The sequence below is a fragment of the Ascidiella aspersa genome, chromosome 6, assembly GCF_963924565.1.
Source record: "Ascidiella aspersa chromosome 6, kaAscAspe10.2, whole genome shotgun sequence".
Taxonomy (NCBI): domain Eukaryota; kingdom Metazoa; phylum Chordata; class Ascidiacea; order Phlebobranchia; family Ascidiidae; genus Ascidiella; species Ascidiella aspersa.
The window spans coordinates 7,661,289-7,943,600 of NC_139452.1; the positions used below are offsets into that span (position 1 = coordinate 7,661,289).

At 37.1% G+C, this 282,312-nt stretch overlaps 18 protein-coding genes and 2 pseudogenes across 19 annotated transcripts; 16 read left to right on the forward strand and 4 right to left on the reverse strand.

The window, feature by feature from the left end:
- The first annotated feature begins 13,585 nt into the window (after window positions 1–13,585).
- On the forward strand, window positions 13,586–14,617 carry LOC146139448 (relaxin receptor 2-like). The gene has a single exon (XM_083392449.1). The coding sequence runs from the start codon at window positions 13,586–13,588 to the stop codon at window positions 14,615–14,617; it is 1,032 nt and encodes a 343-aa protein (XP_083248575.1).
- Window positions 14,618–96,718: 82,101 nt separating this feature from the next.
- Window positions 96,719–118,216, forward strand: LOC146139449 (uncharacterized). Its single transcript, XM_083391743.1, has 17 exons — window positions 96,719–96,968; window positions 97,343–97,491; window positions 98,250–98,390; window positions 101,383–101,527; window positions 103,755–103,907; window positions 104,098–104,642; window positions 104,947–105,136; window positions 106,474–106,549; window positions 106,955–107,145; window positions 107,518–107,640; window positions 107,736–108,016; window positions 110,252–110,431; window positions 113,019–113,198; window positions 114,498–114,631; window positions 115,529–115,678; window positions 117,007–117,136; window positions 117,989–118,216. Exons 1-17 carry the CDS (start codon window positions 96,941–96,943, stop codon window positions 118,214–118,216), a joined length of 3,024 nt encoding a protein of 1,007 aa, XP_083247869.1. The 5' UTR covers window positions 96,719–96,940.
- A 749-nt stretch (window positions 118,217–118,965) lies between these two features.
- LOC146139450 (uncharacterized) lies at window positions 118,966–122,108 on the forward strand. Its single transcript, XM_083391744.1, has 2 exons — window positions 118,966–119,159; window positions 120,153–122,108. Exons 1-2 carry the CDS (start codon window positions 118,966–118,968, stop codon window positions 120,286–120,288), a joined length of 330 nt encoding a protein of 109 aa, XP_083247870.1. The 3' UTR covers window positions 120,289–122,108.
- A 4,882-nt stretch (window positions 122,109–126,990) lies between these two features.
- Window positions 126,991–138,074, reverse strand: LOC146139451 (palmitoyltransferase ZDHHC3-like). Its single transcript, XM_083391641.1, has 7 exons — window positions 137,939–138,074; window positions 137,379–137,544; window positions 136,903–137,021; window positions 136,239–136,300; window positions 130,829–130,934; window positions 129,892–129,964; window positions 126,991–127,350 (listed from the first exon to the last, which is right to left on the reverse strand). The coding sequence occupies exons 1-7, from the start codon at window positions 138,052–138,054 to the stop codon at window positions 127,144–127,146; spliced, it is 849 nt and encodes a 282-aa protein (XP_083247767.1). The 5' UTR covers window positions 138,055–138,074; the 3' UTR covers window positions 126,991–127,143.
- Window positions 138,075–139,287: 1,213 nt separating this feature from the next.
- LOC146139452 (serine/threonine-protein phosphatase 2A regulatory subunit B'' subunit gamma-like) lies at window positions 139,288–143,234 on the forward strand. Its single transcript, XM_083391762.1, has 7 exons — window positions 139,288–139,415; window positions 139,931–140,122; window positions 140,644–141,357; window positions 141,436–141,484; window positions 141,996–142,169; window positions 142,539–142,643; window positions 143,016–143,234. Exons 2-7 carry the CDS (start codon window positions 139,941–139,943, stop codon window positions 143,136–143,138), a joined length of 1,347 nt encoding a protein of 448 aa, XP_083247888.1. The 5' UTR covers window positions 139,288–139,415; window positions 139,931–139,940; the 3' UTR covers window positions 143,139–143,234.
- Window positions 143,235–145,838: 2,604 nt separating this feature from the next.
- On the forward strand, window positions 145,839–164,140 carry LOC146139453 (uncharacterized). The gene is made up of 15 exons (XM_083391648.1): window positions 145,839–145,975; window positions 149,205–149,272; window positions 149,950–149,995; window positions 150,319–150,634; window positions 151,341–151,448; window positions 152,226–152,306; window positions 153,339–153,434; window positions 154,336–154,498; window positions 155,197–155,306; window positions 156,267–156,407; window positions 156,826–156,907; window positions 159,142–159,335; window positions 159,777–159,917; window positions 161,053–161,173; window positions 162,160–164,140. The coding sequence occupies exons 1-15, from the start codon at window positions 145,863–145,865 to the stop codon at window positions 162,261–162,263; spliced, it is 1,884 nt and encodes a 627-aa protein (XP_083247774.1). The 5' UTR covers window positions 145,839–145,862; the 3' UTR covers window positions 162,264–164,140.
- Window positions 164,141–173,063: 8,923 nt separating this feature from the next.
- LOC146139454 (uncharacterized) lies at window positions 173,064–175,550 on the forward strand. The gene is made up of 4 exons (XM_083392450.1): window positions 173,064–173,315; window positions 173,896–174,040; window positions 174,735–174,841; window positions 175,281–175,550. The coding sequence occupies exons 1-4, from the start codon at window positions 173,064–173,066 to the stop codon at window positions 175,548–175,550; spliced, it is 774 nt and encodes a 257-aa protein (XP_083248576.1).
- Window positions 175,551–177,199: 1,649 nt separating this feature from the next.
- Window positions 177,200–179,198, forward strand: LOC146139455 (uncharacterized). The gene is made up of 4 exons (XM_083392451.1): window positions 177,200–177,451; window positions 178,039–178,183; window positions 178,411–178,514; window positions 178,932–179,198. The coding sequence occupies exons 1-4, from the start codon at window positions 177,200–177,202 to the stop codon at window positions 179,196–179,198; spliced, it is 768 nt and encodes a 255-aa protein (XP_083248577.1).
- A 1,333-nt stretch (window positions 179,199–180,531) lies between these two features.
- LOC146139456 (uncharacterized) lies at window positions 180,532–182,376 on the forward strand. The gene is made up of 4 exons (XM_083392452.1): window positions 180,532–180,783; window positions 181,233–181,344; window positions 181,604–181,716; window positions 182,131–182,376. Exons 1-4 carry the CDS (start codon window positions 180,532–180,534, stop codon window positions 182,374–182,376), a joined length of 723 nt encoding a protein of 240 aa, XP_083248578.1.
- A 3,486-nt stretch (window positions 182,377–185,862) lies between these two features.
- Window positions 185,863–189,483, forward strand: LOC146139457 (uncharacterized). Of its 2 annotated transcripts, none has more exons than XM_083391156.1 (5): window positions 185,863–185,940; window positions 186,030–186,291; window positions 186,571–186,715; window positions 187,024–187,130; window positions 188,717–189,483. In XM_083391156.1, the coding sequence occupies exons 2-5, from the start codon at window positions 186,040–186,042 to the stop codon at window positions 188,978–188,980; spliced, it is 768 nt and encodes a 255-aa protein (XP_083247282.1). In that variant the 5' UTR covers window positions 185,863–185,940; window positions 186,030–186,039; the 3' UTR covers window positions 188,981–189,483. The 2 variants fall into 2 exon arrangements, with proteins under 2 accessions (XP_083247282.1, XP_083247281.1); XM_083391155.1 differs by having other exon boundaries at window positions 185,875–185,940; window positions 186,027–186,291.
- Window positions 189,484–192,190: 2,707 nt separating this feature from the next.
- LOC146139458 (uncharacterized) lies at window positions 192,191–194,525 on the forward strand. The gene is made up of 4 exons (XM_083392453.1): window positions 192,191–192,442; window positions 192,961–193,105; window positions 193,420–193,526; window positions 193,879–194,525. The coding sequence occupies exons 1-4, from the start codon at window positions 192,191–192,193 to the stop codon at window positions 194,122–194,124; spliced, it is 750 nt and encodes a 249-aa protein (XP_083248579.1). The 3' UTR covers window positions 194,125–194,525.
- Window positions 194,526–196,504: 1,979 nt separating this feature from the next.
- LOC146139459 (uncharacterized) lies at window positions 196,505–198,241 on the forward strand. Its single transcript, XM_083392454.1, has 4 exons — window positions 196,505–196,756; window positions 196,920–197,064; window positions 197,251–197,357; window positions 197,972–198,241. The coding sequence occupies exons 1-4, from the start codon at window positions 196,505–196,507 to the stop codon at window positions 198,239–198,241; spliced, it is 774 nt and encodes a 257-aa protein (XP_083248580.1).
- Window positions 198,242–202,654: 4,413 nt separating this feature from the next.
- LOC146139460 (uncharacterized) lies at window positions 202,655–204,043 on the forward strand (annotated as a pseudogene).
- Window positions 204,044–207,231: 3,188 nt separating this feature from the next.
- On the reverse strand, window positions 207,232–208,987 carry LOC146139461 (uncharacterized). Its single transcript, XM_083392455.1, has 3 exons — window positions 208,736–208,987; window positions 208,466–208,606; window positions 207,232–207,501 (listed from the first exon to the last, which is right to left on the reverse strand). The coding sequence occupies exons 1-3, from the start codon at window positions 208,985–208,987 to the stop codon at window positions 207,232–207,234; spliced, it is 663 nt and encodes a 220-aa protein (XP_083248581.1).
- A 3,635-nt stretch (window positions 208,988–212,622) lies between these two features.
- LOC146139462 (uncharacterized) lies at window positions 212,623–214,410 on the forward strand. Its single transcript, XM_083392456.1, has 4 exons — window positions 212,623–212,874; window positions 213,044–213,188; window positions 213,416–213,522; window positions 214,144–214,410. Exons 1-4 carry the CDS (start codon window positions 212,623–212,625, stop codon window positions 214,408–214,410), a joined length of 771 nt encoding a protein of 256 aa, XP_083248582.1.
- A 1,101-nt stretch (window positions 214,411–215,511) lies between these two features.
- On the forward strand, window positions 215,512–217,896 carry LOC146139463 (uncharacterized; annotated as a pseudogene).
- A 1,127-nt stretch (window positions 217,897–219,023) lies between these two features.
- LOC146139464 (uncharacterized) lies at window positions 219,024–222,402 on the forward strand. Its single transcript, XM_083391377.1, has 4 exons — window positions 219,024–219,370; window positions 219,557–219,701; window positions 220,075–220,181; window positions 220,453–222,402. Exons 1-4 carry the CDS (start codon window positions 219,119–219,121, stop codon window positions 220,717–220,719), a joined length of 771 nt encoding a protein of 256 aa, XP_083247503.1. The 5' UTR covers window positions 219,024–219,118; the 3' UTR covers window positions 220,720–222,402.
- A 3,518-nt stretch (window positions 222,403–225,920) lies between these two features.
- Window positions 225,921–230,058, forward strand: LOC146139465 (uncharacterized). The gene is made up of 4 exons (XM_083393102.1): window positions 225,921–226,231; window positions 226,596–226,740; window positions 226,827–226,933; window positions 227,270–230,058. The coding sequence occupies exons 1-4, from the start codon at window positions 225,980–225,982 to the stop codon at window positions 227,513–227,515; spliced, it is 750 nt and encodes a 249-aa protein (XP_083249228.1). The 5' UTR covers window positions 225,921–225,979; the 3' UTR covers window positions 227,516–230,058.
- Window positions 230,059–230,533: 475 nt separating this feature from the next.
- Window positions 230,534–243,525, reverse strand: LOC146139466 (uncharacterized). The gene is made up of 15 exons (XM_083391943.1): window positions 243,413–243,525; window positions 243,052–243,084; window positions 242,825–242,857; window positions 241,236–241,371; window positions 240,541–240,794; window positions 239,205–239,327; window positions 238,196–238,318; window positions 237,606–237,731; window positions 236,364–236,560; window positions 235,652–235,795; window positions 235,062–235,175; window positions 234,260–234,393; window positions 233,291–233,456; window positions 232,411–232,567; window positions 230,534–231,790 (listed from the first exon to the last, which is right to left on the reverse strand). Exons 1-15 carry the CDS (start codon window positions 243,453–243,455, stop codon window positions 231,597–231,599), a joined length of 1,977 nt encoding a protein of 658 aa, XP_083248069.1. The 5' UTR covers window positions 243,456–243,525; the 3' UTR covers window positions 230,534–231,596.
- A 4,808-nt stretch (window positions 243,526–248,333) lies between these two features.
- On the reverse strand, window positions 248,334–269,685 carry LOC146139467 (NFX1-type zinc finger-containing protein 1-like). The gene is made up of 34 exons (XM_083393121.1): window positions 269,510–269,685; window positions 268,926–269,096; window positions 266,908–267,039; window positions 266,596–266,687; window positions 266,382–266,450; window positions 264,653–264,759; window positions 264,495–264,576; window positions 264,246–264,347; window positions 263,831–263,944; window positions 263,042–263,252; window positions 262,587–262,777; window positions 262,217–262,351; window positions 261,918–261,983; window positions 260,125–260,287; window positions 259,708–259,900; window positions 258,886–259,065; window positions 256,911–257,117; window positions 256,312–256,411; window positions 256,005–256,171; window positions 255,851–255,940; window positions 255,608–255,758; window positions 254,943–255,139; window positions 254,605–254,761; window positions 254,238–254,377; window positions 253,876–254,045; window positions 253,488–253,596; window positions 253,287–253,402; window positions 252,712–252,891; window positions 251,966–252,044; window positions 251,603–251,708; window positions 250,892–251,060; window positions 250,010–250,139; window positions 249,496–249,673; window positions 248,334–248,951 (listed from the first exon to the last, which is right to left on the reverse strand). The coding sequence occupies exons 1-34, from the start codon at window positions 269,602–269,604 to the stop codon at window positions 248,836–248,838; spliced, it is 4,665 nt and encodes a 1,554-aa protein (XP_083249247.1). The 5' UTR covers window positions 269,605–269,685; the 3' UTR covers window positions 248,334–248,835.
- Window positions 269,686–282,312: the final 12,627 nt, after the last annotated feature.

Sequence of the window (282,312 nt, forward strand, 5' to 3'; positions counted from 1 at the left end):
AAAAATTTTCGTGCTTTGCGCGAATGATCTTTTTACATCCGGTTTGTACGTTTTTATGCTGTCTTTTTAACTAAATCAGCGATACTTTATAGTTGCGCCGTGCAAGACTGCCTATAGTGCGTCGCGGAAAAGTGGAAAACGATATTGATCATATAATAGATAAAAGATTCATTCTTTTATTTGCAAACGTTTCGGCAATTTCTTTTGCTTACTGCACTGATGATGGCAAAAGAAATTGCCGAAACGTTTGCAGATATTGATCATATTTTTTAACCATTTTTTTTATTTTTTACTTTCAGCAATGTGATAAAACTTGCAAGAAAATGAACAGAAATGCCGGTTTACCAAAAAAAATCGCGCTTGGTTCGCTCGCCAGGTGCGCCCGAACTTAAAAAACGTTAACCAACTCTTACTTGGATTAACTTTAAATGTTATCGCGTTCACCTTAAAGTAGTCTTATTACACTTTTCATTAATAATATGGATAACGTGTGAACTCGAATTTTATACCAAACAAACGCTTTTTTTCACGCTTTGCGGCAACACTTTACTGCCTCTTTAAACGTAATTATACACGTCTGAAAGTGCAAAAAGGATCCGAGGCCCGCCTGATTCACTGCTGCTCTAACATTTTAATAACACAATTCTTAGTTAACATTTTGTGCGGTCCACAGAAACCTTTCTGAGTTTGGTTTTGACCCGCGACTAGAAAAAGGTTGCCGACCCCTGTATTAAACCTTACTGGGACAAACAAATGACAGACATATAGGTTTGCAGTTTTTAATTGCACCGTTTTGCCTGTACGGTTGAATGGTCAAACGGTAAAGCTTCCGGTTTACATCAACCAATTAACGGAAGTAAGAAAAACCTTTAATGGCTAATAGCAACTTGACAGAAGAATTTAAATTAAACTAGCATCATGTTTTAGTGAAACTCGGACAGAATTTCTATGTTTTTTTAGCAAACAGAAGATAACTGGAAATAAGCCACGTCGACATGGCACCCAATCTGCATTTTTGCTTATATTCCAATGCAAACATCTTTCTCCCTCCGTCATCTAAAATAGTTTTTGCCAACTTTAAACAATATAAAGGCGTTTCTTTGACTTTGTGTAAATCGATAACATCTTTGTAATATATCTTTTGTATTGAAAGTAACACATTTCCAATCTTACCCCTCAAGGAACAAACAAAAGTCGAACAAAAGATTTTTTTACTTTATTTCAGCTGCATATTAGGAGTTCCACCGAAAACATTATATACATGCATGTTATCCCAGTTATTACTCCAGTATCCATCCGCGGTGTTTTTTTACTTGTTACGATTGTTAGCACGAGTTGTATAGGCCTGGATTAGGCCAACCTTTAGTCTATATGTGTATTTAGTTTGCCTTGGTTAAAATACTGTAAGTAAACTTATGTTTTTTAATATTTTAGTAAAAAAATCTTACCATGATTTACACCCAATTCAAAAATAGTGTTAAATACAAAGAATATTGCCATCCTTACCTCTTAATGACGTTTCGTAATATATTCGCTCATAACGTCAAAAATTATATCAACAAGCCACAGGGAACACACATAGCCTATATTAGGTATGTGCACAGTCGTCACAGGCAACTTTATGAGTATACACCAGACCTGCACAGCATACGGCCCACGACGTAATAACACTTTTCGGTTTACTACTTCTATTCTAAGTAAGTTCGGATTCTAAGTAAGTTCGGGCGCTCACACATAATGGCTGAAAAAAGGCGAATAGTTTAATTACGCGTTTAAAAGTTGCAGTGACTGTAAGTGTATAATAATTTAGTGATAGGCCAAATTCGAGGTGCGCAAACTCTTCAGCTCACAGACGCATTACAGATTCTGTACTTTGACAAAAAGTAGCATAAGATGCATTAAATTGTCGAGAATTTTTGCCACGCCAAAGAGTTTGCACAAAACACAATAGGCGGATCCTGGAGGCAATCAGACAATGTGGCTATTGCTATTTAAGCATTACTTTTTAAACCTCTGTTCGTTAGTAATATGTTTTTGTCTGTTTCAAGAAAATCTATTTAGCTGAAAAGCGCTATGCACAATATGTCATGTCGCATCGCGTGACTCATCAACTCTAAAAAACGCAATTCCTGTTGAATTAGACCGCGAATGCCAGCAATATGCAAATATATTTTATGTGCCAAATACGCCACGTATCCCTTTAAATTAAAAGACAAAACGCCAAATTTTCACGGTTCGCCCGATTAGACTAGATTTTAGCCTCATATAATGGCGTGCGAGTTGCTGGACACGCTACGCACGTTATTTCAAAATTAACTAAGAATAAAACAATGCCTAATACCTAAATGGTAAATAGTTGCATTCATTTAAATAATAAATAATGGCGTCTAACTTGACATAAAACAAAACACGCCATTGCATATATTGGAGGAAATCAAAATTCTATCAAATGTAACGAAAAAGTAATTTAGCACAGCTTGCAACAATAATCTAAACCAGTGCTCTTCAACCGGTGTGCACGGTGCACCCTATAAGGGTCCAAAATATGCATGTGGTGCACCACAACGAAAAGGTATACAAGGGGGCATCACAAACTTTTAATGAAGCATTAATATTTAAGATTTTTAATGACAAAACAGTCGTTAAACAGTCTCTTTGCTATTTTATTAAGTTTGTTTGAATGGTGTTTTAAGACATGCAATATAATATTCGCAAGCAGCCTGCAGCCATAAACTCTCACCGACAGTGTGTAAAACTTCGGCAGTTCCGCTCGGTTTAATTGACATGATGATATTTTTTTGACGTCAGTTTACCTTTTAAGTAAACAGGGTGCATGACTTCTCTAGATCAACCTTAAGGGTTCACCAAACCAAAAAAGGTTAAAGAGCACTAATCTAAACTGCCGAGGTCGTGTTAGGGGAAGGAAAGTTGCCTCCTTTTGTCGATTGAGATCGCTCATCAGAAACAACGGGTTTAGTGTTCATTCGAAACTTGGATAATTGTTCTCGGCAAAAAACCCAAAGCCGTCGGTAAGGTATCGGAGTAAATTATTGGATTCAAAGCGCTGTTAATTGGCAACAGGATAACGGCGGAAAAGGCGTAAGCGAAGGAGGGCATGACCACTCCGCCCATACTTAGAAAAGTCATAATACAGATGGGCATCCAACAGCACATATCGGTTGCAATAAGGAAAGTGATCTTGCCTTGTATTGTAGCATTTCTAGCAACAGAATCAGCCACAGAGCGAATGTCTGGTGTCTGTGCAGATCTTCGGTATATAATTACATATGCTACTAAAATATATAGCAAAGAAACGAAGCTAAACGTGATTGTCACAGCGGAGTAAATGTTGAAACCTGACTCGTCACCTGACAAGCGATAAATCTTAGGTATACAGACGCTATTAGCGCTATAATACCGGTGAAAGCCTATATAACATCAGTGGTTTGATTAAGAAAGTTTTTCGACAGGAACTGAACCAATCCGCCCCAGTCCAGCGGTAAATTAGAAGTCGCATTTCCTGGCTGAAGCGCGTTTAAGCGCAAAATAAATTGCTCCATTTCGTAAAGTTTCACCGTTCCTTGTTTGAAGTAAGGGCTTTTGACAATCAGCATATCGCTGACCATATACGTTGATAAAATATCGCTTAAAGGCATGAGAGCAATGAACAAAGCAGCTGCCCAAATAGCTGCAAGACACCCAACAGCCACCCTAACTCTCAACTGACGACTTTTAAAGGGCCACATGACTCCATAGAGGCGATAAGACGTTAGAAGGATAAGTGTGAAGACGGATGCCTCGCTCGACAAAACTATGCTTACGCCCAGCGCACTGCAAGAAGAAATCGCTCGCCAAACCAATAGTTTCCCGAAAACTCAGCCGGACTTGGCGCCCAAGCCGAAAAGGCAACAGCCCATCAGCAAATCGGCAAAGGCGAGGTTGAGTACAAGAATGTTGTTGATAACCGAAATAGACGATGCCTCCCGTTTTCGAGAATGGCAAAACGATTTGGACATGTCAAATAACTTTTGCAACCAAACAAAAAAACATTGCTTCATCGCTTACAGAACTTGAGTTCAGCGACCAATTTCTTAAATGGCGGACAATTGCGACAAAATGTCTTGGACAGGGTAAGGTTTTTATAACATTTACCTGAAGGCCACGGAACCTTTCCGGCGTCGCAGTAAAAGCGATCGCATTCGATCTCGTCCTCGCTTTTGCAGCATTCCTGAACACCGTTGCAAATCGACGGACCCACCAGGTACTCCAGGAAACCCCGGCACTTTCGGTTTATTTCCAAGCCCGTAGCTTTGTATGACTTGGCCCACACAGGAGGCATTACTATCTGACGAAAAGAACTGTATTCTAAGGACAATGTCAATTGGCTGCCTGTGCATGAAATTGCAGTGTGTTCGCTTGATATTCCAAGACTTCACTTCGATTTCCTCCATACTTGTTGGGTCTGAGTAACCTAGTCACAAATTGACCAGCTTTATCCCGACTTTGCGCTACAACTTCTAACCGACTGAGCGGTAGAAAACGCTCACAAGACATGTTGTGTTGTGCTGTGAGCATTCGCTGAAAAGCGCAGTTATTCTGGATTTGGGAATGCAAAATAAATCACGAAGTCTAACGACATACGCAGGTTGAAATATCGAGGCTATTTTGCCCAGTTTTGATGAAGTCCTGTCGGGCAGTCAATCTCCCTTGTAGAAACATACAGTATTAAGTATAATGGTAGAATCCGCTACGCTACGTAAATCTTTGGGTGACATTTAATGTCAGCTAGTATAAACACTAAGTTCGCTCTAAAACTGGGCAATTTGTTTATTAGAGTAAGTTAATTTTGTTATTGTTTGAATCCCATTAAAGGCTTATTAGATGTTAACATACATAAATTTTTGGGTATTTATAATTCAAAACAATTTGTTTACTTAAATGTTTTAGCCTTAATAGTGGTTTTAGATGCATTTAAAAAATTATAATAATGATAACCCGTTAGAAAACAAACCTTACTTTTTTCAGTGGAATGCTGTCGCAAATGCTGAGCCTTGTGCTACAGTTTGCCCGCTGAGAGTATCCGTCATCAAAATAAAGACATTCCACTTTTCCGTCGCATCTATAGATAAAAAAATATTTTTATAGTAAAAAGGACAGTTAAAAAAACTGTGTCTCAGTATTTGTGCGACTTAAACTGGTATACCGCTATTAGGAATTTGTTTGTTAGGATTAAAATTACCCGACACCGTTGTCGACAAACGCTCCTTCAGCGAACGAAGCCAATTTGAGGATGTCGGCCAAAGTACGATGTAAGGGAGTAATCGGGTCATAAACGAAGTTCTTAGGACTTTTTGCAGTGACAAGTTTTTAATCTTTAGCGCAATGCAACCCGTCTGATTTGGATGTAGGACAATCTACCGCGCCATCGCAACACTTATTTCTTGCCAAACAGTTTGAATCGCACTTGAAATGCCCAACGCTGCAGTTACAACACACAGCACCCTGCAGGTCCGTATTGTAACACAGGTTCGAGCAGACCTCAGTGAGGACAGTTGTATTAAAACCATTCGAGCAAAGGCACTCGTCGGAGAGGTCTTGACAATCGATTATCACATCACACAACTGTCTCTTGGATACGATGGTCTTATCGTCCAAGCACATCGAGCACAGAAACTCGCCTCTGTCATCGAAGCAAATATCAGATCCGTCGTCGCACCAAGGCAACTGATCGTGTAAGGTCCACTGAGGCACTGAGCAGTATTTATTGCCGGTGGGCGAGTTTAAAACTAGTTTTTGGCACTTAAAGCCTGGCATCCAAGTAATGACGTCGGCGCCATTCGGGCAGTGAGTTAACATGTCGCAGTAATACAAGACAGGCAAGTGCTTGGTTGGTTCGGGCAGCGAAACATCTTCGAACCTTGCTCTTTGCAACTCTCAATCTCGTCGCTACAATCTCCACAGTTGTCGATTCCGTCGCATAAATACTCAAGAGGAATACATCGACGCGATGAGGCGCATAAAAATCACCTTTTCATCACTCCCGTCTGGACAGTCGCTTACTTTGTTCCCAATCCAGGTATAAGGAATGCATCTTCCGCTATCGAGGCAATGAAACTCGTCTCTGTTGCATGCAAGTTGCTCAAGCTCGTCGGAAGAGTCGCCACAATCCGAGTATCCGTCTCTTACCCTATACCGCAGCACGCATCTGCCGCTATCTTTGCAGCGAAACTCAGTTGCGGTATTACAGGAGCTCAACGGCGCCACTTCGTCACTTGCTGTTCCCAGACAATCAGTAATGTTATCGCGGACCCACGCCCGCGGGATGCAGCGCGCCTTCTTTAAGCTACTTCCGGCGGGAAGATGGTAGCGCACCTCCGAGCTTGTGCAGGATTCGAACCCGCGCTCCTCGTCACTCGGATCGCTGTGGGACAAAGTGTCGCAATCCCTCTCTCCGTCCATCACCATCCACCTCGGAATGCTGCGGCGAGTCACTATACGATATGTAAAACTATACGATATGTAACACTATACGATATGTAAACTTATCAGACAGTTTTAAACTCAAGTGTAAAATGAGAACGTTATAAACAGCCGAACTAAGGAAGCTTTCAATAAGTACATATCAATCTAGGAGTGTGGAAGATATGAAAGAATTTATCTATTAAAAGAACAAAAGCAATCAGTACTTACACTGCACACAAAAAATATTTAGTAAATTCACTCATAAACGAGCGCATTCGACTCCGAAATATACAGAACGACGCTTGCTATTTTTAACGATTTTTACTTGGCCTTATATAGCTTACATCGGCCAGATGTTGGTGGTTAATTTTTTGTGACATATGATAAGTAAATCGACTTGAAATCAGGCTTACAACACACGAAATAAGAACACAGAAAATTCTGGACATTTATCAAAACGCGGCCAAGAGTATGTTGGCAGCTTAAATGATGCACCCAGCCAGCCGCTGCATGTTTGGCGTGACCGCTGCCTAATCCTAACAAAACTTTCCGCAACCACTACAACAGTGACAAATCCTGCGATGTCTCATTGCAAAGTATAACACATAAAGGATAATAATAAAACGCAAAGTGGCATCTGTTTCGACTTTTACAACATCATAATATCTTACCTCCCAAGACGGAGGAATCTGAATGACGATGATTTTGTTTTTTATTTCAACGCCTTAAATAGGTCATTTAACTTAATCAAGACCATTTATCATGATAATTTTTTAACTCAAATCGATAGTTGGGGCTGGTCCACACAAACTCAAATATAAGTGAACGGCACAGTGCTTTATATTGGTTAATTGTTGTTTTAATATAAAGTCTGTTTAAAATTGTGTAATGTAGAACGACCGCGGTCTAATAGGACGTTTATGTCAAAATGCCATAAGCTACAGTGGTGTTGATTTTTTACTTATATTTATTTCCTTCTGCTTTGCACGGGCGACTTCACAAGACTTTGCTTTCTTTCACGTTCAGTTTATTAGAAGGACTTTGAATCAATTTTCGGACTATATTATATTTCATGATACAGACTTAAGATGACGCCAGTACAAGGAAGTCTTGCGTCGGGCCAATCAAAGTACGAGATGAAAAAAAAGGCCGTTAAATGACCCTTCCTTAACATTTCGGTAAACACCCATAGATACGTGCAATTGCGCTTGGTGCAGCTAACCACTAACGTCACATTTTCTATGCTTCAACGTGCAAATCGAAACCACAAGTTTATGTTTCCAAAGTTGCCAGCTTATATTCAAACTTAGCCATATAGTGAGTAGCTTTAAACGATTTAGTTTTTTATACCTTATGCCGCAGCAAATTACGAAGAATAGGTTTTCGTTCATGAGTTTAGTTCAATTAAATATGGTTTCCTGTTTCTGGGTGAATACCAAGGTTAAAATAAATAATAATAACACCAATCAAAGTACAAGAAAAAACGATCAATATTTTAGCTTTCAGCAACAGGCCTATTATACAACATGCTCGATTTTCTTTATCCAATTATCTGCTTCTTGGTAATCTCAACTAAATTCAAAACTGTTTTCGGTAAGTAGATTTTTGTTGGCCCCTGATTTGCTTTTGAGCTACTTAGTCTATTTAAGCCCAGCCAATATAGCAACACCATAATTGCTGTCGTGTATAATAATTGGTTAATGTTAAAAATAAGTTTTAAAGTTTATACTTGTATGTTACAAAGTTCCAGTTGAGAGCCACGACTTGGCGATACGAATACGTGATTCCTCGTGTCGGACGGAGGATGGATTTTTCCTGTGCGACAATTTGCAGTGCGTGCAAAGACAGGATGTCCTCGACACCACAATCGACTGCGCAGATGGGAGTGACCAGCGCTCAAGTATGCCACATATTATTATCTTCGCAAGACTTGATATACAATAAGCAGTTTAGACTTTTGATTTTACCATTCCAACACAAGCCGAAAAGCTTTAAAAATAAATTATATATGTCCACCAGAAAAGAGTCCAGGATTTCGTTTAGGGGAGCCGGGAAATTTTTCAGGAATGACGTCACAAAGTTACATTTTGTGAGGCCCGCGAAATGCTTTAAATTTCGGCAAGAACTCGAATTATCTTCCACATTCCATCCTTTTTAACACCATTGTCCTGCGCTATTGCTAATTAACTGTCATTAAACCAAAATATCTTATTTAAACTTGGCCAGCTTTCCTGTTTAAAACTGAAAGATTTTGTCTAAGTAAGTTGTGTCATACATGCAACCTACTCACGTTTTGCAGCTGAGGCACAAACAACGTTTGAATATTTAAAATTTTGTCTTAACTGGGTCGATACACTGATCCTTTGAACACTTTTTTATGGTTTTAAAATCAAGAAAAAAACAACGATTATTGATGCCTTTGTTGCAAATTACTTTCGTTACATTTGCAACGTTTTCCAGATTCGTGGCACTTACCGCGCTAAAAAACATTTATGTTTATGTGGTCGCCCATACCACTCTATCACTATATATTTATGAATGCTGCTAAAAGTTAGTGTGTATATTTACAAGTAAATCAGCGAAGGTGTGCCACCAGCAAACGAAAATAAGAAATACTGTTAACAGCTTAGTGCAGATACATTAAATAGGCCTATATTGATCATGTTAAAACGATTTTGTTTCTTAAGTTTGTTGTTGCGGCTCACAGACGTAATCCAAATATGTCACAGGGTTCTCAGTAAGACTTGAGTTTGTCACCCTGTAATAGTGCTAATCCCTGGGTGTACTAAGAAATGAGAAAACATAGCATTAGTTTTTAATAATGTTTAATTTTCAAACTTCCTTTGGAAAACCGTAGAGTAAAATGTGCCCTTAATGGGTTTGGATGCCTCATTTCAAATCATGAAGTTGTGCGCATAGAAACGCATGGTCCGCTTTAACTAAAGGCAACGAATTTACCTTCCAGCAATAAATTGCACGGACGACGAATTCCCTTGCCGATCGACCTTCCGTTGCGTTCCGAGGCAGTTTGCGGTGGACGGATGTATCCATAAAAGAAACGTGATACTCGGGTGCAGAGAAGATAAAGGTTAGAACGTCGCATACGACATAAGCTTTTAAACATATTTTTTTATTTGGAGGTTTGCAATATTAGTTGCTTTCTCATGTTTTCTTTAAGTCGTGAGGGCAAGGCGTATAGTGAAGAAAATGTTGAACTACGTTTTTACATATCCGAAAGTCATAACTTTTGTGATATTGCCTTCATAAATTGGTGCCGCAGAATTCACTTGCCGCAAGACTCGCCGCTGCATCCCGAGGTGGATGGTGATGGACGGAGAGAGGGATTGCGACACTTTGTCCCACAACGATTCAAGTGACGAGGAGCGCGGGTTCGAATCCTGCACGAGCTCGGAGGTGCGCTGCCATCTTCCCGTCAGAAGTAGCTTAAAGAAGGCGCGCTGCATTCCGCGGGCGTGGGTCCGCGATAACATACCCGATTGTACAGGAACGGGGAGTGACGAAGTGGCGCCGTTGAGCTCCTGTAATAATGTAACCGAGTTTCGCTGCAAATATAGCGGAAGATGCGTGCTGCGTTATAGGGTAAGAGACGGATACTCGGATTGTGGCGACTTTTCCGACGAGCTTGAGCAACTTGCATGCAACAGAGACGAGTTTCATTTTGTCGATAGCGGAAGATGCATTCCAGATACCTGGATTGGGAACAAAGTAAGCGACTGTCCAGACGGAAGCGATGAAAAGGTGATTAGGCAACCAACAAACTGTTCGGCAAACCAGTACTTATGCGCCTCGTCGCGTCGATGTATTCCTCTTGAATATTTATGCGACGGAATCGAGAGTTGCAAAGAGAAAAGGTTCGAAAATGTTTCGCTGCCCGAACCAGCCAAGCACTTGCCTGTCTTGGCAGTATTCCTGCGACGCGTTAACCGACTGCCCGAATGGCGCCGACGACATCACGTGGATGCCAGGCTTTAAGTGCCAAAAAATAGTTTTAAACTCGCCCACCGGCAAGAAGTACTGCTCAGTGCCTCAATGGGCCTTACACGATCAGTTGCCTTGGTGCGACGACGGATCTGATATTTGCTTCGATGACAGAGGCGAGTTTCTGTGCTCAATGTGCTTGGACGGCAAGACCATCATAGCCAAGAGGCAGTTGTGTGATGGGATAATTGACTGTCCAGACCTTTCCGACGAGTGCCTATGCTCGAATGGTTTTAATACTATTGTCCTTACTGAAGTCTGCTCAAACGTGTGTTACAATACTGACCGGCATTGTGCTGCGTGTCGCAACTGCAGCGTTGGGCATTTCAAGTGCGATTCAAACTGCTTGGAAATAAATAAATTTTGCGATGGCGTGGTAGATTGCACGACATCCAAACCAGACGAGTTGTATTGCGCTGAAAATCAAAAACTTGTCAATGCAAAAAGTTCGAAGAACTTCGTTTGTGACCCGATTACTCCCTTACATCGTACGTTGGCTGACATTTTTCGATTCGCCTCTTTCGCTGAAGAAGCGTTTGTGGAGAACGCTGTCGGGTAAATTAATTTTTCACATTAAGATACCTAAACTGAGAATATAGTTTAAATTGTACACATAGTATAGGATAAACATCAAACTAAAAACAAAACTTTGTAGCCTGAACCTAAAGTCAGTTTATTTCGATTTTATTATGATATATATGTTTCATTTCTTGACTCCAGTCAAGCCATTTTGCCCTAATGAAACAGTAAATCAATTTACTTAAGTTAAGTCATTGACTTAAGTCATAACAACACTGATGGAAACACACAAAAAAATGTAAAACAAGGGAAGATTGCGTTAGTTGAAAGAAAACAAACGTAGCAGAAATGCGTCCACATTTTCGGCTTTTTAAGTATTTGATTTTAGAAAGAATTTGTTTTTACCATCACTGTAGATGCGACGGAAAAGTGGAGTGTCTTTATTTTGAAGACGAATGCTCCCCTCGGGCAAATTGTAGCACAAGGCTCAAGGTTTGCGACAGCATTCCAATGAAAAAGTTAGTATGTGAATACCCAAGTGTTCAATTTTGTTTTGTTAATTTACTGAGAATTATTTTTCCTGACAAGATACTGCATAGTAAACATACATTAAATTCAAAGTGAAAGACCGGTATATAATGAATATGCTGTTGCTGCAAAAAATATTTCGGCAAAAATATTTCTTAAAAAAACATGTGTATATATATATATATATAAATAAATTGTATTGGAATACGTTTAATAAATTAAAATGAAAAATTATTCTCGACGATAACTATCAGTTTTACCTGCTGCCAACTATCACATCAACTTTAAGTGAAATGTTAAATCAGGCGTTACAAATCTAACCCTGCTGCTACGCTTTCTTTACCGCCAGATAGTAATTCCCACTTTATGGACGAAGTTGTACAACGCGACAGGCAAGGAAATGAACCGCATGTGTGGCGGTTTTCTGGAATACGTGCTGGGATCTTCAATTTGCAATGGTGTTCAGGAATGTAGCGAAAAGGAAGACGAGACCGAATGCGATCGTTTCTACTGCGACGCGGGAAAAGTACCGTGGATCACAGGTGAAAGCACATAAAAGCACACGACTTGTAATTCCTTAATACGACACGAAAGGCAATTACGTCACATGTTGGTGGGTTTACAAAAATTCCATCTCCACTGTTGGCTGTTGATTAGCAAAACCTGCATTTCTAAAGAGTGCCAAATGACGTGGGGTGCCTTTTTTTATCAAAATCAGTTGACTTAAAATATTGTTTAAAGATTTGCCTATTTGGGGGCACACTGAACAAACTTTTGGGTTTGCACAAAACGGATTGTAACAGACCGACATAAAATAAGAAGCACAACACACACTAGATACAGATACATAAATATTTATTTAGGAGTAAGACCAAAGATTAGTATTCCTTAGTTGGAACATTGCAACGGAGAGTTCGATTGCAAGGACAAAACGGACGAAATGAACTGCAACAAATCCACACATTTCTATTGCAAAAACGAAGAGCCTCTGTTTGTTGACCGCGAAAAGGTAGTATTATAACGAACGGCCATAGTTGATGGCATTGTGTTTATATTTCTCAAAGATATAGTTAATAACTTCAACAAATAAATTTTTACTAGAACCGTCATCGCCTTTTTATCAATAAAATAATTGAATTTACAAATGGCTGTTCATCAATATTTATAACAATACTAAATGCTGCGAGCCCTTTCGATAGGAAAAACCACGACGAAGATATAGCGTCACGAAATTACGTCATAACCATAACACCACAAAGTTACATCAAAACGTAAAACGCCATAAAGATACAATAGGGTGAAAAAAAACTGGTCCGCCTTAACCCTAACCCTAACCCTAACCCTAGCCAGACCTGTTTTAGCGGCTGTTCCAACGCCAAAATCGATCCTACCGGGCCAGTTTTGGCGCTTGATTACGACCAAAATCGATCCGGCCGGACCGATTTTGGCCAGACCAATTTTGGCGTGACATATCTAGCCATATATCCCATTAAGAGATGCGATGCCACCCATGCTCTTGCGTGGGTCCACGCATCAGCAAACCTGCGCTTATAAGTGAATTGTTTGACCGAATATGTTTTATCGCATTTTACTCTGTGCGTTTGCACATTTTCACCGTTTTCTTATTCAAAAAAATAATTTAACCTATATTTGTTAACAATTCCTGCAAAGCAATAAAGGCTATTAAATCTTTCATCTTTCAGGTTGCCAACAACTTCATTTACATCGGTGAAACAAACACCTTTAAGCTAAAACAATGACAAACCCAAACTCTGCTAGTTGATGTTTTTTTTAATTTTCTTAGGTTCTTGACGGGAAGATCGATTGCACGGACTCATCCGACGAATGTCCGGAGGACTTTGCCGATACGAGCGCCGTTTCCTCCAAGACCGAGATGATAAAGTCGCCCGTCCTCCGCGGCTTCGTTTGGCTCATGGCTATTTTAGCATTCTTCGGAAATGTCGCCGTGATCTTCAAGACGGTCAGGTTCATTTTCCATTCTCGAAAACGGGAGGCATCGTCTATTTCGATTATTAACAACATCTTTGTTCTTAACCTCGCCTTTGCCGATTTACTGATGGGCTGTTGCCTTTTCGGCTTGGGCGCCAAGTCGGCTGAATTTTCGGGAAACTATTGCTTGGAAGACTTGGTCTGGCGAGCGAGTTCTTCTTGCAGTGCACTGGGAGTGAGCATAGTTTTGTCAAGCGAGGCATCCGTCTTCACACTTATCCTTCTAACATCTTATCGCCTCTACGGAGTCCTGTTGCCCTTCAAAAGTCGTCAGTTGAGAGTTAGGGTGGCTGTTGGGTATCTTGCAACTATTTGGGCAGTTGCTTTGTTCATTGCTCTCATGCCCTTGAGCGATATTTTATCAACGTATATGGTGACAGACATGCTGATATCCAAAAGTCCTTACTTTAAAGAAGGAACGGTGAAACTTTACGAACTGGAGCAATTTGCATTGCGCTTAAACGCACTTCAACCTGGAAATGCGACTTCTAATTTACCGCTGGACTGGGGCGGATTGGTTCAGTTCCTGTCGAAAAACTTTCCTAATCAAACCACTGAAGTTTTAGGCTATCACGGGTATTACAGCGCTAACGGCGTCTGTATACCTAAGATTTATCGCTTGTCAGGTGACGAGTCAGGTTTCAACATTTACTCCGCTGTGACAATCACGTTTAGCTTCGTTTCTTTGCTATATATTTTAGTAGCTTATGTCATTATATACCGAAGATCTTCACAGAAACCAAACATTCGTTCAGCTTCGGCTTCTGCAGCTAGAAATGCTGGAATGCAACGCAAGATCACTTTCCTTATTGCAACCGATATGTGCTGTTGGATGCCCATCTGTATTATGACTTTTCTAAGTATGGGCGGAGTGGTTTTGCCCTCCTTTGCTTACGCCTTTTCCGCCGTTATCCTGTTGCCAATTAACAGCGCTTTAAATCCAATAATTTACTCCGATACCTTTCCGACCGCTTTAGGTTTTTGTCGAACGCATCTTTTAAAGTTCCGCACCAAGACTAAACCCGTTTTTTCTGAGCAGCGATCTCAATCGACAAAAGAAGGCAACTTGCCTTCCCCTAAAACGACTTCAGGACTATAGATTTTTATACACGCTGTGCAGTGTAGAAGTTTGCTCAAGTTTTGAACTTTTGACTACAACTTTAAATGTTGTAGGCCTATTTGTTATTCTGATAGAAAAAAAAATAGTTTTGTTATGTTTTGTCTTATGTTAAAATATGTTTGTAGACTGCACACTCATAGGGTTGTCTTGTGACTATTTACTTCATTTTTGTTTCTGTTGTTCTAAATTTAAGTTATGAGATTATGAGGGTATAGGCTATAAACATTCCGAAACAGACAACAGACTGAGCTATCGTTTTATTGTTTGTAAATAGCACGGTTATATATTCGGTGTTAAGGCGTTTTTGTATTAAAATAATAAATTGTACAAATGACGTATTTAATGTGCAGCTAATGCAATACCATATAGCGAACACACCATAACGTCATATGTTAAACCAGGGTTCGGCAACCTTCGGCCCGCGGATATAATTCATCCGGCCCGCCGCCTGTTTGACAAATTAGACACGAGTCCATTTAACATACTTTTTGACTATTTTAGCTACTTAAGTTCGAAAAATTTTCGTACTTTGTGCGAATGATCTTTTTACATCCGGTTTGTACGTTTGTATGCTGTCTTTTTAACTAAATCAGCGATTATTTATAGTTGCGCCGTGCAAGACTGCCTAGTGCGTCGCGGAAAAGTTGAAAACGTATTTAAAAATATTGCGCATATTTTTTAACCATTTTTTTATTTTTATTTTCGGCAATGTAATAAAACTTGCAAGAAAATGAAAAGAATAGCCGGTTTACCAAAAAATCGCGTGTACCTATATAGTTTCTTTGTGGTAATATTTATTTCCTATTTCTTTTCGAAAATAACTTTTATGATTCACGATTGTTTATAATGAGGGGTGAAAGTAAAATAATTTTTTTGTCGTAACAATAATAAATTTTCTTACCGCAATAGGTACATGGAAATTTTCAGAGATGAAGTCAGAAAGTTACGTCGTAAAAGGACGTTCTAAAAAACGTAAACTTCTAACACCTGAGGGTTTTGTTCGATGTAGTGCACGAATATGCAAGGAAGGAACGGCGTCCGGATAGTTACGGCTTACTTTTACCAGTTGATGTAATACGCATTAAAATGTTTACTGCATATTGAGTTACTATTAAGTCACTATACGATGTGTAAACTTATCAGACAGTTTTAAACACAAGTGTAAAATGAGACGTTATAAACAGCCAAACTGAGGAAGCTTTCGACTAGTACATATCAACATAGGAGTGTGGAAGATATGAAAGAATTTAACAATTACAAAGAACAAAAAGCAAATCAGTACTTATACACTGTACATAGAAAATGTTTAGTAATATTCACTCATAAACGAGCGCATTCGACTCCGAAATATACAGAACGACGCTTGCTATTTAAAACGATTTTTACTTGCCCTTATATAGGTTACATCGGCCAGATGTTGGTAGTTAAGCTTTTGTGACATACGATCAGTAAAGTGACTTGAAATCAGGCTTACAACACACGAAATAACAACACAGAAAATTCTGGACATTTATCAAAACGCGGCCAGGAGTGTTTGGCGTGACCGCTGCCTAATCCTAACAAAATTTTCCGCAACCAATACAACAGTGACAAATCCTGCGATGTCTCATTGCAAAGTATAACACATAAAGGATAATAATAAAACGCAAAGTGGCATCTGTTTCGGCTTTTACAACATCATAATGTCTTACCTCCCAAGACGGGTGAATCTGAATGGCGATAATTATGTTTTTCATGTCAACGCCTAAAATATGTCATCTAACTTAATCAAGTGCACAGTGTTTATACTATAACGGCACAGTGCTTTATATTGGTTAATGGTTGTTTTGTTATAAAGTCTGTTTGAAATTATGTAATGTAGAACGACCATGGTCTAATACTCTAATAGGACGTTTATATCAATACGCCATAAGCTACAGTGGTGTTGATTTTTTACTTATATTTTTTTCCATCTGCTTCGCACGGGCGACCTTACAAGACTTTACTTCTTTTTACGTTTAGTTTATTATAAGAAATTTGAATCAATTTTCGGACTATATTATATTACATGATACAGACTTAAGATGGCGCCAGTACAAGAAAGTCTTGCGTCATGCCGTCCAAATTACGAAATGAAAAATAAGGCCGTTGAATGATCCACGCTTAACTTTCCGGTAAACACCCATAGATACGTGCCATTGTGCTTGGTGCAGCTAACCACTAAAGTCACGTTTCTATGCGTCAACGAGCAACTCCAAACCACAAGTTTATGTTTCCAAAGTTGCCAGCCTATATTCAAACTTAGCCATATAGTGAGTAGCTTTAAACAATTTAGTTTTTTATACCTTATGCCGCAGTAAATTACGAAGAATATGTTTTCGTTCATGAGTTTAGTTCAATTAAATATGGTTTCCTGTTTCAGGGTGACTAGTCTACCAAGGTTAAAATAAATAATAATAACACGAATCAAAGTACAAGAAAAAACGATCAATATTTTAGCTTTCAGCAACAGGCCTATTATACAACATGCTCGATTTTCTTTATCCAATTATCTGCTTCCTGGTAATCTCAACTAAATTCAAAACTGTTTTCGGTGAGTAGATTTTTGTTGGTCCATGATTGGCTTTTGAGCTACTAGTCTATTTAAGCCCAGCCAATATAGCAACATCATAATTGCTGTCGTGTATAATAATTGGTTAATGTTAAAAATAAGTTTTAAAGTTTATACTTGTATATTACAAATTCCAGTTGAGGGCCACTAATTGGCGATCCGAAGGCGTGATTCCTCGTGTCGGGCGGAGGATGGATTTTTCCTCTGCGACAATTTGCAGTGCGTGCAAAGACAGCATGTCCTCGACTCCAGAATCGACTGCGCTGATGGGAGTGACCAGCGCTCACGTATGCCACATATTATTATCATAGCAAGACTTGATATACACTGAGCAGTGTAGACTATTGATTTTACCATGAATCCAACACAAGTCGAAAAGCTTTAAAAATTAATTATATATGTCCACCAGGAAAGAGCCCAGGATTTTCGTTTAGGGGAGCCGGGAAATTTTTCAGGAATGACATCACAAAGTTAAATTTTGTGAGGCCCGCGAATCGTTTTAAATTTTCGGCAAGAACTCAAATTATCTTCCACATTTCATCCTTTTTAACACCATTGTCTTGTGCTATTGCTAATTAACTGTCATTAAACCTAAATATCTTATTTAAAATTGGCCAGCTTGCCTGTTTAAAAATGAAAGATTTTGTCTAAGTAAGTTGTGTCATACATGCAACCTATACACACGTTTTGCAGCTGAGGCGCATACAACGTTTGAATATTTAAAATTCTTGCTTAACTGGGTGGATATACTGATCTTTTGAACACTTTTTTATGGTTTTAAAATCAAGAAAAAAACAATGATTATTGGTGCCTTTGTCGCAAATTACAGTCGTAACATTTGCAACGTTTTCCGGATTCGTGGCACTTTCTGAGCTAGAAAACATTTCTGTGGGCGCCCATACCACTCTATCACTATATATTTATAAATGCTGCTAAAAGTTAGCGTGTGTATCTACAAGTAAATCAGCGCAGGTGTGCCACCAGCAAACGAAAAGAAATACTGTTAACAGCTTATTGCAGATACATTAAATAGGCCTATATTGATCATTTTAAAACGTTTTTGTTTCTTAGGTTTGTTGTTGCGGCTCACAGACGTAATCCAAATATGTCACAGGGTTCTCAGTAAGACTTGAGTTTGTCCCCCTGTAATAGTGCTAACCCCTGGGTGTACTAAGAAATGAGAAAACATAGCATTTATTTTTAATAATGTTTAATTTTCAAACTTCCTTTGGGAAACCGTAGATAAAAATGTGCCCTTAATGTGTTTGGATGCCTCAACTCAATTAATGAAGTTGTGCGCATAGAAACGCATGGTCCGCTTTAACTCAAGGCGACGAATTTACCTTCCAGCAATAAATTGCACGGACGACGAATTTCCTTGCCGATCGAGTTTCCGTTGCGTTCCGAGGCAGTTTGCGGTGGACGGATGTGTTCGTAAAAGAAACGTGATACTCGGGTGCAGAGAAGATAAAGGTTAGATACGTCGCATACGACATAAGCTTTTAAACATATTTTTTTAACTGGAGGTTTGCAATATTAGTTGCTTTCTCATGTTTTCTTTAAGTCGTGAGGGCAAGGCGTAGTGAAATAAATGCTGAACTTCATTTTTACATATCCAAAAATCATAACTTTTGTGATATTGCCTTCATAAATTGGTGCCGCAGAATTCACTTGCCGCAAGACTCGCCGCTGCATCCCGAGGTGGATGGTGATGGACGGAGAGAGGGATTGCGACACTTTGTCCCACAACGATTCAAGTGACGAGGAGCGCGGGTTCGAATCCTGCACGAGCTCGGAGGTGCGCTGCCATCTTCCAGTCGGAAGTAGCTTAAAGAAGGCGCGCTGCATTCCGCGGGCGTGGGTCCGCGATAACATTACCGATTGTCCGGGAACGGGAAGTGACGAAGTGGCGCCGTTGAGTTCCTGTAATAATGTAACCGAGTTTCGCTGCAAAGATAGCGGCGGATGCGTGCTGCGGTATAGGGTAAGAGACGGATACTCGGATTGTGGCGACTCTTCCGACGAGCTTGAGCAACTTGCATGCAACAGAGACGAGTTTCATTGCCTCGATAGCGGAAGATGCATTCCCGATACCTGGATTGGGAACAAAGTAAGCGACTGTCCAGACGGAAGCGATGAAAAGGTGATTAGGCAACCAACAAACTGTTCGGCAAACCAGTTCTTATGCGCCTCATCGCGTCGATGTATTCCTCTTGAGTATTTATGCGACGGAATCGACAACTGCGGGGATTGTAGCGACGAGATCGAGAGTTGCAAAGAACAAGGTCCGAAGATGTTTCGCTGCCCGAACCAGCCAAGCACTTGCCTGTCTTGGCAGTATTCCTGTGACGCGTTAACTGACTGCCCGAATGGCGCCGACGATATTACTTGGATGCCAGGCTTCAAGTGCCAAAAACTAGTTTTAAACTCGCCTACCGGCAAGAAATACTGCTCAGTGCCTCAATGGGCCTTACACGACCAGTTGCCTTGGTGCGACGACGGATCCGATATATGCTTCGATGACAGAGGCGAGTTTCTGTGCTCAATGTGCTTGGACGGCAAGACCATCATAGCCAAGAGGCAGTTGTGTGATGGGATAATCGACTGTCCAGACCTTTCCGACGAGTGCCTCTGCTCGAATGGTTTTAATACGACTGTCCTTACTGAAGTCTGCTCAAACGTGTGTTACAATACGGACCTACAGGGTGCTGCGTGTCGCAACTGCAGCGTTGGGCATTTCAGGTGCGATTCAAACTGCTTGGAAATAAATAAATTTTGCGATGGCGTGGTAGATTGCCCAACATCCAAATCAGACGAGTTGTATTGCGCTGAAAATCAAAAACTTGTCAATGCAAAAAGTTCGAAGAACTTCGTTTGTGACCTGATTACTCCCTTACATCGTACGTTGGCTGATATTCTTGGATTCACCTCATTCGCTGAAGGAGCGTTTGTGGAGAACGCCTTCGGGTAAATTAAATTTTCACATTGAGACACCTAAACTGAGAATATAGTTTAAATTGTACACAAACATCAAACTAAAGACAAAATTTTGTAGGCCTAAACCTACAGTCAGTTTGTTTCGATTTTATTATGATATATATGTTTCACTCCTATATTCCAGTCAAGCCATTTTGCCCTAATGAAACAGTAAATTAAGTTTTCTAAGTTAAGTCATTGGGTTAAGTCATAACAACACTGATGGAAACACAATAAAATAAAAAACAAGGGAAGATTGCGTTAGTTGAAAGAAAACTCTGAGTGCAAACGTAGCAGAAATGCGTCCACATTTTCGGCTTTTTAAGTATTTGATCTTTAGAAAGAATTTGTTTTTACCATCACTGTAGATGCGACGGAAAAGTGGAATGTCTTTATTTTGAAGACGAATGCTCCCCTCGGGCAAATTGTAGCACAAGGCTCAAGGTTTGCGACAGCATTCCGATGAAAAAAGTTAGTATGTTACCAACCAAACTGTTCAACTTTGTTTTGTTAATTTACTGAGCATTATTTTTCCTAACAAGATACTGCATAGTAAACACACATTAAATACAAAGTGAAAGAACAGTATGTAATGAATATGCTGTTGCTGCCAGGCATACAATTGAACAATTGTTCTTCTGCCAAAATATTTCCTAAAAAACGTACATATTTATATATATATTTAATGTATAGAAATGCGTTTAATAAATTAAAATTAAAAATTATTCTTAACGATAACTATCAGTTTTACATACTGCCAACTATCACATCAACTTTAAGTGAAATATTAAATCAGGCGTTACAAATCCAACCCTGCTGCTACGCTTTCTTTACCGCCAGATAGTAATGCCCACTCTATGGACGAAGTTGTACAACGCGACAGGCAAGGAAATGAATCGTTTGTGCGGCGGTTTCCAGGAATACGTGATTGGATCTTCGATTTGCAACGGTGTTCAGGAATGTAGCGAAAAGGAAGACGAGATGGATTGCGATCGTTTCTACTGCGACGCGGGAAAAGTGCCGTGGATCTCAGGTGAAAGCACATAAAAGCACACGACTCGAAAGGGAATTACGTTCCATTTTAGTTGGATTACAAAAGTTCCAGCTTCACTGTTGGCTGTTGATTAGCAATACCTGCCCCATGCAAGGTCATTAGGTTACCCCGGGTCATTGTCCTCACCTGGTCTTCAGGTTACCCCAGGTCATTGACCTCATCTGTTCTTCAGGAAGTGCAAATCCACCGCGAAAAATCGCAAATGCCAATATATCCACATATTTCGAGTATTTCAAACCCAAAGGCGAAAACTCAGATTGTATTCAACTTAGGGTATTTGGGGTCACACTGAACAAACTCTTGGCACAAAATGGATTGTAACAGACCGACATAAAATGAGAAACACAACACACACTAGATACAGATAAATAAATATTTATTTAGGACCAAGGCCAAAGATTAGTATTCCTTGGTTGGAACGTTGCAATGGAGAGTTCGACTGCAAGGACAAAACGGACGAAATGAAATGCAACAAATCCACACATTTCTATTGCAAAAATAGAGAGCCTCTGTTTGTTGATCGCAAAAAGGTACGAGTATCACAACAAACGGCCATAGGTTGGTGGCATTGTGTTTATATTTCGCAAATTTATAGTTAATACTTTCAACAAACAATTTTTAACTAAAACCGTCATCGCCTTTTTATCAATAAAATAATTGAATTTACGAATTGCTGTTCATCAATATTTATAACTATACTAAATGCTGCGAGCCCTTTCGATAGGAAAGAACCACGTCGCAGAGATAGCGTCACGAAATTACGTCATAACCATAACACTACAAAGTTACATAAAAACGTAAAACGCCATAAAGATGTAACCTTAAGTGCTCCAGACAGTTCGTTTAAGTCTTAGGTTGGTGAGGTGTTACTTTCAAAGCCAAAGCTACATTATATATAAGCGCACAACCTAAAAGACCTCAGAGTCGACTTAATTAAAAACAATTACACTATAACGCACCTTTGAAAGGATCGCCCTTTAATAAAACGTTACAAAAGATAAATGTGTTAACGCCGGACTTAATCGTGATTTTGGTTTCATGGCGCATCAAGCCTTTTAACATGTAGCTGAAACGCGAAATTTGGTCCGGGGCCAGAACTTATCCGGTCGGATCAATTTTGGCGTTGGAACAGCCGCTAAAACAGGTCCGGCTAGGCCTAAACTGGATCCCCTAACGCTAACCCTAACCTTAGCCAGACCTGTTTTAGCGGCTGTTCCAACGCCAAAATCGATCCGACCGGAACAATTTCGGCGTGACAAAGCCATATATCCCGTTAAGAGATGCGATGCTACCCATGCTTTTGCGTGGGTCCACGCATCAGCAAACCTGCGCCTATATGTGAATTGTTTGACCGAATATGTTCTATCGCATTTTACTCTGTGCGTTTGCACATTTTTACCGTATATTATTACTCTGACCTGATGATGCACTATTGTACAAAAGCTCATTAACACTAAATACAAATTTTCAAAAGTGCCATTTGTTTTCAGTTTTAACATATATTTGTTATCAATTCCTGCAAAGCAATAAAGGCTATTATATCTTTCATCTTTCAGGTTGCCTACAACTTCATTTACATCGGTGAAACAAACACCTTTAAGCTAAAACAATGACAAACCCAAACTCTGTTAGTTGATGTTTTTTTTAATTTTCTTAGGTTCTTGACGGGAAGATCGATTGCACGGACTCATCCGACGAATGTCCGGAGGACTTTGCCGATAAGAGCGCCGTTTCCTCCAAGACCGAGATGATCAAGTCGCCCGTCCTCCGTGGCTTCGTTTGGCTCATGGCTATTTTAGCATTCTTCGGAAATGTCGCCGTGATCTTCAAGACGGTCAGGTTCATTTTCCATTCTCGAAAACGGAAGGCATCGTCTATTTCGATTATTAACAACATCTTTGTTCTTAACCTCGCCTTTGCCGATTTACTGATGGGCTGTTGCCTTTTCGGCTTGGGCGCCAAGTCGGCTGAATTTTCGGGAAACTATTGCTTGGAAGACTTGGTCTGGCGAGCGAGTTCTTCTTGCAGTGCGCTGGGAGTGAGCATAGTTTTGTCAAGCGAGGCATCCGTCTTCACACTTATCCTTCTCACGTCTTATCGCCTCTACGGAGTCCTGTTGCCCTTCAAAAGTCGTCAGCTGAGAGTTAGGGTGGCTGTTGGGTATCTTGCAGCTATTTGGGCAGTTGCTTTGTTTATTGCTCTCATGCCCTTGAGCGATATTTTATCAACGTATATGGTGACAGACATGCTGATTGCCAAAAGCCCATACTTTAAACGAGGAACGGTGAAACTTTACGAACTGGAGCAATTTGCATTGCGCTTAAACGCACTTCAGCCTGGAAATGAGACTTCTAATTTACCGCTGGACTGGGGCGGATTGGTTCAGTTCCTGTCGAAACACTTTCCTAATCAAACCACTGATGTTTTAGGCTTTCACGGTTATTACAGCGCTAACGGCGTCTGTATACCTAAGATTTATCGCTTGTCAGGTGACGAGTCAGGTTTCAACATTTACTCCGCTGTGACAATCACGTTTAGCTTCGTTTCTTTGCTATATATTCTAGTAGCTTATGTCATGATATACCGAAGATCTGCACACAAACCAGACATTGGTTCAGCTTCGGCTTCTGCACCTAGAAATGCTAAAATACAACGCAAGATCACTTTCCTTATTGCAACCGATATGTGCTGTTGGATGCCCATCTGTATTATGACTTTTCTAAGTATGGGCGGAATGGTCATGCCCTCCTTCGCTTACGCCTTTTCCGCCGTTATCCTGTTGCCAATTAACAGCGCTTTAAATCCAATAATTTACTCCGATACATTACCAATCGCTTTAGGTTTTTGTCGAGCGCATCTTTTAAAGTTCCGCACCAAGAATAAACCCGTTTTTTCTGAGCAGCGATCTCAATCGACAAAAGAAGGCAACTTGCCTTCCCCTTACACGACTTCAGGACTATAGATTTTTATACTCGCTGTGCAGTATAGAAGTTTGTTCAAGTTTTGAACTTTTGACTACATGTTAAGGTTGTGATGCTGTAGCGTCTTTTGTTTAATGCAAGTTCAAATGTTGTATTTATTATTCCAGTAGAAAAAAACATTTTTGTTATTTTTTGTCTTATGTGAAATTCTGTTTGTAGACTGCACACTCATAGGGTTGTCTTGTGACTATTTATTTCATTTTTTTTTCTGTTGTTCTAAATTTAATTTATGAGATTATGAGGGTATAGGCTATAAACATTCCGAAACAGACAAAGGACTGAGCGATCGTTTTATTGTTTGTAAATAGCACGGTTATGTATTCGATTTTAAGGCGTTTTTGTATTAAAATAATAAATTGTATATATGAAGTATTTAATGTGCAGCTAATGCAATAACATATAGCGAGCATGCCATAACGTCATATGTTAAACCAGGGTTCGGCAACCTACGGCCCGCGGATATAATTCATCCGGCCCGCCGCCTGTTTGACAAATTAGCCACGAGTCCATTTGACATACGTTTTGACTATTTTAGCTACCTAAGTTCGAAAAATTTTCGTGCTTTGCGCGAATGATCTTTTTACATCCGGTTTGTACGTTTTTATGCTGTCTTTTTAACTAAATCAGCGATACTTTATAGTTGCGCCGTGCAAGACTGCCTATAGTGCGTCGCGGAAAAGTGGAAAACGATATTGATCATATAATAGATAAAAGATTCATTCTTTTATTTGCAAACGTTTCGGCAATTTCTTTTGCTTACTGCACTGATGATGGCAAAAGAAATTGCCGAAACGTTTGCAGATATTGATCATATTTTTTAACCATTTTTTTTATTTTTTACTTTCAGCAATGTGATAAATCTTGCAAGAAAATGAACAGAAATGCCGGTTTACCAAAAAAAATCGCGCTTGGTTCGCTCGCCAGGTGCGCCCGAACTTAAAAAACGTTAACCAACTCTTACTTGGATTAACTTTAAATGTTATCGCGTTCACCTTAAAGTAGTCTTATTACACTTTTCATTAATAATATGGATAACGTGTGAACTCGAATTTTATACCAAACAAACGCTTTTTTTCACGCTTTGCGGCAACACTTTACTGCCTCTTTAAACGTAATTATACACGTCTGAAAGTGCAAAAAGGATCCGAGGCCCGCCTGATTCACTGCTGCTCTAACATTTTAATAAAACAATTCTTAGTTAACATTTTGTGCGGTCCGCAGAAACCTTTCTGAGTTTGGTTTTGACCCGCGACTAGAAAAAGGTTGCCGACCCCTGTATTAAACCTTACTGGGACAAACAAATGACAGACATATAGGTTTGCAGTTTTTAATTGCACCGTTTTGCCTGTACGGTTGAATGGTCAAACGGTAAAGCTTCCGGTTTACATCAACCAATTAACGGAAGTAAGAAAAACCTTTAATGGCTAATAGCAACTTGACAGAAGAATTTAAATTAAACTAGCATCATGTTTTAGTGAAACTCGGACAGAATTTCTATGTTTTTTTAGCAAACAGAAGATAACTGGAAATAAGCCACGTCGACATGGCACCCAATCTGCATTTTTGCTTATATTCCAATGCAAACATCTTTCTCCCTCCGTCATCTAAAATATTTTTTGCCAGCTTTAAACAATAGAAAGGCGTTTCTTTGACTTTGTGTAAATCGATAAAATCTTTGTGATGTATCTTTTGTCTTGAAAGTAACACATTTCCAACCTTACCCCTCAAGGAACAAACAAAAGTCGAACAAAATATTTTTTTACTTTATTTCAGCTGCATATTAGGAGTTCCACCGAAAACATTATATACATGCATGTTATCCCAGTTATTACTCCAGTATCCATCCGCGGTGTTTTTTTACTTGTTACGATTGTTAGCACGAGTTGTGTAGGCCTCGATTAGGCCAACCTTTAGTCTATATGTGTATTTAGTTTGCCTTGGTTAAAATACTGTAAGTAAACTTATGTTTTTTAATATTTTAGTAAAAAAATCTTACCATGATTTACACCCAATTCAAAAATAGTGTTAAATACAAAGAATATTGCCATCCTTACCTCTTAATGACGTTTCGTAATATATTCGCTCATAACGTCAAAAATTATATCAACAAGCCACAGGGAACACACATAGCCTATATTAGGTATGTGCACAGTCGTCACAGGCAACTTTATGAGTATACACCACACCTGCACAGCATACGGCCCACGACGTAATAACACTTTTCGGTTTACTACTTCTATTCTAAGTAAGTTCGGATTCTAAGTAAGTTCGGGCGCTCACACATAATGGCTGAAAAAAGGCGAATAGTTTAATTACGCGTTTAAAAGTTGCAGTGACTGTAAGTGTATAATAATTTAGTGATAGGCCAAATTCGAGGTGCGCAAACTCTCAGCTCGCAGACGCATTACAGATTCAGTACTTTGACAAAAAGTAGCATAAAATGCATTAAATTGTCGAGAATTGTTGCCACGCCAAAGAGTTTGCACAAAACACAATAGGCGGATCCTGGAGGCAACCAGACAATGTCCACTGCAAACTGTTTTTGTACCTATCGCTATTTAAGTATTACTTTTTAAACCTATGTTCGTTAGTAATATGTTTTGTCCGTTTTAAAAAAAATCTATTTAGCTAAAAAGCGCTATGCATAATATGTCATGTCGCATCGCGTGACTCATCAATTCTACAAAACTCAATTCCTGTTGAATTAGACCGCGAATGCCAGCAATATGCAAATATCTTTTATGTGCCAAATACGCCACGTATCCCTTTAAATTAAAAGACAAAACGCCAAATTTTCACTGTTCGCCCGATTAGACAAGATTTTAGCTTCATATAATGGCGTACGAGTTTGCTGGACACGCTACGCACGTTACTTCAAAGTTTTTCAAAACTAAGAATAGAACAATGCCTAATACCTAAATGGTAAATAGTTGCATTCATTTAAATAATAAATAATGGCGTCTAACTTGACATAAGATAGATAGATAGATATCTTTATTGTTAGGGAAGTAGATTCCCAGGGAGCAGCGAAAGACCGTTAGGTCATCAAAGTCAGCCGCTCCCTGACCGCAATATAATCAGAGAATGCCAGCAATATGCAAATATCTTTTATGTGCCAAATACGCCACGTATCCCTTTAAATTAAAAGACAAAACGCCAAATTTTCGCCCGATTAGACTAGATTTTAGCCTCATATAATGGCGTACGAGTTGCTGGACACGCTACGCACGTTATTTCGAAGTTAACTAAGAATAGATCAATGCCTAATACCTAAATGGTAAATAGTTGCATTCATTTAAATAATAAATAATGTCGTCTAACTTGACATAAAACAAAACACGCCATTGCATATGTTGAAGGAAATCAAAATTATACCAAATGTAACGAAAAAGTAATTTAGCACAGCTTGCAACAATAATCTAAACCAGTGCTCTTCAACCGGTGTGCACGGTGCACCCTAGGGTGCACCAAAATATGCATGTGGTGCAACACTACGAAAAGATATACAAGGGGGCATCACAAACGTTTAATGAAGCATTAATATTCAAGATTTTTAATGACAAAACAGTCGTTAAATAGTCTCTTTGCTATTTTATTAAGTTTGTTTGAATGGTGTTTTAAGACATGCAATATAATATTCGCAAGCAGCCTGCAGCCATAAACTTTCACCGACAGTGTGTAAAACTTCGGCAGTTCCGCTCGGTTTAATTGATATGATGATATTTTTTGACCTCAGTTTACCTTTTAAGTAAACAGGGTGCATGACTTCTCTAGATCAACCTTAAGGGTTCACCAAACCAAAAAAGGGTAAAGAGCACTGATATAAACTGCCGAGGTCGTGTTAGGGGAAGGAAAGTTGCCTTCTTTTGTCGATTGAGATCGCTCATCAGAAACAACGGGTTTAATGTTCATTCGAAACTTGGATAATTGTTCTCGGCAAAAACCCAAAGCCGTCGGTAAGGTATCGGAGTAAATTATTGGATTCAAAGCGCTGTTAATTGGCAACAGGATAACGGCGGAAAAGGCGTAAGCGAAGGAGGGCATGACCACTCCGCCCATACTTAGAAAAGTCATAATGCAGATGGGCATCCAGCAGCACATATCGGTTGCAACAAGGAAAGTAATCTTGCCTTGCATTGTAGCATTTCTAGCAACAGAATCAGCCACAGAGCGAATGTCTGGTGTCTGTGCAGATCTTCGGTATATAATTACATATGCTACTAAAATATATAGCAAAGAAACGAAGCTAAACGTGATTGTCACAGCGGAGTAAATGTTGAAACCTGACTCGTCGCCTGACAAGCGATAAATCTCAGGTATACAGACGCCATTAGCGCTGTAATAACCGTGATAGCCTATAACATCAGTGGTTTGATTAGGAAAGTTTTTCGACAGGAACTGAACCAATCCGCTCCAGTCCAGCGGTAAATTAGAAGTCGCATTTCCTGGCTGAAGCGCGTTTAAGCGCAAAATAAATTGCTCCAGTTCGTAAAGTTTCACCGTTCCTTGTTGGAAGTAAGGGCTTTTGGCAATCAGCATGTCTGTCACCATATACGTTGATAAAATATCGCTTAAAGGCATGAGAGCAATGAACAAAGCAGCTGCCCAAATAGCTGCAAGACACCCAACAGCCACCCTAACTCTCAACTGACGACTTTTAAAGGGCCAAATGACTCCATAGAGGCGATAAGACGTTAGAGGGATAAGTGTGAAGACGGATGCCTCGCTCGACAAAACTATGCTCACTCCCAGCGCACTGCAAGAAGAAATGGCTCGCCAAACCAATAGTTTCCCGAAAACTCAGCCGGACTTGGCGCCCAAGCCGAAAAGGCAACAGCCCATCAGCAAATCGGCAAAGGCGAGGTTGAGAACAAGAATGTTGTTGATAACCGAAATAGACGATGCCTCCCGTTTTCGAGAATGGCAAAACGATTTGGACATGTCAAATAACTTTTGCAACCAAACAAAAAAACATTGCTTCATCGCTTACAGAACTTGAGTTCAGCGCCCAATTTCTTAAATGGCGGACAATTGCGACAAAATGTCTTGGACAAGGCAAGGTATTTAAACATTTACCTGAAGTCCACGGAACCCTTCCGGCGTCGCAGTAAAAGTGATCGCATTCGATTTCGTCCTCGCTCTTGCTGCATTCCTGAACACCGTTGCAAATCGACGAACCCACCAATCGTCGAACGATACTCCAGGAAACCTCGGCACTTTCGGTTTATTTCCAAGCCCGTAGCTTTGTATGACTTGGCCCACACAGGAGGCATTACTATCTGACGAAAAGAACTGTATTCTAAGGACAATGTCGATTGGCTGCCTGTGCATGAAATTGCAGTGTGTTCGCTTGATATTCCAAGACTTCACTTCGATTTCCTCTATACTTGTTGGGTCTGAGTAACCTAGTCACAAACTGACCAGCTTTATCCCGACTTTGCGCTACAACTTCTAACCGCCTGAGCGGTAGAAAACGCTCACAAGACATGTTGTGTTGTGCTGTGAGCATTCGCTGAAAAGCGCAGTTATTCTGGATTTGGGAATGCAAAATAAATCACGAAGTCTAACGACATACGCAGGTTGAAATATCGAGGCTATTTTGCCCAGTTTTGATGAAGTCCTGTCGGGCAGTCAATCTCCCTTGTAGAAACATACAGTATTAAGTATAATGGTAGAATCCGCTACGTTACGTAAATCTTTGGGTGACATTTAATGTCAGCTAGTATAAACACTAAGTTCGCTCTAAAACTGGGCAATTTGTTTATTAGAGTAAGTTAATTTTGTTATTGTTTGAATCCCATTAAAGGCTTATTAGATGTTAACATACATAAATTTTTGGGTATTCATAATTCAAAACAATTTGTTTACTTAAATGTTTTAGCCTTAATAGTGGTTTTAGATGCATTTAAAAAATTATAATAATGATAACCCGTTAGAAAACAAACCTTACTTTTTTCAGTGGAATGCTGTCGCAAATGCTGAGCCTTGTGCTACAGTTTGCCCGCGGAGAGTATCCGTCATCAAAATAAAGACATTCCACTTTTCCGTCGCATCTATAGTTAAAAAACATTTTTATAGTAAAAAGGACAGTTAAAAAAACTGTGTCTCAGTATTTGTGCGACTTAAACTGGTATACCGCTATTAGGAATTTGTTTGTTAGGATTAAAATTACCCGACACCGTTGTCGACAAACGCTCCTTCAGTGAACGAAGCCAATTTGAGGATGTCGGCCAAAGTACGATGTAAGGGAGTAATCGGGTCATAAAAGAAGTTCTTAGGACTTTTTGCAGCGACAAGTGTTTGATCTTTAGCGCAATACAACTCGTCTGATTTGGATGTAGGACAATCTACCGCGCCATCGCAACACTTATTTCTTGCCAAACAGTTTGAATCGCACTTGAAATGCCAAACGCTGCAGTTACAACACACAGCACCCTGCAGGTCCGTATTGTAACACAGGTTCGAGCAGACCTCAGTGAGGACAGTTGTATTAAAACCATTCGAGCAAAGGCACTCGTCGGAGAGGTCTTGACAATCGATTATCCCATCACACAACTGTCTCTTGGATATGATGGTCTTATCGTCCAAGCACATCGAGCACAGAAACTCGCCTCTGTCATCGAAGCAAATATCAGATCCGTCGTCGCACCAAGGCAACTGATCGTGTAAGGTCCACTGAGGCACCGAGCAGTATTTCTTGCCGGTGGGCGAGTTTAAAACTAGTTTTTGGCACTTGAAGCCTGGCATCCAAGTAATGACGTCGGCGCCATTCGGGCAGTGAGTTAACATGTCGCAGTAATACAAGACAGGCAAGTGCTTGGTTGGTTCGGGCAGCGAAACATCTTCGAACCTTGCTCTTTGCAACTCTCAATCTCGTCGCTACAATCTCCACAGTTGTCGATTCCGTCGCATAAATACTCAAGAGGAATACATCGACGCGACGAGGCGCATAAAAATCACCTTTTCATCACTCCCGTCTGGACAGTCGCTTACTTTGTTCCCAATCCAGGTATAAGGAATGCATCTTCCGCTATCGAGGCAATGAAACTCGTCTCTGTTGCATGCAAGTTGCTCAAGCTCGTCGGAAGAGTCGCCACAATCCGAGTATCCGTCTCTTACCCTATACCGCAGCACGCATCTGCCGCTATCTTTGCAGCGAAACTCAGTTGCGGTATTACAGGAGCTCAACGGCGCCACTTCGTCACTTGCTGTTCCCAGACAATCAGTAATGTTATCGCGGACCCACGCCCGCGGGATGCAGCGCGCCTTCTTTAAGCTACTTCCGGCGGGAAGATGGTAGCGCACCTCCGAGCTTGTGCAGGATTCGAACCCGCGCTCCTCGTCACTCGGATCGCTGTGGGACAAAGTATCGCAATCCCTCTCTCCGTCCATCACCATCCACCTCGGAATGCTGCGGCGAGTCACTATACGATATGTAAAACTATACGATATGTAACACTATACGATATGTAAACTTATCAGACAGTTTTAAACACAAGTGTAAAATGAGAACGTTATAAACAGCCGAACTAAGGAAGCTTTCAATAAGTACATATCAATCTAGAAGTGTGGAAGATATGAAAGAATTTATCTATTAAAAGAACAAAAGCAATCAGTACTTAAACTGCACACAAAAAATATTTAGTAAATTCACTCATAAACGAGCGCATTCGACTCCAAAATATACAGAACGACGCTTGCTATTTTTAACGATTTTTACTTGGCCTTATATAGCTTACATCGGCCAGATGTTGGTGGTTAATTTTTTGTGACATATGATAAGTAAATCGACTTGAAATCAGGCTTACAACACACGAAATAAGAACACAGAAAATTCTGGACATTTATCAAAACGCGGCCAAGAGTATGTTGGCAGCTTAAATGATGCACCCAGCCAGCCGCTGCATGTTTGGCGTGACCGCTGCCTAATCCTAACAAAACTTTCCGCAACCACTACAACAGTGACAAATCCTGCGATGTCTCATTGCAAAGTATAACACATAAAGGATAATAATAAAACGCAAAGTGGCATCTGTTTCGGCTTTTACAACATCATAATGTCTTACCTCCCAAGACGGGTGAATCTGAATGGCGATAATTATGTTTTTCATGTCAACGCCTAAAATATGTCATCTAACTTAATCAAATGCACAGTGTTTATACTATAACGGCACAGTGCTTTATATTGGTTAATGGTTGTTTTGTTATAAAGTCTGTTTGAAATTATGTAATGTAGAACGACCATGGTCTTATACTCTAATAGGACGTTTATATCAATACGCCATAAGCTACAGTGGTGTTGATTTTTTACTTATATTTTTTTCCATCTGCTTCGCACGGGCGACCTTACAAGACTTTACTTCTTTTTACGTTTAGTTTATTATAAGAAATTTGAATCAATTTTCGGACTATATTATATTACATGATACAGACTTAAGATGGCGCCAGTACAAGAAAGTCTTGCGTCATGCCGTCCAAATTACGAAATGAAAAATAAGGCCGTTGAATGATCCACGCTTAACTTTCTGGTAAACACCCATAGATACGTGCCATTGTGCTTGGTGCAGCTAACCACTAAAGTCACGTTTCTATGCGTCAACGAGCAACTCCAAACCACAAGTTTATGTTTCCAAAGTTGCCAGCCTATATTCAAACTTAGCCATATAGTGAGTAGCTTTAAACAATTTAGTTTTTTATACCTTATGCCGCAGTAAATTACGAAGAATATGTTTTCGTTCATGAGTTTAGTTCAATTAAATATGGTTTCCTGTTTCAGGGTGACTAGTCTACCAAGGTTAAAATAAATAATAATAACACGAATCAAAGTACAAGAAAAAACGATCAATATTTTAGCTTTCAGCAACAGGCCTATTATATAACATGCTCGATTTTCTTTATCCAATTATCTGCTTCCTGGTAATCTCAACTAAATTCAAAACTGTTTTCGGTGAGTAGATTTTTGTTGGTCCATGATTGGCTTTTGAGCTACTAGTCTATTTAAGCCCAGCCAATATAGCAACATCATAATTGCTGTCGTGTATAATAATTGGTTAATGTTAAAAATAAGTTTTAAAGTTTATACTTGTATATTACAAATTCCAGTTGAGGGCCACTACTTGGCGATCCGAAGGCGTGATTCCTCGTGTCGGGCGGAGGATGGATTTTTCCTCTGCGACAATTTGCAGTGCGTGCAAAGACAGCATGTCCTCGACTCCAGAATCGACTGCGCTGATGGGAGTGACCAGCGCTCACGTATGCCACATATTATTATCATAGCAAGACTTGATATACACTGAGCAGTGTAGACTATTGATTTTACCATGAATCCAACACAAGTCGAAAAGCTTTAAAAATTAATTATACATGTCCACCAGGAAAGAGCCCAGGATTTTCGTTTAGGGGAGCCGGGAAATTTTTCAGGAATGACATCACAAAGTTAAATTTTGTGAGGCCCGCGAATCGTTTTAAATTTTCGGCAAGAACTCAAATTATCTTCCACATTTCATCCTTTTTAACACCATTGTCTTGTGCTATTGCTAATTAACTGTCATTAAACCTAAATATCTTATTTAAAATTGGCCAGCTTGCCTGTTTAAAAATGAAAGATTTTGTCTAAGTAAGTTGTGTCATACATGCAACCTATACACACGTTTTGCAGCTGAGGCGCATACAACGTTTGAATATTTAAAATTCTTGCTTAACTGGGTGGATATACTGATCTTTTGAACACTTTTTTATGGTTTTAAAATCAAGAAAAAAACAATGATTATTGGTGCCTTTGTCGCAAATTACAGTCGTAACATTTGCAACGTTTTCCGGATTCGTGGCACTTTCTGAGCTAGAAAACATTTCTGTGGGCGCCCATACCACTCTATCACTATATATTTATAAATGCTGCTAAAAGTTAGTGTGTGTATCTACAAGTAAATCAGCGCAGGTGTGCCACCAGCAAACGAAAAGAAATACTGTTAACAGCTTATTGCAGATACATTAAATAGGCCTATATTGATCATTTTAAAACGTTTTTGTTTCTTAGGTTTGTTGTTGCGGCTCACAGACGTAATCCAAATATGTCACAGGGTTCTCAGTAAGACTTGAGTTTGTCCCCCTGTAATAGTGCTAACCCCTGGGTGTACTAAGAAATGAGAAAACATAGCATTTATTTTTAATAATGTTTAATTTTCAAACTTCCTTTGGGAAACCGTAGATAAAAATGTGCCCTTAATGTGTTTGGATGCCTCAACTCAATTAATGAAGTTGTGCGCATAGAAACGCATGGTCCGCTTTAACTCAAGGCGACGAATTTACCTTCCAGCAATAAATTGCACGGACGACGAATTTCCTTGCCGATCGAGTTTCCGTTGCGTTCCGAGGCAGTTTGCGGTGGACGGATGTGTTCGTAAAAGAAACGTGATACTCGGGTGCAGAGAAGATAAAGGTTAGATACGTCGCATACGACATAAGCTTTTAAACATATTTTTTTAACTGGAGGTTTGCAATATTAGTTGCTTTCTCATGTTTTCTTTAAGTCGTGAGGGCAAGGCGTAGTGAAATAAATGCTGAACTTCATTTTTACATATCCAAAAATCATAACTTTTGTGATATTGCCTTCATAAATTGGTGCCGCAGAATTCACTTGCCGCAAGACTCGCCGCTGCATCCCGAGGTGGATGGTGATGGACGGAGAGAGGGATTGCGACACTTTGTCCCACAACGATTCAAGTGACGAGGAGCGCGGGTTCGAATCCTGCACGAGCTCGGAGGTGCGCTGCCATCTTCCAGTCGGAAGTAGCTTAAAGAAGGCGCGCTGCATTCCGCGGGCGTGGGTCCGCGATAACATTACCGATTGTCCGGGAACGGGAAGTGACGAAGTGGCGCCGTTGAGCTCCTGTAATAATGTAACCGAGTTTCGCTGCAAAGATAGCGGCGGATGCGTGCTGCGGTATAGGGTAAGAGACGGATACTCGGATTGTGGCGACTCTTCCGACGAGCTTGAGCAACCCGTATGCAACAGAGACGAGTTTCATTGCCTCGATAGCGGAAGATGCATTCCCGATACCTGGATTGGGAACAAAGTAAGCGACTGTCCAGACGGAAGCGATGAAAAGGTGATTAGGCAACCAACAAACTGTTCGGCAAACCAGTTCTTATGCGCCTCATCGCGTCGATGTATTCCTCTTGAGTATTTATGCGACGGAATCGACAACTGCGGGGATTGTAGCGACGAGATCGAGAGTTGCAAAGAACAAGGTCCGAAGATGTTTCGCTGCCCGAACCAGCCAAGCACTTGCCTGTCTTGGCAGTATTCCTGTGACGCGTTAACTGACTGCCCGAATGGCGCCGACGATATTACTTGGATGCCAGGCTTCAAGTGCCAAAAACTAGTTTTAAACTCGCCTACCGGCAAGAAATACTGCTCAGTGCCTCAATGGGCCTTACACGACCAGTTGCCTTGGTGCGACGACGGATCCGATATATGCTTCGATGACAGAGGCGAGTTTCTGTGCTCAATGTGCTTGGACGGCAAGACCATCATAGCCAAGAGGCAGTTGTGTGATGGGATAATCGACTGTCCAGACCTTTCCGACGAGTGCCTCTGCTCGAATGGTTTTAATACGACTGTCCTTACTGAAGTCTGCTCAAACGTGTGTTACAATACGGACCTACAGGGTGCTGCGTGTCGCAACTGCAGCGTTGGGCATTTCAGGTGCGATTCAAACTGCTTGGAAATAAATAAATTTTGCGATGGCGTGGTAGATTGCCCAACATCCAAATCAGACGAGTTGTATTGCGCTGAAAATCAAAAACTTGTCACTGCAAAAAGTTCGAAGAACTTCGTTTGTGACCTGATTACTCCCTTACATCGTACGTTGGCTGATATTCTTGGATTCACCTCATTCGCTGAAGGAGCGTTTGTGGAGAACGCCTTCGGGTAAATTAAATTTTCACATTGAGACACCTAAACTGAGAATATAGTTTAAATTGTACACAAACATCAAACTAAAGACAAAATTTTGTAGGCCTAAACCTACAGTCAGTTTGTTTCGATTTTATTATGATATATATGTTTCACTCCTATATTCCAGTCAAGCCATTTTGCCCTAATGAAACAGTAAATTAAGTTTTCTAAGTTAAGTCATTGGGTTAAGTCATAACAACACTGATGGAAACACAATAAAATAAAAAACAAGGGAAGATTGCGTTAGTTGAAAGAAAACTCTGAGTGCAAACGTAGCAGAAATGCGTCCACATTTTCGGCTTTTTAAGTATTTGATCTTTAGAAAGAATTTGTTTTTACCATCACTGTAGATGCGACGGAAAAGTGGAATGTCTTTATTTTGAAGACGAATGCTCCCCTCGGGCAAATTGTAGCACAAGGCTCAAGGTTTGCGACAGCATTCCGATGAAAAAAGTTAGTATGTTACCAACCAAACTGTTCAACTTTGTTTTGTTAATTTACTGAGCATTATTTTTCCTAACAAGATACTGCATAGTAAACACACATTAAATACAAAGTGAAAGAACAGTATGTAATGAATATGCTGTTGCTGCCAGGCATACAATTGAACAATTGTTCTTCTGCCAAAATATTTCCTAAAAAACGTACATATTTATATATATATTTAATGTATAGAAATGCGTTTAATAAATTAAAATTAAAAATTATTCTTAACGATAACTATCAGTTTTACATACTGCCAACTATCACATCAACTTTAAGTGAAATATTAAATCAGGCGTTACAAATCCAACCCTGCTGCTACGCTTTCTTTACCGCCAGATAGTAATGCCCACTCTATGGACGAAGTTGTACAACGCGACAGGCAAGGAAATGAATCGTTTGTGCGGCGGTTTCCAGGAATACGTGATTGGATCTTCGATTTGCAACGGTGTTCAGGAATGTAGCGAAAAGGAAGACGAGATGGATTGCGATCGTTTCTACTGCGACGCGGGAAAAGTGCCGTGGATCTCAGGTGAAAGCACATAAAAGCACACGACTCGAAAGGGAATTACGTTCCATTTTAGTTGGATTACAAAAGTTCCAGCTTCACTGTTGGCTGTTGATTAGCAATACCTGCCCCATGCAAGGTCATTAGGTTACCCCGGGTCATTGTCCTCACCTGGTCTTCAGGTTACCCCAGGTCATTGACCTCATCTGTTCTTCAGGAAGTGCAAATCCACCGCGAAAAATCGCAAATGCCAATATATCCACATATTTCGAGTATTTCAAACCCAAAGGCGAAAACTCAGATTGTATTCAACTTAGGGTATTTGGGGTCACACTGAACAAACTCTTGGCACAAAATGGATTGTAACAGACCGACATAAAATGAGAAACACAACACACACTAGATACAGATAAATAAATATTTATTTAGGACCAAGGCCAAAGATTAGTATTCCTTGGTTGGAACGTTGCAATGGAGAGTTCGACTGCAAGGACAAAACGGACGAAATGAAATGCAACAAATCCACACATTTCTATTGCAAAAATAGAGAGCCTCTGTTTGTTGATCGCAAAAAGGTACGAGTATCACAACAAACGGCCATAGGTTGGTGGCATTGTGTTTATATTTCGCAAATTTATAGTTAATACTTTCAACAAACAATTTTTAACTAAAACCGTCATCGCCTTTTTATCAATAAAATAATTGAATTTACGAATTGCTGTTCATCAATATTTATAACTATACTAAATGCTGCGAGCCCTTTCGATAGGAAAGAACCACGTCGCAGAGATAGCGTCACGAAATTACGTCATAACCATAACACTACAAAGTTACATAAAAACGTAAAACGCCATAAAGATGTAACCTTAAGTGCTCCAGACAGTTCGTTTAAGTCTTAGGTTGGTGAGGTGTTACTTTCAAAGCCAAAGCTACATTATATATAAGCGCACAACCTAAAAGACCTCAGAGTCGACTTAATTAAAAACAATTACACTATAACGCACCTTTGAAAGGATCGCCCTTTAATAAAACGTTACAAAAGATAAATGTGTTAACGCCGGACTTAATCGTGATTTTGGTTTCATGGCGCATCAAGCCTTTTAACATGTAGCTGAAACGCGAAATTTGGTCCGGGGCCAGAACTTATCCGGTCGGATCAATTTTGGCGTTGGAACAGCCGCTAAAACAGGTCCGGCTAGGCCTAAACTGGATCCCCTAACGCTAACCCTAACCTTAGCCAGACCTGTTTTAGCGGCTGTTCCAACGCCAAAATCGATCCGACCCGACCAGTTTGGCGCTTGATTACGACCAAAATCGATCCGACCGGAACAATTTCGGCGTGACAAAGCCATATATCCCGTTAAGAGATGCGATGCTACCCATGCTTTTGCGTGGGTCCACGCATCAGCAAACCTGCGCCTATATGTGAATTGTTTGACCGAATATGTTCTATCGCATTTTACTCTGTGCGTTTGCACATTTTTACCGTATATTCTTACTCTGACCTGATGATGCACTATTGTACAAAAGCACATTAACACTAAATACCAATTTTCAAAAGTGCCATTTGTTTTCAGTTTTAACATATATTTGTTATCAATTCCTGCAAAGCAATAAAGGCTATTATATTTTTCATCTTTCAGGTTGCCAACAACTTCATTTACATCGGTGAAACGTTTTTTTTTAATTTTCTTAGGTTCTTGACGGGAAGATCGATTGCACGGACTCATCCGACGAATGTCCGGAGGACTTTGACGATACGAGCGCCGTTTCCTCCAAGACCGAGATGATCAAGTCGCCCGTCCTCCGTGGCTTCGTTTGGCTCATGGCTATTTTAGCATTCTTCGGAAATGTCGCCGTGATCTTCAAGACGGTCAGGTTCATTTTCCATTCTCGAAAACGGAAGGCATCGTCTATTTCGATTATTAACAACATCTTTGTTCTTAACCTCGCCTTTGCCGATTTACTGATGGGCTGTTGCCTTTTCGGCTTGGGCGCCAAGTCGGCTGAATTTTCGGGAAACTATTGCTTGGAAGACTTGGTCTGGCGAGCGAGTTCTTCTTGCAGTGCGCTGGGAGTGAGCATAGTTTTGTCAAGCGAGGCATCCGTCTTCACACTTATCCTTCTCACGTCTTATCGCCTCTACGGAGTCCTGTTGCCCTTCAAAAGTCGTCAGCTGAGAGTTAGGGTGGCTGTTGGGTATCTTGCAGCTATTTGGGCAGTTGCTTTGTGTATTGCTCTCATGCCCTTGAGCGATATTTTATCAACGTATATGGTGACAGACATGCTGATTGCCAAAAGCCCATACTTTAAACGAGGAACGGTGAAACTTTACGAACTGGAGCAATTTGCATTGCGCTTAAACGCACTTCAGCCTGGAAATGAGACTTCTAATTTACCGCTGGACTGGGGCGGATTGGTTCAGTTCCTGTCGAAACACTTTCCTAATCAAACCACTGATGTTTTAGGCTTTCACGGTTATTACAGCGCTAACGGCGTCTGTATACCTAAGATTTATCGCTTGTCAGGTGACGAGTCAGGTTTCAACATTTACTCCGCTGTGACAATCACGTTTAGCTTCGTTTCTTTGCTATATATTCTAGTAGCTTATGTCATGATATACCGAAGATCTGCACACAAACCAGACATTGGTTCAGCTTCGGCTTCTGCACCTAGAAATGCTAAAATACAACGCAAGATCACTTTTCTTATTGCAACCGATATGTGCTGTTGGATGCCCATCTGCATTATGACTTTTCTAAGTATGGGCGGAATGGTCATGCCCTCCTTCGCTTACGCCTTTTCCGCCGTTATCCTGTTGCCAATTAACAGCGCTTTGAATCCAATAATTTACTCCGATACATTACCAATCGCTTTAGGTTTTTGTCGAGCACAATTATCCAAGTTACGTATGAACACTAAACCCGTTGTTTCTGAGCAGCGATCTCAATCGACAAAAGAAGGCAACTTGCCTTCCCCTTACACGACTTCAGGACTATAGATTTTTATACTCGCTGTGCACTGTAGAAGTTTGTTCAAGATTTGAACTTTTGACTACACGTTAAGGTTGTGATGCTGCAGCGTCTTTTGTTTAATGCAAGTTCAAATGTTGTATTTATTATTCCAGTAGAAAAAAACATTTTTGTTATTTTTTTGTCTTATGTGAAAATCTGTTTGTAAACTGCATGCACACTCATAGGGTTGTCTTGTGACTATTTATTTCATTTTTTTTTCTGTTGTTCTAAATATAAGTTATGAGATTATGAGGGTATAGGCTATAAACATTCCGAAACAGACAACGGACTGAGCGATCGTTTTATTGTTTGTAAATAGCACGGTTATGTATTCGATTTTAAGGCGTTTTTGTATTAAAATAATAAATTGTATATATGAAATATTTAATGTGCAGCTAATGCAATAACATATAGCGAGCACACCATAACGTCATATGTTAAACCAGGGTTCGGCAACCTTCGGCCCGCGGATATAATTCATCCGGCCAGCCGCCTGTTTGACAAATTAGCCACGAGTCCATTTGACATACTTTTTGACTATTTTAGCTACCTAAGTTCGAAATATTTTCGTGCTTTGCGCGAATGATCTTTTTACATCCGGTTTGTACGTTTTTATGCTGTCTTTTTAACTAAATCAGCGATACTTTATAGATGCGCCGTGCAAGACTGCCTATAGTGCGTCGCGGAAAAGTGGAAAACGATATTGATCATATAATAGATAAAAGATTCATTCTTTTATTTGCAAACGTTTCGGCAATTTCTTTTGCTTACTGCACTGATGATGGCAAAAGAAATTGCCGAAACGTTTGCAGATATTGATCATATTTTTTAACCATTTTTTTATTTATCACATTGCTTTTTACTTTCATTTATCACATTGCTTTTTACTTTCAGCAATGTGATAAAACTTGCAAGAAAATGAACAGAAATGCCGGTTTACCAAAAAAAATCGCGCTCAGTTCGCTCGCCAGGTGCGCCCGAACTTAAAAAACGTTAACCAACTCTTACTTGGATTAACTTTAAATGTTATCGCGTTCTCCTTAAAGTAGTCTTATTACACTTTTCATTAATAATATGGATAACGTGTGAACTCGAATTTTATACCAAACAAACGCTTTTTTTCACGCTTTGCGGCCACACTTTACTGCCTCTTTAAACGTAATTATACACGTCTGAAAGTGCAAAAAGGATCCGAGGCCCGCCTGATTCACTGCTGCTCTAACATTTTAATAACACAATTCTTAGTTAACATTTTGTGCGGTCCACAGAGCCCTTTCTGAGTTTGGTTTTGACCCGCGACTAGAAAAAGGTTGCCGACCCCTGTATTAAACCTTACTGGGACAAACAAATGACAGACATATAGGTTTGCAGTTTTTAATTGCACCGTTTTGCCTGTACGGTTGACTGGTCAAACGGTATTGCTTCCGGCTTACATCAACCACTTAACGGAAGTAAGAAAAACCTTTAATGGCTAATAGCAACTTGACAGAAGAATTTAAATTAAACTAGCATCATGTTTTAGTGAAACTCGGACAGAATTTCTATGTTTTTTTAGCAAACAGAAGATAACTGGAAATAAGCCACGTCAAAATGGCACCCAATCTGCATTTTTGCTTATATTCCAATGCAAACATCTTTCTCCCTCCGTCATCTAAAATAGTTTTTGCCAGCTTTAAACAATATAAAGGCGTTTCTTTGACTTTGTGTAAATCGATAAAATCTTTGTGATATATCTTTTGTATTGAAAGTAACACATTTCCAACCTTACCCCTCAAGGAACAAACAAAAGTCGAACAAAAGATTTTTTTACTTTATTTCAGCTGCATATTAGGAGTTCCACCGAAAACATTATATACATGCATGTTATCCCAGTTATTACTCCAGTATCCATCCGCGGTGTTTTTTTACTTGTTACGATTGTTAGCACGAGTTGTATAGGCCTGGATTAGGCCAACCTTTAGTCTATATGTGTATTTCGTTTGCCTTGGTTAAAATACTGTAAGTAAACTTATGTTTTTTAATATTTTAGTAAAAAAATCTTACCATGATTTACACCCAATTCAAAAATAGTGTTAAATACAAAGAATATTGCCATCCTTACCTCTTAATGACGTTTCGTAATATATTCGCAAATAACGTCAAAACTTATATCAACAAGCCACAGGGAACACACATAGCCTATATTAGGTATGTGCACAGTCGTCACAGGCAACTTTATGAGTATACACCAGACCTGCACAGCATACGGCCCACGACGTAATAACACTTTTCGGTTTACTACTTCTATTCTAAGTAAGTTCGGATTCTAAGTAAGTTCGGGCGCTCACACATAATGGCTGAAAAAAGGCGAATAGTTTAATTACGCGTTTAAAAGTTGCAGTGACTGTAAGTGTATAATAATTTAGTGATAGGCCAAATTCGAGGTGCGCAAACTCTCAGCTCGCAGACGCATTACAGATTCAGTACTTTGACAAAAAGTAGCATAAAATGCATTAAATTGTCGAGAATTGTTGCCACGCCAAAGAGTTTGCACAAAACACAATAGACGGATCCTGGAGGCAACCAGACAATGTCCACTGCAAACTGTTTTTGTACCTATCGCTATTTAAGTATTACTTTTTAAACCTCTGTTCGTTAGTAATATGTTTTGTCCGTTTTAAAAAAAATCTATTTAGCTAAAAAGCGCTATGCATAATATGTCATGTCGCATCGCGTGACTCATCAATTCTACAAAACTCAATTCCTGTTGAATTAGACCGCGAATGCCAGCAATATGCAAATATCTTTTATGTGCCAAATACGCCACGTATCCCTTTAAATTAAAAGACAAAACGCCAAATTTTCGCCCGATTAGACTAGATTTTAGCCTCATATAATGGCGTACGAGTTGCTGGACACGCTACGCACGTTATTTCGAAGTTAACTAAGAATAGATCAATGCCTAATACCTAAATGGTAAATAGTTGCATTCATTTAAATAATAAATAATCTCGTCTAACTTGACATAAAACAAAACACGCCATTGCATATGTTGAAGGAAATCAAAATTATACCAAATGTAACGAAAAAGTAATTTAGCACAGCTTGCAACAATAATCTAAACCAGTGCTCTTCAACCGGTGTGCACGGTGCACCCTAGGGTGCAGCAAAATATGCATGTGGTGCAACACTACGAAAAGATATACAAGGGGGCATCACAAACGTTTAATGAAGCATTAATATTCAAGATTTTTAATGACAAAACAGTCGTTAAATAGTCTCTTTGCTATTTTATTAAGTTTGTTTGAATGGTGTTTTAAGACATGCAATATAATATTCGCAAGCAGCCTGCAGCCATAAACTTTCACCGACAGTGTGTAAAACTTCGGCAGTTCCGCTCGGTTTAATTGATATGATGATATTTTTTTGACCTCAGTTTACCTTTTAAGTAAACAGGGTGCATGACTTCTCTAGATCAACCTTAAGGGTTCACCAAACCAAAAAAGGGTAAAGAGCACTGATATAAACTGCCGAGGTCGTGTTAGGGGAAGGAAAGTTGCCTTCTTTTGTCGATTGAGATCGCTCATTTTTTTTTGTCGATTGAGATCGCTCACAGAAACAACGGGTTTAATGTTCATTCGAAACTTGGATAATTGTTCTCGGCAAAAACCCAAAGCCGTCGGTAAGGTATCGGAGTAAATTATTGGATTTAAAGGGCTGTTAATTGGCAACAGGATAACGGCGGAAAAGGCGTGAGCGAAGGAGGGCATGACCACTCCGCCCATACATAGAAAAGTCATAATGCAGATGGGCATCCAGCAGCACATATCGGTTGCAATAAGGAAAGTAATCTTGCCTTGCATTGTAGCATTTCTAGCAACAGAATCAGCCACAGAGCGAATGTCTGGTGTCTGTGCAGATCTTCGGTATATAATTACATATGCTACTAAAATATATAGCAAAGAAACGAAGCTAAACGTGATTGTCACAGCGGAGTAAATGTTGAAACCTGACTCGTCGCCTGACAAGCGATAAATCTTAGGTATACAGACGCCATTAGCGCTGTAATAACCGTGAAAGCCTATAACATCAGTGGTTTGATTAGGAAAGTTTTTCGACAGGAACTGAACCAATCCGCTCCAGTCCAGCGGTAAATTAGAAGTCGCATTTCCAGGCTGAAGCGCGTTTAAGCGCAAAATAAATTGCTCCAGTTCGTAAAGTTTCACCGTTCCTTGTTGGAAGTAAGGGCTTTTGGCAATCAGCATATCGCTGACCATATACGTTGATAAAATATCGCTTAAAGGCATGAGAGCAATGAACAAAGCAGCTGCCCAAATAGCTGCAAGACACCCAACAGCCACCCTAACTCTCAACTGACGACTTTTAAAGGGCCAAATGACTCCATAGAGGCGATAAGACGTTAGAGGGATAAGTGTGAAGACGGATGCCTCGCTCGACAAAACTATGCTCACTCCCAGCGCACTGCAAGAAGAAATCGCTCGCCAAACCAATAGTTTCCCGAAAACTCAGCCGGACTTGGCGCCCAAGCCGAAAAGGCAACAGCCCATCAGCAAATCGGCAAAGGCGAGGTTGAGAACAAGAATGTTGTTGATAACCGAAATAGACGATGCCTCCCGTTTTCCAGAATGGCAAAACGATTTGGACATGTCAAATAACTTTTGCAACCAAACAAAAAAACATTGCTTCATCGCTTACAGAACTTGAGTTCAGCGCCCAATTTCTTAAATGGCGGACAATTGCGACAAAATGTCTTGGACAAGGCAAGGTATTTAAACATTTACCTGAAGTCCACGGAACCCTTCCGGCGTCGCAGTAAAAGTGATCGCATTCAATTTCGTCCTCGCTCTTGCTGCATTCCTGAACACCGTTGCAAATCGACGAACCCACCAATCGTCGAACGGTACTCCAGGAAACCTCGGCACTTTCGGTTTATTTCCAAGCCCGTAGCTTTGTATGACTTGGCCCACACAGGAGGCATTACTATCTGACGAAAAGAACTGTATTCTAAGGACAATGTCGATTGGCTGCCTGTGCATGAAATTGCAGTGTGTTCGCTTGATATTCCAAGACTTCACTTCGATTTCCTCTATACTTGTTGGGTCTGAGTAACCTAGTCACAAACTGACCAGCTTTATCCCGACTTTGCGCTACAACTTCTAACCGCCTGAGCGGTAGAAAACGCTCACAAGACATGTTGTGTTGTGCTGTGAGCATTCGCTGAAAAGCGCAGTTATTCTGGATTTGGGAATGCAAAATAAATCTAACGACATACGCAGGTTGAAATATCGAGGCTATTTTGCCCAGTTTTGATGAAGTCCTGTCGGGCAGTCAATCTCCCTTGTAGAAACATACAGTATTAAGTATAATGGTAGAATCCGCTACGCTACGTAAATCTTTGGGTGACATTTAATGTCAGCTAGTATAAACACTAAGTTCGCTCTAAAACTGGGCAATTTGTTTATTAGAGTAAGTTAATTTTGTTATTGTTTGAATCCCATTAAAGGCTTATTAGATGTTAACATACATAAATTTTTGGGTATTCATAATTCAAAACAATTTGTTTACTTAAATGTTTTAGCCTTAATAGTGGTTTTAGATGCATTTAAAAAATTATAATAATGATAACCCGTTAGAAAACAAACCTTACTTTTTTCAGTGGAATGCTGTCGCAAATGCTGAGCCTTGTGCTACAGTTTTCCCGCGGAGAGTATCCGTCATCAAAATAAAGACATTCCACTTTTCCGTCGCATCTATAGTTAAAAAACATTTTTATAGTAAAAAGGACAGTTAAAAAAACTGTGTCTCAGTATTTGTGCGACTTAAACTGGTATACCGCTATTAGGAATTTGTTTGTTAGGATTAAAATTACCCGACACCGTTGTCGACAAACGCTCCTTCAGCGAACGAAGCCAATTTGAGGATGTCGGCCAAAGTACGATGTAAGGGAGTAATCGGGTCATAAACGAAGTTCTTAGGACTTTTTGCAGTGACAAGTTTTTGATCTTTAGCGCAATACAACTCGTCTGATTTGGATGTAGGACAATCTACCGCGCCATCGCAACACTTATTTCTTGCCAAACAGTTTGAATCGCACTTGAAATGCCAAACGCTGCAGTTACAACACACAGCACCCTGCAGGTCCGTATTGTAACACAGGTTCGAGCAGACCTCAGTGAGGACAGTTGTATTAAAACCATTCGAGCAAAGGCACTCGTCGGAGAGGTCTTGACAATCGATTATCCCATCACACAACTGTCTCTTTGATACGATGGTCTTATCGTCCAAGCAAATCGAGCACAGAAACTCGCCTCTGTCATCGAAGCATATATCGGATCCGTCGTCGCACCAAGGCAACTGGTCGTGTAAAGCCCATTGAGGCACTGAGCAGTATTTATTGCCGGTGGGCGAGTTTAAAACTAGTTTTTGGCACTTGAAGCCTGGCATCCAAGTAATGACGTCGGCGCCATTCGGGCAGTGAGTTAACATGTCGCAGGAATACAAGACAGGCAAGTGCTTGGTTGGTTCGGGCAGCGAAACATCTTCGAACCTTGCTCTTTGCAACTCTCAATCTCGTCGCTACAATCTCCACAGTTGTCGATTCCGTCGCATAAATACTCAAGAGGAATACATCGACGCGATGAGGCGCATAAAAATCACCTTTTCATCACTCCCGTCTGGACAGTCGCTTACTTTGTTCCCAATCCAGGTATAAGGAATGCATCTTCCGCTATCGAGGCAATGAAACTCGTCTCTGTTGCATGCAAGTTGCTCAAGCTCGTCGGAAGAGTCGCCACAATCCGAGTATCCGTCTCTTACCCTATACCGCAGCACACATCTGCCGCTATCTTTGCAGCGAAACTCAGTTGCGGTATTACAGGAGCTCAACGGCGCCACTTCGTCACTTGCTGTTCCCAGACAATCAGTAATGTTATCGCGGACCCACGCCCGCGGGATGCAGCGCGCCTTCTTTAAGCTACTTCCGGCGGGAAGATGGTAGCGCACCTCCGAGCTTGTGCAGGATTCGAACCCGCGCTCCTCGTCACTCGCATCGCTGTGGGACAAAGTGTCGCAATCCCTCTCTCCGTCCATCACCATCCACCTCGGAATGCTGCGGCGAGTCACTATACGATATGTAAAACTATACGATATGTAACACTATACGATATGTAAACTTATCAGACAGTTTTAAACACAAGTGTAAAATGAGAACGTTATAAACAGCCGAACTAAGGAAGCTTTCAATAAGTACATATCAATCTAGGAGTGTGGAAGATATGAAAGAATTTATCTATTAAAAGAACAAAAGCAATCAGTACTTACACTGCACACAAAAAATATTTAGTAAATTCACTCATAAACGAGCGCATTCGACTCCGAAATATACAGAACGACGCTTGCTATTTTTAACGATTTTTACTTGGCCTTATATAGCTTACATCGGCCAGATGTTGGTGGTTAATTTTTTGTGACATATGATAAGTAAATCGCGGCCAAGAGTATGTTGGCAGCTTAAATGATGCACCCAGCCAGCCGCTGCATGTTTGGCGTGACCGCTGCCTAATCCTAACAAAATTTTCCGCAACCAATACAACAGTGACAAATCCTGCGATGTCTCATTGCAAAGTATAACACATAAAGGATAATAATAAAACGCAAAGTGGCATCTGTTTCGGCTGTTACAACATCATAATATCTTACCTCCCAAGACGGAGGAATCTGAATGACGATAATTATGTTTTTTATTTCAACGCCTAAAATAGGTCATTTAACTTAATCAAGACCATTTATCATGATAATTTTTTAACTCAAATCGATAGTTGGGGCTGGTACACACAAACTCAATTATAAGTGAACGGCACAGTGTTTTATATTGGTTAATTGTTGTTTTAATATAAAGTCTGTTTAAAATTGTGTAATGTAGAACGACCGTGGTCTAATATGACGTTTATATCAATACGCCATAAGCTAAAGTGGTGTTGATTTTTTACTTATATTTATTTCCTTCTGCTTTGCACGGGCGACCTCACAATACTTTACTTCCTTTCACGTTTAGTTTATTATAAGGAATTTGAATCAATTTTTGGACTATATTATATTACATGATACAGACTTAAGATGGCGCCAGTACAAGAAAGTCTTGCGTCGTGCCGTCCAAATTACGAAATGAAAAATAAGGCCGTTGAATGATCCACGCTTAACTTTCCGGTAAACACCCATAGATACGTGCCATTGTGCTTGGTGCAGCTAACCACTAACGTCACGTTTCTATGCGTCACCGTGCAACTCCAAACCACAAGTTTATATTTCCAAAGTTGTCAGCCTATATTCAAACTGAGCCATATAGTGAGTAGCTTTAAACGATTTAGTTTTTTATACCTTATGCCGCAGCAAATTACGAAGAATATGTTTTCGTTCATGAGTTTAGTTCAATTAAATATGGTTTCCTGTTTCAGGGTGACTAGTCTACCAAGTTTAAAATAAATAATAATAACACCAATCAAAGTACAAGAAAAAACGATCAATATTTTAATCTTCAGCAACAGGCCTTTTATATAACATGCTCGATTTTCTTTATCCAATTATCTGCTTCCTGGTAATCTCAACTAAAGTCAAAACTTTTTTCGGTAAGTAGATTTTTGTTGGTCCATGATTTGCTTTTGAGCTACTAGTCTATTTAAGCCCAGCCAATAAAGCAACACCATAATTGCTGTCGTGTATAATAATTGGGTAATGTTAAAAATAATTTTAAAGTTTATACTTGTATATTACAAAATTCCAGATGTGAACCACTACTTGGCGATCCGAAGACGTGATTCCTCGTGTCGGGCGGAGGATGGACTTTTCCTGTGCGACAATTTGCAGTGCGTGCAAAGACAAGATGTCCTCGACTCCAGAATTGACTGCGCAGATGGGAGTGACCAGCGTTCAAGTATGCCACATATCATTATCATAGCAAGACTTAAAATACCCTGAGCAGTTTAGACTATTGATTTTACCATGAATCCCATTTTTTTCAAATACAAGCCGAAAAGCTTTAAAAATAAATTATTTATGTCCACCAGGAGAGAGTCCAGGATTTTCGTTTAGGGGAGCCGGGAAATTTTTCAGGAATGACGTGACAAAGTTACATTTTGTGAGGCCAGCAAAACGTTTTAAATTTTGGGCAAGAACTCAAATTGTCTTCCACATTCCATCCTTTTTAACACCGTTGTCTTGTGCTATTGCTAATTAACTGTCATTAAACCTAAATATCTTATTAAAACTTGGCCAGCTTGCCTGTTTAAAAATGAAAGATTTTGTCTAAATGAGTTGTGTCATACATGCAACCTACACACGTTTTTCAGCTGAGTCGCATACAACGTTTGAATATTTAAAATTCTGTCTTAACTGGGTGGATATACTGATCTTTTGAACCCTTTTTTATGGTTTTAAAATTAAGAAGAAAAAAAAAAAACGATTATTGTTGCCTTTGTCGCAAATTACAGTCGTTACGTTTGCAACGTTTTCGGGATTCGTGGCACTTTTCGCGCTAGAAAACATGTATGTTTATGTAGGCGCCCATTCCACTCTATCACCATACATTTATGAATGCTGCTAAAAGTTAGTGTGTGTATCTACAAGTAAACCAGCCACCAGACGAAAAGAAATACTGTTAACAGCTTAGTGCAGATACAATAAATAGGCCTATATTGATCATGTTAAAACGATTTTCGTTTCTTAGGTTTGTTGTTGCGGCCCAATGACGTAATCGAAATATGTCACAGTAAGACTTGAGTTTGACCCCCTGTAGTAGTGCTAACCCCTGGGTTTACTAAGAATTGAGAAATATAGCATTTATTTTTAATAATGTTTAATTTTCAAACTTCCTTTGGGAAACCGTAGAGTAAAATGTGCCCTTAATGTGTTTGGATACCTCAACTCAAATCATGAAGTTGTGCGCATAGAAACGCATGGTCCGCTTTAACTAAAGGCGACGAATTTACCTTCCAGCAATAAATTGCACGGACGACGAATTTCCTTGCCGATCGTCCTTCCGTTGCGTTCCGAGGCAGTTTGCGGTGGACGGATGTGTTCGTAAAAGAAACGTGATACTCGGGTGCAGAGAAGACAAAGGTTAGATACGTCGCATACGACATAAGCTTTTAAACATATTTTCTTAATTGGAGGTTTGCAATATTAGTTGCTTTCTCATGTTTTCTTTGTGACGTGAGGACAATGCGTAGTGAAGAAAATGTTGAACCCTACGTTTTTTACATATCCAAAAATCATAACTTTTGTGATATTGCCTTCATAAATTGGTGCCGCAGAATTCACTTGCCGCAAGACTCGCCGCTGCATCCCGAGGTGGATGGTGATAGACGGAGAGAGGGATTGCGACACTTTGTCCCACAACGATTCGAGTGACGAGGAGCGCGGGTTCGAATCCTGCACGAGCTCGGAGGTGCGCTGCCATCTTCCAGTCGGAAGTAGCTTAAAGAAGGCGCGCTGCATTCCGCGGGCGTGGGTTCGAGATAACATCACCGATTGTCCAGGAACGGGAAGTGACGAAGTGGAACCTTTGAGCTCCTGTAACAATGCAACCGAGTTTCGCTGTAAAGATAGCGGCAGATGCGTGCTGCGGTATAGAGTAAGAGACGGATACTCGGATTGTGGCGACTCTTCCGACGAGCTTGAGCAACCCGTATGCAACAGAGACGAGTTTCATTGCCTCGATAGCGGAAGATGCATTCCAGATACCTGGATTGGGAACAAAGTAAGTGATTGTCCAGACGGAAGCGATGAAAAGGTGAATATGCAACCAACAAACTGTTCGGCAAACCAGTTCTTATGCGCCTCATCGCGTCGATGTATTCCTCTTGAGTATTTATGCGACGGAATCGACAACTGTGGAGATTGTAGCGACGAGATCGAGAGTTGCAAAGAGCAAGGTCCGAAGATGTTTCGCTGCCCGAACCAGCCAAGCACTTGCCTGTCTTGGCAGTATTCCTGCGACGCGTTAACCGACTGCCCGAATGGCGCCGATGACATCACGTGGATGCCAGGCTTTAAGTGCCAAAAACTAGTTTTAAACTCGCCCACCGGCAAGAAATACTGCTCAGTGCCTCAATGGGCCTTACACGATCAGTTGCCTTGGTGCGACGACGGATCTGATATTTGCTTCGATGACAGAGGCGAGTTTCTGTGCTCTCTGTGCTTGGACGGTAAGACCATCGTAGCCAAGAGACAGCTGTGTGATGGGATAATTGACTGTCCAGACCTTTCAGACGAGTGCCTATGCTCGAATAGTTTTAATACGACTGTCCTTACTAAGGTCTGCTCGAACGTGTGTTACAATACGGACCTACAGGGTGCTGCGTGTCGTAACTGTAGCGTCGGGCATTTCAAGTGCGATTCAAACTGCTTGGAAATCATTAAATTTTGCGATGGCGTGGTAGATTGCCCGACATCCAAATCAGACGAGTTGTATTGCGCTGAAAATCAAAAACTTGTCAATGCAAAAAGTCCGAAGAACTTCGTTTGTGACCCGATTACTCCCTTACATCGTACGTTGGCTGACATTTTTCGATTCGCCTCTTTCGCTGAAGGAGCGTTTGTGGAGAACGCTGTCGGGTAAATTAATTTTTCACATTAAGATACCTAAACTGAGAATACAGTTTAAATTGTACACAAACATCAAACTAAAGACAAAGTTTGTAGGCCTAAACCTAAAGTCAGTTTGTTTCGATTTTATTATGATATATATGTTTCACTCCATATTCCAGTCAAGCCATTTTGCCCTAATGAAAGAGCAAATTAAGATTTCTAAGTTAAGTCATTGGGTTAATTCATAACAACACTGATGGAACACAATAAAATATAAAACAAGGAAAGATTGCGTTAGTTGAAAGAAAACTCTGAGTGCAAACGTAGCAGAAATGCGTCCACATTTTCGGCTTTTTAAGTATTTGATTTTAGAAAGAATTTGTTTTTACCATCACTGTAGATGCGACGGAAAAGTGGAATGTCTTTATTTTGAAGACGAATGCTCCCCTCGGGCAAATTGTAGCACAAGGCTCAAGGTTTGCGACAGCATTCCAATGAAAAAAGTTAGTATGTTAATACCCAAGTGTTCAACTTTGTTTTGCTAATTTACTGAGAATTATTTTTTCTAACAAGATACTGCATAGTAAACACACATTAAATACAAAGTGAAAGACCGGTATATAATGAATATGCTGTTGCTGCCAGGCATTGTTTCAATTAAACAATTGTTCTTCCGCCAAAATATTTCCTAAAAAACGTATATATATATATATATATAATGTATAGCGGTCATGTTCAAATGGCGAATCGCGATCCGGTTCCGGATCTTTTTAGCGTTTTGTGCTGATCTTCTAATGTAGTCTTAAAAAAACAAACTTTCTACAATGTTTTCATGTGAATACCAATTTTCAGTGTTAATGAATTTTGTAAAAAATTAAGCATAGAAAGAAACTCCCAAATGCTAAGCTTTGTGAGCGTTTGAGGAATTCAGCGACAGAAAACCCAAATTCGATGCTATTGTAAGACCTAAGGTCTAAAACAGGGGTTGGCAACCTACGACCCGCGGGCCGGATGCGCCCCGCCAATTGAATTCATTCGGCCCGCCGCCTCTTTGACAAACTAGATACGCGTCCATTTCAAATACTTTTTGACTATTTTAAGTACGTAAGTGCGAAAAAATTTTAAGCTTCGCGCGAATCATCTCTCTACGCCCCGCTTGTTTACGTTTTGATGCGGTCTTTTGAACTAGATCAGCGCTTCGTTACCGTTAATGGTAAACTTATTCAAAAATGTTAAACATATATGTTTTTTAACATTTTGTATTTCCGGCAATGTAATAAAAACTTGAAAGAAATTTAAAAGTAATGCAGGCATACCTAAAAAAAATCGCGCTCGCTTTGCTCGCCACGTGCGCCCTGACTTATAAAGGTTTACAAACACTAAACAAGATTAAATATTAAAGTTATCGCGTTTACATAAATAAAGCACCATAAAAATCAAAGCGTGTCCAAAATGTTTACTATTCGTATTTGATGGATCATCGTGTTGTCAGGTTTGGCTATGTTGGATCATGGCAGAAATCATTTGAACACCCCTGATGTATAGGGGTACGTTTAACATATTAAAATGAAAAATTATTCTTAACGATAACTATCAGTTTTACATACTGCCAACTATCACATCAACTTTAAGTGAAATATTAAATCAGGCATTACAAATCTAACCCTGCCGCTACGCTTTCTTTACCGCCAGATAGTAATTCCCACTTTATGGTCGAAGTTGTACAACGCGACAGGCAAGGAAATGAATCGTTTGTGCGGCGGTTTCCAGGAATACGTGCTGGGATATTCAATTTGCAACGGTGTTCAGGAATGTAGCGAAAAGGAAGACGAGACCGAATGCGATCGTTTCTACTGCGACGCGGGAAAAGTGCCGTGGATCTCAGGTGAAAGCACATAAAAGCACACGACACGAAAGGGAATTACGTTCCATTTTAGTTGGATTACAAAAGTTCCAGCTTCACTGTTGGCTGTTGATTAGCAAAACCTGCCCCATGCAAGGTCATTAGGTTACCCCGGGTCATTGTCCTCACCTGGTCTCCAGGTTACCCCAGGTCATTGACTTCATCAGTTCTTCAGGAAGTACAAATACACCTCGAGAAGTCGCAAAGGCCAATATATCCACATATGTCGAATATTTCAAATCCAAAGGCGAAAACTCAGATTGTATTCAACTTAGGGTATTTGGGGGCACACTGAACAAACTCTTGGGTTTGCACAAAACGGATTGTAACAGACCGACATAAAATAAGAAACACAACACACACTAGATACAGATATATAAACATTTATTTAGGACCAAGGCCAAAGATTAGTATTCCTTGGTTGGAACATTGCAATGGAGAGTTCGACTGCAAGGACAAAACGGACGAAATGAACTGCAACAAATCCACCCATTTCTATTGCAAAAACAGAGAGCCTCTGTTTGTTGATCGCGAAAAGGTATGAGTATCATAACGAACGGCCATAGGTTGGTGGCATTGTGTTTATATTTCTCAAAGTTATAGTTAATACCTTCAACAAACAATTTTTAACTAAAACCGTCATCGCCTTTTTATCAATATAAAAATTGAATTTACAAATGGCTGTTCATCAATATTTATAACTATACTAAATGCTGTGAGCCCTTTCGATAGGAAAGAACCACGTCGCAGAGATAGCGTCACGAAATTACGTCATAACCATAACACCACAAAGTTACATCAAAACGTAAAACGCCATAAAGATGTAACCTTAAGTGCTCCAGACAGTTCGTTTAAGTCTTAGGTTGGAGAGGTGTTACTTTCACAGCCAAAGCTACATTACATATAAGCGCACAACCTAAAAGACCTTAGAGTCGACTTAATTAAAAACAATTACACTATTACGCACCTTTGAGAGGATCGCCCTTTAACAAAACGTTACAAAAGATAAATGTGTTAACGCCGGACTTAATAGTGATTTTGATTTCATGGCGCATCAAACCTTATTTTAACATGTAGCTGTAACGCGAACTTTGGTCCGGGGCCAAAACTGATCCGGTCGGATCAATTTTGGCGTTGGAACAGCCGCTAAAACAGGTCCGGCTAGGCCTAAACTGGTCCGGCATAACCCTAACCCTAGCCAGACCTGTTTTTGCGGCTGTTTCAACGCCAAAATCGATACAACCGGACCAGTTTTGGCCGGACCGATTTGGGCGTGACATAGCCATATATCCCATTAAGAGATGCGATGCTACCTATGCTCTTGCGGGGGTCCACGCATCAGCAAACCTGCGCCTATATGTGAATTGTTTGACCGAATATGTTTTACCGCATTTTACTCTGTGCGTTTGCACATTTTCACCGTTTATTCTTACTCTGACCTGATGATGCACTATTGTACAAAAGCTCATTAAAACTAAATACAAATTTTCAAAAGTGCCATTTGTTTTCAGTTTTAGCTTTTATTTGGTATCAATTCCTGCAAAGCAATAAAGGCTATTATATCTTTCATCTTTCAGATTGCCAACAACTTCATTTACATCGGTGAAACAAACACCTTAAGCTAAAACAATGACAAACCTAAACTCTGCTATAGGTGATGTTTTTTTTTAATTTTGTTAGGTCCTTGACGGGAAGATCGATTGCACGGACTCATCCGACGAATGTCCGGAGGACTTTGACGATACGAGCGCCGTTTCCTCCAAGACCGAGATGATAAAGTCGCCCGTCCTCCGCGGCTTCGTTTGGCTCATGGCTATTTTAGCATTCTTCGGAAATGTCGCCGTGATCTTCAAGACGGTCAGGTTCATTTTCCATTCTCGAAAACGGAAGGCATCGTCTATTTCGATTATTAACAACATCTTTGTTCTTAACCTCGCCTTTGCCGATTTACTGATGGCCTGTTGCCTTTTCGGCTTGGGCGCCAAGTCGGCTGAATTTTCGGGAAACTATTGCTTGGAAGACTTGGTCTGGCGAGCGAGTTCTTCTTGCAGTGCGCTGGGAGTGAGCATAGTTTTGTCAAGCGAGGCATCCGTCTTCACACTTATCCTTCTCACGTCTTATCGCCTCTACGGAGTCCTGTTGCCCTTCAAAAGTCGTCAGCTGAGAGTTAGGGTGGCTGTTGGGTATCTTGCAGCTATTTGGGCAGTTGCTTTGTTTATTGCTCTCATGCCCTTGAGCGATATTTTATCAACGTATATGGTGACAGACATGCTGATTGCCAAAAGCCCATACTTTAAACGAGGAACGGTGAAACTTTACGAACTGGAGCAATTTGCATTGCGCTTAAACGCACTTCAGCCTGGAAATGAGACTTCTAATTTACCGCTGGACTGGGGCGGATTGGTTCAGTTCCTGTCGAAACACTTTCCTAATCAAACCACTGATGTTTTAGGCTTTCACGGTTATTACAGCGCTAACGGCGTCTGTATACCTAAGATTTATCGCTTGTCAGGTGACGAGTCAGGTTTCAACATTTACTCCGCTGTGACAATCACGTTTAGCTTCGTTTCTTTGCTATATATTCTAGTAGCTTATGTCATGATATACCGAAGATCTGCACACAAACCAGACATTGGTTCAGCTTCGGCTTCTGCACCTAGAAATGCTAAAATACAACGCAAGATCACTTTCCTTATTGCAACCGATATGTGCTGTTGGATGCCCATCTGTATTATGACTTTTCTAAGTATGGGCGGAATGGTCATGCCCTCCTTCGCTTACGCCTTTTCCGCCGTTATCCTGTTGCCAATTAACAGCGCTTTAAATCCAATAATTTACTCCGATACATTACCAATCGCTTTAGGTTTTTGTCGAACGCATCTTTCAAAGTTCCGCACCAAGACTAAAGCCGTTGTTTCTGAGCAGCGATCTCAATCGACAAAAGAAGGCAACTTGCCTTCCCCTTACACAACTTCAGGACTATAGATTTTTATACTCGCTGTGCAGTGTAGAAGTTTGTTCAAGATTTGAACTTTTGACTACACGTTAAGGTTGTGATGCTGCAGCGTCTTTTGTTTTATGCAAGTTCAAATGTTGTATTTATTATTCCAGTAGAAAAAAACATTTTTGTTATTTTTTGTCTTATGTGAAAATCTGTTTGTAGACTGCATGCACACTCATAGGGTTGTCTTGTGACTATTTACTTCATTTTTTTTTCTGTTGTTCTAAATATAAGTTATGAGATTATGAGGGTATAGGCTATAAACATTCCGAAACAGACAACGGACTGAGCGATCGTTTTATTGTTTGTAAATAGCACGGTTATGTATTCGATTTTAAGGCGTTTTTGTATTAAAATAATAAATTGTATATATGAAGTATTTAATGTGCAGCTAATGCAATAACATATAGCGAGCACACCATAACGTCATATGTTAAACCAGGGTTCGGCAACCTACGGCCCGCGGATATAATTCATCCGGCCCGCCGCCTGTTTGACAAATTAGCCACGAGTCCATTTGACATACTTTTTGACTATTTTAGCTACCTAAGTTCGAAAAATTTTCGTGCTTTGCGCGAATGATCTTTTTACATCCGGTTTGTACGTTTTTATGCTGTCTTTTTAACTAAATCAGCGATACTTTATAGTTGCGCCGTGCAAGACTGCCTATAGTGCGTCGCGGAAAAGTGGAAAACGATATTGATCATATAATAGATAAAAGATTCATTCTTTTATTTGCAAACGTTTCGGCAATTTCTTTTGCTTACTGCACTGATGATGGCAAAAGAAATTGCCGAAACGTTTGCAGATATTGATCATATTTTTTAACCATTTTTTTTATTTTTTACTTTCAGCAATGTGATAAAACTTGCAAGAAAATGAACAGAAATGCCGGTTTACCAAAAAAAATCGCGCTTGGTTCGCTCGCCAGGTGCGCCCGAACTTAAAAAACGTTAACCAACTCTTACTTGGATTAACTTTAAATGTTATCGCGTTCACCTTAAAGTAGTCTTATTACACTTTTCATTAATAATATGGATAACGTGTGAACTCGAATTTTATACCAAACAAACGCTTTTTTTCACGCTTTGCGGCAACACTTTACTGCCTCTTTAAACGGGATTATACACGTCTGAAAGTGCAAAAAAGATCCGAGGCCCGCCTGATTCACTGCTGCTCTAACATTTTAATAACACAATTCTTAGTTAACATTTTGTGCGGTTCACAGAACCTTTCTGAGTTTGGTTTTGACCCGCGACTAGAAAAAGGTTGCCCACCCCTGTATTAAACCTTACTGGGACAAACAAATGACAGACATATAGGTTTGCAGTTTTTAATTGCACCGTTTTGCCTGTACGGTTGAATGGTCAAACGGTAAAGCTTCCGGCTTACATCAACCAATTAACGGAAGTAAGAAAAACCTTTAATGGCTAATAGCAACTTGACAGAAGAATTTAAATTAAACTAGCATCATGTTTTAGTGAAACTCGGACAGAATTTCTATGTTTTTTTAGCAAACAGAAGATAACTGGAAATAAGCCACGTCGACATGGCACCCAATCTGCATTTTTGCTTATATTCCAATGCAAACATCTTTCTCCCTCCGTCATCTAAAATAGTTTTTGCCAGCTTTAAACAATATAAAGGCGTTTCTTTGACTTTGTGTAAATCGATAACATCTTTGTAATATATCTTTTGTATTGAAAGTAACACATTTCCAACCTTACCCCTCAAGGAACAAACAAAAGTCGAACAAAAGATTTTTTTACTTTATTTCAGCTGCATATTAGGAGTTCCACCGAAAACATTATATACATGCATGTTATCCCAGTTATTACTCCAGTATCCATCCGCGGTGTTTTTTTACTTGTTACGATTGTTAGCACGAGTTGTATAGGCCTGGATTAGGCCAACCTTTAGTCTATATGTGTATTTAGTTTGCCTTGGTTAAAATACTGTAAGTAAACTTATGTTTTTTAATATTTTAGTAAAAAAATCTTACCATGATTTACACCCAAATCAAAAATAGTGTTAAATACAAAGAATATTGCCATCCTTACCTCTTAATGACGTTTCGTAATATATTCGCTCATAACGTCAAAAATTATATCAACAAGCCACAGGGAACACACATAGCCTATATTAGGTATGTGCACAGTCGTCACAGGCAACTTTATGAGTATACACCAGACCTGCACAGCATACGGCCCACGACGTAATAACACTTTTCGGTTTACTACTTCTATTCTAAGTAAGTTCGGATTCTAAGTAAGTTCGGGCGCTCACACATAATGGCTGAAAAAAGGCGAATAGTTTAATTACGCGTTTAAAAGTTGCAGTGACTGTAAGTGTATAATAATTTAGTGATAGGTCAAATTCGAGGTGCGCAAACTCTTCAGCTCGCAGACGCATTACAGATTCAGTACTTTGACAAAAAGTAGCATAAAATGCATTAATATGTCGAGAATTGTTGCCACGCCAAAGAGTTTGCACAAAACACAATAGGCGGATCCTGGAGGCAACCAGACAATGTCCACTGCAAACTGTTTTTGGACCTATCGCTATTTAAGTAGTACTTTTTAAACCTCTGTTCGTTAGTAATATGTTTTTGTCAGTTTAAAAAAAAATCTATTTAGCTAAAAAGCGCTATGCATAATATGTCATGTCGCATCGCGTGACTCATCAACTCTACAAAACGCAATTCCTGTTGAATTAGACCGCGAATGCCAGCAATATGCAAATATCTTTTATGTGCCAAATACGCCACGTATCCCTTTAAATTAAAAGACAAAACGCCAAATTTTCGCCCGATTAGACTAGATTTTAGCCTCATATAATGGCGTACGAGTTGCTGGACACGCTACGCACGTTATTTCGAAGTTAACTAAGAATAGATCAATGCCTAATACCTAAATGGTAAATAGTTGCATTCATTTAAATAATAAATAATCTCGTCTAACTTGACATAAAACAAAACACGCCATTGCATATGTTGAAGGAAATCAAAATTATACCAAATGTAACGAAAAAGTAATTTAGCACAGCTTGCAACAATAATCTAAACCAGTGCTCTTCAACCGGTGTGCACGGTGCACCCTAGGGTGCACCAAAATATGCATGTGGTGCAACACTACGAAAAGATATACAAGGGGGCATCACAAACGTTTAATGAAGCATTAATATTCAAGATTTTTAATGACAAAACAGTCGTTAAATAGTCTCTTTGCTATTTTATTAAGTTTGTTTGAATGGTGTTTTAAGACATGCAATATAATATTCGCAAGCAGCCTGCAGCCATAAACTTTCACCGACAGTGTGTAAAACTTCGGCAGTTCCGCTCGGTTTAATTGACATGATGATATTTTTTTGACCTCAGTTTACCTTTTAAGTAAACAGGGTGCATGACTTCTCTAGATCAACCTTAAGGGTTCACCAAACCAAAAAAGGGTAAAGAGCACTGATATAAACTGCCGAGGTCGTGTTAGGGGAAGGAAAGTTGCCTTCTTTTGTCGATTGAGATCGCTCATCAGAAACAACGGGTTTAATGTTCATTCGAAACTTGGATAATTGTTCTCGGCAAAAACCCAAAGCAATCGGTAAGGTATCGGAGTAAATTATTGGATTTAAAGGGCTGTTAATTGGCAACAGGATAACGGCGGAAAAGGCGTAAGCGAAGGAGGGCATGACCACTCCGCCCATACTTAGAAAAGTCATAATGCAGATGGGCATCCAGCAGCACATATCGGTTGCAATAAGGAAAGTAATCTTGCCTTGCATTGTAGCATTTCTAGCAACAGAATCAGCCACAGAGCGAATGTCTGGTGTCTGTGCAGATCTTCGGTATATAATTACATATGCTACTAAAATATATAGCAAAGAAACGAAGCTAAACGTGATTGTCACAGCGGAGTAAATGTTGAAACCTGACTCGTCGCCTGACAAGCGATAAATCTTAGGTATACAGACGCCATTAGCGCTGTAATAACCGTGAAAGCCTATAACATCAGTGGTTTGATTAGGAAAGTTTTTCGACAGGAACTGAACCAATCCGCTCCAGTCCAGCGGTAAATTAGAAGTCGCATTTCCAGGCTGAAGCGCGTTTAAGCGCAAAATAAATTGCTCCAGTTCGTAAAGTTTCACCGTTCCTTGTTGGAAGTAAGGGCTTTTGGCAATCAGCATATCGCTGACCATATACGTTGATAAAATATCGCTTAAAGGCATGAGAGCAATGAACAAAGCAGCTGCCCAAATAGCTGCAAGACACCCAACAGCCACCCTAACTCTCAACTGACGACTTTTAAAGGGCCAAATGACTCCATAGAGGCGATAAGACGTTAGAGGGATAAGTGTGAAGACGGATGCCTCGCTCGACAAAACTATGCTCACTCCCAGCGCACTGCAAGAAGAAATCGCTCGCCAAACCAATAGTTTCCCGAAAACTCAGCCGGACTTGGCGCCCAAGCCGAAAAGGCAACAGCCCATCAGCAAATCGGCAAAGGCGAGGTTGAGAACAAGAATGTTGTTGATAACCGAAATAGACGATGCCTCCCGTTTTCGAGAATGGCAAAACGATTTGGACATGTCAAATAACTTTTGCAACCAAACAAAAAAACATTGCTTCATCGCTTACAGAACTTGAGTTCAGCGCCCAATTTCTTAAATGGCGGACAATTGCGACAAAATGTCTTGGACAAGGCAAGGTATTTAAACATTTACCTGAAGTCCACGGAACCCTTCCGGCGTCGCAGTAAAAGTGATCGCATTCAATTTCGTCCTCGCTCTTGCTGCATTCCTGAACACCGTTGCAAATCGACGAACCCACCAATCGTCGAACGGTACTCCAGGAAACCTCGGCACTTTCGGTTTATTTCCAAGCCCGTAGCTTTGTATGACTTGGCCCACACAGGAGGCATTACTATCTGACGAAAAGAACTGTATTCTAAGGACAATGTCGATTGGCTGCCTGTGCATGAAATTGCAGTGTGTTCGCTTGATATTCCAAGACTTCACTTCGATTTCCTCTATACTTGTTGGGTCTGAGTAACCTAGTCACAAACTGACCAGCTTTATCCCGACTTTGCGCTACAACTTCTAACCGCCTGAGCGGTAGAAAACGCTCACAAGACATGTTGTGTTGTGCTGTGAGCATTCGCTGAAAAGCGCAGTTATTCTGGATTTGGGAATGCAAAATAAATCTAACGACATACGCAGGGTTAAAATATCGAGGCAATTTTGCCCAGTTTTGATGAAGTCCTGTCGGGCAGTCAATCTCCCTTGTAGAAACATACAGCATTAAGTATAATGGTAGAATCCGCTACGCTACGTAAATCTTTGGGTGACATTTAATGTCAGCTAGTATAAACACTAAGTTCGCTCTAAAACTGGGCAATTTATTTATTAGAGTAAGTTAATTTTGTTATTGTTTGAATCCCATTAAAGGCTTATTAGATGTTAACATACATAAATTTTTGGGTATTCATAATTCAAAACAATTTGTTTACTTAAATGTTTTAGCTTTAATAGTGGTTTTAGATGCATTTAAAAAATTTTAATAATAATAACCCGTTAGAAAACAAACCTTACTTTTTTCAGTGGAATGCTGTCGCAAATGCTGAGCCTTGTGCTACAGTTTGCCCGCGGAGAGTATCCGTCATCAAAATAAAAATATTCCACTTTTCTGTCGCATCTATAGATAAAAAAATATTTTTATAGTTAAAAGGACAGTTAAAAAACTGTGTCTCAGTATTTGTGCGACTTAAACTGGTATACCGCTATTAGGAATTTGTTTGTTAGGATTAAATTACCCGACACCGTTGTCGACAAACGCTCCTTCAGCGAACGAAGCCAATTTGAGGATGTCGGCCAAAGTACGATGTAAGGGAGTAATCGGGTCATAAACGAAGTTCTTAGGACTTTTTGCAGCGACAAGTTTTTGATCTTTAGCGCGATACAACTCGTCTGATTTGGATGTAGGACAATCTCGCGCCATCGCAAAACTTATTTCTTGCCAAACAGTTTGAATCGCACTTGAAATGCCCAACGCTGCAGTTACAACACACAGCACCCTGCAGGTCCGTATTGTAACACAGGTTCGAGCAGACTTTAGTGACAGTTGTATTAAAACCATTCGAGCAAAGGCACTCGTCAGAGAGGTCTTGACAATCGATTATCCCATCACACAACTGTATCTTGGCCATGATGGTCTTACCGTCCAAGCACAGAGAGCACAGAAACTCGCCTCTGTCATCGAAGCAAATATCACATCCGTCGTCACACCATGGCAACTGATCGTGTAAGGCCCACTGAGGCACTGAGCAGTATTTTTGCCGGTGGGCGAGTTTAAAACTAGTTTTTGGCACTTGAAGCCTGGCATCCAAGTAATGTCGTCGGCGCCATCCGGGCAGTGAGTTATCATGTCGCAGGAACACTGCCAAGACAGGCAAGTGCTTGGTTGGTTCGGGCAGCGAAACATCTTCGAACCTTGCTCTTTGCAACTCTCAATCTTGTCGCTACAATCTCCAAGGTTGTCGATTCCGTTGCATAAATACTCAAGAGGAATACGTCGACGCGATGAGGCGCATAAAAATCACCTTTTCATCGCTCCCGTCTGGACCGTCGCTTACTTTGTTCCCAATCCAGGTATAAGGAAGGCATCTTCCGCTATTGAGGCAATGAAACTCGTTCTTTCGCTATTGAGGCAATGAAACTCGTATCTGTTGCATGCAAGTTGCTCAAGCTCGTCGGAAGAGTTGCCACACTCCGAGTATACGTCTCTTACCCTATACCGCAGCACGCATCTGCCGCTATCTTTGCAGTGAAACTCAGTTGCGGTATTACAGGAGCTCAACGGCGGCACTTCGTCACTTGCTGTTCCCAGACAATCAGTAATGTTATCGCGGACCCACGCCCGCGGAATGCAACGCGCCTTCTTTAAGCTACTTCCAGCGGGAAGATGGTAGCGCACCTCCGAGCTTGTGCAGGAATCGAACCCGCGCTCCTCGTCACTCGGATCGCTGTGGGACAAAGTGTCGCAATCCCTCTCTCCGTCCATCACCATCCACCTCGGAATGCTGCGGCGAATCACTATACGATATGCAACGCTATACGATATGTAAACTTATCAGACAGTTTTAAACACAAGTGTAAAATGAGAACGTTATAAACAGCCAAACTGAGGAAGCTTTCAATAAGTACATATCAATCTAGGAGTGTGGAAGATATGAAATAATTTATCTATTAAAAGAACAAAAGCAATCAGTACTTACACTGCTCACAGAAAATATTTAGTAAATTCACTCATAAACGAGCGCATTCGACTCCGAAATATACAGAACGACGCTTGCTATTTATAACGATTTTACTTGCCCTTATATAGCTTACATCGGCCAGATGTTGGTGGCTAATCTTTTGTGACATACGATAAGTAAAGCGACTTGAAATCAGGCATACAACACACGAAATAAGAACACAGAAAATTCTGGACATTTATCAAAACGCGGCCAAGAGTATGTTGGCAGCTTAAATGATGCACCCAGCCAGCCGCTGCATGTTTGGCGTGACCGCTGCCTAATCCTAACAAAATTTTCCGCAACCACTACAACAGTGACAAATCCTGCGATGTCTCATTGCAAAGTATAACACATAAAGGATAATAATAAAACGCAAAGTGGCATCTGTTTCGGCTTTTACAACATCATAATATCTTACCTCCCAAGACGGAGGAATCTGAATGACGATGATTTTGTTTTTTATTTCAACGCCTTAAATAGGTCATTTAACTTAATCAAGACCATTTATCATGATAATTTTTTAACTCAAATCGATAGTTGGGGCTGGTCCACACAAACTCAAATATAAGTGAACGGCACAGTGTTTTATATTGGTTAATTGTTGTTTTAATATAAAGTCTGTTTAAAATTGTGTAATGTAGAACGACCGCGGTCTAATAGAACGTTTATGTCAAAATGCCATAAGCTACAGTGGTGTTGATTTTTTACTTATATTTATTTCCTTCTGCTTTGCACGGGCGACCTCACAAGACTTTACTTCCTTTCACGTTCAGTTTATTAGAAGGAATTTGAATCAATTTTCGGACTATATTATATTTCATGATACAGACTTAAGATGACGCCAGTACAAGGAAGTCTTGCGTCGGGCCAATCAAAGTACGAGATGAAAAAAAGGCCGTTAAATGACCCTTCCTTAACATTTCGGTAAACACCCATAGCTACGTGCAATTGCGCTTGGTGCAGCTAACCACTAACGTCACATTTTCTATGCTTCAACGTGCAAATCGAAACCACAAGTTTATGTTTCCAAAGTTGCCAGCTTATATTCAAACTTAGCCATATAGTGAGTAGCTTTAAACGATTTAGTTTTTTATACCTTATGCCGCAGCAAATTACGAAGAATAGGTTTTCGTTCATGAGTTTAGTTCAATTAAATATGGTTTCCTGTTTCAGGGTAAATACCAAGGTTAAAATAAATAATAATAACACCAATCAAAGTACAAGAAAAAACGATCAATATTTTAGCTTTCAGCAACAGGCCTATTATACAACATGCTCGATTTTCTTTATCCAATTATCTGCTTCTTGGTAATCTCAACTAAATTCAAAACTGTTTTCGGTAAGTAGATTTTTGTTGGCCCCTGATTTGCTTTTGAGCTACTTAGTCTATTTAAGCCCAGCCAATATAGCAACACCATAATTGCTGTCGTGTATAATAATTGGTTAATGTTAAAAATAAGTTTTAAAGTTTATACTTGTATGTTACAAAGTTCCAGTTGAGAGCCACGACTTGGCGATACGAATACGTGATTCCTCGTGTCGGACGGAGGATGGATTTTTCCTGTGCGACAATTTGCAGTGCGTGCAAAGACAGGATGTCCTCGACACCACAATCGACTGCGCAGATGGGAGTGACCAGCGCTCAAGTATGCCACATATTATTATCTTCGCAAGACTTGATATACAATAAGCAGTTTAGACTTTTGATTTTACCATTCCAACACAAGCCGAAAAGCTTTAAAAATAAATTATATATGTCCACCAGAAAAGAGTCCAGGATTTCGTTTAGGGGAGCCGGGAAATTTTTCAGGAATGACGTCACAAAGTTACATTTTGTGAGGCCCGCGAAATGCTTTAAATTTCGGCAAGAACTCGAATTATCTTCCACATTCCATCCTTTTTAACACCATTGTCCTGCGCTATTGCTAATTAACTGTCATTAAACCAAAATATCTTATTTAAACTTGGCCAGCTTGCCTGTTTAAAACTGAAAGATTTTGTCTAAGTAAGTTGTGTCATACATGCAACCTACTCACGTTTTGCAGCTGAGGCACAAACAACGTTTGAATATTTAAAATTTTGTCTTAACTGGGTCGATACACTGATCCTTTGAACACTTTTTTATGGTTTGAAAATCAAGAAAAAAACAACGATTATTGATGCCTTTGTTGCAAATTACTTTCGTTACATTTGCAACGTTTTCCAGATTCGTGGCACTTACCGCGCTAAAAAACATTTATGTTTATGTGGTCGCCCATACCACTCTATCACTATATATTTATGAATGCTGCTAAAAGTTAGTGTGTATATTTACAAGTAAATCAGCGAAGGTGTGCCACCAGCAAACGAAAATAAGAAATACTGTTAACAGCTTAGTGCAGATACATTAAATAGGCCTATATTGATCATGTTAAAACGATTTTGTTTCTTAAGTTTGTTGTTGCGGCTCACAGACGTAATCCAAATATGTCACAGGGTTCTCAGTAAGACTTGAGTTTGTCACCCTGTAATAGTGCTAATCCCTGGGTGTACTAAGAAATGAGAAAACATAGCATTAGTTTTTAATAATGTTTAATTTTCAAACTTCCTTTGGGAAACCGTAGAGTAAAATGTGCCCTTAATGGGTTTGGATGCCTCATTTCAAATCATGAAGTTGTGCGCATAGAAACGCATGGTCCGCTTTAACTTAAGGCAACGAATTTACCTTCCAGCAATAAATTGCACGGACGACGAATTCCCTTGCCGATCGACCTTCCGTTGCGTTCCGAGGCAGTTTGCGGTGGACGGATGTATCCATAAAAGAAACGTGATACTCGGGTGCAGAGAAGATAAAGGTCAGATACGTCGCATACGACATAAGCTTTTAAACATATTTTTTTTAATTTGAGGTTTGCAATATTAGTTGCTTTCTCATGTTTTCTTTAAGTCGTGAGGGCAAGGCGTATAGTGAAGAAAATGTTGAACTACGTTTTTACATATCCGAAAGTCATAACTTTTGTGATATTGCCTTCATAAATTGGTGCCGCAGAATTCACTTGCCGTAAGACTCGCCGCTGCATCCCGAGGTGGATGGTGATGGACGGAGAGAGGGATTGCGACACTTTGTCCCACAACGATTCAAGTGACGAGGAGCGCGGGTTCGAATCCTGTACGAGCTCGGAGGTGCGCTGCCATCTTCCAGTCGAAAGTAGCTTAAAGAAGGCGCGCTGCATCCCGCGGGCGTGGGTCCGCGATAACATACCCGATTGTACAGGAACGGGAAGTGACGAAGTGGCGCCGTTGAGCTCCTGTAATAATGTAACTGAGTTTCGCTGCAAATATAGCGGCAGATGCGTGCTGCGGTATAGGGTAAGAGACGGATACTCGGATTGTGGCGACTCTTCCGACGAGCTTGAGCAAATTGCATGCAACAGAGACGAGTTTCATTGTGTCGATAGCGGAAGATGCATTCCCGACACCTGGATTGGGAACAAAGTAAGCGACTGTCCAGACGGAAGCGATGAAAAGGTGAATATGCAACCAACAAACTGTTCGGCAAACCAGTTTTTATGCGCCTCATCGCGTCGATGTATTCCTCTTGAATATTTATGCGACGGAATCGACAACTGTGGAGATTGTAGCGACGAGATCGAGAGTTGCAAAGAGAAAGGTTCGAAAATGTTTCGCTGCCCGAACCAACCAAGCACTTGCCTGTCTTGGCAGTATTCCTGCGACGCGTTAACCGACTGCCCGAATGGCGCCGACGACATCACGTGGATGCCAGGCTTTAAGTGCCAAAAACTAGTTTTAAACTCGCCCACCGGCAAGAAGTACTGCTCAGTGCCTCAATGGGCTTTGCACGATCAGTTGCCATGGTGTGACGACGGATCTGATATTTGCTTCGATGACAGAGGCGAGTTTCTGTGCTCAATGTGCTTGGACGGCAAGACCATCATAGCCAAGAGGCAGTTGTGTGATGGGATAATTGACTGTCCAGACCTTTCCGACGAGTGCCTATGCTCGAATAGTTTTAATACGACTGTCCTTACTGATGTCTGCTCAAACGTGTGTTACAATACGGACCTACAGGGTGCTGTGTGTCGCAACTGCAGCGTTGGGCATTTCATGTGTGAGTCAAACTGCTTGGCAAGAAATAAATTTTGCGATGGCGTGGTAGATTGCACGACATCCAAACCAGACGAGTTGTATTGCGCTGAAAATCAAAAACTTGTCAATGCAAAAAGTTCGAAGAACTTCGTTTGTGACCCGATTACTCCCTTACATCGTACGTTGGCTGACATTTTTCGATTCGCCTCTTTCGCTGAAGAAGCGTTTGTAGAGAACGCTGTCGGGTAAATTAATTTTTCACATTAAGATACCTAAACTGAGAATATAGTTTAAATTGTACACATAGTATAGGATAAACATCAAACTAAAAACAAAAGTTTATAGGCCTGAACCTAAAGTCAGTTTATTTCGATTTTATTATGATATATATGTTTCATTTCTTGACTCCAGTCAAGCCATTTTGCCCTAATGAAACAGCAAATCAATTTACTTAAGTTAAGTCATTGACTTAAGTCATAACAACACTGATGGAAACACACAAAAAAATGTTAAAAAAGGGAAGATTGCGTTAGTTGAAAGAAAGCAAACGTAGCAGAAATGCGTCCACATTTTCGGCTTTTTAAGTATTTGATTTTAGAAAGAATTTGTTTTTACCATTACTGTAGATGCGACGGAAAAGTGGAGTGTCTTTATTTTGAAGACGAATGCTCCCCTCGGGCAAATTGTAGCACAAGGCTCAAGGTTTGCGACAGCATTCCAATGAAAAATGTTAGTATGTGAATACCCAAGTGTTCAATTTTGTTTTGTTAATTTACTGAGAATTATTTTTCCTGACAAGATACTGCATAGTAAACATACATTAAATTCAAAGTGAAAGACCGGTATATAATGAATATGCTGTTGCTGCAAAAAATATTTCGGCAAAAATATTTCTTAAAAAAACATGTGTATATATATATATAAATAAATTGTATTGGAATACGTTTAATAAATTAAAATGAAAAATTATTCTCGACGATAACTATCAGTTTTACCTGCTGCCAACTATCACATCAACTTTAAGTGAAATGTTAAATCAGGCGTTACAAATCTAACCCTGCTGCTACGCTTTCTTTACCGCCAGATAGTAATTCCCACTTTATGGACGAAGTTGTACAACGCGACAGGCAAGGAAATGAACCGCATGTGTGGCGGTTTTCTGGAATACGTGCTGGGATCTTCAATTTGCAACGGTGTTCAGGAATGTAGCGAAAAGGAAGACGAGACCGAATGCGATCGTTTCTACTGCGACGCGGGAAAAGTACCGTGGATCACAGGTGAAAGCACATAAAAGCACACGACTTGTAATTCCTTAATACGACACGAAAGGCAATTACGTCACATGTTGGTGGGTTTACAAAAATTCCATCTCCACTGTTGGCTGTTGATTAGCAAAACCTGCATTTCTAAAGAGTGCCAAATGACGTGGGGTGCCTTTTTTTATCAAAATCAGTTGACTTAAAATATTGTTTAAAGATTTGCCTATTTGGGGGCACACTGAACAAACTTTTGGGTTTGCACAAAACGGATTGTAACAGACCGACATAAAATAAGAAGCACAACACACACTAGATACAGATACATAAATATTTATTTAGGAGTAAGACCAAAGATTAGTATTCCTTGGTTGGAACATTGCAACGGAGAGTTCGATTGCAAGGACAAAACGGACGAAATGAACTGCAACAAATCCACACATTTCTATTGCAAAAACGAAGAGCCTCTGTTTGTTGACCGCGAAAAGGTAGTATTATAACGAACGGCCATAGTTGATGGCATTGTGTTTATATTTCTCAAAGATATAGTTAATAACTTCAACAAATAAATTTTTACTAGAACCGTCATCGCCTTTTTATCAATAAAATAATTGAATTTACAAATGGCTGTTCATCAATATTTATAACAATACTAAATGCTGCGAGCCCTTTCGATAGGAAAAACCACGACGAAGATATAGCGTCACGAAATTACGTCATAACCATAACACCACAAAGTTACATCAAAACGTAAAACGCCATAAAGATACAATAGGGTGAAAAAAAACTGGTCCGCCTTAACCCTAACCCTAACCCTAACCCTAGCCAGACCTGTTTTAGCGGCTGTTCCAACGCCAAAATCGATCCTACCGGGCCAGTTTTGGCGCTTGATTACGACCAAAATCGATCCGGCCGGACCGATTTTGGCCAGACCAATTTTGGCGTGACATATCTAGCCATATATCCCATTAAGAGATGCGATGCCACCCATGCTCTTGCGTGAGTCCACGCATCAGCAAACCTGCGCTTATAAGTGAATTGTTTGACCGAATATGTTTTATCGCATTTTACTCTGTGCGTTTGCACATTTTCACCGTTTTCTTATTCAAAAAAATAATTTAACCTATATTTGTTAACAATTCCTGCAAAGCAATAAAGGCTATTAAATCTTTCATCTTTCAGGTTGCCAACAACTTCATTTACATCGGTGAAACAAACACCTTTAAGCTAAAACAATGACAAACCCAAACTCTGCTAGTTGATGTTTTTTTTAATTTTCTTAGGTTCTTGACGGGAAGATCGATTGCACGGACTCATCCGACGAATGTCCGGAGGACTTTGCCGACAAGAGCGCCGTTTCCTCCAAAACCGAGATGATCAAGTCGCCCGTCCTCCGCGGCTTCGTTTGGCTCATGGCTATTTTAGCATTCTTCGGAAATGTCGCCGTGATCTTCAAGACGGTCAGGTTCATTTTCCATTCTCGAATACGGGAGGCATCGTCTATTTCGATTATTAACAACATATTTGTTCTCAACCTCGCCTTTGCCGATTTGCTGATGGGCTGTTGCCTTTTCGGCTTGGGCGCCAAGTCGGCTGAATTTTCGGGAAACTATTGCTTGGAAGACTTGGTCTGGCGAGCGAGTTCTTCTTGCAGTGCGCTGGGAGTGAGCATAGTTTTGTCAAGCGAGGCATCCGTCTTCACACTTATCCTTCTAACGTCTTATCGCCTCTACGGAGTCCTGTTGCCCTTCAAAAGTCGTCAGTTGAGAGTTAGGGTGGCTGTTGAGTATCTTGCAGCCATTTGGGCAGTTGCTTTGTTCATTGCTCTCATGCCCTTGAGCGATATTTTATCAACGTATATGGTGACAGACATGCTGATTGCCAAAAGTCCTTACTTTAAAGAAGGAACGGTGGAACTTCACGAACTGGAGCAATTTGCCTTGCGCTTAAACGCACTACAACCTGGAAATGCAACTTCTAATTTACCGCTGGACTGGGGCGGATTGGTTCAGTTCCTGTCGAAACACTTTCCTAATCAAACCACTGATGTTTTAGGCTTTCACGGTTATTACAGCGGTAACGGCGTCTGTATACCTAAGATTTATCGCTTGTCAGGTGACGTGTCAGGTTTCAACATTTACTCCGTTGTGACAATCACGTTTAGCTTCGTTTCTTTGCTATATATTTTAGTAGCTTATGTCATTATATACCGAAGATCTGCACAGAAACCAAACATTCGTTCAGCTTCGGCTTCTACAGCTAGAAATGCTGGAATACAACGCAAGATCACTCTCCTTATTGCAACCGATATGTGCTGTTGGATGCCCATCTGCATTATGACTTTTCTAAGTATGGGCGGAGTGGTCATGCCCTCCTTCGCTTACGCCTTTTCCGCCGTTATCCTGTTGCCAATTAACAGCGCTTTAAATCCAATAATTTACTCCGATACCTTACCGACCGCTTTAGGTTTTTGTCGAACGCATCTTTTAAAGTTCCGCACCAAGACTAAACCCGTTGTTTCTGAGGAGCGATCTCAATCGACAAAAGAAGGCAACTTGCCTTCCCCTAACACGACTTCAGGACTATAGATTTTTACACACGCTGGGCAGTATAGAAGTTTGTTCAAGTTTTGAACTTTTGACTACACGTTAAGGTTGTGATGCTGTAGCATATTTTGTTTAATGCAAGTTCAAATATTGTATTTATTATTCCAGTAGAAAAAAACATTTTTGTTATTTTTTGTCTTATGTGAAATTCTGTTTGTAGACTGCACACTCATAGGGTTGTCTTGTGACTATTTACTTCATTTTTTTTCTGTTGCTCTAAATATAAGTTATGAGATTATGAGGGTATAGGCTATAAACATTCCGAAACAGACAACGGACTGATTGATCGTATTATTGTTTGTAAATAGCACGGTTATGTATTCGATTTTAAGGCGTTTTTGTATTAAAATAATAATTTGTATATATGAAGTATTTAATGTGCAGCTAATGCAATACCATATAGCGAGCATGCCATAACGTCATATGTTAAACCAGGGTTCGGCAACCTTCGGCCCGCGGATATAATTCATCCGGCCCGCCGCCTGATTGACAAATTAGACACGAGTCCATTTAACATACTTTTTGACTATTTTAGCTACTTAAGTTCGAAAAATTTTCGTACTTTGTGCGAATGATCTTTTTACATCCGGTTTGTACGTTTGTATGCTGTCTTTTTAACTAAATCAGCGATTCTTTATAGTTGCGCCTTGCAAGACTGCCTAGTGCGTCGCGGAAAAGTTGAAAACCTATTTAAAAATATTGCGCATATTTTTTAACCATTTTTTTATTTTTATTTTCGGCAATGTAATAAAACTTGCAAGAAAATGAAAAGAAATGCCGGTTTACCAAAAAATCGCGCTCGCTAAATGTCTGTCTTTTGGTATAGAAGCCTTTCTAAGACTACATGTACCTATATAGTTTCTTTGTGGTAATATTTATTTCCTATTTCTTTTCGAAAATAACTTTTATGATTCACGATTGTTTATAATCAGGGGTGAAAGAAAAATAATTTTTTTGTCGTAACGATAATAAATTTTCTTACCGCAATAGGTACATGGAAATTTTCAGAGATGAAGTCAGAAAGTTACGTCGTAAAAGGACGTTCTAAAAAACGTAAACTTCTAACACCTGAGGTTTTTGTTCGATGCAGTGCACGAATATGCAAGGAAGGAACGGCGTCCGGATAGTTACGGCTTACTTTTACCACTTGCTATAATACGCATTAAAATGTTTGCTGCATATTGAGTTACTATTAAGTCACCATACGATATGTAACACTATACGATGTGTAAACTTATCAGACAGTTTTAAACACAAGTGTAAAATGAGAACTTTATAAACAGCCAAACTGAGGAAGCTTTCGACTAGTACATATCAATAAAGGAGTGTGGAAGATATGAAAGAATTTATCTATAAAATTGTGTAATGTAGAACGACCGTGGTCTAATATGACGTTTATATCAATGCGCCATAAGCTACAGTGGTGTTGATTTTTTACTTATATTTATTCCCTTTTGCTTTGCACGGGCGACTTTACAAGACTTTACTTCCTTTCACGTTCAGTTTATTAGAAGGAATTTGAATCAATTTTTGGACTATATTATATTTCATGATACAGACTTAAGATGGCGCCAGTACAAGGAAATCTTGTGTCGTGCCAATCAATTTACGAGATTAAAAATATGGCCGTTTAATGACCCACGCTTAACTTTACGGTAAACACCCATAGACACGTGCAATTGTGCTTGGTGCAGCTAACCACTAACTTCACGTTTCTATGCGTGATCGTGCAACTCGAAACCACAACTTTATGTTTGCAAAATTGCCAGCCTGTATTCAAACTTAGCCATATAGTGAGTAGCTTTAAACTATTTAGTTTTTTATACCTTATGCCGCAGCAAATTACGAAGAATAGGTTTGCGTTCATGAGTTTAGTTCAATTAAATATGGTTTCCTGTTTCAGGGTGACTACCAAGGTTAAAATAAATAATAATAACAACAATCAAAGTGCAAGAAAAAACGATCAATATTTTAGTTTTCAGCAACAGGCCTATTATACAACATGCTCGATTTTCTTTATCCAATTATCTGCTTCCTGGTAATCTCAACTAAATTCAAAACTGTTTTCGGTGAGTAGATTTTTGTTGGTCGCTGATTTGCTTTTGAGCTATTTAGTCTATTTAAGACCAGCCAATATAGCAACACCATAATTGCTGTTGTGTATAATAATTGGTTAATGTTAAAAATAAGTTTTAAAGTTTATACTTGTATATTGCAAAATTCCAGTTAAGAGCCATTACTTGGCAATCCCAAGACGTGATTCCTCCTGTCGGACGGAGGATGGATTTTTCCTCTGCGACAATTTGCAGTGCGTGCAAAGGCAGGAAGTCCGCGACTTCAGTAACGACTGCGCAGATGGGAGTGACCAGCGCTCAAGTAAGCCACATTCTATTATCATAGCAAGACTTGATATACACTGAGCAGTTTAGACTATTGATTTTACCATGAATCCAACACAAGCCGAAAAGCTTTAAAAATAAATTATATATGTCCACCAGGAAAGAGTCCAGGATTTTCGTTTAGGGGAGCCGGGAAATTTTTCAGGAATGACGTCACAAAGTTACATTTTGTGAGGCCCGCAAAACGTTTTAAATTTTTGGCAAGAACTCAAATTATCTTCCACATTCCATCCTTTTTAACACCATTGTCTTGTGCTATTGCTAATTATCTGTCATTAAACCTAAATATCTTATTTAAACTTGGCCAGCTTGGCTGTTTAAAAATGAAAAATTTTGTCTATGCAAGTTGTGTCACACATAGAACCTACACAAATATCGCCCTTTATATTCTCACAAATATTGTCCGCGGTAAACGTTTCGCAGCTGAGGTGCATACAACGTTGGAATATTTAAAATTCTGTCTTAACTGGGTGGATACGCTGATCTTTTGAACACTTTTTTATTGTTTTAAAATCAAGAAAAAACAATGAATATTGATGCCTTTGTCGCAAATTACAGTCGTTACGTTTGCATCGTTTTCCAGATTCGTGGCACTTTCCGCGCTAGAAAATATTTATGTTTATGTGGGCGCCCATATCACTCTATCACTATATTTTTATGAATGCTGCTAAAAGTTGGTGTGTGTTTCTACAAGTAAATCAGCGCAGGTGCAGCTTAGCGCAGATACATTAAATAGGCCTATATTAATCATTTTAAAACGATTTTCGTTTCCTAGGTTTGTGGTTGCAGCCCACAGACGTAATCCAAATATGTCACAGGGTTCTCAGTAAAACTTGAGTTTGACCCCTGTTAGTGCTAACCCCTGGGTATACTAAGAATTGAGAAAACATAGCATTTATTTTTAATAATGTTGAATTTTCAAACTTCCTTTGGAAAACCGTAGATAAAAAAGTTTGGATCTGTCATTTCAAATCATGAAATTGTGCGCATAGAAACGCATGGCCCCCTTTAACTAAAGGCGACGAATTTACCTTATAGCAATAAACTGCACGGACGACGAATTTCCTTGCCGATCGACCTTCCGTTGCGTTCCGAGGCAGTTTGCGGTGGGCGGATGTGTCCATAAAAGAAACGTGATACTCGGGTGCAGAGAAGATAAAGGTTAGAACGTCGCATACGACATAAGCTTTTAAACATATTTTTTTAATTGGAGTTAGAATATAGTTGCTTTCTCATGTTTTCAAGTCGTGAGGGCAAGGCGTATAGTGAAGAAAATGTTGAACTACGTTTTTACATATCCGAAAGTCATAACTTTTGTGATATTGCCTTCATAACTTGGTGCCGCAGAATTCACTTGCCGCAAGACTCGCCGCTGCATCCCGAGGTGGATGGTGATGGACGGAGAGAGGGATTGCGACACTTTGTCCCACAACGATGCAAGTGACGAGGAGCACGGGTTCGAATCCTGCACGAGCTCGGAGGTGCGCTGTCATCTTCCCATAGGAATAAGCTTAAAGAAGGCGCGTTGCATTCCGCGGGCGTGGGTTCGCGATACACTTACTGATTGTCCAGGAACGGGAAGCGACGAAGTGGCGCCGTTGAGCTCCTGTAATAATGTAACCGAGTTTCGCTGCAAAGATAGCGGCAGATGCGTGCTGCGGTATAGGGTAAGAGACGGATACTCGGATTGTGGCGACTCTTCCGACGAGCTTGAGCAACCCGTATGCAACAGAGACGAGTTTCATTGCCTCGATAGCGGAAGATGCATTCCAGATACCTGGATTGGGAACAAAGTAAGCGATTGTCCAGACGGAAGCGATGAAAAGGTGAATATGCAACCAACAAACTGTTCGGCAAACCAGTTTTTATGCGCCTCATCGCGTCGATGTATTCCTCTTGAATATTTATGCGACGGAATCGATAACTGTGGAGATTGTAGCGACGAGATCGAGAGTTGCAAAGAACAAGGTTCGAAGATGTTTCGCTGCCCGAACCAACCAAACACTTGTCTCTCTTGGCAGTATTCCTGTGACGCGTTAACCGACTGCCCGAATGGCGCCGATGACATCACGTGGATGCCAGGCTTTAAGTGCCAAAAACTAGTTTTAAACTCGCCCACCGGCAAGAAATACTGCTCAGTGCCTCAATGGGCCTTACACGATCAGTTGCCTTGGTGCGACGACGGATCTGATATTTGCTTCGATGACAGGGGCGAGTTTTTGTGCTCGATGTGCTTGGACGGCAAGACCATCATAGCCAAGAGGCAGTTGTGTGATGGGATAATCGACTGTCCAGACCTTTCCGACGAGTGCCTATGCTCGAATGGTTTTAATACAACTGTCCTTACTGATGTCTGCTCAAACGTGTGTTACAATACGGACCTACAGGGTGCTGTGTGTCGCAACTGCAGCGTTGGGCAGTTCATGTGTGAGTCAAACTGCTTGGCAAGAAATAAATTTTGCGATGGCGTTTCGGATTGCCCTAAATCCAAGGAGGACGAGCTGTACTGCATTGAAAATCAAAAACTTGTCGCTGCAAAAAGTCCGAAGAACTTCGTTTGTGACCCGATTACTCCCTTACATCGTACCTTGGCAGACATCCTTCAATTCGACTCTTTCGCTGAAGGAGCAGATATCAAGAACGCTGTCGGGTAATTCAAATTTTTACATTAAGCCACCTAAACTGAGAAAATAGTTTAAATTGTACACATAGTATAGGATAAACATCAAACTAAAAACAAAACTTTGTAGCCTGAACCTAAAGTCAGTTTATTTCGATTTTATTATGATATCTATGTTTCATTTCTTGACTCCAGTCAAGCCATTTTGCCCTAATGTAACAGTAAATCAAGTTTACTTAATTTAAGTCATTGACTTAAGTCATAACAACACTGATGGCAACACAATAAAATATAAAACAAGGGAAGATTGCGTTATAGTTTAAATAAAACTCTGAGTGCAAACGTAGCAGAAATGCGTCCACATTTTCGGCTTTTTAAGTATTTGATTTTAGAAAGAATTTGTTTTTACCATCACTGTAGATGCGACGGAAAAGTGGAGTGTCTTTATTTTGAAGACGAATGCTCCCCTCGGGCAAATTGTAGCACAAGGCTCAAGGTTTGCGACAGCATTCCAATGAAAAAAGTCAGTATGTGAATACCAAAGTGTTCAACTTTGTTTTGCTAATTTACTGAGAATTATTTTTCCTGTCAAGATACTGCATAGTAAACACACATTAAATACAAAGTGAAAGACCGGTATATAATGAATATGCTGTTGCTGCAAAAAATATTTCGGCAAAAATTTTCTTAAAAAAACGTGTGTATATATATATATATAAATTGTATAGGAATACGCTTAATAAATTAAAATAAAAAATATTCTCGACGATAACTATCAGTTTTACCTGCTGCCAACTATCACATCAACTTTAAGTGAAATATTAAATCAGGCGTTACAAATCTAACCCTGCTGCTACGCTTTCTTTACCGCCAGATAGTAATGCCCACTCTATGGACGAAGTTGTACAACGCGACAGGCAAGGAAATGAACCGTTTGTGCGGTGGTTTCCTGGAATACGTGATTGGATCTTCAATTTGCAACGGTGTTCAGGAATGTAGCGAAAAGGAAGACGAGACCGAATGCGATCGTTTCTATTGCGACGCTGGAAAAGTGCCGTGGATCTCAGGTGAAAGAACGTAAAACAACACGACTTATAATTCCTTCATACGCCACGAAAGGCAATTACGTCACATGTTGGTGGGTTACAAAAGTTCCAGCTCCACTGTTGGCTGTTGATTAGCAAAACCTGCATTTCTAAACAGATATTTTTCAGAGTGCCAAATGACGTGAGGTGCTTTTCGTTTTTATCAATATCAGTTGACTTAAAACAGTGTTTAAAGATTTGGCTATTTGGGGGCACACTGAACAAACTTTGGGGTTTGCACAAAACGGATTGTAACAGACCGACATAAAATAAGAAACACAACATACACTAGATACAGATATATAAATATTTATTTAGGAGTAAAACCAAAGATTAGTATTCCTTGGTTGGAACATTGCAATGGAGAGTTCGACTGCAAGGACAAAACGGACGAAATGAACTGCAACAAATCCACCCATTTCTATTGCAAAAACGGAGAGCCTTTGTTTGTTGATCGCAAAAAGGTACGAGTATTACAACGAACGGCCATAGGTTGGTGGCATTGTGTTTATATTTCTCAAAGTTATAGTTATTATTTTCAACAAACAAATTTTAACTAAAACCGTCATCGCCTTTCTATAAATAAAATAATTGAATTTACAAATGGCTGTTCATCGATGTTTATAACTATACTAAATGCTGTGAGCCCTTTTGATAGGAAAGAACCACGTCGTAGAGATAGCGTCACGAAATTACGTCATAACCATAACACCATAAAGTTACATCAAAACGTAAAACGCCATAAAGATGTAACCTTAAGTGCTCCAAACAGTTCGTTTAAGTCTTAGGTTGGTGAGGGGTTACTTTCAAAGCCAAAGCTACATTACATATAAGCGCACAACCTAAAAGACCTCAGAGTCGACTTAATTAAAAACAATTACACTATTACGCACCTTTGAGAGGCTCGCCCTTTTACAAAACGTTACAAAAGATAAATGTGTTAACGCCGGACTTAATCGTGATTTTGGTTTCATGGCGCATCAAGCCTTTTAACATGTAGCTGTAACGCGAAATTTGGTCGGGGGCCAAAACTGATCCGGCATAACCCTAACCCTAACCCTAACCCAATCCAGACCTGTTTAAGCGGCTGTTCGAACGCCAAAATCGATCCGACCGGACCAGTTTTGGCGCTTGATTACGACCAAAATCGATCCGGCCGGACCGATTTGGGCCGGACCAATTTTAGTGTGACATAGCCATATATCTAATTAAGAAATGCGATGGTACCCATGCTCTTGCGTGGTTCCACGCATCAGTAAACCTGCGCTTATATGTGAATTGTTTGACCGAATATGTTCTATCGCATTTTACTCTTTGCCTTTGCACATTTTCACCGTTTATTCTTACTCTGACCTGATGATGCACTAATGTACAAAAGCTCATTAACACTAAATACAAATTTTCAAAAGTGCCATTTGTTTTCAGTTTCAACGTACATTGGTTATCAATTCAGGCAAAGCAATAAAGGCTATTACATCTTTTATCTTTCTGGTTGCCAACAACTTTATTTACAACAGTGAAACAAACACCTTTAAGCTAAAACAATGACAAACCCAAACTCTGCTAGTTGACGTTTTTTTTAATTTTATCAGGTACTTGACGGGAAGATCGATTGCACGGACTCATCCGACGAATGTCCGGAGGACTTTGCCGACAAGAGCGCCGTTTCCTCCAAGACCGAGATGATCAAGTCGCCCGTCCTCCGCGGCTTCGTTTGGCTTATGGCCATTTTGGCTTTCTTCGGAAATGGCGCCGTGATCTTCAAGACGGTCAGGTTCATTTGCAATTCTCGAAAACGGGAGGCATCGTCTATGTCGATTATTAACAACATATTTGTTCTTAATCTCGCCTTTGCCGATTTGCTGATGGGCTGTTGCCTTTTTGGCTTGGGTGCGAAGTCGGCAGAATTTTCGGGAAACTATTGCCTGGAAGACTTGGTCTGGCGAGCGAGTTCTTCTTGCAGTGCACTGGGAGTGAGCATAGTTTTGTCAAGTGAGGCATCCGTCTTTACACTTATCCTTCTAACGTCTTATCGCCTCTACGGAGTCATGTTGCCCTTCAAAAGTCGTCAGTTGAGAGTTAGGGTGGCTGTTGGGTATCTTGCAGCTATTTGGGCAGTTGCTTTGTTCATTGCTCTCATGCCCTTGAGCGATATTTTATCAACGTATATGGTGACAGACATGCTGATTGCCAAAAGCCCTTACTTTAAAGAAGGAACGGTGGAACTTTACGAACTGGAGCAATTTGCATTGCGCTTAAACGCACTTCAGCCAGGAAATGCGACTGCTAATTTACCGCTGGACTGGGGCGGATTGGTTCAGTTCCTGTCGAAAAACTTTCCTAATCAAACCACTGAGGCTTTAGGCTTTCACGGTTATTACAGCGCTAATGGGGTCTGTATACCGAAGATTTATCGCTTGTCAGGTGACGTGTCAGGTTTCAACATTTACTCCGCTGTGACAATCACATTTAGCTTCGTTTCTTTGCTATATATTTTAGTAGCTTATGTCATTATATACCGAAGATCTGCACAGAAACCAAACATTCGTTCAGCTTCGGCTTCTGCAGCTAGAAATGCTGGAATGCAACGCAAGATCACTTTCCTTATTGCAACCGATATGTGCTGTTGGATGCCCATCTGCATTATGACTTTCCTAAGTATGGGCGGAGTGGTCATGCCCTCCTTCGCTTACGCTTTTTCCGCCGTTATCCTGTTGCCAATTAACAGCGCTTTAAATCCAATAATTTACTCCGATACCTTACCGACCGCTTTAGGTTTTTGTCGAACGCATCTTTTAAAGTTCCGCACCAAGACTAAACCCGTTGTTTCTGAGCAGCGATCTCAATCGACAAAAGAAGGCAACTTGCCTTCCCCTAACGCGACTTCAGGACTTTAGTTTTTTATAAACGCTGTGCAGTGTAGAAGTTTGTTGAACTTTTAAACTTTTGCTACACGAGAAGGTTGTGACGCAGTAGCATCTTTTGTTTAATGCAAGTTTCAAATGTGGTATTTATTATTTAAGTAAAAAAAAAATTTTTTTTTATCTTATTCGTAGACTGCAGACTCATAGAGTTGTCTTGTGACTATTTACTTTCGTTTTTCTGTTGTTCTAAATATAAGTTATGACTCTGATGAGATTATGAGGGTAGGCTATATATCTAAACATTACGAAACAGACAACTGACTGAACGATCGTATTATTGTTTGTAAACAGCACGGTTATGTATTTGGTTGTAAGGCGTTTTTCGTAGTAAAATAATAAATTGTATACATGACGCTTTTTAATGTTTAACTTATACAATGCCATAGAGCGAGAATAACAGAACGACATATATTAAACCTTTCGGTGAAAAACGAATGACAGACAAACAGATTTGCCTGAAAAGTTTTCAAATGCAACATTTTGCCTGTAGAGTTTCCGATTTACATCAACCAATTAACCAAAGTGATAAAAAGGGGAAGGTGGGGCAAAACTGATTTTACGAAATAATATGCTAATAAAAACAACTCAACAAGGCATACCTTCTGAATGAGTTAGCTTTTTTGCCGATTTTTTGCATGGGGGAAAACTGAGAGATTTTTGCACTGGGAAAAACGTGAGGGGTGCCTTTTGCCCTGTTCCGGGTTCCATTTTGCCCCACCCCTGTGCATCGAATGAAACCCTAATTTTTTTTAAATCTTCACACTTTTAAGGTCAAACTGTGTTGGACTAATATACAGGCTCTTACCCACAAACTATTCAGCAAAAAAGTCAGTTCGCTTTAGCTGAACTTTAGTAACAAACATATAGTTTTACTGTATCATCATTATATGAACACCACCGTTTGGCACCGCTTTCGCCATATGGCTCATAGCAACTTGGCAAAAGAAGTTAAATTAAGCGAGCATCAGGTTTTAGTGCAACTCGGTCAGAATTTGTTATTGTTTTTTTGTAGGTTTCGAAAAATAAGTCCCCCCCCTTTTTTTTTAATTTGGGTAACTCGATAGTAACATTATTAACGCGTGCCATTTTTCAAACTGGGCACGAGGTTATTTCTCATATTTTTTTGAAGGCGGCATACATACACTAGATCAGTGGTTCCCAAACTGTGGGCTATGGCCCAGTACTAGGCCACAAATAAGGCATTTTCGATGGGCCACGGAGCCATATTCTATGCATGGTTATACTGTAGATATTATGCGCTTTGTTTTGAAAAACAATAATTATTTATTAAGAAAGGTCATTGTCTCCTAATAATGGGTTTTAGCTGCTGTGTGGAAGATAGCAATAGTTCAAAGTGGGTGAGTAGCAATGTTGCCAACCTGCGTTTTTTAAGCGATTTTGGGCTTGTTTTTTTTTCTGAGTTTGCGGTTCCGAGTTGGATAGACATTTGGGTCACAGACAAAAAAAGTTTGGGAACCCCTGCACTAGATATATAACAATGGATGTTTCTATAATTTGGTATGTACCTGAATGCATTTTATTGGGCTTCATGTGATATTTTGCGTCTTTTAAATATGAACAAAACATGGAAAGTTTAACGGCACTTATTAAAATGACACAAAAAATATGACTGAAGATTAAGTTTATCGCGTTTTCCTAAAATATTTTTATTACACCTATTGTGATAAACGAAAGTCCAATTTAAGTTTAAAATAGGACGAATATCTAATGGTATTACTACCGTCTAAATCGGAATAAGTCCTAAATCCGTCGGAATTAGACCTAAAAGGTCAGAATCAGGCGTAAACAACACTATAAGTAACCCCAAACCCCACCCCTAATTACCCTACATCACTAACTCCCCTAATAATTTCAACACTAACCTATTTTCTAAGCCCACCCATTACCAACCAATAATCCCAAACAGGACCAAAAATCCAGTGCCAATACAGCGGTCAGACTAGTCCAAACGTAGTCACCAAAACGGCAGATGCCAGCCGGTTGGCCTCCGGTCGTCCAATACCCTCTACCCACATGTTTCGGGCGTTATTTTGGCCATTCAGGCCTTCTTCCGATGAACTTAGGTCTTATTCAGACGATTTTGATCTCATGCTGTACTGAATATTACTGTGTATTTTGCTGTATTAGGTCGTTGGTCTTAATACTATGGTTTTATAGATTTTTCTGCTTTAGGTATTGTTGCTTTTTTGGTCTTACTGTGTGTTGCCGGTAAATGATCAATTGTTTACCAACCAATTTTAGTTAAAAATTATGATTGTTTTAAGTCATTTGCCTACATGCTTGAAGTCCAAGCCACTTAAGTTTTTTACCCAAAATACTTACGCCAAGTCACTTGGAAACAGTGATTTGACTTCACTTAAGTCATTTCAACACTGAAAATCGGTCGTAATCAAGTTGAATGACGCTATTTGGTCGTTGTTAAGCAAAACACACAAGTACAGAATGTACGTCGTTTTATGTTTTCAAACATATGACATTTCCTAAACTATTATCGTTTGGTTTAATATCACTTTTGATATCTCAAGTTATTGTCTTCCTTCTGAAACAGAAAACAACGCTTGCAAACATTTAACAAGTTTCGCTAGAAACGTGTTCTTCGTCGTTTATTTAAAATATTCTGTCGAGTCGTTTGCTGTGAGGCATTTCAGGCTTTTCTTGCTTTCTTTAATTAATTTAAATAAGACGCTATCTTTGTTGTTTTAATCTCAACCTTAACAAAAGCATGAATTTTACTTAATTTCAGCTTCACTTTTGAGCACCATCGAGAACACTATACATGCTCCTTACAACGGTTATTATATCAACTTTCAGTATCTAGCACGCGGTGTTTTTTGTTTGTTACGACGCTTAGCATATTGAGTTGTGTAGGCCTGGTTTAGGCCAACTTATAGGCTATATAATGTATTTAATTTGCCATAGTACAGTTAATAGATGTCTTTCGTTTATTCTTGCTATGGTTATGTATTTGCTTGGTTTGAAATAAGTAATATTATATTTTATATTATTCTAATAAATGCATCCGTCTATATGCTTATAACACAAATAAAAATACGGTAGTGTTAAATACAAAGAATATTACGACCCTTTCTTCTAAAAGACGTTTGGTAGTATGTTCGATCATAATGTCAAACCTTATATTAACAAATCACAGGGAACAGACAAAAAATCAACCACAGGGAACAGACAACGCATTTACGGCCCACGACGTAATAACAATTTTTGGTTTCCAACTTCCATTTGAAATAAATTTGGACTTGCTTGTGTAATGTTCGCTTACACATAATGATTTAATGAAAGGCGAATAGTTTAGTTATGCATATAAAACTTGCAGTGACTGTAAGTTTATAATAATTTAGTGATTGGCCACTATTTAACTATTTAAAGTGCTATTTAAGTATTATTTTTTCAAACCTCTGTTCGTTAGTAATATGTTTTTGTGCGTTTTAAAAAAAATCTATTTACCCAAAAAGCGCTGTGCATAATATGTCATGTCGCATCGCGTGACTCATCAATTCTACAAAACGCAATTCCTGTTGAATTAGACCGCGAATGCCAGCAATATGCAAATATCTTTTATGTGCCAAATACGCCACGTATCCCTTTAAATTAAAAGTTTTCCCAATTTAAAACAAAACGCCAAAATTTTCGCGGTTCGCCCGATTAAACTAGATTTTAGCTTCATATAGTGGCGTACGAGTTTGCTGGACAACACTCTACGCACGTTACATAGGTTATCACAACTTCAGAACAAAGTTTTTTTTAACTACAACAATATAATAATGCCTAATACCTAAATAGGAAATAGTTGCATTCAGTTAAATAATAAACATTGGCGTCTAACGTGACATAAAACAAAACCCGCAATTGCATCACATGTCAGAGGAAATCAAAGTTATAACAAATGTAACGAAAAAGTAATTCAGCACAGCTTGCAACAATAATCTAAACTCCCGAGGTCGCGTTAGGGGAAGGCAAGTTGCCTTCTTTTGTCGATTGAGATCGCTCATCAGAAACAACGGGTTGAGTGTTCATACGTAACTTGGATAATTGTGCTCGAAAAAAACCTAAAGCGATTGGTAAGGTATCGGAGTAAATTATTGGATTCAAAGCGCTGTTAATTGGCAACAGGATAACGGCGGAAAAGGCGTAAGCGAAGGAGGGCATGACCACTCCGCCCATACTTAGAAAAGTCATAATGCAGATGGGCATCCAACAGCACATATCGGTTGCAATAAGGAAAGTGATCTTGCGTTGCATTCCAGCATTTCTAGCTGCAGAAGCCGAAGCTGAACCAATGTCTGGTTTCTGTGCAGATCTTCGGTAAATAATGACATAAGCTACTAAAATATACAGCAAAGAAACGAAGCTAAACGTGATTGTCACAGCTGAGAAAATGTTGAAACCTGACTCGTCGCCCGACAAGCGATAAATCTTAGGTATACAGACGCCATTAGCGCTGTAATAACCGTGAAAGCCTAGAACCTCAGTGGTTTGATTAGGAAAGTTTTCCGATAGGAACCGAACTAATCCGCCCCAGTCCAGCGGTAAATTAGAAGTCGCATTTCCAGGCTGAAGTGCGTTTAAGCGCAAAGCAAATTGCTTCAGTTCGTCAAGTTTCACCGTTCCTTGTTTAAAGTAAGGACTTTTGGCAATCAGCATGTCTGTCACCATATACGTTGATAAAATATCGCTCAAAGGCATGAGAGCAATGAACAAAGCAACTGCCCAAATAGCTGCAAGACACCCAACAGCCACCCTAACTCTCAACTGACGACTTTTGAAGGGCCACAGGACTCCGTAGAGGCGATAAGACGTGAGAAGGATAAGTGTGAAGACGGAGGCCTCGCTTGACAAAACTATGCTCACTCCCAGCGCACTGCAAGAAGAACTCGCTCGCCAGACCAAGTCTTCCAAGCAATAGTTTCCCGAAAACTCAGCCGACTTGGCGCCCAAGCCGAAAAGACAACAGCCCATTATAAAATCGGCAAAGGCGAGGTTAAGCACTAAGATGTTGTTGATAACCGAAATAGACGATGCCTCCCGTTTTCGAGATTGGCGAATGAACCTGACCGTCTTGAAGATCACTGCGCCATTTCCGAAGAAGGACAAAATGGCCATAAGCCAAACGAAGCCGCGGAGGACGGGCGACTTGATCATCTCGGTCTTGGAGGAAACGGCGCTCGTATCGGCAAAGTCCTCCGGACATTCGTCGGATGAGTCCGTGCAATCAATCTTCCCATCAAGGACCTAAGTAATACAATTAAGACAGCATTACCACATACAATAAGAGAGTTTTTCCTTGATGAGTGTGTAATAACGATCTTTTTCAGCCTAAATTTTCGCCTGCTTAACTAACTACTTTCGGCTGGTAAACGGTTACACATATGTGTTGGCTATTGTGATTTATCGCTTTTGAAGTTGCGCGAACCCATATGAACGTTACATATGAACGTTTTCTGTGTTTTGTGAATAGATTGCTTTGAGCAAGGAATCTATTCAAAGTACGGGCCTACAATTTTAAATTACCTTTTAAACATTCACAATAATCAGCCGTTTATTTTCCAAGAGTTTTACGGTTTAATATGCCATATATTCCGGTTTACTTATAAATCGACAGGTTAAAAATTTTTCACTTGTTCTCAAAACACTCAACCGTCAACCTTTTGTCTTTTAGTTCTAGGACATAACCTATACCTTGTCACGATCAACAAACAAAGGATCGCCGCTTTTGCAATAGAAATGGGTGGATTTGTTGCAGTTCATTTCGTCCGTTTTGTCCTTGCAATCAAACTTTCCGTCGCAACGTTCCAACCAAGGAATACTAATCTTTGGTCTTTTTCCTAAAAATGAGCAAATACTTTTTTTTTAAACTCTAGATAAATGGGATGTCATGGCTTGTTTCAGTTTTCCTTTGTGTCCATGGCAAAACTTATCAGAACAAAATCAAATGTTGTGTGGCTTTCTATTATTAAGATGGTCTAATTTTTCTAAGTTTGCCTATTACTATCAATAAACAAGGATCGGTGCGTTACAACAAAAGTCACTCTTTGTACGACATAACGATTTAGACATATCAAATACGTTTTGAAACCAAACAAAAAAACACAGTCCTTGTAACGCTTACAGAACATAAGTTCGGTGCCCAATTTCTTAAATGGCAGACAATTGCGACAAAATGTCTTGGACAGGGTAAGGTTTTCATAACATTTACCTGAAGTCCACGGAACCTTTCCGGCGTCGCAGTAAAAGCGATCGCATTCGATCTCATCCTCGCTTTTGCTGCATTCCTGCACCCCGTTGCAAATCGACGGACCCACCAGGTACTCCAGTAAACCCCGGCACTTTCGGTTTATTTCCAAGCCCGTAGCGTTGTATAACTTGGCCCACACAGGAGGCATTACTATCTAAGGGAAATAACTGTATTCTTATAAGGGCGATGTCGGTTGGCTGCCTGTGAATGGAATTGCAGTGTGTTCGTTTGATATGACAAGACTTTACTTCGATTTCCTGCATCCTTGCTGGGACTGAGTAACCCAGTCACAAACTGACCACCTACTCCTAATCGGTTTTGCGCTACATCTTCTAACCGCCTGAGCGGTAGAAAGCGCTCACAAGAAGTGTTGTGCTGTGCTATTATTCTGGATTTGCGAATGCAAAAAATCTCTAAGTCTAACGACATCCGCAGGTTGAAATATCTAGGCAAATTGCCCAGTTTTCATGAAGTCCGACAGTTGGGTATAGTCAATGCCCCCTTGTAGAAACATACAGTATTAAGAAATGGAAGAATCCGCTACGCTACGTAAATCTTTGGGTGACATTTAATGTCAGCTAGTGTAAACATTAAGTTTTCTCTAATTCTGGGCAATTTATGTATTATAGTAAGTTAATTTTGTTATTGTTTCAATCCCATTAAAGGCTTATTAGATATCAACCTATATATTTTTTTATATTGGTTTTAGAGGCATTTAAAAAATTCTAATAATAATAACCCGTTAGAAAACAAACCTTACTTTTTTCAGTGGAATGCTGTCGCAAATGCTGAGCCTTGTGTTACAGTTTGCCCGCGGAGAGCATTCATCTTCAAAATACAGACATTCCACTTTTCCGTCGCATCTATAGATAAAAAATATTTTAATAGTAAAAATGACAGTTAAAGAAACCTAAAATATATGTCAGGATTGGTGCGACTTAAACTGGTATCCCGGTATTAAGAATTTGTTTGTTAGAATTAGAATTACCCGACAGCGTTGTCGACAAACGCTCCTTTAGTGAATGCTGCCAATTTGAGGATGTCAGCCAAGGTATGGTGAAGAGGAGTAATCGGGTCACAAACGAAGTTCTTCGGACTTTTTGCAGTGACAAGTTTTTGATTTTCAGCGCAATACAACTCGTCTGATTTGGATGTCGGGCAATCTACCACGCCATCGCAAAATTTATTTATTTCCCAGCAGTTTGAATCGCACTTGAGATGCCCAACGCTGCAGTTGCGACACGCAGCACCCTGTAGGTCCGTATTGTAACACACGTTCGAGCAGACCTCAGTAAGGACAGTAGTATTAAAACCATTCGAGCAGAGGCACTCGTCAGAGAGGTCTGGACAATCAATTATCCCATCACATAACTGCCTCTTGGCTATGATGGTCTTACCGTCCAAGCACAGAGAGCACAGAAACTCGCCTCTGTCATCGAAGCAAATATCGGATCCGTCGTCGCACCAAGGCAACTGGTCGTGTAAGGCCCATTGAGGCACCGAGCAGTATTTCTTGCCGGTAGGCGAGTTTAAAACTACTTTTTGGCACTTGAAGCCTGGCATCCAAGTGATGTCATCGGCGCCATTCGGGCAGTCGGTTAACGCGTCACAGGAATACTGCCAAGACAGGCAAGTGCTTGGTTGGTTCGGGCAGCGAAACATCTTCGAACCTTGCTCTTTGCAACTCTCAATCTCGTCGCTACAATCTCCACATTGGTCGATTCCGTCGCATAAATATTCAAGAGGAATACATCGACGCGACGAGGCGCATAAGTACTGGTTTGCCGAACAGTTTGTTGGTTGCATATTCACCTTTTCATCGCTTCCGTCTGGACAGTCGCTTACTTTGTTCCCAATCCAGGTATCTGGAATGCATCTTCCGCTATCGAGGCAATGAAACTCGTCTCTGTTGCATGCAATTTGCTCAAGCTCGTCGGAAGAGTCGCCACAATCCGGGTATCCGTCTCTTACCCTATACCGCAGCACGCATCTGCCGCTATCTTTGCAGCGAAACTCGGTTACATTATTACAGGAGCTCAACGGCTCCACTTCGTCACTTCCCGTTCCTGGACAATCGGTGATGTTATCGCGAACCCACGCCCGCGGGATGCAACGCGCCTTGTTTAAGCTACTTCCGGCTGGAAGATGACAGCGCACCTCTGAGCTTGTGCAAGATTCGAACCCGCGCTCCTCGTCACTCGGATCGTTGTGGGACAAAGTGTCGCAATCCCTCTCTCCGTCCATCACCATCCACCTCGGGATGCAGCGGCGAGTCTTGCGGCAAGTGAATTCTGTGGCGAAAAGTTCCAAATCCAAGAACTGATGAAGACTATTTCAAATAATTTATACAACCTATAAATTAAATTATTGACTTTCATTAATTGCTACACTGGCAGTAAGGTAAAAAGTCAGCCGGACAAATCCATTCGTTCTTTACAGTTCAGTAGTTTAACAATAACTGTATTGACCCTTTCATTTATTGGAGACTTTCCCTCATTTTATACCTACTATCGATGCGGCTTAACGAATCCTAACTGCAACTATTGAAAAGAGTAAAATTCCAAAGTTGCTTTAGTGAAAACAAACCTTTGTTCGTCGTTCTTATGAACAACTCAACTGTATTTTATAGTTTTTTACACGATTGCCGTAGTAGTTAAATGAGAAAAGAAATACGAGACGTAACAAATGCGACGTAGCCTACCTACCTTGATTTTCTCTGCACCCAAGTATGACGTAACGTTTATGAACACATCCGTCAACCGCAAACTGCCTAGGAAGGCAACGGAGGGTCGATCGGCATGGAAATTCGTCGTCTGCGCAATTTAGTTCTGGAAGAACAAATCGCCATAGATTGTTATTGCTGACGATGCTCCTCTCAATGGTGACAATCAGGGCTGCCGGAGTCGGACTCTGGACTCGTGGAGTCGGTTTGTTTTGCTGGAAACGGACTCGGGATTAGGGACTCGAGTAAGACTATGTTAATCTACCCTAGACCCGAGTCCAACGTGGGCATGCGCATTACCCAAGTTTCTAAACTGATAAGGCCGCGAAATTGTTAAAGTGTAATAGCAAATGGTGGCATATTTTCCAAAACCATGTATTGTGGGGGGATGAATTGGACGGCCCTGTGAGTGGGTGCCGAATATCAACCTTATTTTAGTTACGTAAATGTGTGAAACACAGGCTCTAGAGACGGAGCGATACTCGTTTTAGTTTTAACCGACTCTGCAGTCCTGGTGACATTTAACGACATATATATTTTTTTTTTTCTTTTCAAAGTCGCCCCATTTGCCTGTACAGTGGTCGAATAAATCGAATTGAAAAAACATCAAGTCCTGTAATTCGGTCAATTAAACGTTTTTTCTATAACTACGTGGATTACTTAAGCGTTGGTCGGACCCATCTGCGCAGTCTTCTTTTGTGTCCCGTACTGTCTGCCTTTCCACGCATTGTGAGTTGTCGCAGAGGAAGAATCCGTCCTCTGCTCGACATGAGTCATCGCGTTTTTGGATTCCCAACGGGTGACTCGCAACTGCATGGTCACAACGAAGTTCACAGAGTTTTATATACAGGTGGCAATATAAGGTTATGTGAAAAGTTTCAATTTTGGTTTGGCTTATACATTAGCAGGTGGTAAACGGGGACAAAGATAAATAAAGATGTTTTCCCTTGCCAACTTAGAGTATTTTTCTTATATGCGCAATAACACTTTATTTATAGACTTTCTATGTTTGAATAATTATATTTTAAAATGTTTATTTGTTCATTTTGTCGGTTTTCAAATTCTACACGCCTAGGGATTTTCAAATCCTGAAATGTATCCTTACCGAAATTAAGTTGGAATGCAGTTGACAAGAACAGAAAAACAGCTATTCGAATATGTAAATTAGGCATTTCATGAACTATAACGTAGCGCAACAGTTATATTGTGAGTTTAGCTAACATAGGCCAAATTTACTTCCTCTTCTGAACAAAACAGAAAATATTAATTAATTTACTTTAATAAGTCTATCATATACAAAATACAACTTCCGTATTTACTCCGACATACGGTAAAATAAACTAAATCGTCTCGTACCACTATATTTGAACATTCAAAATAGGCTTATAATTTTCGGATTTACTCAATTAACCCTCGGTTGTCTGTAGGCTATACATCATCTGCGTACATGATTAATTTTGTTGCATGGTATTGAAAGACGTAGAAAGCGTGTTATGAGTGGTATGCCGATGTGAAGCGCAACTGCACGTGTTTTTGCAAGAGTGTATTATGTTTACGACCGTTGGATTTCCTAATACCAATAATACTGAAAATGGTCAAGGCTTTCTGTTATATAGCCTACCAACCTCCTTTGCTCAATATGGCTCATGTTGAGTTGCTGATGGGATGCTTCCCAGTGTTGAATGACTTGATTCATTGACTAGACTTAAGTCAGATGATTCGAAATAATATGTATTGCATTATTTTTTTTCTAAAAAATTGGCTACCTAAATTTGTGGTTGTAAAACAATAACTGCTGTTTGTTTCGTTTTTGTTCATTGCGAAAATTCACTTGGAATGAATTTACTATATAGCGTAACAGTGCAACAATGTGTTATCCCAATTAGTCGCACTTCAACTCAACTTGGGTAACTAATGACACACTGATGGTTATTTTAGAAAAAAATTGTGTAAACAGGTGAAGTATGACGTAAAATTAATTGCAGAGAATAACAATTAGACGTATAGCATATTATATCGAAATAGGAAATGAGATAATTGCAAATCACAAGTAAAAAAAAACAGCAAATGCTGTTCAATACATTAGTCTAAATCAGAGAAGCACAACTATATAAATCAAAAACGAAGTTCGAGCTGAACCTAATGTGATAAACAAGAGCTGGATGGTTGATTTTGTCGGCTCGCGTATACCGTATATGCTCTTATGTCGTTAAATATAATTCAAAACAATTTTTTTTTATTTTAACTGAACAACAAATTCAAAAAACTGACTATAGTTTGATTCATTTTGTAAAGGATTTACTTTTTACTATATTTCGATTTGAAATAATTTTGACAAAATTTTGAATTTTTAAAAGGTCACAAAATAATCGCCCTACTTATTAGTAATGACTTGACTCGGACCGTTACCCCATACTTCGGGCTAAACTCCTATACAAAATGACATCACTCTTAATACTGTAAGAAAGTCACCAAATTAAAGAATTCATGAAACCACGAGAAAAATGCAAATGAATCGCTATAGAATGGGATGAGATGGCCTCTGATCCAAAATTATCAGACATCCGTAGGTACGACCCCCTTAAGCCTAATTGGTATTAATTATGAAAAAGTAAAAGTAATTCTCAGACAACTTTAAAATTGTGTGCATGTTTCATTGTATATGATATGGTACTGCAGACCCAATATGAAGTTGCTTGTACTAACAGAATGTAGCCTAGCCTATATAGCAAACATTGGCGTTTGGTTGTTTCTCGACTTGCTCTCCTCTGAGCCTTTGTATCTCAGTTATTGGTAAAAGCGACGGTTCCGGTAAGGCTAGGGTCGTGAGTTTGGACCTCATTACATGCTAGTTGTTTTTCTAGCCTGCTTGCATCATTGATCGACAGATTCGGGCAGTCTGCGATGGCTTTTGGTGTACATAACATTTGATGGGTATAAGCTACCTGATAAATAAGTAGTATATCTTCATTAAGTCATAAAAACAATCGCACTAACCAGAATAAAACATAAACCGGAAAAGTTGTAGGCCTACGGCTTGACGCTTTGCTGCTTTCTTACATTAGGTTGTAAGATTTCGCAACCACACGATTGGTTGGCTGCGACATTTACAACAACAGAAAAAGTAAAGACTGCAAAAATTAACAAAGTCTAACGCAATAGTATAAATTTAAAAACGCACCCCACACCAAAGGCACTATAGCCTACAATATAATAAAACATTATGCATCGGTTCGCCCAGATAACTTGGGCCTTTCTCAAAATACAACTCCTTGGGGAAAACTGTTTCGTAACGTCTGTAGTAGCCTACCATGATAGAAATCAAAATATATGTTGTTTTAAACAAAACTGAACCTACGTGCAAACGAAGCATGGGTACACTCTGAAAAAAGTGAGTCCGACCAATGTATTTTTTGTCGAAATGCCCCTAAAACTATATAAAATAACTTGTATTACATTGTTGTTAACATATTAAAAGCTATTGTGGAAAAATTACATCTGGGATCTCCTTAAAATTTTTAGCCTAGTCCCCCCCCCCCTCCCAAAAAAAACATGTTTACAACCTCTTCTGTTTGGAACTGGTGTTCATTATGATTTGTTGAAATGCTAAACTGTTATGTGGGCGATTTGTTATATAGCCTACTGTTGTAAGTATGCAAATGCATTACCGTCCCGACACTTTCTATGATTGCTTTTATGAACAAGTCGATATAACAAACTCTGAGTAGCCTCTACTGTGCTTTAAATTCTAAAAAAATAGCAACTTAGAAAGTTTAGTGGATTGACCTTTATTTATCCCAGCGTGTTGTTTCTTGATAGGTGCTATTTTTATTCTCGTCCGTCACTCTATTTTGTTGTTTAATACAAATAAAAACTAAAAAATAATATTAAAAAAATTAGAAATGCGCGACAGCACTTTTTAACATTATTGCTGTCCTTTAATAGAAGCATAAACCAGCGAATTTATGCAAATTTATTATAAAAAGGTTATTAAACGTGCCCAAATGCCGCCTATATACAAAGACTTATTAAAATGCTACTTTTTGCACGAGCAACAAAAAGGTGGTAGTTGCTGTAGAAGGCCAAAGAATAAATTGGAACTGGAATCGCGTGCTTAACTCGTAGTTAATTGTTAAAAACATACTAAATTTAGATTATAATTTTGAGCTTATTAACATTAGGATTGTTTCCAAGTTCTTATTTTTCCGCATTCTTTTAAGCAACTACATTTTTTACAATTAAAGATAAATATGTATGAAAAAATTATGTTTGTACACAATTAATATCGCCATTAATGCGGTCTTATATAAAAATTAAAAAAAAAAACACAGTTGTGATGAAATTATAAATACGTACCACAGAATTACTGTTCACTGAATGAAAAAAGAAACGTAATCAACAGCGCTGCTGCTTTGGATATATTGCAATCGTCAAAAATAAAGAAATTTTCCACCTACGCTCTGTAAAAGTAAACAGCCTTAGAAGTTCTAATATTAGCTACAATTTGTCAGCAGGTTAATTTGGGGTTGGAAAGGCAAAGCTGTTTATTTTTTTGCTATTATAAACGAAAACAACAATAAAGGCTGCTGTAATTTATTTGACATAAGTTAATTAAATACGTCTTTAACCGTTTTTTTGTTTAAACATGAAAATGGTTTCTTTGTTTTACTTTTAGGCCGGTTGTTATTGTCACTTTCCAGATTTATAAAGGTTGTTTTAGCTTTATTCACAAAGGTGGCAATAATTTCACTTAAGTGTATGGATATTAGGCATATTAAAAAAATGCAATGCAAAATCATGTAAAATGTTTTAAAAAATCCTTGAAACTTATGCTATTGATCAACAAGTCACAAGTAAAGTGTTTAATCTTTAATTATTTTAGGCTTTATCAAAATATGGGAACTGGTCTAGAATCCTACCACAGCTATTAAACAGTTGTTGTTCAACGCATTATTTAATAATATTGATTAACCGGCGCTCTTTTCACTTATGTACGTGAAAATTACTAAAAAAAAACTTTCTTCAAATGCCGCATACCACAACGTATATTGTTTGGGTTAGGGTGCGGGTTGGCGTTTGGTTGAGGGTGGGTCAAGTTATTATTAATAATAAAGATAATATTACTTGACCCACCCTCACCCAAACGCTAACCCGCACCCTAACCCAAACAACATGCGTTGTGGTATGCGGTATTATTTTGTTTTGTTTTTTGCATAACTTTTCACGTACATAAGTGAAAGAGCGCCGATTAACCTACCCAAACGCTAACCCTAACCCAGACAATATGCGTTGTGATAAATTCTAGACCAGCGCCAAAATATGTTAACAAAGTTAAAGAAGTTTACCCATTCTATATTCAGTGTGCCTTATAGGCTGTACCAGAATAAAATAATCTCAAAACCACATTTCGGGGGTTTATATTGCTAATATTATTTTAAGTTAGTGTGCAAGTTAGCGTTTGAGTTCGTTCGAGTGTGCTAAGTTTTAATATTTCATTCGTTCTCCTATTTTTATTTTTCTTACAATGTAAATTTTGACAAATCTTTTTGTAACTGTAAAAAATGATGGTAGAATTGTAGACCAGCGCCCTTGTTTGACATGTTTGCATTCCATTTCCCTTCAAACATAAGTTATTGTTGACCATGAGTTCTGCAATTAAAGTAGCTAGACAGTTTTTTGTCAGGTACACAACCAATACTATTTTAAACAATTGTTCATATACTCAAATTGGTAAATTAATACCTAAATGTTAAAAATGATTAGGTCATTGTAGACAAAGGTGCAAAACCTTAATTGCATACATAATAGATTGGTTCTACTCACCAGAATATCTGCAACTGTTACAAACTCAAACTCAGTGTCCAAAAAAGACAGAGCGCAAATCAAGCTTAAATTATATATACATTTTGTTATAGATTGATAAAACTTAATGATTTAATGTTATATGCATCAAACAAGTTTTTCTGTGTTTTTTTTAATTGTCTTTGCTAAACAAATTTTGTTCCATTTCACATTTTGCAAGAACATAATTAAAAATGATGCCGATTAGATATATCAACTGGATTGAAAGTTAACACGAGGACAGAAAATCCTTGTTTATAAGAAACTTTCATTTATTGTGTTTTCAACCTTTCCTTAAGTGGTAATGTTTACTATAAAAGTGTTTTTAAGTTGCCAATTTTTAGCAGCACAATTGGCCTATTTCATACCATATGTTAGTTTATTATATATATGCAACTAAATAAACCAATTGTAAATTGGCTACAAAAGTACATTTTAATTCGGTACTGATTAGTGATGACCTACTTAATTTTTCTGATAAAAATTCTGCATTCTATGTACAACAAAAAAAAAAGGAATTGCCATGGCTTAATAACATTGAAGAAAATTATCATTTCAAGTAGTTCAAACTGTTTTACAAAGGGGAGAGAATATTGATTTTGTTATTTATTTAAACTTTATAAACATTATTATTATTATTAAGCCATAACATTGAAGAAAATTATCATTTCAAGTAGTTCAAACTGTTTTACAAAGGGGAGAGAATATTGATTTTGTTATTTATTTAAACTTTATAAACATTATTATTATTATTAAGCCTTGAAAATAACAGATAAAAAAATGCATAAATTGATCATGATTTATTTTTAACACAAATAAATAATTTACCCTGGTGTAAGATATTAGTAAAATTTCTATCGCTTTTAATTGCCAAGTTATAACTGTGGCGTATTTAATTAACTGAAACTATTGTAAACAGAACTTTTTCAACTGTCAATTTTGGTTGATTATTTAGTATGCCGTTCGGCAATCCTGGTAGGTACTTATACCTTTGACTGTATAACTTGCTTGCCTGACTTTTTCACCTGGATTATGCTTTCCACTGAAATCTGTACTCAGCCAAGGCATGCTGCTGATATCAAGTGACAAATTTTACCAATCAGGATTTGCTGAAGGTTTTAGACTCTACAAACAGTTCAACTTTACTTAACATGGAAATGGGTGTCTCTGGAAATTCAGGTATATATGTTTAAAAAATAATGGGATAATGTGGTGTTTCAATCTTAAAGATGTGTAAAACTTATCAAAAAAAGAAAGTTAAAAACTCCAGCAAATGCTTTAAAAACAATTGGAAAATTGTTTGCATTAAGTGGTTTACATTAACTTAGTTATAGATAACGAATATATCTTTGTAAGATATTATATAACAATGATAGTATTGTGAAAAGCATGACACCCTTCCCTTACGAAGTAAATCTGAAGTATGTCTGAATCCTTTTGTAGATTTGTCCTTTTTTCCCTAAGCCTTAAAATTAATATCCACAAACTATCATGCCGATATACATATTTGTTCATTTTTATTTAAAATTCTATTTTTGCTAATTAATGTCCAGGTGAAGATGATAGCTTGTTGACTAATGAGGCTGCCCTCCAAAGAATCTTGGCTTTTGAAAGTATGATTGATATCACAGCAACACAGTTAATTGATATCAGAGGATTAGGATTAAATGAGTTCACCTTACAAGAGATTCGAACACTGGAGGTAAAATATTGTGTTTATTGTATATTTATGAGTTGTTTATCCTATACATATATATTTAATGTAAATAATAAAACATAAAGCAGTTCTGACAAAGTTACACTGGTCATCAAAGCGCTACCCAAAGTTTAAAGATTGGCAGAGTATTCTACCTAAAAAATGTCAAATTATCGTGACTGCAACTGTATCTCAGTACAGTCTAGTTTTAATCAAAGCCAATGCTGTGCTTAGATTTAGAAGTAGATTTAGAAGGCTGATTGATTTTTGTTAGACTTCATCATTCCATATTTCAAAAGTTCCTATTTAAATAATCTGGTTGGAATGTCAAGTTTTCTTTAAAAAATAGCTTTGTTACTGTTTGTATTTAAAACCTCAAAAGATTAAAACTGCTGTAAATTAAATTAACATCTTTTTAAAAGCAACTTATTTTATTTGGATATTTTTAAATAACCCCAAAGTCATCTCATTATAACATTTGGGCAGACTTACATAAATCAGCCAAGTGTTTTAAAAAGTTTTGGTCAATGTTAACAAAGTTCAGTTTTTGAAAAGATTCAAATAATAAACGTCATACCTTGATTCACTGTTGTACCTAAAACTGCAATATGCAGGATCCACTAACGCTGTACGGATATTTTTTAAGGATGACTCACTTTGTAAGCTCTTACACAGCCTCTTTGCTATATGTAATCATTTTTATATTCGAAAACCTAGGTTTTGTTTATAAATGATTAACAACTTTTGTTCTATGTGTTTGACAGGGAAAGCTTATCCGTCAATTTTGTCAACAACTTCAAACGAAGTTCCTTGTAGCCAGAAACACATCAGACAACAGCTTTCCTGACCATCCCTCACTTTTAAAGTGGCTTAATGTGGTTGGTGTTAGCTCAGTGCTTGCAAAGGTGAGTGTTTGGATTGCAATTGAACTCGGTTTTGCTTTATATGTCTGGTGTATGCACGATTGCACGTTTTTGTTGATGACTTTAAACCCAATCTTTGAGGCTTTATTGTAGACTAATGCATTTGCTCTACTTTGCCGCCCAATGTTGTTTAATTATCCAAGCTGGTTTAAAACTAGACATACCCGTAGAAACAGGTAGACCTGAACAGCAAATTTTTTTAAGCTCTTCCTGATTATGTAAGATTTAAATTTTTTTACAGGTTATAAAATAAATTAGATTTAGAAATGATGAATTTGCGAACAAAAGCTGAAATGTAAACTAGAACATCAACTGTGTTTATAGCCTTTTTTGCCTGTTTGGCAAAAAAATTATTCTGGCTAAAAATTGAAAACCACTATTGACAAATTAGCATATTTAATATAAGCATGATTGAAATAAAACAACTATATATTCTGTATCGTGCTTTTGTTTTGACAAACTAGAAACTTTGATTTATCCAATTGTCCAAGTCTGGTAACAGGGTTTACATAAAGAATATTAAACTACAATTGCAATATAGCTATGTGAGGCTCTGTAAAATGAATTTAGCTAGGAACAGAAAAAAATACCTCACAGCCATTTGCAGATTAAAGCCGTCTGGGTAATTATATTATGACCTTTGACTTACACAGTATGCAGCTCATAATTTATAGCTAAAGTAGGTGATTGGTTTTGTTGCCAAACAAGTATTATGCTGCGGTACAAACTGTATGTGGTTTTGTTAGTACATTCACCTGTATATGCAGGTTTAATGGCAAATCTTGCTCAAGTCCTTTCGAGCATAAATTAGTTACCTATGTTTAATTAATAAGATGAAAAGAAATTAAATAATGTCATTAAGTTAGACAATAATTGTTTGTTTTTGTTAAAAATGTTCTAGATACAAACTTTACTTTTATATTATTTGACTAAGTTACAATTTTTGTTAAACAAAGAAACTGCACTGCTGGTTTTGTTGTGACTTATAATGCTTCTGAATAGGGCATTTTAAAGTATGTTTTTTTTAGTTAAGATATCATTTATAAACAAATAAACTTGCAGGGCCTTTACGGAAAATAGAAACCAAAAGTATTTTTAGATTGTCTCCAAACTTAATTGAACGGTCAATAATCTGTAATAATGTCAATCGTATTAAATGGATTAGAGATGTTGGATGTTTTTTGTTTTTAATTTTAAAGTAGGCAAGTTGTAAATATATTTTGGTCTATGCAATTTTAATCAGCAAAATTGAGATTTTTAATTTTTTTCAGTTTATCCTTTTTATTTTCAGTTAACCGTTATTTAAAAACAAAAGTCATTTTCATACAAATATTTTTCACTCACTCATGGTAATTTGTATTAAAAGTATTTGTATATTCAGATGCTTAGATTTATGCCCGGAAACATATACCTTAACCTTATAGCAGGGGTTCTTAAACTTTTTTACCGCAGATCACAAAAAATAAATTTTACATCGTGTGGATCAGTGTAGGCAAGGAATTTTAGAGATGATGTCATAAATTGATGTCACAATACAATTAGACTTAAATATTCTGCTGTTTCCGGTCCACAAATTAATGTGAAAGCGCAATAGAGTCTAAATATACATTCAGGGCAAAACCGTTTTATTTTTAATTCAACACTTTAAAAAAAATGATTGTCTTTTATTATACACTAATATTTGAATTGGGCCCTAATGGACCCCCTAAAACTAGTTTATGTACCCCCAAGGGGTCCATGGACCCCAGTTTAAGAACCCCTGCCTTATTGGATATTTGAATCTAAACTAGTGAAATTAATTTTGAGAGTGTATCCTTTTTATATCTCATTAAGAAAATCAGAAATTCCTCTCGAAAATTAGTAGATTTTGATTATTGCAACAGGGTTAATAAAACCAAACCAAGTTATTAGAGATCACATTTTCTTTATCTTATTTGTGGCCTTTTGTCACAATAAATGTTGTGTAAATATTCCACCTCTCCCTCTGGGGTTGAACATTGATTTTTTTATGTTGTATTATGTTCAATAACCCTATTTTTAGCGCCCTGTCCTCCAGGCTGCTAGCAATATGCCAATCAAATAGCAAATCAGCTGATGAATAAATCATGTCCCTAATGCCAGCCTTTACTTATCCATGCATTGCAAATAGGCCAGCAATCTGCATTGATTCATTGTGGGTCAACCAGTCAAGATAAATAATTGTAGGTCTTTTACAAATCTTTTACAAATTGAGCTGTTCACATTTAACTTTCAACTGATCTTTCATATATAAAAGTTGTTTTTGTGATGCCTTGCTAAAATTGCTATCTCTTTACCGAGTTACAAAAATGTATTTACAGTAGTAGTTTTAATTGTAGTCCATCATAATTTTCATTTTATAGGTAAAGTGCTATGAACTACTTAAAAGCGCTAGGCAGACTCTTTTGAGCTGGCTTAACAGACAATTTAACTTCTTCACTCTTTTTTTTTAAATTGGCTTTTAAGCAGTAAAGTTTTCAAAACAACATAGTTTGTCAACTTTATAAACAAACAAACTTTTTGATGGACCAGTAAAATAAATGGTGGACTGGAATGGCCTTGTCTGTGTACAGGCGGTTAAGAACCACTAATCAGGAAAAGTGTTTATTCCTATTTTTGTTTGTATTTCTACACTGAGATTAGGAAATTTATTCTAGAAAACATGGCACCTTAGAGGGCCTTTTAAATATTGCTGAATTATTGATACTGTGCCAAAAGAAGGGGGTTACCTGGACTAATGGTACTCCTACTCCTGACGAAAACATGGCAGAAAAAGTAAACCTTTAATTAAGAGCAAAAATTAGCACCCAAAATGTGCAACCCCTCGAATGAGATCTGACAAAGTCCAATCTGTCCACACAGACAAATTGATTATATATATATATATATACACTTTACAATTATTCACAATTTAAGTAATCTTCCACTTTGATAAAAAAAAGTCTTTGTTTGTCAGGCTCTTAAGATGAGGTGTTACTCTGTGGAAGACCTGCTGGCCCTGAGCGACCACCAGCTTCAGAACATCATCGGAGAGATGGACGGCGATGCAGAGGATGAGAGGAAGATGATATCCTCGCTCAAGCAGCTCAGAAACTACCAGAGTAAGCACTTTATCTTTCGCTGCAGTTTCGATAAAAATCAAAACATTGACAAGTTTCGATTAGAAAAGTGCTTTATTGTTCGCCGCAGGCGGATTAAACAATCAAAATATTTACAAGTTTTGATTAGAATTTTCTTTAAGCATTTTATCTTTCGCTGCAGTCAGATTGAACAATCAACATATTTAGAACTAGAAAAGAATAATAATTAAGGGCAGTTTCCGTTAGAAATTGTTTTTAAGCAATTTATATTTTGCTGCAGTCCGATTGAACAACCAAAATATTTACAAACAAATTATGACTTAAGGACCATTTCCCTTAGAAATTTCTTTTGTTATCAATTACCCACTGTTTAGAAGTGGTATAGGCACATATTCAATACTGTGGTAGTATTTTTATTGGTCAATAATAGGGTGGTAAAGGCACTGATTCCCATCCAAATTAAATGTGAATTTCCACCATAGTTGCTCTTGGATGCAACGTTTAAGAAAACTTTTTATTTCAAATTCTAAAAATTAGGTTTCCTAACTCTTATTTTGGCCTAATATTCTAGCATTTTTATCATGATTGATTTCATTACTTTTTATGTTCTTTTAATAATTATGTGGTTTGGTATCAGATCGGCCACCTCTACGTTTAGCTTAAGATTATGAGAATCAGTAACACTGGACTTTCCAAAGATGGATGTCACATTTAGCCCACAAAGTCGCCTAACTGTTTTTTGAAACTTTGTTATTTTTGGCTTTATTGCATGAAACTAGCCCTGCTTCAGTAATGTACAAATTAAAGCAAAAGTGTAATGTAAAAGACTATTAAGTTAATTAATATTAAAGTTAGGTTTGGTTTAATGCAAGACAACTATGTTTAGATTAGAAAAAAAAATGTTATTCAGTTTTGTACCTTTTATGTTGTAGTGATAAAAGTCCAATGATAAATATTTATATATTTATTTAATAAACCATTTTGTGTGTGTGACAGATAAGGCTGTAAAAAAAACATTGTTTGTGTTACACAGGCTGACAAGTGACATTGTCTCACTTTTATCACATAATTGCGAGCCTAATGTTTGCTTTTACCATGTCTCATATATATATATATGTATAATATGTAATTATACTATTTCCACCCCATTTCTGATTTCATAAAGAAATAAATTTAAGTAAATAATTTTAAAATTTAATGAAGTACTTTTGTAAAGTGGGCAACATAGCCAAATAAGGCATTAACCCCTGGCTGATAAAGTTCTATGGCAAATCAGAAACCCCTTTGTCTTATCTTTTTCCATTGTAATAAAGTTTTTTTTTATTGTAAGTGCAAAAGTTTTATTATTAACAATAAAAAGTATTTTGTTTATCTCATCTATAAACATTATGCAAGCATGACATAACATTTTTCATTGTCAGTGCAAAAGTTTTTAAAATTAACAGTAAAAAGTGTTTTGTTTTTATATTGTATATCAGAAATTTATTCAATGGTAAGGCCATTTAAAGAAAATTTAAGTACCAGAGAGCCTTAAAATTAGCAAATGAAATTGCGTTGACTTGCTGTTAACTATAACTCTTGAAATCTATGTCTAGTGTTACGTCATAAACAAATTGCTGGCCTAAATAAGGAAAAGAAAAAGAGAAAAACGTTCATAAACGGTACTCTTGGTAGCCTTTGCAGTGTTTTGGAATTTTAAAGCCGCAGTTTGCCCACCCCTGTTCTATAGAATGAACTGGAATTTTGTTTGGTCATGTTCTGATGGTGTACGTTCTATAAAGTTGTACAAACCAATAGTCGCATAATGAGTAAATTTGACATCATTGATTCATTGAAATAAATCTGGAATGTTAAGTAGATTTTTGAAATTTGGCAATAGTCTTAATAGTTACATTCTTAGAAAAGCATTATCGCACAAACATATTTGCTTCTGATTGCTGCAAAGTATTTCCTTGCTTCAATATTTAAACAATTTCCTGATTTGAACAAGCCTAATTTTTTGATAGAATTTGCAAAATGTTTTTCATTGTACACTTGTTTAGTTTGCTTCCTAGCTCTTAGTCGTATTTCACTTGTATTACTTTTGTTTTTATCCTCTTTGTATTATTTTCTTCAAACCAATAGGATATAAACAAAACATTGTCTTTTGTTGCAAGGCATATTTAGTATGTAGGTTCACGTGAGGCCACAATATCTTTTGTTTAGTCTGCTTTGTTTAGATGTTATACGTTTCCTAACGCTGTTTCAGATATGCTGCGGCAGCGTAAAGTGCAACACATTGACACCAGTGACATGTACTGGGACTCTTGGTCGAAAGCGGATGACATATTTAACAGCGCCAACTCGCAAAGCCATGATTTTAATGAAAATGTAAAAGGCGACAAAGAATATCTTGAAAATGGTTTGTCGCAAATTTGAGTTTTGCATGATTACAATTTAATAACATGTGTACTTTTTGCCTAATATACCCTTAGTTATTTAACTTGTTTTTTCGAGATTTTAATTAATAATGTAAACAGTGCTTTTACCTAAAGCATGTAAACTGCACTGTTAATCATTGTACTCATCTAATAACAAAATTAATTTTTTAGGAATGCACGACCAAAGCGCAGGTACTTCGCGACACGGATCAGAGAGTTCCGATTCCAACGCTTTTGAAAGTCAGCAAAAGGTGCACCGCACCAGATCAAACACAGACCCTTCAAACGCCGAACTTCCTCCAGCTTTTCACGAGCTGCCCTCGAGGCAAAGGAGTCACCAACTTCCATCAACAAGCAGCTCCTGCCTAACACCGCCCAGTCCCTCGTGTCACGGCTCAAAAAGCTCACTCGAATCGGACTCGGGAATGGGCAGCGTGGCCAGAAATACGGCACCAAACGCCTCACCACCCCCTCTCAAGTCCAAGATCTTTGTGATACCCCCCTCCCCCATGCCGATGTACACTCCCCCTGTGACCCCTGGCACCCCCCACAAGAATTCCCACTTTCAAGTGCAGACCGGTAGTCGGAGTTTAACTCGCGAGCGTGTTTCCTCGACAGGAACAGGATCTTCGTCGGCCAGATCCACAAAGCTCACCACTGGCAACTTGCTCCCTCCTTTTCACAGTTTAAAGCCATCAAAGTCGTCAGAATGGCATGTTAGTGCAATTTTTCTTACAGTAACATACATATTCGTTGTTTTTTTTAGATTGATCTAATGGGGTACAGGGTTATTATCATAGCAATATACTGTTTTACTGTTGCTTCCAGTCATATTGTATCAATTATAAAATTGTTCTTTCGGCAAATATTGGGGGGTTATTAGAATAGGCAAGATGTTTTTATGCTTTATAGGTTAATTCAAGCGAAGAAGCCCTGATTCAGATGCTTTTAACATTTTATCAATATCCAAACTTGTCCAAATATTTTTTGTTTTACAAAATCTTATATGACGTCTTCCAGATTGGAACACGCATCAACAAGAGCGTTGCCCACGGAGACAGCATCTCTGCATCCAATCAGAGCCTTGCATCAATCGCATCATCGACTGGCCACAAACACGGCAAGATTCGCAAGGAAAAGAAACGGCCTGGAAACTTGGTGCTGACCAATGAGAGCACCATCCCAAACTATATTGATATGCAGCGGACAGGTATTGGTTTGTTTTTATAATCAAAAGCTATATAAGTAATTTTTTATTGTATAAAAATAAATAAGCGGTCATCTTTTTACTGTAAATTTATTTTGAAGAGTAAGCCGCCAAGTACCCTAACTAGTAACTATGCTCTTAAAATTAAATGTGTCACAGAACTTTTTGTTGTTTTGGGAAACACCTTTTCGTACTACAAACAAGCTTGAAGGCAAGCATTCAAGACATGAGTGCACGCTTACCATTGATTAGATCAGGGTTTCTTAAACTTTTTTTAGCAGTAACATCACAAAGCAGTGTAAAACTTTTTTTTAACGAAACAGCAATTAATGACTGTCAAAAAGAAAACTAAGTAGTTTGAAAACAAAACGTTGGTTATAGTAAAAATAATTAATATTCTGCTACATACAATAGCACTCAATTAACAGTTATTCGTTGATGTCTAGCTGCAAGTTATAAGCATGAGCAACATGGTGGTTTTAGCTTAAACACTGCACTCAGTAAGCTTAAACTTTTTTCTCGCTCTTCAAATAAATGTTAGCATCAATTTGTAAGCATCAAACAATTTCTTTAAATTTTACAAAAAACTGTCATAGTGTTAGTAAAATTAACTTGCTTGCATACCCTTGACATTTCTCTTGCGTGCCCCTAAGGGTATGCATATTCCAGTATGAGAACCACAAGGTTGGATAACTAATAGTAATGTAGTGTTTACTTACTGTGTCTGAAGTAAGTTTGATTAGAAATTTATAGTTGATGTAAACTATAAATTTTATGCATTGATAAAGTGTGAATCGCCAATTATTTTGATTTTTGTGAGTATAATACAATCTTAGAACCTAGTGTGAACTAGAGTTGTGTTTTAAAAAATAAACAGAGATGTACTGAACATTCCGAAACCCTGAATTATCTTTATTTATATATGAATAAATGATTAAAACACTTTAACAATGTCATTGTACATTGTTGTTTTACAGATCCTAGTTAATCAGACACCCTTTACAACTAGAAGCCAAGTGTCATCTGTAGATTTTATATATTCAATCCAAGTTATTTTTGTATTAACATCTGTAAAGTAGTGAATTATATATGTTACATGCAATGCAATTAGCAACTTCTAAATAAGTATGGCAATTTTCATGCTACTTTTTTGCCCACAAGGTGTGGTGTTGGTAACCTCATTAAACATGAGTTTAGAATGAAAACAACTGTTAGGGTTCTTGGCTTCTTGCAAACAATCAGTTATCAATATAGCATATATTTCTGAGAATTAATTCTTGTAATATTCCAGTTTAATTACTGGATCATGGTGATATATTCCAATGGTGTTTTTTGTGCAGCAAACCCAAGAAAGAACTCAATCACCATATCACCAGAGAACAACATAAGCAACAGTGCTTCTCCATTATCGCCAAGGTATTATATACATCAACAACTATTACCGTATATGGATTCTATAATTGTTGTTACTATAATTATTATTTATGTCATTACTAGAGGACTGAGGTATATGGTAATATTCAAATGCAAGGCTGTATGTAAACAATGTTTCACACTGGCTATATACATAAAAGTATTTAAATAGCAGGACATGTGAAACTTGAAATGAAGCCATTGATCTCGTCTGTTCAATGTTACATAAAATAATAATGAATTTCTAGCTTTTTTTAGCTTTGTACTGCTTATCGGAAAACAAATACTTTCTGTGGGCTTTTTATTGCTATAAATTTTGTCTTAAATGGGAGACTATGACAAATAATATGTATTTTTGTGATTAGATCAATAATTCGATACCTTTGACATCTATATTTTTGTGATTAGAACCCCGATGACACCAATGACCCCTTACAACCCCGAGCTCCGGGCAATTGAGCAAAAAATCAACTCCTTGCGAACACCGAGCTCTCCGCAGACACCCAAGAGCTCGAAAATGGGAACAAAGATCCGCGACTTTTTCGGAATGAAGAAAAGGAAAAACAAGCATAAGAGGCAGAAGAGTACTGAACAATTAGGTATGTATTGCTGTTCTGGTTACTTAATTTTTTATATTTATAAAAGTGATGGAAAACTATGAAAAACTAAAACTGAGAAGTAAAAATTTTTTTTATTGGATGTTTCAAGAGATTGAGCTTTAGAAGCAAGGTTCTACATTTCACTGAGGTTGGCTAAACATTTGTAAAGAGGACAGCATTTAGCTTTAATGTTACGAAATTGCTGTTATGTTTGTGATAATAGTGATTTTGTACATGCATATTACAACGATGTGAGTTTTAAGCCCAGCAAATTTGTTATATAGGTATAATATGTTAGTTTTGCATTTATACAAAGTGATTTTCCATATATCAGATTATACTTTCTAGTATAACAAAGATAATGTAAATCAGACAAAGACGATCCGCCCGTTTCACATTTTTGGCCGCCTACGACCCCGCCACACCACAACGCACACTCGCGACCTATTTCCAGTCGACAGAGCAACGGCTCCGAGGAAAATGGAATGTTTGGGGGTAAGTTTAATGCCTAGTAAACAGCAACAGTAGCAATGTTACTCTGCTATTAGTAAGATGCTTTCCACTGACTAATCTATATTTATCTCCGACAGCGAGCTATGACTATCATCCACAACACTCCTCATCAAACCTAGACATCTCTTCGCTCGCATCCACTCTTTCTTCCAGTCTGGTGGACACAGATCGCACCATCCTGGCTGATCGGCGAGAAGAAGACGCGGACGGAGCCGGAAGCAGGGTCCACACCATCACCCAGGATCACCCTGAGGTCGAGTCGGATGACGGTAGCACGCTCGTTGAAAGGGAAGCGGAAGATGTAGTCTCGAAGCCGGACATCGAGGACATCAAGAAAAACCTTTTTCGTCAGTCAAGTGTGAGTGAAGTTTAAGGTTATGTAACTGTAGTGTATGGGGATGAGAGATTTTTGACGACTTCGCAAAATTACGCGTCGGGAAAGCGTGTTTTGTCTATTTTGTCACCCAGCAATGAAAAACAAATAAATTTTTGGATTATTTGTTGAAAAAAATCTCTACAGGTTATTCGATAGTCTAGTCGTACTATTACCTTACTCTACCAAATAATGGTAATTAAACAACATTTTTGTAGTAAGATCGGGAATATGATCTATCCATTTCTACCTTAGCTCTGCTGGGTTAAGTTTATACATTTCTTAGGTTTACGCAAACATTTTAAGTTTTATAAAAACGATGCCACGATCTGCAAACCTAACCCTTTAAAAAATTGGCATACGGTAATGGTATGTGGCTTTTCGTGTTAAACTAGCTTTAGAATATTATCGAGGGTTCAGGATTGAATCTAAAAAAAGACTGACCTTGTTTTGTATTGGGATTTGGGAAGAATAGATAAGCGGTTGCAGCACGAGGAAATGGCTTTGCAGCGCACAGAACGCGTAAGGGCATTAACATTACCGCGAATTTGTAAAGCAACCTTTTTTTTTCAGCTTACGAAATTCAGGTGAGAAGGTCTGTTGTAATATAATGGTGATTGTCATGGCTGTCGGAAAAACCCTTTCGCATTTTGCGCTAATAACGTTTCCCAGTATTATTATTTCGCTGTGGGTTCGTTTAGCGGTAATGTGGTGGTCTATTTCATCAAGTCACATTTGCAGAGAATCTTGACATAGGTTTAGAATTTTTGTCTGCCCAATAAACGTTTATTAGTTTATATATATATATATATATATATATATATATATATATAAGGGTGTATATTTATCACTGTTCCGCTGACGCGTATATTGACAACAAAAGTCAGAGTTAAAAAAACCAGAGTAAAAACAGGATCAGAATAGATGCATTAGAAATTAAGGAACTGACGATGCCAGTATAGGCGGAATATAATATGTTCCTTTAAAAATCGCCTGATCCTGTTTTTACTCTGGTTTTTAAACTTTGAGTTTTATCGTTGATGTGGATTTTATCTACTATCTATAGTTCTTTTAATTGATCCGATTACTTTACGGGCACTAAAATAAAACAAATACGAAACAGACGTCGCAATTATTTAAAATGTAAAGATTCAATTGGTCGGTGCTTCGCGGTAAAGTTGATAACTGTTCGCCAGCCCGCAGCAAGGCAATATTTGAGGCCACTTTATTAAATACCGAAACGGCCTTTCGCTATATCAGCGCTTTTTAACCGGTGCGCCATGGAACGTAAAGTAGAAAAGTATTCTAAAATATAAAACCTGTGTTTTTATCGTTTTTTATTTTCGCGTTAGGCTTAAATCATCCCACAATTATTTAAAGTTAAAGTAACCATAAGTCCTATAAATAAAAACAAAGGGAAAAGGCCAATCTGACTAAAATAATTAGAGCTCGCTTCGCTCTATAACTGCGCCGCCAGGTTTTACAGGTATCGAGCTTCGTCGTGAGGTAAAATGATAAAGGAACACTGCGGACCTGCGGTATATAGTGCAGTGCTTTTCAACCGGTGTGCACTATGCACCAAAATGTGCATGGGGTGCACCACTACGAAAATATGTACAAGAGTGAATCACAAAGTTTTATTGAACTATTAATATTTGACATTCAGGATTTCAGAACAAATATCTAGGTTTCAACTGATGCATAAAAATGTTGTTTTATGACATGCAGTAGTACTCACAAGCAATCTACAGCCATAATCGACCTCTCACTGACAGTGTGTGAAACTTCGGCAGCTCCACTCGGTTTAATTGACATGTTGATGTTGATATGCATAATAATTTTTCATATCGCTTTTTACCTCTGCATGAGTTCGCCACAGCAACTTTATGTGTTCACCAAACCAAAAAATTTTTGAAGAGCACTGATAATAGTGCTCGTGACCTTAAAAAAATCAGCTGAACTTAAAGCGCTCTGGTCAAATCCGCTTCTCCCCAAAGCGATTGCAACGTAAACTTACATGCTCAGGGAAACTAAGTTGTTAGTAAGCCAGTTGTGTAACTAGATATTGTATCGTACCAACTGGACATTCTATTTCACTAAACCCTTTCCCCTTAGATCACAAACTGTGTTTTGCACAACAAATCTACAATACCTTTGTGGTTTACAAGTGCAAATCGATCGGCGGCCAATTTACCGTTCCTTATTTTCGAAAATGCTCAGACGATCCAGTCGATGTCGGAAGAGTGGGACATCCCCTTCAGCGAGCTACAGTTCGGCGACAGCATCGGCAGTGGCAGGGTTGGCACCGTCTACCGTGGCAGGTGGCACGGTGAGGTGGCAATCCGCGTCATCGACATCAATCATAACGACGAGGAGAAACTGAGGGCATTTAAGCAGGAGGTTAGCGCGTTTGGAAGCTTGTGGCGCTATTTTTTTAAAGAAATATCCAGTTATGTCCGATATTTGATATATTATATAATCTACACTTTTAGACAAAAAACTACTCTAGTAGGACGCCAGATTTAACGCAAGATTTAGTGAATCCGTTGCTTGATATTTTATTCCAATAGCGGTATACTATCTTTGAGACAGTTGGTTACCGACAGATGTTAACCAACTATTTTTTAATAAGTTTACCCTTCAGTATTAAATCGTTGTGTTGGATCATAAATTATTGTTAAAATTCCAATGTTGATTTGCTATCGGATCGGGACCGATCGTCCCAGTGTATCGGGCGAGTACTGGGCTTATCTAACAAAATTTTATGGACCTAAATTTACTTTACTACTAGTACATCTTTAATTAATAGTACTGGTGTAATTTATATTTATTGCATGTTACAAGCTCTATTTGAGATCACAGTTTTATCATTATAAATAGAGACAATAAATTACTGTTTTACCAAAGCTATTTTGTGTAAATTAACTTTAAAGAATTTGGGTTGTTTAGAGGCCAGTAGTTTTGGGTCACCAAACAGTATTTGCGGACCCCTGGCTTAACTGACCGCAACTTAATTTTAGAAAGAGTGGGATTTTTTCCGTATCTTCAGGCTAAATTTGTGTGAGAATCGTCTTGTTATAACAAAAGGCTTTTCAAAGTTTGCGTTAGGAAAATAGAAATGATTTGCTTAACTTAAAGATGGATGTAATTTTACACTTACCCTTTCTCAGCCTCTTGCGTGATAGTTTATTGCAGGGGTCCGTAATTAGTTTTTGGCACGATGTTTTGGAATAAAATTTTACCATCAAAACGGTCATTGATTTCAGTATAATTCAAGCAATCCAATATGAACCAAAATACTAGCCATTTAGTTTCGAATGAGATCGTGACGTAAGGTTTTTCGATACCACGCCTTTTTGTCGTTGAATTATTCTTATAAAGTAAGAATAACGTTGAATTATTTTGCGAAGCCCATATGAACAGTGAATTTTCTATTCATTGCTGGTTCATAGAGTAAGCAGCATTACAGATTTGGTTGTCGCCTTTTTAATTTAGTAAACAAGTGATTTCGTGTAAAAAATTAGCCCCTTTACTCGTATCTGATGGGGTTCCTATTATCTAAATAGGTACGGTCGTCCATGGGCGAAAAAAAATTAGGAAATAATTTCAAGCGTGGTGCAAGTGTTTCCTGAACAACCAGAATCTTGCACCCATAAAAATTTATTTCAATTTTGACCCACACTTTGTTTTTCCCATGTCACCCAACATTCACCCCTGCTTTGACGAACGATCAAACACTTACGTCTCGCTAATTTAAAGTGCGTGTGCAAGCGCACGTCACCCGCCTTATTTGCTTTCCAAATGATCGCCGAAACAACAAGCCTTGCCTTTGTATTTGATGATCACTCCTTATCACCAACGTTGGGGCATGCTGCCAGAACGGTAACGATTCCCAAGAAGGCCGGGTAACCATCTAACGACTCGGGTGTCATTACTAGGGTGACGTCATCCTACGTCACAGTTCAAGCCGGGCGAACACGATCCGTTATGGTTGCCAAGACAACGTCAGCGCTAATTCCCGTGCTATCATCAATTGTTGTGACTTGGCGTTACTCTGCTAGCTGCATATTGCGCGTGACGAGCCCTGATTATTTTTGTCAAGCATATTTTAATGCAAGATGCCGGCGAATTGTTTGCCAAGTTGTCCTTATTGGCCAAGGACCAACGTGGGGCCATTCAACAGCGATGGAAACCGCGTTATGGATTTGCGCAATCGCCTAATGGACTAATGAGCGCACAATTCGGCTCATCGAACCATTTCAAGCTAAATTAGACCCTTGCCGGAACGCCCCAATACTTGAGCTTAACGCCTTCTTACTTCTTAGTACGCCGAAGAAGCAATTTCGAAAATCACGAAATTTTGAAAAGCAATATAAGTATTTGCATAAAACGTTCGAGAAATGGCCGTATGCTCGGCAACATTCACTATATGGAAATAAGTTTTAAGTAAAAGTTTTCTTTAAACTGTTTTTAAAGTTTTAAGGTCGTGATAATTTATGATAGATTAAACTTGCCACCCAAAAGCAAAAATTAAGCGCTGAACTAACTTTCTTTTTGTGTACCTTGGTCGCAAAAAAGTGTTAAATCTGAGAACTGTGATACCTTTACCCACTTAATTGGTGGGTTTATCAGATTTAATGGCACCTTAGGAGTAATTGTACGTTTTTTTGAGTTAACTTTTACATTGATTTAAGGTTAAGCCAATATCTCAAGTGCTTAAATTTAAAAAGAATTTCATGTATTATTGTTTGGCCAAAATTTACTTAAATACATATTTTGGTTGAACTATACTTGAAATTTTTAAATGGCATTGCTAAACAATTTATTGTACTCAAAATAAAAATTAAAAACGACCAATGGAAATCTCCCGTTTTTTATAGGAGAAACCCACCTAAAAAAGTAGTATAGTACGCAAAAACAAAAAGTCCCACCACTTTCTCAACTCGCCTAAACCTTCTTCGGAATTAACCGTTACTTTCCCGCGCAGATCATGACGTACAAGAAGACGCGACACGAGAACCTGGAGCTGTACATGGGTTCGTGCATGCATCCCCCGCACCTCACCATCGTAACTGGCCTGTGCAAGGGTCAGTCCCTCTACCACCACATCCGAGGCAGGAGCGTCAACATTAACCAGGCCAAGATATACGGCCAGCATATAGTACAGGTGCGCTTTGTTTTAAGTGACTGGTGGTGTAAAGCACGGCTGCGGAGTCGGTAAAAATAACCCGAGTCCGACTCCGGCCAAAAAAATAAACCCGAGTCTGACTTCGGTCAAATAACGTGGATATTCATCAACCCACTTAAAGGGGTGTCGTATGATTCATTCACCCACAATACATGGTTGGAAAATATTCCACCATATGCTATTACACCTTTACAATTTCCAGTCGGCTACCATATCAGTTTTAAAATTTGGTACTGCGCATGTCGGACTCAGGACTCGGGTAGTTTTACGCGGTCTTACTCGAGTCCCGAGTCCGACTCCAGCAAAACAAACCAACTCCTCGAGTGCCGAGTCCGACTCCGACTCCGCATCCCTGATTATAACTATGATAGCTGAGTAGGGTTAAAGCGTCTTCTTGGCATTTTTCATATTGCCCTTAACTTAAAAAAATGCACAACTGCAAACCAATTGTTTAACTGACATATGTGAATTGGCCTTTTGGCCGTTTTTTGTATCTATCATCTGCAAAGTTAAACACCTAGCGAATAAAAATAAAATACAAATGCTGTTAACAGAGATGAACTAGTGAACAGTAATTTAATATTTTTTGTTCGGAAATGTTTTAACTTTTTAATTTGTGCGTCTTTATGCCTGTTTACATCGGTATATTTGTAGTTAAAGAAGCCTGATTATAGTCTAATAATTGGCAAAAAACATTGTAAAATGGAATCCAATTTTTTAGGTTTCGTGGTAAAATAGTGATCCATACTATTGTCGCACATAGTTTTATAAGTTTTTTTGTAAAGATGTAAAATATTAGTAAAATGGCATAAACAAATCATTGTTTTTATTATTATTATTATTAGCGTTTTTCTTTTGTTATCAATTTTTCCTACCCCATTTCGAAAAATGACAACGGCTGCTTTAATTTTCAACTGCAGTAACAAAACTGCAATTTAAGAGGCAGTTGGTATAAAGACTTTAAGGGTAAAGCATCTTAAAAATCGCATAATGTGCTCAGCATTGTCTAACGCAGCGATTCTCGTCCTTTTTATGGCTTATGGCACCCCTCAAAATAATAAATAGATTTACAGCACTTCGACTGGAATTTTCGTTGAATATTTTAGTAAAGTGTCACTATAAATGGAGCCGGAATAACACAATCAACTCAAAAAATTCTAAAAAATACCTATCGGCACCCTTGAGCATTAATAAAGGCACACCAGGGCGCCGCGGCAACCCGGTTGTGAATCACTGGTCTAACGTATAGCAAACATCACCTCTATTACTGCCTTCCAGGGCATGGGATATTTGCACTCGAAGGGAATCATCCACAAGGACCTTAAGTCCAAGAACATCTTCGTCAACGGCAAGCACGTCGTCATCACAGACTTCGGCGTTGTGGGTTTGCACGCAGTGGCAGGCGACAAACAGTGAGTATGAATGTGGCAAGTTGTTCGGACGCAATGGTGATTTTTTTCAGACGAGCCCCGATATTTTGTTGCCCCAGCCTAACTTTTGCTTACCCTGTGGCGACCCAACGATTTAAGACTCTATACGGCAAACTCGGAAAAAAATAGCATCAAAGTTTTTTAATTCGAATATTTTTTTTGTTAATTATAAAAAATTCCGCGACTATCTAAAACCGCTTGATGCACGCTAGTGTGCCATGGTGCACAGTTAATCACGTGTTTATGCACACCGCTGAAATTACGTGTTTTTAGTGTGCATGGGTAAGCTTAATGTTTTATTGGAATTGCAAAATAATTCCATCAATCATATCACAACAATAAATGGAGCTCGACGGGATTTTGCTCCATAACTCGGTTTTCCGTCGAGTCGATGGCTGGTTAAATTCTAGTTATTTGCAGCTACTGCACGTGATGCGTAATTAATGCACAGCACCATCCAGCTGCACCAAATAATCGATAAAAGCGTATTTTTAGACCCGACGGTCTAACCCAAACCTATATCGTTCCGGCGAAAACTGCGTACGGTTTAAATAAGTAATGACCGTGCCGCATCATGGTTACGCAAGCAAATAAACTGGCGATGCGATTAAGGGAATTATTTTGCGCATAGAGTTTAGGCCTATATTTGTCGTCGTAATACTAAACTAAGCGAATCTAAATTACGTTTTGAATGGTTTATTGCACACACTTGTATATTTCGAAATTGGTTCTTGTCGTTAAACGAATTAACAAGAAATGTGAAAGATATACTTTGTCTTGTTTCACAGATTATTGGGGTAATTCTTAACAAGAAGATCCTTGATGAGTCGGGACTGTACCTTCAAAATAATTATTATTATCTTTCACCTCGTTTCGCAGCTCCCGGCCGGGTTCGCTGTCCATTCCCGACGGCTGGTTGTGCCACCTCGCCCCCGAGGTCATCAAGGCGTTGCGTATTCCACAGTACGAAGGCGACGAGGTGATCTCCACCCTGCCCTACACCATTCAGTCGGACGTGTTCGCATTCGGGTGAGCACCATTAGTGTGTAACGGTTGTGTACGGTTTTATTGATGTTGATCAGGTATGTGCTTACCGAAATGGGATTGCGCCCGAAACGTTGATCGGTGGGGGAATCTCTCGATCGATTCGTGAATGCGCAAAAAATGTAGTTTATCGATAAAACATAATTATGCAGAAACGCTTGTTGCTAAGAATAATATTTCCGGGTCAATTTTCACGTACAAATATATCGCTGGTAAACCTGCGTTTTGCAAATTAGCACTTTTCGTTTCGCGCCACGTGCCTCCGCTCGAATGGTATAGATTTGTGCTTCTTAAAATTTGTGTGGTCTATTGCCTCTCCTGCTCATTGAAAAGCCTACAGTGCACGTAAGATGGTGAGCAAGCACACACGATAACAATAATAGTCAAACTAGTAAAATTGAAGTAAAATATAGATAGTAAATATAGATCGTAAAAATAGATAGTAAAAAATAGATAGTAAAAAACTAGTCATTATTACCTCATTATACTTGCACTGGGGCTTAATGATAGCTCCCTAGCTGCGGTCTTCGCCCATACCCCTGGGAAGTAATGAACCTAGGACTGTATGGAACCAAACTGCCCAACCTGCGGCGTTAAAGCCAATCAGGTTGCCACTAAATATATATATTTTATATATATTAAAGTTATTTCTGCACTTGTTGCTGCTATCTTTACGAAGAAGGTCCGAGCTATCAAAATACATTTCGCTAAATAGACATTTTAATTGCAGTTCGAATAGCGTTCGGCCAATGTTTTGTTGGACAATTACAACTTGAATTTTAATCAACATTTCCTTAATAAACCCAAAAATCGATATTGAAATACTGTTATTGCTTCGAAAATCGTCGACCACGGTTTCGTTTAGCAAAAATCAACTGGCCCGCATTGTGTCAAAGGTTGGGCAAGTCTGGTTTAAAACAACCACTGCTCAAAATCTTCTCATAATATACATATGCCAGTTGAAATTCCGTCAATGTATTTTATCGTGCTTGGGTTACATAAAAAGTCGCCACGCAGTAAATAAAGGGCCTGGTTTAAACCAACTATAACCACTGACGCAATGTACCTTTCAAAAGGGGTCGCGTAACAGGTTTTCTGTTTTTTTTTGTACGGCTATACAATACATATTACATATATGTTCTTGTATGGCTATACATATATGAATTGTACTTCTATTAAATTTGAATATACAGATGTCTAACTCTAAACCAATGCAAAACACGTTTCCAACTGGGTTACACATTATTCTACAAGAAGAGAAAGTCTGAATAGTTCTTCCTTAAGTTACCTGTGATTATGTTGATGTCCCACAGAACGGTCTGGTACGAACTTATGTCGGGCTCGTGGCCTTTTAACGGCCTTCCCGCCGAGTCGATTATTTGGCAAGTGGGCAGCGGCAAGAAGCAGAACCTCAGTCAACTGCAAGGCGGCAAAGACATCAAGGTAATGAAGGGGTGTGCAAAAACATACCGAATTCGTAATTCCGGTAGGTTTGTCGAGCCACAAAAAAGTCTTTGTGAGTATACACGAAAACTATGCGAAAAAACATTTGTAATTTTTGCTTACGACTTTTAGAATAAAATGTGAAATATCAGGTTAAAGTTTTAAAACGACCCTAAACCCCAAACAACTAATCACAAAATATTTTATAACCGTTTTTTTGGCAATTTTTTTTCAATCTCCACCGACAGGACATCCCATAATGCTTGTTTAAGAAATATAAAAAATCGTTTGTATTCACGCCATTTAGGCGAAATATGTACATTCCCTTGTACAACATCTTGCCCCGGGTTTTGAAGTTTAGAACCACCCTAAACCACAAACCACTAAGCCCAAATCACTTTTAATCGTATTTTTTTTTCGCCCTCGCCTGACAGGACATACTATAATGCTTGTTAAATTAAAGGAACATGGAACATTTTTCTTTATCTGCATTATTTAGGATACAAAAAAATTCTTTGTTCAATATCTTGTCCCTTATTAAGTTGAACCAACCTAAATGCTAAACAACTACGCCCAAATGTTTTTTTAACCGTATTTTTTGTCCTTTTTTTCTACGTTTATCGACAAGACATCCTGATGCAGGCGGGGTTAAAAAAATCATTATCGTATAATGCTTGTTTAAAGGAATATAAGAGATTCATTTCAAATTACGCCATTTAGGCGAAATATATATTTCTTTGTACAACATCTTGTCGCTCGTTTCACTCGGTTTTAAATATTTTAAAAAGACCCTCAACCCCAAAATGTTTTCTAACCGCTTTTTCTTTTATTTTTTTCCACCTCCACTGACAGGACATCCTGATGCAGGCGTGGTCGTTCGATCCTAGTCGGCGTCCCGACTTCAGCGACAACGGCATCATGGGAATTCTCAAGCGCCTTCAAAACCACATCCACAGGTCCTACTCTTCTCACCCTCGCAGAGGGGGCCAGGTCAATCGGGGGGCGTCCCACGAGCGCCTGTACGAGACCAAACCCCTGCGACCCCCCCAGTTTACCCCCCTGCATGAGATGGTCGAATGACCCCCTTTCGACATCCCCCTTTTTTCTTATTCTTCTAATCGCCTTTTAACCCCTCTTTTTATCGGGGAATTACCCGGTTAACCCTACCGTGGTTTGTTTTGGGGCGTTTCAACACTGCCCCTCCGCTCGTGGACAAATTGCGCTTATGCACATATTATATATATATAAATGAAAAGTAAAAAAATATTTTATGATCGCTTCTGTTGCTTTTACTTGTTCTCTAAGATTACCCCTTAAACTAAAAGGGGGCAATCCAGCCCCTAGTTTAATTCGGTGGTCGGGGCATCTTTTTCTTTTATCGGTGTCAGAATGAATGCATTTCCTCGTCTTCGTCGTAGAAAAAAGGGTGGAAGCATGTTTCAAAACTCCTTCATTGTGACGCAATACTCGGCATGGTGACGCGACTAAGGTCGGGCGTCGCTGTTGTTATCGTTGTACGCATTTTTTGCTTGGTGTCGTTTCACGTTTTTCATGTTTATCGTGGTACATTGGGACAGTCAGCCTAATCTACGGGGTTTTTGCTTTTTTTTAACGTTTTCGAATCTCGATGCGATAGTTTTTGCGAATTTTTAATATGTACTCGCAAAATAACAACGACATAGTAAGGTTAATTATTAAATATCTTTCAATTGTGTTCTGTTATCATTATCTTGATTTTTGTAAACTTTAATTAAATTTGGAGGGCATATACAAAATATGCTCGAAAGCGCAATGAATTACAAACTTTCCTGTAAACTCGAACGACGCGCATGTGCATTCCCAACATCGTGGCGCCACCTTTCAACATCCACCACCAATTGTGTCACGCGTCACCGAATCGCGCCATTGCTATTGGACGCGGGCTCAGCCAATCACAGGGCGCATGCTTCCTGACGAGACAGAAGAAGGCAAAAGAGAGTGGGAGCTCCACTCTTATGAACGACAGCATGCCCTCTTTCAATGTGTGAGTGTTGTTTTGCATGGTCCTTTTGACAGTTTCACATTTACTTGTCCGTCGTAAAGCTGACTACTAAAAACAGCGCGTGTTTTCAAATTGCTGTCAACCATCTAACACACGAGCATCTCTTGTACCTCGTTGAGTATTTTGTCTAACAGAAAGTCTTTTTAACGTTCCACTATCTGCGGTTCCTGTGGGTTCTTTTGCGAGTAGATTGTTCTCTCCGGTAGTAGCTGTAAAACGTCGGTGGTAGAAGTGGTGTGCTGTTTTCTTGTGCCTTAAACGACCATAGTCGGCTGTCTGGCGTTTTTCTAATTTAAAGTAAAGTTCTGCCGGTTGGTTAGAAATATCTTATCAGCTGTCTTATACAGCGATTCGTAACCTTACTGGCCCTTTAAAGCAGTGTTTGTCAAGCTATTCTCGCCCGACCAAAAAACAAAGCGTAAGTAATTATTTATTTCACTGAACTTTATGTAAGCTTGAAGTATCAGCAAAAAAAGTAATAGAAGAGCTTTAAACAATTCATTAATATGCACCGTGTCCCCGTATTGCTTTCGCATTTTCTCAAGTTTCGAAGAAATTGTGCTTCGAACCAGTCTCATTAATTCTAGCCATGTAAAACTTTTGCAGTCGGCGACCCATCGGTTGAGAAACACTGCTTTAAGAGGTTGTATGGGCATAACGTTAATTTACCCTCCTTTACACTCGTGGTTTATAGTTTAAAAGGTGACGAAAAACTTTTATCAGAGAATCAAATCAAATGTTGAAAAACAATGTTTTTTTAACTTTAATAACATGAAAAAAAAGATGTCCAAGCCAAGAAGGGCTTGACCGGTTATGCGGTCTCTCTATTGCTCATATTAGCTAAACATTTCTACATTTACCAACCATAAACTTAAACCCTGTATAAGTCTCGACTTAGCGCACATGGATACGGCGTTCTTTGGCGAAACCCGTAAATGTTTCACGACTGACGTCAACCCGCTTGTGACATCACAGAGGCAACAGCGACCCGGCCATCCTGACGTGCGGCGCGTCGTTGGGGATTTCCCGCTCGCCCCAGCGCCGCTATCACCCCCTACTCAGCCCCACCTCAAAGAACAAAGCCTTCGACATTTCATCGGTGAAGTTCTAGCAACGTGCGTCGATTTCTTGATTGAGGCGGACACGGAACAAATCGAAAGGATTGGTTTTCGTTGAGGAAACAACGATTTTTATCGTTTTATCAGATGGGTTGGGCTTCATGGCTTTGCGTGTTGGTGAAAACCGTTTTGTCTTTTTGCGAATGCAAATCAGTTTATAAAGTTGTGCTTGCGAGCAAAATTCTGTTGAAATGCTTCGAGCGATAGCCACGTATAGCGGACAGACCCTCGTGCGTTTATAGTATGCCTTTTTGTACCTTTTCCAATCTTTCGGCAACATTTGATTTTTCAATTTTTTTTTTGACAGTATTGTGTCCTTTGCCAGTTTAACTAATCTTAATCGAACCGCTACGCTTGTCTGTAGTTACTGTTCCGGCGCGGGTTGTTTTTTCCCAATTATTTTGCCCTTTTCCCTTTAAACCCCTTGGGATGAAGTTGTTAGCATCGTCGACTCGGAGTTCTTTAAAAGCACGAAGCCTAGACGCCGTTAGAGGGTTGAGGGCCATTTTTCGTGATTTTTGTTTTTCTAATTTTTCGAAGCTTATAGCTGTTTGTTTTGCAGAAGGTCGGTTTGCTTAGACTTGAACCCATGCGGTCGCAACCAGATGCTTTACGTTATTAACCGTTTTTCAAACTGCGAAGAAGTTTCATGCAATTGTCCCCGCGTGCGTGTGTGTGTCTGCGTGTTCGCGCACAAAAGTCGACTTTTCGGCGAACATACATTTTTCGTTGTCTCGATTTTCGCCGCCGTTTTCTCTTTCTCCTTGTAAGCACTTAACGTTGGTTACAAAGCTTTTCGCAAATCGCTCTCTCGTATCTTTTCTGTATATTCCGTTGTGGAACGTCCCAGTTTCGCCCCGCCCCCCTGATGACCTCCCCGACCACGAAATTGTACCCCCTGGATATAGCATTGTGACATCACACGCGCAATCCCCCTTTCGACAAGAAGTGAAACGCCAGCACCTTCTGGCATTTTGCGCGCTTACGCTTGATTTCTTTAGTTTCATTAATTAATAGTGAATATTCTTAAGACTTGTTGCTCCTTAATCAATATCAATATTACGATCCATGGCAGTTCGTGGCAAATCTCATTGACTTCATGTCATTTCGCTACTCTTGCACTCATTTAATCAATCAAATTTATTCAAGATTTTCATTTTAAGAAAAGTTTATGATTTATTTTCTTTTACGAGATTTTATTCAAGCTGAATTACTTCGTGCGTTTATAAAATAGACGCATGTGGTTTTACTTTCGTGTCTTTTAAACGTCGATCAGTATTTTACACAAAATTTCAAATCCAGGAAAAAGTCGAAAGTGTAACTTTAGTAGGTATCCTATATTTTGCTTAAAAAGTCGTATATGAAAGAATACATATTCTAATAACACCTTCACCTTGAACCAGGTATGCGGTCTCTGTCAACGGATATAGTTTTCGAGAAATTTTACATTAAGTTTTTACTTAAAATTTCGCAGCATTGAGCTTATTTTTTGCTGGTGACCGTTGTTAACTAACCTGTTGCCTACTTATCTTTACGATTTCTAGGGAAAAAACGCTTTTCATTTTCGGGGTCATATAAAAATATCGTTCTGTCGATGTAAAAAATCGCCACGGTTTTATCGAAATTTGTTTCTTTCGCTTTCTTTTTCGCGGCTTTAACGATCCGCATTTCGTGTAAAGTGTTGAAAACGACAGTATCGTTGCCATATGACCGTTTTATCAAAGCGCAACCCTAAAAAAGTAGATTTTATTATAGAACCAGAGCCATAGGCGTTATGGTGTTATAGACCTAGAATTTGGTATTGAACAAACTGAGAAAATAATTTCACTGATTTTAATTCAAATAATTGTCCGTTTTTCGGTTTAGATTTGGTATTCCATGCATACCAGAAGTTTTTTACGCTGCGGGTTTTTAATGCTTTCTTTCCCGAGTGGAGATTTCCGCAATCTAACCCTGCAAATCGCGCCTGTTTTCTTTGTTGTTTAATTGTTGTGCTTACCTTTTATCGCCTCAAATGTATCGGTATTAACGGTAGATCGATCCCGTGCTTAAAGCGTTAATTCCGCAATTCTCGCACTCGCTTTTTACTTTTGTCGTTGTTTTTTGCCGCCAGCCACGCTAGATCTCTATCATTGTTTCGGGGGATGCCCCCTCTGTGCGATACGCAAGCGACAGCGTTTTGGGCGCAGCCCCCCTGAATAAAAGTTATCGGCAAGCAAGCGATTTGTTACAGCTTTGTTCTTGATCCGTATATTGAAAAGTATATTTTTCAGGAAACTAGTTGACATTTTTGGTCACAATGGACAAATCTAGGCTGCCAAGCCGCAACCGGACTCGGCGAAGTCGGATTCCACTTTTTTTTTTTGCCACAGTCTGACTCACTTTGTTTTAAAACGTCTCCGCAGCCCTATTACATAATAATGTTTTTGGTTAACACGTGGCAAACATCGGTCCACCTGTAAAAAATTAGGCTAGAATTTAGACAACACAAAAGAGTTTAATAAATCTAATTTTGTACAAAGTCAAATGTTACGCCTTTTATCAATTTGAAACACTGATCCAATACCTAATAATGCAACTGCCATAGTCCAATAATTAAACTATTGCGGAAAAAGTCGTTTTCCAGGTTGAAACATACATACACACAATGCGATCAGGATGCAGCAGAAAATGGTGCTATACTTGTTTCTCAACGTGCTCTCCTCTGAGCCTGTGTACCTCCGTTGGTAGAGTCACGGTGCCGGTATTACCCTGAGCTCGCGAGTTGGAACCTCACCACAGGCTAGTTGTTTTGCTAGCCTGGGTATGCTTGCACTATTGTCCTGATCAGGCTGGCGAGTTTCCGTAAGTCTTTCCAAAGCATCTGTTGTTTTCCAGGTTAACAAAAAATGGTTTAGCGCTAATAAAATATAATACCTTTAGTGTCAATGATATTTTTTCTCAATTCAAATACCCTTACCGTAGAAAACGCTCATGGTAGATTGGCTGAAACGACGAAATTCGTTTGCAGTTGAACTGGCACTGATGTCACCCTTCTATCGGCGAGTATCTTAACTACCCCTTGCATCCGGGAATATTGACTCCGATCCGACACTATCGGACACATCCATAACACCGATTCCATATTTGTCCAAAAGTAGTTTTCCATCATGAATTGCAAAGCTAAAGGTCGAGTTGATCGACATCATCTTGATAAGGACGTTTCGTAACGAACTTGTATCATCTTCACTTAAAGTGACTAAGAAGTAATTATAGCATCGCTTATAATATGGTGGGTCGCAATTGTTATTATTCAGAGTTTCTATATAGTCAGAGCATCGATTTACTCGACACTTTTAGCTTTGCACATCATTATTATCAAGCTAAATTACAGATCCGTGAATAGTAGTGGGCCCAAAAGTTTTCCAATGCTTGTTATGAATTAATGTAAGTCGGGACACTACTACAAATATATTTTCATAAGCGTGAGATACCGAATAACTTTCTGTTTCGGGTTAAACCTTCGCTAACGAACACACACCTTCAGTGACCTAGCAGGTAGGGTTGTAAAGGGTTGAAAAGTTCCCGGGTATTTTGGAAACTTTCCTGGAAATTTTCCGGGAATAATGGGAACATTATTGGGAATTTTCAAATTTGGCATTAATTAGGTATGTTTAAAACATTTGTTAAATATTTAATCAACCAGAAAAAAATATTTAAAACCTATCTTGAGCATTTCTAGATGAGCGGCAGGAGATGCTAACCCCTAGCAACTTGTACAACGACTTTGTACCTTACAAAACAACAATTGTTAAAAATTTAGCTACCTTACGCTGGGGATAATTTGGCCCAGACCGGTCGGTGTTGTTTTTGTTTGTAAAAAAACAGATTGGTGATGATTAGGGCCATTTTTATTTTTACCTAAACAATTTTTTTAACCTTATTTTTATTAAATTTTGACTTAACGAAATTGCTTATTTGTAGAGACCACAGTTCTTCCTTCAATTGATGCCAGTTGCTCAAACATAATATTTTGTCGATTTCAGATCCCGTAACAATGAATGAAAAAAATGGACAATTTGCGATAAAAGTTACTGCTGATCCTAGTGGGCATTGTGACATATTTCTTGCTTTTATGGGTTATTATGGTTTAATTGTGTCGCAGTTCCTGATTTACAATTCTTCCACATTTTTTACAAAAGTTACTCTTAAGAAACATAAAAACTTTTTTAAAAGCCAAAATGTGACAAATTTTGACTTTATTGAAAATGTTGACTTTGTTGTAAATTTTAACTTTATTTTGACCTATAAACTTCTTGAAAACAGTCCCCTAGGTGCTGAAAACAACTTTATTCTTTGATTCGTGGACAGATGAGATCCTTAAAAAATTTTTGTTGACTTTATTGACTTTGGCGGGCCCTAGTGATGATTCAGTTTTGCAGTTAATAAACTAAACCATGTGTTTGCATGTTCTTAAGTATTTTAGTTATACATAGTACTTTTAATCTAAACAGTATAAGGCCATTATTTTCCTGTTTCAATATCAAACTAAGATTGTTTTAAAAGTTTCCGAAAATTTCCCAAAATTCCCCAAATTTCCATGGAAAGTTTCGGCTCTGAAAATTCCCGGGATTTTTGCAACCCTACTAGCAAGCATTTAAAAGCACTCAGAAACAACAAATAACATAATTCGGTGTCATGTTGATACGAATATGCTTTACATGGCGAAGCGTAAAAGAAAACAAAAAAAGAGAACAAGTAACACTAACTAAAGACGAAGCAAGCGGGCAATACTTACAAAAACGCAAAGTGAGCTTTTAATCTATATGTTTTTGAAAATGCTGGGTAGCACCAGAAGTTTTACTGGGCGTCAAACGTTATGAAATGGCAGAGGTGAAATTAACGCACCAAGTGCAGCCAAACACTCCATCAGTCAGCCAATAAACATTCGACCCATGGCTGAATTAGGTGGATTAGTAGATGAATGAAAGATAAAATCCTTGTGGTGTTACTTTACAACTAATTCAGCAGTTATTCCTTCGTAGACCGATATAATGTCCATGAATGGATTTGAAATCCAGACCTTAACTTTCCATATTTCAACAGTATGGATAAAACACTTGAACAGCCCACATCGCGTATTACACCGTAGCCCAAGTTTTGAAATAAAGGCTCTTACCACAGAAAGCGAAGCAGCGTAACTTAAGCACAGTAGCAAGTTTAACCGACACACGAACGCAACACAGTAAACGAATATAAGATAAACCAAACACATTCAACTGTTGAAATCAAAATATTTGTTGCTCAAAAATATTCATCATCAAACCATAAACAGACACTCTGCAGTTCGGAATGTCATAAAATTATAAGTAACAATTGTTTAAAGCAGTGTAAATTTCAAGTGCTTTGTTTTTATACGATTAGTGGTGGAGAACAATGGAACTATATTTGGGGTCGGTAAATACTTAAGGTAAGAAAATGAGTTTACATACATGAACATTGGTGCTAAAGTACTTCGCCTGCCGAATTAAAGATATATAAATTTTCCCACTACTGACAGACAGTAACTCTTTTGCAAAAACGAAAAACATGTTGTTTCGCATAGCGAAGCCTCTGAGCCGTCATGTTAAATTTATCAAGCACAGTCGGCGCTTAAATGGAAGAGAGGTTCAAGTTTCTCTGCTGAAATTTAGCGAACAAAATTGTTACGAATAACTTTAACTGAACGCAAAAGCAATGTTTCACAAATGCAATAGGTGACCAAAGAAATACGTAAAGATCAGAAAACGAACTTTTGTAACACAAACGTTCATAAGCGTATTGCCGCCGATGTTAAAATAAGTTCCGCATTTATAGGTAAGTTCAAGATATCGGTAACGTTTAGTCCTAACTGACGTAACAGAACTTAACGCGAAAATATTTTTACTTTATAAAACACAAATGTCATTTTACAACAAAATGGAACGCGTCAAACAAACAAAATGCAGGTTTGGCTCAAAACCGCCGGACTTTTCACTTTAGCGTGTTAACAAGGCGATGTTACAAGCGGAAAGCAATCTTATTCGGCCCAAAACTCGTACTGTTGGGCAATTGCACCAACACGGGGTAGAAAATGTGTTTTTCTAAAATTGCAGCGCAGCAAACACCAATACTATACAATAATAAAAAATGAACAAACATCCGTGTCGCCATTAATAAATTATAGCTGAAAGGCGGCGCGCAAAGTCAATCAATACAGGCAAAATACGCGTTCTGCAAAATGGAACGGTGCCACTTTAAACGATTTATTGCCCACTTGAAATATTGCCGCAGACGAAATATTGCCGCCGACTTAACATAGCACTTCTTTCATAAATATTCTGCTTTTCGCAAGAAACAAAGAGGTAACATTTACAACACAGAGCACACAGTGCGACACTAGAATTCCATTGGGGCTCAGTCGACAAAGTAGCATCCTTAGGCAGACGTCGGCTTTAAACTTGGCGTTTGCTCCACAAAAGGATTGGTAAGTCACCAATGTAAAATTAATTGTTTTTGTGTAATGTTAATAACGTCACGGAAAAATCGACGGACAATAAATAAAACGCAAATGGATAAAAGCGCACGTGAACCCTTATATGGTTCCAAACGAGTTTACAGAAAACTGTGACTTTTTTCAAAATTTTTATGTCGTTTAGACAGGACAAAAGCACTTTTTAAACGGGGGTGTCAAAAAAAAACAAAACAAAAACAGTAGCACCCCCACGTAAAATAGCCAAAAACGTCGCCAGACACAGGAAATGCAATTTCAACAGGCGAAAACGAAATGTACGAAAATGGGTGTTCGGTTCGCAGAAGGGCGCGCGTACACGTCTCATATACGTCACACGTCATACGTCATAGCTTCCTGACGTCAGAGGACGCGTCGTGGCGCCGCCCGGGCTCGTGCAGGGGATGAACCAGAGAAAGACCGGGCCATGGCCGAAAACCTCGCGCAGGAGGGCCATCCGGGGCTTTTTGGGGCGCGGGGGCTTCATGCGGCGACTGCGATGGATCGTGTACTCCACCCCGGTCTCGTCCCCAAAGATAGAAGAGAACTGAAAAAAAAACAACACAAAAACGGGGTCATTTCTCTTTATAAAACCGATTGTTTTTAGAAAGAATTGCAAAGCCAAAAAGGTTGAGTAGATCGACATCATCTTGATTAAGACGTTTCGAAACGAGCTTCTTCAATTGAAGTTAATACAAGTTCGTATCGAAACGTCTTAATCAAAATGATATCGATTTACTCGATCTTTTTGGCTTTGCAATTCATTATCAAGTTACAGATCCGTGCATAGTGTACCCAATTGTTTTTACCTGGACAAAATGAATCTATTTTTAAATATATCAAGTATTTTTATCGGCATAATTTTTTTTGGAAGGGGAATTTTTTTTTTGAAATGTTACAAATCAGTGACCTCCCAGTCGGGATTTGCAGAAGTAAAAAAATCATTGAATGAAGTGCACTGAAGTTATATGACTTGAAATAACTCGTTTGGGGAAAGTGACTTGACTTGACTTAAGTTTTTTGAACAAATGAAACGAAGTGTTTTATTATGCAAATTTTTTAATTGGGTTGCTTGTTTCAATTTTTGCACAAAACATAATTAGCTTGATATATGTTAAATTTTTGTTGTTTTGTAGTTGATTTATTCATAATTGAACGAGTTACCAATTTCATTAGTTTAACGTTAAATTTTTACGACAATAACTTGACTAGGACCTGAGTTGTTATTTATTCCAATTGACTTGACCTGGACTTAAGTTATTTTACAAATAACTTTACTGGGACATAAGTGATTTTGAAATGATTTGTTCACCACACTGGTACACAAAACTTTAATAAAATATTTCTAGTTCACCTATCAATACATATTTGTCCATTTGAAGGATTTTTAACAGGAATAGTTCGCCATTGGGCGTTTTCTCTGCCTTTGTCCAACAGCCTAAAGACTCAAGAAAACGAACTTATTTTTAAACTGGGCGTATGCAAACAGGCCTTTATGACATCACAACAGGAATGCGCAAATGTCGAACACCCGTGTGTGGCCGTTTGTGACGAACAACGAGGACAAAGCTGTGAGTGCTTCTGGCCGATTAACGCTTTTGTGATGGGGAGCGATTTAACTAAGCTGCCCTAAACGAGGCATTGAAGTAGGAAAATTAAAAAAAAAAAACGGCTACTGACTGCTTTGATTCAACTTCTCGCCTCGTTTAAGTTGTTAAATGAAGAGGATTCCTGTTGTGGATTATAGGAGTTGGAGCGAAATACATTTTATAATACGGGTAACAATCGCCCAATCACAAAAGCTTCGGTTTAAAACTCACGAAAATTTAATTTTTAACGTGTGTGGTTGAAAAATGTGGTTTGCGAAAATACACTAAAACTCAGAGGTATGCGCCTTGTAACATAGCCAGAAATGAAAGGGCCCCCCAATTACATGGCCGGCCTGACGGGCGGAAAAGACCAAATGCTCTTGACGAAAATTCGGCCGCCGAAATTTTGTTAACGCTTGTTCGATCTGCAATTTGACCGGGTGTTTACCGAGTAGCATATTGCTAATTTACGAGCGTTTTAAGAGCAAAGGGCAATAAGAGGAATGTTACAATAATAATTTGCGACCATTACATAATTCGGAAAATCCTACTGGGTAGATCAGAACAAGGCTCAGGCCAATACTAAAAATGTTAATATTCACTATATTTCTATTTCCACTATTGATTTTGCCGCTTACGTGTGTATGTATTTTTTAACTGAATGTTTTATTGGATACATTTGCCCTAAATATACTTTGACCTGATGAAGCACAGTTGTGCGAAAGCTTGTTGAGAATCAAATACAATTTGTCTTTATACAGTGCCACCTGCATCCTCTATTTGCCCTAAACAAGCCCTTGTATGTCCTAAACGTCGAGAAAAAAAATCGGCCCTAACCGGCGAGAAAAGTAATCAATGGTTCGCTCAAAACCGGGCTGCTGGAGCAGTGGCCGGAAACAGTATGCCGTAGGGAGCACAACAAGAACGACAAACGTTTCCGTCTGTGACCTTAAATAGCGTTCAAAACAGATCGACGCCAAATTAAAAATGAGGAATATGCGATCAGCAGTTCGGCTCGGTTTAGCTGGAAAAGCGTGATTTTGCTGGGGCGTTGTCTAACACAGTGGTGTATTGTACAACCCAGGGAGTAGCGGAATTGTTAAACATTGGTGGGGTGTACTGGGGTGTTCATGATACCGCATTGCAATAAGCCTATGATGAGATATCATAATAAATAACAGGTTTATAACCAGGTTGACTGTATATTGTACTATAAATACATGGCAAAACATGTACTTATGCGTACCTTGTAAGATACTATATTCTATTTGTGACATCATAACCAAACATTTCGCTTGATAGAATCATTATTGTGCGGTACTAACTAGTTCTTCATAACGATTAATAATTCGTTTTGCAGTACAACGGGGTGTGTGTTTCGATAAGTTCAGTGAATTGCGTGGACTGGGGTGTACAAGTTCTTCAGTAAACGTAAAAGCGTGTACTGTTCCAAAAAAGTTTGACAAGCACTGGTCTAACACTAGAGCGGACAAGTTTACCTGGTCGAATATCATGACGATCACGAAGAGGCCGAAGAGAACCGATTCGATGCAAAGTCCAATTCCGTGAGCACTGTAAATAATAGAAAGTTTAAAATACAAGGTCAGTGACCATTTAAATTCGGAATAAACCGGGATTAGATCAACAGTAAAACCTACATCGGAATATACCTTGAACCATAAAATTTAAACAACCTCTCAACGAACCCCACACCTAACTGTGGTTACTAAATTCACTTATTATTTTATTCCTAATTCAATTTCCTATCTCACATATTAATTCCGCTATAACCAAACAAAGATCAAGCAGTTCGGTGCTAAAACAGCGGCGCCCAATCGTCTCGTATCCTACTTATCCGATTTTAAATGATATTTAGGTGATTAAGCTGATTGTGGTTGACATATGACTCATTCGTACGGGTTCGGGCCTTTTGATGATAGGGTTTGGTCTTATTCCGACGGGTTTAGGTTTATTCCCTAGTAGACACATTGCGCTTTTGGTTTTATTGGTCTCTCAATCTGGTCGTATAAATAATTTCGCGCTAGATATACTGTGATAGATTTTAATGTGTTACGGGTGAAGGCATGTTCGACTTTTTAACCATTAATTACAGTTAGAGTAATTACACATCGCCGGGAGGCAAATCCATGCCGTGCGTTGGCAAATAGGAAATCTGTATTGAAAGGGAATAACGCTTCTGAGTTGAGTAATCCATACGTGTGTTTTTATTTAAGTTATTTAACAAATAAAATTAAAAAGATTAAATTTAAATATTGGGTCACTGACCACTGTTATCACAACCAGTAGAATACCTACTCTACAATAACTGTAGAATACGTATTAAATCAATTGTGGCAAATCTTTAAACATCTATACTAAACTGCCAACAAACTAGTAGTAGAAGTTAAAACAAAATGTGCGTTAAAATTGTCTTACACGGAGGATCTCTTGGAGAGAATATCCGCGTTGCTATGCCGGTTGCCAGAGAACATCCAAACCCACCCGGAAATGTTGAGACCGAGCGCGTAAACGCACAGAAGCCCTGCACGGAAATAAGGTTGTGTTACAGAGTTTAGCAGGGTGGGGGCGGACTTAAATAACCAGATATAGTTCTCGTATCAAATTCGACATTACGACTTTACTGTTTCGTCATTAAATTTTTTTTCGATTTTACCGATGTTCAAGGTGATTTCAGTTTTCAATAAAAACACGCAACCTTTATATAACAAATATTTTCATTTTTATTTGAATTGCTTGCAAGCTGAACTTAACATATTGTGGTGGAGTTCTATTTCCGAATTAAGCTTATTCGAAGTTCTTGCAAAGACAATAATATTAAAAAAATGAAAACGAAAAGATTTCAATTGTTTGAAGTAATCTAATTGCAACACGTTATAGTTAAAAATCCTATAAGTGTTAAAGTCTGATTCGGACATCAACTGTCCAACTAAAGTACAAAACGGACGACATACGCCAGTTTTAATAGCCATTTCAGATGCGATCGACTTTAATTTTGAGGCATTCTGTTCTATCGCTTGACCGCCCAAACCGACTCTGTTGTGTTTCCCAAACGGCATATTCCTTTCCAACGACCTATGCGTAACCTGCAACGCCTTATAGAACAGATTGGATTGCTTATTTGCCAGTAAATGAATTCAAACAGTAGGGTTAATTGTATTAAAAGTTGAAACAGAGGTGTTGTTTGATGAGCAAATCACAATGTCTGCACTTACATACTTGTTTTTTTACACTACACAATTTTGACTATTTGATCATCCTAGGTAAAAGGAAGTGGACACTAAACAATTTTGACTTCTTTGATCTTTCCAACTGAAAGGGAGTAACGACGTCGAAATTTGCGTTAACGAGCCAGTTAGAAGTCGGGGTGTTATGAAAGTCTGAACATTGCAAGCACTTGCCTTTGACTGGCAACTTCATCCGTGAGCCATTGTTTATGCTTTCCGGTATTCGGTGCAACCTTAAGGTGCGGTTAATGTTTAGGGAAGTCGAAGAAAAAATGCCACACCCAAATTAATCTGCACCAGAGTAAAGTCATTACGTCCAAAACCCTTACTCAGGGCAAAATACTTCGTTAAATAAAACGTTTCGTTGTACAAAGTTTCGTTGGACATTTCTTGCATGTCTGTTACAAACGTTTTTAAGACCAATTACAAACGTTTCTTTGAAGATAAATTACAAACGTTTTTTAGAAGATAAATTACAAACGTTTTTTAGAAGATAAATTACAAACGTTTTTCAGAAATAATCCGACAGGGAACCCAGTTTTAAAACCAAGGCTCGAAACAACTGGTTCAATGTGAAAATACGGATTTTGCATCCACGCATAGGTATTGCTTGCTTGTCTGATTAGAATACAAAGAAGTCATTTCAAAAATTATAAACGTTTTGGCACATAGTTTAAGATACACTGCGATAGGGAGTTTGTTTGAGAACCAATTAAGGGTCGAAACAAATGATCCAATGCGCAAAACTCGCTTTTGCATTCAGACATAGAACGTACAGTCGTACAAAAGCGAACAGCAAAAGCTGTTACGGACTTGTCCAAAAGCGGAACACGCGGTTGTCACATTCATGACGTCCGTTATTGATCATGCTTGAAACCATTTCGACAAACGAATCGAATTTCCTGGGTTTGTGGATTATGGCCGATTTTCCAGCAGTTATTATATTAATTGGTATATATCGACTACAAAATTTCGTTCGTGGTTCGTTACACAATCCTGGTCGCTAAACGAACAGCTGAAGAGCTACTGACAAACGAAACGGCCAAATTACCTCAACTATGACAACAGTGTATTAACGTGAAAGCAAGACACGATTTAAAGTCCATGAAACATTACCAGTGTTGTAATCACTTAAGTCAAAGACTTTTTTAAAGTGCACTCAAGTCACTCAATTTAAGACTTAACTTGACTGAGTTTTTTTTGGCTAACTGACTTAACTTTTTACAAAAAAAATTACAAAATTTATTTGTCTAGAATTATATTAATCTTAAGTACGTTTCTAAACACTTTTTGCAAAAAAATTGTCTATCTAACCCAATTTTTATACATAACAATACTGCTTGCTGTTTGTTATGTTGTTTGTGTTTGCTATGCAAAATATCGATTGGAATGGAACGAATTTACTCATTTCAATAAGTTAACTTTGCTTTTCATGGCAATTTGAATTCACTTGCTTAGGTTATGATTTCGGCCGGGACTTTATTTATTAACAATGGCTTGACTTGGATTTAAGATACTTTGCAAATTACTTGTTTACAATAATGGGCAAAACACCGCCAAAGCCAAAAAGATTGCTGTATTTAACCAAGGCAGCGCTGTTTTTTATACGACAGCTTGCCGATCGGGTTTGCAAGTGTACGTGGCATGCGACGACGCGAGAGAAAAACTACAAAAGCAAAGGGGAAAGGTCAAACTCGGCAGCAGCGCTCTGCAGAAGAAACGGTCCCACCAGGCCGCTAATTACCAGATTAAATCAATGGCGTGGCAAGCAATCAAATGCGGGCTTGCTGCGAGCGCTTGCGCCCCGACTCGCTACTTACACCTGCCAGTTTTGTCAGTGAAGTCGTTGGCCAATCTCTTGCGTATTAGCCAACAGCCAACAGTTGTATCAGTCGTCGTAAACGCGTTACGGGTCGTTTTTAATGTCCATGGTAACTTTCCAGACACTATATTTAATGTGGCGGTAAATTGATTTTTGGCTCCTGTACACAAACGCAAAGTTAGGCAGCTTTAATGTTGCTGCAATATAACGGCGATACAGGGCCCAGTAGAAAGTTATAAAATGCGGAAAACTTTGACTATTTAGATTTTTTGTCTTTATTTATAAAAAAGCTCATGTAAGTGATTCAGTTTCAAATTTTGCTCTCTAAGCGAAATCGTCGATTTCTTTTAACTGACTAAAGTGCCAGAAAAATGTCTCCAGTGGTCTACAAAATAATATTTTGATAAAGTAAGTTGTGTAATTTTTCCTTTTTTTGGCTGAGTTCTCCAATGCGATTAGTACCGTGATTTCGCCTTTTTATATTAAGTGTTTCTAAATTTCTCACTGGCCACCAAAGCAACCCAAGTAAACGTTGAAAAACGTGAATTTTCCTCTTGGTTGACGTACCAAATGGCAACTTGCAAAAAAAATATCCTGCATCGGTGTTAAACGCAGTTCGCAAGGTAGCGCTTCGTCATGCAGTGCCGCGCTCAAAATTCCAAGTAAAGTAGTATTTTTACATAAATGCGGTGTAAGGCGAACTGAAGCAAACTACCTTAATGTTGTGTCGGGCCAGCGTATGATCGGCTGGTATGTCAAGACACGATCTTGTTACCATTGGCTGAAAATCTTCCTTAAACAACAGGAAACACGCCATGTTCGCGTTTTTTTCCTGTTAGGCGCAGGATGGCTGCCTAGTCAATTCTGACGCCTTGTCGTTTGAGCTCAGCAAACGACAACAAACGAATCAAGGGCCAATTTGTAACCACTCTTTACGCCTCTTAGTCACTTCAAACGCCACTTGGTAAAGAAGGCGGCTAATTAACGACAGATTGTTGATGTCACCGCCTTCCAAATGCGCCTTGGAATACGGAAGGCATAATATGGGACGCGGTATGTAGACACGGGAGATTGGGCAATTGTTACGCTGTGCTGGATGTGTATTCTAACGGAACGAACCTTAACTAAGGTAACAGTCGGTTTTTCGCGTATTGCGGTTTAAGGTTGAACAAAGCTGCCGTGCTCTAAAAACACGGACGACGTTCTTTTAAAATAACGACGAATCATTGTTATGGCTGACCCAACTACAGCAATACAAGAGACCAAAGTTATTACATTTTTAAAAACAACAGTGCAATCTGCACACCTTTGACTTCTAGCTGAGTTTCAAAACGACATCGCAAAGACAATCGAATTCGTATTTAAAAACAAATTGACAACAAATCCTGTATTACATATCAATAAATAGCCATATGCAGTAAGTGTTGACCAATACTACCAAACACGCAATCCTAATTCACCCAGTTAGTGGTAAAATTGTATTGAATGCTAAATCTTTATTTGGTGGTTATTATAATAACGTGCATTAGGAATTATTTAACAAGTGGACTGTAAGAATCAATGGAATATTCAGCATACACACAAAAACTAAAGCAACATGCTTGAAAGGAACAGAGGGCAGCCTTTGGCAGGTTCTCAATCAGATCATGCGAAAACGTGAAGCACTTCCCTTTTGGTACCAGACCACTGTGTTTCTCTCTTTTGCTGTTAGTACAAGTATGGAACAAGCAACTAAAATTCTCAGTTATGCGAGGTGTGTTTTGAACATTTTTAGCCAGCTTTTCTGTGTCCAATGCCAAACTATATAAAATACCTATTTTAAAAGGAGGCAAAATATTGTATCATACAATGTGTCACGACTATCCTAAAAACACCATTTATTGCTATACCATAATGATTCCCCCAAAAATCTTAACATTTTGTACATCACTTGTACAAATATTACATTATAATCAACATAAACATTTAATAAGGAACTTAAGGATTTTAACTAAAAAAAGGGTTAAAAAAAAACTTTTTCAATGAAACTTGCATGCCAGTCTGAACTTGAATAAGGATACATTTAGCTAAATGTCAACATTAAGGGTAAAGCATAAATAGTGCGACCAACTCTCATGGGATATATTAATAATTTAACAAAGTTACTGCTGGATAATGCACCAAAAAGGCGTGGACTGAGCACACAGGTCACAAATTGGCAACCAACTTCCAGCAAAACAGACATAAGCATATTGCCTAGCATTTTAAAACCATACAAATGCCCGCAGATTTAAATGGCAAAGAAGGCTTTTTGGAAAGAAAGCATTAATTTACTCACATAAAAAAAAATCTAAACATCCAAAAAGGTGTAGACCTTTTTAAAACAGATATTCAACTGACTATATTGATTGGAGCAAAATATTGAAATCTATCTGCGATTTCAAAAGCAAAAGCGTGTTTCACGCCTTATTAGCTGTCAACATATATATTATAAACACAATCAATAATTTAACAGGACTAAGCAGCAAAGTGAGTTTGCACAGTATGCTACATGCTGCTCTAGGGAATGACATGTGCTCCCAAAACCTGTCTGCATGTGGATGGATTGACACTGTACAGCACTCAAGGGAAAATAGGCTTTATTGGGCACAACTGGGCAAAAATCTTTTGTTTGTGGAACTTAATTAGGAATGTTTTAATTCCATCTAGTTTTTTATGTTATTACTTTACCAAAAAATTGCAAACACTGCACAAAGTTTTACAAACTCACAACCTTTTTTTTGGAAAAATTATCTCTTACCTGTGTAAAACAGAAACTGTATGAAGTACTTTTGGTTGAGCTCTCCAATGCAATTGTTCACCCTGTGATAAAATGAAAATGCCACAATTCAGTCTCATAACTTATTTATTTTGTTAAATTTGTAGGAGCATTCATGAGATGTAATGGTATAATAATTAAATAAAAAAATGATACACCTTATTGAAACCAACCACTAAATATCATTGACTTCAGGCTTATTTGGTTAACGTTTAGTACGTAAATTGACAATAATGCTTTCCAAATGTTAGTATACGTAAAATGTCATTAAAAAAACTTAATACAATTTTTGTTTACATAAAATCATTTAACCGTAACGGACATGGTAAATCACAAAACTCCGCAGAGAAATTTACTTTATTAATGTTAGTTTTAATTTACAACTTGTAATTTTTAGCTCAAACAGTTTGACAATTTTCAAAAACAATAGTAAACGGTTTTATCAAATTCTAAATTATCCATAATCTTCTGTTTTCATAACCGCTGTACGTCGCTGTTTTGGCTTTCATGCAATAAAATCTGTCATGCATTTTAATCAAACCAAAAATGTGCACTACTAACAGGCAATGCCATTAAAGTAACTAAATTAATCTCTTTTTTTACCTTTTAGGGGCAAAATACAATATTAAACCTTTGTCGGGCTTACCAAGGGCAATGGTGGTCCATTCTTCTGATGCATCGCCTGCAGATTTTACAATGATGGGCTCTTGGTGGTCGGTAGGTTTCGCATCTTTGACAAACAGTCCAATCTTCACTCTGTGAGTTCTAAATAACATCAATAACAACCATGTAGCATGTAATGACTTACAATTAGGAAACTCGACAATCAATCCATTAGCAAAATTCAATACAGGCTGATAATGCTATAAGCAAATTTTCCAGGTTAAACACAATTTACTTGTTGTTTAACTGAACAACAAACGTAAAATAGTGTATAAAATTAGAAAATATATATTAATGTATTTAAAGTTGAATAATCCTCAAAAATCCGGATTGGTTTATAAATATTCAAACTTTTGTGAAACAAGTTAGTTCTCACAAAACTAGTAACTTTTACGAAAATACAAACCAAGTCAAATATACGAACAGATGTAAATTTTTTTAAGCACAAATATAACAAACCTGCTCAAGAAGACCTTTGCTGCTCATTGTGTGATGGTCGGAGAAGTCAACGCGAACAACAGGCAACGGCACCGCTCCTGGATCAGAGAACACTGCTCTTGTGTGTGCATAGAGCAGAGCAAAGATCACCATGTTGAACAGTACAGCGTGGACTGGTCCCCACAAACTGAAAAAATATTTTTAAATTAGCCAAGCTTTTCTTATGAGTTAATCCGTTGACCTGCAAATGAGATACCAAAAGTGTTGGGTCATTAAAACCCTTTGTTTTCGATTTGCAATTTTTGCTATAACATGCATTGTACCGGTACATAGAAGTCAACCTCCCACAAATAAAAATATGCTACGACATTAAACGATTGATGAGGCCCACTATACCCAATAAAACTGAACGTTCCCTTCCTTATTGGATTCCTGCTCCGTTCGATTTAACATTAAAACAAAATGGGTATATTTTTTGGTTGTTTTCATTCTGAGTTTATTGCCTAATTATAAAAGAAAAAAAGCATAGGGTAATTAAGTATGTATTTGAAGCACATATTAGATTTCATTTTTTTACTTACCTGCCAACAAGTGTGTTCATAACTATATGCTGGATCACAACATAGTCAGCATAAATAATGAGTAAGTAGGTGAACAGCATACAAAATATGCCACATGGGTCTCTGTGGAAAACCATCCTGCCAAACAGGCACACCTTTCTTCTACACCTAATTTGTTTGTTTATTTATGGTTTTGTAACAAAACAAACAATTTCAAAATTTGTCAATGAACAAAGAGCATACTGTATAGCTAACAAATGAAAAATAATCCAACTATTCACAAACATAACAGATTTCCAACATGTGATGTGTCAAATATTGCACAAAACCAGTTAACTTTAATTTAAAACAGTTTAGAATATTCTTAGCAAGAGATAAGTAATAGTTATTAAAACTACAACGCTATTGCTGACTATCTATAACAACTACCATTAAAATTTACCATAGATCAGAATTCGCCTAAAAAAGCAAAAGTAAAAAAAAGGCCCAATAAATGCAATTCAAGGCACTGGTCTAGAATTCTACCACATTTTCGTCCGGAGGTTTCTATTGCTAACATTAATTGGTTTAGGGTGGAAGTTAGTGTTTGGGTTTAGGTGGGTCAAAAGTAGACCAGTGCCTAATTTAATACTGTACATTGTTTCAAACCAGTTTAACCAGAACGTACTCATCGTATTGAAACAAAAAATTGAAAACGGAACAAGCTTTATCTACAGCCTACATGTCGATGTCGGGTTATTAATTTTCTAGTGCCTACTCCTACCTACGCAACGCACTCATGAATGACATTTTACTCATTTTTGTTTACATAAAATCATTTAACCGTAACGGACATGGTAAATCACAAAACTCCGCAAAGAAATTTACTTTATTAATGTTAGTTTTAATTAACAACTTGTAATTTTTATTAGCTAAAACAGTTTAAAAATTTCAAAAACAATAATATACGGTTTTATCAAATTCTAAATTATCCATAATGTTCTGTTTTCATAACCGCTGTACGTCGCTGTTTGGCGCGTGGGAGTAACGAACAACGGGAAAGTTACAAAAGACAGGAAGTGCTTTTCAGCAGAGGAATTTCAAAATTGCTTTGAATGCAAGTTATCTTATCTTTAAATCAATGCGTTTTTAGAACTTCGATTTCTTTGATCAGTTTGCTGAACTTGATAATAAAGTAATAAAATGGTTAATTTCTGACTTGTGTTACATACAGGCGAGAAGCCAGTCGTGTTTTGTTCATAACTGCAAAGTTTTGAAATTTATTAAGTTATTTTAAAAATTTTAGAATAGTATTCACCAGTATCTCAGCATCTATTTTTCGCCAATACTTTTAACTGACAAAAAACTACTTTCATCTGTTTTTTTAATGCAGGATTGTTGTGTTATTTTTTAGGTTAATTTGGAAAAATAAAACATATTTATCAGATACCTACTGACAACGTTTTTATAAAGACTACAATGTGATGTTGTAAGCACCGTTTTACTGAACTAGACCAAGGTATTTTTTCATTTCATACTACTATACATATTCATCAGCTTGGAAAGTAAAGTTTCCCACATACCAGTCTGCTGCATTCTGTGTGCACTGTCAAATCAATCAATTGCGACCTAAAATTTAAGAAAAAAGGTTGAATTGAGATGGTATTTTAAACCCAGGTGTTAATAAAACCTTTATAGCACCTGAAAAATTTGATGTTGCACACATGAAATCTCAACGCAAAAGCCTCACAAAATTCAGACTGGCCCATGGAGTGTCACTCCAATCTCAACCGGGGCAGGAGTCCCTTATTTTGTGGAAAATCTTTGTCTAATGTACAGTTTATGTTTTTTGGTCGTATTTCATTTAGTGCCAAACTGCCCTGCAAGTTTTATATAAATTAATGCATTTCTGCCATGCAAATTTTACCAGTAGCTTTGCAATTTTATGCTTTATAATCATCTGTTGAAGTTTAAAGATTCCATATTCATGTTGTAAGTTTTGTATTTTTCAAAAATGAAAGAAAAGTTTTTTAGATCTCATGTAATGGACTGGAAAAGCAGGCTGAAGAAGTCGCTGGATTCAAATCCGCCAGAAACATCTTCTCACACTGATAAAGAAAAGGAAGAAAAGGATTTGGAGCTCTTTAGTAAAATGTACATCGAAAAAAAGGGGGAAAGCTCTAAAAATAAGAACTCATACAAGCAAATCCCAAGGTTTTACTACAGGTGAAAGAAGTACTAAATAATTATATAAAACTATGCCAGCTATAAATTTAGTGAAAACTAGCCGTGCTAACTCAATTATGTAAAAGTTTTAACAGATTTTTTTCTAATTCACTAAAGATTGAATTTGCTCTGTTTTTGTAACGTGAATAGAATAAATTAAGTTTTCTGCTTGTTTGTTTGCCATTGCTGTGTTATACTCTCAGGCATGTGGACTGGTGCACAAATTAGATTTTTTTAAATCAATTTGTTGCACTCCCAAGTTAGAATATTGAAACCCTAATTTAAGAAGTCTGGGAAGTTGTAGTAGGAATTAAAAACCTTGTGTTCATAATATCTTAATTACACGCCATATTTGGCACAGCATACCCTAGATTTCTGCGATTGTTTTCTTCAAATGCAACTATTTGTTTCACATAGACTGCGAACTGACATAACGTTCGATTAAAAAAAATTTTAAATTAAAATTAATAAGGATTCCAACTTAATTTATTAAATTATTATTTGTTTCATATTTTTTCCAGGCTGCCTAATGAAGACGAAGTGCTTCTTCAAAAGCTGCGAGAGGAGTCAAGGGCCGTTTTCCTTCAGCGGAAAAGCAGAGAACTCTTGGACAATGAAGAGCTCCAGAACTTGTGGTTCCTCCTCGACAAGCATCACACGCCGCCTCTCATGGGTGAGGAACAAATGATTAACTACGAGGACTACCTGCAAGTGGGGGAGAAATCTGGACCAAAATGCAAACACTTTTTCACTGCCCAAGTTTTCGCCAAACTCTTCCAGAAGGATCCGCTAGGCCGTGTGTCCATCCTTCAGTTTTTTAACTATGTGATGCGCAAAGTTTGGCTACACCAGACCAGAATCGGACTTAGTTTGTATGATGTTGCCGGGCAAGGATACCTACGAGAAGCTGATCTAGAAAATTACATTTTGGAACTGATTCCGACCCTTCCACAGCTTGACGGTCTTGAGCGCTCGTTTTACTCATTTTATGTTTGCACCGGTGTCCGAAAGTTCTTCTTTTTTCTTGATCCGCTAAGAACAGGAAAAATCAAGATCCTGGACATTCTTGCCTGTGGCTTCCTTGACGATCTCCTGGAGCTCCGTGATGAGGAGTTATCAAAAGAAGTGCAGGAAGCAAACTGGTTTTCAGCTCCATCTGCCTTGAGGGTTTACGGACAATACCTCAACTTGGATAAGGATCACAATGGAATGCTCAGCAAGGAAGAGCTGGCCAGGTAAACAGTGCTTTTGCAGAAAATTGTATTTGAAGTTTAGCCGACAAATTAATTTTTGATGATGCATTTTTTTCTCAGATATGGCACTGGAACTTTGACCGAAATATTTCTGGATCGAGTATTTCAGGTAAGAAAATTCATTAATGTAAAGAAGTTAAAACAAAAAATATTATACATTATTTCCATAAACGGATGGCTTAACTTCCAATTTGTCATTTGCTCTTGTTTTCCTGATTGGATGATTTTACACAGTTTAATATACTGTGGTCAGCATCATGTAGAGTTATTGGAAAAAAAATATATAGTTAAATAAGTAAACCGAAAAGAATTTGAATCATAGGTCCATTTATTAAAGTTATTCCTGTGTCCCATAAACAAAAACAATGGTTATCTGTATTGAATACCTATGGCATATATGTAGTGTATTAGCCACTATGACTCTCCTACCTATGCTTAGTCATGAAGTAAATGAACACTGAACAGTGAACTTAGTCAAAAAGTAAAATGAACAGTGAAAGTAATAAGAAAAATAAATAATTATGCATGTTAGAAAGTAGTTTTATCGTTGAATTCAGGTAGTGGGAAAGATAGCCATTTCATTAGGAGATCAATCTAACTCTCAATGCATTTTCGTTCAGGAATGTCTTACCTACGACGGAGAGATGGACTACAAAACCTACCTTGACTTTGTTCTTGCCATTGAGAATCGCAAGGAGCCTGCTGCCTTGCAATATTTGTTTAAGCTGCTAGATGTTCAGAACCGAGGTTACCTAAACGTTTTCGCCCTTAATTACTTCTTCAGAGGAATTCAGGTGCTTGCTGCTAAATTGTTAATTTAAATATAAATATATTTTTATCCAGAGTTTTTTCAGATCATTTAGTAAATGTTTCTTTTTCTTAATTCCTTGTTTGTGGAGGTGTAAGTACTTTTTACTATTTGAAATTGTCATTTCCTGATCAAATATGTATTTTTATACACCAGTTTTTCCTACTTAGTTATAAAAAAAACAATTCCCAGTTACAGATATCCACAAATGTAGTATGCGATTAAATTGTTTAAATAGGGGGAAAAAGTCCATAAAAATTACTGTTCGGCAACAGATTTTATATTTTTCCCTAAAATATAAACGCTTGTGGTAAATGTTTTCTCGATCATTTTCCCGAGCGTTTTGATATTTCAGGAAATGATGAAGCTTCACGGACAGGAATTAGTATCATTTGCTGATGTCAAGGATGAAATATTTGACATGGTGAAACCGGATGACCCGCTTAAAATTACTCTTCAGGTAAAAAATACTTTAACTATTTTTATGTTAACCTTAAGGTTAAACCTTTTTTGCATTAGAAAAACAACTTTTTTTTTTAGAGCTTCTTGACAGTTTATAAAAATGATTTTACCACAGTCAAAACGATTGTCACATATTGCCATTTAATCTGTTTTTCATTAAAAAATAGAAACTTTTAAATGAAGGTATACCATGGCTAAATGGACTTATCGTTTCTTAGAAAACGTTTTAAAAATTATACAGTTATACGACATACTATCGCAGAATCAAATCACCTTAATAGCGCAAAATGTGTTAGTCCTAGGTTTGATGATTACTGATAGAAACTACTACTACTAAGTACTAAAAGACCTTTTATTTCTTGCAAACCAGGATCTGATAAACAGTGGCCAAGGCGAAACAGTCACCAACATTTTGATTGACCTGAACGGATTCTGGACTTACGAGAATCGCGAAGTTCTTGTTGTTGATGCTGGGATAGACGACGACGTTTAGACCATTTTTTAATGACTGCATTTTTAGATGTTGCTGCTACTTTTATCGTGTGCGTGTTTTCATTGTTTGATGATTTTCGGTTTTATTAAAACTCATTTTATGTGATCTGCGGTAGTGCTGTGGAACAGATTTTAACTACTTGTTGTAATTAATAATTTGATTTCAGAAATAATTTTTCGTAGCCCAAAAGTTAGCTGCATTTAGCGCAAATCTGCGGAAAGATATGTGGGAGATATTCCAGTTTGCTAACAGATCTACATCGTTTGGTAAACCCCAATTTGGTAAAAAAGAAAATGCAGATACACAACCGACAAAAATCGTTCGTCGGAGCTGTAGATTTGATAAAGGTTGCTAGTCATCGACACCACCGAATACTGAGATGTCACCCTTAATATAAGCAAACAAAGCCAGAAGTTTGCACGACAGTCATATATTTTAGTGCTGTACAGTCAGCATGTTTGTGCTTTTATAGGACAAATACCACGTAGAATTAATCAAGCAGTTTGAACAACGGTGCAGTATTTTAAGGACTTTAATTAATGTCTTGGCTAATGTCGTTTTGGTGAAATGACTTGACTTCAAGCTTTTTAACAAATAACATTACCTGAAGAGGTGATTGATCGAATGACTAAGTTTGAAATTTGGTGTTTCTTTAAATTGGGTTATTGATCTTAATTTTTACAGATAAAGCTTGCATTATGTCAGGTCTTTGTTATTTTTAGTTGAGTTCCTGCTCATCATCGGACAATTTACCAATTTTAATACCGTAGTTTAGGGTTTAAAATCATGTTGTAAAATATTTATTTGGTAAAAAAATATTGATAATAGAAAATAAATTAAAATATTGAGACCTATAAAGTTTTGACCAGCAGAGGCGCCAGTGAACAATGCGCAGATTTTCGAGAAATCGTGGGGGTCGCGGGTTTCGGGGTTCGTTTTGGGGCCCAGCCGTTTTTAGATTTTCTTTTCTTTTTAGACCTTGCTGAGTATCAGGTAAACACTTACACAAACAACTTCGTTTTTACCTTTTCTGTTATATATCGTTTATTGCAGGCAATCATGATATGCTATTTCATTTAAACTCACGTTTTGTTTGAAAGTTACTGAGGTATGACAGATGACCAAACACATAGTTTTTAAATGGTTTAATTTTCATTTTGGTAGAAAAGAAATCTGGTTAATTAGCATTTTGAAAAAGTAGTAATTTCAGCATTATTAATATTTATACCTTCTTGTGTTAGGTTAATTACTTCAGATATGTTTTTGCTTATTTCAATATTAGTTTCATTTTAGACCAGCTTTAGTGCTCATTATACATTTTGGTATTTTTAGTTTAGTATTACCATAACAGGGCCAATAAAAACACCTCACACCACTGAAACAACATAAAAAAATCGTTTTTATACACAGCCTGTGATTCCAGTCTATATTTCATGCCAAAAAAATATTAAAATATATTTAGTTGTGCAAGTTTTTATCTCACAGAGTTTCAAAATCTTCCATATTGTGATTTGAACTGTGAGCTTATTGAATAACCTTGGATTGCACAACTGAACCAATTTTATGCTAATTTTCTACAAATTGGGGAACTTTTCACATTAAAAATAACATTTTGAGCAGCTTTCATTTTAAACTTTTGCAATATTTTGTCTATTAAGTTTTGCTTTATTTTACTTGCATACCACACTGTGTATGTTTTGTGCAAGATGTTTTTGATAAAAAATTGCATAATTATGTTGCTGTGAAACATTTTAGATTTTACAAACAGAAGCTCACTTCACCCGGTTGACATTGCTCCTTGAGTATATTCACAAATCTCAGAACTCACGATATAATAACACAGTGATTCAAGCCTCCATTTTATAAGCCTTATAAAGTAGAATATAACGCAAAACGCCAGAAACACTCAGTTCAACTTTTTGTCGCTCGTTAATGGACCCAAGTCATGTGCATAGTGACGTCAAATTAAGCAATAATGCTTGATAAATGCTACATTTGTTTTATTGCAAAACAAAGTGAAACTTTTTAAGTTCAAACTCCACAATGCTGTATTTATAGTTTAAACTTTTGAAAAAAGTTTTTTTTATTTTTATACCTACATAAATACTATGTATTATATATATATATGAGTAACTCTTGAGTTATTAGTGAAGAATCTGTTTTTTAAATTGGTTTATCACCTGCAGTAGTCTGGGTCCAGGTAAACAAAGCCTTTTAAAAGCTATTGGTTGTCCAGCAGATTGACCACTCTAGATTAGTAACAAACTATTTTTTATTATTCCCGATTGCATTCTAGTGCCGTCCAGCCAAATTTCTTTGGCACGGAGTGCTTTCCTAAAACCATGCCAGTCACTGCATTTGGTGTAAAATATCAGACCTAGTGAATTTACAGATAAAATAGCTTTTTGGTGAATATAATGTTGTATTTTGGCGCCAATCTTAGGCAGCCACAAATTATGTAACTTGCAGTAATTTTTTCAGTGTTTTTTTATACTAATAGTAATACTAAAAATTTTTTTTTTCTTTAAATAGTTTTTCTGTGACACCTATACCTAAAAGCAACTAATATGTGTTGTTACCCAAATACCTCCCAATTAATAATTACTGGCCATCCAACAGAAATTAATATTGTTATCAAAATTAGTTTTCCAACGGTAAAAGGTAATATATCCTATCTTGTTTACGTTTGTAGAATGTTATTATACAATTGATATAGTTCTTGAAATGGATAATGATGATCCAATAGTTGTGGAACAAGCTGAACCGTTGTCGGTTTCCCAACCAAACGAGGAAAATGTGTCATCTTTAAAGCGAAAATCTAATGATGAGAAAAATAGGTATAAGAAATAACAAATGCTTTACATTTAACAATTGTTAAATTAGCTATAATAATTATAACTTAAAGTGAACTGTTTTATTTTTGTATATTGTAATTGGACAAAGTATTTTGTATTGTAATCTATGTGACTACGCAGTCCAATGTATAACCTAAAACACCTATTTTATCTATTTTCTTTGCTGTAAAACTGTTGATGTCCGACTCGTTTTCATTATAATTTGCCTGTTTTTTTTATGACCAAAATATTTATGAATGTTTATGACCTTGTTCTATTTATGACCTAAATATGCGTAGTTTTTTTATAGTTCAAATGAAATTTTTATAATGCTCTCTGCCACATACTATTTCTTCATAAACCTATGGGATTTTTTTCGCATGCCAACCTTCTTGCAGCTCTTTTTTAACGAATTTCCAAAATTATCCTAGACCATAATTAATAAATAGATATCTCCGGTGCATTTTTTTCAAAAATGAAAGTTGACTTGTTACTCCAATTGTTTTAAACGTTTATGCATTTATCAGTTGGTTACAACATTCTTAGTTGCATTACCATATTCTGAATAATATGCTGCTGGCACACCACAAAAGTGGCCAATGTCAAAACCTTAGTTATCAATGGTTACAACCACCTACACACCTTTTTTCAGGTCTCGGGTCTTAAAAAATACTGATGTGTTAATTTTTAGTCATTGATTAATTGTCTGATGTAACTAGAGATCAACAGATATCGATACCCGTTTTTTTACAATTTTGTCAACCGATACTGATACCGTTTTTTTTTATACACCTAGGAAATGTTCAAAACTTGAATTAATCTAAAATAAAATCCAAACAACGTTTTATTTTATATGCCTTTATTAATTATTAAAAAGCATATTAACTTGGCGCGATGCTGAAACCTAAATCTTTTTGATCAAAAAATGGGTAAGCTGTTTGGTGTCCTGGAAAAATTATATCATATTATCGTATTAAAATATCAACCAAAGTATCGCCCTACATTTACAGATACCGATATATCGGTAGAACCAAATATTGGCCGATATTATCGGTAAACCTATGTATCGGTCATCTCTACTATATTACATTTCTATATTGATGTAAAATTATTTCTTGTCATTTTTTGGTTAAGGTGATTTATTCAGCTGAGGCAGAATAATGGGTCATTGGGTCAAAGGTACATTTTTCAATAGAACACACCCAAAATTCAGTTATTTATAATATATACATGCAAAATTGCAAAGCTATTAGACAAGCTTCGCAAACTGAGTGTTAGAATAACAGTTATACATAGCACCTAATCCTTTGCCCTGTGGCCATCTGTAAACCAACTGGTAAACCAAACAAATTTCAACCCAATTGAAGTTATGTTCTGACATAGCCTAATAATTACAAGCAATCACAATATTTACTAATTTTATTTAATATGAAGTGATATTTGGGTTTATTTTAAGAAACATACCTTTAGCATTGATTGAGAAACTAACAAACAACCAACATGCACTACACCTAGTACTGTGTTAGTAAGTTAATGCACAATTCTTCTGCTGGAAAAAAATAACATGTATATTTTATTTTATTTTTCTTAACTTTATTTTATAGAGTAATACAATATCAAAACAACATTATATATATATTGTAATTGTCAGAAGGTTTGGTTTAATCCAGGGTTTCTTAAACTTTTTTTACCGCGGCCCCCTAAAATTTTCTTTCATCTCACGTGGACCACTGTAGGCAAAAAAAATTACCAAAATGACATCATAAACTGACGTCACACTGCAAATAGACTTCATAAATTTGCTGATTTTGGTCTGAAATTGTGAAAGTGAAATGTAGTCTAAATACATTTAGTGTAAAACCGTTTTGGTTTTAATTAAATTGATTTCTTTAATAAATTGATTACTTCTTAAATAAACACTGATATTTCAATTAGACCTTCATGGGCCCCCTAAAACTAGTTCACGGACCCCCAAGGGGTCCATGGACCCCAGTTTAAGAACCCCTGGTTTAATCAAATAAAATCAGATGCACTCTTCTCGCCCATCGGGCAAAGCAAATAAGTTTTTTATGGAATGGCAGATAGTGTTTTATTGATCTGTAAAACTTTTCTGAAAACATGGACAAAAGAAATTGCATAACATTATTTGATAATTCAAATGCCCCTCAGTAGTTAACATCTCAGGAGGCTAAAAAGTGTATTAATCTTTCTTCACATCTCAGTTTGAAAAGCAGAAACCACTCTAATTCACTCATTTCATTTTTGGCCTGAATCCTAATTTCCACTTGTAGGTTGTAAAGCTCCAGGTTCTTGTGCCATTTCTAACACCCTACTCGTGGAAAGGGGGTTTTCTGCGTTAGCACTAACCAAGTCGATGTAATGTAATAAGAGTAACATTATTGCAAAAGCTGTGTTGCACTATTAAACATTGAACTGCGATTCGACAAAATGTTCATAGAATAACAAGTTCATTGCTCACAATAAAAGCTTTTTTTATTCGAAGCGTTCAAAATGATACCTACTTCTGTATGGGCTTTGATATTCTTATTACGTCTTACTACAACCTCCAACCATTGTGTTCCAAAAGCTTTTAGATTTTGAACATACATGATTTATGATACCTTTTTTAATATAACTTAAAATTTGCCAATTTTGAATTTATTATGGTGCTGCGAGTGTTGGTAGGATTTTAAAAGGTCTGTGTCGACAAAAAGAGTTTGGGAATCACTGTTCTACAATTTTCAAGATTGACTGATAAAAAATTAACTTAAATTTAGACTGTTTATATAAATTACATATCTGTTGAATATTTTTTGCTATTTTGTATTATTCAGTTTAATGTTCTAGTTACTAGTGCATTAGCCATACTTCAAAATTAGCCCTACTTTAGCATAACAAACTGTTGACAGTTGTCCTTAAGGAGAAAGTTTGTTTACTTTTCTCATATTCTTGCTGAGTTGCATTTTTTAGTGCAACTCAGAACTGTTGACTGAATGTGCACCTTATAAAACCTAGTTATAAGGAAACCACGGCTTTGTTGTTGATGTTCCTCCCCACTTTGCTGGCTACCAAGGTAGTCATCCACTTCCTATATAATATATGTATTTATTGTTACAGCAAATTAAAAAAAAAACTGCCTGTTTGGCTCAGGGCATATTCTTTAGGGTATAAGTTTTTTGTCATGTACGTTTTTGCATTTATTCTAATTTTTTCTTTGTGTTCTTTCTTTTAGTGGAGATCTTCCTGACAAAAAGCAAAAGCTGGATAATGATGATGTCGTTTCTGAACAGGATTTAATAGGTCAGTGATAGCGATTATATGGAAATTATACCAAGTTGGTTTAGAGTGTGCATATTTGTTAAGATTGTCAGGTCTAAATTTAATCATGGATTCACGTGTTACAGTATGGAAATGAACTCCTATAATATTAAAAATAGCTAACTTCTTTGTTTATTGAGTAATAAAACTACGCCCAATATTCAACATCTCATACCATAGCGCTATTTTTAGTAGCACTATTAACGAGCTTGCATTTTAGTAATTAAAATTAATTTTAGTTTGTCAACATTTGGTTAATATTAAACAGAATGAAAAAAAAAGATTTTTACCATAATTTTAGAAAAAAGGTACCGCTGAGATTCTCTTTACTTCAATATGTTGTTCCTATATTGATTGATTTTAGATGCAAGATTCCTGATAAACTTGTTACGTTTTAAACACTGTTTTTTATATCGTTATTAGAGTGATTTTCTCCTAAAGACTTCACCTGTTATATGTATAACAATATCATGGCATGGCTATCAATATGACCTTTGGGATATCCTGTTACTTTGCCAGTTCTGTTCATTATTATATCTTAGTTAACTGGTTTGTGTCATTAATTACAACTTACATAACACAATACACAGTATATCTAAACAGACAATGTTCTGAACTAAGAATATTTGCTTTTTTTACTTGTTTCAATTATTTTTCAGAGATAAATGGTCACATTGACAAAGAGGAAGTAACTACTTTGAAAAGGTATCAAATGCAATGACTTATTAACCATACTGTTGCACATAACAATACATTTGTTAAATAGTCAATTGACATTTTACTTAGTTCAAAAAAATAACACACCAAAAGTCCATAGTGACAATAATGACAAAAGTAGAAAACCTTACGCTATTTTTTTAAATTATACTGTACACTTTTTAAAACGGATGATACTTTGTAATGGTCTTAGAATTGTTAATCAAAAGAGTAGTAATTAACATTCAATGAATAATTTTACTTTTGATTTTAGGTCGAAAGTTTGGACAGTTTTTACTGGTTGTTTACATTGTGCTGCATTAATTTTACAGTTCCGAACCCAAAGACAATGATACCACAGAAGAAGTAAAATGTGTGATATCCAGCCTTGAAGTAAGCAAGGAAAAAGAGACTGCTGCAAACAAACCAGTAGAAAACAATGTTAAGGACTCTGAAGAAAGTGCTCTATTTCCCCCCACACCCCCTGTGCAGAATGGTGAACCTGTGATATCTCCTGCTAAGTTAGACACACCTGTTGATTTAAGTGACACGAAAAAGCTTAATAGCGGCGTGATAGTTCTCAGTGACGAAGATGACGCCGTGCAAGAAATGGAAACAGAAGATACAGAAATAGAAAGGGTTAAAAAGGTTGGTATTATTCAGGCTTTCAGGCATCCTAAGAAATGAGGCTCGCTTAATTCAAACATAATCCTTTAAAAAAGTGAGTATTAAAGATATAGATAACTATTTCTTGTTAGGAGGAAAAACGGGCCTCTTAAACAATGACATTCCAGTTTAAAAAAATCTCATTTTCTCAGTTCACAGTATAATGAGAAAAAGTAAGAATATATTTGCGTTTTGCGTTTTTTAAATTTTGCTTCACATTCAACCATACGTTGGTTTAAACTATGTGGCCTGACGTTCAAACTTTTATAATGTATTTTAAATGCCCTTATTTAACACTTTCCATTTGGAATAACACCGTTAATTTGTTGCAATTCAATAATGTCTAGGAATAAGTAAAAAATCAGTTGAGGGTTTGATTAAACTGCATACAGAAAATTACCCAATAAAAAAATTAATATAAATTAGTGAACATATGTATGTTGTATATGTTTTTTTCGTTTGAAATGTACAGTAGTGTTACGCTGTCGCTATGAAAAAAATATTTTGTTTATTATGCAGACCATTTCCAAGATTTATTTACCTGTGTTGCCATGTTATCTTGAACTAAAGTTAGTGTTTTGTAGTGCAGCTTTTATAGAAAGGTTCTATTTCTGACTAATTTGCTTTTTAAATCTGCTTTTACGAACAGATATAACTAATATCCATATGTTTCCTTTTTGCCATTCAGTCCCGATCGGACCAACGGAAGCAAATCAAAAAAATCCAAGATGAATTGAGGAAAGAGGAAGCAAAACTTATTCTACTGAAGAAGCTAAGGCAGAACCAGAATCAGCGGGTAAATATAATTCAGCTATTAGTTCACAAACATATTGTTGTTAAACACACATTTCTAATTAGTTAGTTAACAATGGTTTTAATTGTGTAACATTACAACATGTAAATAAATTTTCGCAAAACATTTTGTACTTAGATTTAAGTGAAATACCAAAGTCAATAAAAAGTTTGTAACTTTTTAAATTTTTTGAATATAACTGTTTATTGTTTACAACACCAGTTTAAGTAACATTGTTGTGAAAAATGAATAAAAGTCATTAAAAACCTTCAAAATGTTGTCTACTTGTACAAATTATGTCCTTGATATTACTACCACTTAGCCATTTTTAAAATTTTTCACAAAAATATGTCATTATTTTGTTTAATAACCTTGCCCTTAAGTGGACATAACCTTGGCTTTTCAAGTCAATTGTAAGAAATTCTGAGACGTCTTTATATTTGCTGCCAAATAAATGTACGCAAGTTAAACAGCTTTGTATTGTTTTTAACTTCCCTGGGTAAAATGCAAGTTGCCGAACATGCTCTGTGGCTTGTTCTATTTTTGGTGGTTTCTAAAACTGAACTCAAACAGCCTCATGGGGAAAAACAAACATTTCCATAAGAATAATTAAATTGAATTATGAACTATAGGGGAAGACTTCTACAATTAGTAAGTCTACCAATGGTTGGGTCAGGTTCATGTTTGGGCAACTTAGCGTTTTTGACCAAACTGGTGAAAAACCACCAGTTGGTGCACAATTAGATAGGAATGTCCTTATTAAATGTTGAAATTGTACAGAACCAGCCTAACCCACCCAGCCAATCAACCAACCAATCTATCAACCAGCTTACTTCTTCACAACAAAGAACTTTGCACCAGGTATTTTTTGCCCAAGGGCTTAGCCTTAGAACTTTAACTTCTGTATTGATTGGTTATTACACTTCCTGTTCTGTTCTGTTAACTTTCTCGCAATCAACTCATTATGCATTTTTAGGCTTAATGAACTAGACTTTCAAGACTTTGTATTTTGAGTGTTTTATATTAAAAATACTTTTTTTTACTTCAAGTTAGTTTTATTTGTATCTAAAATCAAGTTACTTCCACTAGGGTAAATGTGGGAAACATTATAGACTAGTTTTAACTTACCAAAAAACATTCTGATTTTATTTTAGACTTAACAGTTTTCAGCAATTCAGATATAATTTTTTTATATATTCGAGATATTGATTACCTTGAAATTGGGAATAATCAAATATTTAACATTCAGTACATTTAAATATTGATTAATATTTATTACCTATTTAATTGCGTTTTATTTTGCATAATAACTTGGCATGCTTCTAATGCTAAGCAATGGAACCAAACTGATATGTTAGTTTAGATAAATATTATATTGTCTTTTTTCTTGAACAAATCAAATGAAAACTTGTTTTTTGTATACAGTGTACAGTACACTGTATACCACGCCTATATAAGGCTCTTTACCAAAATAAGAATGGCCATGTGTGTAGGATTGTAGGTACAAGTTTCCCAACATTCTGTTCTATCTAAAAATTACACTGTAGAATTTTTCCAGTGTGGAAGGTAATTACCTGTGGTGGTTAAAGAATGCCTTTGAGTAATTGCCCCAGGCAATTATTGGCCCAATTCACTACAACATTCTATTTGTGTGTTATTAAGACATGCAGAACAGACTATTATTGATTAATCATTATTGATAGCTGTATTTGTCTTTTCAAAAACTGGAAATAAGTGGCACTATTAACAAAAAAAAGGCAATTTTGTCAACAGTGTTTTGGCCTTAGGTTGTACTAGAAAGAAAAAATTGCTTTATGACTGTTAGGTAGAAGCCTATTTCTTTTTTTGCAAATAAAATTAATATATATATATGCACATTTTTATTTTAAACAGATGACAAAGCAAGGCTCAGCCCATCAAAATGGACAACTGAACCAAACCAACAGGTTAATGTCCAAGACATCACAGCAGTCCTCCAACTTTTCAAAGGTTAGCAATATGTGTAGTTCGTAGAAATCAGTAAACCATAAAAGATTAATATTGCGGTGTCTTAATCAATGACAATTTTTCAATTTAAAAAACATTGAAAATTGGCTTGCAAAATAATAAAGTCCATCATACGTGCAATTTTCATAACATTGGTGTAGGTTTACAATGAAGTACTTCATATGTACATCTTTCTTAACATTGATGTACGTTTACAATCACTAAAATAGTTTTCTATAGATTTATATTGAAACCAAATGCAGGGGTGCTAATGTAACAAACAATACAACACGTTCTGAGTATTGAGTAATGTCTGGTACTTTCAAGTGTACTCGTTAAACAAATGATTTATGCGATAAAACTAATAACAAGTTAACTTTTCAGCCTTCACAAAAAAAAAACTTTATCTCTATCTCCATTACACTACTCTTCAACACACAATATCTGAAAACACCCATGGGAACATTTGTTCTACGCTGATCTATCATATCTGCCCCAATTGTGTACAAAGCAAGTCAGAATGTGTTTGTTGATTTACTGTGTGCACCAATGAAAGCCCATCTGGATGTTGTACTGTGAATAGCAATTGTAAAGCTCTATATTTTTAAACTTCCTGTTATGGATACAAGGGGTACAAATTAATCATTGTGCATTGTTAATAGTAAATGTGCTTTGCACGGGTTGTATCCAAGTTAAGTTCCTTAGTAAAGCTTAGTTTAATTATTTTACTCACCTTATTTAAAATACCATTTTTAATGATTTGGCCTATTTTTGATAGCGTAGAAAGATAAAAATCAGCTATAGGACGATTCCCTATTAACATAACCTATCCTTAAGCAATTTATTTTAATATTGATTTTCGTGTCTGCAAACAACAACCTCAATGCTTAAATTGATTTTAAAGGGCTCGTCGTCAGCTCAGGCACAAGCCAATCGCAACGCCATGGCCGCCATGCTACAGATGCCACAACTCGTGGCAGCCGCCGGTGGCACTCGCGATGCTGCCGCTGCCCTCCTACGCAACCAGCCCGCCATGAATATGCAAGGCGCCGCTCAGATGTTACTTGGTAAGTAAAGAACTTAAAGATTGAAATTATAACGGGTATTTTTTAACCTTACATCATTAAAATCAAAGGAAATAATTTTTACTAAGTGGTGTAAAGCAGGGGTAGCTCACCTGTGATGCATGTGTCAGCAGTGGTGTATGGCACTCTTACAAGTAACATGTTATGTATAAGATAAAACAGCACAGAAAATCTAAAAATTTTAAATCAATACTGGAAATCTGTCTTGATTTTTGTGAACTGTCATTATCTACAACTGCTACTTTTGTCCAAACTGTCATAAGTGTATATATAAAACGATTTTATTTATACAGGATATATGTGCAAAATAAGCCCTAATTAACATACTTAAAGCAAATGAGGTAAAAGTTTGTGGCGCTTCAGAGTTAGAAGTAAAAATAAATGGGAAACAAAACATTGGTCAACACTGGTGCTAAGTTCCTATTCAAAATATTCCATTCCAGTATATAACTAAACCGGGCTTCATTGTTTTAGAAATAATAACCATACATTTATGAGACTTTTTTTTATTATGCAAGTTAAGAACGTGGTTGACATTTAATTGGCAAGGTTGTAGTTATAAATATCATCCTTATCAGTGAAAGGCCCTTTCCTATTTGTTATCCAAACGGCTAGGGATTTGTTGTTTTATTTATAAACTGCAGCTTGCTAAAAAAACAACTCCTGTTTATGTTGCACAGGCGGAAGTAGTCAGGGTGACATTTCGGCAAAAATGCAGCAACTCCTTCAACAACAACAGAAGCTCCTACAGCAACAGCAGCGGCCTGCGCCAACATTTAAGCAGCAACAGGTTAATATTTTTCACCTTGTTTTTTAAGTTGTGTTCCAGTGTGGTTTACTTTATTGTTGGGCCGCTATATATTTTTTTCGCTTAAGTTTCAAGTTCATTGTCCTGACAAAGATTACCTGAATATGTCATCGGGCCTTGGCACATTTAATAAAAATATTGTCGGCCGTACGGCTTTGTAATAATTTACTTGTAACTTAACAACAAAAGTTGTGCCGGTGTTCTTATTACATATATAGGACGCATGCTGATATCTTAATTTATGGAACAGTTGTCATTTAAAAGCGGTGTATGTGTTGCACATTCCTGAGGGATTTTATTGTCTTGTTGAAATCAACTCGTTAAACTGCCCGGGCAATTTTAGCTGCTAGTTCGCTCTCCTGTGTGATCACTTTATATGTGGTAGATTTTAGGGTAATTTTAGAAAAATATCCTATTGATTACTAAGTGTTAGGTCCAAATTGATTAATAATCATCTTAAAATAAAAGCATCTTATTTGAGACTCGCCTGCAGTAAAATTTGATTTAGCAAAGTTTGGCTTTTGAGAAACATCTCTTTACAAACTAACCTTTACCAATGAGCTATTATCAAATAAAAAACAACTATAGTAAAACAACTACTCAGATTTGCCCCGAAAAAAAGAAATGATTGGTTGATTTTTAAGTTTTGAATCTGATTTTGTTATGAATGTTTTGCACTGTTTTATATATTTCAGCTGTTACTGATTGATGGGTTACTTAAAATATTATCTGTGTGAACTGGGAAACAAAAACACTATAAAATCATTATTATGCGTTAGTGCTTTTGCAATTTCTATCCTTTAATTTTTTTCGCATTATAATTTTTGTCTTTTCTTTTGCTCAGTTCACCTTAGAGATGGACATGCAAAAATGTAGTAAATGAAATGTACACAGTATGCAGTTTATCCATATTTACCATCTTATTACCTCCCAACCATTAAGGCTTCAGCCAAACTAGCTCTTCGGAAGCAGCTCGAGAAGACGCTCCTTGAGATCCCTCCTCCAAAACCTCCTCCGCCAGAGATCAGCTTCCTCCCAAGCGCTGCAAGTAACGAGTTCATTTGCCTCATGGGATTGGAAGAAGTAAATTTCCTTGCTTTTATTTAATGTTTTAAGTTTATTTTGTGCCCAATAATGCAACTCATGGCAATCAGTATACATGCTGTAAGCTTATACATTATTATATCTGTACATTTTAATGTAAATTGAGAACTTGCTGTTTTATTAAAAATATTTTGCTTCAAAGTTGTAAAAAAATGTTTTTTTTTAAACAACTTCCATTTAATTTAAAAGAAATCCTAGTGAATGTTACTTTGTCTCCATCTACTGTTATATTTAACAAAAATTAAAAATTGACATATTGAGCAGTACACAGACGTTAACTGTGACTTAGCTTAATTAGCACATTGGCATACTATTTTGTATAAAATATATGGTGTATCTCTTATGCAACAACAAAGCACACTATTATCTATAGTTAACTTTCCTTGTTTTTTTCAAGGTTGTGTCTAAAATCCAGAACCTACAGAATAAGAATTACAAAGAGGATGAAAATGTTTTGCCGCCATTTGTGTGTGTTCAGTGTAAGTTGAATTTTCTCTGTTTGTCATCAATCCAAGTTTACCCTTTGTTCAAAATGTGCTGTGGTGGAATATTTGCTACTCTAAGACGGCTTTACCCATTGCCCAACAGTTAAAAATTGGTGTGCGCATGACGTTTAAAAGTTAAAAGCATTACAAGTGTATAAATATTTAGTTGAAAAAATTAGTTAAATCCCAGGGAATTTGTAATTTTAATTATAATATACCATATAGTGACAGCAATCAATTCAAAACATTTACTAACATTTGTATATTGTAATAAAAAAATAATCTTCTAAATAGTTAACATTCTAAACAACTGCCAGTTTGAACAGTTGCCTAAACTGTGATGCATAACTACATGAAAACAAATCACAAACATGATGCAAATACCAGGTTGTTGCCAAAACCGAATTTGTTGCCCATGTAGTGCAATGCAAGACAATGAACTCTTAAGGAATTCATTCCTTTTGTGAAACATTGTTGTGTTTTAGTGCTACTTTACTACATACACGATCTGTTATGTAGTAAATTTATATATAGGGATGTTTAACATAGAATATCCAATCCTAAGATTTGAATCCTGTTGTTTATTTTGGGTAATAGGAATCGATATAGTTTCTGCGTTTTACGGCGGATGTTTGCTCCTAATTGTAATGTACATACGCGAGTGGCAAGGCCTGTCGCTGTCCGGCGCTTTTACAGTACTTACATACTTTAAATGCAGCTATGCAGTGCGGCGTCAGCGTTTTTTTAGGGTGATTACTTCGCGTCTCGCGATAAGCTTGGCCTAATAATTAAATGTCAATCATGCGTTATTGGGCGAGCGACCAACGTGTAATGTCAGGTGCAGTGTTCGCAACCGTTTTTGCCGCGTTTAAGTTGCAAAATATTTCCCTCTATTAACATTCCCTCTAAAAGTCCAAAACCTGCATTACTGGCAGTAGTACCTTTGTATTCTTTTCAGCACGGTATTTGACTGCTTAACAGACTTTGTAGTGAAAAAGAACACACAAAATATATGTTTAGTTTTGCACTACATTTTACACAACTGCTTCGAATAGCTGTTATTTAAAAATGGTAAACATTCGGGAGAACCCACCCCACAAACAAAACATTACATATTAAAAAATATTGTAGGATTCGATATTCTAGATTCAAAACCTAATATTCTTGAGTACCCTGGAATTCCAAATCTCTACTTTGGTGCTGCAAAGAATACAAAGTTGACCTTGAATCACCCCGTAGCTTAATTTGGCCACCACGTTTTACAATAGAATGTTACTTTTGCAGCTTAAGCTATAAATATATTTAAAGGAAATATAAAGATAAATGTATTTAAAGGAAATTTAAATACATTTTAAAGGGACAAACTCTGCACCTGGCATTACATGTAATCCATCGCCTAATAGCAGTTAATACCAATAATAATTAGTCGACCGTTATCGCTAAGTAATTGGTCGTGAAAAAACGTTGCATAATATGTCAAGTGTCTACATATAAAGCAAGTACTATAAAGTTGTCGTCACAGCTATAGGCTTGTGTCCGAACTTGCCGCTCGCGTGTGTACAATTAGGCACAACTTTTCGCGGTAAAACAAAGAAATTATACAGTTCCAATTACCCGTCATAACTGACAGGGTTGGATTTAAACTCAGGATCCGATATTACAATGTCAACCTTTTGCCCTAAATATGATCAAAGTTTCGTAACAGTGTTTGTCAAACTTCGATCTTGGTTTTTATTTGTGTTACAATTGTATAGATTGTGTCTTGAATACATTTTTAACACCCCCTACCCCAGTGGTTCCCAACGCGTTTTTAAGGCGACCCATTTTGAAAAAAAACCCAAGCAAATACAAGATAGTGTTGCAAACAAACTGCACTACAAAAGCATATACTTTTTCCGAAAATAATATGTTTATTCATTTACTAATGAGATAGCTGTGCTCGCTCTCAGTGAGCTAATGAAATCGAGGCGTTATTTTGCTTGAGCATATAGAGTCACGCTCCCGCATGTCAGCTTTAACTTCCAGCCGGTTTCGCTGTTTAGTTTTCTTATTTTGGAATTATGATTTCCAGTTTTGTGATACAATATGCCTGAAAAACAAGTGACCCCCAAAAAATAATCAAGCTACCCAACTTTGGGTCGCGACCCATGCGTTGGGAACCACTGCCCTACCCAATCAGCCACAACCCTTGAAGCAACCTGAAAATCAGCACAGAGCTTTTTGCGTAGGCGAAAAGGACTTTAGTCCACTGTGGAAGGTGAACAAGCAAGGCGACCAGGTAATGTGCCTTCAGTGCGTGATGAATAACCAGAAGAAGGCACTTAAAGCGGAACACACAAACCGACTGAAGACTGCCTTCGTAAAGGCTCTTCAACAGGAACAGGAGATTGAACAGAAAATTCAACAGCAGCAGAGCCAGCAGGTTTGCAGCAAGCATTAAATTATTACCCCTTTGTGGAAGTTTTAAGGGGAACTTAAGTTACATACAAACTTTGTGTCCTTAAAAATTGGAAAATGTTAAAACTGTGATTACAAATTACTTTTCTTGTGTGGGAAAACAGTTTTTATTTGACTAACAGAGTTGTCTTTTGCAAAATTTACGGTAAACTGTCCAGCGCAACATTTTAGAAAATAAATACAATTTTATAAATATTATTATATTTATCCAAAGATAGGTTTAGAGGACAGATTCGTTAATCGCATAGAAAAAGGTTATGTTGTCCAATGTACATGCATAATGTTACCAACAGCAAATGAACAGAGCTCTAAATTTGTGTAAAATACGTGAACGATTTTTTCGTAACTCCAAATTGATAAATTTTGTGTTTGCTATCTTTTTAAAATGTTGCTTCTTACATGCCAGAAGTCCTCCGACAAGTTAATCAGTAGTAACGAGTCCTTGGAGGCAGCTGTGGCAGCGGCCGCCTCGCAACTCCAAAAGCAGCAAGAGCAACTCAAGAAGCTTCAAGAAACGCAGATCCGACACCACCAGCAGTTTCTGCAGGTGGCTAGATAACGACTAAAGCAAATTTAATTTTAGTTTCCACAGTTTTTGGCCAAATCAGCCTGATTCGGCTAGATTTGGAATTGTCTGCTCAAAACATCGTTCATTGATAACGTATTGGTACTTGCTCTTTATTCGTGCATGGGTTGATTCTGGGGGTTGAGATTCTTTTTATTAGTTGACATCAGTGTTGTAACGACTTACGTCAAGATTTGGGGCAAAATGAAAGTTGACTTGCTTAAGTATGACTTTTTGACTGGGACTTGACTTGTTCTTTATTAAAGACTTTGACTTGGTTATTTTACGAGTGGCTTGACTGGGACTTTAGTCATTTCAAAATTACTTGTGTACAACACTGTTTGACATTAGGTTTCATTGAATATTAATTTGTGGCAATAGCTAGTAATCTTTCATTTGAAACTTAGTTTGACGAAGTGTATAGCAGATAGTTATACTGCCACCATGTTGCAGTGTCCAGCAACACACTGGACCAACCACAACAGGCATCCTTGCGTCTTTTAATGTAAACCACTTTACATTAAAGTATATTCCACTTTATACACAATAAACCTTAGCTATGTATACAAAAAATCAATGACCGGTGTTTTATTTATTTATAGTTTTATGAAGTGATCAAGTATTAACATTTTTTTATTGGCAAGTGATTGAAGTTAGTTTGGCTTAAAAAGGCATGAAAAAAAGATTGCTAGGCTCTACAATCGTGGGTTCGAACCTCACTGCATTTTTTCTGGCTTGCATTATTGATCGTCAGGTTCGTTTAGTCTGCGATGGTTGTTATAAAGGCTGTTTCTAAATCACAGTTGGTGAACACATATATGGGTGTGTACTTTTCATTGCTAGGCTCTTCCTATTTCTGAACCTGAAAGTCAATTACTGTGCCTTCATACGTTGTTGTGTTCATAATTTACCAGCAAATTCCGACAAATGTTTTCATGTCGGCTTAGTAAGACAACCGTTGACTGTTGATAAAGCCGCAACACTGAAACTACAATTACCAACTGAATTAAAGTACTACTTGACCAAAATTGCACTAAATGCAAGTCCACGCCAAACACTCTTGCCACAAAATGGCGCCGCCCAGGCATCTTTAACCATCTCGTGTGACCGTTTGCAGCGCGCCCAGCAGCAGATCCAGCAGCAGCAGCGCAACTTCGCCGCCAATTTCCGGCCGACCGCCCAGCAAATCCGCAACGCGATGGCGCCCGTTCAGTTCGGCTACGGATCGGGCGGCGGAAGTGAGTATGACGTCATAGACACGGCTCGTTTGTTTGCTTTAGATTCGCCAGATCGATTCGGAGCGCGTTTTTTTTTAATTTGCTTAGGGCAGATTATTTTTTTGTTTTTAACACCATGTTAAACCTCCTCACTCTTTAAATGAATTTGAATTTTATTTTTTAGTTTAGATTTTATTTCTGGTCTGAAGAGAAACCCTAGTTTTAAATAAATTTTTAACACGACAAAATTTGATCTGGGTTTTAATTTATACATTTAAAGCGTATTTCTGTTGATAATTAGTTCCATCATAGGAACCGAATATATTTTTAAATGCACGCTTTGTAGTGTTTGGGACTATCCCTTTTCCAATTATAAACAGTATATATTTTTGTTTTTAGTTGACACAAAAATAGTCCTAGTTCACAGTTCTAAAACCTTTTGTTGACAGATTTAAGTTACACTTGGCCATTGCGCGGTGGTAAACAGCAATGGCTGGTTAATAAAATCCAACTTCAACCTGCTTTAAAGTGCTACAAAGCATACATTTTTTTCTCGTTGATCGTTTTTTGGATGCTCGGCCTTAACATTTCACTCCATGTAGACTTGGACAACTAGATTTATTTTAGCTTTTTAATTTTATATTACAGAATTAAAACTAAGAGCATTTGAGTAACATAGCTTGTGCTTTTTAGAATGTACAAATCACCAACAAGTCGTTACGACCAAAGAGCTTTATTTCAAATTCTTTGTTTTGGCTGAGAGACTGAAAATGCCGTTGAACAAATAAGCATTTGTGATGAAATCCGAAGTAGATTAGAACTAGAATTAGAGCAAACAAGCCATTCGCAAATTAGAATAGACCACATTTTGCTCCAATCCATTGAATGAGGAAACTAGAATTATCTATTGTCCAAGTCTGACTCCATTGGCAGTCAAAACAAACCAGCACACGCCCTCGTCGCCATTTTCCCACCAATCGGTTCTCACGTATTTCCCGCCCGCGCAGGTTCGTCGAAGAAGGTCGACCGACAGTTCCTATTGGACATGATGCCGTCACGTGGTTCGCCGTCAGGAAGTGGCGCCAAATCCAGCAAGCCTCAGTGGAAGTAGCCCCAGACAGCAGCAACATTAACACCAGCCTGTCCACAGCGAGCGCAGATGCGCGGAGGCGTCGCGCGTTCGCCTGTGACGTCACACACTGATTTGTGACCTCAGGTCGAGGTTGGTGCCCTAACCGCGGCACTGTGACCACCTCTCTCTTGTCTTTCTTATGTCACTTTGAAACTGCGCGCATTTTTCGAGAAATCTATCTCGTGGTGACGTTACGTGTTTGTGTGTGTGTTTTCACAGCACCCGGGCGAGGAGTTGAACTGGCGACCCTCGGATTCGGAGCCGGCAAAAATGCGCCCGAGTTTCTCTTGTTGTTGTCGGTTTGTAATGTTGCGGCCGATGGAAGCTGGAGCAACCTTATTAATAACAAAACGAATAATAATCGCACATATCTATTTATTTCTTCCTGTAATGTATTATAGGCAATGCTTATGCAGCTAATTTCCAAAATCATATCGCCGCTGTGGATATCAGTAAAAATTTTACGGACATGTTTTAACATCTTGTTCTCTAAGGCATTCGAAAAGGATTAGGAATTTGCTAGCAAAATGATATATTTGTTGTTAAATTACGTCACGCGATCAATACTAAAGAAAGCCTTAAATATAATCCAGTCGTCTCTTTGGATATATTCGTGCGCTTGGAAAGCTTGTTATCTTTGTACATATCGTATCCCATTAATACTATTTTAATAATGATAATTTGAAAAAAGGTGAAATAAGTTGACAAACCAAGTCAATATAAGTAGAGTTTTATTGTTGATTTTTGGTCATTTTGCCTCCCTTAGCAAAACCGTCTAACAATTTACCAAGAAAATTGCTAAAAATATGGCATTCACAATTGTTCGGAATTGACTTCTAGAAAAAAACGAGCCAATGTCGAACTCGTTTTTGGAAAACCAGGTTTCTCGTGCCGCTACATGGCGCTCGCAAGTCGTGTTTTTAAGCGGCGGAAACAAGTAGCTTGCTCGAACATTTGTACAAACGAAGGTGGATCTTTTGCCGCGTTTTGGCCTTCAGCGAAACCACGCCCTTTCTCTTTTTTCTTATATTTTTTTGTACTCGGACGGTCACGCTATTCGCGTAGGAACCCCCAACTGATTTGCCCACTTGTCTATTTTTAGGCAGTTTAGAAAAGGGAAAGCCTTGGCCGCGAACCCAGCACACCAAGCGAACCGCTGTGCTGAAAAACGTACATCCGGAAAGCCTTTTATAAAGGATATTCGCAAATACCCGTGTGCTGGTCCTACCTATTCACAACACTTCCGGCTTAAAATGCCTGTAATTGACCCACGAAAAAAAACGCTGCAAATTTGCCAAGTAGTAAACTACCGGTTCTTAAGTTTATTTGAAAATAGATCCTGTATTTAAACAAGCCGAATTTGTTACTAAACAGTTACTAGGCTGCCTCGTGGCGTGGACAAAAACTCTGTCCGAATAAAACTAGCCCTGTATTATAGTTAAAACGGTTTCGGAATCTCTAATATGCGCTTTGCCGTTTTTCTGCAATCACAGGCAATTCCATTTTTGTTCAGGTTACGCAAACATCGACAAATAGCCCTAAAGCGACTTAGCACATTAATCAGCCGCCCAGGCATCACTTAAAAATATGTTTCGAACTCTTACGTGAAAAACGATACGCGTTTTCTTTGCTATAGATATCCTTGTTTTGTGTGTTCAGCGCTTTACCGTCAAAAAAGCGAAGTTGTTCGTTTCTTCTCGAGCCTTTCGCCATTTTCTTATCGCAACTTTTCCTTCTATCGAAAAAACAAGCGAAAACAAAACAACCACGGACTTTTCCCGCCGTTTTCTTGTCGTCCAATGGCCGCCGTGTCTGTCTGTCTGTCGCTTCTTCCCGACGAATTAAGTTCAAATAAATCGTGGATCGGGAACCGCAAGGTGTCGTACTTCCCTGCTGTACTATGAGCCATTTAGTTTTTTTTCCTTCAATAGACACAGTAGGCCTACTATTCCAGCAACATAACATAGTAAATAACGTAGAGAAATTGACAGTAACGTTTCATAATGAACTTTATTTGAAAAAGCAGTGTTGGATTATTTGTCTCATTAGTGCACTTTTTTACGAAAATCACTGAACAATTGAAATGACTGTCTCCAAAGACTTAACAATGCGACGTGTCACTGTGCAGCGCTGGTTTTCAAGCCATCTCTAGTACCTAAAAGTTCCCGTGTAACTAAAAAGTGGTAAAATGACCCGTAAAAAAAGGTAATAGCTCTCGTGTAGCCTACAGCAAAATATCTCATTGCGCCTTTCCTTAAACCGATCTTACAAAAACCAAAAGCTATAGGCGTTCTTGCCACCCCTGGACCTGAACTTAATGAGCGATAGAAAATAGGTTTATTTAATAATATAGCCCTGCTTGTTTTCTTAAAGTTCTTTGATTAAATAAACCCTCAGTGAACCTCGGTTTAAACAACTCTGCTCTATTCGATACCGTGAGTTCTAATCTATAAAGCCAGGTTAGTTCTTTTAACGACCAATGTAATGCTTGCGAATAATGGACTTCTGAGAAATTTTCAACTCCGCACAATTTATTTTAAATACATTAACTGATCGATTAAATTATAGCTGGATCAAATTCTACCAATTAAGATTCGTGGATAGTTATCGTTATGCAGCTTTTGTTCGGTAAGTACTTTGTATGTGTCCTGATCTAAATGTTAACGTAATTGTTAATCCGTGATTTGTTATTTAGTTCTATTTCAAAACTGAATGAGGTTCTTGATTGTTTCGAAGTGAAAGTGGTCTACGAAGTAAAAAAATAAAACACTGCCTTAGATGAACAAGACAACCTGGCCTTGAACTCACTGAAAACTTCGGATTAAAAACAAAAGAAAACCTCGCCTGTGGCTTTAAAGAATATATTTAAACATGAACTTTTTTAAGATATAACCTAATATAAAAAAGGATCTTTAATTTGCATGCCGAAAGGTAAGCTCACGAAGTGTAATTACGGACTGGTTAATATTTTTCAACTGGAGGCCTACTTGTAGCCAGTAGGCCTAATAGTATAAAAAAGTGTCGAGTTTTTGTGGGACATATATCTTTACCTAACAGATTACCATAAAACAGTATTTCTTAACATCCCGTGGGCAGGCTGCATGGTTAACCATGATTAAGTCCATTTTTTGTCGGCCACCTTTAATATAACAATATACCGGTACGTCTACTTGATAAACTATAAGATGCCTATTACCGACAAAAAATGGATCACTTTTGATAAACCTTTTAATGTTTTTAAAATAAACACCACATTCATTAAAGAAACGAATTAAATACTGATTGGTGTTGCTGTTTAAAATTACATGTAGTAACCGTGCAAACAAAGCGCTTCAGAGCGTAATTAGGCCATTTAAGCTTGGAACCTCATTGAATCTATGCTTTGAAGCAAAGTGAAGCAGACAAGCTTTGTTGTCGGTCACTGTCATTTAAAGTCTATTCGGAATATTCTTCCTGTGTTTTTCCGCGAATATTAACGTTTGGCCAAGCACTGCGCGGGTTAACACGAACTCACGAGTTCACGTAAACTCACGGGTTCACGCAAACTCACGAGTTCACGCAAACTCACGAGTTCACGCGACCCGCATTATCTTGAGCAGAAGGGTTCATTCGTGTTGCGGCGTTGTGCTATGTTATGACAGATGAACCGCAGTATTTCTGTTTGACTTCGTTATAACAAATATTTTTTAAAACCAAAATATTGAAAGCGTTTTGATGCAATATTGTCAACAAAAGTGAACAGAACACGCCACACTAACACAAACGTTTTTAACGTTTTTAGTGCAGTAAAATTTAAGATAATACCTAGATTTATTCAATGAATAAATAGACTATATGGAATGTCTTTAATTATTTGCAGTAAAATGGACTTTAAAAGTTCATATAATCCTAAGTGCTAATGCTGCATTTGGGTTTTCAGTGTTTTAAAATGGCATCGTATATTAATATACAAGTACCCGCTCAAAATGGTAATTTACCGGGGGTAGTTGCTCACAGGTTTACAACCACCGGCGTATAGTAACGATTCTATAACGTTGTAGATCAAAGAACAGCTATTGTGCCGAACTTATAGTTCCAAATCTTCTTGGCGCTCAGACAGACAAACTGGCAAGGGTCGGGTTACCTAAACCGCAGGCCATAGACCTAATGGAAAGCGAGCAGCGCACAAGTTCACTACTTAATATCTCAGGAAGTATAAACTGTATCGTTCTAAAACTTTTACACATATCTGAAAGTGACCTATACCATCCAGCAATGTAACATCTCATAAAACAAATAGAATAAATATTAAAATTTGACATTTCCATGCGTTTTGTTCGTCAATAGGTACGAAATCGGTTCCCAAAAAGTGTCTAAGTTTTGATTTTTAAGATTTCTGTACGGGTCAGTTCGAATTGGCACAAATTAGCATTTGTCGTGATATTGCCCAGAGAGGTAGAATGCTCTTGGAACGTGCAAGAACTGCGTTTTTAGGCTAATTGCCGTGTTGTTGTAAACAATCAATTTTGAAATCACACAAGTTCCAGCCAAGTCAGTTATAAAATAAATTCAGCCCATATTAAGTATTTTTGTTCACAAGTCAAGTTACAATCCAATTCATAAACCATTAAAACTGCTAAGCTCGTCCAATTATTATGAGTGCTTAAATCATTTAAAAAAATTATTAACGATATAATACTTAATTTTGAACCAAGTCAAAGTCAACTCATTTGTTCAATAAAACAAGCCCACGTAACTCCTGACTTAGCATTGCGGCCCAGTGCGGTTCGCCCAGCCTTCGAACTTACGTTTATATGGCCGGCTGAACAACGGGCGTCAAGCGTCCACCGCTTTATGCGCGAGTCACGATTCCGCCAGACAACGGCGGCTTGAACCCATGCCAAGGTCGCGCGAACTTGGAGCAAGCAAGGTCGCGTGAACCCACGGTTGTCCGAGGCGCGAGCGGAAAAACAAAATTTTCCCAGGCGCCGGAATACATTTCGCGCCTTTTCCGATTCGCGCGAAAAGTCCTTACGACTGCTGATGGCAGAATTGCATTTTTATACTGTTTTGTGAGGGGACTGTTTCCGGCGTCATTTTTTTAAGTTTAGGTTTACGTAATTGGTAACTGCATAATTATATTTACTACCAAAATATATATAAACATATTCGTTTTATCCATATTTCGACTAATTTGTCGCTTTCAATATTACCTTTTTTAACACAGTGTATTTTTTGGTTTGAACACGGAGGTTTATCTAACTTAGACCACAATCAGTTTTATGTTTCACTTTGTCTATATTCTATAGTCTATGCCAAGGGTTCTTAAACTTTTTTTACTGTGGACCCCTACAAGTTTTTTCATAAATTGACGTCACAATACAAATTAACTTCATAAATCTGACTTCGGTCTAAAAATGTGAAAGTGAAATGGAGTCTAAATACAGTAAGTGCAAAACCGTTTTGTTTTTAATTAAACTGCTTTCTTTGAAAAAATTGTTAGCCTACTTTTTAAATTTACGCTAATATTTCAATTAGGCCTTTATGGACCCCCAAGGGGTCCATGGCCCCAGTTTAAGAACCCCTGGTATATACGCTTAAATATTGAGGTATGCCTTTAACTAAGTATGTTGGTTGAGTTGTAAACACCTCTTTAAGCTGTTAGGTGAAAATAAAGTCGTCCTAGGATGGTTTACCTTTTACGTGGTTTAAAATTTATTCAATTATAATTATATATACAAGTCATGCGTATTTTAATGGTCAGTCTAAATATTTTCAATTGAATTTCAAACCAGTCGATACCGGCTTTGAACGGAAGACAAACCGTTAGTTTAGGTAACCGAACCTGAACCACTTTTTGTAAAGATTTGAAGGAGACGATCTGGACTGAATCTAATATTATGAAGGAATGTGAAAATTGTATTATACAGATCCAAGTTATGTCATGTTGGAAATTTTATGAAAAACATGAACATTTATCAAACCAAACTTTTCAATTTTTCAGACATTTTAATATTGAGCTGCTTGGTTTTTACTGCGCTACGAAAATTTATTACGAGTTGCCTTTCAATAAATCTTTTTTACATCGACCAACATTTTTATATTTAATTTAAATTATGTTGTATCTGAACCGAAACTTTGTGAACCAGGTTTGAAATAACAATGGTCTTGCCGGAGCTGAACCGGTGCTAAACGCAAAAAGTGAACTTTTCGAATCGTTCCGGTAGTCCTTCGTCTTTCTACCCGGTTGAAACGTTCCCATTGAAGCAGGCGGGTTAATTGCAAGTCTCATTAAACTAATTTGCCTCAACCAATCAACCACACTATTGCTTCAATAAGTATTGTTGTAGACTGATTACAAATCCACCAAGTTTTTGTTGGCTACTATGAGCAAGCCGGCAAATGCCGGCAAGCACAACCACTTACTGTATTGACCAGACAAGACTGGTTATATTGATATAAGGTTTCGCATATATAAGTTGAAAGTTTGCATAAAAGAGGAAAGGCGACACCAAAAAGCGGAAATGATTCATAATCCGGAGCCTTTTTGGCAGCCGGGAACTTTAACAATAACGCGTTCACATAGGTGAAATACTTTTATCTATTACGGAAATATGTGTCACGATATAACATTTATCATGTGTGAAACAGTCGAATGCTCTGTTCTCAGAATGACAGCGAGTGTTTGGTAAAAGGCGTGAAAAAGTGACAAATCATAAATCGCAACATATTTGATAAATACACAATACAATAAATTCCAAATTATCCACTAATTATTACTTATGACGCTACACCATAACTCAAAGTTAAAAAAATCTTATAGCTACCTTTAAGGCCATTTTTTATCGATATTATGTGTTTTTACTAAATCGTCAACTTCAGGTTATGTCGAAAGTTAAGAAGTATACTTGCACAAAATACAGCACCTGCAAAAGTCAAATGTCATAAACAATTTGCTTTTGAAGCATAGCGTTAGAAGGTTTAAGCGGTATAGTAAGAATATCAAAGCTCATATAATATGTAGAAATAGCAGTTTCTTCTTACCAGGTTTAAAATAAATAAAGAGTCATTCCTAACGTTCAAACTAATACCTACTTCTTTCAATATTTAAAGAGATTTTTTTCAATATTTAAAAAACTTCTTTTTTTCAAAACTTGTGATTCCGTTTGGTCTTTGTAAACGATTTTGTTTTTTATCTAGTGTTACTAAGAAATTCTTCTTTATGTAAATGATCTTTAAATGGCCTACTTCTAATTTTAAAGAAAAGTTTTCTTTAGCGCTTGATTTCGTTTATTTTAGAGAAGACGTTTACTGCATTATTTAAATTCGTTTTTTCTTTCGTCAGTCACTTTGAAATTCTATTCAATTTAAAAAATCTGATCACAAACGTTTTCGTCTATTAAGCTACGGTAGCATGTGTGACAAAACAGTGTTCCTCAAAGCAAAAACAATGTATCTTTAACAAATTGACTAGGCTACACCACGTTATATAAGTGGAAAAGCCGGTCCTCTGTAAGTCAAGCAATTCTACACGCAGCAGTTGGCCATTTTGCAAGGTCATTTTCAAAGCATTATGTGCAAAGCTATAGGCTATATGTAACTATAGCTTTCGTGTATAGTCTAGTGTGCTATATTCCTACCTATTGAAAAGGCCGTAGGCCTACATTAAAGAGATTTTGACGTACACAAAACGATGGCACGATCAATTATTCTTGCAAGCACAAGTAATGACATGACTTAATTATATTTGAATTAATTCATTTTGTGCAAATGACTTTACTTGGAATTTTGTAGTTTAATGTAACAGAAATGGTTAGCATAGACCAGGGGCGGGCAACTTCTCCAGTCGGCGGGCCTGATATGGAAAACTGAAGTACCGGTAGCCTACTTGGCGGGCCGGATTCCTGATCGATATATTAATTGTACTGCCATGGCCTACATGTTTTGTCGCATAATGGCGGATAATGCTCTACTCTTTAAACACGGCAACACTTTCATTGCCCTGTAAACAACTGATATTTTATTGCTGACTTGAAAAAGTACTTCGGCATCCAATCTTTGTTAAACTTCACGTTTCTCGGCAAATTCCAAGGAATCATACCCGTCAGTGACAGGTGTCAGCAAGCTACTGACAGTTTGCGCCTAAACTGACACTGCAACCGCCAGCTTGTCAGTAATTATAGTTAAACATATCAACTTTTAACACAGATTGCTAGTTTCAAGACAATTGCCTAAACCAGGGCTCGGCAACCTACGGCCCGATCCGGCCCGCCGATGTAATTCATCCGGCCCGCCGCCTCTTTGACAATTTAGACACGAGTCCGTTTCACATACTTTTTAAATATTTTAACTACGTAAGTGCGAAAAATTTTCGCGCTTCGCGCGACATCCTTTTCCATCAGGTTTGTTTACGTATTGATGTTGTCTTTTCACCTATATTTTTCACCTATATTAAACGTATTCAAATTGGACGTATATTTTTTATCATATTTTTTGGGGGCAATGTAATAAAAACTTGCAAGAAATTTAAAAGGAATGCCGGTATACCAAAAAATTCGCGCTCGCTTCGCTTGCCGGGTGTGCCAACACTGAGCTAGATTAACTTTAAATGTTAGCGGGTTCCTCAAAGTAGTTTCATTACTTTTCGTTAGTTGTATATGGATGACGACGTGTGAACTCAAATTTAAAACCAAACAAATGCTTTTTTTCGTTTTTTGCGCCAACACTTTACAGCCTTCTTAAATGTTACTACGATCCGAGGTCCGGCTGATTCACGGTGGTTTCAACATGAAAATAACACAATTCTTAGTTATCATTTTGCGCGGCCCGCAGAGATCTTTCTGAGTTTGGTTTTGGCCCGCGACTAGAAAAAGGTTGCCGACCCCTGACCTAAACCATACGTCCATAATGTGTAACAAAGTTAAATGTTTTAGCTAAACCGTTAACACCGAAGCCAACTGAACACTTGTTTGTTTATTGCCTCAAACAAAGCTATTTTTATATCTTAAAATTCCGTAAGGATGTGTAACGGATCAATATTGTTGTCTATATGACGTTTATTACAACAACCCAAATCAATCACGTAAATGTTTAACAATGTTGTATTTTTCCATGTTCTACTTATGACTTCCACTGTTAAAACACTTTTTGTCCTTTAGGGAGTTTTTGACAATAAATGCATCTGTTTGTTTGGCTAGGTTGAGTCTGCATTGGGAAGGGTTGCTCAATAGTGCCCCTTGCCCATAGAAATGTGAGCAGGGGCCAAGACTCCACGAAGATCGAGATAACCACTGGTGTAAACTATAAAAAAGAAGCCAAGCACACAATTGTATCTGATTTGTTAGATTATAAAAATACAGAAATCTACATCCGTAAAATTGGGAGGAACGATGCAATCATTTTACAAACTTGTTATATATTAGGTTAAGCTGAAAGGTATAGACCATTTTTTTTTCTCTTAACGAAATGATTTAGGCTTAGCGTCTTCGAGATGTGGTTATTGGTTCTTCTAAACTGATACAATCGATGATTTTCTCACTATACGAGTTTTTCTTTCACAATTTATTTCAATCGCACTTTCACGACCAACAGGCTTGATGTTTAACAGATCGATATTCAAAATTCAATTTTTAACATGAATCCTTTTCTCCTAGATAAAAGCTTTTATTTAACAAATCTGTTTGGCATTTTTGGCGACACAGTTGTTATCACAACACATTTTCAACACTTGCCAACACAGAAGTACTTTCAGAAACATGTCTAGGGGTATCCGAACTGTATTTTGTACACCTTTATATTCATAAAATGACATGCTACATAAAAAGTGACGACTCCGGTTATATTTCTATATAGACGGAAATTAAAAGGAGAAACAACAACTATTGGTGCATTTTTAAGATGTTTTCAACGGCAGACTATGAGTTAAGCAGATTAATTGGAAACAGCGTTGGGCGTTGGTTAATGTTTTGCTACTAGTGCAGAAATAAAAAGCCTTCAGGCTAAGCGCCTTAACTGCCCACTGAATATTTACCGCGCATTACTTGGTAAATAGTTAATGCCTAGAAAATCTTGTTGCTGCTGGTGGAATATGTTTACACAGTTAAGCGAAGTTTGCATTTCGATTCGACCGCCAATTATATATTTTAGTGCTGAAATGTTGACAGCATCTTACTACAAAAGGGAATTTAAAGTAGATTTATGTCAAAGCATTAAATATTGTAGGCATTACTTATAGTTGAAGTACAAAGAGTGTTAAGTTGTGTCCCGTTGGCAGGCTACGTCTAACCTTGTTGAAGGAGGGCAGAATCAAGCAAGTGGACCAGTAACACACACTGTGACACAAACATGCATATTATTTTATTGGCTTGATTTTTTTTAGACCAGTATTTGCACATATCACAGTCAACTATAGACAGTTCCGCAAAACCTTAACGAAATCAGTCGGCTAATCGACCGAAAAGTGGATTGACACTACTGTATTTTAAGTGTTGGTAAATGATTAACGCAAACTGTTTAGTGTTTGTGTCTGTATCAATATTCAATTCGGCTTATCACAGACATCTACACATGCGTACTGTATAAGTAGGTCATAATTCCAAAATGACGTGTAGAATTTCGTAATATAGATTTTCCCGATAAATAACCACCACTATTCGACACAATTTCAATGAGCTTATCGCCGATCTGACTTAATTCCCATTTGTTTCGTTTTTCGTTCCTGCACTATCGTATATAACATCGATGTATATCATATAGGTTATAAGTTGAGGCAAAGAACCGATCTTGTCCTGTCTTAGCACCATGAAGGTCATAGTTGCCGGAATGTCCAAAACCGGCACAAAGACAATGTATGCGGCTCTTACTCGTCTCGGTTATGAAGTTTACGACTTCATGGAGAACTTTTATTACCTTGGTGATGATTGGGTTAAAATAGTTAACGAAGGTGCAAAAGTCGACGATCTTAGACGAATGTACAAGAACGTGGATGCTGTGACTGATACCCCCTGCTACTTTTACTGGGAAGAATTTTTGGAAGCTTTTCCTGACGCAAAGGTACGCATTCGAAATGTCATAAAACGGGGAATATACACAGTAGTCTCTTGATAATTTGCATTAGATTCCACTTATTGTTCCGAAATCCCAAACTTTATTGCTAAGATGATCAATTTAAACTAATTAACAATTAGTTGCCATTGTGTTTTCAGCGATCTTGTTATGTGAAATTTTGTAGTATTTTGTGTAGGCTGAAAACTACAATGTGTAGAAGTATTTGCGGTCGAAAGGAATAATATACAGGTAGGCTACTGTACTGATTAGACTAGTGAAAACCATTTCAGAAAAAAATCCAACCCGCCAAACTAATTTGTTTGAAAAAGATTGCAGAACAATTGCTGAATTTTACCTCTAAAAATCAAAATATTTTCCTCGTGGGATGAACACGTCAGTTTGTACACAACAAGCATGTAAACTATAAAATTGAACTTGCGACAGGTAACCTTCAGTTTTTAGAATATTTGAAAAAATACAAAAGGTGGCCCAATATATTTAGTCGCTATAAGTTCAACAAAATTACAGTTGTTGAAAGGTTATCCGTTTTCCAGCCTTAAGACACATTTTTTTTTCTTCCCTGCAGATTATTCTGACAACTCGCGACGAGGAATCTTGGTACACCAGCATTACTAAACAAGCTGCTGCTCTGAGCAACGACATAAGCTACATATTACTGCTAACTTTCAGTATCTCGGGTTGGAGGCTGCTTAGATTCCGAACAGCAGTTTGTAAGTTAACTTAGGAACATAAATAGAGTGGTGTTTTTCTTTAACTTGATTTGAGTGTTACATTGTGAAATGTTATTATTTAATACTGAACAGGTTTATTCATAGATTTTCCTTTAATTAAATCACATAGAAAATAATGAGAATGATATTTAAACTTATGTTGGTAATGTCAAACGATTTCCTTATGCTCAGATCACCCAATGACAATTGCGTGCATTAGCATTTAGCAATGGTAAGGGGAGGCGCATAGAAACCGAAATAAACACTTTGTTGTCGTTGTTTTCACTCATTCGGCGCATAACACTTAGTCTAAGAAATAAAATGATCAGAAACCAGTGGATCAATAATAGAGCAACCACCTGAAATATGTTTCTTCTAGTTGGCTTAAAACTAACAAATAAAAATAATATTTTTCGGTTTAACTGACTTGACCATTTCTTATGACCTGCGTCAAATAATGTTTTTTTGGGGGGTACTCGAAAAACAAAGCCACACTGCCACAAAAAAAAAATAAAAAAAATAAAACATTAGTTTGCGGTTAGAACTTTTAGAACTACCACCCATATATTTGGTTTAGCTTTTCTGCTAAAGATCTTAACATTTTCGATTACTGTATAACTTACCAAATAAAAGAGATCGTTTACGATTTTCATTAAAAATATCATTATTACCTTGCTATGTTGTGTTTAAACAGTTTCACTCTTTGGTTCCCGTGGAAAATGGCCTTGGTCAACTATTCGCTTGTATGAAGAAGAATCACTGAGGCGCTTATACAAAAAGCATAATCGTAACATATTGCAGGTTTCGTTCAATTTATTACTAGTTTAACCGCATCAAGTTGTCTATTTCCTAAATCACAGTGCATCTTTGATTTACAAGAACGTATCAAAATATGAGTGCAATAAAAACTTAGATTTTCCTATATTTGATTTGTAAACTGAAGGAGTCAACATATAGATTTGTCTTAAACTTTGTAACACAAATCAAACGGAAAACAGTATTCCAAATGTTAACAGAATCACTAAATCATTTAACAGAGAACACTAATGCCTATGAAGTTTACATCTATTTTTGGTGCGTTGTGCCCGTTACCACAATAAAGAGTTAAGAAGCCGTAAATTTATTAATTGAAGCCATCTGTTATAATCCAAACCCCATATTTTGTTCAATGTTTCTCTGGGATTTACACCATTTAATTCATGTTATATATTTACACCATTTACCTGAAGTTATATATTAGAACGCTCCTAAAGACCGGCTCCTTGTTTATGAAGTGAAGCAAGGCTGGAAACCGCTCTGCGACTTTTTGGGGGTCGAGGTTCCCGATCGTGAGTTTCCGTTCAAGAATAAAGGAGCGAGCGTAATGGATGAGCTTCGAAAAGAAGACATGATCATGCGTCGCTTAGTAACTGAGCTGAACGTGTCTCTTGCAGTTCTATTGTCTTTGTTTGGAGTCGCGTCTTACAAGCTTTTTACCTCGGGATGGGTTGCCAACTTTCTTGGTTGGTGAACCTGTACAGAAATAAAACAAAACAATCAAACTACGCGAAAGACCAACTTTCAACCATAGTCTTTTAGAATCCTAAAGTTTATGAAATATTTTTACTAAAACTTCTTGTAATTATGTTGTTGTACCAAGTAGAGTAAAGTATATGCACGTCCAAAATATTGGACCTCGAAGGTGGACAATGTTGTGCGGTTAATTGTTTTTTAATTGATTTTACATTAAAATCACTCTAAAATTGTAATGACAATCGGTGCGAAATTGCTTGCGGTTGTATATTTCAACAGGTTAGACATGACCACCGTGCTATCTGAACTCCACTAAATCGAATCTAAACAAACTGTCATAGCATTTCAAAGTGCATACTGTCAGGTCGCTTATAGATTTATTGTACATTCACATAATTTAGCATAGCTCGCTTTCAATAAAAGAGCTTACAGCGCAGTAAAAACGGGTCTCGCAAGTAAGGCATGCATCAGTTGACTGTAGTGTTTAATCCAAAAGCAGCGTGACACTATATAGCACAAGAGCGACTGCGATGGAGATTAGCTGAGTCGAATGTCGGCTAGATTTGCCAGAACGGCCACGAAAGGAAATGAGTATCTATAGGTGAAATATTTAACACTTTACCAGGCGAACACGCTTTAATTACAAGCACAAACAGACATGCGTCGTTTCTCTACACGGTTTTGAATCGATTGGACAAATGAACGTATGTGTACGTAGGCCAGGTGGTTTTTCACTTTTTGCTTTTTTGCGACGAATAAAAGCGAAAGGCTTTACTGGTAACTATAGGTGTCGCAAGAGTGCGGATATTCGTACAGTTAATATAAAAGCCATACGGCAACACATAAATCAACACATTAGCACAAAAATGGTTTATGGTTTTACTATTGTTTGTTATTTTTACTTTTTTTTAATTTAATGGCATCCAATTTATAACTATTTCACATTCGAATATTGCACAAATACATTTCTTAGCCAAAGAATGTAATGACCTTGTGTAAGATGTGAAATATTATAATATCTGTATCAAAATTATTCTAATGGTGCCAAAAGTGTTTTTTTTTTATTTATCGCCTGGATTCTAAAGCACAGAAAAAAACATTTTTTTGACAGATGTTTGGCTTTTAAAACTCTGATTGACAAAACGCTCACCAACAAATCTAAAATAATAGCTTTAAAAAGGCTTATCCGGCAGACATGCGGCAAATAGTTAAAACTTGCATATCAGAACATGAACTGCGTCATTCGGAACACCTTGAACCTGTGAATGAATGTTAACATCTCTTTAAATGCTGACATGGCAATTTATTTACAGAAACTCTCTTAACCGTTGCAGGAGCGTTCACGTTTTTATACGGCTTGCTTGATAACCGTTACGATGTGAATAAAGGAGTTTAAAGATAAGAAAGTTAGTATTACATCAATCCGTATTAATGCAGAAAGTAATGCATTAAGCATTAAAAAGTTTGTAACTCATTTGACCAATTGCAGTTTAATTATATGGTTTTAGGGAAACTAATAAACGAAATTTGCCCATTGTTTCATAGAAACTTGGTGGTTACCTGTCATTGACATTACATCAAGTAAAACTGCTTAATGTTGTGTTTTATATTTGATTCTAAGAACCTATCGTAAACTGACAAAGCATCATGAAGGTCATAGTTGCTGGAATATCAAAAACTGGCACAAAAACGATGAACGAAGCGTTAAGTATTCTGGGATATGAGGTTTACGATTTTTTAGAGAATGGTTATTACCTCGGTGAAGATTGGGTGAAAATAGTAAGAGAAGGAGCAAAAGTAGAAGATTTTAGGCGAATGTACAAGAATGTGGATGCAGTGACGGATATTCCTTGTTATCTTTACTGGGAGGAATTGCTAGAAGCTTTTCCAGATGCCAAGGTGTATTCTAGATTTCATAAAATAAGAAGGTTTTGTCCTTCGAAATTGATCGATTAAGTCCATTTAAAATCACTGAAATGTTATCCTTTTTTGAATCTGTATTATCATTTCTTGCATATTTTTGTTTGTTTCATAAATCAAATGGATATACGATTGGACTTGTTTTCAACGAATACGATTTCCATTGCTGGAGCTTATTAACTAGTCCAAAATCATGTGGAAAACTAACGTTAGAAAGTAATCGCCCCCAGCTACTACTTTTTCAGCTGTCCAAAGTAGGAACGGAAGTGTGATTTTTAAAATAGATTTAGATTTAAACGAAACACGTATTTTATTTTAGTATTGGTAAGTTTTTGTCAGTAAGTTTTGCAAATTATTTGCAGGTAATAAAATAAAATTAACCATCATAGTTTCAACAAAATTGTAAAATTATATTTAAAAACCTAAGCGGTTTTTGCCGCGACGATATTATTCTCAGAAATGCTAATTTAACGCTTTAGCAAAAATAGAAAAAAATTATTTAAAAAATACAACAGTATTAAGTAACGGATATCCCAAAAATGCAATATGTTTATCCCGCAATGCAGATTGTTCTGACGGTTCGCGACGAGGAATCTTGGTACAACAGCCTCATAAAACAACTTGATGCTGTGAGCAACGATTTGAGGTTGATTGCAATTCTAACATTCTCATTATCTGGTTTGAAGTTTTTTCGATTTCGAGCAGCAGCGAGTAAGTGAAAATAAAGACAGCGGTTTGCATCTTGAATAGTAATTTCTTCAAAATGTGTTCTTAATCAACTTTTTTGTTTTTCTTATTGTCTGAAAGAATTTTGATTATCTTATTTCGTTTACCGTTAACTTTTCGTATAATATTAAGTGAGAACTTTTTATTGATTGTTACGATCAGCATCGGTTGGTTTTATGAATGCATGTGGGTTTTTCCTTTCAAAACAGTAGAACGCTTTGGAGATCGTGGAAAGTGGCCTTGGTCAACCCTCCGCTTTTATGACGAAGAAGCATTGAAGAGGTTCTACCGAAAACACAATCGCGAAGTATTGCAGGTTAAATTAAACCTTGGTGAACACTTTAACAACCAAGGTATAACGCCTTGATACAATTATTATTGACCCATACAAGTATAGATGGAACAGTAATTCGTTTTCATTTGGCTTTCTACTCGTGCCACTTATGTCTTCAAATTAAAGTTATTCTGAATCTATATGAACCATCAAGCAAAGCGACTCGTTAATTGTTTTATTTGCAGAAAAACAACATTATAAAACAAGCATACAATGTGAATTAGGTAATCTTTTTCGACTTTTAAAAAAAAACTGTAGCAAAATAAAGGCAAAACTATTTATTAGTAATAAACTTGAAAAAGAAAAAAACGAAATGCAAGTTTTATTCCATGTAACCTTACTTTATTTCTTTTGCAAGTTGAACTTAACGTTATTGTTTGCATATACATTTTCTTACAGAACGCCCCGAAAGACCAACTCCTTGTCTATGAAGTGAAGCAAGGCTGGAAACCACTCTGCGACTTTTTGGGGGTCGAGGTTCCCCATCGTGAGTTTCCGTACAAGAATAAAGGAGCGAGCGTAATGGACGATTGGCGAAAAGAACACGAGATTATGCATCGGCTGACGACTGAGCTTTATTGGTCTCTTGCAGTTCTGCTTGTTGTATTTGGCTTTGCATTGTATATGCTGTTTACCTCTGCATGGATTGATAACTATTTCGGGTAGTAAATCCCCCAAACAAATTCTTTCAAAAATATCACACAACTACCCGTTGAACCAATGCGTATTTTATTAATAATGTTTCTTATAACTTGCCTATACCCTGCTTATAATGTTGTAATTAAAAACGGACTTTAGCTACAAACGGTATACTTTATAAATGACAGTTGACTTCGTTGACTTTAGAAGGTGCTTTGTCTTTGATGACTGTTGAAATTGGCATATGCGGGTCACTATGGTGGATAGGAAGTTTAATTCGAACCATGTTGTACGCCACTTAAAGGATTCGGCAAGGAATATTCTATTCTAACAAATTCGATTTCAATTGTAATAATCTAGACCAGCATATTTTGCTAAAGCTGTTATAGGTGTACTTGGAGTTTACTGCATTATGCACACTGACTCAATGGTTTTTGAACAGTCAACCAGTGTAGGTTTGTTAATTATTATTAATCATATATGTGCACTTAAGCATTCGCATTCCGCTGATGTGCGTGGTTGAACGTCATGTTTCACGATTTTATGCAGCTTGTGACGTTTCGAGTGACAATGTTAAATGGAGAACGTTTGGGGCTAACATTCAGCTTAACGGGAGTGTGAATAATATTCGCTTACTTTGGTAATATAGATAATTCCGTTTTCGATATGATTGCTTCTTATATAATAGTTTGTGTTTCTTTAAATGGCTAAAGGAGGCTTATTCGGTACAAATGCGACAAATTGGTAATATTTGCATATCAGAACGAGAAATGCGACATACCAAACACCTTGGACGCCTGGAAAGAATGTAAACATATCTTTATTTGCTGACATGGCAATTTATTTACAGAATCTCCTTACCGTTGTAGGAGGGCGCTTTCCACACTTTTATGCATCTTGTATTGAAACTTATTACTGTGTGAAGATAGAAGTTTAAAGATTAGAAAGTTAGTATTAAAATTATTCCGTATTAATACAGCAAGCAATAAGTATTAAAAGGTTCGCATTAGGTATTAAAAGTTTTTCAACGGATTTGACAAACTGCAGTTTAATTATGTGGTTTTAGGGAAACTTACATCAACTAAACTTGCCATTACGTAGAAACTTGGTAAGGCTACATGTAGTTGGCATTTCGCAGTATGTATATACAACAAACTCATTCATAATGTATAAAGCAATTTTGTTAATCCTTACCTGGATTGTTTAATTTACTTTTAATAACCATTTGCTTCATAAATGATTTGTATTTTGTCGAACAATTTTTTGAACAGTACATATTATTAGATTTGGTTTTAGGTATGGTTTAGCTGGCTAATTTACTATTTCAAGTCAAGCGACTATCGTAAATTGACAAAGCATCATGAAGGTCATACTTGCTGGAATGTCAAAAACTGGTACAAAGACAATGAACGCAGCGTTAAGTATTCTCGGATATAAGGTTTACGATTTTTTAGAGAACGGCTATTACCTCGGTGAAGATTGGGTAAAAATAGTAAGAGATGGAGCAAAAGTAGAAGATTTTAGGCGAATGTACAAGGATGTGGATGCAGTGACGGATACTCCCTGTTATTTTTACTGGGAGGAATTGCTGGAAGCGTTTCCCGATGCCAAGGTGTATTTCAGACTATATGAAATTGGAAGGTTTTTTCGTTCCATGTAGAATCACTAGACATTTTTATCTTTTTTTGCATCTGCATTATAAATTCTTTACGTTTGTATGAAAAATGGGACAATACGATTATAATGGAAAACTAACGTTGATATGCAATCACTCAGCTTCTATACTTTTTCAGCATATCGACCTAATTTTTAGATGATAGTTTTTTGTCTGTAAGTTTTTCAAATCATGGCAAAAAAGTCAAACAAACCAACATAGTTTCAAGAAAAATAATTAAATTATATTTAAAAATTAAATCGTATTTTTGCCGCGACGACATTTTATCTCAGAAAGGCTAATTTACCCTTTTAGCAAAAACAGAAATCGAATCATTCATACATTACAACTGTACTAACTAACGGATATGCCAAACATACAAAAAAATATTTTATTCCTCAATGCAGATTATTCTGACGGTTCGCGACGAGGAATCTTGGTACAATAGCGTCGTAAAACAACTTGATGCTTTGAACAAATATTTAAGAATGATTGCTATACTAACATTCTCATTATCAGGTTGGAAATTCTTTCGGTTCCGTGCAGCAGCGAGTAAGTAAAAATGAAGAATATATAGGTCTCGAGTAGCACCTTCTACAAATATGTGCGTAAACAACTTTGTTTTTCTGGTTGTCTGAAAGCAGTTTAATCGTTTATACTAATTTGGCCATCAACTTTTCGTACTACTAAGTGAGAAATTCCCTATGATTGTTATGGTCTGCAATTCCACTTCATTTTAGCTTCATGAATGCGTATTGGTTTTGTGCTTTCAAAACAGTAAAACACAAAACCGGAGATTCTGGAAATAAGTGGCCTTGGTCACCTCTTCGCTTTTACGACAAAGAAGCATTGAAGAGGTTGTATCGGAAACACAATCGCGAAGTGATGCAGGTTAAACTAAACATTGGTAAACACTTTAACAACCAAATTAATGCATTGCTACAATTATTGACGTATACAGATGTTGATGGAACAGTAACTAGAGATAACCTTAGCTTTCTAATTGTGCCACTAACTTCTCCAAATTACTGTCATAGATGTTTATAAGTCATAGATATGAAGCAGCTAACAAGTGAATCATTTAGCTTTTTTGTAGGAATCGACCAACATTAAAAAAAAGCAAACAATGTAAATTGCCGAGAAATGGTCTGTGTTTTAGGGCTTCAAAAATGAGCCGGTTACGGTTATAAAATGAGTCAAGATTTTGGTGGTAATCTTTTAAAGTCGAAATGCAAGGTATATCCACTGGTGTATTGCTCTAAGTTTTGATTTAACGTTATGGTTTGCATTTACATTTTCTTACAGAACGCCCCGAAAGATAAGCTGCTTATCTATGAAGTGAAGCAAGGCTGGAAACCACTTTGCGACTTTTTGGGAGTCGAGGTTCCCCATCGTAAGTTTCCGTACAAGAATAAAGGAGCGAGCGTTTATGACGATTGGCGAAAACAACACGAGATTATGCATCGGTTGACCACGGAGCTTTATTGGTCTCTTGCAGTTCTGCTTGTTGTATTTGGCTTTGCATTTTACATGCTATTTAGCTCTGCATGAATTGGTAACTATTTCGGATAGTTACTCAAAACAAATTCTTTCAAAAATATCACACAAATACCCGTTGAACCAATGCGTATTTTATTAATAATGTTTCTTATAACTTGGTAACTTTTTCTGGTAGTAATCCCCCAAACAATGTTTTTTTTAAATATCACACAACTACACGTTGAACCACTTTGACTGGAGAACCTGCTTAACTTGGAACTTGCCAACCCTACTTGTACTGTTGTAATTTAAAAACAAGCGTCGGCAAACTGAAATGGATAGAACGTATTACGCATCTCGACTAACAGTTTACGGCATTTAAACTTCAGCACGAAATGATCTGTTGGGACAAATTCGATTTAAATTGTAGTAATCAAGACCATCGGCATATTTCGTTAAAGCTGAGTTATACTTGAGGTTTACTGCATTCTAAATACTGACCAAACGGTTTTTAACCGGTCATCAGTATAGGTTTGTTAATTATTACTAATCATATCCGTGCAGTTAAGCATTCGCATTCCGCCGATGTGCGTTGTTGAACGTCATGTTTCACGATTTTATGTAGTTTGTGTTGTTTCTAGTTACAATGTTAAATCGAGAACGTTTTGTGCTAAAACTTAGCTCAAAAGGAGTGTGATTAAAATTCGCGTAAATAAATTAGTACCCAAACACTTAAAAAAATATATATGTCAGTGTTGTTGTAATAAGGAATATCGTAAAACGTGGTTAATTAGTGAAGTTTAAGGTGAAATAAATAGATCAATTTAGCACTATCTATATCATAACCATGAAGATGGTTTTTGCCGGAATGTCCCTAACCGGCACAAAGCCAATGTATGCGGAAACCGCTCTGCGATTTTTTAGGGTTCAAGGTTCCCGATCGTGAGTTTCCGTACAAGAATAAAGGAGCGATCGTGAAAAGAAAGCGAGATTATGCATCGGTTTTGACTACTGAGCTTTATTGGTCGCTTTGAGTTCCGCTTGTTGTATTTGGTTTCGCTTAGTAAATGCTGTTTTTTGGCATGGCTTGCCAAATTTTTCGTTTAGCCCTCGGAACAAAGAAAAGCCTCCGAAAAAAACTTATTCAAAAATGATCACTTTATATCACAAAATTAAGACTTTTGTGTCAACTTAAAATTTAATAACTTGTAATTGCAAGTCTTTCTTATACTGCTGTAATTTAAAACGGGTTGCGGTAAAAAAAGAACATATGATGTATACAAGCCTGTTATGATTTTTGGAGGTGGTTATTTCTTGTGTTGTGATTTAAATCGACTCAATGATTTAATTGTGTTTAATAATAAAAAAAAAGTTAAATGAGCTACCACTGCTCTTAAACGTTTAAAGTTGTCTTATCTGCAAAATTGGTTGACATGACTCAAGGAATTTGAGCAAATTATGTGAACGCTGTAATGCGTTTTCAAAGCACCAAAATTACAAAAAATGGATTACGTATAGCAATTCTAATCTTTTATCAATGGGATATGATGCAAATGATTTGACTTGCATTTGACTACCTTGACTATAGGTAATGATCTGGATACTGGAGTCTGACTTTCGTTGCATATTTCTACATCATGTTGTTGGAGAACTTCTCGCTGATGTCATATCTAAACAAATGGATGCCTGTCTAACTAAAACTTGGTTTCTCTCCCGATAATTAAGTTACGTTTGTTTATGAATTAAAACAGTAGAATAGGAAATCGATTTTATCTTGTAAACTATAAATGAGTAGGTTAAAAGAAAACATTTTTAGTGGCAATAGTTTTACTGTTGAAAACAAAGGTGTAAAAAATAAAGGCAAAACTTTATCTTCAACCAAATCAACTATAGGCAAGTAAACCAGAATGCAAGTTGTATCACCTGGGAGTACAGGGAAGAACCCACGATTTTTGTTTAACGGAACCTTAAAAAATCACTGATGACCTCACAAAATTACATCATAAACAACTGTTAATGAAGACACCCGTTGTTCTCAAGCGAGCTGGTGCACAAATATGCAGGCAAAACCGAATTCAACCAAGCGCAAACGAGACAAACATTGTGCTTGTTTAGTTTCAATTGGCATATCGTTTAATTTGAAAGCATACGTCATACATAAGACATACAAAAGGTTTCCCATATCGGTTAAATAACAGCATTTATAGTTCAATCCAACCTAAATTGTTCTTTTAGAGTTCATAAGTCACGTGGCGACATAGTATGCACATTGAACAGCACCCTTTGGCTGTATAGATTTTGTTACAGCGGGCCAAACATAATAAGAACGTATGGAAGTTCTTGTATTCACATAAGGAAAATTGGCAAAAAACATAGGCCTAATGCCCTTAGGGATCCGCTCTTCTAGAACATTACACCATTTCTTGCACACAGCCCTCTAAAACACTGTAGCTGCTTGTCTACCAACTAAAAGAAGGCAGTGAACCGTTCTGGATAATGATTTTGCGTACTGTAATAAAGTGGCGTGGGTCACGGACTACCGGCAAAACCGAGATAGAGCAGAATAAAGAGCAGAAATCGTTTAGAGCAGAATATATTGTTCACTCGCATTTTGCTCGTGCTTAAAAGATTTTAAACGGCTTTTGAGGTTACAACAAGAGGAACTGTTTTGTGGTGCAAAATATTATAAATAGGGTGCGTTCAAAATTTGTTTTAATAGAATAGTGACAAAACGCTTTCGACTAATAAAAGTTTAATTTTTTGTATTGTGTCATAGCCGATGACTGTATAGATTATATACTAAAATACGTGCTTTAACAATAGATTTCCTTATAATTTAGGAATTTCTGAATTCGCAAGTATTTAGAACCACACTAGAAGTTTCGGGCAAGTAGGCAAGGTCAAACTGGCTCGCCAATAAAAATCATCTCACCATTATTTTACCAAACTGGCCACGAGACAATGTCCCGTGTTTTCTATCTATCAAACTACACATACAGTAATATGCCTATACGACATATGTTTTGGCGTTTTACGCGAATCTTATTTAACGTTTTCCACTTTACCTTTTAAGGAAATCTTTTTAGTCTAAATGCGCGTACGTACCATGGAACTCACAAGTACGCCATCTTTATCTAAATAATTGAATTTAACCGCAATTTGCGCAAAAGCGTTACGTATTTTGAACATAAACATCATCGAAGGTATTTAACTACTCTATTATGTTCCACACAACGTTCAATCAAATAGATACTAGTGCATGTCAGGTGTCAGGTTAATGATTAATATTTTCGTTTAAGGATATACCAGCGATGTGTGTGGTTGAATGTTGTCTTTCACGATTTTGTGCTGCTTTGGACATTTGCAGTCAAATTGTTGAATATTTTGTGCTAAAATGTTGCTAAAAGGGATGGTGATATTAAATCCAAAAAAGGATAGTGATAAATAAAATTAAAAAGGGATGGTGATGATAAAAATTAAATAAATTGTTAGTTAAACTGTTATATACAAACGCGTTGTTTCAAAGTTGTTGTCTGCATTACTGATCATAATGCTTAAAAGTTTTGTTTAGTAAGTAGGTAAAGTTTAACATTAAGAAAATTGCTAACACTCGAGGAATTTAACACCATAATAAAGGTCAGTGTTGCTGCGTTGACCAAAATAAATCTTAAAAATATGAGTTAATAAGTCAAATTTAAGGTGAAAGTTATTGCTCAATTCAGCAGAATCCACAAGATGAAGGTCATCGTTGCTGGAATGTCCAAAACGGGCACAAAAACAATGTATGCGGCGCTGAGTCGTCTCGGTTATGAGGTTTATGATGTAATGGAAAACTTTTATCACCTCGGAGACGATTGGGTGAAGATCATCAGAGAAGGAGCGAAAATAGAGGACTTTAGGCGAATGTATAAGGATGTGGATGCTGTGACTGATGCTCCAGCTGCGTTTTATTGGGAGGAACTATTAGAAGCCTTCCCAGATGCAAAGGTAGGTTTCAGGCGTTTTAAAATAAAGTAATATTGGTCCTTGCAAACTTATCGAAGTTTGTAAATGTGATAATAATCTCTTTCATTAACTGAAAGATACATATACACAATGTATATTCTGTGGTCATACTTTTCTGGAGTCGTACTGGCCAAACGATAACGGCGCCCAAACACTGCGTGTCTTCTCTTTCATTTGGAAAATTTTATATTGATCGTGTATCAACCAAATCCCGATTGGAGATCTCTGAAATATCCAAACGCATGTTTCATTGCCATTTAGATAGTTCTGACCATTCGTGACGAGGAAAGTTGGTACAACAGCCTCATGAAACAAACTGCTGCCATGAGTAGCGACATAGGATACAAAGTACTACAAACATTCTGCTATTCCGGTTGGAAGTTCTATAAATTCCGAACAGCAATTCGTAAGTAAAATGAAAATCCATGGAAATATTTTCCTCATCTCTTATGTGCTACTTTTTCATGCTTACCTGAACAAAGAATGTATCTTGTCTAAATTTATGTGATTAGTAGGTTATTAATTGCTACATAAACAAATTTGTTTTTGTTTTTTTGAGATTCGAGATTGCCTAAAAATACAAACTTACAACTCATACTGTTAGAATTTGTAAGTTTTTAGTTTGTTAACTGGAAATTTTTAATTGCTTAATCGAGGGTTTCTTTTAACTTTATAATCTCACAACTTAAAAAAATAAATATATTTTTACATTAGTTTCCCTCTTCGGTGATCGTGGAAAATGGCCTTGGTCAGGTTTACGCTTTTATAAAGAAGAAGCTTTAAAGCGACTGTACAGAAACCACAATCGGAATATATTGCAGGTAATATAATGAACTGGTTTGGCGCAATCACTCAAGTCATTTGGACAAATAACTTGGGATGAAATGACGTTTTATCTTTAAGCATTGTTTTTGTAAAATTGGGTTTTATCACAATTTGTACATATAAAAAATAAGCTTACTATATGTATGATGCGTTTCGTATTACTTTTCAATTCAGTTTTTGAGTCTTGAAATTGACGTGCTTTAATTATGAATTGACTGGAAGTTGACTTGTTGGTTTTCAAATAGACAAAAGTTGGACTTGGCACATAAGTCGTTTAAAAATGGCTTGTTTTCAATTGCAACCTTGTCGACCACCGTTTTATAGCCGGTTCTTCGCAATGGATTGTGTGCTTCTGGTTACACATAGCGCTGCATTCTTTTGGCAAGTGCATCAAGCGTGACAACGTTTCGTTTGAACGCACTTTGTTTGCAGAGTCCTCCACATGCTCTCGAGCAAATAATATCGGTTTGCAATTTGTGAACTGCAGACATGGTTACAACTGACAGCGTGTGTTTGGTGGCAATACGCAGTCAGGCCCGTTTTAAGACAAAAATTAAAGAACCTTTATACTACAATTAATTTTTTTCTCATGTGCCACTTGTTTTCACTTTTAGGAAACGTTACATAAAAGACTCATTTTCGAATAAGTGCAATGCGAGTGCATTTTGAAAACGACTACCGCATGTGTCACAAATTTAATTATTGTAGACCCTTTGTGCCGAACCAATTCGTTTGGCCGCGGGAACTGCGACTCGGGTCGGCTACCAGCCGACTTGCTTTCTGTCGGGAAAGGGCTTTATGTGACTTTTGCAACACCCGTTTTCAGCGCTGCTATAAGAGTCAAAAGCTATAGCCTAATTCGAGCACTTGGCGTTCATGTGTGTTTGCCTTATCCTGATTGTCGTACTGTCCTATAAACATCTTGCTCGAGAAAGTAAAGTCAATCCATATCCTTAGCAGATATACTTTGGGGATTGTGTCCCGAACTAGTCTGCGAGAGTATGGATGTTCCCGTTGTTTAACCTAGTGAATTTAGACCTCAGTGGTGAAAGTAGACCGGTGAAAGTATGTTCGGTTACTTTTTAGAGCTAAAAGTAAGCTGAAAAAGTGTTTCGGTGAGAAAATGACTGCCGGAACGTCGTTCTGTTTAATAATTTGAACAGGTACGCCTTACTTTGATTGTTAAATGCGTAGATTTTAGGCAACCTATTACAACCAATAAACGACTGTTAATCAGAGATAAAACGTATATTTGCAACTGAAAACTGTGTCTAACTACATTTAAGAAGAAGGTAGGAAAAGCGTTTGCGCAACGCGCAAAAAGTTCGCGTTTACGTAGTTAAAATAGCTTAAAACATATGAAGAATTGCCTCGTACTTGCCATGTTTGTAAAATGGGTAACGGGCCGGATGATTTACGTTGGCGAGCCGCGGGCCGGTTGTCGTGAAATGGAAGGGAACTTGTTTAAGGGTTCAAATTTTAAGTTTTATCAAATTGAACAAGTAAATACCCCTTTCTGAAAAATTCAATTGCTTTGCTCTGGGTTACGATATTTAATTTGCAACTGCTTTATTGTTTATAGAACGCCCCAAAAGACCAACTCCTTGTCTATGAAGTAAAGCAAGGTTGGAAACCACTCTGCGACTTTTTGGGAGTCAAGGTTCCCAATCGTGAGTTCCCGCACAAGAACAAAGGAGCGAGCTTAGTGGACGATTGGCGAAAAGAAAATAAGATCATGCGTCGCCTGACGATAGAGCTGAATATTTCGCTTGCCGTTCTTTTGTCTTTGATAGGGTTCTCTTTGTACAAACTCTTCGCTTTTGCACGCGTTTCTAATTTGTTTTGATTCGGGTAAACCCCTACAGAGTTTAAAAAACTAACATCTACAACTAAAGCTTGCTTAACTAAATCGGAAAATTGTAATCAAAAATAAATAAAAAAACAATGCAAACTTGCCATTTTATCATGTTATCGTTCTAGGACTCAAACTTATAAACTTCATACTTCCAAACATATTTATTGTGTATTTGTACTTTAATTGACCAATGTTGCAACAATTAAGTTTGAAAAAGTCCGAAGTCCATTTCGGCCGCCACTGTTCAAAGCTAATGCAATTCTGCCAAAATTGTAATCTAAAATAAATAAAAAACTAATGCAAATCTGCCATTTTATCATGTTATACCGCTTTAGTTCTAACTGTTTGTGTTTGAAATGAATTTAGTTAAAAACGGTGGTCGTTTCCTGTGCTTCCTACTTTACTCGATACATTGAAAAAAGTGAATTGATCTATGAAAAGTGCACCCTTGGAAACGGGGAGTGACTTTTTGACCAAAAATATTTATGTTTGTAGGCCTATCTAATTTTTCATTTGAGTAGTTTGTGTGGGTTTTAAGCACAATGATAGAATATTTATTGCAATTAAACAAGCGACAAACAGTACTTACACAGTTACTTACGTTACATACAATAAATTACCTCCGTGTACGGTACGTAGCGATCTGACTCCAGCTAAGTGAACAGTGGAACTGCTCAATTAACGATTTACAACATTTCTTATATAGCCTACATCGGACAGATGTGAGTAATTACCAATTCGTTAGAAAACGCGACACAAAACACGACTTAGGAAATCGGCCATACGACCAACAAAATTACAATACGCGCAGGGAAATTAAAGTGACAGCATGAGCGATTCAGCCGGCAGGCTGTTCATAGAATGGACAGAGTTGACGGGGTCACAGAGTTCCAAAGAATCCACTACACTTGTTTGTCGTTATGTACGTTGTAAAGAAAAATAAAAAAAATGTTGCAATGAAATATATTTATTAGCGAACAGCAAACAATGTCAAAAGTGGAAAACAATAGCTTTTAGCGAGCCGATTTGTAAATCAGTTAGCTTCACGTGGTTGTTTAGGGCGCTAAATCTTGTGATTTGCACAATAATTTAAACTTTTCATGCTCCAATGTGACCAGTCCTCTTGTAAGGTAATTTTTTCCACCAAATGTTACCCGCTATTTGTTTAAATTTAGTATGGTATATACTACACTGTGTTGTAGAACGGAACGCCAGCGTAATATTAACAAAATTGAGGCCTCTTTGTAAATAAAATCCTGGTTTTGGCCCTGATAAGCTGCTTATTGCAAAAGAAAAAGTTGGCAAAAACACAGGCCTAAGACCCTCGCAGGAATCCACCCCTTTTAGGACATTAAACTAATTCTTGCGCCAGTACTAAGTATTGTTTGGATATCGATTATCGCACAGAGCCCTCCTAAACAGTGCTTCTTAAACTTTTTCGTTCACCCCTATAGCATCTATATCCAGATTTCATTCACCCTTGTCTCATGGTATGATAAAACTATCTCGTCTATATATAACAGCACAAAATTACTTTTGTTGTTTCGATTTTTTTAGGATCAATTCAAGCTAAGTTTTAGCATTGCAAATGTATAATTTCCCGAGTCCAGAAATATAAAGCCACAAAAGCACATAACGCCGTAATTTTTTGTACTTTTCATTCAGTGCAACCCAACTTTACTATTACAATAAGCAAAAAAACACCAAAAAACAACAGTCCAGTAGTCGATTTACGAGCTATCATCCATTTCTGACGGTCAACCATTCACCTGTTTAAGAAACACTGCTCTAAAACACAAGCTGCTTGTCTACCGAGTAAAGAAAGGCAGAAAACCGTTCTGGATAAAGATTTTGCGCACTGAAATGAAGTGACAAGGGTCGTGGACGACCGGAGAAAGAAGATAAGCGCCGCCAAGAACTGAGAAGAATATGTTATTTACTCGCAGTTCTATTAGTTGTGACACGGAGCGCCTCAGACATGCTTTTCAGTTTTGAATGGATTTCATAATGTCGAGCGGGTTTACAAAAGGTCAAGCTGGTTAATGAATTATACGCGCGCTTAGCTACGATGAGCGTGGTTGCTAGTTGTGCTTCGAGGTTTTTAAGCAGCTTGTGAGGTTACAGCATTCAAGAGAAACTGTTTGGTGGTGCAATATTATAAACTTGTGTGCGATCGAAATTAGTTTAAATAGATCAGTATCAAAACGCTTTGGACTAATTAAAGTTTACCCCTCATTTGTCTATTGTGTCACATCTGATGGCTGTGGTGTTGTAGATTACTTACTAAAATATATGGGTTATCAATAGATTTCGTTATTATTAAGGAATTGCTGAATTCGCCAGTATTTTACAAAGTCATGGTTGCTAAAATTTTAGAAGTTTTTGGTAAGTAGGCAAGGTTTAGGTCAACTGGCTCGCCATTTAAAACCATCCAGCAACGGGCCACCACCTTTGCAATTGACCACGTAACCGTACCGTATTTTTTTGTCTATTTAAACTATATCCTTATGGCTAAGTATTTTTACTTCACACAAAAACTATTGAACTTTTTGTTACTTCATGTGTTGGATCTTTTCAGCCTAAAGGCGCTGAACCATGGAATTCTCAAGTTCGCCATCTTTATCTAAATAATTGCATTTTACCGCGATTTGCGAAAAAGCGTTACGTATTTCTAACATACGAACATTATCGAAGGTACTTATTTAAATAACACCAAATCTACTTGGTTTTATTGAAATATTTTTATTAACCCTTTCTTCTTAGTGTTCAGAGGTGACACCGTTTTGAATATTTTTACATGAAATTTCTAATGAAGTACAATATAGGTAATGAAACTGTAGCATTATTGTAAACATGTCATTGTATCGTAACTAACAAGTCCAACTTATAATATTGCAAGATAAACGCAGTGGTTCTTTTGTGTGCACACGTACGCGGTCAATGGCTTTCATAGATTGTTGTGTCGCCAAACTTCTGACAAATACCATTTTATGTGCACAACGTGTCACGTCCTCTTGTTAAAGTGTTGCGCGCAAACGAGACGACTAGTTTTCTGTAAATAAAATTAGATTAATTTAAAGTCAGAGTAACAATTTATACTGCTCCACCAAGACCTGCTAAGTTTAGTTTCAGAAAAGTTTAGAGGAACCCATGCATGATAAGTTAAAGGAAACTTAATTCTGCTGTTTGGTCAGCACCGTCATGAAGGTCATAATTGCTGGAATGCCTAAAACCGGCACAAAGACAATGTATGCGGCGCTAAAACTCCTCGGATACGAGGTTTACGATTTTTTGGAGAACTTTTATTTTCTTGGTGACGATTGGGTGAAGATCATAAGAAATGGAGGAACGATAAATGACTTTAGGAGAATGTTTAAGGATGTGGATGCTGTGACTGATGCACCAGCTTTGTTTTACTGGGAGGAATTATTGGAAGCTTTTCCAGATGCAAAGGTACTCTTTTAATAGAAAATGTTGCGAAACTCACACATTTTAATCTTTGCAAAGTTTTCCTAGTTTTCCTAAAAAAATACTCTTAAAATAACACGTAAAAGACATTGCAGACTCACTGAGTCTGTCGATCAATGGTGCAAGAAGGACAGGCTAGAAAAAAACAACTAGCCTGCAGTAAGGTTCGAACTCACGACCATCCGGTCATACTGGCCGCCGTTCCACCAACTGAGCTACACAGACTCAGAGAAGAGCTAGTCGAGAAACAACCATGCTTAGTTGTTTCTAGCGTGTCGTGCTTGCATCATGGGTCGACAGACTCAGTTAGTCTGCATTGACATTTCGGTGTACTGCCGTAACCTTTGGTCAAAAACCAGATTTAGAAAGACTAGATCACGGATGTTAACACATATATGTGTCATCTTTCACTTTTTAATTTAGGAATCATTTTGTTTAACGAGAAAAAAATACTTTAGTTGCTCCCCCGGAATATCTAGACGCTTATTTTATTCTCGCGTTAGATTGTTCTGACACTACGCGACGAGGAATCTTGGTACAACAGTCTCACTAAACAAACTGCTGCTGTGAGTAGGGACATAAGATACAAGTCACTACTAATGTTTTGTTTCTCGGGTTGGAGACTCTTCAAATACCGAGCAGCAGTTCGTAAGTAAAATGTAAACGTTTAGCTTACCCAGCAATATATCTTATAAAGTCCTTAAGGCGGTGTTGAGTTATACCGGTAGCTTGAAACAACACAACATACCTTTTTTATTATTGTCGAATTAATTGTATTGACAAACAAGTTGCTATAAAAGTGTTTTCTTTGTTATTCCGTAACTGGTTGATAACGTTATTTGTAAGGTGAACAATATTTTCACGTTTACAGTTTATCGATAATAATTATTTGTAAAAGTTCTCATTTTAAGTTTCTTTTCAAACACCCAATAAAAAATATATACTTTGCACTTTTTTCACAGTTTCATTATACGGTGATCGTGGAAAATGGCCTTGGTCAGATTTATGTTTTTATGAAGAAGAAGCTTTAAAGCGATTGTACAGAAATCATAATCGCGAAATCTTACAGGTATCTCTTGCTAAAACGATAAGCTTGTATTATAATCGCACAGTAAATAAATAGTTTTATACATAATTTGTAAATTTCTAATCTACGTTTGAAGGAGAATCTTGTGTTAGACCGAGATCATATACATATTATTTTAAAGATGCGAATACTTGAAACAACCGGTTACGTGTTTGGTTGTTTTGACTTTTGGGAAACAAAAAGTTCCGAAAAAAATTTAATTTTAAACTCACAATCGAAGTGATTGAATGTGTGAACGCTCATTTTATATCAACAGTAAACCAGTTAGCCAAAACGATTTTTTTTCGTAATATAACGACGATGGTAAGTAATCATTACAGCTTACTCATCTTAGAACGCCCCAAAAGACCAACTCCTTGTCTATGAAGTGAAGCAAGGTTGGAAACCACTCTGCGACTTTTTGGGGGTCGAGGTTCCCGATCGTGAGTTTCCGTTCAAGAATAAAGGGGCGAGTTTGATGGATGATAGACGAAAAGAAGATAAGATTATGCGTCGCTTGATGACAGAGCTACATATATCTCTTGCGGTTTTGTTGTCTTTGATAGGGTTTGCTTCGTATAAATTGCTTTTTTACAACTGAACGGGTTTCCAACTTAATGGTAAACGATGACAGAAACAACTCAAACACAGCTTCTGGAATAAGGTTTAGCTGTGCATGAAGAGAAAAATGTTGAAACTATAAATAACATTTCTACCGCAATATTGTCATTTTATCATGTGGTATCACGTTAGTTATACATTTTGTATTTGTAGACAGGCATTCAGCAAATATATATATTTTAATTATATTTATTTTTGTACCGTAATTGTAATGCACCAATTTTTTTAGCAAGTTAGGTAATGGATTAGCTAGTTCATCAACCTGACTTGCGTGCAAACTAATCAACGTGATGTCAGACATATCCATTATGTTTGATTTTTTTTACTGCAGTTATCTGTTGTTCTGCCTACGTGACTCTGTACATTAATGAAAAAAATGGAAAAGCGACTTTTTGACAGAAATATTTTTTTGCACATTAAAACAATAGAGCGCGAACAACTCTGTTCAAGCAAACTTGATTTGGAAAAATCAAAACCAGTATTGGTTTTTGTGTCATAATGCTTGTTAAAAATAGGCGCAGGAAAGGCATGCATTACGCAAAAGGAGAAGCAAGCATTTATGACTAAGAAGAATAACTTTTAGCTATATGATTTGTAAGCAACCTAATGCTTTATCTTCGTAAGTTTGCTACGATTCAGTAGCCTTTCCTTGCCATTTTATTCGCGGCTGTGCGGTACCTGTTGAAATGTTTTTAGCCAAGTGTAGCTGTCTGTAACAGAAAACAACTTTTACGTTCTGAGAAATCGTGATTGCCTCCAGCTATGAATAAATTTTAAACCAGGATCGTTACTACGACGGGTTCAGCCGCTGAACTATGCCGGGTAAGCGCATTGCTAGGTTTTAGTGTCAAATGGACACGGTAAAAAACATTATGCTGAGACAGTACTTTGTTTAGAGATGTTGCTAGAATTGTTTTTGTGTCAGAAAAGTCAGAATGTAACAACATTAAATCAGCTTTAGTTTGGAGGCTAAATGTGTTTAATCTGTAACAGGAGGCCGAAACATTTTTACAATTTTATAAATAGTAGCAAACACCATCATGTACCCAGTTGTGTATGTATGCCCCCCGACAGTATCTCCACAACCCCCCATTTATGATAGACTAGCGGCTTATTTTGGGAGACTTTTCTCGCGGCGGCATCCTTGGCAAGATGAGAAGCCTCGTGATGAGAATGTCCGGCGCATTCCGAGGTCGAAAACAAACAGAGTTAAAACTCAGCAATGCCGAGCTTGTTTACGCCGATCATGTGTGTTTCGTGTCGAAACGATTCGGTTTTATCGTCAGATCAAATCGTTTCGACGAAGCCATTACGTTTAAATTTCGTGAAAATATTTTAGACAAGATTTTATGGAGTCACATAGCAGTGTGGGGTCGCTGATTGGGTAAACTCAACACTAAGTTTAATAATTACACGTATAGGCCCTAATAGTTTTAGATAGTTTTTTTTTGAGCGTCCCAATAGGTGGATCCAGATAAGAGACCACGTAACCATGCTGAACGTTTATTGCATTCCAAAGAAAACTGTGATTCATACTACAAAGGCCCTTGTGTAATTGCCTTTTTATTAAACGTACCCGAGAGAGATTTTGCAGCGGGAAAATGTATTTCCGAGTCCACAGCAGTGCGCATGTCCGCTTGCAGTCAATTTAAAATTGCATTACAGACTGGTTGATTTATGTAGCACTCTATACCAAATATGCACTTTATTTGCAAGAAGTCCCGCCACGATGGTACAACAGAATAAAGTTAGTGAAGAGTTGGTCAATGAGAGCGTTTACGGCAGCAGCAATTATTATACACCACCGGAACAACGTGAGTAGGTCAAATTGCAAGATGTTTAGCACCAGGTCAAATGCTACAAAGTATCTCAACTTTAAAGTATACCATGTTCCACCTGGGCAACGCCGGGAATTTGATTTAATCCTGGATAATAAAAAAACTGGTTAACGCGCGATGAACAAGTGTATGGCAAGGGTTAATCATTAATGTTTGGAATTTAAATGCGTCATATTGCACATTCTACATTGAACACCTAGTAATAAAGTTTGACGGCAGGTATAGTGACTGTCATGTCTATTTTTGCTCAATTTTGCCACCGGTGAAAATGGTTATATAATGTGTTATATGATTTATTGCATACTGTAATGTATGAAGGTACAGCTTTAAAATTACAACGTTTTGTGCCAAATATTTGCTGAAGCAAAGTTTAACAAAATAATTTAAATAGACCAGTTAGAGTTGAAAAGTTTAACGCTCGTGTAAAAACATTTTGTTCGTTAGCAGCTGGCTGTTTTTTTTAGTACAGTGTAATCTTAGGGAAATTTATCCAATCAGCAGTATCAATAGCATCACCACACCATGAAGGTCATAGTTGCTGGAATGTCCAAAACAGGAACAAAGACAATGTACGCGGCGCTTAGACTTCTCGGTTATAAAGTTCACGATTTTTTGGAAAGTTTTTATTTCCTCCATGACGACTGGATGAAAACTATGCAAGAAGGAGCTAAAATAGAAGATTTTAGGCGAATGTTTAAGGATGTGGATGCTGTGACTGATGCACCAGCTTTGTTCTACTGGGAGGAATTGTTGGAAGCTTTTCCCGATGCAAAGGTTCGTTCCAGACCTTATAACAGCGAACAATTTTTTGTTTTTTTAAACATTTTTGTTTTAAACTCATCTTTCTTTTTAAAATGCAAGTTAATATTACAAGGGTGAAAACAAAATCCGACGGAGCTCTGTGGAAATGACAAATCGCTTCTTGAATCCCCTTTAGGTAATTTTAACGATTCGCGATGAGGTGACTTGGTACAACAGCCTTATGAGACAGATTAGTGATATTAGCAACGACTTGGGATACACTGCATTGCAAACATTTTCTTATTCGGGTTGGAGACTCTTTAAATACCAAACAGAAACTAGTAAGTAAAATTAAAACGCATTACAATAAATGATTGCATCTTTAGTTAGTTGTGATTAAAAGTATACCTTTAACATAGTGCAATTTAATTGATTTATCTTGCTGAATTTAATTAGTAAATCATAATTTGCGATAAAGTTCTAAAAAGATTGTTTTAACTTGATTACATTTTTAACTTTCTCATCAGTTAAACCATACGGTTGTCGTTCAAAATGGCCGTGGTCAACTACACGCTTTTATGATGAAGAACCTTTGAAGAGATTATACAGGAAACACAATCGAGAAATATTACAGGTTGTTATAGGAAACAGAGTTTAGATCAATGCTTCTCGGACTGTAATAATAAGTGTGCGTGCGACTTTTCGTTATTTTGAAATTTAACTTTTCGCAAACATACTGACATATGAGACTGAATCTGAATACGCACTATATACGTAAGACAACCAACTATAATAGTATTCGCTTATTTTATACGATCGTTAAGTATTATATTGTTGTTTAGCATAGTAAGTGTGCCGCCATGCTATTTGATTTTATTAATAAAAGCCAAAAATGTTGAACCATTGGTTTAAACTCAGTCAAATCTTGCTAATACATATTAGTTTTGTGCATATCTTGTCCATCGCGTTCCAATTTAAGTGATTTCCGTATGTGTTTGTTTCATATAATATTATACCGTTTATATATATCTTGATTTAGAAGATAGAAATTTTTGATACACACAGTTACAAGTCGTTCCGATTCAGTGTGTTTTCAAATAACAAGTACCGAAATGTTAGCCCAAACTCAAAGGTTTATTTATTCATTCGGTTAGCGTTTAGCTTTTGACAATCTTAAACAGTGTAACGTAAAATTTCGAATTAGTCGCATGAGGATTATTTTGCCCACACCATCTTCAATGTTTACAGAACGCTCCGAAAAACCGGCTCCTTGTCTATGAAGTGAAGCAAGGCTGGAAACCGCTAAGCGACTTTTTGGGGGTCGAAGTTCCCGAGTGTGAGTTTCCGCACAAGAATAAAGGAGCGAGTTTAATTGACGATTGGCGAAAAGAAGACATTGTCATGCGTAGCTTGTTGAAAGAGTTTTATTGGACACTTGCGGTTCTCCTAGTTGTGATGGGAATGGTTTTGTTTAAGCTGTTTACTGCCGAATGGTTTGCCAACTTTTTAGGTTGGTGAACCAAACGAAAAACAAATAAAAGTCCTAAAAATATTCGTTGAAAAAAAAATTATGTTGTGAAAAGTAACATTATAATTTTTTTAAATTAATTAGAAAAAAACTGTTAAAAATTCCAAATCATTAATCTTTAATTTGTAAAATATTCCTATCACAAACGTCACGTTTTATTTTGTGTAATGTGGTAATTCAACTTTTTGTATAAATTTGTTTCGCATAATATAGGCAGACTTTCTTAGATAAAAAGTTAAAATCGTTTTGAAATGCATTTCACCAGAATTGTAACACTTGAAGTCAATAAATTTGCTGAAGTTTATTTAACTAGTTGGTTCAAAAATATTCACTTATATCGTGCAAAATTTGCTAAAAACTCTGTAGTAACAAATGGAATTTACTTTAGGTATTTTCATCTTAGTTAAGATTATCACTGGTCAATTAAGACTCACTTTCTTTTAAACAGAATGTGATTATTTATTTTTCGCACCGATTTTGAGTATACCTTTATTTTGTTCCAAAGCCATCACATTTTTAAGATATCGTCAAACTTAACTTTTACGAAAAGCTTTGAAACCAATGTACAACTTGATACACGACCCTTAAAAACGTCTGACATACAACACATGACTCAGTTCTTCTCAATAGAACTTCCATCAGAACTTTTGAATTGCCTTTCGGAAAGAAGGTTAAGTAAGAATGCAGAAAATGCGTTTCCATTGACATACATACGCCATCTATATGATCATCTACGTAGATCGTCAACAACTAGTGTTTTATTACCATAGAAAAAGTTAAAAATTGTACTCTTAAAGGGTTTATTTATAATAAAAGAAAATGTGTTTTTTAATGTGTATTTTTAAATATTTAAACTGCATGTCAGTATAATATTCACAATTCCTAATATTTACAAGGTTATAGTTGCGCTGTGCAAAGCGGAACGGGGTGGAAGGTCGTTGCTGGCCATTCTTGCCAATAGCAGAAAACCTGCATGTTTCCGAGGGGCGCAAAAAATTTACATACGATTTGTTTAATGCTTAAGGCAATGTTTACTTAAGAAAAAATTCAACATCTTAGAGTAAAATATATGTCGGAATATATGCAATATGCTTCATAAACATACCAAATAAGGTTTTGACAAATAACTTGAATAAAATTAAAAAAAAAACAATTTATACTGCACGTATAATATGTTTTCCAGCAATCAATTTGGTATTGTATAATTTTTTTGCACCTTAAATGTTAAATTTACTCGGTTCCAACGGTCCGGGTTTTAAACGTAATGGCCAGATTTTATTAGAGTGAAACTATAATTTGGACATAAATAAGTTGCATGTTAACGTTTAGCTAACGGTATTTTATTCACAACTTGAAATAAACTACGTTTAAATGGTTACGGATTTAAAACATATTGGACCTTTTTTCAAAACCTTAACGTTTAATAATATGTATACGTAAAATAAGTTTATAGGTAAAACGTTTAATCAGCGTAACTTTGTTTGATGAATTTATAAGTTACATACAGACGTAGGTGAAGGTATTTTATTCACAATCGTCACGTTTAAAAATTTTGGTATAAAAGGTACGGATTTTTTAAACGCTGTTCATGATTAAATTAAACTAGTTATTTAACGGTTACCCGTGAAGGTTTACATAACGTTTTTCTATAACACTAACGTCTAATGACATACATTAAATAGGATCACAACTAAACCCTTTAGTAAGCTGCGTTTATTAAACGTTATATAAAGGAAAATAAAACTACAGTTCATATGTTGCTTTAAACCAGGGGTGTCCAACTCAAACATGCCGACGTGCCAGATTTTATCCTATAACTTCTTTCCGTGCCAAGTTTAGTAACCATTTTTTTTCTAACATTTAAAGGTTTAGAAGCACATGAAAAACATTTCCTTATTTAATCAAGCAAACCATTAGGGCAGTGGTCGGCAAACCTTTTTTGCCGCGGCCCAAAGTACTCTTTTTAAGGTGAAGTATTACACAGCGCCTGGATGGCCATAACACTGCCATACTATTATGTAAAACATACTCAAAAAGGAAATTTGGCGTATACATATAGTTCAAGTTGGCAAAAAATATAGTTTGACATGTAGGCTGCTCATGACCACATTTGGCACGTGGGTCTGAACCACGCTGAGACAATATGAACATTCTAAGCCACATGTACTTTTAAAACAAAGTGCAATGAATGTTTGGCTATCACGCGGCCCACAACACAACTACACGATAACACTAAACTTTTCAACAGATTGCCGACCACTACATTACCTTTAGCTGTGTAGTAGCAGTGCGCGTTATTGCATCTAAGTGTCCGTCGGTGAACTGACTTTGCTACTTTGTTTTATAGTTTACACCAAGCTCTATACTTACGTGAAGGCTTGCGTCCACTAAAATTGTTAGTTGTTGTAATTCCCGCGATTGTTATATAATGTGATCAAACAATGGTAATTGGCTGTTTAACAAATTTAGTATTTCTTGACAATTGGCCGAATAACAAATGAAGTATTTTTGGGGGGCTTGCGTGCCATTTTTTATTACGTGGCGTGCCGCATTTGGCACGCGTGCCGCTTGTTGGACACCCCTGCTTTACAGCGTTGACATAACGTATTTAAATTCGCATCGTTCACGTATAATTAAATACTTTTAAAATGTACGACTTTTAAACGTCATGGAAAAAGGGTTAAAAAATTCCATTTAAATGTTGCCTATTAAAAAAAAAACTAACGTCATAAAAACGCAACGTTGACTTTCTAATAGATGTTCTGACTTACATCTTAAAACGCCTGCTTTAACGTTACCGAAACGTTTATATAGTTTTAGTTTATTTAAAAACTTTATAGTTACATTATATAACGTTCGAACATTAGGTTTAGTTTCGTAAACAAACCAACGTTCGGGAAAAAACAAGATATGACACTTAGCCTACTTTGTTATGTTTCGACGTATTACAACCAATTATTAACGTAGTAAAATGGTGGTATAACGTTTTGTGTTTGCTGGAAAGTAATGTTTGAATTTATAGATTCTCGCACAGAGCGCTCCATCTATAATTGCATGTCCACCGGGTAAAATCAGGAAGGAAATCGATCTGGAAAATGAGTTACAGTTCTGTAATGAAGTGATAAGGTTATAGTGGACCATTGGGGAAAACAAGGTAAAGCATCTTTTAACAACGGAGCAGAATATGTTGTATTATTCACTTGCAGTTCTATTAGTTGTGATAGTGAGAGCATCAGGCATGCTTTTTACCGATGAATGTCGAGAGGGCTCAAACAGTGTAGCGCTGGTTAATGAATAATGTTTGCGCTTAAACATACTCAAGGTGAGCACGTTTCTTAGTAGTGCTTCACGAGTTTAGGCAGCTTTCAACGATACAGTGTTTAAGAGAAACTGTTTTGTGGTGCAGTTATAAACTTTGGTGTGATCGAAATTCGTTTAAATAAATCAGCGACAAAACGCTCTAGAGTCTAGACCAATTAAAGTTTAACTCTCATTTGTTTATCGTGTCATAGCTGATTGCTGTGTTATTGTTGATTATATACTTGTGTGTTTATATAGATTACGTTATAATTAATGATTTGCTAATTTCGCCAGTATTTAGCAGCACATAGTCACGGTTGCTACATTTTCGAAAATGATAGTTTAAGTTTTATGTAAATAGGCAAGGTTTACTTTTTAAATCAACCGCATGGCTCACCAATGTAAATCATCCGACCGGCCACCACTATTACAACTGACCACGAGACCATATATGTTTTATCTAGTAAAACTATAGATATACGTATATGCCTGAACTTTTTGCGCTTTACGCGAGTCTTAAAAGATTTTCACAATATGTCTTGAGGTTTCACTTTATGTGTTGAGGGGTTCTTTTTAGTCTAAAAGCGACGTCGTACCAATACCATAGAAATCTCACAAGTTCGCAATCTTTATCTAAATACATGCATTTTACCGCGATTTGCGCCAAAGTTTTAGGTATTTTCAAAATGAACATCATCAAGGATAACTATTTAAAGTAGACCAAAACTACCTGGTTTTATAAAAATATTTTATTAAGTCTTTCTTATCGTTTAGAGGTGAAAGTTTGTGGCATTTTAACTTGAAACATTGGGAAATCAACACAGTGGTGGTTTTTGGTTTATGCAAATGTTTTACGGCTTTTGTGTGCAGACATACAGGTGTTAGGTCAATGACTTTTACAAATTGTTGTGCCGATCAACTGCGGATAAACCAAACCCCCTTTAAAAAAAGTTTTACGAAGTTTTACCGAATTAGAAAAACTTTCATCGCATTGCGCAAACAATATGACTAGGCCTACAATCAATTTGCAAAAAAAAAAAGAAAAGCATTTTTTAACAACAGATTAACGATTATACTGGTTAAGTAAAACCTGCAGCATCATCATGAAAGTAATTTTGGCCGGAATGCCTAAAACCGGCACAAAGACAATGTATGCGGCGCTAAAACTCCTCGGATATAAAGTTTACGATTTTCTGGAGAACTTTTATTTCCTTGGTGACGATTGGGTGAAGATCATGAGAAAAGGAGCAAAAATAGAAGATTTTAGGCGAATGTTTAAGGATGTGGATGCTGTGACTGATACGAATTGTTGGACGCTTTTCCCGATGCAAAGGTACGTTCTAGGCCTTATAACATTGCATAATACTATTCTGTAAAAAAGGTTTTAAACTCATCTTTCTTTTTAAAATGGAATTTAATATTACAAAGGGTGAAAACAAAATCGGACAGTGTTATCATGAAATAGCAGATCGCTTTCAAATCCCCTTTAGATTATTTTGACGATCCGAGATGAGGAGACTTGGTACAAGAGCCTTATGAAACAGATTGATGATATTAACAAAGACTTGAGGTTCAATGCATTGCAAACCTTCTCTTATTCGGGTTGGAGACTCTTTAAATTCCAAGCAGAAACTAGTAAGTAAAATTAAAACGCATTACAATTAATAATTGCATCTTACATGCTAAAAAGTATAAATTTAAAATAGTGTAATTTCAAAGTTGATATATCTTGCTGAATTCAATTAGTAATCATTGTTTGCAATAGAGTTCTAAAAAGATCGTTTTATCTTAAAAAATTATAACATTTTTAACTTTTTCATCAGCTAAACCATACGGTTGTCGTTCAAAATGGCCTTGGTCAAATATGCGCTTTTATGATGAAGAAGCTTTGAAGCGATTATACAGGAAGCACAATCGCGAAATACTACAGGTTGTTATAGAAAACAAAGTTAAGATCAGTGCTTCTAGAACGGTGTGCACCGACTGGATCACGGATATATTGATTTAGAAGATAAAAACTCCTAATACATTACAGATAACTGTGGTTCCGATTCAGCGTGTTTTCAAATAACAAAAAAGAAAAAAAAAAAAAAAAAAAAAAAGTACCAAAATGTTACCCAAAACTCATAAGTTTATTCATTCATTGGGTTAGCGTTTAGCATTTGAAAATCTCAAACATTGTTACGTAAAGTTTTACATTATTCGCATGAGGATTATTTTGATCGCAACAGCCTAAATGTTTACAGAACGCCCCGAAAGACCAACTCCTTGTCTATGAAGTGAAGCAAGGCTGGAAACCACTCTGCGACTTTTTGGGAGTCGAGGTTCCCGACCGTGAGTTTCCGCACAAGAATAAAGGAGCGAGTTTAATGGAGGATTGGCGAAAAGAAGACAAGATCATGCGTCGCTTGTTGAAAGAGTTTTATTGGACCCTTGCGGTTCTCCTAGTTGTTATGGGAATGGTTTTGTTTAAACTGTTTACTTCGGGTTGATATGCCAACTTTTTGGTTGGTGAACCAAAATATAATAAAATAAACCTCTTTAAAAATCATCGTTGGAAAAAAATATTGTTTTAAAAATTAATATAATGAAATTTTTTAATTAATTAAAAAAAACGGTTAAAAAATTCCAAATCATTAATCTTTACGTTGTAAAATAATCCTTTCACAAACTTCACGTTTTTTTCTGTGTAATGTGGTAGGCCTAATCAAACTTCATAAATTTGTTTCGCATAACAGGCAGACTTTCTGAGATAAAAAGTTAAAATCGTTTTAATATGCATTTTACCAAAATTGTTACACTTGAGGTCAATAAATTTACTGAAGTTTTTTTAATAGTTGTTTTGAAAATATTTACTTGTATCTGACAAAATGGGCTCAAATCCTGTAGTAATAAATGGACTTCACTTTATATGTTTTCATCCTTAGTAACGATTATCACTGGTCAACAAAGTTTCACTTTATTTTAAACTAGATAAGAGTATTTTATTTTAGATTAATTTTTTGTTCTGATTTTGAATATACCTTTATTTTTTTTAAGGACATCACATTTTTAAGATATCATCAAATTTATATTTTTGCAAAAAGCTTTGAAACCAATGCACAGCTATGAAACACGGCCCTTAAAAGCGTCTGACATATATTTTTGTGGTACACATGACTCAGGTCATCACCATGGAGCTTCTATCAGAAGTTGTCAATTGTCCCCCTCTTCTAAAATCCTTGGTGACAAGATTTAATTGCTTAAAATGTAGTTTTTGTTTGTCACTAACTGTACCACGGTTTTCGGTAAAGAAGCTCAATTACAGGTAAGAGTGCAGAAATACATTTTACATGACATACATACGCCATCTATATATGTTAAGCCACGTAGGTCGTCAACACCTACCGGAAAAAAAAGCAATTTTCATTTTCTTAAAAGTTATCACAGAGTCGTTCAGTTTTTAGGTATATTCAACAACATTTTAACCGTATTATATCTTCATTAGAGCAATATACGGTATAAACGAGCTTGCAGAATTAACCACCCAGACCTATCGTTTATCGCATTAGGCTCAAACTTCGTTTTTGCTTTATACAGTGTATCTTTAATTTGAACAAATGGTATTTGCTGTTTTTTTCGCTGGTGATTTGCAATTATTCAATTTCCTATTTCGATAACTATATCTTTTTTATTTTTTGAAATTATGCTTACGGTATACTTCAAAAGTTTACACAAATTTTTTCTAAAATAACCAGCGTATTGTTTGTTTGTCTTTTTGAAAATACAAAAATATCAACTAACCATTTTCATGAGTTTTGTCTCACTCGAAAAAATACCTGATTTATGTTCGATTGTTAGTCAGTAAACCATCAAAAACGTGTAGTTGACGAAGCCAAGACACTAATGCAGAATTTCAATTAACAATAGGTTGTTTAAATCAAAGCATTTCTAATAGGTTAAAATTTTGTGAAAAAATATATTTTTAGGTCAAAATTAGTCAAAATTTTAAACTTTTAGCTCCTAAAAACACAAACAGCAGTTGTAACATTCTAAAATACATCAGAACTGTTAAAAAGCAGTTTAAATTCCGGTAAAAACAACATTTCCCAGTATTGCAATATTATGGCCACCGTGGCTTAGACTTGTTGCTGAATGTATTTTACCTAATAATTGCAAAAAAGCGCCATAATCGCTCAAAAAACTGAAAAAAAGAATTTGGAGAAACATAAAACATAAAAACTTGTATTTCGATCTTCCTCGTTTATATAGCATGCTTCAGAAACTCTTTCATTTCCTCTTTTACAGCCACATCGGTGTATTTGATGATTGGTTGGTTTATTCGCCTAAACTTAGATTGTGTGGTCATGCTATTCAAATACTTGAAACTAGTGTTTAAAAAAAAAACAAACAAAAAAAAAATGATTTTTTTAATGTTCATTTTTCAATATTTAAACTATATACATGTATCAATATAATATTAAAAAATCCTAGTTAATGTTTAGGCTACAGTCCAACAAATGTAGCATACATCATGCTTACATTAAAAATAATCTAAATGACGTAATTTATCAAATAATACTGCGAAGGCATCCCATGATTTTTGGTCGCCAAAATTAAAGTTAAAATTCTTTCCCCAAAATCTTCAGAAAGACCATTTTTCATTGTAAAATCACTATCCTGGCGACAATTTATGCGCGTAACTGCCAAGGGGAGTTTGAAATAAAGAAAAGTGAAATGCAGGATGCTGTGTGGTTAAAAGTTTTGCGGCAGCAAAATTACAAAAATGGCAATGAAAATGTTGTCTTAAAATATAGGTTAGGTCCGGGCACGTCTTGAACATAAAAATAAAGCCTTGATTGTACACATGAAGTGACCGTAAGCATTAAGAAAAATGTTGTTGTCCAACATAAAATAAACACAAATCATACAGGATATGTAATATATCTATTTGGTATGCTATTTAGGTAAATGTTTTACTAGGTTACCTGTAAATTTGATAAGCAGGCGATTTAATTAGAAACATCTTTAACATCCAGCTATACTTCAAACTTCACAGAATAGTCTGTAATTAATAACACTTTTCAGTACCGATGTGTCAGGTATGAAAAGTTTCTATAACTGATTTAACTTTCCACAGATATAATAAAGCTTGTTTCAAACGTTAGATATATAGTGGCAATATTTTCATTAATATCACTAAATTCGTCATATTCAATAAATACTGCATTATTTTTACCTCTAAAATCCTGTAAAAAAGCTAGAAACTAGAAATTAGTCTATTAACAAAAACATATATTTCAGGGTTGCCCTACATTCTAGCTCTTGACGGCCGCATCGACAGTCTTTATTAGTCTCACGGCCTTTAGTAAATTTATTGACCTCAATTGTTACAATTCTGGTGAATTGCATATTAAAACGATTTTAACATTTTATCTAACAAAGTCCGCCTATTATGCAAAACATATTTATGAAGTTTAATTACCACATTACACAAAACAAAACGTGAGGTTTGTGATAGGATTATTTTACAAATTAAAGATTAATAATTTGGAATTTTTAACAGTTTTTTATTTTTAATTAATTCAAACATTTTATAATACTACTTATAACATTAAAATTAAAAAAAAAATTATAATATTACTTATAATACTTTTTTTCAACGTTTATTTTTAAGAGTTTTGTTTGTTTTTCGTTTCGTTCACCAACCTAAAAAGTTAGCAAACCATCCCGAAGTAAACAGTTTAAACAAAACCATTCCCATCACAACTAGGAGAACCGCAAGTGTCCAATAAAACTCTTTCAACAAGCGACGCATGATGATGTCTTCTTTTCGCCAATCGTCAATTAAACTCGCTCCTTTATTCTTATGCGGAAACTCACGATCGGGAACACCGACCCCCAAAAAGTCGCAGAGTGGTTTCCAGCCTTGCTTCACTTCATAAACAAGGAGTTGGTCTTTCGGAGCGTTCTGCAAACATTGAAGCAGTTGTGAACAAAATAATCCTCATGCGAATAATTCTAAATTTTATGTTACAATGTTTGAGACTGGCAAATGTTAAACGCTAACCCAAGAATAAATTAACGTCCTGTCTTTTGGGGAACATTTTGGTACTTGTTGTTTGACAACACGCTAAATCGAAGCATCAAGTAAGTGTAATGTATCAGGAGTTTTTGTCTTCTAAATCTAAATATTAACTGTGATCCAGAACAAGTAATGATTTACTGGACGGTCGTTATAATATTATATGAAAAAACACATACGGAAATCATTTGAATTGGCCCTCGATGGACAAGATATGCACAAAACTAAAATGTATTAGCGAAATTTGTGTGAGTCTAAACCAGTGGTTCTCGAACATTTTTGGCTTTTATTAATAAAATTAGATAATATCGCGGCACACTTCCTATGCTGAACAACTATATAGTACTTAACGATCGTCTAAAATAAGCAAATAGCATAATAGTCTCGGTTGTCTCCCGTGTAGTGCGTATTCAGTCTCACATTTTAGTCTGTTTGCGAAAAGTTAAAATTCAAAATAACGAAAAGTCGCATGCACACTTATGATTACTCGGGCCACTTCTGTGTACACTGTAAGAATCATTGGTCTAAACTTTTCCTATAACAACCTGTAGTATTTCGCGATTGTGCTTCCTGTGTAATCTCTTCAAAGCTTCTTCATCATAAAAGCGTATAGTTGACCAAGGCCATCTTGAACGACAGCCGTATCGTTTAACTGATGAGAAAATTAAAATATTATTATTTCTAAGTTAAAACAATTTTTTTAGAACTTTATCGCAAATAATGATTGACTTATTAAATTCAGCAAGATATATCAATTTTAAAATTACACTATTTTAGTTATACGTTTGAAAATATAGGACTATAAAGGTGCTATTATTTATTGTAATGCGTTTTAACTTTACTTACTAACTTCTGCTTGGAACTTGAATAGTCTCCAACCCGAACAAGAGAAAGTTTGCAATGCAACGTGTCTGAAGTCTTTACTAAATGAACCAATCTGTTTCATCAGGCTATTATACCAAGTCTCCTCATCGCGAATCATCAAAATAATCTAAAGGGGGTGTTAATTTTGTTTTCACCCTTTTCACAATAATTTACATTTTCCAAAGATTAAACAGTTTAAAACAAATAAGTTTAGAAAAGACTACAATTACTTAATGTTATAACACCTGGAACGTACCTTTGCATCTGGAAAAGCTTCCAGCAATTCCTCCCAGTAAAACAAAGCTGGTGCATCCGTTACAGCATCCACATCCTTAAACATTCGCCTAAAATCTTCTATTTTAGCTCCTTCTTGCATAGTTTTCATCCAGTCGTCACCAAGGAAATAAAAGCTTTCCAAAAAATCGTAAACCTCATAACCGAGACGACTCAGCGCCGCATACATGGTCTTTGTACCCGTTTTGGACATTCCAGCAACTATGACCTTCATGATGTGGCATTGATATTGCTGATTGAAGCAATTCCTTTAAGTTACAATTTTCTAGAAAAACAGCTACAATCTAATCTCTAATGAACAAAGGGTTTTTACACGAGGAAAAAACTCAACCTATTATTGCCACAATTAGTGATTTCTCATTGGCCAATTTAAATTAATTTTATCGCACTTTGCTTTATCAGATATTCGACATAAAATGTTGTCATTTTAACGCTGTACCTGCAAGTCCTGCATACATCACAGAATGCAATAACTCATGAAACACACATTGTATTACATTGTACATCAGTGGCAAGACTTTGCAAAACCAAAAATACCAGCAAGTAACCTTAGCCTAACTTAACTGAGAGGGTCCAATGTGTAATGTTTTGACACATTTTTACTCCAAATATTAATCATTAACCTGAGTTATATTTGTTCATCATAGGCCTACGTCAGGAGTCTGCAACCCATTTTGCGCGACTGAGAAACCAAGTTAAAAGCGAAATGGATAGTTAACACTTCCAGGTATCGGCTGAAAAGCGTCGAAGTTTATAACAAAATAGCAGGCACAGTATTGTGTTCAGTTCGTTTTTTCTCCTGCAGGGTTAGAATATCTTCACTGAAAAGAACTTATGAAATGAGGTTTAATGGTGTCACCCAAGATACATAAATTAGATGTCAGATAATTCGTAATTTAGATGTCAGATCTTTCGTAATTTAAAGTCGGAATGGGGACTCGAGTTAAGACTATATAGGTAAAACTACCCGAGTCCGACTGTGTGCAGTACCAAATTTGGAAAATGATAACTGTAAATTGTTAGATGGAATAGCATATTGTGGCATATTTTCCATGACCCCTATGAGTGGATTGCTAAATATCCATCATATTTACGTAAATCGGTGAAATATAGGTGGTACAGTCTGAGCCGGTCTCGTGACTCGATGAAATTGCACACTTTTACCGTAGTCGGGGTTGTTTTTAACCGACCCCGGAGGTTGCCAGTGCACAACCCAACATAGAAACATGTTTAGCACGCGAGTTGTTGGTTTATTCACAATATTTATAAACTGGCACACTGCATACGAAAGGTTGCCGACTTTTGGCCTACGTGAACCCGCTTTTGCTTATCGTGCAGGTCTAGAAATTTCCGTCGTTGTAAAAATGATATGATTAACAGTTGTTATACTCTGTTGCCTTTAACGTGGTACCAAACATTTTGCAATTTGTCCAACTCGCGCATTTTCGGTGAAATAAAGTAATTGATGCTACGCTTTTTATTGGATTGAGCAAAGTGTCCTAGCCTATTCCTCTTTTAGGAGGATTTGTCCTCTTTTCTCAAGAAAACTGAATGGTCCTCCGAGGACGCTCCATAATGTCCAAATGTCTTCTTTTTTCGCATTTTGAGTTACTTACTTATACTTTTAACAAGACGTTTAGGCGAGACGTTCAAAATACACTGTAGCCATGTAACATGCTAAATTGCTGGTTTAAAACAGGTTTTCCAACAAATTGCCCTACCAGCCCTACCTTCCTAATTGTTATTGCAAACATTGCGCCAGAAAAATGGCAACAGAACCTCAAATCTAAAAAGCCCATTAATAAAGCAAAAGTATGAGTTCATAGGCCTAGCATTTACCTTCAGTGTTACTGTATGGTAGCGGTAGGCTATGTTCTTATTTCTTACAGAAGCTCGTCTAGTTAGTCTATAGCAGCGGTTCTTAACCGGGGCGCCAAGCAATTCTAGCGGGGGCGCAAGGTACAGGAAAATTACCATTGGGGGGCGCGGCTGAAAAAGGGTTAAGAACCACCGTTTCAGCCGCCTGGTTTATAGCATACAGGTGATTTTCAGGAGATGCTTTCATTTTTCTTTATTATTCTTTAAATATAGACAACCATAAAGCAAACTAAGCTATAAATTTTAATGCCGAAGAGGAAAACTGTTTACTGATGAGCTACGCCATAGGTATCGTTGGTTCAGAAAAGGACGTATTGATTTCGCTGCTGAATGCATTTCTTGTGGATATGGCACGTTTTTCTCAAACGTAACAATTCTTCTTTCGTTTTACTTGCAGGCAAAATATGTCCTCTTTTTGGGTGCTGAAAATATGGTAGCCCTAACCTAACCATCTCAACGAATATAACATATTCTGTTGAACCAAAGCGGAGTGGATTTTTGACAAACCAAGTGCTTAGCGGTACATGTTAGCTAAAGTGCTTCGTGAATCAACCAGTTTCCTATAGTGCCATATTAAAATTCGAAATAGGCCACAAATAAATAAATTGTTTAAAATAGCATAACAAAATTTATTTCTTGTTTAGGTGTCAATTTAGGTGTTTACTTTTTACTGTGTTGCTAAACACGTAACAATGGCAACGTTAAAAGCGACTCCAAGTTATGTTTTTGAAATTAGCCCAAGCACAAATGGACGAAGACAGGTAGTAACAAATATTTGACTACACTTTAGGCGTTTTTAGGCTTAATAAGAATTATAAAATTACCTCATTTTATTCATTTATGTCCACGTATGCATCCTTTTTTCCCCTTGTTTTACGCTTTGTGTTTCAAGCTGTATTTTTATACTTTTCCGACATGGGTAGATCAAAGGGTGAAGGGGTACAAAGCCATGCTCCCTTAACAATATATTATGTTTATATAAGGAAGGGAACATTTCGTCGCTTCACGAGAATCTTTTAATTATTGCATTTAAGTTAATTTTTTTATGTGCAAAAAAGTTTTTATGTACATGAATGATGCAAAGACAGAAGGATAGGTGACGCATTAGGCACATAAAAGACATCCACATATTACTCGCATTCATAGATTCATTGTATGGAGGCATGTCCTGATTGCCTCCCTGGACCCGCCCCTGTTGGTGACCAAGTTTATACAAACTCACTGTTGTAGCTTCACAACAGACTATACTCCCTGTAATTTAGCGAGGCAAACACATTCTCTACACATTGATCCACTCTACGTGACTACTTAATAAATTACTGTATTTGAAATGTGACTTGCGAACTGAATCATTTTCTAAAAAAGTCACACCACGATGCTACAACGCAGAATAAAGTTAGGTTACTTTGTTAATTAAAGCGTTTACGACAGCAGCAATTATTTTACATCACCATAATAACGTAAGTATATAGGACAAGTTGTAAGATGTTTAGTAACAGGTTTAAGGCGATAAAGCATCACAACCGTTGAATATAATAATGTATGTTCAAACTGGGCAACTCTGGGAATTTTGTCTGTTCGCTTATGATAGCCAAAACACGAGTTCACGTTCGATGAAAAACTCTAGCTTGGGTTAATGATTAACATTTGCTCTTTAAATGCGGTACACATTGGACATTGAAGTTTGACGGCATATACTTGCTGACATGTTCATTTTCGCAAAATCGTGCCATCGATGTACATGGTTGCTTATTGCGCCCTATGCAGGTACAGATTTAATATGACGTTTTAGGGAAAAAAAGAATTGGTAAAGCGGAGTGCGACGAAATTAATTTAAATCAATTGTGACTGTAGGTAGAGTCTAAATCTCATGTAAAAACCTTGTGTTGTTTGCAGTAGATGGTGGAGGCGTTTTTATACTAAACTGTAACCCGAAATATTGCAGCATTTAGCAGTATAAATAGCATCACCATGAAGGTCATAGTTGCTGGAATGCCCAAAACAGGCACAAAGACAATGTATGCGGCGCTAAGTCGTCTAGGTTATGAGGTTTACGATTTTTTGGAAAGCTTTTATTTCCTTGGTGACGACTGGATGAAAATTATGCAAGAAGGAGCAAAAATAGAAGATTTCAGGCGAATGTTTAAGGACGTGGATGCTGTGACGGATATTCCATCTTTATTTTACTGGGAAGAATTGCTGGAAGCTTTTCCCGATGCAAAGGTAAGGCGTTACAATATTCAGTAATTTTAGTCTTTTCTAAAGATTTTTTGTTTGAACTGATATTTTGTTTTAAAATTTTTGAAATGTAATATTACAAGGATGAAAACCAAAGCCGAAAGTGCTCTCTGGAAATAGCAAATAGCATATCGCCTCTTAAATCCACCTTTAGATTATTTTGACGATTCGAGATGAGGATACTTGGTACAATAGTCTTATGAAACAAATTGATGAATTTGGCAAAGACTTCGGATACATTTCATTGCAAACTTTCTCGTATTCGGGTTGGAGACTCTTCACTTTTCAAGAAGAAATTGGCAAGTAAAACAGAAATTGTAAAATTTTAAAACGTTATACAAAATGTTCATCTTTAGTGATATCATACGCAAAAGTAGAGCTCAAACTGATTTCAGGTGCTTTAAATTAGTTTAATTTAAAATTTAATTTATCTTGCTAAATTTAACTATTAAATCATAATTTGCTATCAAGTTCTTAAATAATATCTTATTTAAAAAAAAGTAAATATTTTTAACTTTCTCATCAGTTAAACGATTCGGCAGTCGTTCAAAATGGCCTTGGTCAACTCCACGCTTTTATGATGAAGAAGCTTTGAAGCGATTATACAGGAAGCACAATCGCGAAATATTGCAGGTTGTTATGGGAAACAGAGTTTAGATCAGTGCTTCTCGAACTGTGTGAACCGACGTGCGCCGAAAGATTGGTCAGTAGGCTTGTGGCTTTGTTAAACAGTCTGACATGTGATACGGAACACTCACTATACGTGAGACAGGTTATTGTATATTCGCTTGTTTCCTTGTCTTGTATTAGAGACCGTATAATATTGTTAATGAGCAGAGGAAGTATGCCGCGTGATATTATTTGATTTTAGTGTTAAAATACTGTTCGTGAACCACTGGTTAAGACTCACTCAAATCTCGCTAATGTATTTTAGTTTTGTGCATATCTTGTCCAGTGAGTGTCAATTCAAGTGTTTTCCCCATATGTTTGTTTTGAAAAATATTTTACTTGCCGTTCAGTTATAAAAGAAATAACTGCTTGAGTAAAATTCTTCATAAATATAGTTTTTTGTGGTTTTGTTTCAGTCTATTTTTAAGTGACAAAAAGGCTTTAAAAATTTTACTTGAAAACTCAAAAGTGAATTGATTCACGGAGTAAGCGTTTTAATTATTGGAAATCTCCAACAGTGTAACCTAAAATTTTGAATTATTGGCCCGAGGATTATTTTGATCGCAACAGCTACAATGTTTACAGAACGCTCCGAAAAACCGGCTCCTTGTCTATGAAGTGAAGCAAGGCTGGAAACCACTCTGCGACTTTTTTGGGGTCGAGGTTCCCGATCGTGAGTTTCCGCACAAGAATAAAGGAGCGAGTTTAATTGACGATTGGCGAAAAGAACACGAAATCATGCGCAGCCTGTTGAAAGAGTTTTATTTGACCCTTGCGATTCTTCTAGTTGTGATCGGAATTGTTTTGTTCAAACTGTTTACTTCGGAATTGTTTGCCAACATTCTTGGTTGATGAACCAAAAGAAAAAAATCTTTGAAAATATTTCTTTAAATACAAAAAAAGATAATAATTATTTTGAAAAGTAATCTTAAAACTTTTTTGAACTAAATAGAAAAATAGAAATAAAGTTTTAAATTATTTAATAGGCAGACTTTCCCAGGCTAAATGTTGAAATCATGTAAAATTGCAACTTACCACTGATGTAACAATTGGGATCAATAAATTTACTGAAGTCTATTCAACTACCTGTTTTTGAAATATTCACTTGTTTGGGGCAAAATTAATTCAACTTCTGTAGTAATATATATGGACTTCACTCCAGAAGTTTCATCCCTAAAATGTTTGATACTACGCTATAGGCGAATAGTGTATTCCTGTAGCACTAGCTAATATGTACCGCTATGCACTGTTTGCAAAAAACACCCGGCGGTGGCTTAACATAATATACTACCGGTATATTAATTGAGAAGCAACAGATTGGTGGCTAGGTAATTTTGCTCAATCAAACAAAGAAAGCGTAACATCAATTACTTACGTCACCGGATACATGCAAGTTGGACGAATTGCAAAATATTTGGTACCAGGTTAAAGGCGACAAAGCAACGCAACTGTTAATCATATCGTTTTAAGGCTGGACATCGCCGGAAATTTTGTCTAGTTGTGCACGATAAGAAAAAACGGGTTCACGTAGGCCTACGATGGACAAGTATAGCTCAGGTTAATGATTAATATTTGGAATTGAAACGAGTCAAACATAAAACGTGGGATCCTATTAGTTAAGTTTGGCCCAGGATAATTACTGGTATTTTAGTTTTTGCACCGATAGTATTGCCACCGATGTGCATTGTAATATTATGTGTGTTTCATGATTTTTTGCATTCTGTGATGTATGCAGGTACAGCATTAAAATGACATCGTTTTGTGCCAAATATTTGCGAAAGCTAAGTGTGATTAAATTAAATTATATAGACCAGTTAGAAATCACTTGTGACTATAGCTTTAGTTTAGCTCTCGTGGAAAAACCCTTTGTTAATCAGACGGTGACTCCGTTTGTTTAGTAAACTGTAACTCGAAAAAAAAACTTCTCTATTTAGAAGTATCTCTAGCACCACCATGAAGGTCATAGTTGCTGGAATGCCCAAAACAGGCACATAGACCATGTATGCGGCGCTTAGTCGTCTAGGTTATGAGGTTAACGACACTTTGGAAAGTTTTTATTTCCTTGGTGACGATTGGGTAAAGATCATAAAAGAGGGAGCAGAAATAGAAGATTTAAGACGAATGTACAAGGACGTGGATGCTGTGACGGATGCTCCAGCTTTGTTTTACTGGGAGGAATTGTTGGAAGCTTTTCCCGATGTAAAGGTACGTTCCAGGTTTTATAACATTTCGTAATTTTTGTCTGTTCTAAACATTTTCGTTTTGAACTCTTCTTTTTTTTAAAGGAATTTAATATTACAAGCGTGAACACAAAATCCGCAAAAGCAAAATCGCTTCTTGAATCCACTTTAGATTATTTTGACGATTCGCGATGAAGAGGCTTGGTACAATAGCCTTATGAAACAGATTGATGCAATGAGCAAAGACTGGGGATACATTGCACTGCAAACATTCTTTTATTCGGGATGGAGACTCTTCAAATTTCTAGGAGAAGTTGGTAAGTAAAGTTAAACGCATTAAAATAAAAATTGCATTTTTAGTTCTATTATACTTTAAAGTCGAACTTTAAAATAGTGAAATTTAAAAATTGATTTATGTTGTTGATTTTAATAAGTTCAGCATAATTTGCAGTACAATTCTGAAAAGATTGTTTTAACTAAAACAAAAATATAGATATTTTTATTTAAACTTTCTCATCAGCTAAAAGATACGGTTGTCGTTCAAAATGGCCTTGGTCAACTATACGCTTTTATGATGAAGTAGCTTTGAAGCGATTACACAGGAAACACAATCGCGAAATATTACAGGTTGTTATAGGAAACAGAGTAAAGACCAGTGATTGTATAACTGTGTGCACCGTCGTGCCTCGAGAGATTAATAAGTGGGCGTGGAACTCTTTTTATTTTGAAATATAACTTTTCGCAAACTGACTTACATGTGATGTGAGACTTTATGCAAACTATAAGTTAGATAACTGATGCTATTTTGTTAGTCGTCTATTTCCTTGTATTGTATTACAGACCATTTTTCAAGTTATTATATCCGTGCCGCGATATTATTCAATTTTCTTATTAAAAGCCACAAATGTTCGAGAACCACTGGTTTAGACTCACACAAACCTTGCTAAAACATTTTATTTTTGTGCATATCTTGTCTATTCAGTGTCAATTAAAGTGTTTTCCAATATGTGTTTTTTACCATAATAGGCTATGGTATTAATAGGCCAACCTTCCAGTTATGAAAGGAATCATTGCTTGTATTACATCACAGAAAATATTTAGATTAGCAAGGCGGAATTTTTTTGATTTCGTTTTAGGCAATTTTAAAGTAACAAAGTACCCACAAAGCTTTAATTTTACTTCAAAACTTGGCAATTATTTTATTCACGTTTATTTTGGATTATTCACATGAGAATTAGCCTTCGCTACGCTCTTCGCAACAGTTATTTGTTTACAGAACGCCCCAAAAGACCAACACCTTGTCTATGAAGTGAAGCAAGGCTGGAAACCACTCTGCGACTTTTTGGGGGTCGAGGTTCCCGATCGTGAGTTTCCGCACAAGAACAAAGGAGCGAGCTTAATGGAAGAATGGCGAAAAGAAGACATCGTCATGCGTAGCTTGTTGAAAGAATTTTATTGGACACTTGCGGTTCTCCTAGTTATTATTGGAATTGTTTTGTTCAAAATATTTACTTCGCGATGGTTTGCTAACTTTTTAGGTTGATGAACGAAACGAAAAACAAACAAAACTCTTTAAAAATTATCGTTGAAAAAAAAATGTTTTAAAAAGTAGTATTATAAAATTTCTGAATTAATTAAAAATAAAAAAAACTGTTAAAAATTCCGAATTATTAATCTTTAACTCTTTAAAATAAGCCTATCACAAACTTCACGTTTTGTTTTGTGTAATGTGGTAATTAAACTTCATAAATTTGTTTCGCATAATAGGCAGACTTTCTTAGATAAAATGTTAAAATCGTTTTAATATGCATTTCACCAGAATTAACTTTTTTAGTTGGTGAACCAAATAAAAACAAAAAAAAACTTTTTAAAAAATCATCATTAAAACGTTTTCATAGCATGACACTTTTATTTTTGTTCGCTGATATATTCCGTCTTTTATGATAAATGTTAAAAAAAATAAAATGAATAGGTTTTATTTTATTTGTGTCCAATGTGTCACGTCTCCTTGTAAATTAAAAGATTTTCTAATTTCAACCAAACATACGCATTATTTTTCTGCTATTTGATTACAATTTGACCCAATTTAAATACCATGAAACATTTAGGTTCATCCCTGATGAAGAGTAACAAACCGCTTGAAAGCTCGTTTTTATGACAAAATTATTATTGGAAATTTATAACGGACCGCCGAGATCTTCCTGGGTTTGGCTTGGCCCGCGACCAGGAAAAGGTCGCTAAGCCCTGGCTTAACCCTTAGTTGATATATTACCTATTTATCATGCGTTCAAGCTACTTTACGCATGAATATGCACTTTATTGTACATTGTGCAAAACTATGCTCGCATATCTGTCTCGCAGGTGGGCTGCATTGAAACTATGTCGCATGCGGCCCGTCGGCAATATGTTGTGCAGGTATCAGCAATCTGTACAATCATATGGTAGTGTATTGCTTCGCAAATACGATGTAGACCTACCGCGGTTTGTCTTGAAGTTAAGGTGTCAGAAAACTTGCATAAATGTGTATATGCACTCTGTAAAATGAAGGCTAAAGGATACTCCAAGCGAAACAAGATACCTTGATATGCAGGATGTCTTCAGCTATATTTGATGAAAATTCGACCATGCCAACTAAGTTTTGCAATACTATATTACCAGCACTATCGATAAAAAAGCAGCTATCTAAAATAACTGATAAATAAAACAAAACGAGTTGTAAACAATGGTAGAAAAATAATTTAACGTTGTTTATCTAAATGTGGTCATGGTAATGTTGCAAAGGACTTCCTTCGTGTTACTTTCTAAGGAAATCTAAACAGCCAAAAAATAAAAATGACTTTATTTAGACAGTTAAGTTTTTCATATTTCCCAGGTAAAGTCAATTCAACATGAATAGTTCTGTTAAAACGCATTCGAGTTCAATGCTAAAAAACCCAAATCGACAAGATTCTAATACAGTTTTGCGTTTAGCTGAGCTCTCCCTGACTCTATTTACTGTTTAATATTTGCACACCAAGCAAATTCAATGCGTCAGACGGAACACCCCAAACACTTCGAATGGATGTTGGCAGTTGAACTTACTCGCTGACTGATAAGTTTCCCTACATAATATAAACCACAAGGCGCGTTGCTAAATGATGTCGTGCACGTCATTGCAGAGTGGTTCACGCAGATGCTTGACTATATAGAGAAGCGTTTTCCGCTTGAACTTAACTCAAGCGAAGTGTGACCAACTTTCGACTAGCTCGCGTTTGACTCTTATTTTAGAACTATAGTTGTGTTCTTAGCTGGTTGCTGCCTTAACGATTATAACACTTGTAATTCAGTAGGTGTAGTTTAACGTTATTAACTCTGGTTAGTTCTTTAATATCAGCCACATCATGAAGGTCATAGTTGCTGGCATGTCCAAAACCGGCACAAAGACAATGTATGCGGCGCTGAATCGTCTCGGTTATGAGGTTTACGATTTCATGGAGAACTTTCATTACCTCGGTGACGATTGGGTGCGGATCATAAAGGAAGGAGCAAGAGTTGCAGATTTTAGACGAATGTACAAGAATGTGGATGCTGTAACGGACCTTCCCGGCTATTTCTACTGGGAAGAGATTCTGGAAGCGTTTCCGGATGCGAAGGTATACTGAAGCAACCCATTAAAAGCAATAAATCTTTATTTAAAAGTAATTCTGTAAAGCTAAAGCGGTTTGAACACGCAAACAGTAACAATCACTCAAGTTTGGGCTAAATAGCCGTGACAATATTTGCAGGACATAACTTTACTTTTGATAATGGATTGACAGCGAAGCGGTTGTATTATGCAGGTTATTCTGATGAATCGCGATGAAAATTCTTGGTACAATAGCGTCCTCAAGCAATCTGCTACTCTTAGCAACGACCTGCTATTCATTGCATTAATGTGCTTCTCCTATTCGGGTTTGAAGCTCTTCAAGTACAGATCAGCAACGTGTAAGTAAAACCACAGCATAGAAACAAAAGTTTACAAGTGGAATATAGCGGCGGTTTGTCAGGATACAATTTGTCAAAAATGTTATAGGCCTAAAGGCGCTATTGATGCTTTTATTATTACTTGTTGTGTTACACATGTCGATAGGAACAAGAAATAATATGTGAAAACAGCAAACCATTTTTAATTTGTAAATTTATTTTTAGGTTAAATTTGTATAAAATTATCAAGTGAGCATAGATTTTGTATGGTCAATAAACATTTCTTGATTTTGATGCAAACCGATCGCATTTGTTTCGAGTGTAATTCTACTTATAAGGTAAAAATTTTCGCGACATAACTTGATGGCATTTTGATTCTGTGTCTTGAAAATAGTTGGTCTCTTCAGTTGTCGTGGAAAATGGCCTTGGTCAACTATCCGCATGTATGACGAAGAAGCTTTGAAGCGAATGTACCGAAATCACAACCGTGAAGTATTGCAGGTAAAATTACACCGTATGCTCTGTAAAACAACGTTAAACTAATCCGGTCTTTAAAGCCTTAAAATCATACAAAGTAAAGGGATTTAAACTTCACTTACACTATCGGTAGCACAACTTCAAAAGTGATAAATATATTTTGTCGATAGACTATGGTTAATCTTGAACTTAATTTTGACTTAACCCTTGAGAGGATTTAACTATAAAATATTGAGGCGCAATTTATTTACTGGTTGTGTTTTTATGATTTCATTAAAAAACTGTTCCTCTACAGAACGCTCCGAAAGACCAGCTGCTTGTCTATGAAGTAAAGCAAGGTTGGAAACCACTCTGCGACTTTTTGGGGGTCGAGGTTCCCGATCGTGAGTTCCCGTTCAAGAATAAAGGAGCGAGCGTGATGGATGACTTGCGAAGAGAAGACAAGATCATGCAGGACTTAATGACTGAGCTCAAATGGTCTCTTGTGGTTCTTCTGGTTTTGTTTGGGATGGTATTATTCATGTTGTTCAATTCGGGATGGTATGCTAATTTGTTTGGATAGTATACGGAGAAATCCCATCTTAACCTTTGTAGCAGAGGCGTAGCGAGAGTATTTTGCGCCCGGGGGCAAACTATAAATTTGACGCCCCCTCCTCCATGTTTTATCGCATTTTTTTATTGAATTAACATAATATACCGTACTTTATACGGAAAACAGTTAAGAAGCGTTTTGGTTATACAAACTACACGTATGACACACATAGTCACTGTCAAACATGAATGACTAACAACTATAGATTATTTTTCTTGATTTCATTGTCGCAAACTGGTTAATAACGTCATCTGTTGTTTCCAATGTTTCTCTTTCAACTCTAAAAATAGCAAAATCTTTAAGACAATCCTGTCCCATTGATGCACGACGTTGCACGCAGATACGACAAAATCAGTTTCAATTTGCTGAACGATCGACCGCTCACAACTTGCAATTGAAACTGCTATTGTTAACACAATTTGTAGTGAAGATCGCATATTTGGAAATACGTCATCATCATAAAAGGAGTTTCTGGTAGATCTTCAGTTCGGTTACAAACTCGGTTTTTTGTCCAACTTAACGATTAAAACTTCTAAATAGTTCACGTTTATTTTCTTGTTTTTTCCTGTTTTGTTGACAGTTATGTTTAGCACAAAGTCTCTCTGAGTACCATCATGTTTTTCGAAGAAAAACGGTCCTATGTAAATTATAGTTTGGCTAACCTATAAGATAAACGATAAAAGTTATCCCTTTTCCAACTATTTTATACATGATAACAGGCTAGAAACACGGAGACACGAACACTTTTTTAGCTGATTTAACCAAATGAACAGAACTTTTTCGCGCTACGTGCGACCAACGATACATTTTACTTTTTTTATATTTTCTAATTAACATGTAATTCCAAAATACCTAATGGCTTTTCGTAGGGGCGCGCGGTTTAATAAAGGTTAAGAACACCAAGCTAGACAAAACCAGCTGCAGGCAGAATCATCAGTATCTTGGCTGCTGTGATGGCTTGTAACAGCATCAGTCTTGGTGTGGGTTGCGTATCAGATCCAGATGACGTCTGCCACAGCCGCTGGTGCGATCTTGCTTGTGATCGTTTTTTGCCCTTTTTGTGAAAAATTTGTAAACCTGATTTTGGCGCCCCTCTACCTTGGCGCCCGGGGACATATGTACCCCCCCGCACCCCCCTAGCTACGCCTCTGCTTTGTAGAAAAGCTTATGCCAAACTGATATGGTGCTGGGTGGTCGGTTGTATTATGTTGATTACGAATATTCAGATATATGTATGTATTTATCATAATTATAAACCTCAGACATATTATGACTCACACCGCTAAGCCCTGCACATATGGCACATGTCTGCGTTTCAATGTGATAACCTAAAAGGTGTATATACGTAGCCACTAAATACCAGAAGAGTATATGCTGCTTCTATACATTTCTTTGCTAGCGTGAAACCATACACAAGAACGTTCCTTAAAAAAACTGCGTACTGCTTTTTACGTTTTTCGACATCCAATATAGGTTTACCATATGAGTTACTTGTCGGTCTACTATACAGCTAAACCCAGATTTTTTTCAACGGCCCTTAGCCGAGTTATATTCGAATCCTATAATAATTGTTGTGCTAATTTAGGCGACCTTTATGTCTTTGAGATTCATTTTCATGCTACATTACAGATCCGTGCATAGTGTACCTAAATCTAATCGTCATAATAAAAAATGGCTTTGTTGTCAAAGTCGCAATAAAAATTCTCAGATGTACCCACGGGCCCTGGCGGCCCTGTAAAAGTGATCATGGCTTTGTCCAAAGCGCTAACGGTGGTCTGGGCCGCAGTCTTGCCAATTATTTGTTCAGAAAGCGAAACATTTTTGCATTTAAAAAAGGCAAAAAAAGTTCTGGACCAGCCATGGCCACGTTCTCCCTGGATCCGGCATTAGCATACTGTTTGGTTATACGGCATCTTTCTGGGGCAAACAGTTACAGAAATCATTTTGTTTGCTTTGGTATTAAACTTTTATTTTACAAGCAGGAGGACAGTGATAAATAAAAACATAAAATTAAGTTTATATTTTGTTACAACTAATAAGAAGCAGTTCGGTTTAGCCAAACTTATTGACAATAAGTTATCAAAGTCGGTCTGTTTTAATAACTTATATGACGGTGTTATTGCTGTTTAGAGTATTAAGTAGTTTTTCAATTGCATAGTCCTTTTCATAAACAATTTAAACATCCAACGTATTTCTTATTCTTGCAGCGTTGTAGACAAATAATTTAAAAGTCCCAGTCAATTGTTTTGTAAAATAACTTAAGTATAAGTTAAGTCCTTTTAAATAAATACCAAGTCAAGTCATTCTGCCCAGACGATTTAAGTCAAGCCATTTAAAAACAGTGTCTTAAGTTTGTCATTGACTAAGTTATTACGAGAACATTGCTGGTCTCTGGTAGAATTTTTTTCAAAGAACTATACTTTCACAAAATGCTTTTAAAGACCAACTCCTTGTCTATGAAGTGAAGCGAGACCGCTCTGCGAAAGTTTGTACACACACCGCTACACTAAAATCGTGCTTTGCGAAAACAATTTCTTCCGAAGTTGGTGAACCGAAAAAGTTCGGTGAAGTGTCGTGCACAATGGTAGCGATTACTGCTCTATATTGAACTTATATTGAACTTGATAAACAGGCTTTTTGGAGGTCGAATCGACGCTGTTGAGATTATATAACTCAAGTTTTATGTGTAGTTAACCTTACATTATCGTTTTGTGAAACTTGTTCTTGACTAAACTAATATTACAGCAAACATTTGAAAGCTAAATGTTTACTGGCCTACAGTTCAATATTAAAGAATAAGTTATGCAAAAATACCACATAACATAGTAAAAGTTTGATAAACATAGAAGCAGAAAATGGATATCCAATTATTTAAATATATTATTTATATTGACCATTTATAAATATAATTGCAAAGTTCGCTCACAACACATCACTTACAATTAAATGGCGAAAGAAAATTATTTAACAATATTTATCATAACAAAAATAACTCATATACGTCAGTCTTTTAGCCATTGTAATGCGTCGTTGCCATCTTTATATGTTACGTAAGGGGGCTTATGGGATGACATGGTGTTGTGAGGTTTGTGTTAAATTCATGAGATTGTTTATTCGACTAGATTAGAATTAGATGAGCGTTCCAGTACGATGCCTCTTGTTTGACTCCAATACGAGTGCCTGTCTTTACTCAAAAAACTCATAAAAAAGACTCAGCACAAGTTAATATAAGTCTGATTGATAGCCTTCTTCCAAAGGACCTTGATCCTTGCTGCAAATATATAAACTACCCAATTGCTAGGACAATTTTAATAGGTGTTATTATGTGAACTAATTAAACTTCGTAACAACAAGAAGAAGGTTAAAACATTTAGTTTTTCTAGTTACCGTTATCTGCCCTAATTTATTTCTGGAACACCAGCTCATTGAAAATAACACACAGGAAAAACCGGTCAAGTACATCTAAGCAAAGACAACCTTTTGCGTAGTTCACTGAAGAGTCATTATGCAAACAATTTACGTTCGTCAGCTTAATGCCAGTCAGACAGTCTGTCAAGTAGGCGCGTTTGTGTTATTTGTTTGCAACTAATGAATCTAGCCTTATAGGAATGCAGGAACTAAGTTAGTTTATCCACATAAAAACTTCAATGCTACTGTAAATGTGATAGGTATTATTTATGGAAATGCCCTTTAAAAATGCAGATATGCCAAAAATAATTTGTTTTGGCTTGTTATTATTTCGTTGTGAGACAGTAATGATACAGATTTTGTATTTTGAAAATGAAATTGATTGGTAACAATTCTGCAAAATCTGAAGGAAATTAATAGATAACAGTTGAAATATTAACAAAATTAATAACGCAGATTAGGAAATAAGAACTTCACCAACCCTTCACTGAAGGTTGCTGAAAGGAAGGTTGTACAATGTACAGTGCTAGACATATGAAATAAAAAAATGTTTCCATTGTGTGTTTCTACTTTAATTATATCCTAGATATTCTGGTGCCTCAACCATCGATGGTGTTCTTGTGATTTCGTCATTAAGTGGTTTGTTGCTATATTAAGTATGTGCGTTTCGGCGCTCCAACCGTAGGTGCTTTTAGTATCATCACCTTTGGTGTTTTAATGATTTGTTTCAGTGTCTGAAGTTATGATGCCGTAACGATTATGAATAATTTTGTTCGTCAACCATCATATGTGTGCTGCATATTTTTACAATCATTGGTGTTTGGTGATTTAATTTTTAAGGGTGTTTCGTTGCTGCGAGTATTATTATGGTGTTTGAATCACATATTCATTCTGGTAAAACCACATATTCGTTTCTTCCAGAGACTATGTTAATGATCTTATGCCTGGACGATAGGTGTTCAGAGGGTTCAACCTCATAGATTTTCTGGTACGTCAATAAAATGTTGCGATCTGTTACCTGAATCAAAATTCAATTGTTCCTTAATACGAGTTTGTTGTTCCATGCCTGAACGATCATTGGTGTTTGGGGTTTAACTATCGCACGTCGTTTGGTGCTTAAACAATCATGGATACTCTGGTGTCTGACCCGTTATATTTTTCTGCTGCCCTAAGTATCATGTAAGTTATCCTTCTTCACCAACCACGGGTGTGCAGTTGTCTTTAAGTCACCATATACGTTTATATGTCATAATTTTAAGGGGTTTTGTGGTGCCAAAACGTTAATAGGTGTTCTCGTGGCACGGTGATTTATGTTAGCATTATTAGAGTGTTTGATGATTTATTTAGCATTATTAGTTTTGATTAGATATAAATGTATTTTGAAAGTGCGAAAATTAAACATATGAGCGACGTTAGAAGTTCTCATCGAGTCAGCTGCCCCCACAATGGTTGACATTTTAATTGAAAAGATATTTTTCATAGAACTCTTTTTTGGAACACTATATACGGATCTGTTCATAAGTTCAATGGTGAAAATAACGGCCCAAATAGACGTTAAAAGCGACATGCTTTATTTTCAAACGTTTCGGCAATTTCACTGATGATGGCATTAGAAATTGCCGAAACGTTTGAAAATAAAGCATGTCGCTTTTAACGTCTATTTGGGCCGTTATTTTCACCATTGAACTCTTTTTTGTTATTTAAATTTAACATATCTTAAATTGTGCTGTTTCTAAACCGATGTTTGTATGTACGAAGTAGGTGAAGGTGTAATTTAAAGTAGCGGTTTTATTGCATTCTGCCTTTAACACCAGCACGGAATATGAAGGTCATAGTGGCTGGTTTACCCAAAACCGGTACGAAGACAATGTACGCGGCTTTAGGTCAACTCGGCTTTAATGTTTACGATTTCATGGAGAACTTCTATTTCCTTGGAGACGATTGGGTGAGAACAATAAGAGAAGGAGCAAAAGTTGAAGATTTCAGGAGAATGTACAAAGACGTGGACGCTGTGACGGATGGCCCGAGTTGCTATTACTGGGAGGAGATACTGGAAGCCTTTCCTGATGCTAAGGTACCGTACATTATATATATATAATAAAATGTAGCACAAAACTGTAGCTTGACGTTTTTTTTAAGTGACCAAATTTTGTTTATATGCCTAACGATATAAGTTACGGTACAGAACTTAGTAAACCGAAAATCAGTTTGTTTGGATGTTATATATATATGTCATATTATAACATCCAAACAAAGTGATTTTCGGTATATTAAGTTCTGTAGGCCTATACTTACTTTTATCAAGCCTAAAGAGGTTTGGGAGGTCAATCGGTTTTAGGTTCTGGTTTGGAACAATATGTGCTTCCCTATGTAAATATTAGATATAGCAAACTATTTAAAGTTAAATTAAAATGAGAACTATACTTTCCGCCTTGCAGATTGTTCTGACGATTCGTGACGAGGAATCTTGGTATAACAGCCTCATGAAACAAGCTGCTGCTCTGAATAACGACATAAGATACATATCTCTACTAACCTTCTGTTTCTCGGGGTGGAGGCTCTTTAAATTTCGAACAGCAGTTTGTAAGTAAACTTCCACATGTGTGTGCATTGCTGGCATCCTTCCTCGTTTTTTCTAAAGCTAAATCGATAATACCGGACATCTTTAGTTTCCATAACTGGATGTTTTGGTGCCTGGCCTTGGTCAACCGTACGTCCCTACAAAGAAGAAGCTATAAAGCGATTGTTTCGGAAACACAATCGGAATGTTTTACAGGTCAGTTTTGTTTGCTATTTTAAATCAAGCAAACATTGATTGTAGATTGCCATAGCTTGCGGTTAGTGCCAAATTCCTTCCATAAGATGACATAATTACACATCAAACACGACTGTAATATTTCCATCGAATGTACGATTAAAGCCAACGCAATTTTTTACTATGAGTAACGAACTGTACCATTTACATAGCCATAGCAATTTGTTTAACGAAGTAAGCAGAAAAGCCAGTTAAACACCCATATTGCTAACAAAATTCTTACATTTTAGAAACACGTCAACTAAGATATTTTAGGATTTACAAGAAGTATTATAAAAATACTCTCTTGGTTTACAGAACGCCCCGAAAGACAAGCTGCTTGTCTATGAAGTAAAGCAAGGTTGGAAACCACTCTGCGACTTTTTGGGGGTCGAGGTTCCCGATCGTGAGTTCCCGTACAAGAATAAAGGGGCGAGTATGATGGATGACTTGCGACGAGAAGACAAGATCATGCGTCGCTTAGTAACTGAGCTGAACGTTTCACTTGCGGTTCTGCTAGTTTTGATTGGGATCGCTTTTTTCGCGCTTTTCTCTTCAAAATAGGTTTACGACGTTGGTTAACCCCATAGTTGTATCAACTTTTGCGATGTACAAACATGGCAACTGGAACGGCGAAAGACTAAGGATTAAAATATTGTTTACTTCCCAACTATTTAGACAAGAAAGTATTGAATATGTTAAATTATATTTCTATATGCGGTACACCAAATTCTTGTTTAGAATTTGGGTCATAATCCAATTGCTACATACAATTATCTTGCGCATCGGAGTTTTAATAATTCAGAAATGGTTTATTGAGCCCAAATCTCCAATATATTGGATATGGTATTGTATATTTCCTTTCTTTTACGCGTTAACCGACGTACTGAAAAATGCCATTTGGCCGTAAGCAGGGGCGCCCGCAGAAAATTTTCCAGGGGGGGGGGCAATCAGGGGCGTAACCAAAAAATCGAAAAGGGGGGTCCTGAATTTTCAACTTAGGGAATTCCCCTATTTTTCGTTTGAAGTTTATGAATAGTGACGTCATAAAACAGTGACAGCATGACGTCATAGAATGGTGATTGCAAGACGTGATAAAAAAAACTAATCAGAAACAGCCAAGTACGTCCAGCAAAAGCGACCAGGCGCCAGCTGCGAAATCACGGTGAACCAAGACCGTGAAATATGTGTGATTAATTTTGGTTGAATTACACATATTTCGACTATCAGCAGCGCAAGTTCCATGAACGGAACGAGCGCTAAATTACAAGCACGTCTTTCACCACCTGCAATACTAAAACAAAGAGGCATGACCCAATTACTTAAAAAGCACGCCGCTTCGAACAGTTTGTTAAACCATGAAAAAAACGAACAAAAAACGATAATATCACTTACAAAAAGGGGGTAAGAACTCCCGCTCCCCTGGATACACCAATGGGGGCAATGGATAATAATATGTTTAGCCTTCATAAGTAATACATATCACACTTATACATAATACTAATAATCGCATTTTGAAATTCCAGGGGGGGCAAGTGCCCCCCTTTGCCCCAACCCCCCCCCCGTGCGGGCGCCCATGGCCGTAAGGCTAAACATATTTGTACTAAATACAAAATATACTACAAAGACTGCTAAAACTGTTTACATCTTCTCAGCAGCAAAGTCTCGTAGGCTACAAATAGACACAGTTTAAAGATATTTTATAAGCTGCTTTGTAAAATACGAAAAAAGGGTTTGGTAAAAACAACTTATTGATTTGAAGGATCGATCAACTTCTCCGAACCTAACAATGAGCATTTACTTGATGTGTTATTGTTTGCTTAGTTATTCACACAAAAGCAGTCGAGCATGTTTTATACACTCAACAATATTTCTGCTTGGCATCGATTTTGCGGGTGACTATTTTGTCCACTTTTGTTCACGTAAATATTTTGAGATTATGTGGGCTGTTTGAAAGGCTGTAGCAACATTTAAACTTAAGGTATCTCTAAAATGGTTTGACATGGTATTTATAGGTATATATGGGTGTCCTATAATACAGTGGTCTCCAACCTGCGGGTCGCGACCTCAATTGGGGTAGCCTAAAATTTTTCTGGGATCGCCACCACTCACCATGTTTTTGCTGTTTTAGTGCGATTCATGTATTTCGTTTTCTTCACAATGACGTCACAATAATAAACGTGACTCATACATGACAAAGTAAGCTTTTGTTTATGTTGCATAAAATATATGTTTTTTAGCTCTTATAAGACCTGCTATTCGTTGCACCGATTTTAGCAAATAAATAAATTTTGTGAGTTAACTAATTTTTCCGTTTTCAACCACATGGTTTTGTTTAACAAAATTCGGCGCCATGAGCTATTTAAAACGAAACATTGTAAATCGCTTGGGACATGCGGTTATGCTTATGCAAAGTGGAGCCGTGTTTGCAGAAACTATAGTGGACATTATACAGGCGCAACCATCACACTGAATGTAATTTACTGCTGAAACAAATTGACATTTTGGTGCACAAATGTAACAACAGTTCTCTGGAAATGTGTATAATTCGCATACTCTCTCGAGTTACTTTGTTCCAACATTATTTAAAATATTTTTATACTTTATTACAAAATGGGGCCGCAATGTAAATTCTGATTTCATTTTTATTAAATTGGGGTCGTTTGTTAAAAAGGTTTGAGACCACTCCTATAATAGGCTTACCATATGTCCTATTTTAGGAGGATTTGTCCTATTTTCTCAAGAAAACTGAATGGTCCTCCGAGGACGCTCAACAATGTCCTAATGTCCTCTTTTTTACATTTCGAGTTAGTTGCTTATACTCCAAGAAATTCATAGGGTGCGTGAGCTCAAAGTTAATATTCAATTTTTCGCAATGATTTTAATGGTTTCGTTTGGGTTGTACACCACTCCTACATCGCTGTACAAACTCTGCTTTTTCAAACTTTTGTTAACTTCATTTAGCACAAAGTCTTTTTGAGTGCCATTGCATGTTTTCATATCGCCGAACCACTTTTTATCCACATTTTACATAATTGGATAACAGGCTAGCAACAGGGGGACTCAAATTAAATAAGTTATAAATTATAATGTTGAAGAGGAAAACTCTGTTTACTTATAAGCTACGCCAGAAGTATCCTTGTTTCAGAAAAGGATGGATTAATTTCGAAGCTGAATACTTTACTTGTGGCTATGACACCTTTTTCTCAAACGTAACAATTCTACTTTCGTTTTACTTGCATGCAAAAAATGTCCTCTTTTTGGGTGTTGATAATATGGTAGTCCTATCATATAATCACGGTAACTACAAGCTACAATGCTTAAATATTTGCTCATTACTCTGAAAACAAATCTTTTAAGTTGTTTAATTTCATGATGGTTTTTAAGTAAAATAAAAAACATCGTATCTCTAACTGCAATTATACATTGTTCGTGTATAAAATATCATTGAAAATGCTAACAGACGCAGTAGTCAGTATAGTACCATATTGCCACCGATATTTTATACGATATTAGGTTTAATTAACACCATTTGTGTTCGAATGTTTGGTGATTATTTTCTCATACACGAAAAACGGTTATTTTTATTTTCTACAAGTGCACCACAACACGGCAAGATTTAGCAATATTATATTGTTGACGAAGCCTACAGTTAACAGATTTGTTGACGGAAAAGCAATATGGAGAATGACGTGAGGGCTCAGATAAAACAGGTTAGCAATGATATAGACAAAAACGAAACGATGCGTTATACGTTTGAACTTTTCAAAACGATGCAATACAAGTCAATACGATTAAATTCTATTTCGGCAATTTATAAGATAAACACTTACAAGATAAATTCAATTCTGTTGTAAGTGGTGGCGAATCCAGTATTTATTGAACAAAATAATTTAAGAGTTTGGTAAACTATGCATGGATCTGTACTGTAGCTTTATAATATGAATTGCAAAGCCTAGGTCGAGTAGATCGACATCTTGATTAAGACGTTTTAACTAAAGATGATACAACCTTTTTGACCTTTTTACTTTGGAAATGATTAATTATTAAGCTAATTTAGAATTGATATGACAAATATACGTCCTAAAATCAGCAACCATAAAATGGAGGCTACATCCAACGACGCAAGGTGTTGACGCAGAGCGTTCAAATTGCAAATTTTTATTTAGAGGAGACGTGACGTATTGAGCGTATATCGAAATAATTTTTGCAATCAAGATGTCAACTATTTAGCAATCAGCCAAGTTTACGCAAAAGGCAAAAACGCATATGATTCGAATTGTATTAACCACATTAATTTAGCGGCTTTGGGTCAAAAAAGTCCAATATTTAAATTTTCAAACAATATTCTCAAGGACTTCAAGGATATTACGTACACTTAAAACAGGAAAACATAAAAAGTTTTGCGTCATGTCTCCGTGTATTTGAATCCGCCGCCTCCGTGCACTAAGGTAAAGCTGTATAGCATTGCGTTACGATGATACGATTTGCAACCAGTGTACCGGTACATGGTATATTTAAATACTTAGCGGGTGTCACAGTTTTGGCTAAAATGTAGCTTGGATAATATATAATTAGAGATATATTCACATGAAAAACACCTGCATACGTAATTACTTAAACAATCTCTGGAAAGATTCTTAGCTTAGATTCTAAACGCTTCGTTATCATTTCCCTTGATATAGCTTGGCTGCTTTGTGACAGTTGTTAAAGAATGCTTGGCTGGCAAGTCCAACACTTTCGTCCTGGGCCCGTAAATGTAAAATTTGGCCAAAATTGCCAGAATGATTACGATCAGAAGCAGCACCACTCCGCCCAATACTCCACCAAGAATAACAACTGCGTAAAATGTAAATAGAACTTTAAGTATTTTAAAAAGAGAAGTGTGTAATAGCAAATAAACCTCATTTTGCGATTTGATTTTCGATCCAACAAATACAACCTATGTCGTTATCTGGATCAAGAAAAGTATGCTCAGAAGGTAAAAAAACATATTTGTAACCAATATTATCGCTTGCTTAAAGTAGTCACAAACCAAATATCACTTTACTTATTGCTGAAAACATAGAATCATCAGCGTAAAAGAGTCGTATAAATTACAAGGGCTGTCCGATAATATAGAATCGTAGCCGATACCAGATGACGAGTGGGTACAACCATGATGGTAGTGATCCGATACCAAATTACTATATAGAAATTACCACATTAGTAGCGACTTGAAACGTATATTAATGGAAAATATAGATTAACAACTAGAGGTAACTGAACTGGTACACCGGTAACACTAAACCACATTTTAGCCCCAAAAACTTGGAAAACCTATCAATTTTGTTCATTGTGCATGCTTGAAGTTAGCAATGAAGTAATTTAGTTTAGTTTTTAACGTTGTTTCGGCCAGAATTATCAGGTAGGCTCCCAGCATCGGAAAAATTCAATTATCGTACACCCCTATTGCTTACCGTTGATTCCCGAAGGATTTGCACAATCTTTGTCGGGCTCTGTTCGGTAAAATGGTCCGATGACTTGATGAAGAACTTGTTTGTCCTCAGCTTGTCGAGCACGACGGTTGTGCAAAGGGCCAAGCGACGCCTTCCATTTCCTTGGAGGGGCACAGTTCTGTTGGAAGTAAATAGCTGATTTCGTATGATCATTATCAGCTAGGCAACACTAATCAACCGCTGATAGATAGCGTATATATCTGTTTGCGGCGAAAATAGATTATTTTGTATAGTTTGACTATTTTGATGGTTATCTAATGTACGAATTGTTTGTTGTTTTTTATAGCAAACGTTTAATTTTTGTTTTAAGGCTATATATTTGGAATTTTAAACTGAAGCCTATATGCTGGACCGTTGAGTATATGGGATCGATACTTTAATATAAGGTATCGTGCGATACTTGTTATAAGATATGTTTTAAGCAAAAGTAGAATTTTCGCCCTGCAAATGTATGCTAGAAAGTCATATACCTTGGTTTAAATACCTTGGTTAAATAATTTTATGCGCTTCAATTTTATTATTTTAGCCATTTTGACAATGTTAAATCGCCTTTTAGTAAAGGATCATGCGGCCGTGCTTTTTGCAACAAAATAGTAAGGATCAATGTCGAAATAGAAAATCAAATTATCGAACTTTCCTTAATCAGGTTGCCAACTTATCCACGTTGTACTTTGTGATTCAAACAACGTGAAATCTGCTCACTGCAGTAAAACACTCAAGTCCCCCATATTTGTGCAGCAGACACTTTTCTAAGAATTTTACAATCCTTAAGTAGCCAAACTGTCCACCACAAGATCTCGCCTAAACTCTAAACTTTTCGTCACCAAATGAAATATCTTACCGGTACGCAGCTTCGGTTTGCCGAGTTGCAAACGCTCACTTCGCAATGGATGTAGAGCTTATTCTCGTCGGTGAAGCGGAACACCTGGACCTCGAAGCGAGCCTCGTTGGTCTCGCCATTTGAAACCATCTTCAGTGTGCCGCTAACGGCTTCGCTAATAGCACAACTACAGAGAAAATATTCAGAAAAAATATATATAAGTCATTTTTCAGTTGCGTGTACGACCTACGGTATAAGCTTTTGAGGTCATTTTTGTCCAAAGTACACCTATTTCTGTTCGGATAACTCTTTTGATCCCAGCAGACAAACTCAAAGGTACACTTTAAACGAAAATGAAAGTAGAACCATCCATGTTTCTACTATTGACTCCTTTGATAGGTCACCCCTTCGGTATGTAGAACTTCAAAATAGAAGCTCTGGTTTTGTGTTCAAATCTAAAGTTGTGCCAAATAATAAAACCAGGCACATTTTCAACTAAATTGAAACTAGAACTACCCATACTTTATGCTATTGATACCTGAGATAGGGTACCTCCTGGGTTTATGGAACCCCCGGTAAAAAGGCCTGGTCTTGTATTACCATCTAAAATTGTGCCAAAAAAATAAAAGCCAAGGGCAAATTTTAAACTAAAATGAAACTAAAACGACCTATAGTTTCTAATATTGAATCCATTGGTAGGTCACCGCTTAGGGTTTATGCAACCAGAAAAGAAGCTCTGGTCTTGTATTAAAATCGAAAAATGTGACAAAATATAAAATCGAAAAATGTGACAAAGTCCTTCGTGACAGCCTTGTTGTTGCTAACAGTGTAAGTATCTTATCACGGGTTTATTTTAAAGACTTTCTTTGAAAGCCCTGATATCTTGACCGATTTCGGTAATCATTCTAAAGCGGTACATTCCTTCAAAAAGTTATATATTTGACATAATACACTCTTTCACACGGCAACATGAAAACTTTAGTTTCATACCTTTCGTCGATAAGGTCGTAACGCTTTTCCGATCGTGGGTCAAACGTGGGTGTGGCCCAGCAACTTCGAAGAACAGCCTTCAAGTCAGGGTCCTCCGTATCGAAGCCAACCAGGATGTAAATGAAGTCGGTGGTCTTTGCGAAAAAGGAATAAAAGCTGAATGCTTCTAAAAATAGCTTGTTTTTCAATTTGCTGCCGCCTCTCATTGGGAGTGAATTAAGATTGACGAGATTGTGGCAGAGAGATAGCTTATAGCAAACCGCGCAGACGTGTTCGTCAGACTTTCGCAAATGTTAATCACATTAAATCTTCGCCAGCCTTACGAATAACGTACAAAGCTGTTGAGCTGTCGAAAGCCATACCAGCTTAATAAGGTCAGTGCTGATAAGAGTATCTGCTGCCAAACAAAAGTTAATACCTAAAGCTATATTCTTCCAGTTCCGTCATATCTTGCTGTGTCAAAAAAAAGTTCTTATACCTGAAAACACTGTTGACAAACGCTTTCTTGCAAAAAAACAGTGTTGCACTGAATATGTCATAATAGAAATCACCTTGACCCTTGCAAGCTAAATTTCCACACACACACACACACACACACACACACACACACACACACACACACACACACACACACACACACACACACACACACACACACACACACACACACACACACACACACACACACACACACACACACACACACACACACACACACACAAACACACAATTTGCTAGCTTTAGAGTGTTCTGCTGTTACAAAAACAGGTTATTTAAGATAAACGAAAAACATTTTGCTTACCGAAAACGTCTGTCTTGTATCGGGTGTTTCGAAGTCACTCAAAAACATGGAGGCAGTAAGTTGAAACCGACCGCTACCTTCAATCATGTTTATCGTGGTCGTGTCGATTAGTGCCTGAAAATGAGCCAAAGTTTAACTCATTGATCTATTTTCAACCTTTGGTTTCCAACATACACTGATGGTTTGGTTTATAAAAGGTTTTCTGATAAAATCCTCAAAATATTTCTCATAAGGCTTCAACTTGAACATTTTTAAGTAATGTTACCCCTTAAATAACTTATATTTCAATTACTACTGGTTAATTGTGTTGTTTTAACTTGCAATAATTGATTTTTGAACGCAACTATAAACAATACTTTCATTTAAATATTAAAAATTTAAACAATATAACCTGGAAGCTATACCTTTTGATTTTAAACCTTTTTAGATGGCATCTCATATATTTGTAAAGGTGAAATTAAATTGTCAAATTACGTGTTTGGGGGTAATAACTCACAGGTTGAGCACCGCTCACACACCATATCAGATCAACAGATACGCAAACAGTCTATTTCAACACTTTGCATGTCAAGCAATGTACAACTGGTTACCGTATAGTTAAGTGTTACGAGGTGGCCAACCGCCCGAAATGCGCAGCTGAAAGGAATCTTCAAGGTACTACCGGTGAACACGATGCTGTTGGGGTCGGGAAACGAACGCACTTCGTTGTTGTAAATAAGGTGGGTTGCGTTTCTCTGTAAACAAAAAGTTTATGTCATAAGTATCAATGTGGTTTTACCGTCTAACTGCAAAGATGTGAAATGTGCGATTTAAGCTAGAGTACAACTAAAATAATTTAGGACATAATTTAAATAAAAACATTTGGCCTGCCCGACGAAGCACTTTACGGATTATATAAGTTTTGAAAGGAATTCTGATAAAAGCTTTTGATCTATTTAAGGAAACATAAACTTGAAAAAGCGAAAAATTCATAGTTGCCTTGATCAAACTCCGCGATTTAGTTAAAGGTCGCAATGTTTTACACGAATTGCAATCTTGGACGGCCATCTTATAAAACTAACCGTAAGGGTTAACCTCTGATTTCTTAAAATTAAGGAGTCATATTTATAAGTAAAATCCTTTAGGAATAGAAGTACCGTTCATAGCGGTATAGAGGTTAAGAAATGTCGAATCTTATTGGTTTTGACTTGCTCGTCGCATTTCGCGTCGACCACCTTTTTTATAATTATAGTCATATGTTTTACAAATTTCTAATCGCCAAAAAGTTTATTTTTCGAAGACTCTGCTTTGTAGTATACTTACCCGAACTTTGGTGCCACAAATGGAGCCGAGTTTGCCTGACACGACGAATATGTAGCTGTCGTTGTCCGAACTTATTTGAGGCTTGCAGGATTTCTCGTTTAGGTGCATCGTGTTTTCATCTGCGCTGTAGCGATTGGCCATGCGAACCGGCATGCTAAGCCGGATCTCAGTCGCAGAGCAGAAAATGACCAGGCTGACTAAAGTTAAAGGAACATAAAAAGAGTCGTTTTTCGATATTCTCGCTTTTGCCTTGCAAGCTTTTAGTTACGAAATACATGTTAAGGAAAGCTAATGTGAGTCTGAAGCTGGTAGTTTGCCCACGACTATGTTGAATGAATCCTAGCCAAAGTTTGCCAAATGTTGTTTTTTATGCAGATAACAGTTTAGCGCAGTGGTTCTTAACCGGGGTGCCGCGGCAACCTGGGACACCATTTCTAATCCTCAAGGATGTCGCGACATATTTGGGAATCGTTAAGAATATGATTTTTGCTTAACTCCCACAACTTTTTGTGTAAGATTTGATTATAATAAATCCAATTATAACCTATACGCTGTATACTGTAGAGTTGAAGTGTGTTGTTCTAGTTCGGTTTATTTTGACATTCTAGTGAAATACCTACGGAAAATCTTATAGGGTTGCCGCAATCTATTTATTATTTCTGGGGGGTGCCGCTGGCCATAAAAGACTGAGAACCACTGGTTTAGCGTAAAACCGACTAACAAGTGTCGCACAACTATTTGGTAGTACAATAACTATATTGAAAGCAATTCATTTACTTAATATTCCATCATTTGTCTACTCTTTCTACTGAAATACAATATTAAAATGACAAAATCGACAACATTTTATAAAAGCAAAAATAAAAAGCTGACCGAGTAACCAAGGTTTTCTACACCTTAAGGTTTTTTCCTTGAATTGAAATTCCGACTTCACGATTTTCGACTGAAAAATATTTTTAACCAATACGTATGTGCGATAGTTAATATCCGGACTCAATTTTCCATATTAGTTAACATAACTGAATTTAAATAAATAGCGATAGAAGTACCGAGTTTGGACATCGGGTTGGACGTTCTTTCTTATTCCTATACTGCTATACCTTACACGGGGTACACATTTGAGTGAATATCGACGACCTGTCGTAATTCAATGTGTCGCAGCAACCTCTTTCACATAAGTAAGGGATGTAATCCTGGAGAAAGCCTTAATGTAAAGGTGAACAAATATAAGACAAACGTTACGTGTGCAGTTGCGTCCATCTCCTTCGTAACCTGGAGGGCATTTGCACGAAAAAGATCCGGGCATGTTGGTGCATATGCCGTGTGAGTCGTCGCAGTCGTGGATCTCAAACGAGCATTCGTCGATATCTTTATACATTAGACTCTTGTGGTAAGCTTTAGAGTACAGTACAAGGTTTACTTTTCATTTTTAAAAATATGACAAATAAATAGCAAGTCTTGTTCGAGTCTCGTTATATATTGATTCTTAATCTTTATAGAGAAATCAGGTAGCATTGTATAAAGACAAATTGTATTGAATTCTCGACAAGCTTTAGCAAAACCGTCATCAGGTCAAAGGTCAAAGTATATGATTTTTTAACCTAATAAAGCACGGTTGTGCGAAAGAATTCAATACAATTTGCCTTTATACAGTGCTACCTGATTCCTCTATTTAGAATTAGACAAATACAACCGTATACAAAGCTTACTTTTTATAATTTACAACTTCCAGGTGAATAGACTGATAAAGTCTGAGACCAGAGTGGACATAAAAAATCATTTGTTAACTTCTAAATAAAAAACAAACGAAAAGAAATGCTTCTGTAAGTTACCGATACAGTTTGTTCCGTCTCCAGAGAAGCCAGCCTTACAAGTGCAGGTAAAAGAACCGTCAGTGTTTGTACAAGTTGCATCATCATGGCACGTGTTAAGTGAAGGATCGCATTCGTCAATATCTGAAGGACAAGTGTCAAGACATGCTGGTTAACCGACTACTTGAAGTGTATTAGGAGAATGATTAAGCGAAAAGAGAGGATTTCAACGTTTCTCTGTGGATCCCTTGGCGGAGTTGAATTATGATGGGGGGTCCACGAGGGCATAGTTGAAATCCTTATGCATTTTTAAAATTGGGAGATTTTATTTAAAAGAAAATAAATTCTTTGAAAAAAACGCTTTGGCGTCTTCTTTTGAAATATATTTAGACCTAATTTCAGTTTATAGTTGGGAAAAGTTTGACTAAAACGAAAGGCTTCTTAAGTTTATTTAAAAAGTATGTCACGCCGACGCTGGCCCACGCAAAACAAAATAAAATAGGGGTCTGTAAACAAACACCTGACCTAAAGCAAACCTATTTTTGTCGTTTCATTTGAACTAATAATTTTTTGTTAAATGCTGCTTAACAAGTTTACCCAATACTCGTCCTATATAATTCCAATTTAAAAAGTTCAATTCAACCCTCGTCTGTCACATGGTTATGGAAACAAATTGCTTTTTTACGTCAAGCAAAACTTGCACCTGTCTACATATATCATAGAATACAAGTAACTCAAGTAACCAAGATTAAAACTTTAAAAATTAAAACAAATTCTAAGACGTTAAAAAACATATTAAATAATAAAAGCCAAAAAGGTCGAGTATAGATCGACATCATGTGACTTAATGTGATCCCATAAACTGACGATGATACAAGCTCGTATCGAAACGTCTTATTATCAAGATAATGTCGATCTACTCGACCTTTTTGGCTTTGAAATTTATTATCTAGCCACATTTCAGATCAGTGCATAGTGTACCCGAATATTAAATAATAATTTAAAGTTTAATTGGTAAATTTAGTGTTACCCATGCAGTTCGTTCCATTTCCAGTGTAACCGTTCTCGCAATAGCACGAATACGATCCTATATGGTCCACACAATACGCATTTGGATGGCACACTTTGGTGGGTTCGACACATTCATTTGGAACTGAAAGAACAAAAGCGTCAGACAGGTAACGTCGATTCCAATTACAACCCTTTAATGATAAGTTACGCCCAAATAATAGTAAATACAACGTCATAGTAAGATATATGTAAACAACGAAATAGTTCTCTCAAGACGGGTTATCCGATGAACAAGGATACTGTATTTATTTATGCTTTTATTCAAAAAATAAAATTCCATAAAGAAGCGTAATAAAATTATGAAAAAGTAAATTATTTTAATAAAAGCTACTCTTTTCAATTGACCGTTTTGGAATTTATCTTGTTGATCTTAAAAATTTAACAACTGGTAAATCCGAAAGCTATATGGCAACAAACTGTATGACCTGTCGAAGTCAAGCGAATTCGGATTAAGTTGCAGCGTATCATTAATTTACAATATTTTTGCGTGGGCGCCGATCATATATAGGCTTACCACGCTGCAGAGTCTGGTTACGCTAGTCCAGACGCAAAATATTTGCTCGAAGCTAGAAAAATCGTCTGCGCTCTTGTTTAGGTTAAAAACATTTCGGTTTGCGGTATGTCGCGCCATTGTTGCACTACACGAAATTACGAAACGCGATAGTGGAGTAGAAAAATGGATTTATTGAAATATTTTCTGATTTTGTGTTTATTTGTGTGACAGCTCAGAACGGCAAAAAAGTTTTTTTACGTTACCTGAAAACGGCCGAAAAGAATACACTACAGGAACTAGGACAACGGATGCTACAACCTTATGAAACATCTTAACTCAGAGGGTTCTGCAGAAGTTGCGTCAACAACAGCAATAAAATACCCGGATTATTTTGCGTCGGTGACCCGATTTAATTTGTAAAATATTACTAAGCGACATTAATTGAAGGGGGAGATACCTTCCTGAACGAATTAAGGGTACATAAGAACTGTAAAATAAGTTTATACCTTTGGTTTGACTTATACCATTTGAAAATAGCGTTGCATCATCATCGCTAAGATGCGTTGTTGTTCTGGCATATTTATTTATTTATTTATTGTAAGGTTTTCTACACCCTGAAGTATTTAGTACAGTTCAAATGGATGTTTAAATAGTTCAAATGAACTTATTGGCAGAGAGAAGTCATTTTTTTGTAACGCGAGCGGTAATACAGGTTAATTGCCGCTCTAGCAGTAAACATTAAGCGTACAGCCGACACAACAAACATGGTTGGCACCCGCGCTTCGTAAGAGTTCCTGTATACCTTCGCAAATAACACGTTTCAGGTCGATACAGGCATTGTCGTCCATCTTATGATTGTAACCGAAGAGTTGTCCACAATGCTGGTTGCCAGCTATGTTGTTCGGTTCTCCGACATGAAAAAAGCTGTTTTCCGGGGTCAATTCGACCCCATCAATCCACTCCCATGCACCCTCTTCCGCGAGGTCCGTCGCACCGATCCAAAAACTGATTAGTTCTTCCGGTGCTGAGATAGGAATCAGGTTGGTTAAGATGTACCTGAAAACAAGTAAGATCAATTTGGAAAAATAATAATTTAAGTGTTTTAGTATAACTATTATTCAGATGCTATTTTCTTGAATTTTATAGTTGACTGGTATGTAATGCGAATCGTATTTTTAAGGGTCGCACAATATTCCCGTCGCTAAAGTTTATGGCTTTTGGGTTTTGAATGTTAGTAATTTTGTATTTGTGAAAAAGTTGGGAACAACTAAATTCGCCTTGTTATGTTAAATGTTTATAAACTTGCAAAGTTGGGACGATTTGTAATTGCAAATAGAGCCGAGTTTTTGCCATACTTGACATTTTGTAAATCACGTAAAGTATTCTAAGAAATTCTATCGAGCAACAAACTTAAAAAAAAAAAAATATATATATGGGTTAGAACACATTTTAGTCGTTTAAATATAAGGTTAATAAGACAGACATGTAACATCGTACTTGCGGATCGTCGTGTTTCTGAATCCATACGTTATCAGATCGGCTCCAATCGACTTGCAATAATCACGTGCATCTTGCCAAGTTCTGGTGCGGTTATCGACGTAATAGTGACGTAGGATGTTTTGGAGCTCCAAATCTGTATAAGAATAATTGGTGAAATGGCAAAAAGTGTTCTAACTTAAAGCATTAACAAGAACATATAACGTACGCTGTTTGTGAGTCATTTTCTGATGTTATCGTATAAGAAACATCAATAAACGTTAGGTTTAAGTGCAACACATCTCAGACATCGTTATTACTTGTCAATGTTAACTGCTAACAATTCGGGTGTCAGATACATGACATTATATTGCGATATCAATACACAATATATTCTATACCAGCGGTTCCCAGACTGGGGTCCTTGGACCAACTGGGGTCCGTACAACAGTTTCAGAGGGTCCACAAGGAGAGTTAGTCTTTACTATTTTAAACATTAGTCATTAACGAATGTTTTTAAACATTAGAATTAGACTATGTTTAAAACATTTTTAGTCTGTAGTTATGCTTTATTATTCGATAAAATAGCGTGTTTGTTGATGTCTCTTGTGACATCATAAGGCATCTATAAGGCTGAACTGTGACCTGCTATCAACGAATCGTTTGCGACTGCACCAGTGTACTACAAGAAACATGGGTCAACTGACCCTTGAATTTTTATAGGGCCGCGAAATATCAAAATAATTGCAAAGGGTCCGCCAGGCAAACTTTTTATAAAAGTTCAGGAACCGCTGTTCTACACCAAGAACCGATCCGAAACCAAAAAATACTATGCTCGAAAGTTTTAAGTTAAAACAATGTAAGTAGACGTAATTGAAACTTTAAAAACTAATTTTTCAATTTATTAGGTCACAACTTCCTTTAGCATTAAGACGTTTAGTTATCTCCAGTTGCTGACCCACTTTGTTGATAAGATTGTACCTTTAACATTATATCGCGATCCGACAGCAAATAAAGTCTTTAGTATGCTCAAACGTTTTAAGTTAAAACGACGATAGTAAACAAAATTGAAAATTCAAACGGCGATTTTTCCGATTTATTAAAAATCGTTGTAAAGTTTAGCTATCTCCAGTTGCTATAGTCTACTTGTCATTGATAAGATTATCTTTAACATTATAATCGCTGCAATCGCTGGAATCATGTCTAAATATCTTGTATTATTTGGTATCGGTCAGCACCGATGTCGGACGAGTCCCTATACTACCACTACCTGGCATCGAATATCGGTAGCGATCCGATAGGACATCCCTACCAACGATATTGTGATTGCAAGCCAGTTTAACCTGCCTATAAAAAGAAATTGACTTGATAAATTGTAAAGTCACGTAAATATGATTGTGCCACGTATTTTGGTCGAGGTTTTTTAAAATTTAAATGTCGCTTTGTGCAATAAGAAAATTGTAGACTTTTCTGAAAAGATGATGGCTGATATTCTATCTGTGCAGAACGTTATGCGCCATTAAGCATGAATCCGTTTATGGCATTTGTTACATGTAAATAACTACCGGTATGACCTTTATAAACAATAAAGTATAATTTTGTCGGTTTACCTGCTTGTGTGCTTTCATCAGTTGACGAAAACCCTTTAAAGATCAAGAGCAGCGTAAACAAATGTAATTTCAAGTCTTATACAATGTAAAAGATTATTGACGAAACAGAGCGGTCTATGTTGTTTATATGCAGGGTATATTAGTTTTACCACAAACAAACACACGTTTAATATAATATGATAGAAAAGTATATTTGCAAAAAGACAATATTGTAATATATTCATTACCTGATTGCGCGTTCACAGCGGTTGATATTGAACCTAAACACACATGCGAATTAAAATGTGTGTTAAAGCAACCTACGGAACAGATTAAACTTCGTGACTCGGACGAAACCAAATATATTTAGGGTGAAACTTTAGATTAAGCTGATGTTGGTGATATTTGCTGTCGAGGAAGTCCCTTTGGTTCTGAATGGATTTTTATAAACTTTTTGAAACCAACCCCGTGTTTTGCTTTAGCTTTGTGTTATTCGTAATGTTAATTGTCTTATCTAAGTATACCCTTTGTTAGTATCCCACACTTATTATGTTAAGGTATTTTATTTTATATTATAAATCATAACTGCAGAGTCTGATTTTTTCTTACCTGAGCTCACGACAATAACTGTTAAAATTAAAGCGATTTGCATGACTGAATTAGGTTCAAAATCAGTGAAAACAAACTTGATTCAGTACTATTCGAAATAATGTAATTTTTGCTGAAACAAGATATATATAAAAATTAAAAAGTGGAAAACGGTACGTATTAGTTCACAACTGCAGGTAATTGCTTTTTATTTTCTTATCAATTTGCTTTTTTATTTTCTATCGATTTTAAAATTGCTACCTTCGCGTTAAACTCGGCAAATAGCTTTGCCATTTAGAAGAATTCCGTTGGCTGTGACATTTATGTTTTTTCAACAATATATCCTCTGCCAACGTTATATTTTGCTTAAAACTTTACCACTGAGACATGTTAAAATCAGAAATATATAGGAGAAAAATATTCGATTCTGAAAATGATTCTTTATCTAGTTTAGTTATCGAACGAAATCGTTTTGCTATACTATTTTCTAATACTGATGCTTTGTAGAAAATCATCACTATATCAGTGGCGCATTTTATTTTAAAAAAACATCCGAGATATCGGTAATCTAATATAGCTACAATTTAGGTAACTAAATGGATCAATAATGCTGAAAGCCAGATTAAATTGCCGTACGTTTTAAATTTGTTTTTGCGATTGCCAAAATGTCATTAAATGTATTTTATCAAGATCGCACATGAAGGCTCACGCAAAGCAATACACTTGGAAATGCATTTACTGTTATAGCAAAAATTCGAAAGGTTTTCTAAAGAGGTAACTTGATCACAGGCAACGCGCAATGCGATACACATAAACCATACGATTGTTACTGCAAACAGGCATTACCATAACTAAAGCTGGCCGTCCTAACACGCCACTCGTTACCGCAAATATTCCGCTAAACTTGTTCTAACCTTTGCATCATGCAGCCTGAAATAAAAATGATCTTAAGTCACACAAAATCGTTTTCAGATTTCAGGAATTTCCATTATTTTTATGCCTAAAATTAGGCTACGCATTTTCAGGAATTCTAAGGGCTGTCTGACAAGCGTGGAAAACGTGCGGCGCCTCAAGCTATCATACTGATGCTATGCTTTAGAGTAGACGACAATATAGTCATTTAATCGACTATGAAAAATACCGTTCAGACATTCGTCATACTCTTCCAATTGCGCTGATATGTTTCTATGTTTAGAATATAACGTGGATTACGATCAAGTTTTGCGAAGTTGAGCCCATTGGCGAACAACAGGTTCTAAGGAATTTCTGGCGCATTACTTCTCACCTTAATCCAACGTTAACCGCCGTAAATCGTTATTTATTATGATCAAGTATATGAGCGGCCTAATCTCTTGCCTTGGGCAATTTAGCGCGGCTTAAACTCGTATTTCAGGAAATTTGTGCCAAATAATCGGACGAAAGTATAACTAATCCAACACTTAAATATCGTAGAAGAGTTGAGCTTGATATCTCAAAGAAGCAATAGCTTTACGGAAACACGACTTACCTATAAAGACCTCTAACATAATGGTTGTCGTTATAAGCTTGATTGACATATTTCTAAAACCGTTAAAATCTTTTAAAAAAATCATCCTTGCAATTTACGACGCATACTCCTTTAGTAGGGTACGCTACTTCCCTTATCGATGTCACCAAACAAATTAGAAGTGTTATCGTACATGCAATCTACATCAACCATCCTCAGGCCAAACGATCTTTACTGCGGGGCGTTGCGTTTCGTTCAGGCACATTTAAACCTGAGTTTAAATACTAAGTGAGGGTCACCCAAACCTCCCAGATTTTCTGTAGAATGTATGGCCTTAAATATGCCAAACGAAAAATATGCGAACGAACTTGTAACTATGCGAAAGACCTGTTTGACCACAGAAACGTTTTGCTATATAGCTTGTATCAAAAAGAGGAGGCAATGCAAAATTCATTATTAAGTTAATACATTTGTGATTGTCGTATAGTTTCAGTGACAAAACATTAATTAGAACAAAATTGTCACAATTGCCAAAAAATATGCCAAAAAAAATAGGTTAAAACGGATAGATTCGCTTCGTTTAATCTGGACCGGAATAAATGTTTTTTTTTGTAAGGAAATAAATTATAAATTTGAATATACAATATATGCCGGTAACATTTTTATTGATTGAACTAAACAGGGGGAATAAATTGTTACTATAAGGGACAAGTATAACAGGAATACACGAATTACATGTTTTAAATGGAGGAGAGGTTTTTGAATATTTTTTTGGAGCTAAGGCAGAAATATGTTTTAAGTGTTTAAAGTTTATTTCGTGGAAAAAAACAATCACAAAATAAAGATAATTAAAAAAAAATATTATGCTTTATCCTCTTAAAACACCATAGATGACCGCTGAAAAAACGTATGCTCTTTCTATTTGAACTGTATCACCCGTAAATGCGGGATATCTATTTTGCGTACGGTAACAACTATGGTAAGCAAAATTATACCACACAATATGTAGCCTGAAAAAACGAATTCAAGGTAAATGTAAATTAACAACAAACATGCTCTGATGAACAATCCTTATTTGTAACGGCTACTAAAGTAATAAGCTTGAGTAATAAACCAGGCCTGCGCAACATACGACCCACGGGGCTATTGCGACCCGCGCAACCTTTCAAGCCCGCGTGAAGCCCACGATGTAATAACATTTTTCGGTTAATTGCCTATATTTTAAATCAGTGCGGACTTTCTTGTGTATTGCGTGATCATACATAATTAAAAACAAAACAAAGCATCGTTAAGTAATGCGCATAACAGTTGAAGTGACTAAGGCGTATAATAGGCGAGATATAAAACCAGGGGTTGAGATACCAAATCAGGGCTTGGCAAAGTTCGTGAGTCGAATTTTAAACTCAGTCTATAGTTAAAGGGATGTGTCAGATAGAGTGGATAAACGTTAAATCTTTTTTCCACGACAGATTACGTGAAATAGTCTGTTGTGGTAACCACAGCACACTGGTACATTTAGGCGCATTTGACTTATACTGTTTTTAATATACTTCGTTATTTTAGAATTTGAAGTTCAATTTGGGTTAAGTTTGCCAACAGGAACTGCAGGGTTTATACAAGTTGCAAGTTCCATAACGCAACTTGGTGACGTCTTCGTATCTGTTATTTCAGATAAAAATGCTGTATTATTTTTGCCACATCCGTCAAGTATTATTTTGTTTTCATAGGTAACCATATGTTTTGAAAAAAAATCAATATTTGACATATTTAGTGATGTTAAGAACGTTTAAAATATAAATATTTTGAAATTTAAAGAAATGATTTAAAGAAATGACAGGTATCTACCTTTAGTTTATCCACCCAACAGACGTATTTTATAAAATTTAATGTGGAATCAGAAAAAAAAAAATTTTAACGAGTTTTTTTGTTTCTTTACTTGTTTTTTCTACCTTGATTTTTTCTCGCTTTATTTTTTTCCGCCCCTTATTTTTTTACTCATTTTTCTCTCCCTATTTTTTCTCCCCTTTTTTTCTCTCTTTATTTTTTCTCCCCTTTTTTCTGTCTTCATTATCTTCCGTTGATTTTATGATTCTATATTGTTACATTTGCTTGGAGTTTAGCCCAATCGATGGTGAATAAATTAGGGGCGCTTAAGTCATAACATGATGTCATAAAACAACTCATAAGAAGCACCTGTTATGTTTTCGAGAGAGCTCGTGCGAAAAATATAGGTGAAAACCAGTGTAATTGCGCAAAACGAAAAAAAGTCGCTTTATTTGGTTTAAGGTAGCGTTAATTGCTTTATTTTAAAAGGATACATAAAATGTACTTGCGTATTACGATAAATTATTGGTGGTTTATTTCAATCAGGGCCGCGGAGAATCCCGACTCCGCCGTGCCCATGCACATTACGAAATTGGATCCGATAAGGCCGCAAACTGTAAATTGGAGATGTGGAACAGTAAATGGTGAAATATTTACCAACCAGCACGTATTGTGGGTGGATTAGTTATATGATATACCTACTACGAGTAAATAACTACTCTATATCCACCCTTTCTAGTTCCGTAAATGGGAGGAACACAGGTTGGAGATTGAGAGTCGGACTCAGAACTGGACGGAATCTGAGTTGGACTTAAATTTGTTTTCGGCCGGGTTCGAACTTGTTTTTAACATGCAGTTGTTTTTGTGATGCAATACGAAACTCTCTACAAAGTTCTACGATAACTCATACGAAGATCATTCCAGTTTATGAGCGCCTCGCAATACACCATTTTAGAGTTGTAAATCAACTTTGGTTTTGTTTTTTGCAAAGTTGCGTGAGTAATGAAATGCTATTGGAGAGGGTAAATCCCCAGTCGTTAACCAATTAAGTCTGTTATGGCGCAACTATAAAAATAGTTTGAACAATTATCCCATGGTAAGCAGCGATATGTCGACAAGTACTATACTCCAGGGGATTTTTTAGCTGGTAACAAATGCAAACTTGCATTGTATGTGGTACAAAACCCCACATATACATTGTGTTGTACACCTTATGCAGGTAAATGTATTTTAAACCAAAAGCGTATTGCACTAAAGAAGTTAACCGCGATTTCCGTTTATTAACCAAGAACAGAATCTTGTACCCTTAAAAAAGGACAACCAGGCAGATTATATATGCTTCAAATCTTGCATTATTGCAAAACCGTTTTCGTACATAGAATTGAAAAAGAAAAACAGACACAAGTAATAAGATTCGAAAGTGTTAGCCTTTTTCTCCATGCTACTTTCTATTCCACATAACAACATGTAACTCATTTATGGCAGGGGTGAATATGTTGTTTGGAGATAAACCTAAATCTGGCAATCGTTTTGCTGTGCGTGGTTTGGTCAACTGTTATATGATTAAGAGATTGATCAACTTTAATACGCAAAGATGCACTACTAGCTCTTTATAGATAATAAAGCCTTAAAAGTGTTCCAAAGACAAACTGTATACACTATACAATTTATTTTCATTGCGTCGCGGTTATGAATAAGTTACATTCCAACACTACACGTTATCAATACGTTTCCCGCCAAAATGGCCGTGTCATAAAGTTATCATTTTAATCGGACTACAGGGAAGATGTGTCGTATACGAGTAATTTGTGTCATTTACCATGAAGAAGACTGTTATGGCGTAAAAAAGTTGGAGACAACAAAAATAATTTCCAAAAAGGCTATTTTGACTAACAAATATTTAAGTTAATGTGGTAAGTTTAGCCCAGGGTGTTGCATTGCGGCCAAATCACAGTACGTCAATATTTCAATATCTTATATTTAAAATCGTTTGCTCTGCAGCAAGTTTTGACGAGCTTTTGCACCCGCATTAAACAAACTTGTAAAAGCGGTTCACGCTACAGAAAAAAAAAAGAAAATCTGACTAAATAGCAAAAACTATACATTACGTCACATAAAAATATATTTTTATTCTCTACAGAAAAGCTTCCGGTGGAATATAAGTGTTGGCTGGGTCATACGCTGGTCTTGTTCCTCCATCCATTACTGTAGCCATCGCATTGCTATCTTCCAATCTGTGAGACTGACCACCTGTGGAGACGACAAAAAAACACTATATTTTTATAAAACGATAGCAAAGCATTTAAAATCCACTAAATTGTTTAATATGCGAGCAATTATTTAGGGGTGAAGGGTTAATTATTATTATTTAGTCATATCATTCAGTTTTATTGGTATATAGGGTAAGCGATAACTGAAATAGTAGGAAAGTAACAATTTTAAGCCTATATATTTATGTAGACCTGTGAACGCCAACTCAAATACAAAATTTCAACAAGCGTTCAATCTTTGAAGACCACAAAAATATCTTTACATGGTCAATGAACAAGAATCTTTACGGTCGTATATTCCATTCATACAACAATGTTTTATTTTTCACTAAGGCCAAACACAAAAATAATATTCACTAATCGCCTAACTATTTTGAATATTATCAAATAGAAGGTAGGCCAGTTGCAGTCCAAACTACACAGTCGTAAAATACACTTTCGCGTTGGCGAACACTTTATCAACTTAAATCCAATAAAAACGCGAACTTATAAATTCAATTTCTAAATGTCGAACGCACACTTACCTATGGCCTCCCCGCATTCCGGGCAGTTGCTCGTTTGCATGGCGCCTCCACACTCAGTGATACAATAAATGTGCCCGTTCTTGCACTTGTACCAGTGGCCCTTCTGACCGAAATCCATGGCCTTTATGATCGATTGACGCTCTACCTCAGTGATTCCAAGGCCAGGTAGATTAGGAACCTGACAAAAAAACATTTTACTGAAAGCAACAAACTTTGGAAGCACCAGAAATATATGCAATAAAAACTGAATAATACTGTTTTTCGATTTTACACAAAAATATTTCAGTTTGCAACTTTTTTAAATCATAATCGTCGTTTTGAGATATATGCTTTTTTTGACGCTTAGAAAACCTTCTTGTAATTTTCTCACATTTTATTTAAAAAATCGTTCCGAATATACTCAGAGATTCAATACGCAATCTTCCGGTAAAATTAAAATTGTACCAATTTTTGCATGCTGTACAAAATTTATTCTACACTAACTATGGATATATAGTTGTTTGAGTGCAATCACCTTTATTTTGATTTGCTTTTGCAATTCTACAACTTCACATTGCCTTTCAGCAGTAAAGGGGAAGCAGTTGTCGAAGATGAGGTTACACATTTTCTCGAGCATTGGTGCGATTTCTTCCGGGAATTCAGAACTGGAAATGAAAGTCGCGAAGTTTATCAATTAATGGGTGTTACGGGGACAAACTGCTATTGAGTATATGGCGATATGGAACATAATAATTATTAGTGTGGGCGATAAAATGCGCAAAGATCACAAAGGGGATAACAAATTGGTAATCCCGAAACTAAGAAAACTAATTCATTTTATAAAAATCTCGAAAGAGTAAGATACTATAGGAAAAATTGTGACCTAAAAATAATGTTTTGACAAAATGTACATAGCCTACTAGGAATGCATTGATTAGGGCAATGCGTTGTTGCTTAAAGGAACGCATTATTGAGAATTTGTTTTATATATCCGGCCCGCGTTAGTCCTTACAATTCCAGTAATCTGGTCGCGGTCGTCACTCCTTATGGTGTAACCACTTAATATAAAAAGTTGGGTTACCTTGGGATAAACTATTATGTACTATTTGGCGACCTATAAAATACCACTACCGTACATGTTGAAAACCATTTTAGCTCGAAATTATTTAGACAAATATTCACCTAACGTTTGACAACATTTTGACTTTTTTTCCCAATTTTAAAAAAAATAATAGTGCGCCCAGCTATGAGATACACCAAATACCCAATAATCGTATTGCTTGAAACAAAACACATCAAAACTAGACAATATTTTTAAAATTTTTTTAATATTTATCTTTAATTTTTAGGTTGTGAAGGAACAAGAAATACAAACCATATCTTTGCCATTCTTATCAAGCCAAAAAAAAAACTTTACCTTACACCTGCTACAGATATTTTTGTTTTTCGGTAAACAAAGGCCATATCGATTCTTTGCGTTTCTTGATTGAAATCTTGTATTTCTTGTGGTGTAAAATTCTTACGATCCTTTTCGAACCAGCGAGTTAAATTTTGTAAATTTTCCATCATACAGTTTCCCCTCACACCTGAAATAGGATAATAGGTGTCAAACAGTGTTTTTTAACAAACAAATCAAGTTTAATTCAAATTATACCGTTACCCATATATCAATTTTTTTGGTGCTTCTGTCAACGCTTTATTAACATACAGAAACATAATACCTATATGATTTGATTCTATAGTATAGAATCAAACGTTCGGATCTCACGACCTGTTGTTTTTCTAGCCTTCACACATGCTTGCACGTTAAAACCTTGTTAAATCGACTGGTTTAGTTCAAATTTTCAAAAGGTCCCAGTTATGGGTATCGAATCTGTAAGTATTTGGTATGGAATGTCCGAACGTACGACCTCGGTTATACGTGAAGTCACTCAATCAACTGAGCAACGCACACTTAACTGCTAAGCAAGTTAAAAAAACAATTAAAAATATTTGGTCTGCTACAGTACTATTTATACATTGCCAAATAGAGTATAAGATAACATATACCCACCTATAAAAGAAATGATTTTACAAATATTTTGTGTTCTATTTTACTGTAATTATAGTTGAGTTTTGGCCGCGATACCTTTTATCGAGAATAACACTTCATCTTTTTTCATTTTTTTGGTCCAGTTCTTCATGATTTTACGTTTTTTTAAATATTCTTCTTGCATGCTTGTCGTCGATTCATCCTGAACAACAAAATGTTACTCTTTCTATGTTATTGCAAAGTATTTCTATTTTGTTGCGAATGCAAAGCAAGGATGTGAACCCTAAAAAAACCAAGTACCTTTATCATGAAACTTACATTTGTTACGACATCTTAAAAAATATAGTCATTGCTTGGAAAATAAATATACCTTAATTTGCGAAACAAATAAAGTATAGTAAAATGTAAATAAAGAAATTAGCATGATTAAGGTATTTAATTGTAATTAAACATACTTACGATGTTGCTAATTTTCGAGAAATTGAGTTTCGGGACTTCATTTGATTTATAAAGCTTGGATTTAAACTTTTCCATTAACCTGTATATAATAACTCATTAGGCTTCCAAAGACGACAATGTCGTGTTGTGTAATAGAATCACGTTTTATTCCTTGATTGTTCTCGAAGTTGTTTTTGAACAAAACATGCATTTTGTGTTTTCGCTTATACAAACTTGAATGTTGTAACTGATGTTAGTTGACTAACGACACTAAACCAGTTACCAGTGCATATTCACTTATTTAAATCAAACATTTCGATCACACTAAACCAGTGGTTCTCAACCTTTTAGGAGTCGTGGCACCTTTCGATTGACACTAAACACTCCATGGCCCCCTTATTCACCAATTAGATAAATATTACACATAGCATTACAAGAGAGGTCTCCTAAGCAACAATGAGAACAACAAATTTCCGTTTAACTGACTCATAATTAAAATAGGGCATGGTTATGCCCCCTGAAAACTGCTCTGTGGCCCCCCTGGGGAGCCGAGGCCAACCGTTGAGAAACGGCGCACGAAACATTTAAATCTATCAATACTAATGTTTTTAAGCTCTGAGTTTATCACTGTTAAAAAGTGGAATGCCAAGTTTAACTATAATTTTCTACACTTTAGGCTATGCTTTCATCAATAATTTCGCTATCAATCGCAGTTGATCTGTAAACGTATTGATGGTGGGTGTTGTCAGGTCAAAAATAACACATACTCGAGTTGCTGATTAACAATGTTTCCGTATCGTCTCGACCTCCTTATTACGGTTTTGCATTTAGGACATTCCTTGAACTGAATGCTGGTGGTTTGTCCCCCGTCATCGCTGCTCTGATTCATCCAAGTATCCAGACTCTGATAAGTAAAAACGTGCTTGCAATCCATGAGCTGCACGAACCTGCAAAACGGTCGGATGCGTTTAGCATTAGTTAGAGATAATGGGAAATGGACCTATTGCGATGCCAGAGCCTTAGTATTATATATTGATCAAATACAATAAGCGTATATGAGACAACCACTTAAGTATTCGACGGAGAACTTTAGGCTATATATGCCCTGTTTGGTAAATGTAAAATGTTAAATTGCTATTTGTTTTCATTTTTGGTGTTTTCTATGCGAAGTATTGCTTGTGATGAACAAATTTAGAAATTTAAACGGCCCATTTGACTTAAAATTTTGGGCAACTACTGTACGTTCTTGTTTATGCAGACTAAAATACCCTTCTGTCCAGAAGTGGATTTCAGCACAATAGTGATTGCGTGACAATTTAAACTCCACTATAAATTCACTCACTTTGCATCTTCTTCGTCCTCGTCGCCAAAAAAGATTGACGTCACTTTTTCTACGTCACACTGACGACATAAAGTGGGACACGGTTCGCCGCACAGACCAATGCATGGATGGCCACACTCCTTTTTCTTGATATATTCCAAATACAAATAATTATTCTTGAATTATGCAGCGTCAAAAAATTTACATGTAATAATATTTAACGTTTTTCAATTGTACCTTTTTACATGGTTCGTTGCAAGGAGGGCGATCGCACGGTTCGCTGCACAATTTCGAACAGGAAAAGTGCTTGCATTTCCAGGTGCATTGCTCCCTGTCAAAATACACAAGTCAAAAGAAACTGTGAAACTATTTTTTATTTTTGTTGGCATTGAAAGTATCATATCAATAAAACATTGGAATATATAAGCGAAGAAAAGCAACCTCTACAAAAAGCAAGACTTCAAAGTCAGACCAAATCGTTTAGGACGTTGCGTTATGGCGTGATTTTATGACGTCATGTTTCAAAGAGTTCATATCACTTAAAAACAATAAACGAAGCTATATCCCAAACAGGAAAGTTCTAGAGTACCTTTAAATAAATTAAACTTACTGGCAAGGTGTGCATGGTTCCCTGCATAGTTTAGTGCACTTGCTGTGTTCGCAAATTATCGAGCACTTTTCATTACAAGGCGGACAGTTCGATGGACAGGGATCCTTACAAGGATGACCGCAGAAATTCACACGAGTGCATTTAAAGCCACACGCTACATGAAGAAGGCCCTGTAAACAAAAGTTAAGCTGACATAAACTAAAATACAAATAAAAAACTGAAAAGCATTGCCTTTTATTTAAAATGTTTTTTACGGCTTGGAAATGTTGTTTTATTCCGTCAAAGCAGACGAAACGTCTGCCTAATATATATTTACCGGCACCGTTTCTTATTCACATCTTAGAGGCTATTTGTATTTCTACCTGAAAGCATTCGCTACAGTTTCCTGCACATTGGTGGCCACAGTTCAAAATTACTTTGCATGGATGTTTGCATGATTCTTTCGTCAACTTTTTTGCTTTGTAACAGAACTCCTCAGCACGATGACCGCATTCCAGTAACACTGCAGCAGAAGAAATTGGTCAGGATCTTCGAATTTAAATTGGTCAGGAGCTTCGAATTTGAAGATTTACAATTTTTCTTAACCGAATTCTTAGATTGTTAAGGGCCACATATTGTACCATTTTCAAACAAAAATTGGCATACTTTCCAATAAAATATGACTGCAGTTAACTCTTTTCAGGTTTTGAATCACCTTGCTCGTTGTATCAATACGCCAAATTTGCCAACCTGGTATTCTTTCTTCGCATTTGGGGTTACTCCAGCCGCATTTTTTTTTAAAGGGGTGACCACAATCCAACCTTCCAGTACACAAAACTTGACAGCGATGTTTGTCGGTTGGTTTGTTGCAAGGAAGATCTTGTATGTGATTGCAACCTGGCATCACCTATCGACAGCAAATACATGAGATGTTTAGCTTCATGCGCAATCGAGAACGTCGTCACTTATTAGGCAGTTAAAGGGAGTCACTTTTATTGACTATATTTATACTGAATATATTAACAATAAAATTACTACTCAAGAAATTGTTGTTTTTATAGAATTTTTTTTTCGAAAGTCTTCTTTACTTTTTTCACGATTTCCTGACATGGGCCGCACTTTTGAAAGCACAGGTTGCGACATTGATGACCCCTTTCCTGGCACTTCCTCGTGCAAGGCTTCTGGCAACTGGCAGTCAAGTGCCACTCGTCATCCTGGTGGCAATGGCGAGGACAGGTGTGACCGCATGGCAGCCTGGCGTCGCACGATTCATCGCAACAGCTACCTGATGGTTTAAATGTTTGACAACTGTTATTGGAAGTTTTATTTTTCAATGACTTATCTTGTTTCTAGGTTTTCCCATTAGTTTTAAATCGGTGCACGTTTTATTAATAGCCACGTATGGGCGCAAGTGAGTGCGATACGGTCTAATAGCCACTTCCTTTGGTGTAACATTTGGATCAATATTTTTTTTGCATTTGATGGTATTAAACACCATTTTGTATTTCGCATTTAGGGAATCCCGGGAAAAACGAGTTTTTACACCAGGTCGCTGGCCTTTACGTTTGTTTTATATCTTTTAACGTTTTTTGTTAAATAATGCAATAAAGTTGGTAGAAATGTAATTTAGGTAATCCACTGCACATACTTAAGTGAAAGAAATACCGAATCGCAGTCTGAATAAAACACTGAAAAGCTAAATAAAATGGTATTAAAATGTTTTAAATTCAATTCCACACTTGTTCAAATCTACCTTCGGGTAGTTTGTTAAAATCATTTCCTGTGGTAACAGGAATCGTCACGTCGTGCTTTTTACAGTAAAGTGGAAACGAAGTTCCGCTCAGTCCATCATTTTCAAGGTTTTCGACGATTTGGGACCAAAGATTGCTTTTAGATTTCAACAGCTGCAAAGCACCGATTATAGTTTAATTTAAATACAAAGCCATAATATTTTCAAAGAGAGATAGTTTTTTTATCAAAAATGAAAATACAAAACCGTTAAGTTTCCGATGCAGTAGAGTGCTTTCTTTGCTCTGGACAGGGCAACGCATATTCGATTCTCGACGTTCAAGAACCCGATCTTGCCCTGTTTTATAAGTGACACACTGTGATAACCTGCAAATAAACTGATTTGCAAAAGTTTGCCTTACCTCATCGTTACTACGGACAAGTGAGAGAAGAATAATGTCGTTTTCCTCTCCCTGGTAGTTGTCAACCGGAGTCACCAAAATATCTTTTGTGTCACAGTTTACTTCATGTTGTTGATTTGTTTTGGTTGGTTTTGTTTGCAATAGTCGCCGTAATACGAACATTTGCTCTATGAAACACATGCCAGGTAAAATGGCATGTACATGCTCAACTCAATAATTTCTAATGAAATACACACAGCACACTAATTATCCTAACACTCAAAAATATTGGTTGACTGATAAAAACTTTATTGAATCTAGGAATTACCTTTGTACGTAACGAGTACCGTGATCTGCTGAGGTTTGTATCCTTGAATCAGCAAATACCTGCAAAGTCCTTCCAAGAATTCTGCCTCGTACGAGTTCGCCTGATAAAACATATAGTAAAAACATTTTTGAAACATGAAAACATCATTAATATTTTGTTTACATGGATTACATACAAGATGCCAAATTAAAATAACGATAGCAGTTCCGCAATGGCTTAAGTCAATCACTTAAGGCACTTTATTCTTATACCCTATTGATTATAAAATAACGTGTTTACAACACTGAGCCATAGTATTTTGTAATAAATAATTATTAGGCGTCAAGCTGCCTAATCGCTAATTGGAGCTTATAGTTTAAAAGTTTTATCAGGTTCTACAAATAATGATAACCAACGTTATAAATAAAATTACTCTTAACTTATCAATACATAATTGTTTAGCATTAGGCCTTTCTGTAATATTGTGATGTAATATTTGATTGGTTGGATATTAATTTACAGGCACGAGATATTAATTGACCTTTACGATCAAAATATAATGAAATAAATCAACCCTAAATACTCAGCAACCCTAATTCATAAAAGTTATAGTATACAACCTTGCTTGCATCATCGGAAATAGCTTCTTCCTTATGATTATGAGACATGAAGAAAATGTTGCTTTTCACTCCTCTAATATTAACTGGTTGTTGCACAGAGGGATGGTCGCGAAGGTTTTTGTAGGTGTTTAATCGTAGGAGGTCGGCGATTCTGCTTTGCATTCGATGCTGGACATCCAACTTAACGTAGGGACATTTGTTCCGAATCTACAACAAGTTTCAGAAGAAAGAAATCCTGATTTTAGCGCGTATAGTATTTTAAATGATTTTAAGGTTTTGTTGTAATAAATCGTGGCTGTTTGTAATTACTTTCTATGGTTTGTCGTATAATGGTTTAGTAAATAGCAGATATACATGCAGTGGTAAAAAGATACAAAACTTTTTACGTGTCACTTATTAGTATTTCTACATGATGCAATCGTGGTGGGCTACTTTCAGGTAGGGATGTCCGACACCTTGTTTTACAGAGATGACGATACTCGGTATTTCGGTAAAATTTTATTGCAATTTAGGCCAGTTTTCGTTAGTTGGGAAAACATACACTTACATTTAATTGTAATTTTACTGTTTTTGTGAGTCCTTTAAAGGCGGATAGCGCTGCGTAGGATCGCAAACCATGTCTTAAATGTTTAGGTCAGCGATGTTGAAACAAACGTTATTGGAACAATTATAATGGGTTCACAATGCAAATTCCCATAAGAGACCATCCCCATCCAAGTAATCGGACAGCTACTGTCATTTGGTATCGGGAATCGCTTTTGTTCCGATACTATCGAAAAAGTTAGTACAATTGACACGCGTCAAACATTGTGAAATGAAGCAGCAAAACGCGGTGGAATACATCTTTTATCAAAATTAAATTTACCCATCCTTTGCCAAATCAACCTTTTTGTCTATTTCGATTCACCATGCCTGTGTATTCAGATCAATTTAGTTTTCTCAAATCAGATTTTTGATTTTTTAAATTAGATTAGCACTTTTATTACCGAATAACGAATTACCGAATTCTCGAAGGGAACACATAATAAGATCTAAAAGGCAACAATACCTAAAGCAGAAAAATCTATAAAACCATAGTATTAAGACCAACGAGGTACTAAAGCCAAATATGCAGTAATATCCAGTACAGAACTAGATGAAAATCGTCTGAATAAGACCTAAATCTGCCGGAATACTTCCTAAATTCTTCGGTATATGGCCTAAATGCAAAAAATAAGGTCTGAAACTGTAGTTACAGGGTATAGAACGATCAGGGGCCATTGGTCTGCTTTGGTGTCGACGTGTGTACTCCCTAGTTTGACCGGTGCCATTAGGGCGCCTTCGTTTTTTCATCAGATTTTTAACCCTGTTTGGGGTTATTGGTGGGTAATGGGTGAGGTCAAAAAAGGATTAGGGCTGAAATTATTAGGTGAGTTAATGATGTACTTAGAGGTTGGATTTGGGGTTAGATAAAGTATTGTTTAGGCATGGTTCTGGCCTTATAGGTGTAATTCCGACGGGTTTAGGACTTATTCCGAATTAAACGGTACTACGACTATTAGGTATAAGTCCTATTTTATGGTTTTATCCGAACTGTGTTTTATTCTGACGTAGATGTTGTACTTATCTCGGTTTTATGGTTGTAGTCCTTCTCGAAGGCCTGACTAGAATTACGTTTAATCAATTTAGTTATAGTCAAAGTTTATTCCCATAGAAATGTGAATGTCAAATATTCCTGTGTCAAATTTTATTGTTTTAGGAATATCTTAAAGGTCGTTCCGACCAAAGTGTATTAATTCAAATTTCTTGTTTCGACTGAGAGACTGAAAATGCCGTTGGACAAAGTAGAATATTCACTGAAACCCAAATTTGATTAGAACCAGAGTTAAAGCACATAAACAATTCACAAGTTATATTAGAAATTTTATTTAGCCTCACTTGCTCTAATTCATTACATTAGAAAAGTAGAATTATTTAGTTTTCCAAGTCTACCCACCAGTCGTTCGAAGAGCGACATATCAAGGTTAAACTTTTTGGCCAGCTGGTAAACGGCCGGAGATGGCTTGAGCTGCTGATGGTCGCCGATCAAGATCAAGTGTTCGAGCGAGGGAGGCATTGACGTCACAATGTGGGCTTCGAGAACCTCCGCCGCTTCTTCGACGATCATTGTTTTGATCTTGCAAATATGAAGGAGCGTATTTTTTTAATTTTATTTAAGTGGTTCCAATATTTTGAACAGGTCATGTTTTTTTCAATATTTAGGAACCCGAAATGAAAAGCTATATTTGATAATCAAACTTTCCATATAATTAACAATAAACACATATTGGGGGTGTTTCTTTTTAGTTTACCTTAAAATTTAATACAAAAACTAAGTTTTTCCGGCTTGTCTTTCCACTTTGTGGCACATTAAAAATTTCGCATGACAATTAATGAGTTTTGAAGGCAGAACTAAAAAAACTTTTTCCACTATATCAAATTTTTTAGGGATGCCGTAAGCCATAAAAGGTTGAGAATCACTGTACTAAACCAACGTAATATGCTGTGATCAATTGCAGCAATCAGTCTAGTAACTGTGTGAGGTGTGAGAAAAGAGTCGATTTCTCGCCTTTACCAAATGAGTTATCAAGCAAAAACTTGGAAGAAAATGACAGTCATTATTGCACTTGTGGCCACTAGACTCCTACTAAAGCATCAGATTTTCAATACTAAATGCTGAAGTCGGACGACATATGCATTTTTGATACAGAAAACAAATTCTTGATCATAACCACTATCAAGATTTTCTAAATTAAAAGGTTGCTGTTCAACCACTAACCGGAAGACGTTGAAGTAAATTTCGGTGTTTTGCTGCTCCCGTTGTAGTCATTCCAATCACGGATGCAGATCGAAGAATCATTAGGTTGGAATCAGCTTTGACAGACTGAAACATTGCGTCGCATTTTTCCTTTCGGCGTTTTTCGTTTTGCATGTTTTCCATTAGTGTTACTCTGCTGAATTTCTTCCAATATCTAGCACAGAGAAGACAGGAATATAAAGGCGTATAAGCGCCTAAATGGCAAGTGCCTTACAAAACACTAAAGATGGATTTAATCAAAACATATTTTATTCTTACGGTGGCGCTTCGGGATTGATTTTCATTTGCGACAACAGCGTGAAACAATTTTTTTATTTTAGTAAAAGCGCAGTTCACCATTGTTAGCCCAGTCATGACTTACTATCAAATGTGAACCACCTGTAAAGTTCCAGCCGTTGTCGTTGAGAGGTTTCATACACATCAACAATTCGATCCGCTTCCACTTTTTTCATAGGTGTGCTACTCATAACCATGTTCATCAGTCTGCGTCTTTTCTTCGATAAAATGTCGATTTCTTTGCGTGTTGGATTCTTAACCTTCTCTAAGTTCGATAAGAATGGAAAACGTTTTCATTACGGCAATATTTGACTATTTTTATGGTAATTTAAAAGGTTCCATGCTACGATTGATGTATATTTCTCTTTTATGCTGTCCTATGATTTACATCGAAATGAATTACGTAGACTCGCCTAATCTGTCGATATATGATGCAAGCAGAGCAAACCAGAAAAACAACTGGCCTGCAGTGAGGTTCGAACTCACGGTCATGCCTGGACCGTCGCTCTACCAACTTATCTATGCAGGCTCAGAGAGGAGCGAGTCGAGAAACAACCATTCGCCAATGTAGAGCGACGGTCCCGGCTTGACCGGAGGTCGTGAGTTCGAACCTCACTGCAGGCCAGTTGTTTTTCTGGCTTGCTCTGCTTGCATCATAGATCGACAGATTAGGTGAGTCTGCGATGGCTTTTCGGTGTACTATTGATACGGAAGCCGTAATCGTTGGTCATAAAGCAGCTTCCGAGGGGCTAGATCACAGATGTTATTAAACACATATGTTTGTGTGTCTTTCATTGAATTATTTGCAGTTATAATCCATAGTTGAGCTATATTCTAGTTTTAGGGTACTACGTTTTAATAGTTTTGCTCGGTATTTGGGATTTTTTATTTGTATTTGATTTATTTTACGACCAATTTGGGCTATGTTTAGTCAGAACAAACTAGTACAGATGGTGGATATCTAAATGATGCTAAGACATCGGGCACCAGTCATGCCCAAACAATATATTTTGCCAACTTTAATATTTGCAAAATTTTCTATACTTGGCGCGACACTTTAATGATTCCGTATTTTAGATATTATGTTTTGTTAGATAACGCATTTTTGAATACACTGTTGAAAAACTGGGTACTCACTTTGGGTAGTGCATAAGTTTACCTCCAAAAACGGAAAAATACTTTAGGTACCTTCAAAAACAACCCAAGTAGAATTGGGTAGCGGGTTTACCCCAAAAAAATTCGATTGTTTCTTAGATAAAAAAACGCTTCCCCTGAGATTTATGCTCAAGACACGCGAACTGGGTATATAGTTACCATGTACCCAAATAATATCTGTATAGAATGTTGGGTAAGGAATGTTGACATAACTTGGGTTTGGGTATTTTCGATTTAACCCGAAACAGACTTATGTGAAACCTAAAAATTAGAAATATGTTTAGCACTGGGAATCGAAAAACATATTAAAATTTATGGTACGACTTTATGATGTGATTGTATAATGTCCGTTTTTAATAGTATTAACTCAAATGGATTAGGATAACCATTACACGCAGTTTATATTTTAACGATACACATTTTAACATTATTGAAAGTATTTTAGCCCTAGTTAATTTACGAAAATCGATATAAACGTTATTCCTTCCTCGAAATATGTTTTTACAGATTTTCATACAACAAAAAGCTAGCTCCAGGGACTCATTATTCTTGTCGGTTGCGCTAATCTATAGTGTTTTCGCAATATGGTTATGGGATTGTCGTCAGTATTTTCATGTTGCCTCACGTTTATTTGTAATAAACACCTAATTGCAAGGCACACAACAACAAATGCAAAAAAAGTTTAAAAAAAATACAATTGCAACATTTAAAACCTAAAAAAAAACAGATTTACTGTTTACCTGATAAAATCTCCCGCTCTCGTGGTGTAAATTTTATGCCGAGCCATTCCAAAAACTCATGTTCGACTAAAAAAGAGGAAAGTTGTGAAAAGCAACAAGGCTATACATTTAGTGAGCACAATGCATGACCGTTTTCGTTCAAGATTCAGTCATCTTACCATTTAAAAAAAAATAGTTCATAATTAAAAAATTAAAAAAAATAATAATAAAAAAAAAAAAATTTGTCAGGTATATGGTACATCCCTGTTTGCATTTAGTTAGGAAAAAAATCATATGCAGAAGGAGACTGCGAGTTTCACCTGGGACACCATCGTACAAACTTCGGTTGTAAAATTGTTTCAACAGGTGCGTTGGTATGATATTGGTACTGAGTTCTTTCGGGTTGGCTAACTCTTCAATCTTCTCATTCAAAGCCCTTTTTGCAACCTTCATATCTTCAAAGAAATGGAACGCATTGCAATTAACTTCAATGCATTATTAATGAACTAAAACACTGCTTCTTAAGGAACAAAGGCCTATTTTACTATCCTTAAGTTTTTTTCAAGATATTACCGAAATGTTTAATCCCAAAATTCAGCTTTGTCCTAACGTAGGTTTATACTTCAATGAACAAAACAGCCTCAATAAAATACCCTCTTATTATGAAGCAGCATCTAGTAAAACATTTACCTCTAAATGCGTGATTGACGGCCGGTATTTTCCTCTTTCTGCTAATTTTTTTAAGTGAATATTTTTCCATGGTTGGGTTCGACGATCGCCCTCCAACGCGTATGATTCCACTTTTTTGGAATTTGCTTATTCCTTCCAGGAACTGGTCAAGCGCATGGTTTGTGTAACACACAACAAGTATGGGGCTATTTCTGTGAATTTCAAAAGCATCTGCCCTTAACCGCTTATAACATAACAACATCGGTACATACAAGGGTTGGTGGTTTTGTGGTTTCACCCGAGTAAATATAATTTTGGACACCCAAAGAATCATGGTGAACAAAACAAGTATGCTCTTTAGTTACGCGAAAACTATATTATAATCCAATAACGACCTACTAGATTCTCGAAGAATCGACGTTAGCAAAACTGTCAACGAAATTTTAACTGCAAAAAAATAAAGTACAGAAACGCACCTGTTTTTAAGCAGCACCTTCATGATGAGAAGGCCCACGTGGGTTTTGCCGGTCCCGGGTGGGCCTTGAATTATCGCCAGCTCTTTTGTCAAAGCGTGTTTTAAAGCTGAATGTTGCATCTCGCTGAGGTGAAGGTCGGAAGCCGAGGGCCAACTTTGTTCGACTAATATATCGACTTTCGTCCATTTATCACCCGCTTCAGAAGTCAAGTCTAGGTATATGTCAGATCGAACATGGAATTAATATTTATCGGCCCTCCCAAAAAGACAAGGGCAGAACAAAAACTAACAAGGCCCCTTCTCATCTGGTATCTACAGTTTTCCATCAGAACGACTAAGATGAACCAAAACATGTTATTACATTCGTTTCGAGTTTAGGTAAATTATTTGAGCTCTATTGATTTGGTGACTTGACTAGTGGACATTTTTATGGACGTTAGAAGCTACTGTACAACCTGCGCACTGTAAATGCTTTATTATACCCTTGTTAATATGACATCCAGCATGATATAGGTCATTCTGAAATCGCAAAGCATCAAGTTACCTAAGAAAGAACAGCCTTACTTTTTCTGAGACGGTAAACCTTGTAATAGGACAGATTGTTTTGGGAACCCCTGAATTATACCCTTTTCTAAGTTACAGGTATATACTGTTTTATCTAAGCTACAGGTATACTGTCTTTACGATTTATATCTTAAAACATATAATATATCGAATTTAAATCATAGCCATAAGTTTATCTACGCTTCTAAAACTACAAAACTCGGACTGTTTTTGTGACTGAAATTACCTTTAGGAATCAATGGAGACAAATTATATTCAAAATCTCTAGGCAGATACATCGGGGCTCGAACTTCATACTTTGCATGGATTATGTATCTTTCGAGTGGAATTGACCGTGTTTCTAAAGAAAGAAATACCAATTATTACTTCAATCACTGCATGAGATGAGCAAGCAAGATTACTATTGGTATTAAAACTTGTGGTGGGTTGCAATTACGGTGCTTTCAAACCTGACACTTGAGGGTGTACACGTTGTGGGAATAGGTCGCGTTTAAATTAATGGGTTAACTGCTTATAATATTGTATTCGTATTAAAAATTATTTTCATGAAACACGGCCCTAGTAGCGTGCATGATCCACATTATTCATTTCTACCTCGGTTCAGATAACGCATTTTTGCAGGAAACAGTCTCTATACCCACCTTGCAACGCTTTCAACACGGGTCTGTATGCCTCAAAAAGAGTCGTGTACTCAAGCATGTTGGAGAAAACCCTCATTCGTCTCACATCAGTGTTTGACGAATCTGCAAAATAATTCGATTGCAATGCCAACGTTCTAGCGTATTCTTGATCATTTTTGATTCCGTATAATTAAATGTGAGAAACACCCCTTACAGTTTTAGACACAGTCTTGCTGTGCGCATCGTTAAGTTCAGTTATTTCTAACAAACCTTGCAAAAAGTCGACCAAGACTCTTCCGTCCTGCAAGAAGTTTGTATTTCGACTCGACACGGTCCCAAATATCACACTATCCTTTGAAACAAGAACAAATGTCAGTACCTTTAATTATATTACCTTTACCTAAAGGTCGTTTGTATTGTTGTATAACCTTAAAGTTGTCGTTTGAAAAGCAAAGGATATTTCCTTGACCCAATCTCTTCGTGTTTTCCCAATCAACGTTACGTAGCGGTTGAAATTTAACCCACATTTCTGTTTCTGAAATAAAAAAGAATGATCTTCAGTATTTTTGACATATTACCGAACGCATAATAATTTTTTTTTAACGAAAGTGCGCAAGAAAAAAATACAAAAAGTTTTTTTTTTTACTAAAATTTGCTCTCCAGTCGCCTCGAGGAGCCCACATGATCATGATTTTGAGAAAACTATTAAATATGATACCGTAAGTACCCCAATTTTGCTTAACCAAAGTTTCGACAAAGTCCCCAAATTAGTTTTATCCGAGCTACGAACGAACAAAAAAATGCCCAAATTAGTTTTATTCGAGTTACGTACGGACAAAAAAATGCCCAAATTAGTTTTATTCGAGCTACGTACGGACAAAAAAATGCCCAAATTAGTTTTATTCGAGCAACGTACGGACAAAAAAAATGCCCAAATTAGTTTTATCCGAGCTACGTACGGACAAAAAAATGCCCAAATTAGTTTTATTCGAGCAACGTACGGACAAAAAAGTGCCCTAATTGTTTTTATTTTGTTTATACGTAAGACCAAAAATGCGCCCTAATGAGTTTTATCCGAGAAACGTACAACCAACAAAGTGCCCAAATTACTTTTTCGAGCCAACATAAGGACAAAAAACTGCCAAAAATTAGTTTTATCCAAGCTACGAACGGATAAAAAAGTCACCAGATTAGTTTAATTTGAGCTACGTACGACCAAACAAGTTCCTAAAATAGTTTTATCCGAGCTACGTATGACCAACAATGTGCCCAAATTTGTTTTATTTCAGCCACGTACGACCAAAAAGTGCCCAAATTAATTTTATTTGAGAAACGTACGACAAACTGTGCCCAAATTCGTTTTATTCGAGCTACATATAAACAAAAAAGTGCCTAAATTAGTTTTATCCCAGCTATACGTGTGGGCAAAGATTTCCCAAAATATCTTGTCCAGGATACGTAAAAAAAGCAATGTTGGATGTTGTGGTCTACATGGATCGACTAAATGACCAGACTGAATTTATTTCGATATAAACAACATAAATGCAAGGGCGAAATATAATTTTAATCAATGTTATTTAAGTATAACAAAAATCCGTAACTCGTTTAAAAGTAAAAATTGCTTAGTGCTAAAATCGCTGCAGTACGCGCAATAATTTCCTTGACCATTGGGCGGTTATACCGCGCTACACTTGACTAAGTCCGCCACACAAACTACCAAGCGAAATAGCGTCTTTCGCAGGCGCAATATTCCAATTGGAGAGATTTATTTTTATGTCTGCATGGGAGAAGTTTACTTAAGAGTATTGCGGCGCCCTCGTGCTCTTTCGCGCGTATTTATTCGTCTCTTTCTGGCAACGACAACACAATGGACATAGAATTTAAGTTTTGTAAGTTTCATAGAATTTACAAGTTAGGTGAATTCCCATAAGTTAATGGAAAAAACAAGATGCTCTGTTAATTACGCGGTTTGTCGCGCCGCTTCGCGTGAAAATACGCGGATATTACCAGCCTAAAAAGTAAAGACGAAAAAAAGTTGTTCCGCGGAGCACATTTGGGCATGTAGTGATTTTCAGCTCTTTCGAAAAAAAATTGGGAACCTGCGCACATGAAATTAGACGGAACACTGCTAAAGACAATAGAGCTAAACAAAAAAACCTTTAATTCTGTGCGAGAATTCCAAGGTAACCCTTTCATAGCTTCGTGTTGTGTATGATCTTTTGTTCTCTGAAACAATACAACAGCTGGAATAACACAACATTAGGAAAAAAACTGTTTGCCAAAACAGGCCAACAGTCATCCTGTTATCGCAAGTTTACATATCGTGTTCAGTGGTTTTCATCTCTATAGATCATTAGTCACGAATATTTACCTTTTGAACTTTTGCTCCACAATCCGTCGCGCAAAGGACGAACAAAGTCTTCTCTTAACAGCCGAAAATGCAGGTCTAAGTATTCGTCACAGCTGTAATTCAAAATTAAAATTTTCCTTTACCATATGTTGAAACAGGACTTCTATGTCTTGCAGTGATGCCTTAGCTGGTCAACGTAATGGATCGCTAACGAAGGCTGAAATGGTTCAACATCAGTTTAGTATCGTTTTGTCACCTCTACTATCGTAGGGTTAGATGAGTTTCGATCTTTCGGTCTTATCGTTTTAAAAAGCATTAGTAGTGGCCGATTACCTTCCATAGTCTTTTCCGAAATCATTTCTTCTCAGTTGAAGATCGTCCCATCCGCGGAGATCTCTCATTTGTGGAAATATCGACATTTCCCGAAAATCAACGGGGACTGCTGCCAAAGCTTCTGGCTGTGCGCTATACAAAATAAAATACCAAGCTTAGCCAGCTCAGGAAATATCTAAGCGAGTGGTTTCCAGCCTGGTTGCGACAAATTTGTATTTATTTGCTGACAGGGAAATGTTAACTGGAATGTTTTTATATATAAACGTTGGTGTTCGTCTATCGATGGTGTTTAAAGTTTTCGCCTATGAATCAATTGTGCATGTAAGTCTACCATTAGTTTTGTCTATAATTATAATTTTGTACCTAATGGCCGCAAAAGTGTAGTTAAATACTGTGGTGATGTCTAATATTAGCGCTGGTTGTTTTACGACCCCCCGATCCCATTTTTATACAGATTAAAGGGTGTCTTACAATTTGGCATTTTTCACAATTTTCTTAACAATTTAGGGTTAGCCGATGTCAGAGCCTGTTTCTCTGGAAATATGCTGTAATGTCCTGGTTTTTATTTTATATAGTCAAGTTCTATTTTATATAGTCAACATTTTATTTTATATAGTCAAGTTCTTTTTAAGTCATGAACGTTTTGGAAACAAAAAGTCGAAAATGGCGCAAATGCTTACACCGTACGTTTAATAACTTTTGCAGAATCCAGGCGAAAATCCCATTTTTTCGCTATTTTTTCAACAATCCGCCGGACATGTTAACGATTTATTACCTTGAATGTGAATGCAATTGGTTCTTGTTTCTGTTTATAAAATAAAATTATGGGGTCTCAAAAGGTTTTCAACCTAAAAGCGGATTTACAGAACAAAAATATTGAGAACAAATAATAAAGCGAAATCAAAAATAACTCGTGAAAGGCATTATAATGTGTTGTTAATATGCCTATCCTGGTTTGTCTTGATCAACAACTTCGCAGGAATCCCTCTTACACTGTTCACCTCTTGTTTAAACAGATTTATATTGTTAGTTTATCCCCAACGTACCTTTGTGGTTGGTACTTCTTCTGTTTTTCTTCAATTAGAAATCTCCTCAGCGATCTTAGCAGCTGAATCTCGGAATTTCCACGTTTTTCAATTCCGCTTCTCCGTGAACTTCTGGTCGGTGAACGGTAATGCCTGTCACTTAAGCTCCTGGAAGGCAATGTTACCACCTTCGTGTCACGCTTTCGAACCGGGGAATTGTATCTTCTCCTCTTCGTTTCTTCCCAACTTACAGGAGACCAGCACTTTCGGCTTCTCCGTGAACTTCTGGTCGGTGAACGGTAATACCTGTCACTTAAGCTCCTGGAAGGCAATGTTACCACCTTCGTGTCACGCTTTCGAACCGGGGAATTGTATCTCCTCCTCTTCGTTTCTTCCCAAATTACAGGAGACCAGCACTTACTCCTTCTTTGGTATTTTGTCGGCCGACATAATTCATGGTCAGTTTCGTGCACCCTTCTTTTTCTAGAAGGGCGTTTAGTTGTTGGATGGTGTGCGCCATATTCATGCAACATCTCTTTAGGCGCACTTCGGGCCTTCTCGAATATGGTGTCTGTCTGTATCCTGTGCATAAACACCAAACATCATCGCAAAGCACTTCCATTAAAACTATATGTAAAGCAAACAAAAAGGCAATAAGGCCAGGGGCGGATCCACCATTATTGTTTGAGAAGGAGATGAAACTTTTCAGGGAGGACGCAACATAGTAATAAAACACCTAAGCTTAGAACCATCATTTAAGCAGTCAAATAAACATGTGTACGTTGCGTGAAATACCGGTATTTATTCTACAACTGATTAAAAATTGATCTTTTGCGGGTCTTGCTATGCCTGAATTGAAAACCCTATATATTGTATTTTATCGCATTTTGAATTTTAATTAAGTTCGCACATTCCATGGTTAGTTGGTTCGAAATAGGGGTCATACTTTTTGTAACGTCGCAACTTTTTATTGTAAAAAATATTTCCACTTACCTGGTTTCTACAATTGGAGGGGTCGGTTGAAGGGACTTTGAGCAGCATGGCCTTTCGTCCAACGGCGCCTCGTTATTTGAATGAGTAGCGTACTTTAATTCACTTTTTTCAAACGAAGGGTTTTTCTTGAATTTAATGGTCGGCCAAGTATCGTCGGGTTGGCGTGTGATGCTTTTCGTTAAAATAGGTATTGATTACTATAAATTAATTTTTTTTTTTTTTTTTCACAACAAATCAAAGTTATTGATTGGGATTAATAGAAAAGTTGTTAGAGGTTCAACAACTGCTTAAAAAGTTGGTTCTTGGGGTCTCATTATGTGGGTCTCGTTATGCCTCAATTGACAACCCCGTGTATTATATTTTCTATTTTGAACTTTAATTAAGTTCGCGCATGTAATGGTTAGTCGGTTCGAAATAGTGCGCAAATTGTTTGTAACGTCGCAACTTTGTTGTTTCAGTAAATATTTCCATCGGGTTTATTATCTTGAGATAAAAACATGCGTCTGCTGCTTGAAAAAACAGCCTTTTTAGTCTAATTGGCAACATTTTTAATGCTTCTACTAAACAAAAATGTTTCCATTAACCTGGTTTCTACCAGTTGGGGTGTCGGTTGAAGGGACTTTGAGCAACATGGCCTTTCGTCCAAACGCGCCTCGTCATTTGAATGAGTAGCGTACATTTCTTTCGTTACTTTAAATGTAAGGTTTTCCTCATGCTTAATGGTCGGCCAGGTATCGTCGGGTCGGCTTGTGATGCTTTGGTCGCTAAAAAGCGTATTGACAACAATAATGTTAACAGCAAATTAAAGTTATTGATTAATGTTCATAGAAAAGTTATTAGAGTTGATGAGCAATATAATCTTAAGCTCCCCACTGGTCGGTAAAAAGCGTAGAATTACTACATATGTCAGCTTGTTTTCTCTATAGGTCCTTTACATCACAACTGTCTAACAGGGCCTACCTTAAACTATCAGAACAGTCAGTTGTTTCGATTCCAGTTTCAACCTCTTTATCTGTTTCATGCCCTAATTCGTTTCCCATATCATAAGATTATCATGTGATATGTGTAAAGAAGTGCTTCTGTGAAAAAAACTTAAAAAATTAACGATTGTTTCACATAATAACATTTAATTTATGGAAAATGCTTAAAAAAATAGAAAAAGCTTAAAAAATCTTTACTACGGCTAAAACGACTCCAATATAAATACCGGTATACAAACCTTTAATCTAAACTTTTGGCAACTCTACTTATTTTCGATTTTCTTAATTGGTATTTGTTCCTCATCTGTACAACTTGAAGTAGCTAAATCACAGGGCCAAATGACACAAAAACACCAAAATAAATTTAACTATATATATATTTTCTGTTCAAAATGTCCATTATGTATACGATGTTTCCCGTACGGCGTTTTTAGGCCGCCCGACATGTACATATATTCGGAATAAATAAACTGTTTCTTTTACAAGGACTGATCTACCGTCTTTGCAATATGGCAATTTTACCGCAAGTAACTCATCGGTAACTTAAAGCCTCGAAAAGCAAAAAAACGTTTTTTTGTGCGCAATTTTTACGTATTTTAACCTTAAATTTTGGGTCAACGCGCCCAGCAACTTGATAAGTGCCAGTATGTCATACCATGTGCATTTTTTTATCTGTGCTTAATGCGTCACGTCCCCCTCTAAATGTCAATTAAAATTGGCATTTAAAAAGATATAGGCGCAAGTTTGTAGCGCTTCGTCGAATTCGACTTAAAGTTTCTTCAAATTCGACTTAAATTGCACATTTTGGCACAACATCCAACGTAATAAAAACTTCGTTAGCTTATTTGTTTTATAGCGTCAACGTATGACGTCATATTACGTGTATTTGAGAACCTATTTGACCCGGCCCGTCTCAACATTTTAGGTTTCTCATGCGGCCCGCGGTTAAAAATAATTGCAAACCCATGGTTTAAGGTATAAGTTTGCTCAGGATTCATCCAAGTCCAAGTCTAGTCATATTGGACAAAATTAAAAAATGTTTAACCGATTAAGTTATTAAATTAAAAAGCTAAATTAGGTTAATTTGCCAAACTTAAGTCAGGTCAGGTCATTTAAAAGCGCTTAATTTATCCAACACTTGTCACTACAAGACCTTATTTCTCGTAGCACCTGATTTAACATATTTGCAGCTACATAATGGTGTATGCGCTGAAAAACAAAATGACGGTGCAACGAACCGATCAGACTAGACTAAACGAAACCTAAGTTTCGCTGTTGTGGCTCGATACCTTAAGTAAACTCCATACATTGTTGCATTTGTGTACCGTTCGTTTCTTTCAGTTTTTGCGAATCGCCTATTTACAGCAAATTCTAAACATCTATAGAAAGAGTTAACGAATTTATCTATAGAAAGAATTAACGAAGCAACTGCACGATTAAATAACCAACCAAAAATGAAGAACTCCTACATAGCTTAATGTAGAACTGAAATCCATTGATTTTGTGTGTGGACCACACAAAAGTACGCCACTTACTTCGTGCCCCAATACCTGGCCAGCTCAGGGGGGAGCAGGAGGTTATGCACCCCAATGTGCATCTCTGTGACATTAATACGTTTGTTTTACACTTACACAAAATTAACGCGCTAAGCGAATGCCGAGTGTGTTTAGTCCCTCGAAGTTTTTTTTTTATTTCAAAGAAGAAACAAAACTTTAAATTTTATTCTCAACCTATTATTTCCAATTACATTGGCATAAATATAGATCTAAAAAGTGTGATGGTCCCAGCAACACCGCCACAAAAAGAGAAACAAAAAAATAGCTTATCTAAGCCGGTCACAACATTCTTAAATCAAGTATCCTAATTTATGGTGCGACTTCTTGGTAAATCTATATTCTTTCTTTGCGACATTTTTTGCAGTATTTTTATTTTTAACACCTTACCAACTGATTTTACTGCGATTATCCTTAGCTTTAACTTTGTGGACCTCGTATGATTACCGAAATGACCGGTATTTGTGTAATTTTAAACATTTTTGTTCCTGTGTATGTGTAGGCCTTCTTCCAACCTACATGCTATACTGTGCAATATTGCAAATTTCAAAAATTTGATTCAAACTCAAACATACAAGGCCACAGCGCTTATTTCAAGCGCCAGTCTTTCCTGTTGGCATGAGTATAGGCGAATTATTCACGAGGAAGTAACCTCCCACGCGTCGACGCACCACGTACGTCAAAAGTGCTACGTCACGCTTGACTCAGTTGTTATAAATATGTATTACAACCCGTTGTTCCGTGTTTTTTTCTCAGACAAAAGACGGGTACCGCTGAATAGCTGACAAATATTTGTTAATATCGCCAAGGCCACTAAGACAGGTCGGGCTTTAAATAAAGCGATTTTTATTCACAATGAGGGTTTCATTACAACAAATTCTATCACGTTGTTGAAGCGTTTAAAAGCTATTGCCTGTGTTGTACAATAAGTAGATCGATTTAAGTTGAACCGTAAATCTTATTTCTAGCCGCTGGTTGGCCACCGCTAGACTAAAGCCTAAAAGAAAGCAAAAACACACAGTACATTTTCTGGAAAATGCTACTTCGCAAGTTTCGATTATTTTAAACCAGGGCTGGATGCGGTTAAAAATAATTGCAGTTGGAGTCCCGAGTCAAAAATATTGTATAATTACCAACTGCATTACAAGGGCTATTTTACAACCAATGGAATTTAAATTAAATCGCCTAAACGTATTAATTGAGAAATAAAAGGAATCCTAACTTATGTTCCTAAACAGGGTTGCAACATCCAATTCAAACTCAAACATTCAAAGCTACAGTCACCCTGTGTGCTGGACACTAACTTAATAGTTAATACACAACTAAAATGATGCGCACCGCAGCGCTTATTACAAGCACCAGTCATTCATGTTGGCGTGAGTATAGGAACCGCCAGCGCGTTGGCGCACCACGTACGTCAACAGTTCTACGTCACACCTGACTCAGTTTTTTTTTAAAACATGTAATTCAACCTGTTGGTTCCGTGTCTGATTAACAAACAAAAGGTTGAAAGAACATTTGCATAGTGTAAGGTCTGATATAACAATGTTAACCAATATGAACGCAATATCGCGCTAAACAGTTAACCAAACGCAAATCCGCGGTATGTTTTTATACAATCAGCTGTTTAATGGCGTCAGTTTTATCCTTACAAATGTCACATTAATTATTAGGTACATAACAATAATTTTTTGGCACACATCTGTTGAACCTGTGCACTTTTTTCCCTAATTAAATTTACATAGGGCAAGCAGTAATATTACTATTCAGTAAAACATAGGTAGAATAATAATTTTATTTGATACAAAGCAGAATGTTGTTTGCCAGAATCTTGATACTATCCTACAGAAACAGAATGACGCCACTAAACCGGAGTCGTTTTAACAGTATCCCTTTTAGAAATATTGCTACCGCTAGGTAGGAGTACAGCGCTAAAATCAGTTTTACGATGACGTCTTATTTTGTTTGCAATATCTACCCCCAGTTGAAGGCCCCTAGGTAATTAGACTTTTAAATCCGTAAAACATCTACATATAAGCCTCCATCGTGTCTGGATATTTGAAGTCTCTACGAATTATAGTTTAACTGTAAAACTCTGGACAAAAAACGGTCTGAAACAAACCAAAAAAACAACCTTAAAAGAATTCGAGCAAAAACAAGATATGTCCCGAAAAAAAAAATTTTTTTCGGCCCATTTAATTATGTTTTCAAATATAAATAGTTGAAGCACACCAACTATTCTATGTTCTTGCTTTTTGTAAGTGAGATGATTCAGGACTCATTTGTATTTTTTACCAATTTATCTATACAATGAAATAAGCTATTTCTGTTTTACATGATACGTCAGTATCCTGATGAAGACGTTCTGTATAGCACGTCGAAACGTCGATCTATTATATATACTGCTGGAAGAGCAACACTCCGTTATATATTATCTACACAATGTTGTTGGTGTTTCTCCTCATGCTGCTCTCATTCTACAAGATTTATTGGTGGTTTGGGAATGTCGAAGTTGTATGGCTGTTTTCAGTGTTCCCTAAATTTATTATTTTCTCGGTAAAGTAGTAAGACATGGTTTTTCATGAATCAATTCAGTTTCATGCACAAATTTCTGGTGAAAGACATAAGGGTGTAACACCAACAGCATGTTGTAGCTACAGTTTTAAAATACCAGTGTTGGTGCTGTAATTGTTGCACCAGGAGATTTATTGTCAGAATGTTTATTGAAGCTAGCTAACTGCATATAGATACAAATGAATAAAAAGTTTTAAAACAATTATTTTACATTTTAAGACGCATATAGACGTTGTTTCCCGAAACCGTTTTTTAAAGGAATAAGTAGGAACTAGATTCACCTTGAAATTTTTTTCATAATTAATTTAACATATAAAAGCAGCTAAGGATTCTCAAAACAAAGCGCTAACCGACGTTTCAGCGGCAATTTTGCTGAGTCAGTCATCTTTTTTCTTGTAATTTTGACGCTTTCTCTCGCACGTGCGTCTTGTTATAGCGAAGAGTGTTGGCGAGAACTGTTCGTAATACCAAAAGCGTTCGGGAGATTCTCGCTTCTTAATCCAAGCGCTAAAACGAGCTAGTTAACTTAGCGAGCGAGTAACTGTTTATAATGCCGCCCCAACACTTGTCACTACTAGACCCTTCGGCAACATTTCTCGTAGCACCTGATTTCCTTGCAGCTATACATAATGATGCATGTTATATCCACTAAAAAACAAAATGACAGTGCAAGGAACCGAAACTGAAACCTAAACCTATATACCTAAGTTTCTATTATGACGCGATAGTATGACCCTCACGTGATTTGAACACGCAAAACCTTTTGATTTACTATTATTTCATATTAACTTTGTTTTGAAATTAATCTATTTTTAACCTAAGCTTTTGCACCTATTTTTATCAGTGTGTATTGTTTTATTCCGTTATGGAAAAGAACAATAGATCAGCGCTTTTTGCGAAACAAGCTTATTATCGCCGTAACACTTCAGTTCTACGTTTTAGAGGTCCGCCACCGCTCCTGACTTCTGCTACAACGATCCGATCAACAGAGAGGACACTAACAATAAATTAACAATGTTTGACAACTAGAAGGAAAAAGACGAAGGTGAAATTTATCCAGTCCTCTTTCTCAAAGACAGAAGGGGTGATATAGCAGCTTAAAATCTGTGGTCAACACAGTCAACCCCATAACGTGTTTCTTGATCTGATTCGTTTTCCATATCACCAGGTTATCAATGGCTAAAAGGAGTGTTTCTGCAATTTAAAGTAAATAGTTTTCGAATTTTGGCAAGCCTATTATTTTTAAGTTTTCATTTTTTTTTATAAAACAGCTACTTGTCGTACCATGTGGAACAATGCTGTTGATATAAATAAAATCAGATTAAAAGTCAGTATTATCGCACCACAGTGTAGTATTATGTTGACTTTAAAAGTACTAAATGAATCACGTATACAAACCTACAAACCCGAATTTTTCGCAAACTTTTGTCTTTTGGCGATTTTTGATTCACTATGATTGATACTTAATCATTGTAAAACATTAGGTTATTTTATAGATATATTATTCTGAGTTTAATTCAGCATTCAGTTATATAACAGTTCGTTGCTCTTTTATAGGAACTGCCTATATGTACGCCTTTATAACAACTCGTCAAATACTTTCCTTGCTTAAATATGACGTACATATATAAAAACGTAGACTACTTGTTGCTGTGTTATGTTAAAAACAAGCAATAGTAAATCTAGGCCAGAGGGTTTTATAATTGTATTTAGGAAATTCAGTGCGAAACTTGCTTCTGAATACTTTTAATGAACGGATACTGTAGAAGAAAAATATGGCTGAACAACAAAAATAAACGAATTCTGGTCGAAATTAAATTTCATTAAATCCGGACAGACAACACCGACAGTCAACAAATGCAGTTTACACGTCTGCATGGTATCTTGTGACAATCCACACAAAGTCTACATCAAGTAACAAAGAAGGCGCCTACAAAGAAATTAATTATTTTTACGCTTTCAGCTGTAGCGAAACGTTGTTAAAATATTTAGAATGTTTCGCGCACAAGAATGGAAGTCGAACATATCAAAAACTTCAAAATCATGAAGAATTGGTCGACATTATTATCTCTAGAAGGTATTCCATTCATATGTGATTTATTGGAAAGAAACAAAACATAAAACAATCCTCACGTAATTTTAATGGTTTCTGGTTGCTATATGTTATCTTAAAATAACTGCACATTGTTTATTAAATTAATTTGTATACGAACAAGGTGCAGTAGGAAACGGTTGTATGCTTGGTTCTTTCTTTGCTTGGCGGTGAGATAATTCCGTGGTTGTAGGTTCAAATCTCTACGCAGGAACCTTGCCTTACTTGCATTGATTTCAGAAAGCCTTGAAGAGCGCCTATGTTTTTATAGAAATTAATCGTATTTACATTGTTTCTACTATTTTGAAATACAGTTAGTATTAACAGTTTTTATATTATATACAGTTAGTAACGCAATAATTTGTCAAAAAGCATGTCTGAAATTCTAAATAGGATTTATGCACTGATTAAACTGTTCCAGGTGTGGGAATGAACTGTTTGCTTTCGAACCTAAAAAATTTGTTGCGCTGGTTGCGCAAAGATCGCAAATCCTTTACGCCACAAGAAATACAAGATTTCAATCAAGAATCACAAAGAATCGAGCTCGCCCTGGTTTACCGGCAAACGAAAATGTCTGTAGCTGGTGTCAGGTATAACTTAATCTGAAAGCAGAACGCGCTTGGATCTAGTATCCTGACTGGTTTTCCTGGTACATTCAGTAAAATGGTATTTCCTATAGCACATAGAAATAACTGCTTACATATTTTGTACTCTTAATGGCTTTTAAGCTCTTCATGCTCACACGAACATCAGCATATTCAATATAATCCCATATCGAGTAACACGGTTGATTTAATTACCAACCAAACCTAGCTTATTATACAGTGATGAACAATCCTTGTCAATCTCGTTTTTATATTTTAGTTCTGAAAACAAAGAAGAAATCGAACTAATGCTTAAGAGAATGCGTAAACTTATCGTCGATAGCAGCGTCCCCTTCACGGATGAGAGGCAATGTGAAGTTGTCGAATTACAAAAGCAAATTAGAAAAAAAGTAATCACTGCATTCATATATATTTATATATATGAAATTATGCATATAAATGCTACTTTATTCATAGTTCAACTGAAAATTCGGGCCAACAAATGCGTTTTTATTTTGGAATAAACAGGAGAGGCATTTGATTAGTTAAAACTATATGATAACCTAACATTTTCGTGTATGTGCGTATGGAATGACGCCATAGTTGCCAATATATATTTGAAAAGAACAAAACGTTTTTTGAACTGGTGATTTTGTAGCAAACAAATAAAACAGCACTTGGAAAAGTTATTCAGAAGTTTGAAAGACCTAATTTCGAGCTGAGAGAAATAGGCATATCCCAAATTTTATCCTCATGATAACTCAGTATTGCCTGTTTCCAGTGCTGTAATGAGTGATTTTATTGGCTGTTTTTGAGTGACTTGACTTGACTTAAGACTTTTGGTAAAATTGCTTGACTTGTATTGATTATTTTTTGCATGTAACACTAAATGTGGCTTTTATGAGTTAACTTTGCTCTAATTATTACTTCTACAGGGACATGACTTGTTATTTATTCTAAATGAGTTGAATTGATTATTTTACAAATAACTTGTGAGAAACTTAATTCGTTTTAAAATGTCATTTATTAAAACGCTGCCGACAGTAGAACTTCGATTACCCAAGGTTTCGCAGCAATACACATATAATTTTGCAGATAAAAGTTCCTGGCCTTGAAGTCTCTGAGGTAGAGGGCAATCGATAGTAAAGTGCATGGCTAGCTCTACCACTATTAGGATGTTTATGTATAAATAAACTATTGCCCAAAATTATATTCATGTAACCAAGTCTTGCGCGAACCAGCCATGATTGCGCAGATCTGCATTTCCTTAGTTTTTAATCGATTCGTTTTTGATAGAACCCAAACCTGCCTGGCCTGGGAATCACTGACGTGGAGCGTAAGTCGATCGTAAAGGCGATGAACTTCGGGCAGAAGGGCCACTGGTACAAGTGCAAGAACGGGCACGTGTATTGTATCACTGAGTGCGGTGGCGCTATGCAAAGAAGCAACTGCCCGGAATGCGGGGAGGCTATAGGTAAATGTGCAATTCCACATTCGGAAACCAGGTTTCGCTTTTTTAGCCCGACTTGAAGTCTTCGTTAAAAGTTTCGCAAGGCGCAAACCGTATTTTACGACTATGGAATTTGTACGTTGTGTCAATGAGCAGCACACAAATCAAGTAATCAATAAATGGTCGAAAAATATGTTGTTTCTTAAGCTGTATTGTTGCTAGTTACCATGTCCAATTAAGTTTTCCAATGGAAGGTGCGGTTCTGTTTTGAATCATCTTATTGTTGTGTTGTTGCAGTTTATAAGCAAATGCTTAGACATAACTCGGTAATTGCCAAACTCTTCCGAATTGTTTCTTAAAATGTTGCCTTTTCGGTTTTCACAACAGCAGAAGTAAAATCATAATTATATGCTTCAAATGGCCTGTCTCCTATCTGATCAAAAGAAAATGAGATTATTTGGTCATTAGTCAAAGACGTTTATAGTTGACCATTGAAAATAAGCCTATGCTATGCACAGTGCACATCATATAAAAAGATAGTAGAAGTGTCCCTCTTCAGCTGTGAATTGTTTTTTTACTCGTTGACTACGTTCAGACACTTGTTGTAATAACATGTCTACAATAAATCCTAAAAATTGTAAACAACATCCATCATCTCCACTAACGCCGGCTAAAACGTAATTGTTCGCACTAAACTATCCGTATAACCTAGTCGGATCCAGGTGGCACGTGGCTAAGCCCAGCCCCAAACTGTATCTTTGCCTTTTGTAACTTCGTTAATGCACAAAAAAAATAGCGGTCCACGCAAATCTAAATTAGGCTTCCAGTATGTTTCCAATATGTTAAACTAAACCCTAAAATCATAAACATACTTGCGTGGTATTTTAGCTTACTAATTTACAATGCTACGTTTTGACGTAACTTTGTAACGCCACGTTTTGGCGTAACTTTGTAACCAGGGCTGGGGAGCCACCGTAAAATAGCATTAGCTCCGGCTCCAGCTCCGGAGCCATCAGGCGATTATTAAATGGCTCCGGCTCCAGCTCCGGAGTCGTAAAACTCAATCCTTTGGCTCCGGCTCCAGCTCCGGAGGAGTAAAACTCATATACTTTGGCTCCGGCTCCAGCTCCGTAGCCATCAAACACACACCCAATGACTCCGGCTCCAGCTCCGGTACCACCAGTCACTTATTCAATGGCATGTTTTAAAAATTGCTTTTGGCTACTAACGTTGGAGATGAAACAAAATATAATTTATTAGCTTTAGCACCACAAATTGAAAAATGGCTCCGGCTCCGGCTCCACAAAAATAATAAAAAGGGCTCTGGCTCCAGCTCCACAAAAATAATAAAAATGGCTCCGGCTCTGGCTCCTGAGAAAATGCTTAGCTCCGGGCTCCGGGCTCCAGCTCCAGCTCCGGCTCCCCCAGCCCTGTTAACGTCACGTTTTGGCGTAACTTAGTGGCAAGAATCCAACCCCCCGGAAAAAGAAAATCCTGCTCGAGACCTGGTTACAATTTTTATGTATTGCTATGGTTCCATAATTCTTAGTGTTGTTTTGTTTTCGCTGCTTCACCAGGTGGCCAGTCCCACAGATTAGAAGAGAGCAATACGATGTCTACAGTAATGGATGGAGGAACCAGGCCAGCATACGACCCAGCCAACATCAATATTCCACCGGAGGCCTTTCATTAACAGGAAAATAGTATTTTTACGTGCCGTTAAGTAGCCTTGTTTACTGAATTAGATTCTCGTATTTTATTATGCGGTGTAAATTATGTTTTTCGTTCATTTACTTAGGCGGAAAAAAAAAATCTTGCTGCAAAGTTTAATTTACCCGTGATTGAAAAATAGAGCGTTTTGTGATTTTGCAGCATTAGCATTAGCAGCTACTTATGGCCTATACCAAACTGTGGGCCATTGCCAAGAAGTGGGCCACGAAACTGTTTTCAGTGGGCCATATAGGGCTATCTGTAAGATTGAAATTATGCATGTTTTGTTTTACTGAAATGTTATCATTATTTTCACGTATATTGTGACTGTAAAACATAATTATACGCACTTACAAAAGTCACTGTTTAAAAAGTGCGGGACAATGTTTTTTTTTTAGGTTCTGGCAGCAATATTTGTGACCAACAAAACATAATTGGTGCGACAGAGCGTTTCAGTATCATTGTAGCGCAAGAGTCCCGTGTGGTTGGAGTTTAACAGTCTAGTCGAAAACTTACTAAAGCTTCTTTTTTGTTTGTCAAATAATACCAAAGCAGAAAATTACTTCTATAGTTTAAAAAAGTTGATTAAAAGTTAACTTAAAACGAATAATTAGCTTCACAAAAGATTCTTCAAAAACAAAGCGCGAAAAGACGTAATTAAAACCACGGAAAACCATTGTAAAAGATAGAAGCTCGCGACTGTTCATCTGACTCACGTTACGCCTCTAGTAGTGGAAACCATCCCACTGTCTGGAATTTTTTTGTTTCGTATTTAACCGCGTTGTTAAGAAAAGAAAAATTTTAATCTTCGTCATCTGGATTGGTTATTTAAGTGAAGGCATTGTATGCCAAAACAAGCAGTCCCATACTGTTCCTAGGTGAAGTACTTTGCGCACGTTTACGGAGGTAAAATTATCGAACTTATCGTAAGTTGGAATTTAAGAGCTGATTTGCAGTTTGTTTTGTTGCAATAGATTTTCTTTTATTGTGGCACACCTGCTAGTTCAAGAGTGGCCATGACGTCGATTGCGACCGATTGGTACATCACAACATATCAGCTGATCGATCGCGTCAATCATGTGTTAATTTTCTAAATAAGCTTTCTTCTAGCAAAATTAATATGAATAGAACGAAAAACAGCCTTGGAACTTGGACAAATTCAAGCAGCACAAATAGTGTACTTATAGTAGGTGTTCGTCTGTAGGCTACCAGCTTGTATCAACATATTTTATCACGCCGGTTGCCTTCCGAACTCGTTAAGTGGAAAATTACTGCTTTCGTTATTACAGTAACTGTCGCAAAAATGTAAGGCATTAAAATGACCAATTGGTGTGTTTGGGCAAGCCTAAAGAAGCATATTCTGACTTAACAGATGATGAACTTAATCGATGGCTTGGAATGTAGGCGAACAACCGAAATAGTAACTAAATAGTAAAACATTGCAAACACAAGGGTTTTACTACGAACGTATTGCTTGGAGAAGGTGGTACGGGTTTTAGTAAATTTCGTTAATGGGGCGCTGCCTAAAAAGGTTAAGAAAAAAGTTCCATGACTAAATACCATTTATCGAGAATTGTGCGATATTGTATAGACACCCGATCCGTCAGAAATCAGTGCAGTTCTAAGCGAAAAGGTCTACGACAATCAGTGCATTCAAAGGATCAAAAAGTCCGACTTTTAGACTTTGAGGTCTTGGACAATGCACTAATTTGCATTAACAAATGTGCATAAGAAGATTTAGTTTAACAATACTTGACCCAACCAAACCCAAACGCTAACCATTGCCCTAGCCCAAATAATGTGCGATAATTTCATAATTATAACGCTTCAGGCCCCAATACCTCAATTTGTGACGTAATAATCTTAAATACAATGGACGAGAAACCATCTTATGCCCATCCGAGTTTGGGCTTTTTTCCCCAGCATTTAAAGAATCATTAAAATAACGCACATTATTTGGGTTAGGATTCGGGCTAGCGTTAGGGTTTAGGTGGGTCAAGTGTTATTAATCCTATCTCATACTTTTCTTATCTTTTCCGAACTTTTAATGAATATTTTTAATTTATCTACGCCGGGAGTTTACCTAAAGGTCCAAATCAGTGCATTGCCAGGACCTCAAGGTCTAAAAGTCTCGACTTTTCTGCCATTGGATGCCCTGATTGTCGTAGACCTTTTTGCTTAGAACTGCACTGATTTCTAACGGATCGGGTGGTATAAAAGCCTGTTGTTGAAAATAGTTGTGAACGCCGATGTATCAATAGCCAAGTATTGTTATCCGCGGCTGCCCCGCTTTGGAAATGTATAGGAATCAATTGACAATAGCAAGGCTTGAGATTGACAATAGGTTTCGTCTGGTGGTCTGGCCGGTTTGTTGCGTTGCTTTTCTACGAACATTCGTTAGTCAGGTAGGACGAAAACCTAATCTAGGGCAAAGTAGTGGTCAA

Bases quoted from the DNA above. Each gene is read 5' to 3' on its own strand.
- LOC146139448 (XM_083392449.1), top strand. From the start codon at position 13,586: ATGGGCTGTTGCCTTTTCGGCTTGGGCGCCAAGTCGGCTGAATTTTCG.
- LOC146139465 (XM_083393102.1), top strand. From the start codon at position 225,980: ATGAAGGTCATAGTGGCTGGTTTACCCAAAACCGGTACGAAGACAATG. The intron at 226,232-226,595 runs GTACCGTACATT...TCCGCCTTGCAG, and splicing joins AAGCCTTTCCTGATGCTAAG to ATTGTTCTGACGATTCGTGA. The intron at 226,741-226,826 runs GTAAGTAAACTT...GGACATCTTTAG, and splicing joins TAAATTTCGAACAGCAGTTT to TTTCCATAACTGGATGTTTT.
- LOC146139453 (XM_083391648.1), top strand. From the start codon at position 145,863: ATGGATAATGATGATCCAATAGTTGTGGAACAAGCTGAACCGTTGTCG. The intron at 150,635-151,340 runs GTTGGTATTATT...TTTGCCATTCAG, and splicing joins AAATAGAAAGGGTTAAAAAG to TCCCGATCGGACCAACGGAA. The intron at 161,174-162,159 runs GTGAGTATGACG...CCGCCCGCGCAG, and splicing joins CTACGGATCGGGCGGCGGAA to GTTCGTCGAAGAAGGTCGAC.
- LOC146139461 (XM_083392455.1), bottom strand. From the start codon at position 208,987: ATGAAGGTCATAGTTGCTGGAATGTCCAAAACGGGTACAAAGACCATG. The intron at 208,607-208,735 runs GTACGTTCCAGG...CACCCCCTTTAG, and splicing joins AAGCTTTTCCAGATGCAAAG to ATTATTTTGATGATTCGCGA. The intron at 207,502-208,465 runs GTTAGTAAGTAA...CAATGTTTGCAG, and splicing joins TATTCAAGTTCCAAGCAGAA to AACGCTCCGAAAGACCAACT.
- LOC146139464 (XM_083391377.1), top strand. From the start codon at position 219,119: ATGAAGGTCATAGTTGCTGGCATGTCCAAAACCGGCACAAAGACAATG. The intron at 219,371-219,556 runs GTATACTGAAGC...TGTATTATGCAG, and splicing joins AAGCGTTTCCGGATGCGAAG to GTTATTCTGATGAATCGCGA. The intron at 219,702-220,074 runs GTAAGTAAAACC...TCTTGAAAATAG, and splicing joins CAAGTACAGATCAGCAACGT to TTGGTCTCTTCAGTTGTCGT.
- LOC146139450 (XM_083391744.1), top strand. From the start codon at position 118,966: ATGTGCATTCCCAACATCGTGGCGCCACCTTTCAACATCCACCACCAA. The intron at 119,160-120,152 runs GTGAGTGTTGTT...GTGACATCACAG, and splicing joins AGCATGCCCTCTTTCAATGT to AGGCAACAGCGACCCGGCCA.
- LOC146139459 (XM_083392454.1), top strand. From the start codon at position 196,505: ATGAAGGTCATAGTTGCTGGAATGTCCAAAACAGGAACAAAGACAATG. The intron at 196,757-196,919 runs GTTCGTTCCAGA...AATCCCCTTTAG, and splicing joins AAGCTTTTCCCGATGCAAAG to GTAATTTTAACGATTCGCGA. The intron at 197,358-197,971 runs GTTGTTATAGGA...CAATGTTTACAG, and splicing joins ACAATCGAGAAATATTACAG to AACGCTCCGAAAAACCGGCT.
- LOC146139456 (XM_083392452.1), top strand. From the start codon at position 180,532: ATGAAGGTCATACTTGCTGGAATGTCAAAAACTGGTACAAAGACAATG. The intron at 180,784-181,232 runs GTGTATTTCAGA...TCCTCAATGCAG, and splicing joins AAGCGTTTCCCGATGCCAAG to ATTATTCTGACGGTTCGCGA. The intron at 181,717-182,130 runs GTTAAACTAAAC...ATTTTCTTACAG, and splicing joins ACAATCGCGAAGTGATGCAG to AACGCCCCGAAAGATAAGCT.
- LOC146139462 (XM_083392456.1), top strand. From the start codon at position 212,623: ATGAAGGTCATAGTTGCTGGAATGCCCAAAACAGGCACAAAGACAATG. The intron at 213,189-213,415 runs GCAAGTAAAACA...CTTTCTCATCAG, and splicing joins CACTTTTCAAGAAGAAATTG to TTAAACGATTCGGCAGTCGT. The intron at 213,523-214,143 runs GTTGTTATGGGA...CAATGTTTACAG, and splicing joins ACAATCGCGAAATATTGCAG to AACGCTCCGAAAAACCGGCT.
- LOC146139455 (XM_083392451.1), top strand. From the start codon at position 177,200: ATGAAGGTCATAGTTGCTGGAATATCAAAAACTGGCACAAAAACGATG. The intron at 178,184-178,410 runs GTAAGTGAAAAT...TCAAAACAGTAG, and splicing joins TCGATTTCGAGCAGCAGCGA to AACGCTTTGGAGATCGTGGA. The intron at 178,515-178,931 runs GTTAAATTAAAC...ATTTTCTTACAG, and splicing joins ACAATCGCGAAGTATTGCAG to AACGCCCCGAAAGACCAACT.
- LOC146139451 (XM_083391641.1), bottom strand. From the start codon at position 138,054: ATGGTTTTCCACAGAGACCCATGTGGCATATTTTGTATGCTGTTCACC. The intron at 136,301-136,902 runs GTAAGCCCGACA...ATTTTATCACAG, and splicing joins ATGGACCACCATTGCCCTTG to GGTGAACAATTGCATTGGAG. The intron at 127,351-129,891 runs GTAAACTTGTCC...TTTTTTTTTCAG, and splicing joins TCGTCATGATATTCGACCAG to TTCTCTTCTATCTTTGGGGA.
- LOC146139449 (XM_083391743.1), top strand. From the start codon at position 96,941: ATGGAAATGGGTGTCTCTGGAAATTCAG. The intron at 107,641-107,735 runs GTAAGTTTAATG...TATCTCCGACAG, and splicing joins GGAAAATGGAATGTTTGGGG to CGAGCTATGACTATCATCCA. The intron at 117,137-117,988 runs GTAATGAAGGGG...CTCCACTGACAG, and splicing joins AAGGCGGCAAAGACATCAAG to GACATCCTGATGCAGGCGTG.
- LOC146139452 (XM_083391762.1), top strand. From the start codon at position 139,941: ATGGACTGGAAAAGCAGGCTGAAGAAGTCGCTGGATTCAAATCCGCCA. The intron at 141,485-141,995 runs GTAAGAAAATTC...ATTTTCGTTCAG, and splicing joins TTCTGGATCGAGTATTTCAG to GAATGTCTTACCTACGACGG. The intron at 142,644-143,015 runs GTAAAAAATACT...CTTGCAAACCAG, and splicing joins CGCTTAAAATTACTCTTCAG to GATCTGATAAACAGTGGCCA.
- LOC146139467 (XM_083393121.1), bottom strand. From the start codon at position 269,604: ATGTACGCTACTCATTCAAATGACGAGGCGCGTTTGGACGAAAGGCCA. The intron at 257,118-258,885 runs GTGGGTAGACTT...AACTTGTTGTAG, and splicing joins TGTCGCTCTTCGAACGACTG to ATTCGGAACAAATGTCCCTA. The intron at 248,952-249,495 runs GTAAGTGTGCGT...TCGTCTCCACAG, and splicing joins GGAATGCGGGGAGGCCATAG to GTGGTCAGTCTCACAGATTG.
- LOC146139466 (XM_083391943.1), bottom strand. From the start codon at position 243,455: ATGCAAATCGCTTTAATTTTAACAGTTATTGTCGTGAGCTCAG. The intron at 241,372-242,824 runs GTAAACCGACAA...ATTCTTATACAG, and splicing joins TGATGAAAGCACACAAGCAG to ATTTGGAGCTCCAAAACATC. The intron at 234,394-235,061 runs GTAAGCAAAATG...TTTTTCGCAAAG, and splicing joins ATACAAGACAGACGTTTTCG to ACCACCGACTTCATTTACAT.
- LOC146139458 (XM_083392453.1), top strand. From the start codon at position 192,191: ATGAAGGTCATAATTGCTGGAATGCCTAAAACCGGCACAAAGACAATG. The intron at 192,443-192,960 runs GTACTCTTTTAA...TTCTCGCGTTAG, and splicing joins AAGCTTTTCCAGATGCAAAG to ATTGTTCTGACACTACGCGA. The intron at 193,106-193,419 runs GTAAGTAAAATG...CTTTTTTCACAG, and splicing joins CAAATACCGAGCAGCAGTTC to TTTCATTATACGGTGATCGT.
- LOC146139454 (XM_083392450.1), top strand. From the start codon at position 173,064: ATGAAGGTCATAGTTGCCGGAATGTCCAAAACCGGCACAAAGACAATG. The intron at 173,316-173,895 runs GTACGCATTCGA...TCTTCCCTGCAG, and splicing joins AAGCTTTTCCTGACGCAAAG to ATTATTCTGACAACTCGCGA. The intron at 174,842-175,280 runs GTTTCGTTCAAT...GTTATATATTAG, and splicing joins ATAATCGTAACATATTGCAG to AACGCTCCTAAAGACCGGCT.
- LOC146139457 (XM_083391156.1), top strand. From the start codon at position 186,040: ATGAAGGTCATCGTTGCTGGAATGTCCAAAACGGGCACAAAAACAATG. The intron at 186,292-186,570 runs GTAGGTTTCAGG...ATTGCCATTTAG, and splicing joins AAGCCTTCCCAGATGCAAAG to ATAGTTCTGACCATTCGTGA. The intron at 186,716-187,023 runs GTAAGTAAAATG...TTTTTACATTAG, and splicing joins TAAATTCCGAACAGCAATTC to TTTCCCTCTTCGGTGATCGT.